Source organism: Nycticebus coucang, chromosome 22, assembly GCF_027406575.1.
Source record: "Nycticebus coucang isolate mNycCou1 chromosome 22, mNycCou1.pri, whole genome shotgun sequence".
Classification (NCBI taxonomy): domain Eukaryota; kingdom Metazoa; phylum Chordata; class Mammalia; order Primates; family Lorisidae; genus Nycticebus; species Nycticebus coucang.
This window is the reverse complement of record NC_069801.1, coordinates 6,634,766-6,915,304: the sequence shown is the minus strand read 5'-3', so window position 1 is coordinate 6,915,304 and position 280,539 is coordinate 6,634,766. Positions and strand designations below refer to the sequence as shown.

Below are 280,539 nucleotides of genomic sequence, written 5' to 3'. Positions count from 1 at the left end.
CACCTCCCTCCGGGCGTTGCCGTCTCAGTGCCTCAGCCGCCAGCTCCGGGCCAGATGCCGCCCCCTCCGCCGGTCCCTCCCTCGGCGGCCTGGCGCCTCCCTCCCTCCCCTCCGCTGTGACTCACCGAGCGGGAGGCGGAGGCTGAGGCGGCCGCTCCTGCTGCTGCTGGTGCTGCTGCTGCTGCCTCCGCCGCGGCTGCTCGGACTGAGCGCGCCCCGGAACAGGCCGCCGCGCGCTGCGCTCCGGACCCGCAGCCCCCGCCGGCCCAGCCGGGTCGGGCGGCCCAGGTAAGCGCCAAGGCCGGCCTGCGCCCGCAGCCCCCGGCCCGCGCCGCACCGGGGATCAGGGGAGCCGCCGGCCCTTTGTCTCCCGGGGAGGGGCCACGGAGGGCGCCCCCGACCCGGCTCGGACCCACCGGTCCGGCCACGACGGCTCGGCGCCCTGGTCTGGGCCTGGACTCGCCCTGCCCAGCTGCCGCCGCCTCCCGCCTCAGGCCATCCTCCTGCCTTCCTCATCTTCGTCCGGGGGTCGCCTCCACAGGTGTCCAAGCCACCCACCCTGTTGCTCACCTCACGGCAAGGGCGGTTGTCATCTGTCTACTCTCCTGGTCCCTCTGGTCCCCTCTCTTTCTTCACCTGCGCCCCACTCCTAGCATTCTGACTCTCCGTATTTCTCCAAACTAATTCTGCCAAGGTCTGGCTACTGGGCCCCCCTTCCTCTCTCTCTACTTAGATTGAACTGTCCTCTCCCTGGTGAGTGTTCCTGGAAGGTACACACTGGAGGCACATATCTCACCTGTATGGCAGGTGTGTATACCTGAACCTGCAAAATTAACCACTTGGAGCCCAAAATTGCACTTCTCATCTCCTTTTCATCACTCCACTTCAACCACATTCCTTTTTCTTGAACCTGGTAACCAACACCCTTAGGTCTGGACACTTAACCTCTGTTAGGCCTTACATCCCTCCCTCTGTCTTGTGTGCTGAACTTGTCTGAGCAGTGCCTGTTGTCTGGTTAGCCTCGGGAAGGCCAGAGGGGCAGGGTTGGCAGCAAATCAAGAGTTTTATGTATAATGAGACGTGTGGCTAGCAGCACCTCCTATCTGAGGATCTGAGTGTGCTATAGCTGTTAATTATTTTGTCTCCTGTTACTCACAAAACTTAGGGAAACATGCCTAGCCAACAGCAGGGTAAATTGAGGCCCAGGGTGTGTTAGTAAGGGACCTGGAGATAAGTCAGACTTTGTCTTGAGGTTATGTTCCCTAGGGCCTTGGCTCTTAGCTCTGCTACAACCACTGGGCTCTAGTTCCTGGCTTTAAGCCCTAAGTGATAAGTGATCTCTTGCACCATTTAAGTGTCCAGATATACCAACAACCTCCTTGGATCTTAAGCAGGACTTTGAATCATAAGTAAAGGTACCAGCTGTTAAATGCCAGTGTGTCATTCATAGTTTTCTGATGAAATTAGTGGTCCTCCCTTGTAAATGCAAGTCATCTCTATGGAGATTCATTCATTCAATAGTGAGCACATATTATGTACCAGGCACCATTCCATGTACTGGGGCTTCAGTGGTGAAAACAGACCCAGTCCCTGCCCTCCTGAAGATGACATTCTAAAGAGGAGGGGAGACAAAAAATAATTAAATAAATAAGTGGACAAAATAATTTCAGTAGTGGTAAGTGCTGTGAAGGTGGGTGGAGGCCAGGACATGTAAGAATCTGTAGGCCAGGGCAGCGCCTGTGGCTCAGTCGGTAAGGCGCCGGCCCCATATACCAAGGGTGGCGGGTTCAAACCCGGCCCCGGCCAAACTGCAACCAAGAAATAGCCGGGTGTTGTGGTGGGCGCCTGTGGGTCCCAGCTGCTCAGGAGGCTGAGGCAAGAGAATCACTTAAGCCCAGGAATTGGAGGTTGCTGTGAGCTGTGTGAGGCCACGGCACTCTACCGAGGGCCATAAAGTGAGACTCTGTCTCTACAAAAAAAAAAAAAAAGAATCTGTAGGCCAAAAAAAAAAGGATTTTAGAGCCTGATGTGATAGTCTGTGTCTATAATCCTAGCTGATCAGGAGGTTAAGATGGGCGGATCCCTTGAACCCAGAAGTTGGAGGCTGCAGTGAGCTATGGTCCCGCCACTGCCCTAGGTGATAGATTGAGAAGCTCTCTCTAAATAGACAAAAGATTTTTTAGGTTGTAATAAAGTTTGGATTTTATACCAAGAACTGTTAGAAGCCATTGGAGCATTTTGAAGTTTTTTTGCTTTTTTTGGTGTAAGCATTTATTGCTGTAAGCTTCCATCTTAGTACTGCTTTTGCTTGGATACCATAGGTTTTGAGCCATTGGAGGGTTTTAAGCAGAGAGATGATACGATCTGATTTGTTTTAAAGATTGTTCTGGCTGCTGTATAGAGACAGGATTGAAAGGTGCAAAGGTAGAGATGGGCATACTAGTTAAGAGACAGACTCTTACAGCTGCCTGACAAGAGATGATGGTGGTTGGAGGGACCAAGGTGGTAGGAGTAGAAGGTAAGAGATGAAATCAAGTCTCTTATTCCACTATAAAGCAAAACTTTGGGGAATGTTGAGTTAGATGTCTGCTGGAGAATCTCTAAACCTGGCCATGCTGAGCTTTAGTTCAGCCCACCTCATTCAGTGAGCCAGGCACTGTGCTAGTGTCCAGGAAAATGACATGAATGAGGTAAGATCCCTATTCTTGAGTTTACAGTTGGGCAGACATTATCATTTATCTCAAAACAGTCCCTGTGTTAGAACAACATGCTTACAGAACAGGTCCCCGCTTCCTTGACTGAAGAGGGTTTGTGGGTTTACAAACCAGTCAGAGGTAAAGGAGGGCCGAAGGCACTGGGCTTGGTACCTGCATTGGGTTGCATTGTTTAAAGGGAGGCATTATTGTTCTGCCTCTGTTGTAATGCGTTACACAAAGAAATTGGACTGTTCTCTTGGTAGGTGGGAGGACAACTCGGTGAACTTGAGCTATTAATCAGCGTAAAACTTAATCTCCTTGCTGCTCCCAATCTGTGCCGTCAGAACATGTCAGAATGAAAGGACCTTGGGGGGGTACATAGCCCAGGCCCCTCTTTTATGGTTGGGCACCTGTGGCTTCTCAAGATGGGTAACTCCTTTGAAGTCTCAACAGTTTATACATTTTCTCGTCCTGGCTGTCACTTTCCGCCTCATTTTAGCTGCATGCTTATGTATGCGACTCTAAAGGCTAGGACTCTACTGAACTCATCTCTGCCTCCCTCACAGGGTCTAAATCGGTGCCCTGCACAAAGTGTAAACTTATCAAATATTGGTTGGCTTGCCTGACGTCTCATAGCACCTAAAACTAGAACCCAGGACTCCTGTCCCTGTCCCTGTCATTTCATCAGGCCATTCTTTCTTGCAAAATCCTCATCCGGAATGGAATACAGTGGTAAGCCCAGCAGACTCACATTCACCCTGCTCAAAGGATAGGGCAGCCCTTACTTGATGGGTCTGCTCTCTCTCCAGCCCTGCCTACGGGGAACAGCTGCTGAGGGTGCTGACCAAGTAGTTATTTAACACTCAGCAAATATGAAGGGTAGCTCTTAATCAGAACATGGACTTTGTACCAAGACTATCTGGGTTTGGATCTCTTGGTTTTGCCACCATGAGCAACACAGTCTTCAGGAGGTAACTTAACCTCTTTGTGTCTCAGTTTCCATATCTGTATAGTAATAATTCTTCCCTCACGGAGTTGTTGGGAGCATTAAATTAAACAGTACCTATTAGATGCTCAGAATAGCACCTTGCACTTAGTGTGTACTTTGTTGAAGTATTAAATATTATTTTACCTTTATTTATTTATTCCCTTATCTCCCACAAGAATTTAAGCTTTTTGAGAGTGGATATTTTGTTGTTGTTGTTGTTTTTGTCTACTGTTTTGTCTTTGGAAGCATTCAGACAGTAGTTGTTAAATTGACCTATGAAGCATCTGCATGTTAGGCTCTGTCATAGGTGCTAGGGATGTAGCGAAGAACAGGATTCCCAAGGTGGCCGAGGTGCATGGTCTAATGAAGTTTATCTTCTAGTGGGAGAGGCAGGTGGGAAACAAATAAGAAACTGAGCAAAAGAATTAGATAGTGAAAAGATGTAGGGAGAATAAAATAGGGCCATGAGATGGAGAGTAGCCGGGTGAGGGTTAGGGTCGTAACTCGAGCTGGTTCCGAGGAGGCAACTTTTGAGTGGAGACAGGTAATGATCCAGAGGGCAGCTTCACGGGCAGAGAAGAAGGAAAGAGTGATAAACCCCCAGGGGCTGGTGAGCAAGGAGGATCTGGGGTCATGGTAAGGTGTTTGGGTTTTTTCTCTTAATTTCTTTTTTTGTTTGTTGGAGACGGAGTCTTGTTCTTTTGCCTGGGCAAGAGTGCCATGGCCTCAGCCTCGTTCACAGTAACCTCAAACTCCCAGGCCCAAGCAATCCTCCTGCCTCAGCCTCCCAAGTAGCTTAGATTATAGGCATACACCACCATGCCCAGATAATTTTTCTGTTTTTGATAAAGATGGGGTCTTGTTCATGCTCAGGCTGGTCTCAAACTCCTGACGTCAAGCAGCCTATCCACCTTGGCCTCTCAGAGTGCTAGGGTTGCAGGCCTGAGCTACCAGACCTGGCCTCTACCCCTAATTTCAAAACACTGGGAAGTTGCTGCATGGGAACTTTTCCTGAGGGTCTCAGAGAATATTTGAGTCCATGCTAGGAAGAAGAACAGGAGAACAGTTGGAATGGGAAGGCTTTTGGAGGCCAGCAAGCTGACAGTGTTGAGTGTCTCCCCATCACGCCCCTTCTTTCTCTGGTCTGGGTACCCAGAAGAGATGGAACCATCAGTCAGGGCGATGAAGGTTCTGGGGTGTGTGTCTGTGTGTCCTGCAGATTCCATTGAGTTTTCTTTCTCCCTGAGAAAGAAACATCACCAGATGTTTCCTGAATTGAGCGAATGTTGTCAGCACTTAGCGACTTGTCTTCTACAGCGGGAATGTCCATGTTCTCTGCTGTCTGTATGAGTTAAGGCTTCTTATCTTGGCAGTGACTCTTAAGGAACATTGCAGTTTTATTGCTGTTTTTCGTGTGTGTCTCGAGGGTGCACATATGAAGAATTTCTTCGTTGCGGGCATATCAAAACTGACTGACAGCTCTGCCCCCCTTCACCCTCACTTCTCTTCCAGTTTCCTGCCCAGTATCACCAGACTACACTATCACCCCTGAACACCTCCCGTGTGACCACTTGATCAGGAGCATGGTTGTACCTCAAAAGCATCTGCTGCTTTTGTTTTGGGCTGAGTAGAATTAGGAAGGTCAGCAGAGCATTCAGAGAGATGGCATTTCAAACCCAAGGGCTCAGCTTACCCGGAATCCGGGGTTGGTCTTTTTAGAGTGGGTGTGTTTGACTAGCTTTTCAGATCCCCACTCAGACATCCCCACTTGGGGGGATGCTAACCTTGAGAGTCCAACATGAATTAGTGGGAATCAAATAGGACTTTTGTGTTGTAGGTCACTTTCGGGGGCCTGGGGCATTTCATTGGAGACTCCGAAAAGCTTATTAGTCCTATATTGTTTCTAGACTCATAAAAACTGAACACATGGTAGGTGCAACTTTTTTTCTCATGCAGCTGGCTTTCTTACTATGAGAGTAGTGTGTGCTCATTTGCAAAATGAGAAATGGGCCAGTCGTCGTGGCTCAGGCCTATAATCCCCACACGAGGTGGGTGGATTGCTTGAGTTCTGGAGTTTGGGACTAGCCTGAGCAAGAGCAAGATCCTGTCCCTGCTAAAAATAGAAAAACTAGCTGAGCACTGACGTGGGTGCCTGATGGCCTAACTATTCAGGAGGCTGAGGCAGGAGGATTACTTAAGCCCAAGGGAGTTTGAGGTTGCTGTAAGATATGACTCCATAGCCCTTTACCCAGGGTGACAGAGTGAGACTGCCTCAAAAAAAAAGAAAATGAGAAATGAATGGTAGTGGCATAAATACACTATCTCATTCAATCCTCACTGTAGTTTTTTTTGAGACAGAGCCTCAAGCTGTCGCCCTGGGTAGAGTGCTGTGGCATCACAGCTCACAGCAACCTCCAACTCCTGGGCTCAAGCGATTCTCCTGCCTCCGCCTCTCAAGTAGCTGGGACTACAGGCGCCCGCCACAATGCCTGGCTATTTTTTGGTTACAGCTGTCATTGTTGTTTGGCGGGCCCAGGCTGGATTTGAACCCGACAGCTCAGGTGAATGTGGCTGGTGCCTTAGCCACTTGAGCCACAGGCGCCGAGCCCTGACTGTAATTTTAAGATACATACTTATTACCAATTCACACGTTCAGAAGCTGAGTCTTAGGCAGGATAAGGATGTGTTTGAGGCCCAGCTCCTCAGGGACACAGCTGGAATTCAAACCTGGCCAGATGGCTCCCAAGACAAGCTCTGTGCACCACATTATATGTTGTTTCTCAGCAGAAGCTAAATAGAAAGAAAGAAGCTGTACTTCAGCCCAGTATAGGTGACACCCTTAGAATAGTCAGAGTCAGCTCACTGGCTGCTCCAAAGTTCCTTTGCCTTTCTTGTCTGACCTTGGGCAAGCTAATTAACCTCTCTGCCTTACTTTCCTTGCTTATAAATGGGAATAATGATACTTGTGCCTTCACAGTTCCCAGGGGCATTATGATGTTTGAGCCAAAGTGCTTTTGAACCTCTCTTATGAGAGGGACCTGAGCACCCACTGTTGTTATACTGTTATTAGAGATCTATTATGCCTCCGTCTTCCATGAAGCCTCCTCATTAAAAAGGAGAAGGCTGTGGTCCTCGGAGGGCAGGCTGTCCTTCTATGGTAGGCTTAGCTGGATCAAAACATTGTTGGTCCTCCTCTGAAGTTTCTTAAGGATTGAGAATGTGTCGCCAGTGTTCACGGTCGTGCTGTACGGCGTCAGCTCCTATGAGCACTTGTGTGTCATCACATGATGGGGGAACACCAGTGGCAGGGCCTTTTGGGTGTTAAAGGGCATGGTTTCTAATTTTGGCTCCGATGTCCTTTCTAATATAAACCCATAACACAGAAGTACCAAGAAGGGCAGTTGTCTTTCACTTCTCTTATCTTCCTTTGAGTGATTCATTGATTGATTTAATAGATATTTGTTGAAGCTTCACCACAATCTGGGCATGATCATAGGTACCCGGAATGCTGTGGTTAGCAGGGTAAAAATAGTTCTTCCCTTTACAAAGCATGTAGTCAAAGGCTAAGAGGCTCATTATATAGTTGGGGTCATATGGATGAAGAAAGCGTGATCTGGCAAGACCACTTTAAGCTCTCAGGAGGAGAGCCAGGATCTAACTTCCAGATGTGCACATCGCCCCAGTGGTTACCTGCGTGCAGGCAGAGGGCTGTGTTGACTTCCCGGAAGAGCAGGGATGAGCTAATAGGTTAGAGCCCTCTGTGTCACGCTCAGGAAAGCTGCGCTTGGTACCAGCATCTTTAGAAACAGTGAGCACCTTGGCAGCAGTGGTTAGCAAGGACTCCAGTCCTGCTTAGAGCCTTTAACCCTTTGACTACTACTTGAGTTCAAATCAGGGAGAAATGATTACATTGAGGGTCTATTTCCAAAGTTTTTGCCTGGGGGACTGGATTTTGAAGTTATACCACCAACCCAGTGCCTTTCTTATGTAACAGACTCCAGACCTTGTTCCTCTGGAATTCTCTTCCTGCTCAACGCATCCCTCCATGCCAACTTTGGAAAGCAGACATAGGGTGGCAGGTGGGCTCTCTGGTGGGCCCACAGGGTTCCTGAAAGAACCGGTGCATGTGGACAACTATGTCCTCAGGCCCTCACTTGGGTCAATATATGCAGACTTCTTTCTTCTCCTAGTCTGCCCAGCAACAGGCCTCCAGGTCTCTTCAAAGACCAAGGTCAGGGAGGGCCAGCAGTGCATGTGAAAGCACACGGCGTTCTTCCTCTCCCCCTCCAGCTAGGGGTGGGGAGGAGAGGGCAAAGGGCTGGCAGAGGCAGCAGCCCACATTCAGAGTGAGTGGAAGCTGCTGGGACAGCATGGCGTGTCCCTGGGTGATGTTATTTTCACTAGCCCCTGATCTGTCTCCTCATATAGCTCCCAGTGCTAATCAGCTGCCCCTTCAGTCCAGGGTGGGGATGTGGCACTGCCCACCGTCTGACTAGGAGGACGGCCTGCACAGCCAGGAGCCCAGGTCACTCTGTACACCTGGGCATCTTCAAGTGAGACTGGAGCTGGCGGTGATGCTGTTTCAGCTGGGAGAATGTGACCCACTTCCATATCTCCTCCCACATGGAGAGCTGGGTAGCAGGCTTTGAAAGCAGCTCCAATTAAGGTTTTCGCAGGCTTGCGTGTCGCCCAAGTATCCAACCCACATGTTTCCTGCTGCTGGACTCCTGGTGGTCCACGTCCCTGAACTGAATAACAACCTCAGGGAGATGAAGTTACTGCCTGGTCGTTCTGAAATCCTGGATTTTGCCAGCAGAGCTTCCTGTGGAGATCAGGATCCCTTGTGGATCAAACACCTCTCACAATGTGGGCCCCACCCCATTCTTCCTGCTAACCACCAGCAAACCATGGAGCAGTTTCCAAGGAGGTAGTTTAGCCTTGACCTCCCTGCCCAGACCAAGGCCTGGGAGACCTACTTTCACTCTCAACTTCTTGGAGGAATATGAGATAAGATGGGTTTTGAACCTTCTAGGTTTCTTCTGTTTCTCTCCAGGTAGAGATCATTGTAATGATTTTCCATTATAATTTTGTATTTCTCATATAAGCGTCCGGGAGGATGAAGCTGTGAACACTGCTAGGACTTTACGCTGATGAAGTGGTGGTTCTGACCCCCTGGATGTTTCTTTTACAAAGGAGCAAGCAAAAGGTGAAATACTTTCTTAGTAAAGTATCTCAAGAATGGAAAGATAAATATCCAATGTACTCTATACTAATATGAAATCAATATATAAACAATTACATGTTCATAAGATCAATAAAACACTATGATAGTCCAGTTCGAGGGGGGAGGGGGAGGACGTACGGCAGAAGGAGGGAGGGCAGGAGGCTGAATCTCACCTCCTGTGCACATCGTGAGGGTGGATAACACGCCCCCTGGGTGAGGGGCTCTGCTACAAATGGAACTTTACCCTGGAAGTGAGAACAATGTAACCTAAATATTGTACCCTTGTATTAATTTGAATAAAGTTTAAAAAATAAAATGAATCCTATTAATTTGCTTTATAATGCTCAAATTCATTTAAAAAATGCAGTAGGTGGTAGCTGCCAAGGTCAACTCTGGCTAGGTCATGTGGACACCATACTTGACCATGTGCTCCACTCTTGGTTTCCGGACTGAGGCAGAGGTATTCCCCCAATGCCCTGCAGCCTTGAAGGCCACGTGGCCATCCTCTGGCTGGTGCTGGATTGTAGGAAGATGGGGTGCTGGTGATTTTTTAAGAGGGTGTGGTGGGGCTTACAGGAAGCAAACCGGCTGTGGGTATCTCTCCAGGTCCCCAGTTCTGCTTTCCCGCGTGGAGCAGCCTTCCAGAGCTTGTGGTGGGATGCAGTGAAGCACGCTCAGCCGCAACAGTGCAGGGCCAAGGCTCCTTTCTTTCCCCTGGGGTGGTGGTGTCACTGCCACCACCGGTTCAGATGTGCCCATCTGCCTTGAGTTTGCTGTGGTGTTGTCTGCCCATTCTCACCTCCTGATCTCCCCTAAAGAGGAATGTCCTTTAGGCCCTTGGGTGGTGATGGTAGAGACGGAAGTACTCAACATTGACATTGCTGGGCTGCTAGGACTACCGGATGAAGGATGTTCTTTTATTCTGATCTAAACCCAGTCCACTTCTTTTAAAAAACATCTTTTTTTTTTTTTTTAATTCTTAGAAACAGGGTCTCACCTGTCACCCAGGCTGGTGACAGTTTGGTGTGACAGATTGTAGTGGTGCAGTCATAGCTCATGTAGCCTTGAACTCCTGGGTTCAAATGATCTTCCCATCTCAGCCTTCTGAGTAACTTGGACTACAGGCCTCCCAGAGTGGTAGGATTACAGGTGTGAGCCACCGTGCCTGGCCTAATTTTTAAAATTTTTTGTAGCAATGGGGTCTTGGTATGTTGCCCAGTCTGGTCTCAAACTTCTGGCCTCAAGAGAGCCTTCCACCTTGGCCTCCCAAAGTACTGGGACTATAGGCATGAGCTACCACAACTGGTCCTTTTTTTTTAAGTAGGTAATAGATATAGTATAAAATTCAAGAGGCTGTATGGTGAAAACTAAGTCTTTGTCCCTCCCTGGATTCACAGCCACTCTGTTCCTCTTCCCCAAAGTGACTACCTTTAACCAAAGCCTTTTGTTTCTGAACCAGAGACACTGCACACTTACATTAGCACACTGTGCTCACACGTGACTGCACGCATATATGATATTAGTATATATGTTTTTTCAACAATATAGCGTACAGTGTTCTGCATTGTGTATTTTTTACTTAACTGAGTTCACTTAACTCATTCCATGCCATCATCATCGTCATCATTGTCACTGTTGTCATTTGGCTAATACCTCTTGAAACCTGACTGTGAGCTGGGTGTTGCTCTAAGTGCTTCCTTACTTACATTAACTCATTTAATACCCACACTTATCCTATGAATTAAGTCCTTTTATTGTCCACAGTTTGAAGATGAGTAAATTAGGGCATAGAAGTGTTAGGTGACTTTTCTAAGGTCATTTAGAACCAACTCCCTCATTTTAATGGTTCCATGGCATTTTATTGATTGGCTATTCTAATTTTTTTTTTTTTGAGACAGAGTCTTACTGTGTCGCCCTCGGTAGAATGCCGTAGTGTCACAGCTCACAGCAACCTCAAACTCCTGGGCTTAAGCGATTCTCCTGCCTCAGTCTCCCAAGTAGCTGGGACTCAGGCACCCACCACTGTGCCTGGTTTTTTTTTTTTTTTTGTTTGTTTGTTTGTTTTGTAGTTGTCATTGTTGTTCAGCAGGCCCAGGCCGGGTTTGAACCTGCCACCCCCGGTGTATGTGGCCGGGCACCCTCACCACTGAGCTACAGGCACTGAGCCTACACTTTAATTTTTTTAAGTTTTTATTAGCCAATCCCCAATTGGTGACCATGTTTCTGTCTTTTATTACTGTGATAGGGCAAAATGTAAATGTTTAAAATTTTAGTATTGCCAAATTGTCTTCCACGGAGAGAGTAACATTTTAAATGTCGCTAACATTATATAAGAATACCTGGCTGGATGCAGTGGCTCACGCATGTTATCCTAGCACTCAGGGAGGCCAAAGGGGGAGGATCCCTTAAGCTCAGGAGTTGGAGACCTGCCTGTCGTCCCAGTTACTGGAGTCTGAGGTTGCAGTGAGCTGTGATGACATCACCTGTCCTCCAGCAGGGGCAACAGAGCAAGACTCTGTCTCAAAAAACAAAAACAAAAAAATTTTTTCCTTACATCTCAGCTGTTGCCAGTGTGATAGATGAGAAGTGGAAGTTTTTTTTTTTTTTTTTGTAGAGACAGAGTCTCACTGTACCGCCCTCGGGTAGAGTGCCCTGGCGTCACACGCTCACAGCAACCTCTAACTCTTGGGCTTACGTGATTCTCCTGCCTCAGCCTCCCGAGCAGCTGGGACTACAGGCGCCCGCCACAACGCCCGGCTATTTTTTTGTTGCAGTTTGGCCGGGGCTGGGTTTGAACCCGCCACCCTCGGCATATGGGGCCGGCGCCCTACTCACTGAGCCACAGGCGCCACCCGAGAAGTGGAAGTTTTAATTTCCACTTTCCTTATGAAGAAGTATATCATTTTATTTCTTTAGAGGCATTTTTTAGCCAAATGCAGTGGCACACACCTTATAGTTCCAGCTACTCAGGAGGCTGAGGTGGAAGGATTGCTTGAGACCAAGAAGTTGAGACCAGCTAGTTGATATAGCAAAACTGCTTCTCAAAAAATACAAACAAAAGGCGCCATTTATGAACACTATTACAGTTGGCCCTTCACATCCTTGGGTTCTATATCCTTGGGGATTCAACCAATCAGGAAAATATTTTGAAAAAAGAAAACAACATAATAATAAAAAAATACAAACTTAAAGAACAAATACAGCATAGCAGCTATTTACTTTGTATTAGATGTCATAGGTAATTTAGAGATGATTTAGGCTTAGTGCCTGTAGCTCAGCGGCTAGGGTGCCAGCCACATACACCAGAGCTGGCAGATTCGAACCCAGCCCGGGCCTGCCAAACAGCAATGACAACTACAACAAAAAAATAGCCGGGCATTGTGGCGGGTGCCTGTAGTCCAGCTACTCAGGAGGCTGAGGCAAGAGGATCGCTTAAGCCCAAGAGTTTGAGGGTGCTGTGAGCTGTGACACCACAGCACTCTACCGAGAACAACATAGTGAGACTCTGTCTCAAAAAAATAAATAAAAATAAAATATGTGGGAGGATGTACTTAGGTTTATGCCAATACTACATCATTTATAAGGATCTGGGAATCCATGGATTTTAGTGTCTGAGGGGATTCTTGGAACCAGTCCCTAAAGGATACAACTGTATATCCCTTGCTCATTTCTTTTTTGGGTTGGCAGTCTTTTTCTTATTGATCTATAGGTGCTCTTTATGTATTAAGAAAGTTTGTCCTATGGCTGTGATGTTTCCCCCAATTTGCTATTTTTCTATTGATTGTATTGTTTTTTTCCATGCGGAGTTTTGATTTTTATGTAATCAGATTTTTAAATCTTTTATGACTTCTAGTTCTCACTTTATTTTATTTATTTTTTATTTTTTATTTTTTTTTTTTGGTTTTTGGCCGGGGCTAGGTTTGAACCTGCCACCTCCGGCATATGGGACCGGCGCCCTACTCCTTGAGCCACAGGCGCTGCCCAAGTTCTCACTTTATTTTATTTTTTTCCTACTGTTTTCTTGTATTTTCCTCTAAGATATTTACTCTTAATTTTATACGTTTAAAACTTTGATAGATAACTAAGATGTTAAACCCAGCATCACTAGAATTGGGACAGAATGGCACTGTAACCTCCAGCGGGACATTGATAACGTCAGCTAGGGTAGTTTCTTGCCAAAATGTTTAATCTGTATCTAATTATAAGGAACAATTGGATAAAGATTGTGGGACATCCTAAAGACAGTGCTCTTAGACTCTAAAAGATGCTAATATCATGATAAGCAAAGGGAAGCTGGTGGACTACTTTAGTCTAAAGAGGTTAAAGAGCATGGGATCTAGATGAAATTGAGATTCCCTGATCAAATCCTGGATTAAAAACCAGTAAAGCTGGCTTGGTGCCCATAGCACAGTGCTTACGGTGCTGGCCACATACACCAAGGCTGGAGGGTTCAAACCCGGCCCGGGCCAGCTAAACAGCAATGACAATTGCAACAATAAAAATAGCTGAGCGTTGTGGTGGGTGCCTGTAGGCCCAGCTACTTGGGAGGCTGAGGCAAGAGAATTGCTAAGGCCCAAGAATTGGAGGTTGCTGTGAGCTGTGATGCCGTGGCACTCTACCAAGGGTGACATGAGTGAGACTCTGTCTCAAAAATAAAACAAAACAAAAAAACAGTAAAGCCCAAATTGAAAGGGAGGAGAAATTGGAGAAGTTTGGATATGGGTTGTACATCAGAGTTTTCCCGAAAATAAGACATCCTCCGAAAATAAGACCTACTTACAGGAAAGGTAAGACGTCCTCTGAAAATAAGACCTAGCGCATCTTTGGGAGCACACCTTAAAATAAGACACTGTCTTATTTTCGAGGAAACAGGGTAGGATATTAATGTTAAACTCCCTGGTGTAATAGTGTATTCTATTTTTTTCTTTTTTTTCCCACAACACCTGGCTAGTTTTTAGAGAGGGGATGTCACTCTTGCTCAGGCTGGTCTCCAACTCCTGAGCTCAAGCAGTCCACCCACCCCGGCCTCCCAGAGTGCTGGGATTATAGGCGTGAGCCACCTCGCCCCGCCTGTGATAGTGGTATTGTGGTTATGTAGGAGAATGGCCTTAGGAGATCTGTGATGAGGCACTTAGCAGAGTGTCCTGATACTGTTCCTGCAACTTACTTTCAAATGGTTCAGGAATGGAAGTGTACATACTGTGACCCTAACCCTCACATATACCCACAGCACAGAGATGTAAGACATAATATAGTAAATGTTTGGTTTGTTCGTTTTTTATGAGACAGAATCTCAACCTGTCTCCCTGGGTAGAGTGCTGTGGCATCACAGCTCACAGCAACCTCAAACTCTTGGGCTGGGTGGCGCCTGTGGCTCAGTGGAGTAGGGTGCCGGCCCCATATGCCGGAGGTGGTGGGTTCAAACCCAGCCCCGGACAAAAACTGCAAAAAAAAAAAACAAAACTCTTGGGCTTAAGCCAGCGGTTCTCAACCTGTGGGTTGCGACCCCTTTGGGGGTTAAAAACCCTTTCACAGGGGTCGCCTAAATACATCCTGCATATCAGATATTTACATTATGATTCATAACAGTAGCAAAATTACAGTTATGAAGTAGCAACAAAAATGATTTTATGGGTCACCACAACATGAGGAACTGTATTAAAGGGTCGTGGCATTAGGAAGATTGAGAACCACTGGCTTAAATGATTCTCTTGCCTCAGCCTCCCAAGTAGCTGGGACTACAGGCACCCGCCACAACGCCCGGCTATTTTTTTGTTGCAATTGTCATTGTTGCGTTAGCAGGCCCAGGTCGAGTTTGAACCCGCCAGCCCTGGTGTATGTGGCCAGCGCTGTAACCGCTGTGCTACGGGTGCCAAGCCCGAAACGAATTCTAATCCTCAGAAATATCCAGCTAATGGGCAATTAACCTCTCTCCCAGTGAACCTTGATATAAAGTTTATCCTCTCAGCTGAGAGTTTTTGCACGAGGTCAAATGCCGTTTGCATTCTATGGATGAATATGGGCTTATGAAAAGACTCCTGGGTTTCATTTTGTGAAATATGACAGTCTTCGGTGAATTGTTGGCCTGGAAAACCAGGAGTCTTTTTGCCAGGAGATCTCTTAACAGGCCAGTTTTGCCAGAAGCTTCTACTCGCTTTCTGTGGTTTGGTGACTACTGGTTTTGCAGCTTTGGGAATGAGAGATGTCATTACAAATGGGTGATTACAAATGGCTCCTGAACTGGATTGCCAGGGTGTGCCCAGGTCTGGGTGTTGGTGCCTGCACCCATGGAGAGTGGGGGCAGTTTCTGTCTTCTTAGAACCTTTCTACTCCCCTGCAGCTTCCATGCCTATTCCCATCTGCTCTCCTGAGCTTTTGCAAGATGCAGTCAGCCTTGAGCAAACCCTCCAGGGGGCTATGGGTGGACTCCTGCTGCACCTGGTGCTGTGTCCTATGGTCTCCTTGAGCACGTGCATTTTTCCTAATTTTCCCTCCCTTCAGCTCCAGCTGAGCTGTCCCTGCCTCCAGACTGGAGAAGGTCTTGGGTCCCAGCAGTTTTCATCCTGACACCATTTCCCCCAGCAAGTTAATGGAATAAACGCATGGGAGATTCTGAAGGGGTCTTTGTTTAAAACATTTTTGATTTTGATTATCAGCTTGTTAAACATTTGGGGAGGAAGGAAACTGAGTCCTCAGCAGCTGCTCAGGGGAGGTTTCCTCCTTCCTTGGATTATGTTTTGTTCTGAGTAGCTGGAGGGGAAGGAGCTGGAAGGCCGCTGTTGTATGGTGGAGCAGAGGCAGTTTCTCAAACAGTGTAGCTTGTGGGCTGGGCAGCCACTGAGCTCTTGGTGTGGTCTGTAGCACAGTTAGGTATATTTGCAAGTAAACAGACACATCTATATTTTTATGCAAATTAGCATATACCTGCCAGCTGAGAGCCTGCTGGAAAGAAGCAATAGCTTTTTAAAACTTTTTCTTAGGAGTCTGATTGAAGGAGTTTTACCCAAGAAGCTGCTTCAGAGGATGATGGTCCCCAGAGCTGGGCAGAGAGGAGGGGACCCCTGTGGGGGGGAAGGCCAGCAGCCCCTACCCTGCAGGTGACCTGGCTGACTTAATGACTCACTCCTCCTACCAGGAAGCTGGAGGTTTTCCCGGGGCTGGGGCTCTGAGGGGATGCAGTGAACTCAGTTCAGGAAGCTTATTTATTTGAACCAATTATAGGAGACTAATGAGGGGAAGCAATGCAGGGGAGTGGGGCAAAGAAAGAGGGGTTGGGGGCAGGGCTGTCGAAGAGGCCAGCCCCTTCTGGGTGCCACTGAGTGGGAGGCTTGTCCCTGGGAATAATGTGGTTCTGAACAAAGGCACCTTGCGCCGCTTGTGGAGAAATATGAATGGCCTATTCCTGATAAACAAATAGCACTCCATTTTTTTCACCACTTCCTCTTTGAAATAATTTTACATTTCCCAATTTAATTAAAAATTTAAATTGTGATCCTGCAAGAGCTAACATAGCTGTCGACAGCAGAGTTGATGGAGCTTGCAAGGGTTGAAATTTCCATTCTGGCACTGCTCTCTGGAGCTGGCCCAGGTGCTGCAGAACCTCAGGGCCAGGCTCCTTACTCCAGATTATCTGGCTGGCAATGGCCCCATCGGCTTAAAGTTGACTTCACCTCTAGTCTCTAAGATGACTGACCCGCAAGGCAAACTGAGGTTTCCTGTCAGGGGCTCTGTCAGCTCACTGGGGCCTGTTTGGTATCCAGGAGAGAGGGAGGGTCCTTCTGCCACCAGCTCACATGGGAAACTTTGCTGAGGAAGCTTCCTGCCAGGTGCACAGGGGAGGTCGGTCAGGCCTGGGAGGCCTCACACCCAAAGGCGAGGGGGCACTTGGACCCACTCAGGGCTGAAGATTCCGGCCCTTACTTTGGCTTATAAATAGACAAGGGCTCTGGATCCTACATTGCCAACCCTCTGGGACCTGCCAGGGGCTGAAGGTCATGAGTCGGACTGAATTAGAGGAAGATCCGTAGCTAGATTTTGTAGGCGTGCTGGTTCCTGACTTCAGGTCTCAGGCTCTCACTTGGCTAGGTTTCAGGGCTCCAGCTGTTCCCTGGGAAGAAAAAAGAATCTCCTTTTAAATTAAGCCAAAAGATGCCTCTCTTTCCTTCTCTCCTTATTCCCCTACTGTGCGTGGATGAAACCTCCACCCACGTGTCCCCTTGTTCAGAACTACAGAGCCTATAGCCCTGGACCAAGTGTTCTGGTGCGGTCAAGGAAACCTCCTCGGCCTCCACATTCCCTTCCTGTCTGCACTGTTCTCCGTGAGTCACAGAGGCCCTCGGAGCAGGCCTGCAGTTGCTGTTGCCTAGCTGTAAGAAGACAGGTTTCCCACAATTCAGGGCCAGGAGAGATTGTGAGTTCTGGGTGACTTTTTCTACCACTTGGGTGAGAATAATAAGGTTAAATATTTTAAACCAGAAGCTCTAACAAATGCCTTGTGCCAATGCAGTTACGTGAACATCGTCCACACAAACAGGCTCCTCCAGTTCCTTGATGCCCCAGGATCTTCCAAGGTGAGGACGCTCACAGGTTGGGGGCTTCCTTTGTGGTTCCCAATTGAATGTAACCCCAGCTCCGCAGATCTGTTCAATTCACTCACCCAGTCCTGGAGCCCCAGACCTGGCTGGCAGTGGTGTGTCCTTTGTCTGGATTCTTCAGCCCAGAGCCTAAGATCTACAGGCTTTTTCAGGGTCCACAAAAATATTGGGGATCTGGGAAAAAAATGCATCAGCTTCTTCTACTCTTAGGAGTTAATTGAGGATTATGTGTAATGAGAGATGTGGGTTCATTTTAATGTGTTCCTGACTTCAGGAACACTTCTCTGTGAATAAGGCTGCCTCAGGCCTACAAGGGCCTCGAAGCCACCCTCTGACCTGCCCTGGGAGCTTCCAGTCTGGTGGTAGAAGCAGACACCCAGACGCTCAGGTGCAATCTTGGGCAGTGGTGTCAAAGGAGGAATCCAGGCAGCGTGTAAACACAGACCCTAGGCAGCCAAGAGAAGGTGTCTGTAGAGCAGAGGACATTCAGTAGGACTTGGTCTCAGGAATCAGGGAGGGAAGGACCTTGCAGGCAGAAGGAATAGTATATGCAAAGGCCCAGAGGTATGGAAAGAGCCTGGTGCAATTGGCCACTCTGAGGTGGCCTCCAAGCAGGGCTTCTCACACTCAGCACTGTGGATACAAGGGCTGGATAATATTTGGTGATGGGCACTGATTCCTGGCCCCTACCTCAGTAGCATCCTCCTTCCCATGACAATCAAAAATATCTCCAGACATGGCCAAGCATTGCCACATCTGGGGGTGGGGGGTGGGCAAAGTCACCCCCTTTTAGAGCCACCGCTGTGGAGGGAACATGATGTTCAGCATGGATCTAGCCACCTGCTGCTCATGGGCCCTTTCCACTCTCTCCCCCTGTCCAGTGTGTAGATCCTGGAGAAGCTGTCTCCAGGCTGGTTTGTGCCTGTCCTAGAGCCCTTTGGTCTGTGTGACACACCTGCTGGTGGCCTGGGGGCTCACTCTGAGTGGGAAGACACTTCGTGGGGATGCACAGCCCCCGGGGGTCCTCAGGAACTTCCTGGCACCTCCTTCCCAGTCTGACTGTGGCAGTTCTGTGGCGGTGCCTCTCCCACGGCGGTCAGGTCAGTTGGACACAGCAGTCACACTCTGTTGTGGGGCAGTTTTGAGTCGGGTCAGGTGGATTTGGTTTAGATGCTTCCAGAATCTTTGCTGAAGTCCCTTCATTAGACCACTCCACAGCTGGAACCGAGTGAGCAGCGTTGCTGTGAAGGGGGCAGCTCTGAGGTTGGAGGGTGGGGAGGGCAGCCTGTCGAGAGCTCTGGAGTCACTCCCACACTAGCAGACAGACCTGTGGCCAGAGAGAAGCGCCCGCCTGCGTTTGGGCTTCCCAGCTGCTCCCCTCTGGGGGAGGCCTGGCTACAGCTAACATGGGGCGATCTGTGGTGGGCTGTGGCTGGGGCTCTGTATGGGTGAGGGGCCTTTGGGAACAACTGCAGGCCTCTCCCTATAGCCTTTCCTTACCTTTCTAAGTGACTTTTCAGTGTTTTCCCAACTTTTAATTTAGATTTCAAATATACAGAAAAGTTGAAACAGTAAAGGAAATATCTACATGCCCTTTCCCTGGATTCACCAGGGTTAACATTTTGCCATATTTGCTCATGAGATCTCTGTCTCTACACACGCTCATGCACACACACTTTTTTTCTGAACCATTTGAGACTATGTTGTAAGCATTGAGACACTTCACCCTTAAAGACTTTAGTCTATATCTCTTAAGAAGCAGGATATTCCCTAAAAATGCAGTAATGTACATAGTTATGATCTAATAAAAAAAAAGAAGTAGGATATTTTCCAACATAACCACATGTAATCATCACACTCAACACACATTAACGTCAATGAAACGCTGTCATCTCACAAACACTCCCTGTTAAATTCTCCCCAGTTGCCCACTAATGGGTCTTATGGCTCCGCTTGTCCCCTTCCCCACCCTGGTTCCCATCAGGGACTGTTGTTCTGCTGCCTTCTTTTCTTTTCTTTTTTTTTTGAGACAGTCTCACTATGTCACAGCTCACAGCAACCTCAAACTCTTGGTATCAAGCTACTCTCGTGCCTCAACCTCCCAAGTAGCAGGGACGACAGGCGCCTGCCACAACGCCCGGCTATTTTTAGAGACGGGGTCTCGCTCTGGCTCAGGCTGGTCTCCAACTCATGAGCTCAGGCCATCCACCTGCCTCAGCCTCCCAGAGTGCTGGGATTACAGACGTGAGCCACTGTGTTCGGCTCACCTTCTTTTCTTTTTAACTTAATTTATAAATTAATTTTTATTGCTGTATAATAGTTATAAGCCTTATTTTATGATTGATTTCCAATTAGTAGGAGATTGGGCTCTGGCTTTTCTTTTTTTTCTGTAAGAAGGATTTTTATTTTAATTTTGGTTAAAATAGAAAATGCTTCTGGGCCAGAACAGGCTGGTGGGGTAGAGAGAAAGCCTGGCATCACATCCAGGCTCTGCCAATTATTAACTCCATGGCTGGCCTTGGGAAGGTAGGTCGCTGCCTTCCGTGTGCCTCAGTTGTGCTATCTATAAAATGGGAATTATTTCTGCCTTGCAGGCAAAATTAAATGAGACAGTGACCTGAACATGACTGACTCTATGCCTGGCCCTTGGAAAAATGCTATAGCAACAACAATAATTGTCATTGTTGTTCTGCAGTGTTGCTGGGCCTCATGGAACAGGAATGAGCTTTGGATCAGGTTAGAGCAGAGCTTCTCAACTTTCCTAATGCCGCAGCCCTTTAATACAGTTCCTGTGGGTCGTAACCCATAGAACCGCTGGGTTAGAATTTGGGTTGGCGACCTCAGGACAAATCCCTTGGCCCAAAGGCATCCTGCCAAAATGGTGCTCTGTCTTACAAATTCCCTGACTCACCAGACTTGTCATTAGGAGACCTGTTTTGCTCCCGCCTACTGGAGGGGTGCCCATTAAGAATGCTGAGTTTGGCTCAGCGGCTAGGGCGCCAGCCACATATATCAGAGCTGGCGGGTTCGAATCCAGCCTGGGCCTGCCGAACAACAATGACAACTGTGACCAAAAAATACCCGGGCATTGTGGTGGGCCCCTATAATCCCAACTACTTGGGAGGCTGAAGCAAGAGAATTAATTAAGCCGAAGAGTTAGAGGTTGCTGTGAGCTGTGACACCACAGCACTCCACCCAGGGTGATACAGTGAGACTCTGTCTCCAAAAAAAAAAAAGAATGCTGAGCTTGAGGGATGGAGGAGGCTGCGGTGTGGAATTGGTTAATTAAGGTGGCTGCTCCTGAGGCCTGAGAGACTGGGAGGTTGTTGCGTTTAATTACTGAGAGTGGTGCATGTGGAAATTTTCTCTGGCACTCCTAACTTGATGTCATGAGAGGACCTGAGGGTGCTGCCCTGTACGGGACACCAGCAGGAGCTATGAGTTGGGCCTCTGCTCGTCGTCCTCACCCTGGCTTGGAGTGACTTTTTATCCATCTACTTGTATACTATAGAGCTACAGGACAGAGTGGTTAAGAGCCCGAACAACCTGAGTCCGAATCCTGCTCCAATGTGTACTAGCTGGGTGACCAAGGGTGAGTTAAGTCCCCTCTCTGCACCATGGTGTGCTCCTTTGCAAAGCCTTATGGGGACATTTGTAGAAAGACTGACAGAGATTGGGGAACAGCACATGGTAGGTAACAAGCGAACGTGTGTGTCAGCTTGTTCTTTAAAGCAGTGTTCTCAGCCAGGCTGATTTTGTCCCTAGGGCGGGGACATGTGACAGTATCAGAAGGCAATTTTGATTGTTACAACTGGAGGGAAGTGCTCCTGGCAAGTCCTGTGGCTCAGTTGGTAGGGCGCCGGCCCCATATACCGAGGGTGGCGGGTTCAAACCCGGCCCCGGCCAAAATGCAAAACAACCAGAAAATAGCCGGGCGTTGTGGCGGGCGCCTGTAGTCCCAGCTGCTCGGGAGGCTGAGGCAAGAGAATCGCTTAAGCCCAAGAGTTGGAGGTTGCTGTGAGCTGTGTGAGGCCATGGCACTCTACCGAGGGCCATAAAGTGAGACTCTGTCTCTACAAAAAAAAAAAAAAAAAAAAAAGAAGTGGGGGATGGCACTAAACCTCTACAATGTGCAGGACGCCCCCAGCCGGGAGCTGTCTGGTCCACATGTCAGCAGCAGTGACCCGGGCAGCATTGGTGAGGTCCCCCCACAGCCATCGTTCCTCGGAGCCATTTTGAGGGAAGGGGGAGCAAAAGAGGCTCTGGGTGCTGAGAGCCTTTGAATTGTTATTGTTTGTTCGTTTTTACTCCTCTCCCTCATCCTGTAACAAAAATCATTTAGCTACATCTTACTGTGTCATTAATAATGGTAACTACTGTTTATTGAGTACGTATGCCAGGCACTGTGCCAAGTACTTTCTCATTATGTTACCAGTTTTTGTAACGTGCCCGCAAGGTAAGTACCGGTGCCACCCCCACTCTGGAGATGAGGGTTCCTGTAGCCTCATCTCCTTCCTACAGATGAGGAAGCTGAGGCTTAGAGATGGGCAGGGCTTCTAAACCGTCTAAACTGCAATTCCTGATCGTCGCGAACTGCTCTACTTTCCCTCTCACTTGGTGGGAATGTTCACATCCATCCCCAAAACCTGGGAGCTGCACCATCGCTCTCTGACACCCACGGTGTGCTGCCTGCGGTTCCGCTGGTTGGCCTGCCCCGTGAATCTGCCCGGCCACCTTGCACCCCCCATGTCTCTGCCACTGCCACCTTCACCCAGGACACTGGCACTTTTGCCTTCATTCCCCCTGCAGCCTCTGGTCTTACCCTGAGTCCTGTCCCTCCCCAATCAGCAGAGACATGGCCCTGCTAGACCCCAGGTGGGACCAGCCTCTGCTCCCAGCCTTGCACTGACTGCCCTTTTGACACTGTCCTTTTGAGCCAAAATTGGCTCCCACAGACGCCTGCCTGGCCCTGAGGATCAGCTTCCTGTTCCCTCTCTCCTTTGGCCCACCCCTGAAGTACTGTCCCCAGCCACCTTGTGTGCCCCTACAGGACCTCTGTCCAGCTCTGCTCCCAAGCCCACTTTCCCATCATCCCCACTCCCTGTGTAGGAAGCCTCACCCCAGCTACCCTGTGTGCTCCCACAGGACCTCTGTCCAGCTCTGCTCCCAAGCCCACTTTCCCATCATCCCCACCCTCTGTGCAGGAAGTCCCACCCCAGCCACCCCATGCCCCGCATCTCTTAGCAGGTTCCCGCAGCCTCATCTGCTTCCTCCATGGACGTTACCTACCTATTGCTTAGTTTGGTTTGCTGTCTCCTCTCTCCATCACTGGGTGTAGGTACGATGTGTGTAGGGATTTGGGCTGCTTTTTTTTTTTTTGTAGAGACAGAGTCTCACTTTATGGCCCTCAGTAGAGTGCCGTGGCCTCACACAGCTCACAGCAACCTCCAACTCCTGGGCTTAAGTGATTCTCTTGCCTCAGCCTCCCGAGTAGCTGGGACTACAGGCGCCCCGCCACAACACCCGGCTATTTTTTGGTTGCAGTTTGGCCGGGGCCGGGTTTGAAACTGCCACCTTTGGTATATGGGGCCAGCGCCTTACCAACTGAGCCATAGGCGCCGCCCTTTTCTTTCTTTCTTTTTTTTTTTTTTTTTTTGAGACAGAGTCGCCCTCAGTAGAGTGCTGTGGTGTCACAGCTCACAGCAACCTCAAACTCTTGGGCTTAAGTGATTCTCTTGCCTCAGCCTCCCTAGTAGCTGGGACTATAGGCACCTGCCACAATGGCCGGCTATTTTTGGTTGCAGTTGTCATTGTTGTCTAGCTGGCCCAGGCTAGTTCGAACCCACCAGCCTGGGTGTATGTGGCTGGCGCCGTAACTGCTGTGCTACGGGTACTGAGCCTTGGGCTGCTTTTTCATGGATGTATCCCTGAACATCATAGATAGATACTCAGTAAATTTGTTGGTGGAATGAATGAACACGTGTCTCCATGGCCTCCTGGCTGGCAGGCAGCAGGGCCAGGACCTTGTAGCACCCCTCCTACCACCTGTGTGCTGTGCTGGCTGCGCAGGCCTGCTCAGTCCCAGTTCCATGGACTCACCCAGGAATTATCTGGCAGTCTGCATGTTGGTGGACATGCTAGGCTGTTTTCCTTTTTGACTTGGATTCCTCTGTGCCACATTTCCATGCAGGGATGTGGTTTGAGTATAGAGGACGAAAGAGAGGCCAATCCCGGCTCACTTGCCTGAGATCTTCAGCCCAGGAGCTGTGCGCCCCCTCCCCATCCTTCCACTGTGGCACCTTCTCTTCCTTGGGGTTCCTTGGGTAGCTGACTCTGACCTGGTGACCAGAGACTCTTGGCTTGAACACCTGTTCTGTGTGCTGTGAGCATGTGGGTCCAAGTCCAAGGACCTGGGCAGCCAGCCTGTCTTCCTTTTAGCTCCTGATTTCCTGTTGGAGGTAAGGGCTGCCCTCACTCCCTCAAGGACGTTAGGGCCTGGGCCTCCTTCATCCTGCCTAGAGCTTGCAGATATGCCCCGAGGGTTGCCCTACAATCTCAAACTCCTGGTCTCACGTGATCCTCCTGCCTCAGCCCCCCAAGTAGCTGTGACTGCAGGTGACTGCCCCTAGGCCCTGCTTAGTACCTCCTTCCCAGCCCAGGGGAGCTGAGTCCATGGGACCCTTGGTAGTTTGAGAGGCACCTTGACCTCCCTTTTCTCTCTGTGGACCATCCGTATAATTTGCAGGGCCTCTTAATTAAAAAATTACTAAGGGCTCGGCGCCTGTGGCTTAAGCAGCTAAGGTGCCAGCCACATACACCTGAGCTGGCGGGTTTGAATCCAGCCTGGGCCCACCAAACAACGACAGCTGCAACTAAAAAATAGCCAGGTGTTGTGGCGGGTGCCTGTAATCCCAGCTATTTGGGAGGTGGAGGCAAGAGAATCGCTTGAGCCCAGGAGTTGGAGATTGCTGTGAACTGTGATGCCATGGCACTCTACCCGGGGCGATAGCTTGAGGCTCTGTCTCAAAAAAAAAAAAAAAAATTACTAAGAATTTCAAGACATGGGCAGCGCCTGTGGCTCAAGGAGTAGGGCACCGGCCCCGTATGCTGGAGGTGGTGGGTTCAAACCCAGCCCTGGCCAAAAACCGCAAAAAAAAAAAAAAGTTTTTTTCAGAGTAAGAATTTCAAGACAATGACAGCAGAGCAGTAAGCCAAGTGTGGGGCACTCATGTTCCTGAAGCCCTCCCCTCATCTTCACTGGGGAAGATGTGGTAGAGGGCCTGGTCTCCTCTTTGCAGGTGGTGAGATGCTGTGCTCAGCAGGTTGGTGACCCGCTTCCACCCCCACAGCGGATCAGCTGCAGAGCAGAACTGAAAACAGAATGTAGCTCCTGGGGTGGGGGGATCGTCTCACACTGGTTCTGGGGCACTGGGCACTTTGGGTCTCGATTTCCTTTTCTGTAAACTGGGAACACTGACCTGATGGTAAGATGAGACTCCCTGTCCTCGTGACCCCTTTCCTTAAAGCCACGACTACAAAGATCCTTTCCACTTTCTGGAAGGGTCCAAACCCTATAGACAGGAGTGATAATTGGCTGTCATGGTAGTTGAAGAAATTAAAGCCCTTCAGAAGTGGGAGAAGGCTCTCTTTTCATCTCTTTTTGAAGGAATGTGGGGACTTGGGTGGAAAGTTCCCCAGGGTTCCTTGGTATTTCAGTGCTTTGATATCTAGAGGAATAAAAGAGCAATTAATTGCTATAAATGGCCTCTTCCCGTAGGGTTAGTCTGATGGTGGAGGGGGTGGCAGTGCTGGGTGACAGCTCCCGCATCCCCGGGCCGTCCATTGGTTGAAGGGCCACACACAACGCGACTGAGTGATTTAGAGAAATGTCTGTCTTCAGGGGAGGCTTTTGAAATCCTGCTTCTCTGGAAAGCATGTTTTCCTCAGCCCCTGGGGTCAGTGAGCAGCTTTCTTTGCAAAACTCACTGAAGACAGTGGGTTTCTGAGCTGTCCTTGGTGCTGCCCTCAGACCTCTCCTGTCATCACAGGCTGGGAGCCGGGAGCCCACCTTTACACCAGGTGCTCTGGGGGACACAGAGGCCCACGGTCTGTGCACTCCAGTGGAGGAGGGGGCCCAGGCAGGCAAGGCTCCTGCTTGATGAGCCCGTACTTGTGACCCAAATGATGAGATCATGTGTGGGAAGCAAAGGAAGGTGGTGTTCTCTGGTTCCTGGCAGAGGCGTGTTGGGTGCAGGTAGACACGTGGCCAGTCTGAGAGGTCCGTGAATAGGGCACAGCCCTATGTCTGAAGACATATGCGTGTCTGAAGGGCAAAGGAAGCAGAGTGCCAGGCTGCCTGTGCCTTGCTTGTCGAGCTGGATTTGGTGGGTGGGACATCATCTTGTACAGGTTTGGGACTTGCCCATCAGCTGTTCCAGAGTGATTCATTCTGGTCCACAACATCTCTGAGCACAATCTCAATTAGATTTGGTGACTAACCCCCGGGTAGGAGGTGTGTGGTGTCAAGTGGACTGACCCGCTTCTGCCAGAACTGACAGGCCCGCAGAGCTGCAATCAGCACCTCCTCCCAGAGGTGTAGGCGCAGGTTCCCGAGGCTTGCCAGACACACAGGTATTTCTGGATGGTGATAGAGCCCAATGCCATGTGCTTCCTGCCAGCAGCTATGAATCCCTCACCTGGGGTGTGTCTCCAGGTCTGACTCTGCAGCCACTGGGGCCATTCTGGCTCCTCCCATGACCCGTGTTCTGTGTTTCCACAGGGTGGCACCTTCCTATTTCTCCCCAGCCACAGCCCTCCCCTCACAGTTGAGCAGCTGTTTGCCTGAAGTTAATTTCCAGAAGCAGGTAAGGACTCGAGGGAGGGGCATCTGTAATGTGGCCGTGGAATAGTGTTGGGCAGGGGTGAAGGGTGGTCTTGGACGCCATGTTCAAGGGCTGGCTGACCATGAAGTTAACTCATCTCTTTACCTTTCTCCATTCACCCTTATAATTCTCAGATATTTGGGTTCCTATGGCAGATGTCATAGTACTGCTGTTTTCTTTCAGGCTAAGATGTGCAGATTCGGGGTTGGTGTTTTATGTGAACTCTATGAATCACACAATTCATTAAACATAGTGAAAATGTAAATGTAAAGTTTTTAATCTATCGCAGTGTGTTTAAAAATAGACAAAACAGGCTTAGCACCTGTAGTTCAGGGGCTAGGGTGCCAGCCACATATATAAGAGCCGGCAGGTTCAAATCCAGCCTGGGCCTGCCAAACAACAATGATGGCTGCAATCAAAAAATAGCTGGGCATTGTAATGGACACCTGTAGTCACAGCTACTTGGGAGGTTGAGGCAGGAGAATTGCTTAAGCCTAAGAGTTTGAGGTTGCTGTGAGCTATGACGCCATGGCACTCTACCCACAGTGACAGCTTTAGTCTCAAAAAAAAAAAATGGACAAAAGACAAACGCTGCAACCCAGGGCTGGAGGTAGCTTGTCTACCTGAAGGACTCACCTGGCTGCCTGACCCGGCCTGAGCTTATTCGATATTGCCCTAGCAGGTATAAGACCACCCTGGTATAAGTGGATATTCTAACTTGAATAAATGTAGGTGTTCAAATATTAACTTCAAATTTATAAATAAAAACAAGTATAGGTGGTTGGTCGTATGTAGGGCCAGGTTTGCCTGTCAGAGGGAGGCTAGCTTTCAGAGCTCTTTGTCGGAATTGGTTGTGTTTCCCACCCAGAGGCCTGTCATGCAGATGACTGTAACCTCCCGGCCACCCAGCCTCTGACCCACATGTGTAATACTCACCAGTCTCTCTCTCTGGGATCCTGTACTGCCTCCTAATTCTTCCAAAGTGCGCTCAGCTGCTGAAACCTGGAGATTACATGGTGGTCCAGATTGGGTCTCTGCAGAGACCAGACTGGAGTGGAGCCCCTGAGGGCGCTTCTTATAGATGTCCTCAGATGTCTCCCAGAGAACACGTGTGGCCTCTGCAGCCAGGGCCAGTTCTTACTTTGTGTGGGTGCTTCACAGTGGTCGGGAGCCACTTCCTGACTGTCTTTTCTTGGCCAGTTAAGCTTCCTTCCTCAGAGAGGCAGGCTCGGAACCTCTGTGTGTGTGTGTGCGTGTGCGTGTGCGCACATGTGTGTGGCGGGAGTGCATCTGTGTCAGAGTGAATGTGTGTGCCTCGGAGTCTGTTCATTGTATTTGCCCCAATCAGATGTCGTTTTCTGGAATGGCCCCCACTTTTCGCATTATGTGCTGCACACCTGTTCCCTCGCCCTTCATTTGGATAGTTGAAAGTTGCCTGTTGTTTCTTTCCGTTTTCCTTTTTCTGGCTCCTCTCTGACTTGGGCAGCTCACACTGAAATTTTCTGAGTTTGGAGTGGGAGAGCTGCCCCCTTTTAGGCTACAGGGTGTTTATGGGAACAGCCAAGAGACCCTAATTGAGAAGCATCCTTACTTTGGATTGTTACATCCTAGCACTAGAGGAATAATTAGTGTGTCTGAATTAGTTGCAGTTGAGCTTATGTAATTTAAATATATTAATGGAGAATAGTTCTTGATGCCTACCGGGGAAAATAAGAATTCTTAAGTGAAGTTAATTGGATGCTTGTCAGTAATGTGTTGAAAATTTAATAGCACCTTTGTTTGTACAGGCAACAGACCCAAACATCCTCTAATGAAGTTGTAGCACACCAGCAACTGAAATGTGCATGTTGTCTGGGTTGATTATGATTTATCCCTTTGAATTACTAATTTTCTCCACATTGAAACCCTTAACTGTAGATGAGGACAGAGTTAGGTGGCCCAGTCATGATGTTTCTCATTCCTTTGGGTTGGAGTGTGAAGGGCGGGACGAGTGCTCCTGGGCACATTCTGCCCTGGATCCGGCCCTGACAGGCAGCAGGCCAGTATCAGCTGGGACTGGAGCTGGAAGAATGCTAGTTGACCAGAACTTTTTGAGATGACAAGAGTTTTGCTTCAGAAACAGCATCTGCCTGGGGAACATGTTGACGTGAGAGCAGCCTGGCGCCTGAGACTCATTCAGGCACCAGCGGTACCCCATGTTCTCTGACAGGGCAGCTGTGAGTGCCCAGTAAGCACAGCATGAGGTGTCCCTGGGGATAGTGAGGCTGCAACAGCCAAGATGACAGGACGGCGCCAGTCTGTATGGGGTGTGCAGGGTAGGACTGTTAGTGCAAAATCTAGGAAAACAGGCATCATGCAGACTGATTGTGTGCTGAGAATAGATGTCTCCCAGTGAGCAGCCAGACCACTGAGTCCTGGGGACAGGGCAGCTAAAACTAGACACCAGCCCTCTGAATGAATGAAGAGATCTTGCCTGGGGCCCTGGGACTGGAGCATGGTTTGTGACAATAGGATCAAAATAAGGACAGCCCAAGCCAGGGTGATCATTTCCCGTGGGGGCTGAGAACTGGCCTGCAGGCGCCCAGCAGTCAGGAGTCTTCCCTGTGCCTGTCAGGCAGGCGGATTGCAACTCTGGTGCCACGTGTGTGGTGACACCTAGTGGCCATCCCCTGCATTCCACCCTGTCTTTCTCCAGGCCAGAGCAGACTGAGAACCAGCTCTTGGGCACAGAACGGATTGGAGGCATTTTACTGCTGGAAGCCCTAACTCTCAGCTCGAGGGCTTTACAGATGGAGCATTTCAGATATTCTTTGGAGAACCCAATAGGCCAAGGCGCACTACTTTGAAAATGGCAGTCCAGGCATATGGGAGACTGGGTTAGATATTTTGATCTCTTTTAACACAATGATGTTTGGCCCTAAAGGAATATGGATATTGTAGAGAGGGGAGGCTTAGACGCCTAGGCCATCCCACTGTTCCATTCAACCAACGGGCTCCTGCCAGGTGCTAGGCTCTGGGAGCACAGGGGGGAACAAGGCAGACAGGGCCCTGCCTACAGTGACAATAAGAGCATATGCCAGCAGGGCACTGTCAGAGTGCAGGGACAGTGGGCCAGGGCCACAGCTTCAGTTACACTGTCAGGGAAGGCTTCCATGGGAAGGCATTTTTAAGCCCAGATGAAGAAACCAGGTTCAGGATGAGGGGATACCCAGTGCAAAGGCTGCCCGGGAGAAAAAGCTTCTCAGCACATTCTAAAAACAGACCTGGGACCAGAAAGGCAGAGTGAGGGGAGGAGAGGTGAAGCTGATAACGCGGGGCTTTGCAGGGTCCTGGCAGGGACTGCGGAATATATTCCCAGGTATGTTTAAGTAGGGAGTGGTATCATTCTGGCTACCATAAATAGAAAAGGACAAGGAAGGAAGCGGGGGATCACGGGAGGCCATGTGGTGGCCCCAGCCCAGGTGGAAGAGGTGGGGGAAGTAGAGATCACACCATCTGCTCAAGGCCAGGGGCAGGGCTCTCCCACAGGGTGTGTGGCGTGCAGCCTCAGACCAGCCCCGCTGTGTGGCTGCTGCAGTGGAAGGAAGTGAGTGTGGGGTGACATGCAGAGAAGTGAAACCCCAGGACGGAGCTCCCCACTCAGCCGTGCAGGGAGCTGGGGCTGCCCACACAACAAGGCTGTGTTCTCTCATCAGAGACCACTCTTAAGTGGGTTACTCCTCCCTCCCGGCTCATGGTCACTATTCTGGCCCTTTTCCGAGGCCCAGAGGAGGTGGAAGGGGAGCAGGAGGCAGAATGAAGGAGCTCTGGGGCAGGAGGAGTCCAGCTGCTGCGCGTGCCCTGACCAGCAGCTGGTTAGTTCGTGGGGTGGGTTTGGGGGCGAGGGCCCTGTCAGCTTACAGGGAGCAAGCTGCTGATAGGTGCCTACAGTATTTTGTTGCCTACAACAGCCCTAACTCCCTGCATGGCTGAGTGGCCCTGGCACGTTTCTGAGTCCACCCTGACTGGGAGAGCCCGAGGGTCTAGGGCTTGCTGGCCCTGGAGTGATGGGCAATGTGAGGATGTCCTTGGCCCACCAGCTTGGTTCCCTGGTTCTCCCCAAGCAGCTCCTTGGCACCAGAGCTGATAAGGCTCCACCCCACCAGCTGCTGCGTTATTTCTGACTCATCCAGGAGTTACAAGTGTGTAACCCCTCCACACCCGGTCTCCTCTCCTCCAGCTCCTCCTGGAGGGAGGAAGCTCTGGACTTCTCTCCTGGGGACTTTCTGCAGGTCAGGTCTCTGCTACCCCTGGACACAGCTTCTGGCCTTCCCAATGGCCTACAGGAGCCTCCCTCTGACACGTGGGGTGGGTTTGGGAGGGTGGCGGTAGCAAGCTTCATACCCTGGACCAGTCTCTTCCCATCAAGGAACTCCTTGGAGCCCAGCCCGGAAGCTGGCCTCAAACTCATCAGGGGCTTTTCTTGAGGAAGCTGCCTCGGTGTTTGGGGGCTGGGCACTGATCTCACAGTTTCTCGAGCCAAAGGTCCCAACAAGCTGCCTCCAATCCTGTCACGTTTGCTCCTGTGGAAGTTGCTTGTTTTGAGACCCTGGGACACTTGGGGCTTCATGCACCACATGGCCTGCAGCTTATTGCAGGAGGCTTGCTGTAGGATGGCTGGCACGTAGAGCAGGCTGGCAAGTCTGAGTCAGCGCAGCCTCCCTGGGCCTGGCAGTTCCACACACAGAGGTGGCAGGCAGGCCAGCCCCTTGCAGCATCTGCTCCAGAACAGAGATGCCTGGTCCTGCTGGCTGGGACCAGCGGGGTAAGGAAGGTACCCGGCAACTCGCCACCTGCTCCACGCTCTCAGGAACGAGCCCACTGTGGAAGGGTGGCGGTCACCCAGCAGGTGTCAGTGTGACAGAAGGTCTCATCCTGACCCTTCCCTGTTTGATGCTGCCTCTTGCTCTGCAGGAATCCCCAGAGCCGGGCCGGGGGGATGAACCGCGAGGGAGCTCCCGGGAAGAGTCCGGAGGAGATGTATATTCAGCAGAAGGTCCGGGTGCTGCTCATGCTCAGGAAGATGGGATCAAACGTGAGTGCCTGCAGGTCCCAGGGAGGATGGAGGGGACCACAGCCACCTCCGGAGTGCCTGTGGCTGGGCTCCATGGCCATGCGGCCCCTTCAGACCTCCCCCAAGTGCAGAGCCCAGCACATCCAGTGTAGGGGGACTGCTGGGCAGACTTCCCACCCCCCATGCCAGGTGGGAGCCAGGCGGGGGTTCTGAGGGCCTTGACCTTCCTTTCCTTGCCCTGCTCCCTGACCCTCAAGAGTTTTCTCTCCCCGAGGACACCCAAGGCACCTGGGCAGACCTGCACTGAGAGGGGTGGATAGGCATGTGGACAAGGGGTATTTCTCAGAAAGAGAGGGCGAGATGCGGAATTGCCTGTTGGCTTTCCAGGCAGGGCCTGTATCTCCCACCAGCCCTGCACTAAACTAGATTCTCACGTCAGATTCCTTCTGAGTGCCAAGGCCTATGGGCCCCATGGACCTGGTTTCAAGAGTGGCAGCTGGTGGCAGGGGGTGTGCTTGCTCTGGAACTGAAGGGGTCAAATCTCAGGAACAGAGGCCCGGGGAGCAGAGGAGGCACCGCCCAGGGATCAAGGGGGCCTCTGGGAGTGCAGAGGCCTCTCAGGGAGCAGGTGAGTGCTGCTCCTCACCACGGCTCTCTCACCCTGCAGCTGACGGCCAGCGAGGAGGAGTTTCTGCGCACCTACGCAGGGGTGGTCAACAGCCAGCTTAGCCAGCTGCCACAGCACTCCATCGACCAGGGTGAGTTGAGGGCCAGGGTAGCTAGTCAAGCCCCTCCTAGGGCACTGAGTTGCAGCTCCTTGAGAGACTGTGGCTCCAGCCCTGAGGAGCCCTGAGACTCAGGGCAGGAGAGGCCCAGCTCTCTCCCACCCATAGAGCTGAGCCCTAGAACTTCTGGGCCTCCTGTCTGGTCCCATCTCCTTCCCCAAGTAGGAACCAACAACCCTATAAGGTAAATGGTGGGGTCCCTTTCTAGGCCCAGAAGAGGCAAGAAATAGAGGTGTCTGGGGGCCCTTGTGACTTAAGAGGCTCTGTTTGTTGCATTTCCTTAATCTTCAGCCTGACCCCTGCCCACCCAGCACCCTGCCCAGGGAGAGTGAAACCGCTCTGTGTGCTAGGACAGTGCTGTCACTGTTGGCCTGGGGACAGGCCACATTGGCTGGCTGTGGCCAGAAGAGGATGCCCCAGTGGCCTGGATGTCTTTTTTTGAGAGATTACAGTCAGTCGTCACTGTAACATGTAACATTTGAGCATTTGTTATGTAGTAGGCACTGTACTAAGTGCTTGATACGAATGGTTTCATCTCATTGTAGGGAGCTACCATCTGCATACTTCCATTTAGTAAATAAGGAAACGGGCTTGGGAGCTGTAACCCACTGTGCTTGGTCATGCAGCAAGTTACTGGGAGGCCCAGGATGCAGTCCTGCAGCTTTCCGGACAGCTCTGTGTCCTTTGGCCCCTTAGCGGGGCTCTGCCTCTAATTCTGACCAGCATCTCCAGAGTCCTTTCCTTTTTTCTGCTTCGTTGGAATTACTGGCAATAAAATATCGCAACCTGTGGCATGTCCAGACGCGAGCAGCTCTCAGAACAGTGCTGATGGGTGCATTTGCTCTACTGTGAGGCTGGCGGATGGGGCCTGACCTGGATCACCAGACAAGCCCTTGTCCTTCAAGATGTCTCGGGGCTCTGCCCTGGCACAGGGGCCAGTTCCCAGGCTCTGATGCTGGGTGTGACACGACTGGTATACCCAACTCAGCAGAAACCTTCCAGGGCATGCCAGTGGGACAGCCACTTCCCGTGCACAGGCTGGGTATGTCTGCCCAGGCGTGCCTAGGCAGTGTGGGATGGCCCATTCTGCATGGTGTCTGCTGGCTCCATCCCGAGATCTCATGAGAGATCTCCCCTCCCAGGGCAGGTCTGAGTTTCTAGCATGGGACCCTCTCTTGGGCACCAGGCCTACCTGAAACCCTCCACTCTCAATCCCTGGAGACTCACCTTCTTCCCTAGTTGGTTTTTGGTCACTGAGTTAACGTAAATTGAGGTGAGATGCGGGTAAAACCTCTAGCGGAATGCTTTTAATAGAAAAAAATCTAAAGTCATAGAAATATATGTCAGTATAGACAACAGCACATACCCCACACACACTCACACAAACCTGCATGTGTGTAGGAAAAAATGCTGGTGGAATATATACCAGGCTGTCAATGGAAAATTCCATTAGAGGTAGGGCTACATAAGGGACTTCCACTTTCCAAGTCACACATTTTCTTTTTTAATTTTTTATTTATTTATTTTTTTTGTAGAGACAGAGTCTCACTGTACCACCCTCAGGTAGAGTGCCGTGGCGTCACACGGCTCACAGCAACCTCTAACTCTCGGGCTTACGCGATTCTCTTGCCTCAGCCTCCTGAGCAGCTGGGACTACAGGCACGCGCCACAACGCCCGGCTATTTTTCTGTTGCAGTTTGGCCGAGGCTGGGTTTGAACCCGCCACCTTCAGCATATGGGGCCGGCGCCCTACACATTGAGCCACAGGCGCCGCCCAAGTCACACATTTTCATAAGGCTAATTTTTTGGCAATGTATATACATTTCTTTGTAATTTAAAAATATTTATAGGAGAACTCTTTATCTTGCTTAGTTGAACCAGTAGTTGAGACCAAAACTGAGCTGTGCCAGGTTGTTGAAGAAGGTCTTGGTGACCTCAGCCAGTAGCCTGGCCCAAATGCTACTGAGCACCAAGTTGTGAGCCCAGGGCTGGTGGTGGCTGTGACCCACCATGTATGTCCTGGAGTCTGGGCCCTCCTGGGCAGTTACTGTCCATAAACATTGTGCTCTCTGGGGGCCCTGGAAGCTGAACCTGAAGCCAAGGAAGAATCTGGGGGAAGAATTGTTGGGAAGGGGGTGGCCGGAGGGATTCTCTGCTACTGAGGTGCCGTGTGGACTGCCCCCCACTTCTGCGCAGTCTCTCTGACCTGGCTGCTGAGGCCTGAGCCACGTGGGGAGGCCTTGAGATTCTGTGGACCGAGTTGAAGAGAGGAGGAGGTGGCTGTGCCTGGAAGCGCTTCACAGGTATCCTGTCACTTTCTGTGTGAGCCTCAAGACACCACAGACAGATAAAGCCACAGTCAGTCCAGTCTCTCCTGCTGAGGACAGGACCCTGTGCGTCCGCCCGAGCAGTGGGGCCAAATGAATCTCCGCTAAAATTCTAGCAGAGCCCACCTCAGCTGATGTTGTAGGGTGTCCTCGGATTGTTGCCCAGGTCCTGGTGCCCAGCCCAGAGGCCTGGCATGAGCGCCTGATGGCCACTAGGTGGCACTGTCCCTCAGCACATGGCCAGCTGCTCTGGGCAGGGTGTTCCCTGAGCAGAGAAGACTCACTCCCTTAGGGAGGGGGCTTGAGGAGGGCACTGTGCTGTCTTGTGGGAGCACAGTGGGTCACCACTGGCAGGCTGCGCACACTCCTCTCCAGAGCTGGAAAGGCCTGGTACCTGGGGCACTGCTCCTTTCCATGAGACCTGGAGAGAGACTTTGGGAGGCCATAGTGGGCTCCTCTCCACCCACTGCAGGCACACCTAGGCCTCTGCCCTCTACCTTGTGCTTGTTCCCTCAGTGCACATTTTTCCAGTGTATGGTGGGGACCAGGCAGGTGCTGGAGGCCCTGGGGTGGTTACCAGGAGGTTCTAGCAGAAGCCAGTTCTGGACAGTGTACCCTGCCAGTTTCCAGCCTGCCTGGCCGCTGCTGAGCTGAGACCACCAATGACAGCTTTCTTTCCCTCCCTATACTTGGAGATCCCCTTTTGATCCCCTTTTTCTTCCTCCTCTTCCTTTTTATTTATTTATTTTTGAGACAGAGTCTTACTATGTTGCCCTTGGTAGAGTGCAGTGGCATCATAGCTCACAGCAACCTCTAACTCTTGGGCTTGAGCCGTTCTCTTGCCTCAGCCTCCCAAGCACCTGAGACTACAGGCACCCGTTGCAGTTGTCATTGTTGTTTAGCAGGCACAGGCTGGGTTCCAACTCGCCTTCCTCCGTGTCTGTGGCCAGCGCCCTAACCCCTGAGCTGTGGGCACCAAGCCCCTCTTCCCTCTTAATCATACTGGCATCCTCCAGGGGTGTTCTCTCTCTCTTCTGCCCAGACCCCTCTCCTGACCTTAGGATGTCATGTGTGACTCTCAGACGAGCACCTTGCCAGACGCCCCGGCTCAGCAGATCCAGCTTCATCACCTCACCCCGTCTTAGAACCCCTTTCTCCACCTGGATCCTCTGTGCTGACCAGTGTACAAGCAAATACCCAGTATCCAAGGACTCACCTTGACTCCTCTTCCCCAGAGATCTGGTTAGAAACCAAGTCCTTTAGACTGTCCTGCCTTAGCTCCTCAGATCTGCCCTCTTTCTCTCCTGCTCTGAGCCTCCATCTTGGTCTGAACCCATGTTATAATAATTCTTGTCTCAATTGCTGTGAATCACTCCTACCTGGCATCTTGACTTCTCCTCTCGCCCCCTCTAGACCACCCTCTACCCCCAGAGTGACTTTTGAAGGCTCATGGTGGCATCAGCAGGTCTCCCTCCAACTTAGAATCTTCCAGTAGCTTTCTGCAGCCTTAGCACAGTGAGCGAGACCCCACCCCCACCCCCAAGACCCAGCCTTGCCCTCACTGTCAGTGAGAACAGGCCTGTGTGCTCACGCCTTCTGCCCCTGCACTTGCTTCTCAGCCACCAAAAACCTGGCTCCATCTGCCCACCCCTCTCCCTGTAGCCTCAGCCAGGCCCTCCTGTCACACGCGTGTGTCCCGCAGCTGTGCTGCCCCCACACTGTCTCCTGGTCTGTCTGTTGACCAGACTCTGAGCCCCTCGAGCTTGAGACTATGGTTTCTATCTTCGTATTTGAGGGGCTGGGGCCCCCAAACCCTCAGTGCACACTTGGGAACCTGTGGTTACCTGCCGTAAAGACAGTGGATCCTCTGAGCACACTCGCCTGGTTGCTGAAGGTAGCTGAGCAGACCTGATAGCCAGGAGGACTCGGCTTTGAACTAGAGGAAATCCATACTTCTTGGGAAGGTCGCCTTGTTGAGAAGGGCCAGCTGCCAAGCTGGGGGACAGCTGGAGCTCCCGGAGCAGGCTCTGCAGAAAGCTGAGTCTGCACCTTTCTCCTGGCCAGGGCTGCTGCCTTCAGACTGTGTATTGATTGTTTTTCCTGGTTGTTCAGTAACCCACAGTCATTGTAGAACATTGGGGAAAGGTAGGGATGGCAGAAAAGTTTAAAGGATTGAATCCTATTACATAGCATAATCACTATTCTCCTGTTAAATTTCTTGTCAGCATTTTCTTTCTTTCTTTTTTTTTTTTATCTGAGACAGAGTCATGCTAGAGTCCAATGGCGTTATCTTAACTCATAGCAACCTCAAACTCTTGGGCTCAAGAGATCCTCCTGCCTCAACCTCCCGAGTAGCTAAGATGACAAGCACCTGCCACAATGCCCAGCTAATTTTTCTATGTTTTGTGGATACAAGGTCTTGCTCTTGCTCAGGCTGCTCTTAAACTCCTGGCCTCCCAAAGGGTTAGGATTACAGGGGTGAGCACTGCACCTGGCCAGCATTTTTTTCTTTTGAGACAGGGTCTCACTGTATTGCCCAGGCTAGTCTTGAACTCCTGAGCTCAAGCAATCCACCTGCTTCGGCCTTCCAGAGTGCTAGGAGTACAGGTGTGAGCCACCATGCCTGGACTTCTGTGCGCTTAATGTTCTTGAAGAAAATGTTTTAGTGAGTGCATAATTTGCAGGTGTATGTCTGTGCCATGATTTATTGACCAATCCCTTCCTGTTCGATGTTCATTTCCCATTTTCACCATCAGTCATAATAATGGCAAACATTCCTCAAGGCAAGGTTGTTTGCCAAGCAGCACGCAGGATTATCCTCACAAATCCTCCCCAGAGCCCTGTGAGGTAGGTCAAGTTGAAAAAACAGGCTCAGAGAGGTTGAGGAACTCAAGGTCATAGAGCCAGTGTGGGCCCAGGGTGTAGCCAACACTGAATATCGTTGCATATAAGCCTTCATCGTTTATTTTAAGTAAATTCTAGCACTCAATCATACATGTGCATTTGTAAGCAGGACGGCATTTACCTGAGAAGAGGTGATTTAGGCCACTACATTTCAGAAGGGGCAGAACAAACGGGAATGAGCCTTCCGTTGACTTTATATTCCAGGCCCTCCGTTCGCAGGTGCCTTGGAATAGGCTGGTTCTTTGGGAGCTCTGATCTCTTCCTGCCCGAGTGCTGCAGCAGGGCTGGGGTGCAGCGTGTGCCCATTTCCGGCCCCCATTGGTGCTTGCGAAGGCCACCTCTAGCCAGGTCCCTCGTAACTGTCATCCTCACCCAGGAGGCCCTTATTGAGCTTCCCTGGCTGTGAGGGACCCCATCTGGACGTGGCTCATTTTGTTAAGGAAGTTCCTTGTCCTTTCACTGCCTGGGGTCCTCCTGGGCACACCCTGGTCTGCCCCTGCCTTTCTTCTCTTGGTGATTCCTCAGGCCTATTGCAGCCATCTTTTTCCAAGAGACTTTCCAGGGAAGGTTCCCCCAGCGTGGCCAGCTGGGCTTTGTGAGGGCTCTGTGGACTTTCCCCTTTGGAAGCTGAGGCTGCTGGTTCAGGGTATGTTGCCAGAGAACCCAAAATAGGTCACTTGGTCTCAGGGTTACACTGGGAACCTTGTTAAAATAGCTGTGGTCATGAGAAACCAGCAGGGAACCAGGCTCCGGGGAGGCAGCCTCCCCTTGGCAGGAAGCTTCATAGTAGACACGGCCTCTGCTGACTCCTCCTCAAGCCTCTCAGGCCCTGTGGTGGGGGTGCTGGCACAAATGTCTCCCTCTCACAGCCCAGCATGGCAGGTTCTTCCTGGAATCGCTCCCCACCCCCACCCCGACACATACACAGCTGTCTAGCCCCTGTCCTTTCACTTCCTCCACGAAGCCCTGTCTGTCCCTCCAGGGTCAGCAGGTGCCCTGGAGCTCCACACCAATCCTTCCATCTGTGGAGCTCCTTGGGGCAGGGGGCTGTGCACACCTTTCAGTCCTCAGTCCAGCTTCTGCCTCAAAGCAGGTGTTTGCTGGGTTAATGCATAGACGGAGCGGCTCCTGCTTTGTGCCGGCATCAATGCTGTTTGGATAGCCTGCTGGGGTTCCCATGTCACCTCTCTCTCCACGTGTGGCTTTGAGGCCTCTCCCAGAGGCTCCAGGTGATAACAGACTCTGTAGTGAAATTACAGCCAGGCCCAGGGGGAGTTCTGGTCTATGGGATGGGAAGCTAATCTTTTCAAACTTTAATCAACACTTGTATGAGAATTACCTGTAACCTAATAACCAAAAATCACCTGATATTGAATCAAACAGAAATCAACCAGGAGGATTTGGTACATAATTTGTGTCACTGAAAAAGGAAGAAATCCCAAGAAAGACTGAGGAATGTGCTGGACCACGGGCCAGCATTTCATCAGCAGGTTGCTTCTGGCCCTGTGAAGGTTGCTTCGACCCTTCTTCACCCAGTGCAATGGGTTCTATTGTCTAGAATTGAGAACAGATGCCAGAAGGCCTCCGAAAAGCCCTTTACCTGCCTCTACATTAACCTCCCGACACCCTGATAAGAAGCAGACCCTATGGTGAAGGGGAACTGAGGAGGGCCGTTCAGTCCAGTGGGACAGTCACTTTCATTAGCTCCTCGGTGCTGTGTGCTAGGCACCATGCCACATGGTGGCCCCGGCCTCGGGTTGCTGGTCCAGCTGGGCAGACAGACACATGTGCTACCACTTAAGGGCTCTGGGCATACAGATCAAAGTGAGACTCATTCTAAGGGAGGGGACACCACCTAGGCTAGCCACAAAGAAAAGGATTTTTTTGTACTGGGCCTGGAGGAACGCATGGCCATGTGCGTGTGGACAGATTGAGGAGGAAGAATATTAATATTGTAGGCCTTTTCTTTTCAGATGCTGGCCAAGAAAGGACAACGGCACAGGGCAGGGTGGCCTGTAGCACCAGGTCCTCAGAGTGTCCTCAGATCACACGCTGGATCACTGAGGGTATTTGTCCATAATGCAGACTCCCGGGCCCGCCCCAGCCCTGCTGAGTCAGAATGTTTGCCAGACATGCCTGGGAATCTATTTTAAGCAAGTCCCCCAAGGTGATTTGATTTTGATGCCCACTAAAGAATATGACAGGATTTAGGTGAGGAGTTGGTCATCTCTGTCCTTCTCAGGACAATCAAACTCCCTGTCTAGGAGAGCTTATGTTTTGGGGAACAAAAGAATTAGAATGAGGAAAACTTGAACAAGTGCCTCACCTGGGAAAACATACCACAGAAGCAGTACGTGGGGTGGGGGCTCGAGGGATGGGAGGGTGGGAACGGGGTGAGGTGGGTTTGGGGATGTGCACCTGAGGGAGTTGGGCAGTGCCTGTGGCTCAGTGGACAGGGCACCGGCCCCATATACCGTAGGTGGTGGGTTCAAACCTGGCCCTAGTCAAACTGCAACAAAAAAAATAGCTGGGTGTTATGGCAGGCGCCTGTAGTCCCAGCTATGCGGGAGGCTGAGGCAAGAGAATCGCCTAAGCCCAGGAGTTGGAGGTTGCTATGAGCTGTGACTCCATGGCACTCTACCAAGGGTGACAAAGTGAAACTATGTCTCTTAAAAAAAAAAAGAAGAAGAAGAAGAGAGGGGGTTCTAGTAGGGTTGTGACCCACTCAGACATTGTTTCTGAAGATTTATACTATGGATTTTATGTGTGGCCAGCTGGACGGGTGGGGTAGATGCTGTTCACCATACTTTGCAGATGAGGAGCCAAGGCTGATGTGCAGAGACTTCCCACGGGATACACAGCTAGGTGGAGTCTTGGTACTGGGGTACACCAAGGAAGCCCAAGCCTGGGCAGGGCCTTCTGCCTCCTGAGCTCTTGATGGCTAGTCCAGGAGTTCCAACACCTCTGCCAATGGCTCAGCAGCTCTGAGTCCCAGCCTTGTGCAGACAGCCCTGGCCACACGGCCCCGCCTCCCAACAGCCTCCTGTGCATGTGGTGGTGGTTGTCAGCCTGGAGCCCACAGGGCGCTGCTGAGCCTGGTGCTGCTTTGGCTGCCAAGGCCTTGGTGGATCAGTGGCTTCTGTCCCCGTAGCAACCAGAATGTTGTGCTGTCTCAGGGTAAAAGCCATCCTCTGGGAACTATGGGGCATCAGAGCTGAGATGTATAGAACACTTAGCCCTTGGCTACTAAACACAGCACTTGCCACCCAGTGGGTCTGGTTTGTCTCAAGGAAGCCCAATCCAGGGTGGCACTGAGCTTATCCCCTCTGGAAACCCTTCCCTTTGGAGGAACATCTGGGACCTGTTTTTCCAGGCAGCATTTCCCCAGAGCAGTAGCTAAACTGTGCAGTGCTAGCTAGAGGGTAGGAGTCACCCGTTGGTATTGACAGCAAGATAATGAGCCCATGGTGGGGCGGGGAGGTACCACAACCCAAATCAGGCGGTTAGAGAATGGAGTAGGGCACCCAGAGTGGGAGTCTCCCTGGGCACCTGGGTCCGCTTGGTCGTGTTTTTTCTCTGGCCTGGTCTGCTGTGTGTGTTGAGGATGGGCCCTGGGCTCGGCAGGTGGCAGTCCCTGGCTGATTTCAAAGCCCTTAGCCAAAGTTAACTCCCTATGTTGATGGTGACTTGCATTCTCCCCATCAGCAGGGGAGACTGCTGGGGTTTCAGAGTTATATTTGAAGACTGTGGGGTTTCAGAGTTATATTTCTGAGTTTTCAGGCTCCACTAGCCTCCCCTCATTAGGGAACTCCTAAGCTCTTACAGGGTGGCTAGGAGGCTCCCTGTCCCAAGGCATGTGGTGGTGGGGGCTGGGCTCACAGGCACCCCAGCTCCTAATCAGATGATGTGTACATGTCTGTCTGTGGCTGCTGCCCCTCTTGGGAGTTGCTCGTTTTCTCCCATGACAGGCCAGGTCTGTTCTCTGCCCAATCTGTGGGCCTTTGAGGACTTGTAGCCTTTAGGAATTGAGGTAGGCTTTTTGTACCCTCAGCAATTTGCAGGGTGGGTAGGATTTGCCTTGTGGTCTGTTTTCTTTCTCCCTGGCCACCTTTGCACACCCAGCTCTGAACAAGACCTATAGGATCCCAGAGCTTGAAAAGTTTGGGTGGGGGAGGGCTCAACTTATGGCTCTTGCACCCAGGTGCCTTGGTGCAATGAAGGCAGAATGGAGCTCTCCTCCCGCCTGTGAAAGCAGATCCCACGCATGTCGGGCAGTCTAGCGAGGCAGATGGAGGTAGGGGCAGGGTCCACAGATCAGTGCCACAGACCTGTGTCTGCCACATTTCACCCATCTGGCCTGTTCCAGTTGCAGGCAGAAACCTGGAGCTTCTGCAAAATTTCCTGGAATGGGACAAGGGCTTTCTCAGATTTATCTGCCAGGTCTGGGAAATGCCCCTGCCTCACAGGTCAGCCCTCAGGGCTTCAGCCTCTCCGTGTTGCTCTTTTCTGTTCTTTCCCACCCATTCTGCCCGGCCAACACAGTGTGGTCCGCAGTTCAGGAAACGCATCAGCCGCTCCTTGTATTCAGGAAAGGACCTTTGGTTCTCAGTGGACTTTGGGGTTGGGTCAGTGCCTTTCTCCACACACTGCTCCCTGGAGTGGGCTGGGTTCAGCCTGGGGGAGAGCTGGCCTGAGCCCAAGCTGGGCGTCCAGCTCTGCTGGTGTGAATTCATCCTGAGCTTCCATTGTCTGCCTCCCGCCCCCAGCCAGGGGCCAGCTTCCCTTGTCTAAGCTCCTGCATATTTGTCATTTTTCTCTCCCCAGTCGCTTGACTGGCCTCTGTTAAAGGGGCACAGCTGGCGTTGAGCGTGGGATGGGAGGCCTGTTGGGTGCCCTGCCCTGGTTCAGAGAGCTGTGCTCATGCCAGCTCCAAGGCAGGTGAGACTGGGACTAGTGAGGTGTCCTGCAGAGCAAGGTCAGGGGAGGACAGGAAGCGGGGACAGAGTGGGCACAGGGCACAGGCATCAGGGGCCAGGGTCCTCCAGGGTGGTACTCTGGGTTCCATGTGGAATTCTTTCTAAGGCATCCCTGGGCTACTTTGGTAGTGTTTTCTAATCCTGGGTTTTAGTTCCATTCTGATGGGGGAAGATGGACTGGACAGTCTGCCAAGAGGTCTGCCGAGCTAGGTGACTGGGGCAGGACAGTGATTTTCCCTCTCCTAAGAAGAAATTGCAAATTGCCTACATATGGTGAAGGCTTGGGCTTTGGAGTCTGGGTCTGGGTCCCCCTTCTACCTCTGATTCAACGAGCTGCCTTGTCTCTCTGAGCTTCACTTTCCTCATCTGTAAAATAAGGACTCATCCATATCCCAGGAGCTTTCCCAGGTGCTATAAATATGTAAGTGAACAAGACAGTCCTTGATCACATGAGACATACATTCCAGTGGGAAAACGAAGATCAGATCACGATATAGCTGTGGGTGGCACAGAGGGTGCTAAGATCTCTGAAGACCATATGAGGGGCTCCATGAAGTGCAAGAACGTTGAGATGAACTCGGACAAGAGCACTGAGGCAAAGGAAAACAGCAAGTGCAAAGGTCCTGAGGTGCATGTGACTTGTGCCTGAAGGACAGCCTGGGGTGGCTGGAACCGTGAGGGGGGGAGGTATGTAAAGGGAGGGGCAGAGGCAACTAGAGGCCAGAGCATATGTGTCATGCAGGTCACAGTGAGGTGTTTGGTGTTTACCCTGAGTACGATGGGAAATCTTACAGTAAGAAGTCTTGGAGGGGTTTCGAGCAAAGGTGTGGCAGAAGCTGGCTTACGTTTCTAAAACTTCCCTCTGGCTGCCATGTGGACAGTGGTCCATTAGGGGTCAGCATGGAGAGAACAAGAAGAAAAAGGACTCAGGAGTCCAGTGAGGAGGTCCAGGGTGGTGATGGCAGAAGGGGTGATGCATTCAGCATTGATCTTAAAATAGTCATCAGGATTTGCTGGTGTGCTGTGTGTGAAAGAGGGGAATCAGGAAGACCCCAGGGCTTCTGGCCTGAGCAGCCAGAGGATAGAGGTGCTGTCCGTGGAGATGGGGGAGGCTGTGGAGCTCGTTTGAGGGTCCCCAGTGCTCTGTGTCCTTGCTAACCTTGTGGTAGCCTGTCTTTTTGATTCTAGCCATCCTGGTGGGTGTGAATTGCTATCTTATTGTGGTGATGAGCGCCTCCATAATGACTGATGATGTTGAGCCTCTCCTCATGTGCTTATTGACCATTTACATATCTTTTTTTTTTTTCTTTGAGACAGATTCTCATGCTGCCCTCGGTAGAGTACTGTGGTGTCACAGCTCACAGCAGCCTCAAACTCTCAGGCTTAGGCTCCGCGCTTGTAACTCAAGCACCTAAATCACCAGCCACATACACTAGAGCTGGTGGGTTCGAATCTAGCCCAGGCCTGACAACAACAACTGCAACAAAAAAATAGCCGGGCGTTGTGGCCAGAGCCTGTAGTCCCAGTTATTTGGGAGGCTGAGGCAAGAGAATTGCTTAAGCCCAGGAGTTGGAGGTTGCTGTGAGCTGTGATGCCACTGCACTCCATCCAGGATGACAGCTTAAGGCTCTGTCTCAAAAAAAAAAAAAAAAGAAAAAAAAAGGCAGCTGGTATTTTGATAGGGATTGTGTTGAATTTCTTTCAATTATGTTTTATACTTTTCAGAGTATAAATCATGCACTTTGTTAAATTTACTCCTAAGTATTTTATTATTACCAATGCTATTATAAATGGAATTATTTTCTTTTTAATGGGATTTTCTTAATTTCACTTGCAGATTGTTCATTGTTAGGGTATAGAAAGATAATTTATTTTTGTGTATTGATCTTATACCCTACAACTTTAACTTGTTTATTAATTCTAATAGTTTTTTAGTGTATTCCTTAGGTTTCCTTGATTTCCTACATTCAAAATATATCATTTACAAATAGAGATAGTTTTATTCCTTCCTTTCCACTCTGGATGCCTTTTATTTTTCTTATGGAATTGCCCTGGAATGAACCATCAAGGCAATATTGAATAGAAATGGTAAAAGCAGACATCCTTTCCTTATTCTTTTTTTTTTTTTTTTTTTGAGACAGTCGCCCTTGGTAGAAGGCCAGGCATCACAGCTTATAGCAAACACAAACTCTTGGGATTAAGAGTCCCAAGTAGCTGGGACTATGGGCACCTGCCACAACGCCCGGCTATTTTTTTGTTGCAGTTGTCATTGTTGTTTAGTAGGCCCAGGTTGGGTTCAAACCCACCTGCCTCGGTGTATGTGGCCAGCGCCCTAAACACTGGTCTATAGGCGCTGAGCCCCTTTCCTTGTTCTTAATCTTAATGGGGACAGCTTTCACCATTAAATATAATAATAGCTATGGGGTTTTCATAGGTGCCCTATGTCAGGTTGAGAAAATTCTCTAGTTCCTCTGTTGTTTATTTTAATTAGAGATGTGATCTCCCTATGTTGCCCAGACTGGTCTTGAACTCCTGGCCTTGAGCAATCCTCTGTGTCGACTTCCCAAGTAACTGGGACTACAGGCAACACTGCTGTGCCTGGTAGAAGTTCCCTTCTAGTTTATTCTTAACTTGTTAGGTGTTTTTAATCATTAAGGGATGTTGAATTTTCTATTTATAAGGTGATTATATGGTTTTTGTTCTTTGTTCTATTGATACAGTATTACATTAACTGATTTTCAGATGTTAAACCAACCTTGCATTCCTAGGATAAATCTCATTTGTTCATTGAGATTGAACAAATATTCAGTTCAGTGGAAATGTTCAATTCCTATGTAATCATTTTTATATGTTGCTATATCCAGTCCGTTAGCATTTTGTTGAGCATTTTTGCACCTGTATTCATAAGAGATTCTTGTCTGTAGTTCTCTTTTCTTGTGATGTTGTCTGGTTTTGGCTATATTTATCTTTTCTTTGAGATAGCATCTCATTCTGTTGCCTGGGCTAGAGTGCAGTGGCATCATCACAGCTCAATACAACCTCAAAACTCCTGGACTCAAACTGTCCTGCTTCAGCCTCCTGAGTAGCTGGGACTACAGGCACTGCCACAATACCTGTCTAGTTTTTCTGTTTTTAGTAGAGGCAGGGTCTCACTGTTGCTAAGGTTGGTGTCAAACTCCTGAGCTCAGGCAATTCACCCTCCTCAGCCTCCCAGAGTGTTAGGATTACAGGCGTGAGCCACCACACCCAGCCTATCTTTATCTTTTAATGTGTTAGAGAGTATAAAACAGGGAGACCAATCAACCCCTCCCCTCCTGTGCTCACCAGCGACTGGTGGGAAGGGACAAAAGAACCTCTAAGCCCAAGTTCAGACGGCGTCAGCAGAGATACCAAGGGGAGGGTGGCGCCTGTGGCTCAAAGGAGTAGGGCGCTGGCCCCATATGCCGGAAGTGGTGGGTTCAAACCCAGCCCCAGCCAAAAACTACAAACAAACAAACAAAACAAAAAAAAACCCAGAGGTACCAAAGGGAATTTCAAAGCCTCATCTGTTTGATGGGACAGGAGACCTGGCTGGTGGCCCAGGGGAAGTGGGCTGACCTGCCCCCTTCTTTGTGATGCCTCCAGGACAGAGAGGACATCTAAAGGAACCACCATCTGCTGCTCTTCAAAAGAGAAGGACAGGCCTCAGGAATCATCTCCGCAGTTCCTTCTGCCTCTAAAACTCTTAACTCTAAGGAATAAAATCATAATAGCTAATTGAGCAGCTCACCTACCCTATTAGGTAACTTGTCCAAATTTTATAGAGGAGAAGGAAAACAGCATCCTCTTCTAGAGGTCTATCAGGTTCATGGCGAGACCTCACTGAACCATGAGCACCTGGCCAACCAATGATAAGCATGGGTCAGGCCAGCCGCAGTGGCTCATAGCTCTAATCCCAGCACTTTGGGAGGCTGAAGCAGGGGGAATCACTTGAGGCCAGGAGTTCCAGACCAGCCTGGGCAACATAGCCAGACCCTACCTCTAAAACAAAAAAAAAAATTAAAAAATTTGCCAGGCTTGGTGTCCTAGCCACTCAGGAGGCTGAGACAGGAGATCACTTGAGCCCAGCAGTTGGAGTTTGCAGTGATGAATGATGATGCCACAGCACTCTTGCCTAGACAACAGAGCCAGACCCTATCTCTCTCTCAAAAAAAAGTATAGGTCAGAGAATGAGCCAAAAGAGCAGAGCCTGCCTCCTCTTTGGCCCCAAAGAAAAGCAGATCCTTGTAGTGAAGCCTAGAAAAGAGTCCTTTACCTTTAGGGATGGAACAGAGCAGGGAGTGGGCAGCCGCTCAAGGGGCCCTTTCCATGCCGGCCCCAGCAGTGCGGTGGGAGGCTCTATAAATGTGAGCTGTGGAAGGGGCGGCAGCTGGCTGTGTGGGAGGGGTTGGGCTCTTCCAAATCCTTTGTTCCAGGTGTCTTGTTAAATTGCTATCAAGTCCCTATGTGACCTTGAGAAGGCTACTTTCTTCCCACTGTCAAAGCACAGGGGAGGTCCACATACTGGGCAGGCTGTGAGTTGAGTAGGGAGCCCTGGGTCTGGGCTCCTCTGAGAAACCAGTGGCCCATTTCCTCTGCAGGCTCCTTGTTCCCTCCTGGGGCAGCCAGTGCTATTTTTGTGCCTGCGGCTCATTGCAGAGGCCCAAGGTCCCTGCGAGAAAGCCCACAAGGCAGGCAAGGAGAGATGCGAGTGGGCTGCCGCCGCGCCTTGGCACCGAGGCATCTTCTACTGACAACTCCCCCCTCACAGCCGCCTTCCAGCCCCCTCCTGACTAGCGAGCTGGGAGGCAGCACCGGGAAAAGTTGGCATCTGTTAGGTAACCAGCTCAGCTGCCATGTAGGGTGTGATGTAATCTTGGATTGTGGTTGCTAGGAAAATTCTGCCTGCAGTGATACTGCGTGGTCCTAGGACCGAGGCGAGAACAGAATGTTCCTGAGAAGATGGGAAGGATTAGTAGGGCTTCCCAGGGGGAGGAAGCCCCTTCCCAAGAAGCCAGATGACTTGCACTCCTTTCTCCTTCCCAAGAAGCCAGATGACTTGCACTCCTTTCTAGAAGCTTATTTTCTTTTTCAGGAATAGAGGTTGTATTGGTAAGGGCAGAACCCCATGAAGGTGGGCTGGGTAGGAGGCAGCAACAAGGTCGGTTCCCCGAGGAGCACCTTGGTGCCTTAGTGGCATATTGAAGGCTCATCTTGTGGTGTGGCATCCTTGTGGTTGGGCCCTCCTGGTGCAGCCCTACTCACAGCTGGGAGCGCCCTCTCTGGAGGAGTAATTAGGAAGGAGATCAGATGGAGGTGCTGGCAAAGGGGAGACCTACTGAGGTGTGGTCAAAGCTGGCCAGCATATGCTGACTCCGTTTCACGTGCCAGGAGCCCCACTGTACTGGCCCCACATCCCTCACCCTTGGGTGGCCTTTCCTGTCTCTGCTGTTCTGAGCTGCCCCCTCCCGGGGAGAATTCCTGCAGTAGTACAGGCGAGATGTCAGAAAGGCCACGGCAGCCTGGCTGTTAACATTCAGGGCACAGAGAAGAACTGCTCTGGGACAGGGAATCAGGTTGGGAGCCTGCAGATCACCTCCCTGCAGGGTCGACTGCCTGTAGTCCACTCTTTCTGCCCCAGGCAGCTTTGAAAGGAAGGCAGGCCTGCATTCCAAGCTCTTTCTGTCCTCCCTGCTGCCTTTCTGGCTGCATGTCTGAGCCTGTCTTCTGGAAAACAAGACAAAGGAAGTGATTTCATGAGCGCCTGGGCCAGAATCTCAAATTCAGGATTAAGAAAAAAATAATAATAAGGACTGTGGGCATTGTCTGTCTCGGGCAGAGCCAGGCAGACAGCAGGCTGGAAATGGGCCTGGCGGTGCTCCTTTGAACAGGTGTTGGGTTTAGGAAAAGATTAAGTGGTTGCACAGAGGAATGGCTATTAAAAACCATAATGAGCAATATCCTCTGAAGGGATAAAGACATGAGTCTTGAGATGCAAGAGGGAGACTCCCAAGAGTACCCCAGCTTTGGTGACCACGGAGCAAGGGAAGGGAGCAGAACTGGGCCCTGTTCCACGCCCGGAAGACCTGAGTCTTTGTCTTGGCTCACCTCTCAACCCAGGCAGCCCCGAGCAAGGTTCAGCCCTGCGGCCATAGCCCCTAGCCAGGCTGCAGGGAAGACTGGGGGGAGGGGGGGAACTTCCTCAGAAGTACTCTGTGCTTAGAAAGCACCAGGATACTGGTGAGCCTCCTCGCTTGTCCTCCTTGCAAACGCTGGAAGCCCCATCAGCGATTTTTGTCTCCTGGCCTGCAGGTGCAGAGGATGTGGTGATGGCATTTTCCAGGTCGGAGACAGAAGACCGGAGACAGTAGCTACAAACCCCTTGGAACACTCTGGAAGCTGTTCAGGGCCAAGAGATATTCGTGGCTTCTTAGCCGGCTGAGTGGCAGCAGACCACCCTGCCCCACCCCACCCCTCCCCTCCCCACCCCGTCCCACCCCACCCCATGGCCACCCAGTGGGCCTGCATCCAGGGAGACACCAGTGGTGCAGTTCACAATTGGCTTAAAGGGACGGACTCATGATTGGCTTCAGGAAGAAACCTTTTTATTTTTAAATCTTGACCAACAGAAACCTTTTATTTTTATTTCTGACTCTTATTTTTTTAAAAATTTGCGCCTCGGTATCTGGCTTCCCAGGAAGCCATCCGAGCTCTGGTGCTTTAGTTAGGTCATTTTTAAGAAATGTGAAGAGGTCTGATTGGCTGCCTACGCTGGAAAGGGATTATGATTGGCTGGTTAATGGGAAACGGTATTTTTCTTTGATTGGCTGCCGGTGTTCTGCTGATAACCACAGCTTCTCTATTTTGAATGCAGAAAACAGGGTCTGAGACGTTAGCTGTTCTATTTGACTTGAAAAAAAAAAAAAAGAAAGAAACCCAGTGCGCTTTGCCATATTTATTACACGGAGAGCTTGCTGCCGCCGCCTTCACACTTGCGGTCTGTGTTTGAGGTTGATTGGCTTTCGATTGTGTATTTGGTTTCCCATTGGCTCACCCATGACTCCTGTTGCCATGGAGTCACCCCACTCTGCCGCTTGTTCCAGGCCAGGGATCCACCTGAGAGTGCATTGGCTTTAATGACCACACCTGCCCCCAGGGGAGTCCACAGCTGGAAAGCAGAGCCCCCAAGGAGCTTTGTGTTGTCCTGAATAAGCAGCCCAGAGTGCAGAGGTAGCCGTCAGCAGGATGTGTGTGCTTTGCTTCCATGGGTTGGCAACCGGCCAGCTTCCCTGGTGAGAATGGGATTGCTCAGACGCCATCCAGCCCTGGCCTCCATCTCCTGTCAGCAGAAGTGCTCTGTCCTCTTGTGGGACAGATATGTCTTCCACATATCCCTGCCTGAGGCCTCATCTCAGGGATCCCCTTGTTAAAGGGAAGGAGCTGCTCCCAGCTGTGAGACCCCTAAAGACCTTGGAGCTTATCTAGCAGGAGTGTGTCAGAACTCACATAATAGGCCAGGATCGGTGGCTCACGCCTGTAATCCCAGTACTCTGGGAAGCCAAGGCACTCAGGAGTCTGAGACCAACCTGAGTCAAGAGTGAGATCCCTGTCTCTACTAAAAAAAAAAAAAAAAAAAAAAGCCGGGCGCGGTGGTCTCAACAACAAAAAAAAAATACTCAGGAGGCTGAGGCAAGAGAATCGCTTAAGCCCAGGAGTTGGAGGTTGCTGTGAGCTGTGTGAGGCCACGGCACTCTACCGAGGGCCATAAAAAAGTGAGACTCTGTCTCTACAAAAAGAAAAAGAAAAAAACTAGCTGGGCATAGTGGCAGATACCTGTAGGCCTAGCTACTTGAGAGGTTGAGGCAAGAAGATTGCTCAAGCCCAAAAGTTTGAGGTTGCTCGGAGCTATGATGACGCCATAGCACACTACCCAGAGTGACAGAGCAAGACTCTGTCTCAAAAACAAACAAACAACAACAACAACAACAAAACAGGCCGGGCATGGTGGCTCATGCCTGTAATCCTAGCACTTGGGAGGCCGAGGCAGGTGGATTGAGTGAACTCAAGGGTTCAAGACCATCCTGAGCCAGAGTTAGACCTCATCTCTAAAAATAGCTGGACGTTGTGACGGATGCCGATCATCCCAGCTACTCATGAGGCTGAGGCAAGAGAATCACTTGAGCCCAGGAGTTTTGAGGTTGCTGTGAGCTATGATGCCGTGGCACTCTACCAAGGGCGACAAAGTGAGACTCTGTGTCAAAAAAAAAACAACCCATATAAGAGACCTTTGGCTCCAGATACCAGCCCCTGACCTACCTTAGCCAGGCTCCCATGGTGTCTACTACAGGAGCAGTAGGTCCTGGCCAGCACTGGACTTCTCTCATTCGAGGCCTGTGCCTCCCGCCCCATTGCCTTTGAAAGGGTCTCTGTCCATGTCTTCCAGAAGAGACGGCATCATTTTTATTTATGGAGTGCCCACGAGGACAGGTGGCCAGACCTTCGCTGAGTAGATCCCACAAGGCCAGCCCCTAGACCCAGCTCCAGAGTCACAGAGTAGAAGGCTTTGAAAGGGTGGGATCCAGGTCCAACTTTGTGCAGGAGCCCCATGTCTTCCTACCTGCCACCGCCTTCCCGGAGGTGGCCCTCCCATCTCCCTGTGGCTCTTACAGATTTGGGATCTAGGTTAGGGGTTGGAGAAAGTCACAGGCCTTGGGGAGGGGACCTCTACCCTCCCCCTTAGCTTCCTGTGGTTCCTTTCTTGCCCTGGGTACCCAGAGCCAGGAGGATACACTCAGAGCCAAATCCTTCCTCTTTCTCAGGGTTTGGAGCTGAGGGCCTCAGAGGCTTCCAAGTGTCTTGGAGTCCACAGGACTCAAATGGATGAGCCCGGGAGAGCCCCCTTGTTGATGGGTAGTTCACACTGTGCTCTGGCATCACCAGCCTGTTCCCAAAGGAGGAGTTGAGTCACACGTATGTCCTCCACCACCGACTGGCCCCTGGCCCTGGTTAACTGACAGTTATCTGTCAAGACCATTAATCAGCAGGGGATAAGCACAGCAGGGATATAGCTGCAGCCCAACCCCAGCAGGGACCTAAAAGCATCCTTGTCCTAGCAGGGGCAGCGTGTGTGAGTGCACACCCACATACACAGGTGAGCAGACACACGCGTACACACATGCCCACATACTCCCAGCTCAGCAGCCTAGAGCTCTAGCTGAGCCCCTGGGGAAAGGTGAGCGCTTTAGTTTCTCCCTCCCCTCGGTGGTAGTGTCTGGAATCAGGTGTCAAGGCGCCTGTTGCTAGCTGCCCCCTCTTTGTACCTGTAGCTCCTGTGCAGGTCCCAAGCCATGGTCCCTCCTGGGTCAAGTGTGTGTTCTCCCCAGCCTGCCTTTGTCACAATCAACAGGCCTCACTCTTGTAATAGAGATGACCCTGGCCTGTCTCATCTTCTGAAGAAGAAAAGTCAAAGTGTTGCTGTGGCTTCATATTTCAACTAAAAATATATCTGTTGGAGAAAAAAAAAATAACAATAAAGATTTTTCATAGCTTGGTATGTGAGCTGAGCTGGTTTCTTTTCCCTTGGAGTCGGGTGCTGTGACTAATTCCCCCACATCACGAGGGCTCTGCTGCTCTGGGCCCTGCCTCGCTGAGGAACACCAACAGTTCCAGAGGTGTCTGTGACCCGGATGAGAGCTCAGGATTTGGACAGATTTCCACATCTATCCGCCCTATTCACAGGTCCTTGGGAAGGTTGAATCTGAAAATCATCCCAGATTCAACAGAGATCAGTGGCCTTCCAGGGCAGCCTGGCCCATCTGTTCACATGAGCACTCCACAAGGGTGTGGGGACCCCACCATCCTCGATACCCCAACAGCACCCCTTATGTGGTGGTGCTGGTCTTAGAATGCTTATTATGGAAGTCCAAACAGAATATCTGTCTCTTCCATTATCTCCAAAGCAGAAGATTTATTGGTATTCAGCTGTATATTCAAGTTTGGAAGCTGAAATCATTTCTGTTTCAGGAATTTTTGCTTTGGAAGCATTTTCTAGAAATTTTGATTTTCATCCTTCCAAAAAACAATTTAGGTCCTTTTTTTCTCCCTTTCTCTCTCTCTCTCTCACTCTCCTTTTTTTCTGTTTACATAGACTTCACTGCTTCTCGTCCTTTTCAAAGAATCACACTGGGGCGGCACCTGTGGCTCAGTGAGTAGGGCGCTGGCCCCTTATACCAAAGGTGGTGGGTTCAAACCCGGCTCTGGCCAAACTGCATCAAAGAATCACACTGGGTCCTAGAGGCTATGGAGTTTCTAGAACATGGGCACTGTGGCATGGTCAACATCATTAAGTCTTGGTGTTGGAGGAGGTAACTAGGTCAGTTTGCAGCTGGTGCAGTGGCCAAATGCCTGAATCTTTGCTGAAAAATCTCTGAACACAGCGTGTCCAGCCTTTGCTTGAATGCTTTCTAGGGCTGGGAAACTCACAAGTTAATCCATTCCCTCTTCAAATTACTAATGTTCACCCTTATATTGTGTTGGTCTGCCTTTCTCTGTAGCCTCTTGTCCAGAAAGGAATTTGTAGTCATTTGGGGAAAGACAAAGGTAACTATGTTGGCCAAAAAATTACACAGAGGCTCGGCACCCCTAGCTCAGCGGCTAGGACGTTGGCCACATGCACTGGGACTGGCGGGTTCGAACCTGGCCCAGGCCTGCTAAAAAACAATGACAACTACAACAACAAAAATAGCCAGGCATTGTCATGGGCGCCTGTAGTCCCAGCTACTTGGGAATTGCTTAAGCCCAAGAGTTTGAGGTTGCTGTGAGCTGTGATGCTATGGCACTCTACCGAGGGCAAGGGTAACATAGACAGGCTCTGTCTCAAAAAAAAAAAAAAAAAATTACATAGAGACACATACTCAAGGGCCCGTGTAAGGCCAATGATGTGTGGAGCCTACCCCTGCCCAGTTCTGAGTGGCACTGTCAACCTGCAGTTAATTGGCCCTTCTAAGCTGGGCTACTGAGCAGAGAGAGGGACTGGCTGGCCCTGGTCCCACCTGCCAGGCACCACAGAGCGCTTGGAACTGGCGGTGGGAGGGAGTTGTTTTCCCAGAGCTGTCTAACCTGTTGGGCCTGTGCTGGGAATTAGATCACGCAAACTCAGTCAGGGACACCAACAGGCAAAGGGAAAACATCAGGGGCAGCACTGGCCCTTTAGGGTCCCTCGGCCCACACGGCATGCAGGCAGCCTTCTGGGTGCACAAAGGGTACACCTAGGTACAGTGCACGTGGCTGGGAATGACCCCAGAGAGCAGGCCTGGGACAGCTGAGGGCCTGGCAGTGGGGGGCTGGGGCTGGTGGGAGGTAGACACCGGAGCACCCTGCCTTTTGTTGTTGTTTCCAGACCTGTTTCCAGATGGGGCTGTTGAGAATGAATGAAGTGCTTCTTCTTCTTGTCCCTGCAGGTGAATAGCAGCTGTGAGAATCCAGGCTGTCTCTGGCCTTTGAACAGGGTCTTTTATACCAGGGAAAATGATCCCCTCCATGGCACCTGGTGGTGAGACAGAAGCCGATTTCCTAGTGGGGGTGCTCTGCAGTACCGGGGAGCCCCAGCACCACCTGCCTGCCTCTCCTTTGTGGGCAGGTTTTCTCTTATGAACACCACCCCTTTTCCGAAGGATGAAATGGTCTCGCATTAACCCAACACCCCTCACTGCACTGTCTGTTAAAAGAACTTGATCTTCTAAGAGACAATTGGGTGTTCAGTAGATTTGGGAGGGTTTTTTTGTTTGCTTTGTTTTGTTTTGTTTTTTTGAGACAAAGTCTTAAGCTGTTGCCCTCGGTAGAGTGCCAGGGCATTACAGCTCACAACAACCTCAAACTCTTGGGCTCCGGTGATTCTCTTGCCTCAGCCTCCAAAGTAGCTGGGACTACAGGCGCCCACCACAATGCCTGGCTATTTTTTGGTTGTAGTTGTCATTGTTGTTTGGCAGGCCCGGGCCAGATTCGAACCTGCCAGCTCTGGTGTATGTGGCTGGCGCCCTAGCCACTGAGCTACAGGTGCCAAGCCGAGATTTGGGAGTTTTGTTGGGGGCCAGCCTTAGGGCTAGTCCTAATTTAAAGAAAGTCCTCCGCAAAGGACAAGGGCAGTGAAATGCCTTTTGATTATCAGCTAATATCTTACCTTCACTTTTCTCCTTGACGTTGAAACCACCACCTTCGTGGAATGTTCCCAGAGGGGCTTGTGGTTCTCCCTGGCAGGGAAGTCAGGAGAGCTGTGGATGTGAAGCCTGGAGCTGACCACTCCCCACCTACTCTGCCCTGCCTGGGCCTCTTCCTGTGTGTGTAATAGGTGGACGCCCATTTGCACACGTGTTGGAGACCCACCCTGCCCTGCACAGCCCTAGAGGTGACCTTAGAACCAGAGCCTTGAGAGTTTCCATGAGCTGGCCCTTGGTCTTGACCATGATACTTCCAGAAGGAAGTAGATTTTCACAAAACCTCTTTATACAGGTGTCTCCCGTGTCTTGGTTGGCTGCTGGGTGCAGGTGCAAGGAGCTTTATATGTAATGCTTTAATGTGTGAGGTGAGCATGTCCCCAGGCTACCCAGTGGCTCCTGGGCCATCCACCCTGCTCCCTGGGCTCCTTGCCTTTTGCAGCACTCTGAAGCTTGCTGTGAGGACCTGGCAGGTCACCTCCAAGCTAAGCTGGTTTTTCTAGAAGTTCCTCTTCCACTTTAAATCTTCCAGACTGTTCCCATAGTACAAATCTTTATGTTCACATAGGGTAGGTGGTGGCTGCAGAGACCTTATGGTTAGAGAGAGGACTCTGGAGGCCGACGGGAGGCAGGATTGAAACCTGGATCTGCCACTTGGCAGCTGTGTGACTTGGGGGGCGAAGGATCTAACTCATTGAAGAAATGGAAAAAATAAGAGCATCTATCCCATAAGGCTTTTGTTGAGAATTAATGAAATAATGCTTATGACAAGCTCAGCAGAGTGACCTGCACACAGTGGGTGGTCAGGACATTTAGTCACCATTATGTCACCAGGGTGGGTGTCCCTCCACCCCCATCCTCTCTGCTCAAAAGTCACTCTGAGTAAAGACTTGTCTTTAGCTCTTAGTGGGTGGGGGAAGGCAGCTTATTAGACACTTTTTTGATGAGAATGAAAGGTCCAAGATGATCCTATGGTAGAAGCCAAGGCCACAGCCATATCCTGTCCCCCCCCCATACTCCCACTCCCAGCCCCAGCCTTTCTCCCAGCTGAGCAGCTTTGTGTGGGGGAGGGGTGTTCACTGGAGCCGAGTACCACAACCTCCTCAAACCTGCCTGGCTGAGAGAGGGTTCTCCCAGACGGCCAGACAGGGTGGGACAAATGCAGAGCTCCCGGGGTGGGAGTTCTATCTCCCAGGGACCCTCCTGCTTGCCTCGTGCTTAAACTCCAAATAGAATCACAGCCAGTCAGGGAAGGGGATAAAATTAAATCCTTGATCATGATCAAGTGGTTAAAAAAAACCCATCGCAGCCAGAGGCTCCTTCCCACTGCAGCCGGCTCTGCTTCAGAGCAAACAGGAGGAGGGGATGGGGGGTGAGGGGCCCTGAGCACCCAGCATGCCTCCTCCCTGCCTGCCATCCCAGCCCCCCGGGGCTCCTGCCTCTCCTTCCTGAAGATGGGGAGGCTAAAGCTTGCTGCAGCCAGGAGCTCGCTCAGGGTGGCTCCCTTACAGGACAGCCCTCACCTTGCCCAAATCCTGACTCTGCCAGTTACTGTGTGCTGCAGTTAAGTCACTCTGTGTTTCCGAGCCTCTATTTCCTAATCTGGAACATGGGAAGAATAATGGCACCTGTCTCATGGGGGGTCATCTGGATTCAATGGGTGAGCACGGCAGTGCTGTGCCCAGGGTGGGGGTGCAGGCTGCCTAGACTTCATGGAATGGGGGAGGTGTGTCTGAGAGGATTTCAGAGCAATAGAACGAGGCTCCTTCTATCCAAGCCTCTGCCAAAAAAGGAAAAAAAAGTCCCCCAAACAATAAAACAGCCCAAAAGGTCTGGTCTGCGTCTATTTTTTATCTCTGTGCCCTGGCTGAGGGAGGCTGTCTCCAACCTTTGACCTGCTGCCTCAGGGCGTTGTCTAGGTGGCTGGGGCTGGGGACAGCTGGAGCGGGCTACAGCGCCCCTGCGGTGAGGGTGATGCCAGGCCTCGCTCTGACCACTCTGTGCCCTTTCCCAGCACAGCAGGAGGAGGCCGCCTCTCCTCACCCTGTGCCCCGGCACCCTCTGAGGCAGCACCCAAGGGAGAGTGGAGGTGGGGGCTGCAGGCACCTGGCAGGGCAGAGCCTGTGGTGCCTGAGGTCTGGGTGTGTAGGAGGGAGGCCTGGGGTGTATCTTGGCTGGGGAGTTAGGAAGCTGAGGGAGGAAACAATGGGGTGGTAAAAATAGCCCTTTGTTTACTGTGGGCTGTGCATCCTTGTGTGTCCTTGTGTGAAAGAGGAGCGGGGAGCCTGGGCTCGGTGCAGGGGCCTGGCTGAGGCCGGGAGGGGTGCGGCCCAGACAGCCTCCCCACATGGCCTCCAAGGGGCCACTCTGGCCAGGCCTGTCTTGTGACTGCCCAGCCTGCCTCGCCTTTCAGCCCAGCCTGTTCTACCAACTTGTCCCCTGGGAGTCTGTCTCAGGGGCTGGCCCAGCATCCCAGGGAGAGTCCCACTGCTGTAGTCTGTGGACTTGCTGAAAGCTGTGACTGTCATCAGACTATGCCCTGGGAAGGGCAGCCTGGACTCTGTCCCCCAGGGTTTGTATGGAACCTTCCTTCCTAGCTCTCCCAGCTCCTCCTGGCTCATGTGGAGGCTTCAGAGGTGAGCCCTGGGGACATCTGGCTGGCTCCCAGGACTCCTCCAGATTCCTCGAGAGTTCACCCAGCCCCGACCACACCAGTGAGCCCCTGCCTGGCTTTAAGCCAGCAGAGAAAGGCCGGCTGAGGACCTACTGGGCTCTGGGTTGGGAAGGCAAGATATAGGGCCCAGCCCTGCCCTGTGGCTGCCAGAGGCTGATCTGCAAATAAATAGGTGACAAGGGTTTGGGAGGGGCCTGCTGGGAAGGGGAGTCCATACCCACCCCACCCCCAGCAGGCTAAGCTGAGCTGCAAGCCCCAGGTTTGCCTTCCTGGAGAAGTGATTAGAAGGGTCCTCCCCACTCCTGCACTATGGGGAGGAGGGGCTTCTGCTTGGCTTGTGGCTCAAGAGGAGTTCAGGCTATGGTGGCTACAGAGGCCTGTGTGTCCACCAGGGGCTGCTGGTCCCTGGCTCCTCCTTGGCTGCCTAACTAACAGGATGCTGCTTCAGAAGTGGAAACTGTTAGGAGGATGATTTGTTGGGACAAGCCAGGAGTTCGGGCTCATATTTGGCAGTCCCCAGAGAGCCAGCACTGCACCTTACCTGCCTGGGCCTTGGGGGAATTTCCCCCACCCCCTCCATGCTGCAGTGGCAGCTGCCAGCACCAGTTCAGGCTCGCCCTTCCCACCCAGCCCCAGGCTGTGTGGTCTATTCAGGGCCCCAGACATTTGTCTCAGGGGAGAGAAAGAGCAAGGAGTGTTGTCCCAGTTCCCTTGGTGGCAACAAAGGGATTCACCCTGTCCCTTCTCTGAGGTGCTAGAGGATGAACAGATGCTGGTATACAGAAGGGGCCAGAGGCTTAGCAGATTAAGCTATTAATGGTCATTAGGCGGAGGAGGCAGCATGGTGTGTGGAGGGGGGAACCAGAGTTGGTTCTGCAGTCCCCTCTGCCCTCATCCCGGGCAACTCCACACAGACACTGTGTGTGAGATGTGAGCGTCCCCGCTGCTGCTCCTCAGATATTCCCAGCTCACTCCCTTCCAGGCCTACAATAGGATTGTGTTTCCCTGTTCATTTTGGTTTGGGTGTGGCTCCACCTCAATCTGGTCAATGAAATGTGGGCACAAGTGATGGGTCATTGTGGGTGGCAGCTTTAAGAGCCTCTTTCGTAGCTGAGTTAGTGGTGCACTTCTGTAGTCCCAGTTCCTCCAGAGGCTGAGGCAAGAGGATTGCTCAAGGCCAAGAGTTTGAGGTTGCTGTGAGCTATGATGCTATGGCACTCTACCAAGGGCGGCAAAGTGAGACTCTGTCTCAAAAAAAAAAAAAAAAAAAAAAAGCCACTTTCTTTTTTTGAAATAGCCTCACTCTGTTATCCTGAGTAGAGCGCCATGGCATCATAGCTCATAGCAATCTCATACTCCTGAGCTCAAGCGATCCTTTTGCCTCAGCCTCTGGAGTAGCTGGGTCTACAGGCACCCACAACACCCGAATGGTTTTTCTTTTTCTTTTTTTTGGTTGCAGTTTTTGCTGAGGTTGGGTTTGAACCCACCACCTTTGGCATATGGGGCTGGCGCCCTACTCGTTGAGCCACAGGTGCCACCCAGGGATAGTTTTTCTATTTTTGGTAGAAATAGAGTCTTGCTCTTCCTCAGGATGGTCTCGAACACCTGAGCTCAGGCAGTCCATCTGCCTCGGTCTCTCAGAGTGCTAGGATTATATTCATGAGCCACTGTGCCCAGCCTAACAGCCTCTTTCTAACATTCCAGAAGTGGTTCCCCCATCAGCCTGGGTCCTAGCAGAGCCCAGGCAGGTCCATGTTTCATCCCTGAGGGTTTTGGGTTTGTTTCTGTAGAACAGCTTCTCCTGACCACTCAGGTCACAGCAGCTGTCACTCCCACCTTTGGAGTCGTGTGGCACATGACTCTTGCTGTATCAGAGAATAATCTCTTCTGCTCTTACACCAAGAGGTTCCCTGAAAGGCTGTGTCTGAGAGCCACTTGCTTTTTCTGGTATCTGAGATCAGACAAGTAAGATGCCTGGGTCCCCACCCTGAACCCTGCAAGGTGATGGCTGCTCATTGCACTTGAGACTCCCTCTCCCCTCCGTGTCCTGTGCAGCCCAAAGCCATGGTGCCCTCATCTCCTGCCACCCTGCTCTTCACACTCTGTTTCGTGACCTGAGACGCGAACGAGCAGCAGCTTTGCTGTAGGTGTAAACTCGCTCCTGTAATTATTAAGTCAAGAACCAGACTATACACCGTGGGATGGCATATAGCAAAGTTCTTTATTCCAAGTTTAAGTTTTATACTCTTCCAGTCACGTACACACCTGATCTATTATCTATTAGTTCCATCATTTTATCTTCTTTTTTACATATCTGTAATTTAACTGGAAAGGAAATATTTATCATATCCATGCAATCACTTGTGTAGTAAATCTCTTCCTCCAAACAGTGACTAGTTTTCCGAGCAGGGCACAAAGACAAAAGCAGCCATAGGGGAACAGAGTTAATAGAAGAATATCTTCAAGCATTCACTCAGTTTACTCAGTATAAAGTAATGACTGTGACCTTCCTTCAGGGCACAGCATCTATAGACCTCTGACAATATTTTGTTAACACATGTCAACTCTCTGGCCCGTATCTCTGAGGAAGGGCGGCATGCCCTTGGATCTCAGGCTTCCCGGGGTGTACTGCTTCAGAGAAAAGGCCTAAGGAATTTTACAACTCCAAAAAAGCCTAACTCTGCGAGTAACCCAGGGGGTCCAAGCCTCTTAAGCCTCTGGAAGAAAAGCATGTCATTTTAAACTCACACTGAATTTACTTTGGGTGCTTGATGTAGGATAAGTTTATTTCTAAATATTATCCTACACACCCTAGCCACCAGCCTTTTGCTTCTCAGCTTCTCCCACTTTAGGGCTTTTGCATTTATAGTTCCCTCTGCCTGGAATGTTCTTCCCACAGGGCCAAATCCTTCTCAGTTGTCAGATGTCAGCTCCAATGTCACTTCCTCAGAGGGTCTTCACTGACTGCCCTATTTTGCTTTCCATTCTTTGATACACTCTGTCCCTTTTCCTGTGTGTTTTTATTTATTTTTATTTTTTTAGAGACAGAGTCTCACTTTGTCGCCCTCGGTAGAGTTCTGTGGCATCACAGCTCACAGCAACCTTTAGCTCTTGGTCTTAGTTGATTCTCTTGCCTCAGCTTCCCGAGTAGCTGGGACTACAGGTGCCCACCACAAGGCCTGGCTGTTTTTTTTTTGTTGCAGTTTGGCCAGGGGCTGGGTTTGAATCCGCCACTCTCGGTATATGGGGTCGGCGCCCTACCCACTGAGCCACAGGCCCCTGTTTATTTATTTTTCTTTTTTTTATATATTTATTTTTATTTATTTTTCTTAATTTGTTAATTGTGTATTTGTATTTTTAACACAGGGTCTCCTTCTGTCACCCAGGCTGGAGGGCGATAGTGTGATCATAGCTCATTTTAGCCTCGAACTCCTGGGCTCAAGTGATCTTTCTGCCTTAGCCTCCCAATGTGCTGAGATCACAGGCCTGCAGCTACCATGCGGTCTATTTGTGAATTTCTTTATTTACATCTGGCTCTTCCCGCTAGGAGGCAAGCTGAGTGAAAGCAGGGACCTTATCTGGCTTCTTCACTGCTGCATCACCAGTGTCTAACAGATCCTGGGCTCTCAATAAAGGCTGGTTAAATGATCAAATAATCCTGACCTCAGAATGGCTCCCCTGCGGAGCCCTCTGTGACCCACAGGTACTGTGACCTTATTTTCTAAACCAAAATTGTGCTGACAACAAGGAAATCTGGGACCTACGCAGAGGCAGGCACCCTCTCAGCTCCACTGTTTCTTGGCCCTCAGGGGATGTTTCAGTGGGGCTGGGCCCTGGCATCCATCTCTGTTGGGCCTGTCTGGGCTGGTAAGTCAATTCTGAACTACTAACGGAGCTCAAGGACTAATTATGATTTTTTTGCATGCAGGCAACAGAAATCCAATTCCAACTGGCTCCCATCACGGGGAAGGCTCTGAGAGTAGCTCATAGGATTAAGGCAATTGCTACAGGACCCAGAGCCTCAGGGACTGCTTCCTGAATACTCTCTAACTTTAGGACCATCTCCATCTATATATATATTTTTTGACATGGAGTCTTACTATGTTGCCCTGGATAGAGTGCTGTGGTGTCATCATAGCTCACGGCAACTTCACACTCCTGGGTTCAAGCAATCCTCCTGCTTTAGGGTCCTGAATAGCTAAGACTACAAGAATGTGCCATCATACCCAGCTAGTTTATTTATTTATTTTTTGTGTTTCATTTTTTTTTTTCTTATTTTAGTAGAGATGGGGTCTTCCTCTTGCTCAAGCTGGTCTCAGACTTCTGAGCTCAAGCAATACACCCATCTAAGTCTCCCAGAGTGCTGGGATTACAGGTGTGAGCCACCAGGCCCAGGAATCTCTTTTGTTTGTTTAACTTTGCCTTTTGGACTGATAGACTGGAATCTTCTATGGTAAGACATGACTGCTGGCAACTTCAGTAAAAAGCAAGCTTCTTTCCCAGTGCCCCAAACGATCCCAGGGCAGTCTCTGATTGGCTGTGCTTGGGTCATGTGCCTTCATTTAGACCAATCACAAAGTTGGTGGGGATTCAGTCATATTTCCATTGACTAAATGGCCAGGGTGGGGCAGGCTATTGTGAGTGACATTACCACCATAGCCCCAGGGAGGGGAATGGTGGTGGTTCCCAAGGAGAGTGTTGATATGTGGTCAAAGACAAGATGTTCACCACTGGGCTCTGGTGCTGGGTGAGAAAGAGGTAAGAAAACCCACTGTAACACCAGCCCTGGGGGCTCAGTTGCCTACCACCAGGGCTGGGGAGGAATGGGGGTAGGATGAGGACCCTCCTTTTGAGACTAAGATCAGAATTGTCTTCTGTCCCATGTAGACCTGGTTTTGCCATCCTTGAGAGGCATTGTGGTGTCATACGGCTTTGCTTAGAATGGCAGATGTCCCACAAAAGTATATGAAGACTGGAGCTCTTATAGCTCAGTGGTTAGGGTGCCAGCCACATGCACAGAGGTAGGCAGGTTCAAACCCGGCCCAGGCCTGCTAAACAACAATAACACTGCAACAACAACAACAACAACCACCAAAAAAAATAGTCAGGTGTTGTGGTGGGCACCTATAGTCCCAGCTACTGGGAGGCTGAGGCAAGAGAATTGCTTAAGCCCAAGAGTTTGAGGTTAGTGTGAGCTGTGATGCCACAGCACTCTACCATTATATCACCAAGGGTGATATAATGAGACCCTGTCTCAAAAAAAAAAAAAAAAAAAGACTGGAGAATGCTACACGCTGTGAGCATTTTTTGGAAAGTCACAGTATATTAAAGGCTCTGAGAAGCCCTACAATAAAGATCTGTTTCATTCAGCTTTTCCCTAATTTATTTGATCATAGAATGCTCTTTAGTTTTTTAAATATTCAGTAGAATGTCCCATGAGAACTGCTGCTGTGGAGAAAGCACTAGATGTAAAATCCAAAGGCCTGGTTCAAGTCTGAGCTCTGCTGCTTACAGAAATGTGACTTCTTCGAGCCTCAGCTTCCCCATCTGTAAAATGGTGGTAATACCCACCTCCATAGGGTTGTGGCAAGTGCGGAATGGGGACGTCTTTGATACGAGTCTTAAAAGCTATAATGTACTGTCAGATCCCTGACCATTATCCTTGGTTTAATCTAGAAAATCACATGTACCTTTTTTAGCTTACAAGGTAGGTAACTCCCTGTCTTCAGGATTAGGATGACAAAGGGAGAGGAAGTGACAAACCCAGGCTTGCCAGAGCCGGGTGACTAATTAGAAAAGGGTGCAGGAGGGAAGAGACTGCAGCATTCACGCCACAGAGGATAAAGACCCAGGGGCCAAGAGATCAGAGGTGGCATTGATGGGCAAACCCTGGGGAAGAGGCCGCCGCGGGAGGGAGAGGCCTCGAAGGGCAGTTCCCATTGTCCCGATCCCTTCACCTGACTCCTAAGCTGGCAGCAGACCTAGTGCCCCCTAACTTCCCCATCCCACCTGGTGGACTCTGCCTGGGACAGAGTGAAATTATTAGTTTGCCAGGCCTGCTGTAAGAAGGTTCCACAGGCTGGGTAGTTTAAACAACGGAAATGTGTTTCATAGTCCTGGAAGCTGGAAGTCTGCTGTTTCCGGGAGGGAAGCGTCTGTTCAGGCCTCTTCCTCGGCTGGTAGATGGCTGTCTTCTTTCTATGTCTCTTTACATCGTTCTCTGTGTGTGTGTGTGTGTGTGTGTGTGTGTGTGTGTGTGTGTGTGTGTGTGTGTGTGTGTGTGTGGCCTAGTCTCCTCTTCTTACAAGTCACACTGGATTAGGACTCCCCATAATGAGTTCATTTTAAATTGATTACCTCTGTAAAGACCCCATCTCCAAAGAAGCTTACGTTTTGAAGTAGTGGGTGTTGGGACATCATGATACGAATTTGGGGGGATACAATTCAACCCACAGCAGTGGGCATTCTCCCCAGTGGACCCCCCTTCAACTCACTAGCCCAACTCCTTGGCCAAAAAGATGTGTCTTGTGACCTGTCAGAAGAGAAAGAGAGCCCATAATTGTGTTAATTGCCACAATACCAGATCTGTAATTAATATGCCATAGGAACAAAGAGCAAATGCACTAATAGCACATAATTGGACTTAAACTACACCCTCGGCAGAGCCATGCAACTGAGCTCCGCTGTTTATGCTCCTTTTCAAATTAGCAAAGATGAACAAATTAACATCCATTTTCCCTTTACCCTGCTCAGAGGAGAGCTGTGGGCAATGGGGTGGAGTGGGTGACAGGGTATCCTAGCTGGATCCTCTCCAGAGCCAAGCGTCCAGGCCTGGGGCTAGAGGCAAGATGAGGCATTGAAGGGCTTCTCAGCTTCCTGCTGTAGGATTGAGATTTTCAGACATTTCTGCAAGTCCTGCCCCTGTGGCAACCTGACTGAGGCCTTGGCACACACACTTGGCACAGAGAGGCAGAGATTTGGGTGCTTGGGGCATGGGTGCTCTGTTCTCTGCACTATGGTGTGACTCACACCCAGGTGGGAATTATTTGGGGTTCTGGGGCAGGTTTGGGTCAGATTTGGAGACTTGACCTTTAGTGCCACAACCTCTCCTCCATCCCTGGTGATCATGTCCAGGGCCAACAGCTGACTGCTGAAGAGGGGCGGCAGGCCCCTGCAGACACAGATAAGTGCTCCTGTCCCTCCTCCCTGTGCCCTCTCAGCAGCAGAGCCTGCCTGACTGCCCTGTGTCTCTGTGGCCCCAGGGACAGGCGATCTGGAGACTGTCCTGCCCGTGCTTGCCTCCTTTAGCTGGAAGGCGCACGAGCCCTGGAAGCTGGCACGGGCTCTGGTTCTAGCACAGCATCCTCTGCCCATTGTTAGCACCAGACAGAACCTGCCCTGTCCCCTGCCATGTCTCAGGGGTTCCTTGCTGTCCCCTCTGCCTCTTCCCTGAGCCCCCTGGCCTGGCTGCAGCAGATCAGAGATAGAACCTACAGCCTGCAGCTCAGGGGAGTCTTTGCCCACCTAGCACAGCTCCTAGCTGGGCCTGTGCTTCCAGGGACCAGGGTAGGAAGGGGGTTCACAGGCTTCTCAGTATCATCCCTGCCTCCCATGCTCAGTGCCTTCTTGAAATTTGCCTCCCTGCCTTCCCCAGCTCCTCTGGGCTTCCTCTGTGGCTCCTGATAAACCAGCCTCAGGGAGGCTCATTGAGAATCCTCAGAGCCAGCTGCAGGGAGAGAAGCCTGTCTTCCTTGGACAGGCAGCCTTCTCATTTGCATCTCCTAAATCAATGCCCTTGGATGATCAAAGCCCCAGCACAGCAACTTCAATGGGGTGGGCTAAGCCAGGAGAGGGCAGGAACTGGCTTCCCTTCCTACTGGCCCTTGAGGCCCAAGGGGAACTGGAAACTAGGGAGTCACTGGCAGTGGGGTGTGTACACAGGACCAGGAGCACAGAAGTCTCTCCCTGGGTCAGTGTTCCCTCCTGGCTGTTCCCACTGGCTGGATAGAGACTGGGGCAGTGCCAGCTAGTTACCAAGGCTTCCTGGGAGGTGCACCAGGCCGGAGTCGGGCCCTGGGGAGGGGAGGGTCTGGGAGGAAGGGACCTGGCTCAGCCTCCCTAGTCAGAGACCAAAGGATTCAGTCTTCAGGGACTCTTAGGGAAACAGTAGGATTTGGCCAGGCAGAAGGGGGGCAAGGGTAAGTCATGCCCAGCCTGCCCAGGGCCTGAGGTTGTGAGGTGACTGGTGACTGATGACAGTCCTAGCTAGAATGATAGCTACCGTTAGTGGGCCAGACACAGTGCTGAGTGCTTCCCACGCCTCATCACATTTACTCGGCACATCGTCCCTTTGAGGCACGTGTCACCACCATCCCCATTTTTATTTATTTATTTATTTTTTTGTTGAGACAGAGTCTCACTTTATGGCCCTCGGGTAGAGTGCCATGGCGTCACACGGCTCACAGCAACCTCCAACTCCTGGGCTTATGGGATTCTCCTGCCTCAGCCTCCCGAGTAACTGGGACTACAGGCGCCCACCACAACGCCCGGCTATTTTTTTTTGTTGTTGTTGCAGTTTGGCCGGGGCTGGGTTTGGACCCGCCACCCTCAGCATATGGGGCCAGCGCCCTACTCACTGAGCCACAGGCGCTGCCCCACCATCCCCATTTTACAGAAGAGGAAACAGCAGAGGGCCACAGAGCTAGCAGGCGGCAGAGTCAGGATTAAACGAGAGGAGCCCCACGAAGGTGTGTGGGCATCAGAAAGGGCTGCTTGCCAAGTGAGGAGGCCACGTCTGCACGTGTGTGAGGGCATGGTATGGCCTGGGATGACGAGGGCAGGCTGTCCTTACACAATGGGCACTTCCTGGTAGCCCTTGGTCAGGGACCCCCTGCCCTCCACTGCTGCACCCCAGCATCTTGGTTCAATCCCAATTACCCACCATAACATGAGCTCTCAGAGTTGGAGGGAGATGTTGACAAGACCAATACCAATTCTCTTTTTTTTTTTTTTGTGGTTTTTGGCTGGGGCTGGGTTTGAACCCGCCACCTACGGCATATGGGACCGGTGCCCTACTCCTTGAGCCACAGGTGCCACCCTTCTCTTTTTTTTTCTTTGAGATGGGGTCTTGCCTCACTGTCCAGGCTGGACTCACCATAGCTCACTGCAAACTCCAACTTGTGGGCTGAATTGGTCCTCCTGCTTCAGGCTCCGAGCAGCTGGGACCACAGGTATGTACCACCACATGTGGATAATTAAAACACATTTTTGTAGACATGGGGGACTCACTATGATCCTCACAGACCTTTACCAGGGTAGTTATGAAGTGTTTTACAATAACATCAACCATTTAAAGGTCTCAAAAGGCCATCTTATAAGGAAAAACAAAGATGGCAACCTCTTACATAACCATTGAACTTTTTTTACAAGCCTTATTAAAATATGTACTATAAGCTCGGCACCCACAGCTCAGTGAGCCCAGCCCAGGCCTGCTAAACAACAAATGACAACTGTAACCAAAAAATAGCTGGGCATTGTGGCAGGAGCCTGTAATCCCAGCTACTTGGAAGGCTGAGGCAAGAGAATCGCTTAAGCCCAAGAGTTTGAGGTTGCTGTGAGCTGTGATGCCACGGCACTCTCCCAAGGGCAACAGCTTGAGACTCTGTCTCAAATAAATAAATAAAAATACATAAATAAATAAACACTACAGTAAAATTTAAAAGAAAATCAAAGAAATAATCCACAGGCACACAGATCCTGATTCCAGGACAGGTGTGCTGGCTTGCACCTGTAATCCTGGCACTCTGGGAAGCTGAGCGGGTGGACCACTTGAGCTAAGGAGTTTGAGACCAGCCTGAACAAGAACGAGACCCCGTCTCTAAAAATGACTGGGCGTTGTAGCAGGCACCTGTAGTCCCCGCCACCTTGGAGTCTGAGGTAAGAGGAACACTTGAGCCCAAGGGTTGCTGTAAGCTATGACACCACAGCACACTACCCAGAGTGACAGAGTGAGAGTCCATCTCAAAAAAGGCTCGGTACCTGTGGCTCAAGTGGCTAAGGTGCCAGCCACATACACCAGACCCGGTGGGTTCAAATCCAGCCCAGACCTGCCAAACAACAATGACAACTACAACCCGAATTTGGAGGTTGTGGCTGCTGTGATGCCACAGCACTCTACCCAGGACGACAGCGGAGGGAGGGGAAGGGAAGGGGAAGGGAAGGAAGAAAAGGAAAGAAGGAGGGAAGGGAGGGAAGAAAGGAAGAAAGGGAAGAAAGGGAAGAGAAAAGAAAGAAAGAAAAATCCTGATTCCACACATGGACAGGTACTAACTGTCTACCTGTAAGGGTCCATTCCTGGCAGCAGTGCTATGCAGTATTGCAGTGCAGCAGTGCGGGCACTATTGCAGTGCGGCAGTGCACGCAATATTGCAGTGTGGCAGTGTTTGGCAGTATTGCAGTGTGGCTGTGTGCGCAGTATTGCAGTGCGGCAGTGTCGTGCAGTGCGGCAGTGTGGTGCAGTGCCGCATTGCGTCAGTCTGGTGCAGCGCCGCATTGCGGCAGTGTGGTGCAGTGCGTCTGTGTGGTGCAGCGCCGCATTGTGGCAGTGTGGTGCAGTGTTTCATTGCGTCAATGTGGTGCAGGGTCGCATTGCGGCACTGCGGTGCAGTGCGTCTGTGTGGTGCAGTGTCTCATTGCGTCAGTGTGGTGCAGTGCTGCATTGTGTCACTGTCGTGCAGTGTCGCATTGCGGCAGTGTGGTGCAGTGCGTCTGTGTGGTGCAGTGTCTCATTGCATCAGTGTGGTGCAGTGCTGCATTGCGTCACTGTCGTGCAGTGCTGCATTGCGTCACTGTCGTGCAGTGCTGCATTGCGTCACTGTCGTGCAGTGCTGCATTGCGTCACTGTCGTGCAGTGTCGCATTGCGGCAGTGTGGTGCAGTGTCGCATTGCGGCAGTGTGGTGCAGTGCGTCTGTGTGGTGCAGCGCCGCATTGCGTCAGTGTGGTGCGGTGCTGCATTGCGTCACTGTCGTGCAGTGTCGCATTGCGGCAGTGTGGTGCAGTGCTGCATTGCGTCACTGTCGTGCAGTGTCGCATTGCGGCAGTTTGGTGCAGTGCGTCAGTGTTGTGCAGTGACGCATTGCGGCAGTGTGGTGCAGTGCCGCATTGCGGCAGTGTGGTGCAGTGCCACATTGCGGCAGTGTGGTTCAGTGCTGCATTGCGTCACTGTCGTGCAGTGTCGCATTGCGGCAGTTTGGTGCAGTGCGTCAGTGCTGTGCAGTGACGCATTGCGGCCGTGTTGTGCAGTGCGTCAGGGTGGTGCAGTGTCGCATTGCGGCAGTGTGGTGCAGTGCGTCAGAGTGGTGCAGTGTCGCAGTGCGTCAGTGTGGTGCAGTGTCGCATTGCGGCAGTGTGGTGCAGTGCTGCATTGCGTCACTGTCATGCAGTGTTGCATTGCAGCATTACGGTGCAGTGCCGCATTGCAGCATTTCGGTGCAGTGTCTCATTGCGGCAGTGTGGTTCAGTGCTGCATTGCGTCACTGTCGTGCAGTGTCGCATTGCGTCAATGTGGTGCAGTGTCGCATTGTGGCAGTGTGGTGCAGTGCGTCAGTGTTGTGCAGTGTCGCATTGCGGCAGTGTGGTGCAGTGCGTCATGGTGGTGCAGTGTCGCATTGCGTCAGTGTGTTGCAGTGCCGCATTGCGGTGTTGTGGTGCAGTGCTGCATTGCGTCACTGTCGTGCAGTGTCGCATTGCGGCAGTGCGGTGCAGTGCGTCAGTGTGGTGCAGTGTCGCATTGCGGCAGTGTGGTCCAGTGCGTTCCCGTCGTGCAGTGACGCATTGCGGCAGTGTGGCGCAGTGCGGCAGTGTGGTGCAGTGCTGCATTGCGGCAGTGTGGTGCAGTGCTGCATTGCGTCACTGTCGTGCAGTGTCGCATTGTGGCAGTTTGGTGCAGTGCGGCAGTGTGGTGCAGTGCCGCATTGCGGCAGTGTGGTGCAGTGCCGCATTGCGGCAGTGTTGTGCAGGGACGCAGTGCGGCAGTGTGGTTCAGTGCTGCATTGCGTCACTGTCGTGCAGTGTCGCATTGCGGCAGTGTGGTGCAGTGCGTCAGTGTGTTGCAGTGTCGCATTGCGGCAGTGTGGTGCAGTGCGGCAGTGTGGTGCAGTGCTGCATTGCATCACTGTCGTGCAGTGTCGCATTGCGGCAGTGTGGTGCAGTGCGTCAGGGTGGTGCAGTGTCGCATTGCGGCAGTGTGGTGCAGTGCGTCAGAGTGGTGCAGTGTCGCAGTGCGTCAGTGTGGTGCAGTGTCTCATTGCGGCAGTGTGGTTCAGTGCTGCATTGCGTCACTGTCGTGCAGTGTCGCATTGCGTCAATGTGGTGCAGTGTCGCATTGTGGCAGTGTGGTGCAGTGCGTCAGTGTTGTGCAGTGTCGCATTGCGGCAGTGTGGTGCAGTGCGTCATGGTGGTGCAGTGTCGCATTGCGTCAGTGTGTTGCAGTGCCGCATTGCGGTGTTGTGGTGCAGTGCTGCATTGCGTCACTGTCGTGCAGTGTCGCATTGCCGCAGTGTGGTGCAGTGCGTCAGTGTGGTGCAGTGTCGCATTGCGGCAGTGTGGTCCAGTGCGTTCCCGTCGTGCAGTGACGCATTACGGCAGTGTGGTGCAGTGCGGCAGTGTGGTGCAGTGCTGCATTGCGGCAGTGTGGTGCAGTGCTGCATTGCGTCACTGTCGTGCAGTGTCGCATTGTGGCAGTTTGGTGCAGTGCGGCAGTGTGGTGCAGTGCCGCATTGCGGCAGTGTTGTGCAGGGACGCAGTGCGGCAGTGTGGTTCAGTGCTGCATTGCGTCACTGTCGTGCAGTGTCGCATTGCGGCAGTGTGGTGCAGTGCGTCAGTGTGGTGCAGTGTCGCATTGCGGCAGTGTGGTCCAGTGCGTTCCCGTCGTGCAGTGACGCATTGCGGCAGTGTGGCGCAGTGCGGCAGTGTGGTGCAGTGCTGCATTGCGGCAGTGTGGTGCAGTGCTGCATTGCGTCACTGTCGTGCAGTGTCGCATTGTGGCAGTTTGGTGCAGTGCGGCAGTGTGGTGCAGTGCCGCATTGCGGCAGTGTGGTGCAGTGCCGCATTGCGGCAGTGTTGTGCAGGGACGCAGTGCGGCAGTGTGGTTCAGTGCTGCATTGCGTCACTGTCGTGCAGTGTCGCATTGCGGCAGTGTGGTGCAGTGCGTCAGTGTGGTGCAGTGTCGCATTGCGGCAGTGTGGTGCAGTGCCGCAGTGTGGTGCAGTGCTGCATTGCGTCACTGTCGTGCAGTGTCGCATTGCGGCAGTGTGGTGCAGTGCGGCAGGGTGGTGCAGTGTCGCATTGCGGCAGTGTGGTGCAGTGCGTCAGAGTGGTGCAGTGTCGCAGTGCGTCAGTGTGGTGCAGTGTCTCATTGCGGCAGTGTGGTTCAGTGCTGCATTGCGTCACTGTCGTGCAGTGTCGCATTGCGTCAATGTGGTGCAGTGTCGCATTGTGGCAGTGTGGTGCAGTGCGTCAGTGTTGTGCAGTGTCGCATTGCGGCAGTGTGGTGCAGTGCGTCATGGTGGTGCAGTGTCGCATTGCGTCAGTGTGTTGCAGTGCCGCATTGCGGTGTTGTGGTGCAGTGCTGCATTGCGTCACTGTCGTGCAGTGTCGCATTGCGGCAGTGTGGTGCAGTGCGTCAGTGTGGTGCAGTGTCGCATTGCGGCAGTGTGGTCCAGTGCGTTCCCGTCGTGCAGTGACGCATTACGGCAGTGTGGTGCAGTGCGGCAGTGTGGTGCAGTGCTGCATTGCGGCAGTGTGGTGCAGTGCTGCATTGCGTCACTGTCGTGCAGTGTCGCATTGTGGCAGTTTGGTGCAGTGCGGCAGTGTGGTGCAGTGCCGCAGTGCGTCATGGTGGTGCAGTGTCGCATTGCGTCAGTGTGTTGCAGTGCCGCATTGCGGTGTTGTGGTGCAGTGCTGCATTGCGTCACTGTCGTGCAGTGACGCATTACGGCAGTGTGGTGCAGTGCGTCAGTGTGTTGCAGTGTCGCATTGCGGCAGTGTGGTGCAGTGCGGCAGTGTGGTGCAGTGCTGCATTGCGTCACTGTCGTGCAGTGTCGCATTGCGGCAGTGTGGTGCAGTGCGTCAGGGTGGTGCAGTGTCGCATTGCGGCAGTGTGGTGCAGTGCGTCAGAGTGGTGCAGTGTCGCAGTGCGTCAGTGTGGTGCAGTGTCTCATGGCGGCAGTGTGGTTCAGTGCTGCATTGCGTCACTGTCGTGCAGTGTCGCATTGCGTCAATGTGGTGCAGTGTCGCATTGTGGCAGTGTGGTGCAGTGCGTCAGTGTTGTGCAGTGTCGCATTGCGGCAGTGTGGTGCAGTGCGTCATGGTGGTGCAGTGTCGCATTGCGTCAGTGTGTTGCAGTGCCGCATTGCGGTGTTGTGGTGCAGTGCTGCATTGCGTCACTGTCGTGCAGTGTCGCATTGTGGCAGTTTGGTGCAGTGCGTCAGTGTGGTGCTGTGTCGCATTGCGGCAGTGTGGTCCAGTGCGTTCCCGTCGTGCAGTGACGCATTGCGGCAGTGTGGCGCAGTGCGGCAGTGTGGTGCAGTGCTGCATTGCGGCAGTGTGGTGCAGTGCTGCATTGCGTCACTGTCGTGCAGTGTCGCATGGCGGCAGTGTGGTGCAGTGCCTCCCTGTGGTGCAGTGTCTCATTGCGTCAGTGTGGTGCAGTGCTGCATTGCGTCACTGTCATGCAGTGTCGTATTGCGGCAGTGTTGTGCAGTGACGCATTGCGGCAATGTGGTGCAGTGTCGCATTGCGGCAGTTTGGTGCAGTGTCGCATTGCGGCAGTGTGGTTCAGTGTTGCATTGCGTCACTGTCGTGCAGTGACGCATTGCGTCACTGTCATGCAGTGTCGCATTGCGGCAGTGTGGTGCAGTGAAGCATTGCGGCAATGTGGTGCAGTGCTGCATTGCGTCACTGTCGTGCAGTGTCGCATTGTGGCAGTTTGGTGCAGTGCGTCAGTGTGGTGCTGTGTCGCATTGCGGCAGTGTGGTCCAGTGCGTTCCCGTCGTGCAGTGACGCATTGCGGCAGTGTGGTGCAGTGCGTCTGTGTGGTGCAGTGCCGCATTGCGGTAGTGTGGTGCAGTGCTGCATTGCGTCACTGTCGTGCAGTGTTGTGCAGTGACGCATTGCGGCAGTGTGGTGCAGTGCTGCATTGCGGCAGTGTGGTGCAGTGCTGCATTGCGTCACTGTCGTGCAGTGTCGCATTGCAGCAGTATGGTGCAGTGCCGCATTGCAGCAGTGTGGTGCAGTGTCGCATTGCGGCAGTGTGGTGCAGTGCGGCAGTGTGGTGCAGTGTCGCATTGCGTCAATGTGGTGCAGTGTCGCATTTTGGCATCGTGGTGCAGTGCGTCAGTGTTGTGCAGTGACGCATTGCGGCAGTGTGGTGCAGTGCGTCAGTGTTGTGCAGTGACGCATTGTAGCAGTGTTGTTCAGTGACGCATTGCGTCACTGTCATGCAGTGTCGCATTGCGGCAGTGTGGTGCAGTGACACATTGCGGCAGTGTGGTGCAGTGCTGCATTGCGTCACTGTCGTGCAGTGTCGCATTGTGGCAGTTTGGTGCAGTGCGTCAGTGTGGTGCTGTGTCGCATTGCGGCAGTGTGGTCCAGTGCGTTCCCGTCGTGCAGTGTCGCATTGCGGCAGTGTGGTGCAGTGCGTCAGTGTTGTGCAGGGACGCAGTGCGTCAGTGTTGTGCAGGGACGCATTGCAGCAGTGTTGTGCAGGGACGCATTGCGGCAGTGTGGTGCAGTGCTGCATTGCGTCACTGTCGTGCAGTGTCGCATAGCGGCAGTGTGGTTCAGTGATGCATTGCGTCACTGTCGTGCAGTGTCGCATTGCGGCAGTTTGGTGTAGTGCGTCAGTGTTGTGCAGTGACGCATTGCGGCAGTGTGGTGCAGTGCCGCATTGCGTCACTGTCGTGCAGTGTAGCAGTGCGATGCAGTGTCACATTGCGTCACTGTTGTGCAGTGTCGCACTGCGGCAGTGTGGTGCAGTGCTGCATTGCGGCAGTGTGGTGCAGTGCTGCATTGCGGCAGTGTGGTGCAGTGCTGCATTGCGTCACTGTCGTGCAGTGTCGCATTGCGGCAGTGTGGTGCAGTGCCGCATTGCAGCAGTTTGGTGCAGTGTCTCATTGCGGCAGTGTGGTTCAGTGCTGCATTGCGTCACTGTCGTGCAGTGTCGCATTGCGTCAATGTGGTGCAGTGTCGCATTGTGGCAGTGTGGTGCAGTGCGTCAGTGTTGTGCAGTGACGCATTGCGGCAGTGTGGTGCAGTGCTGCATTGCGGCAGTGTGGTGCAGTGTCGCATTGCGTCAATGTGGTGCAGTGTCGCATTGTGGCATCGTGGTGCAGTGCGTCAGTGTTGTGCAGTGACGCATTGCGGCAGTGTGGTGCAGTGACGCATTGCGTCACTGTCGTGCAGTGTCGCATTGCGGCAGTGTGGTTCAGTGCTGCATTGCGTCACTGTCGTGCAGGGTCGCATTGCGGCAGTGTGGTGCAGTGCCACATTGCGGCAGTGTGGTTCAGTGCGTCAGTGTTGTGCAGTGACGCATTGCGGCAGTGTGGTGCAGTGACGCATTGCGGCAGTTTGGTGCAGTGTCTCATTGCGGCAGTGTGGTTCAGTGCTGCATTGCGTCACTGTCGTGCAGTGTCGCATTGTGGCAGTGTGGTGCAGTGCGTCAGTGTTGTGCAGTGACGCATTGCGGCAGTGTGGTGCTGTGACGCATTGCGGCAGTGTGGTGCAGTGCGTCAGTGTTGTGCAGTGACGCATTGCGTCAGTGTTGTGCAGTGACGCATTGCGGCAGTGTGGTGCAGTGACGCATTGCGGCAGTGTGGTGCAGTGCTGCATTGCGGCAGTGTGGTGCAGTGCTGCATTGCGTCACTGTCGTGCAGTGTCGCATTGTGGCAGTTTGGTGCAGTGCGTCAGTGTGGTGCAGTGACGCATTGCGGCAGTTTGGTGCAGTGCATCAGTGTTGTGCAGTGACGCATTGCGGCAGTGTTGTGCAGTGCGTCAGTGTGGTGCAGTGCCGCATTGCGTGAGTGTGGTGCAGTGTCACTGTCGTGCAGTGTCGCATTGCGTCAGTGTGGTGCAGTGTCGCATTGCGGCAGTGTGGTGCCGTGCGTCAGTGTGGTGCAGTGCCGCAATGCAGCAGTGTTGCATTGCGTCAGTGTCGTGGTGTCACAGTGCTGCCTGGATAGTGCAGTGATGCAGTGTCGTGCAGTGCCGCATTGCTTAGTGTCACAGTACGACCTGGATAGTCCAGTGATGCAGTGTGGCGCAGTGTCGCATTGCATCATTGTGGTGCAGTGCCGCAGTGCGGCAGTGTGGTGCAGAGTCGCAGTGAGTCAGTGTCGTGCAGTGCCGCATTGCGGCAGTGTGGTGCAGTGCTGCACTGTGGCAGTGTCCTGCAGTGCCGCATTGTAGCAGTGTGGTGCAGTGCTAAAGTGCGGTTGTTTGCAGTGCCACATTGCGTCAGTGTCGTGCAGTGTTGTGCAGTGTAGCAGTGCGGTGCAGTGTCACAGTGCGTCACTCTTGTGCAGTGTCACAGTGCGTCACTCTTGTGCAGTGTCGCATTGCGTCAGTGTGGTGCAGTGACGCATTGCGGCAGTGTGGTGCAGTGCTGCATTGTGGAATTGTCGGCAGTGTCGCAGTGCGGCAGGATAGTGCAGTGTTGCAGTTGGCAGTGTCATGCAGCATCGCTTTGCGGCAGTGTCGTGCAGTGCTGCAGTGCGGAAGTGTGCAGGCAATTCTAGGCCTGGGGGCCGGAATTCCACCCACATTCCCTACTCAGGAAATCAAGGGATCTAGTCTGGGCAATAGCAAGACCCATTATTTACCGTTATTTACAATGGATGTCTTCTAGTAAAGATAACATTAGACAGTTTGTACAAATCCAGTTAAGAATATTTGGAGCCAGGCACAGTAGTTCACACCTGTAATCTCTGCACTTTTGGAGGCCAGGGCAGGATGACTTGGGCCCAGTAATTCGAGATCAAGGTATTGACAAGACCAATACCAATTCTCTTTTTTTTTGTGTGGTTTTTGGCTGGGGCTGGGTTTGAATCCGCCACCTCCGGCATATGGGACCGGCGCCCTACTCCTTGAGCCACAGGCGCCGCCCAGCTCTGCTACTTCTAAACTGGATGGTCTTGAAAAATCACTCAACCTCTCCAGACTCCTGCTTCCCATCAGTTATAAGGGGGTAAAGCAAAACTTCTACCCTGGAGATTATCGTGTGGCCCAAATGCATATACAAGCCCTTTGAAAAAGGGAGTGTGTTAAATAAATACAAACTCTAAAATGCTACATGAAAGCAGTTATGATAACCATCTCCTTGGACTTTTCCAAGTACACTCGCATATATCATCACCATCATTATCATCATAAGAGCAGTCCCCACTTTTTTGTGTGCGTGTGTGGTTTCTGGCTGGAGCTGGGTTTGAACCCACCACTTCCGGCATATGAGGTCGGTGCCCTACTCCTTTGAGCCATAGGCGCTGCCACAGTCCCCCCTTTTAAATGAGCATTTATCCTGTGTCATACACTGAGCTATACACTATCTACATCCTCTCATTTAATACTCACAAGAATCTAAAGGAGATATTTTTGTGTCCATTTCACAGATGAGGAAAGTGAAGCTCAGAGCAAGCAGGTTGTCTGTTCTTCCCTGCTGAACACTGGAACCCAGGTCTGTCTGAATCAAGACTATGTAAGACATTCCTCCCATTTTTATTAAACCACAACCTACAACCTATCCTACAACCTCCCCTCAATTCCAACAAATGTGATGGAGATACTCATGGAGCCTCAGTCTCTTGACTCTAAGTTTGGTGCTGTTTTTCACCGTGCCCAAACAGTGGCTGTATCTCCTCTGCAGAGTCAGGGAAGTAGTGGCTGTTTTCTGCCCTAGCTGTTCCCTCTTCTCTTGCTCTTCCCTGGAAACCCAGACCAGTCCTTTGCCACTGGGGTGTCACATTTGGACAGAGTACGTCATGTTTGGCTTGTGCGTCCTCAGAGAGTGGGGACCATTTCTGTCCATCTGTGTGTGCTGCACAGTACCCTGGGGTGTGTGATTCTGCCAAGTGGTTTGTGTGCCTCCCTGGCTGCCCATCTAAAGAGAAGAGGGGAATTTGCTGCACCATTTGGATGCAGAAATAAGTTATCTATCTAGTGATGTCTTCCTTCCCTGGAAATTTTCACCAGCCAGCAATAGTTGATGTTTTATCCTTGGGAATTCTCTTAGTTCCTTGGCAAATGGAGAGCCACAGTAAGCATAAGAATGCCTGAAATGAACCCCGACCCCAAACCTGACTCCCTGGAGACCATAGGAATGCCCCTTCCAAAGTCAGGGGCTCTGCCACTGCCAGAGAAACTTAAAGTTCCAAGCCATGAATAAGGAATAACAGTAACCTGCAAATGTCGTCTAACATTTGCTTCTAGCGATGGCCCTCTGCTCTCTGCTTTGTGCACAGCAGCTCATCTGTTCCTCACAGCACCCAGTGAGGGGGCTACTGACTTGTCTCCATTTTACAGATGGAGACACTGAGATTTGAGAGGTTAGGAACCTTACCCAAGGTTGTAGAGGTAGAAAGAGACACAAACAGCAAAATGTACAAAAACGCTTCACTGCAGCACTCTTTGTAAAAGAAAAAGATTAGAAACAACCCATTGGGTGGCACCTGTGGCTCAAAGTGGTGGGGTGCTGGCCCCATACGTCGGAGGTGGTGGGTTTAAACCCAGCCCTGGCCAAAAACTGCAAAAAAAAAAAAAAGAAACAACCCATTGATAGGGCAGAAATATTCCTCAATAAGGGACTGATTGAACAAACTCTGGTATTAAAAAACTATCTTATCCTAAATAAATAAATAAATAAATAGATAAATAATATTTATGCTAGAGGCATAAATAAACTCTGGCATGTCCACACACTGTATACTGTGATGGCGTGATCTTCAGGATGTTTTATTAAGTGAAAAAAGCGACACGCAAAACAGCACGTGTCATCTGCTGCCTTCTACCTAAGAAAAGGGAAATAAATACATACAAATATTTGTATTTAAGAAATAACACAGTGAGAAGTTTTTCTCTACCCTTGGTTTTGTTTTTCATAGGAAAGAATATATAAATTTGTAAAAAAAACATGAAATCTTAAAGAAATAACACAGTGGCTGGGCGTGGTGGCTCATGCCTGTAATCCTAGCACTCTGAGAAGCCAAGGCAGGTGGATTGCTTGAGCTCAGGAGTTCAAGACCAGCCTGTGCAAGAGTGAGACCCCATTTCTACCAAAAATAGAAAAACTAGCTGGCGTGGTGGTGGGTGCCTGTAGTCCCAGCTACTGGAGAGGCATAGGCAAGTTGATCCCAAGCATTTGAGGTTGCTGTCAGCTATGATGACACCATGACACTCTACCTAGGGCAACTGGGACTCTGTCTTAAAAAAAAAAAAAAAACCCAAAACAAACAAACAAAACCAAAAACCCACAATGGAAAGACAAGCCCAAATAGATAAAATGGTAAACATAAGGGAAGGAGGAGAGAGGGAGGAGGAGACAGAAATAGAACTACACTTCCCTGAACACCTTGTTTTCTAGATTTGACTCTGGAACCCTGTACATATTTAAGGTAACTATAAAATATTAAATTGATATTTTACAGAAAGGATAGAGTGGACAGAAACAGGTTCGGACCCACATCTGTCCAACCAGAGGGTGCCTTCCCAAGCACCTCATTTTGCCTCTCAATTATCCCCTTTTAGGCCACCAGAAGGCAGAGATCCGGCCAGACCTTGTACTTTCTGGGATCCTGGAGGGACTCTGGCGGTGGTTCTAGGGGCTGTGGCTTTAGTACTTTTAGCTGTTGGCCATTAGCTGCTTCATCCAGACTCTCATAACCTGCTCCTGCTGAAGCCCTGCAGTGGGTTTGTTCCCAAGCACGTCATTAGGACAGCAGCTGTAATAACCGACCCGCCAACCGACCCGCCAACCGCACGCTGTGCAAACAGTAACAACACGCCCACCTGAGAAGGGCTTCCCACCGCTGCAAAGAGCCTTCGCTCGTGTGCTCTCATTTCACCCTGAAGGCGGCTCTGGACCTGGGAGTTTATATCCCTAGTGAGGAGCCGAGGCTCCGAGATCTGCCTGCGAGGCGCTGTACAGCTGGAGCGTGGCAGGTCCACAGCTTGCAGCCCCACCCGGCAGGGGCCGAGCAGGCTGACTCCTAACCCGGGAGCACGTGCGGGGCTTATTTTGGTAACTGTGGAGGTAACTTCACATAGGGGCTAATGCTTTGCTCCATTTTGGGCTCAGACATGACATTGAATACTGGGAGTCCTACTTTCTAGCAATGTGCTCATGAGCAAATCTGATATTTTTCTCATAAAAATGGAAACAGTAAAAGGACCCTCTGTAAAGGGTTGCTGGAGGGATAAATGATATGTTATTATGACGTGTTGTTATTATTAGCAAGAGTCATCTCAGAAGGTGCACCATCTTGGACGCGTTTTCTTTTTCTTTTTTTTCCAAGTGGAACCAATTGGAAGAGTTTTCTATGTCCTCTCCACTACTGCCTCAGAGGGACCAGCTAACCAAGCCACCTCCTTACTGACTCTGTGTTCCGGCATAATGATGGGTACTGACTGGTTCCCCACTGCTCCAGGGCCCCTGGCGCCACCAAGCTGTGGGCGGCTGGCTTAGCTCAGGCAAGGCCTTTCTCCCTGCTAACCACAGCATAAGCCTGGATCAATCCCCACCTCAGGGCCATTTTAAGGATTAACTAATCTGTCAAGTCGAGAACTTTGAATGTGCCAATATGGCCGAGGCTATTGTCAGGCAGATCAGAAATCGACTGGTTTCCTCCAGGACACTCAAGCTGAGCGTTGGAGCTGGACTAACTCTCATGTGGGTGAAATCTCAGCAGGTGCAGGCCGCACTGATCTCACCAGCCTGTCTGTCTGCCCCACCTGCCGCTGGCTCTTTTTGATCTATCTCTTTGTTTCTTTAAGGGACGGTGAGGGTGAGGAGATAAAGGGATCAGGATTCCAGACACTCAAGAGCTTTTGTTTGTATTTTAATAGTCCTGAACGCATTAAATGTCCCTTCTTGGCATCATTGGTCTATTGACTCCACCTTTCTGATTTTACATTTTGTCAATCTTGAAGGTCCCTGGAAAGTCACAGTGTACATTTATGTCTATAATAACAATAAAAGCCCCTAGCACAGAGATTCATTTAGTTCATCACTGAGTATTTATTGAGTACCTACTGTGTGTTCAGCAGCATACTAGGGGCTCAAAAAGCTACCACTCCAGAGGGAAAGAGAAACTACCCTATATTTAGACATTCTGTGCTCTAGGCTCTATGAGGCACTTCTCACAACCCATGAAAGCAGGTATTGTTTTTCTTTCTTTTTTGAGACAGAGTCTCACTCTGTTGCCCCAGGCTAGAGTGCTGAGGCACCATAGCTCACAGCCACCTCAAACTCTTGGGCTCAAGTGACCCTCTTGCCTCAACCTCCGAAGTAGCTGGGACCACAGGTGCCTGCCACAATGTGCTGCTAGTTTTTCTGTTTTTTAGTAGAAATGGGGTCTTGCTCTTGCTCAGGCTGGTGTCAAACTCCTAAGCTCAAGCAATCCTCCCGCCTTGGCCTCCCACAGTGCCAGGATTATAGGTGTGAGTCACTACGCCTGCCCGGAAGTGGGTATTGTATTCCTTTCACAGGTGAGGAAACAGAAAGTTCTATAACTTGTTCAAGGTCATTTGTAGTAGCGGGAGCCAGAACTCTAGTCCCGCCTGACTATCCCATCTGGGTCCCTCCCACTAGAATACAGTGGGGAGGAGAAAAGGACACAGAGGATTAGTCAGCTAGCAGCAGATTATAGAGCCTGGACTGTACAGTTAGAACAGGTAGGGGCTAGGGAGGAAGGGTCTAATAGGAGAATCTCCTGGAGGACCCAGCCCAGAGGCTTCCTATAAGGACCTGAAGCACAGGGCAGGGTGGCAGAGGATGTGCCATGTGATGTGGCTCTGGGCAAGAAAGGGTCTGAGTGAAGACAGTGGCAGACAGCATGCCCTGAGGCCAGCTGGGTGGGGCTTAGGGCTGAGGGGTGGGAAGTCAAGCCTGGCAGAGCTGTCTGGAACTGATGGGGTGGCAGCAGTGAGGCACTCAGTGAGTTTATGACCCTGGGCAGGAGAGGATGACTCAAAGCCTTGGCTGGAAGGAGTGGTGGGTGTGACCCGAAGATGGCAGGGGCCAGGCAGGTGGCTTGCTGAAGGCTTGCAGAGGCCAGCCGTCCTCAACCCTGGGGAGGGGGTGGAAGGGGAAGATGCTATGAAGATGGTATCTTCAGGCTTTGATGGAGGATGCTTGTGAGGAACATAGCACAGGGAAGAGAGAATTTGATTATAGATTGCTTTGGGAGATTCCCTCAGATCACAGCAAACTCTGTTCAGGGCTAATCTTGGTCTTCCAGCCAAGGGTCGAGTCCAGATCCCTTGATCTGTTATTGTGAGGCACCTCACAATCTGGCCTCGATTTACCTTTTTGGGCTCCTCACCCATCATTCTTCCTAAATAAGTCCTCTGTGCCCCATAAACCATTCTTCACCCTGCCCAGTGTCACCCATCCTCCTCTACACCCACCGACAAGGGGACCCTCTTAGAAGACATGGCCTTTGATGTCTACAGATAGCTCTTCCAGCAGAGTCTTGACAAGGTCACATTTATTGCTATTGGCATCTCTCTGATTCTTCTTTTTACAATAGTTGTCCCAACTGAAGGAGTCATTCACCTTTCTTAGTTTCCTCACCTGTGGAAACAGAGCCAATAATGTCCCTACTAGGGCACACCTGTGACTGTTCAGGGCTTTCCTCCAGTGTGAGGTGGTGCCAGGGGCCCAGGGGACAACAAGGAAAATGGGAAGACCCCAGAGATCCCTGTAGACCCCATGGGGCAGGAGGCTTCATTATCCTCTCCATCCGTGGATACATTTCTAAGAGACAGCACGCCACTAAGATCATTTAGAAAGAGTGGGCGCACAGCCTCCTTTGAAAAGCCACAAATAGGGCGGTGCCTGTGGCTCAGTAGGTAAGGCGCCGGCCCCATATACCGAGGGTGGCGGGTTCAAACCCGGCCCCGGCTGAACTGCAACCAAAAAACAGCTGGGCGTTGTGGCGGGCGCCAGCTACTCGGGAGGCTGAGGCAAGAGAATCGCTTAAGCCCAGGAGTTGGAGGTTGCTGTGAGCTGTGTGAGGCCACGGCACTCTACCGAGGGCCATAAAGTGAGACTCTGTCTCTACAAAAGAAAAAAAAAAAAAAGAAAAGCCACAAATAAATCTCTTTAGTAAATTCAGGACGGACTCTCTGGGGGAAGTCCCTCCACCCCTCAGTCCTGGGCTGGACCAAGTGAGGCGCAGGCTGTGCAGCCCTTGACTGTTTACCACACGCGTTTCACTGACCCAGTCTCCTTGAACATCTCTCACGACCAGACCAGGACAGCTCCCTGTCCTCACCTGAGCTTGGTAGGACACTGAGGTTCTGGGAGGCGACGTGATTGTCCCCAAGTGACAGGCGTGCGGGCGCTCAGGGCCCTGCACTCCTTGGAGAAGGACGAGTCCTTCAGGTTAGAGAAGGGAGGCGCGGGCCCCCTGGTGTCCGGGAGCGCGCGTGGGGGTTGCGAGGAGTGGTTGCTCTCCGGCTGCGGCGGGGCGCAGGGGGTGCAATCCCTGGGCCCTTCCCGGACCCTCGCACCCAGGCCCCCCACCCCACCCCCGGCGCATCCCCGCGGGCGCGCGCTCCGCCGCGCAGCCGGCGGGCTCGGAGGCGCGCCCCCGCTCTCCAGGTCCGCCGCGCGCGCGCCCCACGCTCGCAACCCCCAGTCCGCGCGCTCCGCGCTCGCACCCGCTCCCTAATCCGCGCGCTCTCCGTGTCCGCCGCGCGCGCGCGCCGCGCGTCGCTCCCCTCCCCGCCCCTCCCGTCGCCACCCCGCCCCCGACCGGGTACCCTCGCCGGACCCGAGAGAGAGCGCCGCCGCCATCTTAGTTGCTGCCGCTGCCTCCAGCGAAGCGCTTCTCCAAGGAGGGGAGGGCGCCCGCGGCCCAGCGACACGGCGGCGGCTGCCCCTCGGACTCCGGTGCTCGCCGCATCGCGAAGCAGCCGGCCCCGGGCCGCGAGAGCCCCGCTCGGCGTCCTGCGCGCCTCCCCGCCGTTCCCGCCCCGGGCCGGCCGCGGCGCCGGGAGTCCGAGCGATGCTGCGCCGCCCTGCACCCGCGCTGGCCCCGGCCGCCTGGCTGCTGCTGGCCGGCCTGCTGTGCGGCGACGGGGTCTGGGCCGCGCGAGGTGAGCAGCGGGGCTGGGTCGGGGCGCAGCTCGGGGCTCGGCTCCGGGTGCGGGGAGCCCGGTCAGGGCGTGGGGCTCGGGGGCCGGGCGCGCGGAGCCGGGCCCGTGGGCTGGTGGCAGTGGGCGCGCGCTGCCGGCGCCCCGGGGGAGCCGGGCTGGGTCCCAGGAGGGGCAGCGGGGCCTTGGCCGCCCCGGTTGCAGCTCAGGTGGTGGTTGCGCTGATGTGGGGGGACGTGGAGACGGGCCGAGAGGTCGGTCTGCCTTCCTCAGTAGCGCACGCAGGCTGGGTGCACCTCGGGGTGGGATGCGTGTACGTGTGCGGTGTGCTCCGGGGTGTTCCAGGCGGGGGGGTGCACACTCAGTTTTTGGCGTGTGCTTACATAAGAGCCCACTCCTCCGCATCCCTTTCCCTCCGAGATCCGGATTCTCTGCGGCTGCACCGCGGACACACGACTTCGCCCCTTTCCGCCTCCTCCCGGGGTCCTTTTCAAATCCTTTTTCCAATCGAACAGACGCTGAAACTTCTTCCTCTCCTCCCACCTTTTCACCCAGAGGTGAAATCCTGATGAGTCTTGGGACCGTGGTCTCATCTTGTATGAGGAATCCCTGACTCCTCCACCCCTGACGCCTTGGTGCAGTTTCTCTGACTGTAGTTTAGATCCCGCGAGGAGGGTTAGATGGCCTCCACAGAGAGGTGACACCTCTCTGATTCTTCAAGATTGTAGGACCGAAATTATTTTGTGGTTGGGGGGGCAAGTGATGTTTCTTGGCTAATTTATTATTACCTTTTCACTTCCATCCTCTTAACCTTTTAAACCTCCCATACCTTCTGATACTGACTGGTCTTGGCCAGCGAAAAGCTTACGCATTGCAGATGCAAGTGTGTGCTTCTGAACGGATCTGGAACTCGTAAACATTTTCCTTGGCCTTGGAGCAAGGTAATCTAGATGGGCTCTACACAGTGCTTACATCTATTCATCTGATTAAAAAAAAAATCAATTTGGGGGAGGAAGGTTGATAAGGTCTAGAAGAAATGGTTATATTTCAATCTAGCAAGCTTTTAAAAAATTCTCACTTTTGCCTCCTTGGCATGACATAAGGAGATAAGTCTGGTGTTGACGAATTAAAGGGCAGAAGAGGCCAATGCGTCTTTTGTCCCGTGTTCCCTTCTTCACACGGAGGAGGATAAACTTTGAATCCTTCCTTTATTTCATTTCTAATATTCTGTTGGCTCTGTTGGATTCAGATCTTAGTCACTAAGTATCTAATGGCTCTCCATTTGATGTTTAAAAGTTACATCAAACTAAGTTTGAAATCTTCTTTTTCCCATGTGGGATGGAAAGTCTAATGTATCCAAGCAGAAATGTCAGAGTTTCGCTTCTCTTGGGGAAAACCCACACATTTTAAAAATATGTGCTTGGATTGGTATTTTCGGAACAGTTCAAGTATATTTAGTCAGTGATAGCATTTCGTGTTAAAATTCGTGTTTTCTTAAGTTTGTCCATTCACCTACATTTGCTATTTATTATTGAAGTACTATGGTTACATAAACAGCATACATTTTAACTATTGAATATGTTCATTATGATGGGCTGGCAGGAATTTTATATGAAAGATGTATTGAGTATTTGAATCATTTGTAATTTGCTTTCTCTAAGCTTTTTTTGGTGCAGTTACAGTACTTCAGTACTTAGTCTTCAGAATAAGAACATTTAGACGTCAGTTATTGTTTTTTTCGGTTTGCAGATTAGAAAATGTCTCAAATATGCATGAAATGCTAATGAAACAATTTCATTTTGAAGTAATACCAGTGAATTTCATATGTAAATACTGTATGCAAATTTGTGGAGACATCTTCTGTGGGCTCATTTTAAAAGATGATCATTTCAGCTAATATCTGAATTTTTTTTTTTGCTGCTCTACTGTATGGCATGAACTGTTCACATTCTAGCTACTTCTAATTGTTTTTTTTTTTTTTTTTTTTTGTAGAGACAGAGTCTCACTGTACCACCCTCGGTAGAGTGCCATGGCGTCACATGGCTCACAGCAACCTATAACTCTTGGGCTTATGCGATTCTCTTGCCTCAGCCTCCCGAGCAGCTGGGACTACAGGCGCCCGCCACAATGCCTGGCTTTTTTTTTTGTTGCAGTTTGGCCGGGGCTGGGTTTGAACCCGCCACCGTACTCACTGAGCCACAGGCGCCGCCCGCTACTTCTAATTGTTAATGAGAGATTTATGTACAGACTGCTGGAGAGGATAGATTTTCTGTATAAATTACATTTTTATTGTTAGTTGTTTTGTAGAGACTCTCAAATTTTACTTTCATTGTAGCAATAGTTCTCAAAAACAATCAAGTAAACCAAAATATTAGGAGAAATACTCTTGGGATGGCTTGAATGGTTACGTCTGCTGGCTGCCTGCCTTCTCTCCAGACATGGAAACCTGGAAATATGACCAGGAAATAGGAAATTGAAGTAGAGACCATAGAAAGGTTATATGAATATTAAAAAAGATGTCATATAAATGCACTTCAAAGCCACTTTTTTTTTTTTTTCCAGTTTTTGGCTGGGGCTGGGTTTGAACCCACCATCTCTGGTATATGGGGCCCGTGCCCTACTCCTTTGAGCCACAGGCGCCCCTCAAAGCCACTTTTTTTTTTTTTTTTTTTTGAGACAGACTCTCACTCGGTCGCCCTTGGTAGAGTGTGGTGGCGTCACAGCTCACAGCAACCGCAAGCTCTTGGGCTCCAGTGATTCTCTTGCCTCAGCCTCCCAAGTCGCTGGGACTGCAGGCACCGGTCACACCACCTGGCTATTTTTAGAGATGGGGGTCTCATTCTTGCTTAGGCTGGTCTTGAACTCTTGAGTTCAGGCGATGCACCCACCTCGGCCTCCCAGAGTGCTAGGAATATAGGCCCCTGTGCCTGGCTTCAAAGCCACTGGTATTTTTCCGTTTATCTGCAGACTTCTCAGAGACCACTACTTACATCCTGTTTGAAATCATCTCTCCCTGAACTCCTGAATCCTCTTTTCCCTGCTTCAGGGTTTCATTTTTCTATAACATGTATCCCATCTTACCACAGTTTAGTTATCTATTTTATTTATTGTCTGTTACTCCTCAGTAGAACATATGCTCCACAGTGAAAAGGTATTTTGTTTGCATCTGTTTCCTGTCATTCGCACGTGGTACGTTCACAATGTTTGTGTGATTGAATGAATGGATGGATAATTATTATTTCAGGGTAGACTAGTATTTTTAAATTTTCGCCTGACAGACACATGCTAGATACTAAAAAAAGCACTGCAGACATAGAGGGTAAAGTTAACTTAAATTCTGCAGTGTGGATAGGGGAATTCATTAGCAGATAAATTTTTAGGGACCCATTCTTTTGGTTGCCTAGTTGGGGATTAGATCTTAAAAGTCTGTCTCAGCCTTTGAAGGCTGTAGCTCTGTGAATACCACTGAGTTGGCTCGGCGCCTGTGGCTCAAGTGGCTAAGGCGCCAGCCACATACACCTGAGCTGGCGGGTTTGAATCCAGCCTGGGCCCACCAAACAACAGTGACGGCTGCAACCAAAAAATAGCTGGGTGTTGTAGCAGGCGCGTGTAATCCCAGCTACTTGGGAGGCAGAGGTAGGAGAATTGCTTGAGCCCAGGGGTTGGAGGTTGCTGTGAGCTGTGATGCCACGGTACTCTACCCAGGGTGACAGCTTGAGACTCTGTCTCAAACAAACAATAACAAAAAAACCCCACTGAGTCCATTAAAAAAAAAATACTGTAATTCTCAGCTTATTTCAGAAGATGGTTTCTTAATTTGTTCCCTTGTTTTTCAGAAGCAACTAAGAGGAAAAAAGGTCCTGTGAATAGACTTCAATATTACCCTTATCTAACATTTTTTTTTTTTTTTGATTTTTGGCCGGGGCTGGGTTTGAACCCACCACCTCTGGCATATGGGACCGGTGCCCTACTCCTTGAGCCACAGACACCGCCCCCTTATCTAACATTTTTAATGCTGAAATTAAGTAACATTTATTTTCATGGGTGGCGTAACTTCTGGAGGAGTAGTAAAATATTTCTGATTCTGAACACATTCCAATTTAAGGGGCTCTACCCTGATTAACTAACCAGAACCGTCAGTTGACTGGAGCGCATCCTCTGGTGGTGTACTTCTTTTAGGAGAAAATGCGTGGAGCCATGCCATTCACAGGGAAGATCTGGGAGCTCATGTCATACATCCCCTGTGCCAGCACTTGGTTTTTAAGCCAAAAAGAACAACTAATATTTCAGTTTTAGATAAGAGAAATGTGACCCCAAAAGTGAAAATTTTATGAAATGTATAATTATTTTTGCACTGAAACTAGAAAATGCTATAATTTTATAGCACTAGTTTGAGAACTTGGTGAAGCTTATTAAACCAAGTATAAATGTTTGAAACGAGGAAGCTGAGATAGTAACATTTCAGAACCTGGATAAGGAAGGATTGAATCATTTTTATCATTGCTTTCTAAGACAGGCACATGTAATTTTTTTAAAGAGTTTTCATTGGTGAGAATTGAAACAAAATAGATCTCATTATCCTGAAAACAACCAAGAGTCTATTTCTCCTGTATTCTGGTTGAGGTTTTATATCATTATGTCTTGCTTTTTCTGTGTTGCTTGAAGCAACGCATCTTTATAAATGAAATTTAAAGTGTTCATTTGCTGTAGCATACAGTTTTTTTTTTTTTTTTGCAGTTTTTGGCCAGGGCTGGGTTTGAACCTGTCACCTCCGGCATATGGGGCCGGCGCCCTACTCCTTTGAGCCACAGGCACTGTCCAACATGAGGATTTTTGAAGCGTTTCAGGAATATGGATTCAAGATTGGTGGAAATGAGTTGTGCAATGTCATGTTCTTACATTGTTTACAAAAAAAAAACAGCCCTCAGAAGTGATTTTGTCGAGGCCATTGCAAAGGCTGAAGATAGGAACCTTCAAACGGTGATAGCCTCTCCTCCCTGTGTGTCCCATGGTATTCTTTTCCCTAGGAGGCACGGCCACCTGGGAATTGGAACGGTGCATTTCGTTTTTCTGTGATTCAATAAGTCCCTTCTCCCCTATGATTTAGGCATATTTTTGCTCATTTTCTCATTTAGCTTTAGGATGATATTATTATTAGATTAAAAATATTCACAAGATCTGTTGCTAAGGTGTTTTTTTTTTTATTTTATTTTAAAGATTCTTGGCAAAGATTCAGCTACTTCAAAGGACCTGAATTTAGAACAGCTTAAAAACCTATAGAACACATCTGAAAGTTAACTTCTTTCCATTCCACAACCCCCATAATAAGAAGTATGTGGCAGCATAGTACAGTAAGAAGCATATTTTTATCTTTTACCTTTTTGGTCAGAGGTGAATCAGATCTTTCAGCCATCTGTTCTGGACCAGATTCTCTTGTGACAAGAACTTCTGTTGAGTCCGCTACTTTTCAAGTTTCCCTTGATCTGTACTGTCTTTCATTGTTTAGGATAAAAGAAGATAACCTTTTTCTATGTTCTTTTTTTTTTTTCTTTTAAGCAGCTTTATTGAGTGATAATTCAGGTACCAGAAAATTCACCCTTTTAAGGGATGCAATTCAGAGATTTTTTTTTTTTATATAGTCACAACATTGTGCAGCTGTCACTGCTGTCTAATTGTAGAACATTTTCATCACTGCCAAAAGAACCCTTATCCCTGTTAACCATCATTTCCCATCTCCCTCTTCCTGCATCACCGGGCAGCCCTTTGTGTCTATGGATTTGCCTATTCTGGACACTCTGTATCAGTGGAATCACAGTCTGTGTGTGTATAGCTTTTTTATGATGTTTCCAAGGTTCAACCATGGTGTGGCATGCATCAAAACCTCATCCCTTTTCGTGGATAAATAATATTCCATTATAGGGCTAAACCCCATTTTGCTAATCTGTTCATCAGTTGATGGACATTTGAGTTATTTCCACTTTGTAGCTATTATGAAAAATATTGCGGTGAACATTTGCATACAGGATTTTTATGTGGAGATACATTTCAGTTCTCTCTCTCTGAGTGGAATTACTGAGTCTTATGGTAACTCCTGTGTTTAACATTTTGGGGAACTGCAAGACTTTTCCAAAGTGGCTGTACCATTCTACATCCACTCATTTTTTTTGAGATAGCCTCAAACTGTCGCCCTGGGTAGAGTGCTGTGGCATCACAGCTCACAGCAACCTCCAACTCCTGAGCTCAAGCGAGTCTCCTGCCTCCGCCTCCCAAGTAGCTGGGACTACAGGCGCCTGCCACAACGCCCAGCTATTTTTTGGGTGCAGCTGTCATTGTTGTTGTACGGGTCCGGGCTGAATTTGAACCCGCCAGCTCAAGTGTATGTGGCTGGCGCCTTAGGCACTTGAGCCACAGGCACAGAGCCTCTACATCCACTCTTGACCTCCATAATCAGTCACGGGAGCATCTTTCTAACCAAATACATGTTTCACAGTTGGTGAGGAGTTTTCTTATTAGACTTTTAAGTTGCCGCTTTTTTTCTTACCCTAGGGTGCAGACTCCCTTTCATCCCAGCGCTTCCTGCCTTTGCCATGGTCTCCCATAGATTTCTACCCAGGACTTTAGCCTTTAAGTCGAAAGGAACTTTGAAAATTCTGTCCTCTATACTTAAGTAGCCTTCCCTGCAGAAGACGTTTCTTCACACGCCCCTAATTGTTGAGTATTCAGCCTCATTGTGAACTCTACTTGTGCTGGGGCTTGCCTGCTCACAGAGCGGCCCTTTTCTTAAAAACATTGTTTGAGACTTTAGTCGGCTTTCCTTAGAACTCGATCTTATCATTCCTTCACACTCAGCGCTGCCGCTCTGTGTTTTTACCACCTCTCTCACGGAGGGGCCGGGAGCCTTTGAGGCCTAGAGGTTGGTTTCTGGTGGATTTCTGAGGAATGCACCAGCATGGTGCTGAGCTGCAGTAACTGTGGGCCACCCATCTCACCACAGGCAGAGTAAATACCCAGGCTCTAGGAGCAGGGTTTAACTTAATGACAGGGGCTGGAAAAAAAACCTAAACGTCTCAAAGTATAATTAGGTAAGAAAATGGCATTTCTTCATTCGTTACATTTTTTGTTATGCTAATTAGCTGAAAACCTGCTTTGTTGAAAAGTCCGTTACTTTTTTCTAGTGTTTTGATTTTATACTTTAATTATTCCTTATTTACCCAATCTTTTTTCACAGCATAAAACACTTAGAAATAATGTCATTAGATTCTAAGTGAATTGTAAAACAGAGTAAAAATGAATGTCATCTTTGTTTATGTAAAGTGTAACAAGAATATATTTATCCTGAGTTCTTCCTAATACTTTAAAATGTTTCTGATGGGGCGGTGCCTGTGGCTCAGTCGGTAAGGTGCCGGCCCCATATACCGAGGGTGGCCGGTTCAAACCCGGCCCCGGCCGAACTGCAACAACAAAAAAAAAGTTTCTTATGTAAGGACCGCCTTAGAAACAATTGAGTGACATAAACTTATATGAAAGAATTGTAAAACTTTAGAATGATTTGTGTATGGTTGTCTGTTAAGTGGCTTTTCACAGAATATAGTTTATGCCGTCTGAAATGCAGATTCCGATCACACGTAGTTTTGTGAGTTCAGGTGTCGTTAATGATGATTATTGATAAGACCAGCTGCATAATTTAAGGGACCAATGCACAGTGGAGGTGTGGGGCCCTTGTTCAAAAATCAAGAATTTCTTTTTATTTCTATTATTATTTTATTTTTATTTTTTTTTTTGCAAGACGTAGTCTTTCCCTGCTGCCCAAGCTGGAGTGCAGTGGCATGATCATAGCTCACTGCAGCCTTCAACCCCTAGGCTCAAGCAATCCTCCTGTGTCAGCTTCTCCAAGTATCTGGCACTATATGGGTGACTGTTGCCACCATGGCTGGCTAATTTTTACAATTTTTTTTTTTCTTTCTAGAGATGGGGTCTTGCCTGGTGTTGAACCTTAACCTCAAGGAGTCCTTCTATCTTGGCCTCCCAAAGTGCCAGGATCATAGGCATGAGCCACCACACCTCGTTAACTGCGGTTCTGTAGATTGGGTGTGGTGGCTCGTGCCTGTAATCCTAGTGAATAAGTAGGCTGAAGCAGGAAGGTCACTTGAGCCCAGGAGTTTGAGGCTTCAGTGAGCTATGGTGACTCCACTGCACTCTATCTTGTGCAACAGAGTGAGACCCCATCTCTTAAAAATAAAAGGATTTCAGTATGGAAACATAGCATTAAACCAGGCCTGGGACCCTTCCAGGCAGGGGGCCTGGCACACGCAGGAAACGTCCTCAGTGTTGATAAACTTAGATGGCAGAGTCTTTACAGTCAGAATGTGGGGCCAGCTCTGAGATTTCCACCAGAGCCGGTGGTCCGAGGGCACCCTCTCGGGTGAGCCACTGATACACAGTCACCCTTGGCTGCACTTACTGGCTGATGCTCCCACCCCACATGGGAGGACTCTCTCCTGGAGTCTTTAGTGGCCTCCAGGTGGAGACTTCCCATCCTCTTTTCCTGTTCTCAGACTTAGCAAAGGGCAGACTGTACTCAGTTCACACAATGAGAGCAAATCGTAGGTGGAGGCTAATTGAAGGATAGGGTCGCTTATGATTTGGGGATTGAAGTCCTGTGTCAGGCAGATTATGTTGCCTTTTTAAATGCCTTGACTAACTCATGCTCGTTTCCTATTACTTATGGAATTAGTGACAAGGATAACAGAAATAATTAAAATTCTTGGATAATCCTTAATCTTCTTTTTTTTTTTTTTTGCCATGCATTTCAAACATTTGTTAGAGTCGTTAAGTAAGTAGCAAAATGCACTGACTAGAATGTAATTTTCTCCTTAAGCTGCTCACTCAGAGTTAAAATCATTAAAGGAACAGTGGGGGGGAACTAACAGGTGGGCCACGGTCTTTTTTGGTATTTTTGAGCACCCCAGTTACTAGTGCTGTGTTTTTTTGTTTTTGTTTTTGTAGACACAGAGTCTCAGTTTATCGCCCTTGGTAGAATGCCGTGGCGTCACATAGCTCATAGCAACCTCCAACTCCTGGGTTTAGGAAATTCTCTTATCTCAGCCTCCCTAGTTAGCTGGGACTACAGGCGCCCGCCACAACGCCCAGCTATTTTTTTGTTGCAGTTTGGCTGGGGTCAGGTTTGAACCCACCACCCTCAGTATATGGGGCTGGTGCCCTACTCACTGAGCCACAGGCGCCACCCTACTAATGCACCTAGTTAATAGTGGGGATCTTGATAATCCTCAGACTGGATTATAAAGCCTGAGTTGTCAGGGTCCATATTGCTTCTGAGTTATTGGTAAATATAACGTTGATGTCTGCTCACGATTGCTGTATAAAACGCTTTCATTTGGCAAGGGTTTAAGAAGTCTATGCCCAGGTATTTAAGGGCCTTCTCTTGCTTTGTTAAGAAGCAGTTGATACATGTACCTTGTAAATATTCAAAGCCCTGGATAGAAAATAAATATTAAATACATATTAAATTATAAATAAATATTAAATTCTATGTTACGTGAAATATGACATCTTAAAACCTCTAAACTGGAACGTGTAAGTAACACTGGGGTAATTAATTTCATAACCCTTTCCCCTACCTTCTAGTAACCTTAATAATAACTACAGTATTAATATTTATTTGAATGAAATGTTTTTAGAGAGGCACTCCTGCCAGTGATGAATATGTATTTGTTTGTTCACCTGGTAAAGCTCATTGACCCCGTATTTTCCATAATTTTCAGACTGTTCTTAAAAGGTTCGAACATTTTTATCACTACTTACAGCAATGAATATAACTGGGTCTGAACAGGGGCTGTCTTTGTTGCCTATTTCCTGCTTCCTATGAAGTATATATTGGGCGGCTGTTAGGGGCCTAGGAGTAAGAGAGGTAAGCATGGAACAGAGGAGAGAGAATCCGGATGTGGAATGAGGCATTCCAGGTGGACCTGGTCAGCAGTTTAGATTTTGGAGAGAGAAGTGAACATGTGAGGGTGGAGGAAAGGCAGTGTGGTTGGTGATGGGGAGGTGGTTAATGATTTTTGGCAGTACACAGGGCAGAGCGATTCTTGGGGGAGCCTCCCTGCAGAGGTGGAAGGAGGGAATTATCCAGGGCTGGGTACTGACCCAGGCGAAGGACAGAATGTCCGGTAATGTACGTGTATAGGGAAGTTCTGGGTGTCAGGGAGGGCTGTTCAGGGTGGCTGCAGGGTGGTGCGTGTCTGAGGTCATCAGGGGTGACATTGACAGCCTGAGGCCAGAGGTCTAAGCCCTGGCAGAGAATAAGGGCAGAGTCATTGTTTATGGGGTTTTCACTGCTGATGGATGGAGTGAAGCCCAAGGCAAAGGGAAAACACAGGTTTGGTTGTGGAGGCCTGAGGGAGAAAGGTAAAAGGGTTTCATGAAGTGTCTGTTTTATCTCTAGAAACTCAGCTCAGTGGGGTTGGAGAGCAGGTAAGAATTTAGGGCAAAAGCCTTGGCTGGGAATAAAGCTGTCTTGGCTGGACTTTCTTGTCTTTTAGAAACCTAAGTACAGAAACGTAAACTGAGGCAAGCTGGTACTGAGAGCATTCATAGCATCCGGTCATCTGAGAAACCCCCAATAGTGGCTAAAAAAGTGACTCTGTGCCTCATTCTGGTCGAGGGAGAACCTTTCCCTAAATGCCCAGGCATGTGTGTTTCTCCACTCTGGGGTCGTCTTGTCTGGGGAACTGGATTTGCCTCACCCCTGGCTGAAGGTCCTGACCACCTCCGTGCTGCGGGGTCTTCCAGTGACTGGTCAGGTGCTTCAACCTGGTGTTGTTCTGATACATACCGTTTCCTGGGACCTATGCCATTTCTAATTCTCTGATGACCCCCTGAAAGGCAACTTGTATTGGTCTATTAGAAGTTCAAGTTGGCAGAAACATTGTAACCTAATCTTCTGTACCCTTATATTAATGTGAAATTAAAAATGATAAATTAAAACAAAAAGAAGTTCAGGTTGGAACCCAAATTGTATTTTCTCCATAGGAACATTATATAAACGATTTAAGCTCCAAAAGTGTTGGTCAAAAACCTGTTTAACCCCTAATAAGTGGAAATTGGGCAAATTTGCAGTAAAACACAGCATCCACACAATTAATATATTAGTATAGTTGACTCTGAAACAACGTGAGTTTAAACCACGTAGGTCATCCATTTATCCATGTGTCTGTTTTTTGTTGTTTTTTTTAAACAGCCTTACATGGTTGCCCTTGGTAGAGTGCCCTGGGGTCATAGCTCACAGCAACCTCAAGCTCTTGGGCTCAAGTGATCCTCTTGCTTCAGCCTCCCAAGCAGCTGGGACTACAGATGCCTGCCATAATGCCTGGCGTTTTTTTTTTAGAGACAGGGTCTCGCTCTTGCTTAGGCTGGTCTCCAGCTCTTGAGCTCAGACGATCTACCTGCCTGGGCCTCCCAGAATTCTGGGATTACAAGTGTGAGTCATGAGGCCCGGTCTGTGGATTTTTTCCCAACCAAATGCAGCAGTATTTTCGAGATGTAAAACTTTTCAAATACGTGGATTCCATGGGACCAAAGGTGGGACTTGGGTATGCATGGATTTGGGTGTACATTGGGGGTCCTGGAACCAATCCCCCTGAGGGTACTGAGGGGCAGTTGTGATTATATGAGCAGGCGAGGAAGTGCTAGTTAGAATTTTGTGGTGAGTGGGTGCTGGTCTGCCCTTCCTTGGCTCACACCTGGGATGAAGGGGAGATGGAATTAAGAGAGAAAGGTTGAGAAGGAGGAAGGACTCCTAAGTGACCGAGCCAGGAAGGAGAAGAGGAGGGAAAGCGGCCTGTCTCTTGTGATCTGGAGAAGGCGGTCAGAAGCAGCAGGGAGGAGAGGGGTCCACAGGTGACCTGGAGGGACGGAGCAGGTGAGGTGGAGGAGAGGCCGGGGCAGGGCCTTCTGCAGACACGGACGTCCCTGCAGGTTGTGTGTCCACCTGTCTCTGTCTCCTGCTCGTGGTTCTCAGGGAATACTTATTAATGTGTATCATAAAGGGATGACTTGAAGTCAGATGTACTTAATGTTTTTCATCCAAGAATTTAACTTAAGAGTTGATATTTAAAATCATTGCTTGGGTGACACCTGTGGCTCAACGAGTAGGGCGCCGGCCCCATATGCTGAAGGTAGTGGGTTCAAACCCAACCCCGGCCAAAAACTGCAACCAAAAAAATAAATAAATAAATAAAAAACAAAACAAACAAAAAAACTATAAAAAAAATCATTGCTTAAATTTTCCAAGTTCTTAAATCTATATAAATTAAATTTACTCCTTACAGGTGTTTTTTTGTTTCTTTGTTTTTGAGACAGAGTTTCACTACGTCGCCCAGGGTAGAGTGCCATGGTGTCACAGCTCACAGCAACCTCAAACTCTTGGGCTTAAGTAATTCTCTTGCCTCCACCGCCCAAGTAGCTGGGACTATAGGCACCCACCACAATGCCCAGCTATTTTTTTGTTGCAGTTGTCATTGTTGTTTAGCTGGCCTGGGCCAGGTTCAAACCCGCCGGCCTCAGTGCATGTAGCCTGTGCCATAACCACTGTGCTGTGGGCGCTGAGCCACCTTAGGGTGTTTTAATAAAGTAAATGTAAAGAATGTATTTTACATAATTCCCAGATATTCTTTTTTTTTCCCCCCTAAATTTAGAGTCTTGCTCTGTCACCCAGGCAGGAGTGCAGGTGGTCATATCTTGTTCATTGCAGCCTCTAACTCTCAAGCAGTCCTCACACTTCAGCATCCTGAGAAGCTGGGACTATAGGCACAGGCCCCCACATCTGGCTGAATTGAATTTTGTACAAATGAGGTCTTGCTGTGTTGCATAGGTTTGTCTTGAACTCCTGCTTCAGGCCATCCTCCTGCCTTAGCATCTCAAGTGGTGGGAGTGCAGGCGTGTGAGACCACCCCTCAGCCAAATATTATTATCACTATTATTACTATTACTATTACTATTTTTAGAGAAAAGTTCTTTCTCTGTTGCCCTGGCTGAGGTGCTGTGGCATCACAGTTCACAGCAATCTCAAACTCCTGGGCCCAAGCGATCCTCCTCCCTCACCCTCCCATGTATATAGGTGCACACCACCATGCCCAGCTAATTTTTGTAGTGACAGGATCTCGAATTACTGGGCCCAAGTCATCCTCCTGCCCTGGCCTCCCAGAGTGCAGAGATTACAGGTGTGAACTACTGTGCCTGGCTCCAAATATTCTTAACTGGATTTGTGCAAACTGTCTTAATGTTATCTTTACTAGAAGTCATCCATTGTAAATAACGGTGATGTAGGGACTACTAACAGCAGTGGTATAGCAACTGTAGGATTCCTGCTCAAACTGTCACACAAGAGGAGAAATTGATCTCTAAGGCAATGCTTCCCTAAGTGTGTTAGTGGATAGGTGTTACTGGTGTGGGTCTGTTGGTCACCTGAGTTCGGGAAATGCTGTTCAACATGTTTCATCACTGCAGGGCTTCCCAGAACCTTCAGTACATTTACGTGTGTTTAGGAATTGCCAAGTGAGGGTATAACCACCTAACTTTACCTGGGCTCTCCTTCTGGAGACTATCGTGGCACCATTTTTCCATGGGACACCCTGTAGGAAATGGTGCTGCTGGTCTGCCCTGTTCCTTTACTGTAGGAAAGGAAAATACGGTTAGTGCAAAAGAGAATGAGTTAAAAAGAGAGGCAGAGGAGGAAGGATCGCTTGAGTCCAGTTTGAGACCAGCCTGGGCAGTATGATGATCCTGCCACACACAAAACAAAAACAGAAAAACTGCAAAAACCCCTAAAATGTAGTTAGAGTGAGTTCACCTTCCTATAATTATGTCTCTCCATCACTTACATTGTCCCTTGCTTTTTCTTTTTTTTTCTTTCTTTTTTTTAAACAAGTCTTGCTCTGTGGTCTGGGCTAGAGTACAGTGGCATCATCATAGCTCACTGCATTCTCCATCTCCTGGGTCCTCCTGACTTTTGAGTAGCGGGGATTATAGGCTTGTACCGCCATGCCTGGCTGAATTTTCTTTTTCTTGTAGAGATGGGTCTTGCTATTGCCCAGACTAGATCCCTTGATTTCCTGAGTAGGGAATGTGGGTAGAGTTCCGGCCCCCAGGCCCAGAATTGCCTGCAATACTGCACACACTGCCGCACTGTAATACTGCACACACTGCCGCACTGTAATACAGCACACACTGCCGCACTGTAATATGGCACACACTGCCGCACTGTAACACTGCACACACTGCCGCACTGTAACACTGCACACACTGCCGCACTGTAATATGGCACACACTGCCGCACTGTAACACTGCACACACTGCCGCACTGTAATATGGCACACACTGCCGCACTGTAACATGGCACACACTGCCGCACTGTAACATGGCACACACTGCCGCACTGTAACACTGCACACACTGCCACACTGTAATATGGCACACACTGCCGCACTATAATATGGCACACACTGCCACACTGTAATATGGCACACACTGCCGCACTGTAATATGGCACACACTGCCGCACTGTAACACTGCACACACTGCCACACTGTAATATGGCACACACTGCCGCACTGTAACACTGCACACACTGCTGCACTGTAATATGGCACACACTGCCGCACTGTAACACTGCACACACTGCCGCACTGTAATATGGCACACACTGCCACACTGTAATATGGCACACACTGCCGCACTGTAACACTGCACACACTGGCACACTGTAATATGGCACACACTGCCGCACTGTAACACTGCACACACTGGCACACTGTAATATGGCACACACTGCTGCACTGTAACACTGCACACACTGGCACACTGTAATATGGCACACACTGCCGCACTGTAACACTGCACACACTGGCACACTGTAATATGGCACACACTGCCGCACTGTAACACTGCACACACTGGCACACTGTAATATGGCACACACTGCCGCACTGTAACACTGCATAACACTGCTGCCAGGAAGGGACCCTTACAGGTAGACAGTTAGTACCTGTCCATGTGTGGAACCAGGATTTTTCTTTCTTTCTTTCTTTTTTTTTTTAAATGTTTTTCTTTTTTTTTTTGGCCGGGGCTGGGTTTGAACCCACCACCTCTGGCATGTGGGATTGGCGCCCTACTCCTTGAGCCACAGGCGCCATCCTCTTTTCTTTCTTTTCTTTTTTTTCTTTCTTTTCTTCCTTTCTTCCCTCCCTTCCCTCCTTCTTTCCTTTCCTTCCTTCCCTTCCCCTTCCCTTCCCCTTCCTCCGCTGTCATCCTGGGTAGAGTGCTCTGGCATCACAGCAGCCACAACCTCCAAATTCGGGTTGTAGTTGTCATTGTTGTTTGGCAGGTCTGGGCTGGATTTGAACCCACCAGCTCTGATGTATGTGGCTGGCACCTTAGCCACTTGAGCCACAGGTGCCGAGCCTTTTTTGAGACGGAGTCTCACTCTGTCACCCTGGGTAGAGTGCTGTGGTGTCATAGCTTACAGCAACCCTTGGGCTCAAGTGTTCCTCTTACCTCAGACTCCAAGGTGGCGGGGACTACAGGTGCCTGCTACACGCCCAGTCATTTTTAGAGACGGGGTCTCGTTCTTGTTCAGGCTGGTCTCAAACTCCTTAGCTCAAGTGGTCCACCCACTCAGCTTCCCAGAGTGCCAGGATTACAGGTACAAGCCAGCACACCTGGCCTGGAATCAGGATCTGTGTGCCTGTGGATTATTTCCTTGATTTTCTTTTAAATTTTACTGTAGTGTTTATTTGTGTGTTTTTATTTATTTATTTGAGACAGAGTCTCAAACTGTTGCCCTTGGGAGAGTGCCATGGCATCTCAGCTCACAGCAACCTCAAACTCTTGGGCTTAAGCGATTCTCTTGCCTCAGCCTTCCAAGTAGCTGGGATTATAGGCTCCTGCCACAATGCCCAGCTATTTTTTGGTTACAGTTGTCATTTGTTGTTTAGCAGGCCTGGGCCGGGCTCACTGAGCTGTGGGTGCCGAGCATATAGTACATATTTTAATAAGGCTTGTAAAAAAAGTTCAGTGGTTATGTAAGAGGTTGCCATCTTTGTTTTTCCTTATAAGATGGCCTTTTGAGACCTTTAAATGGTTGATGTTATTGTAAAACACTTCATAACTACCCTGGTAAAGGTCTGTGCTACCATTTGCCTTATTGTTGTGAAAGTCTTTCGGGGATTTCTTGGAACCTGGTTTTACCTGTGGAGTAGCTGTACAGGGGTGTCTGTATCTGCGCTGTTTGCCTTGTTGGGAAAGGCTGAGAACTGCTGTTCTGGGGCCGTTTGTTGTTTGTTTTGGCATTATTCTTGATTACCAAGAGTCCAGTTTTTGCCTAGGCGACATTCCACAAATCCAGTTTCCCCTTGAGAGGTTATCTAATCCTTTCTTCCCTTTTATGATGGAGTTCTCTGCATTTCACATTTGGCAATTTGCCTTACCAGTTAAATAAACTCTCCCGACTTGTATATTAATGCATTAGAATGTTAAGTATTTTTTTAAACTTAAAAAAAAAATCTTAGCCGGGCGTTGTGGCGGGTGCCTGTAGTCCCAGCTACTTGGGAGGCTGAGGCAAGAGAATCGCTTAAGCCCAGGAGTTAGAGGTTGCTGTGAGCTGTGTGATGCCATGGCACTCTACCGAGGGGTATAAAGTGAGACTCTGTCTCTACAACAAAAAAAAAAATCTGTTGGGCGGCGCCTGTGGCTCAAAGGAGTAGGGCATCGGCCCCATATGCCAGAGGTGGTGGGTTCAAACCCAGCCTTGGCCAAAACCACAAAAAAAAAATCTGTTAATCTGTCTACCAGACAGTCAGCTCCTAAACTTTGTTTTATTTTATTTTTTGAGACTGAGCTTCAAGCTATCGCCCTGGGTAGAATACTGTAGTATCACAGCTCACAGCAACCTCCAACTCCTGGGCTTAAGCAATTTTCTTGCCTCAGCCTCCCAAGTAGCTGGGACTATAGGTGTCCGCCACAGCATCCAGCTATTTTTTGGTTGTAGTCGTCATTGTTTGACAGGCCGAGGCCGGATTCAAGCCCGTCAGCTCTGGTGTGTTGGCTGGTGCCTTCACCGCTTGAACTACAGATACCACCTCAGCTCCCGAACTTTATGGCTAGAATTTTAGAAATGGAATTTCTAGAATTTAGTCTGGTCAGGAAAAGGTGAGTTTTTATTGTTTCCAGTGTGATACTTTCATAGCTCAGAATATGAAAAGTAGGAATGAGCAGGGGAGTGCAATCTGGAGTGTCTTTAACCCTGTTTTTTCTATGATAAAGAGTATTCAGAGAGCATAAGTTTGGGTGACATGTTAACATACCTGTTTCATGCGCAGTTGAGTCAGGAGAATAGATTATAAAATTAGAGTGGAATCTCAAAAACTCTGGATAGATCATATATTGTATTAACAAAATCACATTACTTCTATTATCATATATTTTTTAATTTATTTATTAAATCATAGCTGTGTACATTAATGCAATCATGGGGCATCATACACTAGTTTTATAGACTATTTGACATATTTTCATCACACTGGTTAACATAGCCTTCCTGGCATTTTCTTAGTTATTGTGTTAAGACATTTACATTCTGGGGCAGCACCTGTGGCTCAGTGAGTAGGGCGCCGGCCCCATATGCCGAGGGTGGCGGGTTCAAACCCAGCCCCCGCTAAACCGCAACAACAAAAAAAAAAAAAGTCGGGCGTTGTGGCGGGCGCCTGTAGTCCCAGCTGCTCGGGAGGCTGAGGCAAGAGAATCGCGTAAGCCCAAGAGTTAGAGGTTGCTGTGAGCCGTGTGACGCCATGGCACTCTACCCGAGGGCGGTACAGTGAGACTCTGTCTCTACAAAAAAAAAAAAAAAAAAAAGACATTTACCTTCTACATTTACTAATTTTCACATGTACCCTTGTAAGATTCATCCTAGGTGTTGTCCCCCCAGTTACCCTCCCTCCACCCATCCTCCCCCCTCCCCTCCCCTTCCCTTCCTCTCCCCCTTCCCTATATGCTTAGGTTATAACTGGGTTATAGCTTTCATATGAAAGCCATAAATTAGTTTCATAGTAGGGTGAGTACGCTGGATACTTTTTCTTCCATTCTTGAGATACTTTACTAAGAAGAATATGTTCCAGCTCCATCCATGTACACATGAAAGAGGTAAAGTCTCCATCTTTTCTTTAAGGCTGCGTAATATTCCACGGTATACATGTACCACAATTTATTAATCCATTCCTGGATCGATGGGCACTTGGGCTTCTCCCATGACTTAGCAATTGTGAATTGGGCTTCAATAAACATTCTGGTACAAATATCTTTGTTATAATATGATTTTTGGTCTTCTAGGTATCTACCTAGTTATTTTCATTTATTTTTATTTTGGATTAATAAGGATACAGATGATTAGGTTACAATGTTTGCGTCATTAGGGAAGGTCCGTGTTGTAGTTGTGTCCTGCCCCTCCCCCCATATACCCTAACATTGTGCCCACTGGGTGGGAGCACATCCATCCCCCCTTCTCCCCTCCCTACCTCCCACCTTGAATTGAGTTGAGTCTTCCTCTTGCATGGGCGTGTATCAGTTCGTTAGCTGGCTTCATACTAGTATTGAGTATATTGGATAACAAAGTCACATTACTTTTAATTTTGCACACTATGCTCCAGTCACAGTTGTGGAGTTTACAAAAGCTTTAGAAATTTTCTGTGTATGATCTGGAGTCAGTTACCATTCTCTGCTGGAACTCCTCTTGTCTGGGAGCTCCTTTGATTTGGAGGGCAGCCTTCCTCATCAGAAAGTCCTTGGTCTTCTGCCCAGATTTTGGCGCTGTAGGACTGTAAGTGGACCCATTGGGTGCATAGCCTTTGAGGTTCAGTTCCAGCTCTGCCACTCACCAGCTGTGTGATCTCAGACAGCTTACTCTCTGTGTGCCTCAGTTTCTTCATCTGTAAAAGGGGCATAGTAATAAAATACCTATCTCATAGGGTAGTTAAGAGGATTAAACAAATTTTGTGAAGTGTTAACGCTATAGTAAATGCGTGTGTTTGCAGTTTTATTAATTCCCTGTAACTTCCCCTCCTCCTCTTTTAAATTTATGTAACATAGAATGAGCAAGTTTTTAAAAAATTGGTAAGTGGGTGGCGCCTGTGGCTCAAAGGAGTGGTACACCCATCCGATATGCCAGAGGTGGCAGGTTCAAACCCAGCCCTGGCCAAAAACTGCAAAAATAAATAAATAGATAAATATTAGTAAGCTTGATTATTGTTATTATTTTTTTTGAGACAGAGTCTCATTATGTCGCCCTCGGTAGCGTGCCACAGCAACCTCACACTCTTTGGGCTTAATCGATTCTCTTGCCTCAGCCTCCCCAGTGGCTGGGACTACAGGTGCCCGCCACAACACCTGGCTATTTTTTTTTTTTTGTTGCAGTTTGGCCGGAGCTGAGTTTGGGGCCAGCACCCTACTCACTGAGCCACAGGCGCCTCCCCAAGCTTTATTTTTTAAAAGGCTTATTTTTTCTGTGCAGTTTTAGGTTCACAGCAAAATTGAGTGGGGGGCACTGAAATTTCCCATATACCTCCTTCCCCTCCTCCACAGCCCCCTTCACTGTCAACACCTGCACCAGAGGAGAGCGTTTGTTACAGCTCATGAACCAATCTCAAGACATTGTCACGCAGAGTTTATGGTTGATGTTACAGCTTGGTGCCAGGCTTGTGTAGTCTATGGGTTTTGACAGCTGTGTAATAGCTTAAGCCCACTGTCCTGATATCACCCAGAATCGTCTTGCTGCCCTGAAAATCTTCTGTGCTCTGCCAGTTCAGCCCTCCCTCTGCCGTAAGCCCTGGCAACCACTGATCCTTTTATCATCTCTGGAGTTTTGCCTTTTCCAGAAAGCCATATAGTTGGAATCCTACAGTTGGAATATAGTTGGAATCCTTTATTTTCCTAAGGGAAATAAATCAGATCGACTTATTTCCCTTAGTAACAGGCACTTAAGTTTCTTGGTGTCTTCCCAAGGTTTGATAGCTCATTTCTTTTTACTGATCCTTTGTCTGGGGTACCACCACTTCCTTGCCCATTCACCTACTGGAGAACCTCTTGGTTGCCTCCAAGTTCGACAGTTATAAACGTCTGTGCTCAGATTTGTGTGGACATAGTTCTCAGTTCATGTGGGTAAATCCGGCAAGTGCAATTGCTGGAGCGTACGGTAAGAGTGCCTTTAGTTTTGTCAGAAGCTATCAAATTGTCTTCCAAGGTGACTGGATCATTTTGCATTCCCACCAGCCATGAACAAGCATTCCTTTTGTTCCGCGTCCTTGCCAGCATTTGGCATTTTTCAGTGTTCCGCATTTTGACCGTCTTCACAGGTTTGTGATGGTGGCTCATTGTTCAGATTTGCATTTCCCTGATGACGTAGCGTGCGGAGCATCTTAGCAGGTGCCTGCTTGGCCATCTTTAGATCTTCTTTGTGGAGGTGTCTTTTGCCCATTTTTTTTTAAATAGTTGTGTGTTTTATTTTATTTATTTATATTGAGACAGTCTCACTTGGTTGCCCTTGGTATAGAGTGCTGTGGCATCACAGCTCACAGCAACCTCAAACTCTTGGGCTTAGGCCATTCTCTTGCCTCAGCTCCCAAGAAGCTGGAACTACAGGCGCCCGGCACAATACCTAGCTATTTTTTTTTTTTTTTAGCAGGCCCGGACTGGGTTTGAACCCACCACCCCTGGTGCATGTGGCCAGTGCCCTACCCACTGACCTGTGGGCACCGCTTGCCCAATTTTTTTTTTTTTATCAAGTTGTTTGTTTTCTTATTTTTTTTAAAGGTTTATTTATTTATTTATTTTGCAGTTTTTGGCCGGGACCAAGTTTGAACCCGCACCTCCAGTATACGGGGCCAGCGCCTTACTCCTTTGAGCCACAGGCGCTGCCCTGTTTGTTTTCTTAATGATCGAGCTCCGTGTTAGTTCTGGACACCGGTCTTTTATCAGATCCGTCTTTTGCGAATACTTTCTCCCAGTCTGTGTCTTTGTCTTCTCATTCTCTTGTCAGTGTCTTCTGCAGAGCAGAATTTTAAAATTTTAATTAAGTCTGGCTTAACCAATTGTTTCTCTCCTGGGTCACTCCTTTGGTGTTATACCTAAAAGTCATCACCATACCCAGGGTCTTCTAGACTTTTTTCCTGTGTTTTGTTCTAGGAGTTTTATAGTTTTACCTTTTTAATGTAGGTCTCTGACCCATTTTGAATTAGTTTTTGTGAAGGGTGTGTGTATAGATTATGTTTTCCTTTCCCTTTTTGTTGAAAGGCTGCGTTTTTTTTCCCCTTGAGACGCCTTTGCTCCTTTGCCGACTTTATGTGGATCTTCTTCCGGGCACTCTGTTCTGTTCCATTAAACTTTTTGCCTGTTTTTTCACCAATATCATATTGTCTTGAATACTGTAGCTTTGTAGTAAGTCTTGAGCTCAAGTAGTGTCAGACCTCCAACTCTGTTTTTCGTTTTTTTTTTTTAAACTTCTCCTTTCGTGCATTTATTTATTAAGCAAGTTTTTTTTTTTAATTTTTCTTTTTTTTTTTTTGTTTTGCAGTTTTTGGCTGGGGCTGAGTTTGAACCCGCCACCTCTGGCATATGGGGCCGGCACCCTAGTCCGTTGAGGCACAGGCGCCGCCCCCTCTGTTTTTCAACTTGAACAGTATGTTGGGGATTCTGGGTCTTTTGTCTCACCATATAGATGTTAGAACAAGTTTGTCCACATCTGCAGAGTAACTTGCTGGGTTTTGATAGGAATCGTGTTGAAGCTGTAGGTCAAGTTGGGAAGAACTTCTTGACAATGTTGTCTTCCTGTCCATGAGCGTGGAATTTCTCTCTATTTAGTTCTGTGGTTTCTTTCATCAGAATCTTGTTGTTCTCCTGTAGATCTTATTTCATTTGGGGGGGGTGCTGATGTAAATGGTAATGTGTTTTCAATTCCAAATTCCACGTGGGAAAGCGATTGACTTTGGTACGTTAACCTGTGTCCTACATCCTTTGCCATAATTGCTTATTAGCTCATGGAGTTTTTTTGTCTGTTTTTTTGGGTTTTCTACATAGATGATGATGACGTCTGTGAATAAAGACAACTTTCTTTCTCCCTTCTCACTCTGCATACTTCTGATTTCCTTTTTTGTCTCATTGCAGCAGCTAGGACCTCTCTTACTGCATGATGTTGAGAAGGTTTGCTGAGACAGATGTCCTTGCCTGTTCCCGATCCTTAGGGAAGCTTTTTAGTTTCTCACCATTAAGAGTAATGTCAGCAGTAGGTTTTTATGTTCTTTATCAAGTTGAAGAAGTCCCTTTATTTCTAATTGACCGAGAATTTCGATCATGAATGGGTTGTTGGATTTTTGTCAGATGCTTTTTCTGCATCTTTGATATGATCGTGTGATTTTTTTTTTCTCTAGTTTGTTGATGTGATGGATAATATTGATTGATTCTTTGAATGTTTCACCAGCCTCGTATGGCTGAGATAAATCCCACTTGGTTGTGGTATATGCTTTTTTTTTTTATTTTTATTATACATTGTTGGGAATTAATTTCTGTTTGAGGATTTTTGCATCTGCGTTTATGAAAGATACAGGTCTGTAGTTTCTTGTAATGTCTTTGTCTGGTTTTGGTATTAGAATAATGGGGCCCTTACAGAATGAGTGAGAAGAATTTCCTTTGCTTCTGTCTTCTGGAAAAGATTATAGAGAATTGGTATAATTTCTTCCCTAGATTTTTGGTACGATGTCAGTAGTGAACCCAAGTGGGTCTAGTGTGTTTTGGAAGGTTATTAATTATTGATTAAATTTCTCTAATAGATGTAGGTCTATTCATATTGTCTGTTTCTTCTTGTGTGCGTTTTGGTAAGGAATTGATCCATTTTACCAGGTTGTTAAATCTGAGTCATTGAGTTCATAATATTTTCTTATCCGTTTGTGTCCGTGGGATTTTTAGCGATGTCCCCTGTCATTTCTGATTCTGAGAAGATACTTGCATCTTCTCTTTTTTTCTTAGTTAGCCTGGCTAGAGTCTTACCAATTTTATCAATATTTTCAAAAAACATCATTTGGTTTTGTCAGTTTTCTCTGTTGATTTCAGCCAGCCTGCTTTCTTTTTCCTTGAGGGTCTCTGTGGTGTAGACATTGCCTTTCCGATAGGGCAGAGAGGTTAGCAGTTCCCTGCACAAGGGCAGCCCAGAGTGGCGTGGGCTGGCACTCCCTCCCTAAGCGTCTCAGCAGCCTCATCACGCGGGCTTCCACTTAACCCCAAGGCCCCACCGCCCTGTGTTGGCGTTTGACCCTGCTGCCCATCCTTAAACTTGGTTTGTTCCAGTGCACATCTTAACTCTTTGTCTCGTTGCCTCATCTGACCGTTCACTCCATCTTGTCCAGTAACTTCGAATCCCCACGCTACATTCCATCTGTTCCTCCGCGTTTCACGTCGTTCTCAGATTTGATAAGAGGTTGAAGAGAACCAAGCAAGTAAGAAGCCTCTGGAGGCTCCCAGCTTCCATGGCTGCACTATTCCGTGACTTTTCAGGGTGGCCATTAAACCTATTGTAAATCTGTCAACCTTTATTTTTGTCCAGCTCCCATTTCGCCCTCTCGTTCTTGGTCTCCAGAAATGAGGAGATGCCTAATCAGACGCCTTGCTGCAGTTTCCTACTTCAGGAATTTCCAATGAACTGTGGGATAGGTAAAGTCTGTAGCAAGATGCATGGCCCTAAATAAATTACGGCTGGTGTTACTTTCTAGCTTTCCCTTGGCTTTCCTGCTAACCCTCTGAGAAGGGAGAATGTTTTGAGAACTTGTCCGTGCAAACAGTGTTACCAGCTCTTTGTGATTTCCTGACCTCTAAAGGTGCGAAAACCAAGCCAGAATTTTGTGTAATGTCCATCTCCTCCCCATTTTGAAAATCCAAGTTTTTAAAAAGCCAACAATAACATGGGTTGGCAGTGCTATGTATAAGTTTCCGCGGTGTCGTGGGCTTTAAAACATCCAAGATAACTTGGGGAAAGTTCATCCTTTTCTTTTTTTCTTAAGTCTGTGGTCTTAGACTGTTGCTCTCTCACTGTATTGCTTCTGCTCTTTCTAATAAAAATACATGTGTTTCTTGAGAACCTCAGTGGCAAAATAAGAATGAGCAGTTCCATTTTCTGTGTTTATCTAAAAACGTTAACATTTATTTTACATAGAAAGTAAGAATTACTATGTAAAAGCATTCATCTTGGCTGAGTGCAGTGGCTCATGCCTGTAATCGTAGCACTTTGGGAGGCTAAGACCAGTCTGAGCAAGAGTGAGACCCCTGTCTCTACTAAAATAGAAACAGTTATGCAGGCATGGTGAAGGGCACCTGTAGTCCCAGCTACTCAGGAGGCTCAGGCAGGAGGGTCACTGGAAACTTGCAGGAGTTTGAGGTTGCAGTGAGCTAGGCTGATGCCAGGGTACTCTAGCCTGGGCAACCGAGTGAGACTCTGTCTCCAAAGAGGAAAAAAAAAAGCCTTGATCTTGCTATTATTAGTATTTTAGGAATGTAAATAACCAAGGAGTAAAAACAATAGGGGAGCGAGGATAGCATCTTGATTTTTCTGACCAGCTTTCACAGATTTATTAGATAATCCTGGTCAGTTTATAACGGCCCTTTGGTAACAGCTGTTAAGAACTTGGCATTGACAATAAATGTCAGAGGTCTTGAGAACTGTGTGGACTTTTTTGAACTATACATGATAAAGTTTTTCATTGTACGTGAAGGTCAGGAGACAAAAAACACGCGCAGAACTTGGAAATTACCACTGGCCTATTACGTTACGATTCAGACAGTGCCTATCCTATTTTAATCTGAGACAAATGTACTAAAGATGAAAGAAAAGGGCAAACTGGGCCTGTATTTTCTGATAACATTGCAAAATAGGAGACTGAAGGAAATCATGGGTTCTACTTGGTTGCATAAACTAGATTTCTGATTGGCTCGTGTTGTAAGAGTTAATAAATAAACAAATGTTTGTTAATTACAGGTCAACAGTTTGAAGTATTCTTTTATTTTTTATTTATTTATTTTTTTTTGTGGTTTTTGGCCGGGGCTGGGTTTGAACCCGCCACCTCCGGCATATGGGACCAGCGCCCTACTCCTTGAGCCACAGGCACCGCCCAGTTTGAAGTATTCTAACAGTGTTTGGCCATGGATTTGTCCCCGTGGTGCTGTGCGTTTAATTCCATATAGAACTGTGTAGATGTGTACGTGCCCTGAATAATACGCAACACTGGCTCCTTGATGTGGGTAGCTAGATTCATGTGTGGTATGAACGGAGGGCCAATTAGAGGGTCCTGTTCTAAAAACATCTCTCTCCACCAGCTTGCAGGGTGCCCTGCACTGCTTAGCTTAGTTTCTACTTTTACCTTAAATCATTGAAGTTCTTTGCAAAATGGAAGTGTGGATACCTTCAGTCGTTACCCGTTCGTTAATGCCCAACTCAGATCAGTTTCTGAGACTGACTAGCTGGCTGGTGTAGGCAGGACTGAGGGGAAAGCTGGAGCAGGTGGGTTTTTATCTGATGCTAAAGAAGTGGTTAGAAAAACGCAGACGCATTTACTGATGGGGGTGGAGGATGGGTGTCCGCTGGAAACACTGGCCTGCCGCGCGGGTAAGCTCCAGGGACCTGGTAGCAACAACATACACAGGAAAGGCCATGGGGTGACACGGAAGAGAAAGTTCACAACTTTGCCTTGCTCTGCCTGTGGGAAATTCTGTAGGTTGCATTTCAGAGGATTAATAGTCACGCATGAGATGATTTTGCTCAAGGAGGGCTCTTGTGCGGAAACAAAAGCTAGGAGCAGTGGCCGGAGCTGGTACCACTTGTGAGTAAATATCCTAGAAAAACAAAGCTAAGGTGCCCATCTCAGGGTGGGACACGCCCACCAAAACAGGTGCCCATCTCAGGTGGGACACGCCCAGGGCTGACGAACCTGCTCCTCTTTCAAAAAAAAAGCTTTCCAAATGGCCTTGATTTCTGTTCATGAGCCTTCTGAGATACAGTTGTTCTCTGTTGGGGAGTGCGTCAGAATCTCCTAGAGAATGTTCCAAACCAAATCTGCTGAGCCCTAAGTCAGACTCCCTGGCTCAGACCCAGGCTGGGGCCCAGGGGATGCAGTTTGGCACAGGTGACTGGAAGATTCTGCCTGGCCCCTGTCATGGGGCATTGCTGCGGTCAGGGACTGGAGGAACCTTCTGTGCTCTCTCTGGTTTGGCCTCCTCTTGTCTGGTGAGATGTTTATTTTGTTTTATTCATTCATTCATTCATTCATTTTTGGAGACAGAGTCTCCACTCCCTGTAGAGTGCCATAGCATTGTAGCTCACAGCAACCTCAAACTCTTGGGCTCAAATGATTCTCTTGCCTCAGCATCCCCAGTTGCTTGCGACTACAGGTGCCTGCCACAATGCGGGGACCTTTCTTTTTTTTTGGGGATCTCAGTCTTGCTCAGACTTACCTTAAACTCCAGAGCTCAGGCAATCCACCCTCCTCGGCCTCCCGGCATGCTAGGAGTACAGACGTGAGCCACCATGCTTATTTTAAAGAATGAAGTTCTCCCAGTTTCCAGCCTCTACTTACTCCAGAGATAAACATCTAAATGGGAATGACATTCTCCAACTCTGTCCCTTTCTTCCTCTGCCCCCTCTTTACTCATAAAACATAGTTCTGAAATCCTGCCGCTCAGTATGAACACCCTCTGTCCTGAGTGCACAGAGCTTGAGAAAAACTGATTGTACCCTGACCCTAACCCAACACCTATCCGCTTTGGTCAGAGACCCCGAAGTTCCCTGGAGATGTTGACCTGAAATGGTGCTTTTCTTTGAGGCACCCATCTTGGGTATTCCTCGGTTCTTGGGTATTCTCTGGGGTATTCCTCAGTTCAGGCCCAAGCGCTTGCATGCTCTTGTTTCTAGGGATACTGTAGCTAAGGGCGTGGCTCCCCACAAGGCTAGACTCTCTGTCCCTGGGGGGACAAGGATGGCTGTAAGGTATTAGTTACCAGGACCCAAGAGGAATCCTGTGACCCCAGGAGTGCTTCCATCTGGACTCTCAAATCCCGAGGGAGACCTCCTATTTCCTAAATGTTTAATGGCCTTCCCTGTGTACCTTGCTCATCAACTTCTAGAACTTCTGGAAGGGTCATGAAGAAGCCCTGTAGTTAGATAAGAGGCTCCCGTGATGGAGTGGCTGCCGAGTCACGTTTGTGACATTACAGAGAGGCTCTCCGTCAGTACGCATGAGAGTGTTTATGCAGCTCAGGGGCAGAAGTAAATGTGAAATGCGGAATTACCATTATACTTGCTGCCTTTGTTTTCGGGTGGTGCCTGGCCTCTTAATTTTATAGGGTAAATCTTAATATTGAGTAAAAAAGAATTTGACTAGAAAAGTCATTGACTTCTGCACTTTATCCTACTGAAATGTTTTTATGTACTTACTAAAAGTTTATGAATGTTGATATTAAGGCATTTTGGAAAATTAAATGTAAACTTATGAAAATGTGCTCAAGTGGTAGGAAATTGAGCTAGTGGATAGGGTGGACCTTTTCATTATAAACATTAAATTTTTTGTTGTTGTTGCAGAGTTTTTTAAAATACACGCATTTTCCTGATAATAGTAGATAAATATGCTAACGGCCCTTGACGGCTGATGATCAGTCCTTACGCTGCAGTGGATGGCGTGTGCATGGGACAGATCTCCACTGGCCCCCTGAGGAATGAATATACCTGGGCCTTGTTTAAAGAAGGAGCCTTCAGAGCTATCGCTCAGCCATCATCCATCCACCTGCCCATCTGTCCATCTGGTTTCTTCTCATCTTTCTCAAAACAGTGAAGTGAGAGTGTTTTATATAACCTCCTGAATAATGTAACAAAGATAACCTGTCTACAAAATTAATTAGAGAACCAGTGCAGGAAGCATGCTTGTTGGGAGTTATTTTTTAAGTTATTCACAATAAGAGCATAATGTTTTTGCCTTTATCACTTGCACCCCTCATCAGTATTCAGAGCGTACTCTTAACATTTCAGCCTCAAATGAACTTCTTTGTTACTTTCAATGTGCTTAGTATCATTGAAATGTACACTGAAAAATGGTTAGGATGGTAAATTTTATATTGTACATTTTGCCACAATTAAAAAACTCATTTGGAATTTGGAGGAAAAAGAGATGGCTCACTTGAAGCTGTCAGAAGTTGGAATTGTAGAAAGTATGATTTTGCTTCCTAAACTACTTTGTAGAAGTGCTCCAAATTAACATTTTAATCAAACACAGCATAAAAGCTGTATGAGAGTAGGGGCTGTTTTATTCACCCTGTTTCTTTAGTACCCAGAAGGTTGCCCAAGGCTCAAGAAAGAGGGATGGGTGGATGGAAGGGAAGAAAGAAACCATCGCCCTGGATTCTCTGCAGCCCTGTCATTCCTCCTAACTTGTACTCTCAGATGGTGACAGCTGCCCCATCCGGGTGTGCTGGAAGCCTTGGCTCTAACCTACAGTCTCTCTCCATCCTGGGAGTCTCACTCCAGATGCTAACCTGCAGTCTCATTCCAGCCTAGGCTCTAACCTGCTTACCTGCGGTCTCACTCCAGCCTAGGCTCTAACCTGCTTACCTGCGGTCTCACTCCAGCCTAGGCTCTAACCTGCTTACCTGCGGTCTCACTCCAGCCTAGGCTCTAACCTGCTTACCTGCGGTCTCACTCCAGCCTAGGCTCTAACCTGCTTACCTGCGGTCTCACTCCAGCCTAGGCTCTAACCTGCTTACCTGCGGTCTCACTCCAGCCTAGGCTCTAACCTGCTTACCTGCGGTCTCACTCCAGCCTAGGCTCTAACCTGCTTACCTGCGGTCTCACTCCAGCCTAGGCTCTAACCTGCTTACCTGTGGTCTCACTCCAGCCTAGGCTCTAACCTGCTTACCTGCAGTCTCACTCCAGCCTAGGCTCTAGACCGCTTACCTGCGGTCTCACTCCAGCCGAGGCTCTAACCTGCTTACCTGTGGTCTCACTCCAGCCGAGGCTCTAACCTGCTTACCTGTGGTCATTCTCACTGCAGCTCCTGCTCTCCCCCTTTCTCACCCAGGCAGCACCTCTCACTACCCTGAGGCAGGTGGTCTTCCCTGAAGGGTCAGGTCTCCCGCTTCCTCCCCGTGGGCCCTCCTGCTCATTCTGCAGTCTCGTCTCGTGACACCCCATACACGCGTCATGCTGTCCTCAGGCTCTGAGCTGGCTAATGGTGAGCCCACGCCCAGTGACAGACCCTGGGTGGGTGGACAGGCAGGGTCTGAGCCTGTGAGTCCCCAGAAGGCAAGATTCAGACGTCTGGTGCTTGACACCAGTCTCCCCTTTTGTAAGATGATCCGCTGGAGGCGCGGTGCTTGTCCTGTGAGAAGTGAGGACACACCGCAGGAAGGTTTCACTGTACCATAAAAAGATGAATTGCTTGTTAGCCTAACTAAAGATTATTTTACGCTGAATTTTTAATTTTAGAAATTAATTTCATGTTGATGGAATGCACACTTTGTAAAAATGTCTCTTTTAAAGTATAGAAGTGATTTTAATGTGAAAAATGTTGGTTTCATTAATGAGGTGGATCCAAGTTAGTGGTTCTTAATGGAGCAGGGAGGCGGTTGGCACCCAGGGATTTTTGGCAATGTCTGCAGATAGTTCTGGTCATCATAGCTAGGGAGGAGGGTACCACTGGCATCTAGAGGTTGGAGGACAGAGATGCTGTGAAACCTCCCAGGATGCAAGGACGGGGATGCTGGGAACATCCCAGGATGCAAGGACGGGGATGCTGGGAACATCCCAGGACAGACAGGACGGGGATGCTGGGAACATCCCAGGACAGACAGGACGGGGATGCTGGGAACATCCCAGGATATACAGGACGGGGATGCTGGGAACATCCCAGGACAGACAGGACGGGGATGCTGGGAACATCCCAGGATGCCAGGACGGGGATGCTGGGAACATCCCAGGACAGACAGGACGGGAATGCTGGGAACATCCCAGGATATACAGGACGGGGATGCTGGGAACATCCCAGGACAGACAGGACGGGGATGCTGGGAACATCCCAGGACAGACAGGACGGGGATGCTGGGAACATCCCAGGATGCCAGGACGGGGATGCTGGGAACATCCCAGGACAGACAGGACGGGGATGCTGGGAACATCCCAGGATATACAGGACGGGGATGCTGGGAACATCCCAGGACAGACAGGACGGGGATGCTGGGAACATCCCAGGATATACAGGACGGGGATGCTGGGAACATCCCAGGACAGACAAGACGGGGATGCTGGGAACATCCCAGGATGCCAGGACGGGGATGCTGGGAACATCCCAGGACAGACAGGACGGGGATGCTGGGGACATCCCAGGACAGACAGGATGGGGATGCTGGGGACATCCCAGGATATACAGGACGGGGATGCTGGGAACATCCCAGGATATTCAGGACGGGGATGCTGGGAACATCCCAGGACAGACAGGACGGGGATGCTGGGGACATCCCAGGACACGCAGGATGGAGATGCTGGGGACATCCCAGGATATACAGGACGGGGATGCTGGGAACATCCCAGGACAGACAGGACGGGGATGCTGGGAACATCCCAGGACGTGCAGGACGGGGATGCTGGGAACATCCCAGGGTATACAGGATGGGGATGCTGGGAACATCCCAGGACATGCAGGACGGGGATTCTGGGAACATCCCAGGATATACAGGACGGGGATGCTGGGAACATCCCAGGGTATACAGGACGGGGATGAGGGGAACATCCCAGGACGTGCAGGACGGGGATGCTGGGAACATCCCAGGACATGCAGGACGGGGATGCTGGGAACATCCCAGGGTATACAGGACGGGGATGCTGGGAACCTCCCAGGGTATACAGGACGGGGATGCTGGGAACATCCCAGGACGTGCAAGACGGGGATGCTGGGAACATCCCAGGGTATACAGGATGGGGATGCTGGGAACATCCCAGGACATGCAGGACGGGGATGCTGGGAACATCCCAGGATATACAGGACGGGGATACCGGGAACATCCCAGGGTATACAGGACGGGGATGCTGGGAACATCCCAGGGTATACAGGACGGGGATGCTGGGAACATCCGAGGACGTGCAGGACGGGGATGCTGGGAACATCCCAGGGTATACAGGATGGGGATGCTGGGAACATCCCAGGATATACAGGACGGGAATGCTGGGAACATCCCAGGACGTCAGGACGGGGATGCTGGGAACATCCCAGGGTATACAGGATGGGGATGCTGGGAACATCCCAGGACGTGCAGGACGGGGATGCTGGGAACATCCCAGGGTATACAGGACGGGGATGCTGGGAACATCCCAGGACATGCAGGACGGGGATGCTGGGAACATCCCAGGATATACAGGACGGGGATGCTGGGAACATCCCAGGACGTGCAGGACGGGGATGCTGGGAACATCCCAGGGTATACAGGATGGGGATGCTGGGAACATCCCAGGATATGCAGGACGGGGATGCTGGGAACATCCCAGGGTATACAGGACGGGGATGCTGGGAACATCCCAGGACATGCAGGACGGGGATGCTGGGAACATCCCAGGACATGCAGGACGGGGATGCTGGGAACATTGCAGGATGCACAGGACAGCTCCCACAACTAAAAATTATCTGGCCCAGAATGTCAGCAGTGCTGGGGTTCAGAAACTGTGCTCTACATAATGTCTCTTATATCTGTGTGTGTCTGTTTGTTTGTGCGTGTTTTCCATCACTTTAAAATAAAGTTTATTGAAGAAGCCTCTAAAGCTTGCTTATACCATTTGGGAAATTCAACTAGGCCGGGCGCGGTGGCTCACGCCTGTAATCCTGGCACTCTGGGAGGCCGAGGCAGGTGGATTGCTTGAGCTCAGGAGTTTGAGACCAGTCTGAGCAAGAGTGAGACCCTGTCTCTACTAAAAATAGAAAAACTGGTCTGGTGTGGTGGGCGCCTATCGTCCCAGCTACTGAGGGCGGCTGAGGGAAGAGGATCGCTTGAGACCAAAAGTTTGAGGTTGCTGTGAGCTGTGACGCCACTATACCCAGGGTGACAGAATGAGACTCGTAAAAAAAAAATTCCCTCTTTTTGTTAAAAAAAATGCTAGAGCTTTTTGGTTTACACTTAATAGTACCATTATAATTCTGTTTCTTTCTTTTCCTTTGCTGGATAAAATAAGGCCTCTAAAGAGTCAGAAACTGTCGGGGTTTACTTTGGTCTGGTGTTTGGGAAGAGTATAATGGGAGGCGATCGTGGGGGTGACTCCATAAGCTTCCCGCGTCTCTTAGCTGCCGTCTTTCTGTCCCTTCTGCCTTCCCACCTCGTTATTTCTAGAACATAGTCCTTGCTTGGGATTAACTTATCAGCACATATTCGTGGAGTGTCTTGTGTGGCAGGCACCTAGAGGGCCCGCCCCTTAACATTACTCAACGTCCTCACAGCAAGGTTGCGGGAGAAGGTTGGTGCCATTCCTGATTTACGACACAGAAATAGGCACGGGTGGTTAAATCATCGGCTCCCTGTAACAGAGCAAATCAGAGGCAGAATTCAAAGAGGAACCAAGTTCTGTCCGATTCCAAGGTTCCTACCTTTCCTATCACACCCCCCCATCCAGAACTTTTAATGGCTGCTTGTTGCCAACAGGAGTAAGACTCGCCGTCGGTATCAGCACGGCTTGAGGGAGAGATGCTTACAGGTCCAGCTGCACCTCCTTATCCTCTCAGGGCCAGAATTTGCTGTGTTCCTTCTTAGTCCAGAGGCAGCCATACATTTTTCTACCTTTGTACCTCATATATATATATATTTTTTTGAGACAGGGTCTCACTTTGTCTCCCCTGGGAGAGTGCTGTGGCATCATAGCTTACAGCAACCTCAGACTCCTGGGTTCAACTAATCCTCTTGCCTCAGACTCCCACCTAGCTGGGTCTACAGGCCCCTTCCACAATGCCTGGCTATTTTTAGAGCTGGGGGTCTCGCTCTTGCTCAGGCTGATCTCGAACTCCTGAGCTCAAATGATCCACCTGCCTCGGTCTCCCAGAGTGCTAGGATTACAGGTGTGAGCCACTGGGCCCCGCCTCCTTATATGTATTATTATTTATTTAAAATACTCCCTCACACCCAAGAAACCTCAGGGATCCTTTTAAGACTCTCCTCAAGAGGTCTCCACTTGTACTTCTGCTGGTCCCTGCATTTCTCAGCACTTCCCAGCTCTCTTCTGGACATGTGCAGAACGGCACTTCCCCACCCTTTTGAGTTAGGGTGGGGCCCCCTGACCTGTGTCGGCCCATAAGCCATGAGCAGAAGTGACCCGTGTCCCTTGTGGAAGAGTCAGTTCCCACAAAGACTTCTCCCTCTCTCCCCTGGCGTGGGGAGTAAGCACATTTCAAGACAGTGGCAACTTTGTCCTGTTGGTTTCTGTGTGACTACGATGGGCCACCTGCGCACAGATGGAGTCTCCTGCACTGAGTCTGCCACGCTTCATACGCACTTTGATCGTCGCTGCTTCATTTTCGAGTGCGGACGGTGTTTGTGTCTGTGTTCTTTGACGGACTGTGACTTAAGTTCCCTAAGAGCCAGCACCTTGCAGTGAGTGAGCCTTATTTACAGTAGGTATTCAGGGAAGATTTGTCAGAACACACTCAAGAGTCAAGAGAAGTTAAAAAGACCTTTGACCTTAAGCTGGTTTGAAGGACTAAGGACGGTCTGATCTTTCTGGGTTTTTTTTTGTGACAGGGTCTCACTCTGTTGCCTGTGCTAGCACAGTGGTGTCGTCATGGCTCACTGCCACCTCCAGCTCCTGGGCTGGGGTGATCCTCCTGTCTCAGCCTCCTGAGTAGCTGGGACTATAGGCACATGCCTGGCTAATTTTTTAAGTAACAGGGGTCTTGTTATGTTATTCAGGCTGGTCTCAAACTCTTGGTCTTAAGTTTTTGCCTTAGCCTCCCAAAGGCTGGCATTACAGGTCTGAGCCACCAGCCTGACCTGATTCTATAAAAATACAGAGCTTATGACTGGCGCAGTACTTTGAGAGTGTACACGGATGCCTTGTTTGTTTTTGTTTTTTGGAACAGTCTTACTGTGTTGCTTTTGGTAGAGTGCTGTGGCATCACAGCTCACAGCAATCTCAAACTCTTGGGCTTAAGCGATTGTCTTGCCTCAGCCTCTCAATAGCTGGGACTATAGGTACCTGCCAAAACGCCTGGCTATTTTTTGTTGCAGTTGTCATTGTTGCTTAGCAGTCCTGGGCTGGGTTCGAACCCACCAGCCCCAGTGTATGTGGCCAGTTGCCCTAACCACTGAGTGATGGGCACTGAGCCGCAGCTGGAGATTTTAAACATAGTACTTGAAGATACTTTTGTATACATGTCATCCTTAATAAAGGGCCTGCTAACCCTCCTTTGGCAGGCAAGTAGGATTTTTAAATCAAAGCCCTATTACCTTTCGCCACCTGGTGGCAGTATCTCTTAATTGCAGGTAGTTCTGATGGACCGTGGTTGGAAATTGAATCTGCAGATAAAACATGTAACATCATCTAGAATTTATACGTGAAAATGCCTACAGTCTCTTGAAATGTTCAGCTGTTGGTATTTAAGGGCCAACGTGACCAACCTAGGTGTTCTGAAAGAAGAGACACACATAAAACTATTTGGAGACAGTGGGTTTCTATTTACTTAAGACCTTCAGCTCAACCCATGGGGCTGCGTTCTGATAAATGCATTGTAAGGTTGAAAAGGCCAGTGTTGAGCCATCATGAGTGGGGATTGTCTGGATAAACAAACCAGAGGATTTGTTTGAAGGGAGCTGTTTATGGTCCGGGTTGCTATCAAGGCCACCATGGTGTGCAGGGTTGAGCACGTAGGCTTTGGAGCCAACCTGCCAGAGTCTTTTACTTGTTTGACTTGGGCAAGGGACAGACTCTCTTTAGCTGACAGAGTTGGGGTGAGCTAGGGAGGCATAACTTCTATATTTAATGTTAACCCTGAAGTTGACTATTTTATTCTTTTCATCTTGATTTAAAAATCGTTTCTAATGATTAAAATATACAGCCAGAAAAAGCTAGCCGTGTTCTAAAATAATAGGTGTTCTAAAATAATAGGTGTATATCCTGGATAAATACACACTCAGCAGAAGGTCTGATTGCCAGCTTTGCTGTTCCTTTAAGTAAATGCTATCCCATTAAAATTTTAGTTGGTTTTTCATTGGTCTAGAATGTGATGAAATGAATCGGATATAGACTTTCAATATAGGTGACATGGTCCTAAACTTGTAGCCGGTAGTCTCTTGTCTGCGATTTTTTTTGGGGGAGAGACGATTACAGAAACATCAGTCACTAGTTTCTATAAATGTTTTATGATGCAAATTGAATGTGATGAAATATTAAAAATATCATTCATTAAATATTTAAAAGTTCAGTCTTTGGAACTGGGCAAGTCGCAACATTCTACTGCCAGTTTAAAGGAGCAATTTAGAATTACAAAATGAGAATACTGGGAATATAGCTATAAAATTTTTTTTTTTTTCCTGAACCATTAACCCATTTTCGCTGTAAGCCTTCCCGTAGGAGGATAGAGATTGATGTTTTGTGTTACTGATCATCCAGGTTTTCTGGTGTTTGTGCTGCCTTCGTATTTTCACATCCCTGTTGGGTTAAATAAAGGCAATTCGTTGATTTAGTTTAAGTCTCAGGAATAATATGGACTCAAATATTGGAGTAATCTTCAGTTCTATTTGTTATGCTTGTAATTTTATTAATAAAACCTGGAAGTATGAAAATAGATTAGAACCAAATATTGCTATTAACGGCTTATCAAACTAATAGACTGTGTAAACAACGGGGTTTTTAAGAGTCTTTTCTTTAAAGTAGCCTGTAAACTGTCTTACCTATGTAACAACAGGCTATATTCCCACCTACATCGTAGTGTGGCTGGTTTAAAAAGTTATTTGGGGGAGACCAGGTGTGGTGGCTTATTCCTGTAATCCTGGCACTCTAGGAGTCTGAGGCAACTGGATTGCCTGAGCTCAAGAGTCTGAGACCAGCCTGAGGAAAAGTGAGACCCCCATCTCTACCAAAAAATGGAAAAATTAGCCAGGCGTTGTAGGGGGTGAGCGCCTGTAGTTCCAGCTACTTGGGAGGCTGAGGCAGGTGGATCTCTTGAGCCCAAGAGGAGTTTGAGGTTGCTGTGAGCTGTGATGCCAGGGCACTCTAGCCTGGGGACACAGAATGAGACTGTGTCTCTAAAAAGGAAAAAAAAAAAAGTTATTTTGGGAGGATGCTGCAACCTGAGTGCAAAGTGGAGGTCTCCTCTCTGATCTGCCAGAGCTCTGCCCCCGAGCCCAGATTCAGACTGGCTGGGAGGCTCAGGCTCCTAATGATGATAACAACAGCAGAAGGTGTGTGTCTTCAGAGCAGTGGAGTTTGAGATAACAGTTCTAACTCCTGTCTCCTTTCTTTGGTTGCACACACAGTTAACAAGCACAAGCCATGGCTGGAGCCCACCTACCATGGCATCGTTACGGAGAACGACGACACGGTGCTCCTCAATCCCCCGCTGATGGCCCTGGATAAAGATGCACCTCTGCATTTTGCAGGTAGGAGCATGGTTTTTATTCACTCTCGTTAAAACTGGACTAGACAGGAAGCATTTCCCATGTCCCATGTGGATTATTCTGGGCTTTTCTGAAAATGTGTCCATAGCTGAGCTTGTTTATGGCTCCTATGTACCCCTGTTTTCCCTTTTAATAGTTTGGGGTAGCTGACAAAAAAGCCTGTTCTTACAGTTGAGAAGCATATTTAATTTAATGGTATCTTTATATTATTTGTCTTGATGTAGCCAGATCACGCCTAGACCAGGGCAGGTGGAGTGCACTGTGTTAAAGTGCAGACACAGATACCGTGGGTCCAGGTGGACCTGAGGGGAGTCTGCCTCTTCCACCTGCTCCCTGGCGCTGCTGGTCCTGCTAGTCCTTGAGTGGTCAGGATGAGAGATTCCACCTTGAGCGTGGCTTGCATCACCTGGATTTCAGTGACCTGACAACACCGACTTGGAAAAGTTGAGCAGTCTTTATGGAGGAATGCCTTTATGGAGGAGATTCATTAAAGGGAGAATCTATCCTTGAGTTACTCGCTGAGATTGTCACCCGTGTCTTTGTTGAGACGATCTCTAGGGTTGCTCTGGAGACTGTCACGTCGCAGCCTCCTCCTCGCACGTTGTGGACGCTTCGTGGTGCTTCCCAAGTCAGAACTGCTCTGGTTTTACTCCAGGCCTGTGGTAACATCCTTAACTCCTAGAGGAAGGCATTATTTCACCCTTCTTTGCCCTGGAGTTGGAATTGACATTTGAAAGCGTATTTTTATTTTTTATGAGACAGTCTCATTCTGTTGCCCTGGGTAAAGTGCTGTGGCGTCATAGCTCACAGCAACCTCAAACTCTTGGGCTCTAGTGATCCTCTTGCCTCAGCCTCCCAAGCAGCTGGGATGACAGGTGCCCACCACAATGCCCAGCTACTTTTTCTATTTTTAGTAGAGAGGTCTCACTCTTGCTGAGGCTGGTCTCAAACTCCTGAACTCAGGCGATACACCTTCTTCAGCCTCTCAGAGTGCTAGAGTTACAAGTGTGCGCAACCTGCCTGGCCGTAAAGTGGATTTTTAAAGAGGCAATTTTGCATGATATGTTTCGGTATCAAAACTTCTCATATTAAGGAGTGTTCTGTTTGCCTAGGAACAAATGAGAGAAATCAGATGAACATATATAAAACATATTGCATGTTAAATTTACTGTGGTAAGTTGAGGGAAGTGAGTTCGATTTTGTTTCTGAAGAGCTATTTAAAAAATAAATTTGTACTTAATTCTGTTCAAGTGCCACATCACATTTTCAGAAAAGGAACCTGAGAACCAGCTTGTGCCACATGAGTGCCTGTGTTGTGGAGACAGAGCCTCCCAATTGATTTTACGAGTTCGTTGATTTTTAGAGAGAAATCCGATTAGACCAACAGAGGGAACGCACTGCTCTGTGACCTCACACACATCTTTGTCTAGCAGTTGAGGTCATTTATTTTTATTTCCTCCCCAGATTGCAAATTGATCTTCTCTGCAACTAACTAGATTTTTTTTTTTTTTGAGACAGAGTCTCAAGCTGTCATCCTGGATAGAGTGCTGTGGCGTCAGAGCTCACAGCACCCTCCCAACTCCTGGGCTTAAGCGATTCTCTTGCCTCAGCCTACCAAGTAGCTGGGACTACAGGCGCCCACCACGATGCCAGCTATTTTTTGTTGCAGTTATCATTGTTGTTTAGCAGGCCTGAGCCGGGATCGAGCCCGCCAGCCTCAGTGTATATGGCCGGCACCGTAACCACTGTGCCACGGGCACTAAACCATCTAACCAGATTTTTGAGTGTTTGTGCATATACACGTGCAGTCATGGGTCTCAGAAGAGGAGGATTCCTTCTGGGAAATGTGTCATTAGGGGATTCCATCCTCTTGCGGACGTCACGGAGTATACTTAAACAAGCCTGGACGTACAGCTGGCTGCACACCTGGGTCGCAGTCCTGTACAGCCCTTGAGCGCAGTGAATACCGTAGGCAATGGTAACACAACGGTAAGTGAACATATGTAAACAGAAGAGGTACAGTGAAAATGTGGTCTGATAGTCTCAGGGGACCAGCCCTCTGTGTTGACTGAAATGTCAGTACGTGGCGCGTGACTGTGTGCAAGCCCACCTGTGCACGCCATATTTGGGTACGTGTGGTCTCTCCTTATGACTGTGGCAGTCAGTGCCATACAAGTTATTTTTGAGTGGATTTGTGTACATTTCTGGCATTTCCTGCATTTTCAGAAGTGATTGCAGTTGAGAGCTCTGTGTTTCCTCCCTCAGGCCTTTCTTCACTCTGCCTGTGGGCAGCCCCGGTCCCGTCCCACTGCTGTGAGTGATGTCTGTGCTCACAGAGCGTCTGTAACAGCGGTTCTCAACCTGAGGGTCGAACCACCCTTTCACAGGGGTCGCCTAAATACATCCTGCATATCAGATAGTTACACTACGATTCGTAACAGTAGCAAAATTACAGTTACGAAATAGCAATGAAAATCATTTTATGGTTGGGGGTCACCATAAGAGGAGGAACTGTATTAAAGGGTCGGGGCATTAGGAAGGTTGAGAACCACTGGTCTGTAACAACGTTCCAGGCACTGCTCTGAGTGCTTCACAAATACAAATGTCTATGTAACGCACAGAAACCCAAAGGGGCGAATGTGCTTTCAGCCCCTCCCATGTTACAGAGAGGAAGCAAGGTACAGAGCAGTTAGATTATTTGCTCTGGGTCACACAGGCAGGATTCCAACTCAGGCAGGATGGCTTTTAGCCACGAAGCCATAACTGCGTTTGTTACTGCAGAAAATTACAGGCAGTGGAAAATGAAATGTACCACAGGTGTTAACTCTGAAAGCAGAAGTCTACCCACGCAAGATCACTTAATGTTTTTATTTTGCTAACTATAAAAAGAAGCATTTATTTGTTTGTTTTTTGAGCGAGAGTCTCACTTTGTCACCCTTGGTAGAGTGTTGTGGTGTCACAGCTCACAGCCACCTCAAACTCTTGGGCTCTTGAGATTCTCTTGCCTCAGGCCTCCCAAGTAGCTGGGACTATAGGCACCTGCTGTGTTTAGAGACGGGGTCTTGCTCTTGCTCAGGCTGGTCTCCAACTCTTGAGCTCAAGCCATCCACCTGCCTGGGCCTCCCAGAGTGCTGGGATTACAGGGGTGAGCCACCCCGCCCAGCCCAGAAAGAAGCAGTTTAGATTCAACCCATGGTGGTGACTTGATTGGGATTGCCACAACAGACAGATACGTCGCTGTTGTTCCTGGAGGTTTTCACGGGGTGGGGTAGGGTCCGGCACAATTACTCTTATAATCCTTATTTCCTTCCTTTTTCTTGAAGATATAATTCACGTACCATAAAAATCATCCTCGTAGAGTGTACAGTTCACCGGTTTTTAGTATATTCACAAAACTACGTAGCTGTCGACTTCTGTCTGATTCCACAGTTTGCATCGCCCCACAAAGAAGCCCTTGCCCCAGGCGGCGACACTCCTCTGCGTCCTGCAACCCCAGCCCTTGGCACCCTCTCCGGATTTGCCTCTTCTGGATGTTCCACATAAATGCAACTTGTGGCTTTCTGTGACTGGCGTCCTTCGCTTAGAGCATGGCAACTTCAGAGTTTGCCCATGTTGTGGCATCTACCAGCCCTTCATTCCTTTTTAGCCCTGGATAATATTCCATCATATGCAGGAATAAGTACCTTCTGTTTGTCCACTCATCTACGGATGGGCGTTTGCCCTGTTTCTGCTTTTAGCTGTTATGAATAATGCTGCCGTGAACATGCGCGTGCAGGTCTTTGTGTGGACACACGTCTTAGTTCTCTTGGGCGTACACCTAGGAGTGGAGTTGATACCTTGACTGAAGCGTGGGGTCCGGGTCCCTTTGCAGGGGCGAGCGGCTGCATGGCAGGAAAGGGAGCACCTTCCCAGCCACCATGTCACTCCCTTCCTCTTCTGCTGATTCAGCATCATCCCTTCTGGAACACTGCCCCCATGATACCACCTGCCGAGGGACACGCTCCCCTACGTCAGTGGCACTGATGTGGGAGACTGCTGGTACCACTCAATGTGGAATGCTGGCCCCATGGCACCATCTGACGTGGGATGCTGCCCCTGTGGTACTACCCAACCTTGAATACTGCCCCCATGAGGTAGGTCAGGAACACAGACCCTAGAGCCAGCCTCCCAGTGCTTGGATCCTGGCTCTGCCACTTACTGGCTATGTTACACTGGGCAAATTATTTGCCCTCCTGTGCCCAGTTTCATCAGTGGTACAAGGATAATGTCAGAGTGTTTATTTTTACATTTGAAGAGCTTAAAACAGTGCCTGGTCCATGGTAGGTACTACCCACAGAGCCCAAGCATTTGAGGTTGCTGTGAGCTGTGATTTGCCACTGCTGTCGTTATTAATTAACAGCATCTTTTAAGAATATATTTTACCTTAACATTCCGTGAGAAATGTTTTCCCATCTTTCCACTAAAGTCTTCGTGGTGTCTCATTCCCTCATAGAGTTTCTTATGTATTTTGGGCGTGAGACGGAGACCAGATCTGGACCTTTATCTTGACCTTAGCTTGGTTTTTTAGTGACATTGAATTTAATTCAGCAGCACGAGGAGGAGGATGACTGTGGTGGTGGCAGCAGTGGGGTCCTCACAGAGTGGCAGGGGGTGTTCTGAGAGCCTCCTGTGGGTTACTTTGTTTGATTCTTCTCAGCAGTAGACCCTGTCACTGTTCTGGTTTTCCGGTGAGGAAGCAGGCTCAGAGTGTGTCTGCAGGAGAGACCACCTTGTTCTTTTTATCCCTAGTACCGGTCAGCGCCCAGGACACGTTGAGGTCTCATAAATAAGTGTAGGAGAAGCGAGTGAGTTTGCCCAAGACCGTACAGCTCGTAAGTGATAGAGCTCTGGCCTGGATTCTCAAGTTCAATGCGTGAACATTCTGGTTCCATCTTACTACAAGATGTGTGTGTGGGGAACCCCTGGAGTTTGCTTGTCTGAAATAAATACATGTGTTATGTTGGAAGCTCAGTCACTGAAGTGCTGTGTAAGTTGTCACCAGTCAGACATTCCTGTTAAACAGAGAGAGTAGCTCAGATCAGTGTCTTCTTGGGGTAAACCAAGGGGACAAAGTCTTGATATTTGTCAAGTATTTTAGGAAATTTGAATGACGCAATTTCTGACTCCACTTCTTTTCCTATTAGTCTGCTAAAAGCCCGAGTAGACGTGAGTAATAAAACATACTTTATGTATTTAATGAAGAGTTAAAAGTTTGAACCTTTTGTCTGGGTTCCATTGCTGCTGCTCTGAAAATGACACTTTCTATTTTGCCTGTATTAGAAGGCTGGGTGTTTCCCCGCCCGCCCCCTCTCCCTCTTAAGCCCTTCCCTTCAGTAGCTGGTTCTATTGTGGCGTTCTTTTTCCTGCCTTACCAAATTAAGTGTGGATGTTTTGTAAGATTGGTTGAATAATAATGATACGAATAGAATCTAAAAGAAATTTCAGGTCAGGCATAGTGGCTCACGCCTGTAATCCTAGCACTCGGAGGATGAGGCAGGTGGATTGCTTGAGCTCAGGAGTTTGAGATCACCTTGAGCAAGAGAGAGACCCTGTCTCTACTAAAAGTAGAAAAACTAGCCTGGTGTTATGGCACATGCCTGTAGTCCCAGCTACTTGGGAAGCTGAGGCAAGAGGATTGCTTGAGCCCAGGAGTTTGAGGTTGCTGTGAGTTATGATGCCACGGCACTGTACCGAGGGTGACCAAGTGAGTGGTGACCAAAAAAAAGTACCCTGAAACACTGTGTTGATTAGAGCCACATATAAGCTTGTCCTAGAAAATGGCCTGGACTAGCAAGCAAGGAAGCCAAAGTTCACAAAAAATGTGAGACAATCTAATATCAAGCTCAATCCCAGCTGATAAGTTTGGGCATCAAGGCAGAGCAGTGGGAAGTGGGTTAGATGGTTGGATTTGCAGGGACATTGAAGGGGCATGCATGTTGTTTAGCAATTGTTTATTTTTCCTTAATAGCCCCCTGATCTCTTTCCCATTGGGTATAGATGGTGAGTCCATAACCCATTACCCCACCACCCCCAGCCAAGTGTGTGCACAGCCCAAGCTCAGCTGAACGGATGCTTTCTCTTTGGAATTTGAATATTGAGCAGAATGACAAAGATGCTAGGAATAGTCGCAGGTTGTTTTGCCACAGGACTGTTGTGATTCCTGTTTCCATCTACCTGTTTTCATGTCCCTTTCTTGGGCCTGCAGTTAATTCCATGAGTTCCAGTAGCTTTCCAGTAAGGGCTATTTTCCCAAGTTAACTAGAATGGATTTCTGTTGCTTGCGACCAGAGAGAACTGTCAGAGGCCACACTAGTGACTGCCATAAGGAGAGAAGGATCCACTTGTGATAGAAGGACAGGATCCCCTGAGAGCCAGGGAGACTTGCAGGACAGGCCACCCTCAGAGTAGGAAGATGACTTTGAAAGGACAGCAGAGCCAGCCTGAGGCAGAGGTTACTCGAAGGCACAGAGGCGGGAAGTGAGACCAAGTGCTGTCAGCTGGGAACCCCGGGCATGACTTAGGATATCTCAGACATGGACTTTGTTGGATTCATCTGTTTTTCTAATTCCACATCCCATTGTTTCTACCTCTTTTATTTATTTATTTATTTATTTTGCAGGGGTTTTTTTTGTTTTTTTTTGGCTGGGATTGGGTTTGAACCCACCACCTCCAGCATATGGGGCCAGTGCCCTACTCCTTGAGCCACAGGTGCCACTGGATTCATCTGTTTTTTTTTGTTTTGTTTTGTTTTTTGTGGTTTTTGGCCGGGATCAGGTTTGAACCCACCACCTCCAGCATATGGGGCCGGTGCCCTACTCCTTGAGCCACAGGTGCCACTGGATTCATCTGTTTTTTTTTGTGGTTTTTGGCCGGGATCAGGTTTGAACCCACCACCTCCGGCATATGGGACCGGCGCGCTACTCCTTGAGCCACAGGCACCGCCCTGATTCATTTGTTTTTTATATTTTTATATTTTGCCTTAAAAAATTTCTTCGGGGCCGGGCCCAGTGGCTGCAACCTATATAATCCTAGCACCCTGGGAGGCCAATGCCATGGCACTTTACCCAGGGTGAGACTCTGTCTCAAAAATATATTTCTTCAGTAAAGTTCTTTCTATTTTAGATGATCTTAGGGGAATGAGGTGGGGGAAGGATTTGTCCTGTTCCCAGCTGGACTAGCTAGAGGTCTTCCAAGAAGCCTGGCAGGGCATTTTCAGCACAATGAAAACGGGTTTGATATAGATTCCGCAGCACAGCCTTGCACAGAGTTTGCCAAGAACAGTGTGAGGAGTGATTCTGAGCCATCCTTCCCTGGGGTGTCTGGGGTATGTGAGGTATGTTGTGAGGCGAGGCTGAGTTTAGGGCAGCTGGGGTGGGGTGTCCCCGCCGTGCCGTGCCTGTCATTGCTGTGAACTGTACACACAGTGAAGGAAGGAAGGAGACAGGGAAGGGGAAGTCAGTGACAACTTTAAAGTTTAAAAAATTGGTTCCCGGGAGATTGGAGTGTCATTGATAGAAATTGGTCTCTGGTTTGGGGGAGGAAGATTTAAGTTGAGTGTGTAAGTTTCAGAGGCAGCAGGATGCTCATTATGGGAAGTATCTAAGGAATTATTGCTGATTTTGCTAGCCGTCATAACGTTACTGTAGTTCTGTTAAACAAAGTCAGCCCTCTGTATCTGTGAGTTCCTAATCCATGGATTCAACCAAGCTGGGATCGAAAATAATTTGAAAATAAAAAGATGGGGCTGGATGTGGTGGCTTACATTTATGATCCCAGCACTTTGGAAGAATGAGGAGAGAGGATCACTCAAGCCCAGGTGTGTGAGGCTGTAGTGAGCTGCGATCACGCCACCCTACTCCAGCCTGGGTGACAGAGTAAGACTCTGTCTTTAAAAAAAGAAAAAAGGGCTTGGCACTTGTAGCTCAAGTGACTAAGGCGCCAGCCACATATACCAGAGCTGGCAGGTTCAAATCCAGCCCGGGCCTGCCAAACAACAATGTCAACTACAACCAAAATATAGCCGGGCATTGTGGCAGGTGCCTGTAGTCCCAGCTACTTGAGAGGTTGAGGCAAGAGAATCGCTTAAGCCCAGGAGTTGGAGGTTGCTGTGAGCTGTGATGCTGTACCCAGGGCGACAGCTTGAGACTCTGTCTCAAAAAAAATATAAAAAAAGGTGTGTCTGTCCCGAATGTATACAGAAATTTTACTTCCTTGTCATTATTTCCTAAATAATACAGTACAGATTGAGCATCTGTATTCAATGTAAAATCTGAAATCTAGCTGGGCACAGCGACTTATGCTTATAATCCTAGCACTCTGGGAGGCCAAGGTGGGAGGATTTCTTGAGCTCAGGAGTTGGAGACCAGCCTGAGCAAGAGCAAGACCCCGTCTTTCCTGTAAAAAGATAGAAAAACTAGCCAGGGCGGCGCCTGTGGCTCAGTGAGTAGGGCGCCGGCCCCATATGCCGAGGGTGGCGGGTTCAAACCCAGCCCCGGCCAAACTGCAACAAAAAAATAGCCGGGCGTTGTGGCGGGCGCCTGTAGTCCCAGCTACTCGGGAGGCTGAGGCAGGAGAATCACCTAAGCCCAGGAGTTGGAGGTTGCTGTGAGCTGTGTGACGCCACGGCACTCTACCAAGGGCAATAAAGTGAAACTCTGTCTCTACAAAAAAAAAAAAAGAAAAACTAGCAGGTGTTGTGGCGGGTGCCTGTAGTCCCAGCTATTCAGGAGGCTGAGGCAGGAGGATCATTTGAACCTAGGAGTTTGAGGTTGCTGTGAACTAGGCTGACTCACAACACTTGAGTCTGGGCAACTGAGTGAGACTCTGTCTTTAAAAAAAAAAAAAGAAAAAGAAAAAATCTGAAATCTATAATGTTCCAAAATCTGAAACTTTTCGGGCACTGGCATAACTAGTGGGAAATTGCACACCTGACCTCATATGATGAGGTGTAGTCAAAATGCAGTCATGACTTTTTATTTCATGCAAATATAAGAAATAATAGTATATAAAGCATAATGAATTTCATGTTAGACTCAGGTACCCTAGATATCGCTCATGTATATGCAGATATCCCCAAACCAGAAAAAAATTTGAAATCTGAAGTATTTCTGTTCCCAGGCATTTCAAATGAGGGATACTCAGCCCGTGTAACAACCATTTATATAGCATTCACATTGTATTATAATTAGAGATGATTTAATGGTGACTTGCCAGAGCTGCACCTAGGTTATATGCAAATACACTGTTTTATATCCGAGACTTGAACATCTTTAGCTTTTACTATTCTGGAGAGGTCCTGGAAGCAATCCCATCCCCCACAGATACGGAGGGACAACTGTATTTATGTATGGAACAATGTCATGCCTTGGGTTCACATTACAAAGCTCCACCCATCAAGCAAGTCTCCAGGGAGAGTGAGGCAGACACCGAGCACATAGCCTTTCTCCCACTCACTGTCCTCTTTCTCCGTAACTGAGTTCGGAGAAGGACTCCATCGGCCAGAGACCAGGGAGCCAGTCCAGATTGTCACTTTCACTATCCATTTGGTTACAAAGTCCTGTCCACTTCCCTAAAACCCCCCTCAGCGTTTCCTGCTGACCCTGCTTCTCTAGCTCAGCCCTTGTGCTGTAATATCTGAACTCTGTAACTTGTTCACTGTCCCAGCCTCTCCCTGGTCAGATCCGTCTTCCTCATTAAAATGAGGGTCGTAGGTCAAATGAGCAGGTGGCCCCATGGAGTGGGTGCCCCATGGAGCCCAGCTGGTTCTGCAGGTGGCTAAGTGGGCTCAGCCCTACCGTGCACAGCCCCAAAACTGGTGCAGGAGACTGCCTGGGTGTAGAGCCTGTGCCATGTCAACTCTGCCCCAACAGCCTATGACCTGGCCAAATGGTTTTTAAGTCACTGCAGTAAAGGGCAGTGTGATGAGCAACTTAGTTTGAAGCACCAAATCCTGTTCGTGGAACCCGTTACAGTAGCCAATTTAAATACTCAAAACAGTAAGGCCACATGGAGGGGCTAAAGTCACACATTTTTGTTTTTTTCTTATAAATCAGACCTAGACTTTTGGAGAATAGCCTGAGAATACCTAAGTTTTTAAATGTATATTCTCGTATTTGGTAGTCGTACCTTGTAGATACCATTCAAGGTAGTGGAATATTTCCCCCAGCAAACTGTAATAGACACATGTTCAAAGCTGAGGCGCTCATTCCCTGCCCTCCCTGCCAGGCTGCTGTCTGCAGCGGTCTCTCCATTGTCAGTACCAGATAACTTCACCTTGCAGGTCTTTGCTCATAGCCTGATGGCGACAGTGTCACCCTGGGTTTTGGAGCTCACCCTGAGTCTGACCACTTCAACACCTGCTTCTGGCCTTCACCGTTTCTCACCGGGATTACTCCAATAACCATTTTTGCCCTTTGCCAGGCTTACTTTCAGCGCACCAGGCAATGGGTCCTTTCAGAATATAATATACACTTACCTCTTTACTGCTTAAAACACTCCGCTCTGGCCACTTCCTTCTCACCTGGAGGAAGAGCTGCCTGCCCAGTGCTCAGAGGCAGCGGGGCCTCCTGGCTCCTTTGTGGGACCTTTACCCCCCATCCCCACCCCCAACCTGTATCTGAACTTGCAGATAGTCACATGGTTTGTTTCTGAGTTTTCTCCAGTCTGTACTCAGACACCTGAAATCTCACACGGAAACAGGTATGGAGGTGCAGTCAGTTATCATTTTTTTTTTTTTTTTTTTAAGAGACAGAGTCTCACTTTGTCACCCTCGGTAGAGTGCTGTGGCATCACAGCTCACAGCAACCTCAAACTCTCAGGCTGAGGCGATTCTCTTGCTTCAGCCTCCCAAGTAGCTGGGACTATAGGCGCCCGCCACAATGTCTGGCTATCAGTTATCTTGACTGTTCATGGTCAGTTACTGATCTAATTCCTTTAAAAAATTTTTTTTTATTTTTTATTTGATCTAATTTCTTATTCTATAACCACCACCCCCCACACACGGCATTTGACTAGTTTTTAAAATTCCTGAGATGCTCTGGTGCCCTTCTGCACTCCTCACTCTCCCTTGCCTTGTGCTCTAAAATCTCAAGGAGAGACTGGAGAGCTTACGGCTACTGGCAAGCAGTTCGCTCCTGGTAATCTCACAGTAGGTCAGACATCGTTTCCGGGGGGTTCTCCAAATGTATCTGTGGCTCCTTATTTAGCAAGGCACTGGGTTGGTAGCATTTCCTGGGCCACATGTGTCGTCCTGGGGGTCTTAAGTCTGCACTTACCCGTGTGGCGATCTGTTAGGAAAGCATGCTGTGGTTGGTGCCTGCAGTCCCAAGGTGCTGTGGGCCTGCCTTGCCATGTGTCTTCAGACCAGCAAACTCCACGTCAAAAACAAGACGTTTTCTCTGAATTAAAACTGGGCAACCTAAATTATTTTTAAATGTGTTTGCAATATTTATGTATGCCCAGAAAATACAATGTAATGAATTCGCACATTCTGGAAAGCAATTTGACATGTCTGGTACCCGGCACTTCTACTCACAGGTATGGCAGAGATCAGCAGACCTTCTCTGTTAAGGGCCAGGCAGTGAGTGCTTTTGGCTTTACACCCACAGGTTCTCTTTGGCAATGATGTGACTGTAGTGAACTCTGTCAGTGCAGTGTTGAAAGCAGCCGCACGTCTAGTTAAATTAACAAGCATGTCAGTTCCAATCAGATGCTATTCATGGACGCTGATATTTGCATCTAATATAATTTTCTCATGGTATGAAATACTATTTAAGAAAGGTAAAAACCATTTTTAGCACGTGGGCTGTTCCAAAACAGGGACAGGTCAGCTGTGCCTGGAAACCACAGCGGGGAGACCTGGTTCCCGGGCAGCACCGTCCAGCAGAACTCGCGACGGTGGTGGGAGCGCTCTGTGTCCACAGAATCCTCACAGCAGTCACCAGCCTTGTGTGGCAACTGAGCACTTGAAATGTGGCCAGTGGATGTTTAAGACCGTTTAATCTTAACGTGCCGTTTAGCTTTCATTCAAATAACCCATGTGGCTGCCGCAGGAGGCACGGTTGTTGTAGCCTGGTTCAGAGACAGCAGAGCAAAGGAATTATGGCATTTTCACACAGTGGAAAATGAGTGATCGATAGCAGACATTTGCAGAGTGCTCTCTTTGTGCTAAACAGCGTCCTAACAGGATTCTAACAAGTAGGTAGGAGTGCACAGTGAATAAACTACAGCTATGTCCTTCAGCAAGGATGAGGCATCTTAGACGGACAGGGCTGCCTGGGGAAAGCAAGTCACAAAAACTGTATCCCATGTGATCCTGTCTTTAAAATCTTTAAAAACAAGAGGAAGGAAATGACACTGTTCAGGGGAAATGTACAACCCTTCATAAAAGCAGGGGAGCTCATCTCAGGCTGCTTCACCTTTGGGGGTGTGCTGGTGCCAGCCGGGAGTGGGTGCTGAGTGTGGAGGGGCAGCGGGACTGACCCTTCTCTGTGATTGAAGGCGTGGTAGGCAGGCCCTGTGCTGACTGGGTGTAGTGATGTAGACTGTGGGAACAAAATTTTCACATAATAAAAACAGTGGTCATGGCAGCATCACTGTCAGTTTTTTGTTTGTTTGTTTTGCAGTTTTTGGCCAGGGCTGGGTTTGAACCCGTCACCTCCGGCATTTGGGGCCCGCGCCCTACTTCTTTGAGCCACAGGTGCCGCCCCACTATCAGTTTTTTAAATCCATTTTCAGTTCACTTTCAAGCACACATTCTGTTGGCAGAAGGGTTTGTATTTGCTGCCCTGGTAGGGTACTTTAAGTTAGAAAAACATTGTTATGTATTCAGTGCAAGAACTAAGGGTTAAAACCTTTTGCTCCAAATTTCCCCCCACCCCCCACCCCCGCCTTAAATCTAATGATGAGGTGTACTTTACCAGAATCTAGCTGAGAATTTAGTTTGAAAAGGAAAATCTGAAAACTGTAAAATAACAATATAGATTTGCTTACTAATTGTTGTCAATCAAGGCATTCATTAAATGAAAAATCCTAACGAGAAACTTCATAGCAGAATTTTATCCTTAAGTTAGTATAATTTCAGAATTACACAGTTGTTCAATGGTAAGTGGGATTCAAAGTGACATTTTGTTACTGAGGGTCCAGTTTCATTGTAGCAATCCTAGTAGCTGGCTACGGAGCTTATTAAATTATATATCAAATTTTTCTGTGTAATATGTGCATCTTTGACTTTTTTCCTTATTATTCCATCTTCATTCTTTCCTGTATTACTGACATGGGTTTATCTTTTCTCCCTTTAGAGAGTTTTGAGGTGACAGTCACCAAAGAAGGTGATAAAGGGTTCTTTCTATCCCTCTTACGACTATTAACCCACTAACTTTGTTTATAAAATTGGGAATCAGCCCTTAAACAGAAGAAAGCTGTCATGCTCTTTTAATCCCTGTTTACTCTCCTACTTTGTTTCTGTTTTAAAATATAGTGATGGAAATTGTATGTAACCAGACCCTTGGTTAGAAATATCTGGAAATCAGACATCCATTTGAACTGTGTGGATAATCACATATATTTTTATTTAATCGAACATTGGAGATTTGAGAGATTTGCTTCATAACAGTTTTCTGTTGGAATTGTGGAAGAGTTCTGTCTGATTTTTTTTTTTTTTTTTTTGTGGGTTTTGGCCGGGGCTGGGTTTGAACCTGCCACTTTCGGCATATGGGACTGGCGCCCTACCACTTTGAGCCACAGGCGCCGCCCAGTTCAGTCTGATTTTTATGTTAACTACATATTGCAAAGTTTTATGTAAACATCAAAACATTTGTAAATGGTCTCCCACAGGCAAGAGTAGAAATGTAGATTTTTAACTCCTGGTGAAGATCAGGAGCCAGTTTCCATGTCCTTAGGTTCCCGGGCTGGCGTCTTTTTGAGGTTTGATAGATTAAAGGCAGAAACAAAGCCAAGTTCAGCAAATCCCTCCCCGTGATAGAAACACTAGATAGAAATAGGATAGCTGTTGAAATGGATGCCTGAAGTTGGTATTTCTACTGGTCTCATTCAGTAGTTTGTTTTGATTCCCTAATTTTAGCCAGGCTCATTGCACAGGAAGACTTGTTTGATTTTTTTTTTTTTTTAATGACAGAATTTCTGTAATTATGGTGCTGATCCTATATATCTCACGCTGCTTCCTCTCTCAACACTTAACTGCATATTTTAGCTTCTCTCTGGTCCAAATCAAAGTCGCGGCTTGGCCCTCCCAGTGGCTGGGGCAGCGCTGGTGTGCTGGTGTTCTCGGGCCCTGGCTGTTTTACCCTCGAGCTGTCCTAAGTGCTCCTGTGGAATGCCTGTTATCTTCTTCTCTCTTTTGTATCCCTGCATGAATGGATGCAAAGTAAACAAGTTGCTTGGAAAACCGGAATATGCTTCTTTTTTACTAAAGTCCCAGAACATCCCTGTGTTAAAGCACAGTGCCCCTGCTTTGTCCACAGACCCTCCAAACCCCTGGCTGCAAAATTGTTGTCATTTCTTTTCTCTGGGGGTGGAGAGATGGGGAGGAGGGTGAGGTGCAGGAGGTTGGTGTGGCAGGAATTCTAACCTGCTGTGCTTTGACTCCCCAGGTGAGATTTGTGGATTTAAGATTCACGGGCAGAATGTCCCCTTTGATGCAGTGGTGGTGGATAAGTCCACTGGTGAGGGTGTGATTCGCTCCAAAGAGAAACTGGACTGTGAGCTGCAGAAAGACTACTCGTTCACCATCCAGGCCTACGACTGTGGGAAGGGACCCGATGGCACCAACGTGAAAAAGTCTCATAAGTAAGCAAGCTGGACCAAGAGTGAAAATAGCTAAGTGACCGTGTGTGCGTGTGAGCAAAGTGCTGGGGCTCTTGCCTTGTCCCAAGACTTTTCTTGAAATAGAAGGCAGAAGTTAATTCTCAAGGGTCCACATTAGATTGTATACTCTTTGAGGGCAGGAGTCATGTCTGATTGTCTGTCTGGGTACAGCTCCTCGCCTGAGCCTGTCACATAGTAGGTTTTGAATAAATACACGAGTGAATAATTTCATCCCACCAAATACTCCATTAAAGAAAGTAAGGCCCTAAAAACATTCTTAGAAGAAAATACGACAAAATTTCAACTAACACTGGTTATCACTGGGAGGTGAGTTTATGGATCATTTTTATTTTCTTTCCCATATTTTATTTGCCAAACTGTTTAAATAACAAATTTTTATAGCCAGAAAAATGTTTTAAAGAAGTGGCAATTACTTAATGTAGCTAAAACATTTTAGTGCAAAAAGAAAAAAAGAAAAGAAACTAAGGCCCTACATTAGTGAGTAGGGCGCCGGTCCCATATGCCGAGGGTGGCGTGTTTGGACCCAGCCCCGGCCAAACTGCAACAGAAAAATAGCTGGGCGTTGTGGCAGGCGCCTGTAGTCCCAGCTGCTCGGGAGGCTGAGGCAAGAGAATCGCGTAAGCCCAAGAGTTAGAGGTTGCTGTGAGCCGTGTGACGCCACGGCACTCCACCCGAGGGCAGTACAGTGAGACTCTGTCTCTACAAAAAAAAAAAAAAAAAAAATTCTGAAAGGCCACTTTTGGCCGGGCATGGTGGCTCATGCCTGTAATCCCAGCACTCTGGGAGGCCGAGGCGGGTAGATTGCCTTGAGCTCAGAGGTTCGAGACTAACCTGAGCCAAAGTGGGATCCCGTCTCTACCAAAAAAAAAAAAAAAAAGCCAGGTGTTATGGCAGCACCTGTAGTCCCAGGTGCTTGGAAGGCTGGTGAGGCAAAAGAATTGCTTAAGCCCAAGAGTTGGAGGTTGCTGTGAGCTATGATGCTACAGTACTCTACTGAGGGCCACAAAGTGAGACTCTGTCTCAATAAAAATAAAGAAAGAAAGAAAAGAAAAATTAAAAAAATAATAAAACCTTCAAACTAAGACAATTGAAAGCAAAAAATTAAAATTAAAAAAAAAAAGGCCACTTTTTCCAGAGGAAGATCATTTTGTCATGTTCATCTTTTCCTTCGAATCCTAAGGGCATGAGATGGATCATTGCTGGGGGAGTGAGCTACTGACCCCACAGCTCTGGGTGCCTGGCTACGCTGCCGGTCGAGATCTCTTGGTATAAGGACAAGACTTCGGATAAGGCGTAGACTTCGAATTCTAGTCTTTCTCTGCCACTCACTAGGCCTCCCACATTAGGCAAATTTAATTTTGTTGAGTCTCAGTTTCTACTATGTAGATCTACTAAGGAAAGAGGGGCACATGTAGGCCAGATGGTACCACATGGCCATTGTGAGGGTCAGACCGAGGCGCTGGGATGAGGATGCTCTTGGTGAACACTGGGGTGCCAGATGCCAGGGAATCACCCATCTTATAGTTTTCCTTGAAAAAGGTTGTATTTTGTCCAAAGACCTTGTCTGAGAAATGGGCCCTGATTAATAGCCCTTGAAACCTGTAATTTTCTTTGTTTGTAGCTTGGTCTGCTGACGCCTTAATTTTCTTTCTTTCTTTTTTTTTTCCTTTTTATTTATTTATTATTTACTTATTCGTTTTAACATCACTTTACTATTTTGATGGCTCTTCCATTTTAGTTGTAATTCCTAATTTTTTTTTATTGTTAAATCATAGCTGTGTACATTAATGCCATCAAGGGGTACAATGTGCTGGTTTCATATACAATCTGAAATATTCTCATCAAACTGTTCAACGTAGCCTTCATGGCATATTCTTAGCTTAATTTTCTTGATAACTGCACTGGTGTGGTGGGAGGTGGTTGGGGAGGTGTTGCTCCTTCTGAGGTTTTTTCATTTTTTTTTTTTTTTTGTAGAGACCGAGTCTCACTGTACCGCCCTTGGTAGAGTGCTGTGGTGGCGTCACACGGCTCACAGCAACCTCTAACTCTTGGGCTTACGCGATTCTCTTGCCTCAGCCTCCCAAGCAGCTGGGACTATAGGCGCCCACCACAACGCCCAGCTATTTTTTTTGTTGTTGTTGTAATTTGGCTGGGGCTGGGTTTGAACCCGCCACCCTTGGCATATGGGGCCGGCGCCCTACTCACTGAGCCACAGGCGCCGCCCCGGTTTTTTCATTTTTTGAGTTAGTGCTGGGTGGTCTCATCTCTGTCCTATGCCTTCAACCTTTTTTATCTTATGGTGTACTTGAACCTATAGTTAAACTTCCACAACACATTTAAATTATGTTGATCAAAAAAAGAGTTAAAAAAAATATATACTTACTGTGCTTTGAACTTCTTTTTTTTTTTTTTTTTTTAATTATTTTATTTATTTATTTATTTTTTTTGTAGAGACAGAGTCTCACTGTACCGCCCTCGGGTAGAGTGCCATGGTGTCACACAGCTCACAGCAACCTCTAACTCTTGGGCTTACGCAATTCTCCTGCCTCAGCCTCCCGAGCAGCTGGGACCACAGGCGCCCGCCACAACGCCCGGCTATTTTTTTTTGTTGTTGCAGTTTGGCTGGGGCTGGGTTTGAACCGGCCACCCTCAGCATATGGGGCTGGCGCCCCACTCACTGAGCCACAGGCGCCGCCCAATGCTTTGAACTTCTTTTGAAAATAATTTAATGACCTTTAAAAGTTTTTGAGGCACAGCTCAGATCCTCTCACAACATACTGGTTGGAAATCACTGCCTTCGAAGTGGGGGACAGAATTTGTTTTAACTCTCATAATCAAACCTCTCTGTGCTGTCTCTTGTTTCTTATGTAACCCTTCTTCCTTTGGCCCTAAAGATACTTAACACTTGACCTGTCTCACCTGAGCCTGAACACACACTAAATCCACCCTGAAGTGTTTAAATAGAAGGGATGAGCCTACACAATTCAGCCTCCAATTATGCTGGATTTTGCAACAAAATATACAGTACTTAATAATAGAGAGCAAATGAGTGTCGGATGTAGTTCCCCCCACTCCGAGTGTCCTGTCTGACACTGTCCAAGACTTAAGTCTGTTGTACTTTATATTATTGCTTTTTTGCCTTGTTTTTAGGATATGAAAGAAACAATCCAAATCCTTATTTTGACTTTCTCTTGTGTCTCTACTGAACTAAAAACAATGAATCGTTTGGTTTAATTTTTTTTTTTATTTTTAGACACCCTCAGTAGAGTGACATGGCGGGTCACAGCTCACAGCAAACCACCAACTCTTAGGCTTAAGCGATCTCCCCACCCCCCTTTTTTTTTTTTTTTTGAGACAGAGCCTCAAGCTATCACCCTGGGTAGAGTGCTGTGGCATCACAGCTCACAGCAACCTCCAACTCCTGGGCTCAAGCAATTCTCCTGCCTCTGCCTCTCAAGTAGCTAGGACTACAGGCACCCGCCACAACACCCGGCTATTTTTTGGTTGCAGCCGTCATTGTTGTCTGGTGGGCCCGGGCTGGATTCGAACCCGCCAGCTCAGGTGTATGTGGCTGGCGCCTTAGTCGCTTGAGCCGCCTTAAGCAATCCTCTTGCCTCAGCCTCCCAAGTAGCTGAGACTACAGGCACCCGCCACAATACCCGGCTATTTTTTGGTTGCAGTTGTCATTGTTGTTCGGGAGGCCCAGGCTTGGCTGGAACCCACCAGCCTCGGTGTCTGTGGCCGGTGCCCTACTTACTGAGCTGTGGGCGTCGAGCCTAATTTTTGTCTTTATCATATGAATTTCATGAAGCAGTGTATCAGAAAAAGGAAACTTAAAAACAGGTAGAATTGGTATCCTTCTGGTAAAAGAACAAACCACAACAAAAACAAAACAATCTCTTTTTCCCCCTTTATCCAGAGCAACTGTTCATATTCAGGTGAACGATGTGAACGAGTATGCACCCGTGTTCAAGGAGAAGTCCTACAAAGCCACGGTCGCCGAGGGGAAGCAGTCGGAGAGCATCCTGCGGGTGGAGGCCGTGGACGCAGACTGCTCCCCACAGTTCAGCCAGATCTGCAGCTACGAGATTGTCACCCCAGACGTGCCATTCGCTATCGACAAGGATGGTGAGGGCAGAGGGGCAGGTTTCTATGGGCAAGACAAGCAGCCTCGGGGTCGACCCTCCCTCCTCACCCCGCCTGATGTAAACCTGAGTTCTGTGCCGTGTCAGAACTTCGTACTGTGGACACACGTTTCGTGTTTTCACTCGGTCCCCCGACAGCAGCTTCTCTGGAACCAGAAACAGTGTGTCTCTTCTTGGGTCTCTACTATTTTCCTTTCCCACTAAAATCAAATAAATCCCCCTCCCCCAGCATGTTTTTATATATTTTTAAAATCTTCTCACCTTTCAAGCCACATGCATCTGAATGAGACCTTTAGTTAGGCTTGTTTTCTGTTCCTCATTAAGTGTGAATCTGAGTTCACACCTTATCACCCCTGCCAGGGAACAGAAGTAACTCACTCTAGCCTAAAACTTCTTTCTAAGCTTAGAGCTTCATAATAGGCGATGCCTCTGTTGTTACTTAATGCCTAGTCCAGAATCTTGGCTGATGGAATCAGGACATTATAGGCTTCTGTGGGTAGGCTCAAACTTCTCTCTCTTCCCTACCCCCTCTCTTTTTTATTTTTATTTATTTATTTTTTGGCAGTTTTTGGCTGGGGCTGGGTTTGAACCCGCCACCTCCAGCATATGGGGCCAGCGCTCTACCCCTTTGAGCCACAGGCGCTGTCCCCCCACCCCCTCTCTTTTTAACAAAGTAGATCTTTTAGCAAGAAGTATTTAACACAGCTTGACCTTATGTTTAATATTTGAAATATTTGAATTATTTTGTCATTTTGATCTCAGCTATGTATGTAAATCATTAAATCTTAAAGTTAACGTAAAGCCAAATATTCAACGGAAAGCATAATTGGAGGCTGAATTGTGTAGGCTCATCCCTTCTATTGAAACACTTCAAGGTGGATTTAGTGTGTGTTTAGGCTCAGGTGAGACAGGTCAAGTGTTAAGTATCTCAAGTGGGGATTTATTTCTGGGTCAGTACAGATGGGGTGGGAAGCACGTGTGTTCTGTGTGTCTGAGACAGAAGTAAGAGCAGAGCGGTTTTCAGTTCTCACTGCTGTGCTTTTCCTCCGTAAGGTTATATAAAAAACACAGAGAAGTTAAACTATGGGAAGGAACACCAGTATAAGCTGACCGTCACCGCCTATGACTGTGGGAAGAAAAGAGCCGCGGAAGACGTTTTGGTGAAGATCAGCATTAAGCCCAGCTGCACCCCCGGGTGGCAAGGTGAGCGTTGGTCGCTCTTCTGCGCTCACGGCTGTTCTTAAAACTGATATGCCACAGGAGCCTAACGTGTGAGTCTCCTTCTTTCCTTCCGTGCTGAACGGTGGCCCAATGCAGGATGGAATAACAAGATCGAGTACGAGCCTGGGACGGGTGCCTTAGCTGTCTTCCCAAACATCCACCTGGAGACCTGCAACGAGCCAGTTGCCTCCGTGCGGGCCACGGTGGAGCTGGAGACCAGCCACATAGGCAAAGGCTGTGATCGGGACACCTACTCGGAGAAGTCCCTTCACCGGCTCTGTGGTAAGGAGGCCCGGCTTTCCCAAGCCTGGCTGTCTTCCGTGAGGGTGAGAGAGACCCTTACAGCTAGAAATCCCCGTGTGTGTCGGTGTTCCTACCTATAGACTGTCATAGAGACGGAATTTCTGAGATGGCTTTTGTCGCCTTACTGGCCAGTTTCATACCAGATGGGCTTTGAGGGGTCCACAAACCCCTCAGAGTCTCTATTCAAAGCATTGCATGTGTGTGCATTTGAAGAACCCCTGATTTGAAGAGAGTATTTCTCTAGCGTACATCAAGAATTATTTGAATAGAGATTATATAAGGATAAGTGGAGTCGGCTCGGCTCCTGTAGCTCAGTGGCTCAGGCGCCAGCCACACACACCGAAGCTAGCAGGTTCAAATCCAGTCCAGGCCTGCCAAACAACCAGGAAGGCTACAACCAAAAAATAGCCAGGCGTTGTGGCAGGTGCCTGTGGTCTCAGCTACTTGGGAGGCTGAGGCAAGAGAATCACTTAAGCCCAAGAGTTTGAGGTTGCTGTGAGCTGTAGTACCACGGTACTCTACTGAGGGCAACATAGTGAGACTCAAAAAAAAAAAGGAAAAAAAGAATAAGTGGAGTCAGTTTTATATGAAAGGAAATCTTTATATAAGGACTAAAGGAAAAAAATCGGTAATGAAGTTGCTTCTGGCAAACATGAAATAGAAAATCAAAACCGAAGATACCCGCTAGCTCTAACTTACCCTCTCAGCAGACTTTGTACTTCACAAACATCGTGTGGAGAAGTTGAGAGCCAGAATTAATGGGAAGCTGACCAGAAGGCCAGCTCTCTGTCTTTATCCTTAGTTGTGGCTATTTTTCTGGCTTATTTAGATGAGGAGGAGGTGGGATATGGGTGTTTCTTTTTTTTTTTGTGATTTTTGGCCGGGGCTGGGTTTGAACCCGCCACCTCCGGCATATGGGACCAGCACCCTACTCCTTGAGCCACAGGCGCCACCCAGGATATGGGTATTTCTTACGGAAAATGCCGAGGGAAGTGGTAAAATGCCAGTAACTTAAGTGGCCTCTTCATAATCAGTAGGGTCTTTGCATTTTAAGAGCTATTTGAGAACAACTTTATAGGGAGCATTATCCTAAACTGACCTATCTTTTCTTTCTTTTTTTTTTCCTGACCTATCTTTTCACTAGCCTGATAATAACTGGGAGATTGAGGCAGCTAGTTTTCTTTTATAATTGAAAATTTTCATGTGGTAAATAAGCAAAAAGGAGAAAAGTACATGGTGCGCTAGGTCATCCCTGTGGCAAGCGCTGTGCTAGCTCGACCTGGTGGCACCCGTGGCGCTAGCTCGTCCCGGGGGCGCACACTGTGCTAGCTCATCCTGGTGGTGAATATACCAGGATGTGCTGCAATCCTGAGTCTAGACGTTCACCATCAGGTACCCAAACATATGAAAGCTAAGAGCCCTAGAATGTTTTCTCTTTGAAACTATGCATGTAAATATAATGTATAAAACTTATTTTCTCTCTTAAAATGTCACTTTTTTATGGTATTTAATGAACATTTTCTCAGCGGATTAAAGTTAGGAAGAACAGAAGGAATTTAATATTTGAGTGCATGTTTATGCTGGGTATATTTCCTTCTACATGTGTTTTAACTAAATCTTCCCAACAGGCCCACAAAGTAGGTAGCGTTGATCTCGTTGTTACAGAAGAATTAGTTGAGACTAGAGGAGGGTAAGTAGCTTCCCTAAGGTCGCATTTTTAGGGAGGAGTAGAGCTGAGATCTGACTGAGGTCTGATGTTACTTGAAACACCAAGCTGGCCCAGCCAAGTCATGCAATTGAGAGAGCCAAATATACTTATTGGGACAAATTTTAAAAATTTGACGTTGACAGTACGTAACAACAGCTGTAAAAAATAGTTTTAGGTTCTTCGACTTAGTTATTTCATTTCTAGGAATTTATCCTAAGGGAATAATCATGGACACACGGAGGTGTCCATGGAGGCAAGGTTTATAATAGGAAGAAGTTAGGGACGGTCTCAGTGTCCACCGGGGAGATGGGTTAAATAAATCGTGGTGCAACGAAATTATATGCAGACATTTAAAATTATGCTATAGAATAATAAGAATATATGTCCTTGCTATATGTACACAGCAGGACTTTGCTTTTATTTATTTTTCTTTATATTTTTAAATTTCTGTGCCCTTGGTCGCCTGGTCCATGGAGGGTGCACTGAGTATCTGGATTCCATTTTTATTAAAAATATGTTATATATGTGTATATTTATAAAGAGACAATTGAAAGGGTTTATACAAAGCAAGTGGTATATATTTGGCTGAAGTTACAAGAAATGCTTCATTTTTCCCTTCCTTAAAAAAAAAAGTGTTGGGCGGCGCCTGTGGCTCAGTCGGTAAGGTGCCGGCCCCATATACCGAGGGTGGTGGGTTCAAACCCGGCCCCGGCCAAACTGCAACCAAAAAATAGCCGGGCATTTGGCGGGCGCCTGTAGTCCCAGCTACTCGGGAGGCTGAGGCAAGAGAATCGCTTAAGCCCAGGAGTTGGAGGTTGCTGTGAGCTGTGTGAGGCCACGGCACTCTACCGAGGGCCATAAAGTGAGACTCTGTCTCTACAAAAAAAAAAAAAAGTGTTATTATTATTTTGTAATAAAAACTCTTCCTCCCGAGGAAAAGTCATCCAGTACTAGTAAATTGTGTAACTACACGGTAGGGGCCACAGTGAGTTGTTGCAACGCTTGCGCGCCTCCTGAGTTCTCCCCGTCGTTCACACCAGGTCTGTGGTTTCAGGTGCTGCCTCTGGTACTGCCGAGCTGCTTCCTTCCCCGAGCAGCGCCTTGAACTGGACCATCGGCCTCCCCACTGACAACGGCCATGACAGCGACCAGGTCTTTGAGTTCAATGGCACTCAAGCAGTGAGGATCCCTGATGGTGTTGTTTCTGTCAATCCAAAAGAGCCTTTTACGATTTCCGTGTGGATGAGGCACGGGCCTTTTGGCAGGAAGAAAGAGACGATTCTGTGCAGTTCAGACATAACAGGTGGGTTCACTGTCACACTTCAGCGTCTAGTGGAGTAGTCGCTGGTGATAGGCACTTTTTCTTTCCCTCGAAGCCTCCCGACAGGCTGGCTGGTATGGACAGTGTTCTGTATTCTGTGCTGGGGCACTTCGTCCTCAAAAGAGCCCACTTCCGGGCGGCACCTGTGGCTCAGTCCGTAAGGCTCCGGCCCCATATACCGAGGGTGGCGGGTTCAAACCCGGCCCCGGCCGAACTGCAAACCAAAAAATAGCTGGGCATTGTGGCCGGCGCCTGTAGTCCCAGCTGCTCGGGAGGCTGAGGCAAGAGAATCGCTTCAGCCCAGGAGTTGGAGGTTGCTGTGAGCTGTGTGACGCCACGGCACTCTACCTAGGGTGATAAAGTGAGACTCTGTCTCTACAAAAAAAAAAAAAAATAATAAAAGAGCCCACTTCCAAACCCGGCCTTGGCCCAGCTGGGGAGTTTGTTTCTGCAGATAAAATTGTGTGTTGAAAATCCACTCAAGAAACAGCTTTTATTTCTCCCTTGGGTCGTAAGCTGGCAATTTACCAGGAGAAACTGTCTCTGCAGATAGGAATCGGCACCGTTACTCACTCTACGTCCATGGGTGCTGGCTAGTGTTCCTTCTCCGTCAGGATCCTTCCGAGGAGAAAAAATACAGACCCGCGGAATTCCACTGGAAGCTGAATCAGGTGAGCGAATTGAAACTCACTGATGATGATCTTTTAAGATCCTGCAACCTTGCTCATCACTGGCTGTTACAGTCAGCGTAAAGTGTGATTTTATGAATCCTGAGTCTTTGGGTAGTTAAGAGTAACAAATTAAACCTGTTTAATATTTTCGTACTAAAAACCTAGGTTTTTGTTATACCCGTATGTTATATAAAGGAATTGTTTTTTAAAAAATGTTTTTAAATTAAAAATACCATTCACTCTGGGAGGCTAAGGTGGGTCGATTGCTTGAGTTCAGGCGTTCGAGACCATCCTAAACAAGAGCGAGACCCCCTCTCCTGTAAAAAAAATAGCTGTGTGTTGTGGCAGGTACCTGTACTCCCACCTACTTGGGAGGCTGAGGCAAGAGGATCCCTTGAGTATAAGAGTTTGAGGTTGCTGTGAGCTATGATCCCAAGGTACTCTACTGAGGATGAGAAAGTGAGACTGTCTCAAAAAAACAAAATTCAAATTATTGTTATAATTTATTGAAATAAGCAGCATCCAGCATTTGCTTAACAATTAGGATTGAGATCCTTGGTTTTACTCAGGGAGCCCTAGTGGCTTAGCAATCAGGGGCAGCCCAGGATATTTAAAAATTTCAAGGAACCACCCATCTTACATTTCTCAGGTAGCACATAAATACGAGGTGACCCAGAAGTTGCCAAACATGGGGAAAAAATGGGAAGTTGTAGTTCAATGTATCTTTACAAAATACTAAAAATTTTACAAAACATTTACAAAATATTCTCTACATGTGGTTCATCTCTTCGTAAAATTTTATAATGAGTGTTCTGTAAATAAAGGTAGGTGCGGCTACAATTTCCCCATTTTCCCTGGGTCCAGCAACTTTTGGGACACCCTGTACTGCTTGACCCAGTTTACAGTTATGACAGATCATGTCACGTTCCCGTTGATGATCTGACATCTTTGCAAAGCTAATCTTACAGCGATTGATGTGATAAGACGTAAACATCACGTGAAAAGACCCAGTGTTACAGGAGGGAGCCTCGTTAAAAGCAGAACAGATATTTCCTGATCCAGGATTGGGCCGAGAAAGGAACTTCTGGTGTTAGCTTAATTTTGTTTGGTTTATGGAGTTACTTGACAAAAGTTGACCGTGTGCCTGTGGTTGCTAAAATGTGACACTGTCTAAAATAGTTACAAGACAGATAAAAATGGAAGAGTCTAGTGAGAACTGGTGGTGGCAGGTGAGACTGGGCAGCCTTCATCTCTCATTGATGTGGTTTGTATTTATGTAAATCTCAGAAACTTTTACTATAATTTTTTTTTTCAAGGGACTAAAGAAAAGTGTAGTCTAGAAAAAATATTTCATAGCACAGGTCGACATTTTAGGTACAGTTCTGTTACTGTAACCATCGTCCATATGTACAAATTTGGTTTCTTCTGATTACAAGCATGATTACATGCTTTTTTTCTGATTACAAAACTTTAATATGGAAAATTTCAGACATAAGTAAAACCCGACATGTGAGTATAAAGAAAAGCCCTGGGTACCCTTCCCCGAGCTTCAGTAGTTGAGAACTTGTGGTCAGCCTTCTATCATTCATTTTTACCCCACTCCCTATGATAATTTTTATTGCCCACTCAAAAATTACTTAATAATTTTCAAGAAAACCCAGGTAGAGCATTTCTTTCTCCGCAGACTTACAAATTTCATTATGTATCTCTCACAGACAACCATAATCTTAAAAAAATACCAGCAACAAAATTCCTAGCATCATCAAATATCCAATGTTCACCCTTCAAATTGTATCATAAATGTTTCTGTTTTTACAGTTTGTTTGAATCACAGTCCAAACAAAGGATCATACATAGCAGTTGGTTGAAACACATTCATGGTGCTCAGTGTAGTTTGGCACATCGTCTGAGCTGTACGTTCATATTTATTTAGGTTATGAACTTTATTTTTTTTTTGAGACAGAGTCTCACTATGTCACCCTCGGTAGAGTGCCGTGGTGTCACAGTTCACAGCAACCTCCAACTCCTGGGCTTAAGCAATTCTCTTGCGTCAGCCTCCCACGTAGCTGGGACTCCAGGCGCCTGCTACAATGCCCGGCTGTTTTTGGTTGTAATTGTCGTTGTTGTTTGGCAGGCCCAGGCTAGATTTGAACCTACCAGCTCTGGGATATCTGGTTGGCGCCTTAGCCGCTTGAGCCACAGGCGCCGAGCCTAGATTATGAACTTTGAAAAAGGAAAGACATGTACTATGGTGTCTCTTATTCTGAGATTAGAGGTGCTTTTTACTTTGGTCCAGAAAAGGCACAGCCAGTTGGCAGACTAACTCAGCCCTGCAGAGGGCGGGTATCCAGACGGCCAGTGTCAGAATATCCTGGTATCATGCTGTTTGGCAGAGCAGAATCTGGCAGCTCCCTTTGTGGGATTCTGTCCTAGGTTGAGTGAGCAGTGACTGCCACCTTGTGTGGGCTTGGGCCTCTTAGCTGTTTTTGCCAATACTTTGTGTTTTATTTATATTTATATTTTTATGTTTCCTTGAGACAGGGTCTTGCTCTGTCACCTGGGCCAGAGTACAGTGGTATCACCACAGCAACCTCAAACTCTTGGGCTCAAACAATTCTGTCTCAGCCTCCCAAGTAGGGAGTACAGGCGCCCACTACCTTGCCTGGCTAATTTTTCTGTGTTTTGTAGAGAGGCAGGTCTTGCTCTTATTCAGGTGGGTCTTGAACTTCCTGTTCTCAAGTAGCTCCTTCCTCCACCTCCCAAAATGCCAGGATTATAGGCGTGAGCCACCACACCGGGCGTTGTTATATGTTATTTTATCCTTTCCTTTTTAGAAAGACAAATACTCATTGTATGTGACTTGTTTCCCGGATCTAGTTGTATTACATTTATTGTGTGTCTTTTGATGCTAGGGAGGGTGGCGTTTCAAGCCCCTAACTCTTCCCTTTGCCTCTGGTAGGTCTGTGACGAGCAGTGGCACCACTATGTCCTCAACGTGGAGTTCCCAAGTGTGACTCTCTATGTGGATGGTGTTTCTCATGAGCCCTTCTCTGTGACGGAGGATTATCCTCTCCATCCCTCCAAGATAGAAACTCAGCTCGTGGTTGGGGCGTGCTGGCAAGGTAAGGTTCCTCAGCGTCCCCACCCAAGTCTCAGGAATTAAATAATACATCTTTACTGTATTGGTAATAGGCTCTTACCAGTATTTTATACCCTTTCCCCTCATTTCCTTTGATGCCCCTCACAGGTGTAGCTCTATCCGAGGGTATGCAGGAAAGGTGTGTTCCAGGACTAAAACACACCATCACCTTTCCTGGGAATCAGAGAGGGGGAGTTTAGTTAGGGAACAAATTTATAAATTAACCTGTTTATTGAAAAGTTCGCAAAGACAAAGCAGCAGCAGTCAGCAGTCAAAAATAAAGGACATGAGTAGAAACGTGCTTTGGACCTGGAGGCCTCATCCAGAGCACTCATTGCTGGATAATCTTGCAGGAACACCGTAAGGAGCTCTTCACCTTCCAGCAGGGCCACGTCTGGAGGGGATTCTGTGGAATCTTTGTTGAAACTCTGGGTGTGGGATATGCTGACCACCAGAGCATCCACACTGTTGTTTTGTGCTTGCTAGGTATGGGCTGTGTGCCAGTTAGTTTCAAAGCAGAAGAAACCATGGTCCAGAGAAGTAAACGAGCCCAGGATTACCCAGCCGATTAATCATGGCACTAGGATTTGAACCCCAGAAGCCTGTGCACTCTGGGCCCACACCCAGACCCCTTGGACCAGGGATTTGAGTCTTTCTGCAGCATGGAGCCCTTTGGTTGCTCTGGGGAAGCCTGTGGTCCTCTTCTCAGAATAATTTCTTAATAATCTATAAAACATATAATATTTCAAAGGCAACCAGTTAAATTGAAATATAGTTATTGACATACTAAAAGATTGAATTTGTGCAGTAGTAATACCTGTGGTGCTTTTACCAACATCAAAGGCAGGCTCTAGCAGCAGGTCCAGTAATGGCCATAACTTCAAAGTACTAAGGGGCTTTGCGACAGTATTTTGTGATCCTGCAGCAGTCATGGCCTGATGTGAAAATACTAATGATTTCTATTAATGACAAAGTCGCTGTCGGCGCTGCTGTGGTCTGTAGCCTACATTTATAACCAAAGGCTATGCTACATTTCTGAAGAGAGTGGAAATAAGCATGTAATCCTTCCCCTCAAGTTCACAGACCCCTCCCTCAGTCTAACCAGGCGTTCACGAGCCCCACTCTGACCCTTGCACTCATTCTCTGCTGGGCCATCGCAAGGGGCTGTCATCACTCACAGACATTTTTGTTATTTTTTTCTCCCTGTGGAAATGGTGTGCCTTGAATTAGGTTAGAAATTTATGAAAAAGCCTAATTCCCAAGACAGATTTACTTAATTTTAGGAGAATTTGAATTTCATAGTTTTCCTGTAGATTCCCAGAGTTAACTTTGGCGACAGTTCCTCCATGAGAAAATGTACGTGAGGCCAAGAAACAAGAAATAAATTATTAGGGATACAGGAATTTTTCAGTTAAGAGTCCTTAATTTTTAATTCACATTTTTATTCCCTCCCAGTTTAAACAGTAATTTACGAATAATTATTTTAAAAATAAGAATAAAAATACAAATGTAAAACTAAATGTTAACTTTACATTCTGGAGGCTTTAGTACTTTGTTTAAATAACCCCCCGTATCGCCCCCCACCTTTGGTTCCTGTTGGTGTCGCCCTATTTCTGCCATCAAATACCAATTTTCATCTTCTGTCGTCTCTTTCTACCTCGGCCCTTTCAACAACCTCAGCCAGAAAACAAAACAAACCAAAACACTTCCATTTTCAAATCAAACAAATACAAATTGTTTAAAATGTAGGTAATAGGGAGGAGGGCCTCCTTTTTCCTTTCAGTGGACTCAGGATCACTTTACTTGCCAATTCACCATGGAGAGCCCGGGCTGTAGGCAGCAGCTTCATCTCCATCGACAGGAATGTCCTTCATCCCACCGTGCGGCAGAGGAGCCGCAGAGCCGGTGGAGGTAACAAGTGCACCGTGTCTCACCTCTGGCCTTGCCCCACAACGCGGCCCCACATGGCCAGTGCCATGATCCCAGAAAATGTGAATTCTATTCTCAGCCACTGGATGCGTGCCATCTGCTGGGGCCCATGCCCTGAGCACTAGAGCAGGAGCCAGAGCTGCCGTCACAGGGTGTTTGGGCTCCCAGGCCCACCATGGGTTATGTTTCCCTGGGCGAGTTCTTCAACCAGTAGTCTCAGTCTCCCTGTGCATTCAGAAAAACTGGGTTAAAATGTCTTTTCTCTGTTGCTTAGTGGTTAAAGTCTAGACAGAGGCTAACTTGTTTTGAGCTTCTAAAAAATACGGACTTTCACTTTTCAAGGGCCGTATACCAGGCTTTGGGTACTTCTGTGCTCCCCCATCTCTGGTCCACACAAAATGCCTTCCCTGTTAGGGAGGAAGGCGCAGGGTTTGGCACCGTTGATACCTGCGGGCAGCAGTGTGCCTCCTTGGAACGTCCTCCTTAGCAGCACAGACAAGGGAGATTAGTGAATTCAGGGTAGATCCTCTCAGTCTTCTTGTTCTGGATTGAATCTGTGTTTTGGCAAGGAGGGTGCGGGGAGATGGGAAGCGTGGGGTAGGGGTGGTAAGTATCGCTCTGGGGAAATGAGACAGGTACCAGCTGCCATCCAGGCGGAGCATGTCCCAGAGAGGGACGAGGGAATGTCCTCTCTATGATTTGTGCTTATTTTGTCTGAAACCGATTTCCCAGGTCCCGTTTGAATGAAGAGCCTAACTTCTCGGTCCTTCTCTGCTGTCTTTGTCTTGCTTTTCTACAGAATATTCAGGACTTGAAAGTGACAATGAAACTGAGCCTGTGACTATGGCCTCTGCAGGTTGCTGGATTTCTTTTCCCTACAGTTCACTGTCGTGTTTCATTAAAAGATGAGACATTGATTCATTCCACGTGTCGCATGCAATGCCCAGGTTGCACTTTGGCCCCAGACGCCGCCTGTGCGGCTTCTCTGCATCACGCTTCCCCATCGCTTCCCCACACCCGCCCGTCCTGGCCCCACATGGCAGGTGGCCCACGCAGGCAGCACCCGTGGGGTTTATTGCCCCCGCCCCACATCCCATTGTACCCTGACCCCATTGCATGAGGCCGGCTCCCTGCCAAAACCTCAAGGTCAGGTTGGAGGGGCTTGTGTAGCTGAACCATGAGATACAAAAAGACTTGTTTCTAGAGATGAATTTAAATAGATGTTTCTTAGAAATCTTAGTCCCTCATGATAATTTACAATGTCTGATGCCCTTATCCAAATGAGACCCATTGGTGAAAATGTGTCTGCTCTTCATCAGTTTAAGGGTTAATTTCTCCTGCTTGGGGGTCTTCGTTATAGTCCTTTAAGGGCCACTTTCTGGGTGTCTGTTTTCGTCACAGCATCAACACGTCCCAGTTATTCTCGGTGTAGGAGACAGGAAGGATGGGGACTCAGCAAAGTGGCAGCTGTCTGGGAGGCACGTATACACTTTTCCCATGCAGGGTAACTTAGCATCCCTTTGTCTTTCTGGCCACGAGGGTGCAGGCTCACCCCTACCTGTGTGTGTGTCCAGAGTTGCCAGTTAGAGGAAGCCCCCAGGCGAGCCAAAGGGTTGAGAGGCTAGCGGGTTGAAGAGGCTGGTGCTGGAAGGGTCACTGTGCACCTGGTGATGGGTACAGGATCAGCACCCTTACCTAGAATGGTCAGATGTGTGGGGACACTCAGGGGACCTCTTGGCTTCGGGTGAGGGACCCCCCCCAGCTCCCTTTTCCAAGCCATGTGCATGATCATAAACGATTTAATTTCTTCATTGTGCTTCCATGTAGACTGCAAGGCTAACCGGATTTGGTATGAACTAACCCGCATGCCCATCCATCAGGCCTCCACCACCGGTAACACTGCATTGAGAAGTGAACTGGGAGATGCCAGGCTGACTTCTTTGTTTTCTCCCCACTGTCCAAAGGTGGCGACCTGCACATGACTCAGTTTTTCCGAGGTAACCTGGCTGGCTTAACACTGCGTTCCGGGAAACTTGCGGATAAGAAGGTGATTGACTGTCTGTATACCTGCAAAGAGGGGCTGGACCTGCAAGTCCCGGAAGATGGTGGCAGAGGCGTGCAGGTAACACCAGGCATCTGCCGCCCAGCATGCTCAGGCTCTTTAGACCTCAAGTGCAGCGGTGGGATAGGGAGCACCTAGTGGATAAGTTTGCACCTTAGACATTACCACCCCCCCCCAAAAGAGGGTCTTGTTCACTGGAATTACATGAACTTTTCTTTAAGTCACCAATTCAAATCAATCCCAGTCTAATCCTTTTTACTCAAGTACCCATGGTTTCAGCTCTTTGCACTTGGAGCTTTGTTCTCTCTGTTTGGTGATGATTTCAGATCCAAGCAAACCCCAGTCAGTCGGTGTTGACCTTAGAGGGAGAAGATGTTGGGGAGTTGGACAAGGCCATACAGCATGTTTCCTACCTGAACTCTCGGCAGTTTCCCACACCTGGAATCCGAAGACTCAAAATCACCAGCACAATCAAGTATGTCCTTGTTTTTAACAATAAACCTGTTTTCTCTCAGCGATACTTGTGTATTTAGGTTTTTAAGACCGTCTGGTCTCCCTTCTATAAAGAAAGGCGAGCCACACCATGTTAGCAGAGAGCGTGGGTGAGAGATTCCTGTCATGTTTAGGTGTCATGATTGGAAGCAGATTCCTGGAGTGGCCGCTATTGTCCTGCAGGTGCTCACGGAGTCCTTTGTCTTCTGACGCCACGTGCCTCCTCGCACAGGTGGGCTCTGAGACCAGCTCCCAGAGCCCTGACCCCTCCCTGTCTCTTGCTGGCAGGTGTTTTAACGAGGCCACCTGTATCTCCGTGCCCCCAGTAGAGGGCTACGTGATGGTTTTACAGCCCGAAGAGCCCAAGATCAGCTTGAGTGGCGTCCACCACTTTGCTCGAGCAGCTTCTGAATTTGAAAGCTCAGAAGGGGTTTTCCTTTTCCCCGAGCTTCGAATCATCAGCACCATCACCCGAGAAGTGGAGCCCGAAGGCGACGGGGCTGAGGACCCCACAGGTAACAACACCCGGCATGGCAGGAAACCCTTTTGCTGCCACTTAACGTACAGGGCTCTTTTTCTATGTGGAGTTTTGGGAGATTTTAATGTTCTGTTGCTGTTCACTGCTTCTTGAATCTGACCCATGGACTGGCGCTCACTGTGGTCTTTTGGAAACGCACGTGGGGGGCTTGCATCTTCTCTGTTGGACGTCCAGGTCTGAGATGTAGCTTGCGGGCGAGGGGAAGACACTGGCTGGAGACACTGCTTGCTCCTGCCAGGCTAGTTGGCCCACGGGGGGCAGCGTCCCCACCATTCTCACTCAGGACAAGTGAAGTACCCCTGTTTCTTGGGAGCAGCTCCCCCCTGCCCCGGCACTATTCCTGAAAAGGGGCCTATGAGTGTCTGGATGAGCCTCCCTGGGCTCCACAGCTTCTGCTATTTCTGGTTAGCAAAAATAGCTTTTGCCATTTTTGCAGTTCAAGAGTCACTGGTGTCCGAGGAGACAGTGCATGACCTGGACGCCTGTGAGGTCACGGTGGAGGGGGAGGAGCTGAACCGAGAGCAGGAGAGCCTGGAGGTGGACACAGCCCGCCTGCAGCAGAAGGGCATCGAAGTGAGCAGCTCCGAGCTGGGTGTGACCTTCTCAGGTGAGAGGCCAGGCTGCCCGAATGGACGTTGGAAGGTCTTGGCCACCAGCCTCCTGCCATCTGAGGACATGAGGAGGAGATTGGGGTGTGTGTGTGCACTCACCCCCTCCTCCTGAGCAGGAAGTGCAGGTGCTGCCTCCTAGAAGGGCAGGTGGGGGGAGGCATGTGATGGCGCATCCCCTGCAGAGGGAAAAATGGTCCTGTGCACTTTGTACCCATTCCCACTAGCGGAAAGCCAAAATAAATGTGTGACCTGTGTGCCCAGCCGACCTGACAGGGCCTGACAGCCTGCCTGTGCCCAGGCCTCGGGCCTTGTTCCTGTTCCTAACTTCAGCCACCCAGCAATCTTCTTGCACCCAACCCCTGCAGGTGTGGACAGCATGGCCAGCTACGAGGAGGTTTTGCACCTCCTGCGCTATCGGAACTGGCACTCCAGGTCTTTGCTAGACCGGAAATTCAAGCTCATCTGCTCGGAGCTGAATGGTCGCTACATCAGCAACGAGTTCAAGGTGGAGGTAAGTGCGGCGCTCCCACCACCAGCAGCAGCAGTTCATGGCCCTCAGACCTGCAGATACCAATTTTTAGAGCATTCTTGATGGCAGAGGTGGGAGCCTTTTCCAGCTGGGATCTAGCCTGGGCCAGCCCGGGCTAGTTTGGAATAACGGGTTAAGCTTAGGGTGGGCCTGGGCAGAGTGGGTCCCCAAGAGTCAGCCTCAGGAACCTTGCAGAGAAGTAACAAGGCACCAGTGGAAGTTAATGCTTTAGGAATAGGGACAAGACTGTTTCTTGAAATTTCACATGAGAGAAAGAGATCTGTCTTTTTTAATTTATTTTTTGAGACAGAGTTTTATCTGCCCTCAGTAGAGTGCTGAGGTGTCACAGCTCACAGCAACCTCAAACTGTTGGTCTTAAGCGATTCTCTTGCCTGAGCCTCCCAAGTAGCTGGGACTACAGGCGCCCACCACAACACCCTGCTATTTTTTGGTTGTAGTTGTTGTTTAGTAGGTCTGGGCTGGTTTCAAACCCACCAGCACCAGCGTATGTGGTCAGCCCTCTAACCACTGAACTATGAGTGCCGAGCTAAGGATGCTGTTTAGAAAGAGTAGCACCCAAGGAACCAGAGGCTCTCTGCAGTTTATCCAGGTCCAATGGCCCTATTGCAAGTAAACGTGGGGCCTTGGCCAGGGCGAGGAATGCTGACACAGGGACCCCTCTGGGCAGGGCTGATGTTGCCAAGGCCCATAGTGGTGACTCAGGGCACAGTGGAGAGGGCAGCATGCTGTGCTCCGAAATCTTCAGTAGACATACTACGCATCGTCAGCTTCATTGCTCAGGACCTCCGAGGTCTGAAGAGAGGGACCCAGAGGTCCTTTCAGCAAATGAACACCTGCACTGTGAACTCCAGAGCCACGGGATGCCACATGTGCTGTGCTACAGAGCCAGTGCCTGTTTTGTTTGAGCCAAAGCTAACAGATTTGAAAGGAAGTGAATGGTTATGATTAGTGTTTTCGTGTGGCCCCAGTTTGGGGGGAAAGGAGGAAAAATGCCTGTGCCAGCATTGTCCAAACAACCCATGGGGAAGGACCCTTGGTTTGTTTTTTCCACTCTTGTGGGTGGTTTCTTTTTAAAATACAGTAAAAAATAATTGTAACCGGTTTAGTAGCATTGTACCTGTAATGCCAGGGGCAGCCGAGACAAGAGGCTCGCTGGCACCTAGGGGTTGAAGGCTGTAGTGAACTGTGATGGTGCCTGTGAATAGCCACTGTGCTCAAGCCTGGGCAACAGGGGAAACCCCCATCTCTAAACATAAACAAAAAGACTATGAGAAAAATGATACATTCCTTGGGTGTGATAGTATGAAATTGTTACAACAGTTTCTAAGTGCTTGCTTTTGATTTTTCCCTGTCCTTGTCTCAGACCGTTGCACCTTCCCTCCCCCCAGCAGCAGTGCAGGGACAACCCCCATCCCCCGCCCTAAACCCCTCAAGTGGCATTAGTCACACCAGCTGCTGAGCTCCGTCTCTCACCTCCTGGATGTGTTGAAGAAGCACCTCTCGTGATCCCCTCTGTCTCTGCTGCAGGTGAACGTCATCCACACGGCCAACCCCCTGGAGCACGTAAACCACATGGCTGCCCAGCCGCAATTCGTGCACCCTGAGCATCGTTCCTTCGTCGACCTGTCTGGTCACAACCTGGCCAGTCCCCACCCGTTCGCAGGTAGGGTGGCGAGAGGAAGCGCTCGAGCAGAGGCACCCAGGCCATCCGAGCAGGGTCGGGGTGGGCAGAGCAGGACGCTCCCCGAGTCTGGACAACCCGAGTCCTCTGAGGCCCTGGAGCTGTGGGTCCCTGGGCCAGATGTGAGTCCTATGCTGAGCTTTTTCTAGTGCTTCTGTCATTGGGGTTCAGGTGAATCACGCTGATGAGCCCATTTGTCCCACCCAGCACAGCCGAGCAGATCAGAGGCATGATGGCCCCCGAGGTTAGGTGACCTCCCTAAAACTGCCCTCTGGTCTCAACTTCACTGCAGTTGTCCCCAGCACGGCGACCGTTGTGATTGTGGTGTGTGTCAGCTTCCTGGTTTTCATGATCATCCTGGGAGTGTTCCGGATCCGTGCCGCACACCAGCGTACCATGCGGGACCAGGACACTGGGAAGGAGAGTGAAATGGACTGGGACGACTCTGCCTTGACAATCACCGTCAACCCCATGGAGGTAGGAGCGCAGCCCCGGGCCTCCCGAAAGACTGGCACAGCCACAGCACCCTCCTGTTCTTATGAGTTGTGTCACAGAGCCTGAACAGCTCTGCGAGGTCAGGGGTCTTCGCTTCTCAGATGAGTAAGCTGAGGCTCAGGAGGCCCTTGTTCAAGGCCAGGCTGCCTCGTAAGCACAGAGGTGAGCTCCTGCCGGGGTTCGATGCTCACTCCATTGTCCCTGCCTTACCACCCCCGAGTTATTTCTGGGGCGGGGTGACCGGAGGAGCTCTGCCTTCCTTTCACCTTGGACTAGGCAGCTTCTGGTACAGTCCCGGCCCCTGTGTGACTGGGGAGGGAGACACCGGGGGCAGGGTCCCTTCCTTTGTGGCTGCCAGGCTGTGAACATCAGGTGACAGTTGCAGGCGGGGGCCAGGTGGCTTGACTCGTGGGCCTCCTCTCCTCTGGCAGACGTACGAGGACCAGCACAGCAGTGAGGAGGAGGAGGAGGAAGAGGAGGAGGAGGAGAGTGAGGAAGGTGAGGAGGAGGATGACATCACCAGTGCAGAGTCGGAGAGCAGCGAGGAGGAGGAGGAGCAGGGTGACCAGCAGAGTGGGAGCCGGCAGCAGCAGCTCGAGTGGGACGACTCCACCCTCACCTACTGACCGTCCACCAGCCTCGCGTGCGCTTCAGAAGACTCTGCCGCCACCTGTCCTCCCAGTCCCAAGGGTCCACGATGTACAAAGTCATTTTGGCCAGTAGGTCTGCTGACCCCCCTCGCTGCCCGTTCGCTGTGCTCCATGTGTAGGATGTAGGCTCCCGCCTGCCCCCTCCGCTCCATCACGCTGTCAGTCACTCGAGGTGCTGTCACCTCCCCTGGCCATGTCCGGCTCCCACCGGGGCCCCACACATGCATCGGGAGTCTCCTTCTGGTGGCGAGAGGACGCTGGCCCCTCACACTCCAGAAAAGCCACGATGACTAGACTTGGTGACAAAGGGTATAAAAATTGCTCACTCCCATCTGGTAATCATTTTTTTCTTTTTTTAAAAAAAAGTTTTTATTTTTTCCAAACTAGTGCATGTATAAATAATGGCAGAATGGGGGTTAACATGTAGATGATTAATTGACTTTTTAATATTTTGTAAATAAATCGGGATTCTTCGTGTCCCTTGTGCTAGTGTACTCCAGGACTGGAATGTAAAGTTCAGGGCGCTGAGCGCTGGAGAGGCCCTGGGGCTCTTCCCGACTCCTACCCCAGACTCAAGGCCCCTCCCACCCCACTCAGATCTGGGTGTGGTGGGCAGGTGGGCCACAGGCTCTGCTGCTCAGGGGGCGGGTCGGGCACCCCTCCTGGGAAGCTGGAAGTAGCCAGGGCTTGTCTGCAGTCCTACCTGCCCCTATTTTGGCATTGGGGGTGGGGCTGCGGGGGTCCCTGGCTCTTTACGCACTCCTCCCGTGACAGCAGCTCCCTGTGCAGTGGCCTGGACTCCTCGTGTGCAGCCTTGTGGTTTCTACCTTATAAACGTGTCTCCCCTCTGGTGGATGTGTATATAGGTTATACTAATGGACAGGTGTCATGCAATTTTCTGAACACTTTGGAGAAAGCAACAGGCTTCGAGTGGTCTGTACCCAAAGGAGACCCTCTGGCCTGAAGGCAAAGTGATGGAATTTCCCAAAACAGCCTGTGCTCTCCTCTCTCCTCTCTCCTCCCCAGACCCCCTGTGGGACTCCCCCTGCTGTCTGGGGGAAACCCTACCCCCTGTTGGTGGGGGTTGGTGGAAGGAGAGAGGGTGGTCAGGATCCACAACCCACGGGCGCACTTTGCTTTTCATTTACATGTGAAATTTTAGATTTCTACAACTGGGGGAACTCATTTTAAATACTCTGTGACTCTGCTGGTTTCAAGGACACTGACGGTTGTGCTGTTGTGTGGGGCCGTCCTCCTCGTCCTGTCCCTCCAGCTGCTCTGTTTAGACCATGGGTGGAGCTAACACAAAGGGGGACGTTGTCACCCTGTCCCCGCCGCGGTATCCCTTTTCAGATGTGTATATTGATGATAGGTCTGAAAGTGTATACACTACAATAAAGTTCTGGTTCTAACTCCAGTTGGAGGAGGTTGGTTTTCTGTTGTGTCTTAGTTTTTGTCCTGCGTTCTTTCTTTTTTTGAGCCGAGAACATAAGAGCATAAAAAAGCTTTTTATTTCTTCTCATGTGTCTCACTGCAAGGTTCCACAGAGTGCTGGTCTCAGCCCACATCAGTGACACTGAACTCACCTTGCCCATACAAAAACATGAAATGATTTAAAATAACAGAAAGTGCCTTCTCACCAGGCACACGGCCTGTGCATTTCAGACCAGGAATCGCTGCGGCCATGCACAGCGTGCGCCCTCACTGGAGAGCACACAGGCTCATTTAAATAAATAACCTGAACATGGGCACACCGCCCTTCCTATGTCAGAGTGGCGAGGGGCGGTGGGTCTTAGCACTTTAGTAGGGACTAGGAATGTGGTCACTGGTGCCTGTGGCCAAGGCAGGGGCTCTGTGGGTGGCACTGACTGGTGCTGGCACTTGGGCCACTAACAGGGCAGCAACTTCTGGCTCTGCTGAGCCTTACAAGGCTTTTGAGAGCAGAAGTGTCAACCAGAGGGTTCTGAGCCAGCTAGCTGCTAACACTTAGGACGGCCGCAGCTATCTGAAAGCCCAGCATCCTAGCCCTATCTCCTGAGCCGGCTAGCTGCTAACATTTAGGACATCCACGGCCATCTGAAAGCCCAGCATCCTGGCCCCATCTCCTGAGCTGGCTTCCAAAGGGAGATGCCCCGGCATCTGCATTTTTAAAGCACCTCAGACCCAGGCCTTTGGGAGGCCTGAGGTAATTAAGCCAGCACCATTTCAAACTATTCACAGCCACAGAGGGTGATTCTACCAACCCCTTCCCCATCATGCTCCTGGTACCTGATTACCTTCACAGCAGGTTCCCAACTGCAAGAGGTCTTGTCCTGTACCTTCAGTAAAACCTGCTTCCCAAGGATAAACAGCTGCACAAAGTGGGGCTCCACCCCGACCCAATCGCACCTGGCCTCGGGAATCTTTTTAACATAAGCCGTGGAGGTTCAGTGAGGCATTTGGCTGTTATAATTTTCTTACCTGAAAACAAAACCACTTTACAGCAGAAGTGAGGGACTTCCCATCCCCAAGAGTCACTTTGAAAGTGAAGAGCCAACGTCCCTGAATCTAGAGGGCGCTCAGGCTTCCCTGGGAGCTGCCGGAACCCAGTCACGGAAGACACACATGGAGGGTCGGCACCGAGGTGGCAGGGGGTGAACTGAGATGGAGGTGTCCTGTCTGGACAGTAGGCACCAGGTGACTGCCAGGGCCATGGCCAGGCAGACTGTCAGGGAGTCTGGGAAGAAGGTCCCCCCAGAAGAACGGTCTCTGCTGGGCCCAGATCCACAGCTGGAAGACTCAGGGTGACACACCCGGTGTCCTCCTGTCAGAGCCCAGTGCTCTGGAGGACATTGGACAACGCCCCTCTCCTGCACAAACGATGCATTTCCATTTATGGCTATTTAGTTCCTTAAACATGTCAAGTCATAAATAAATAACCAGTGTAAACAAAAGGCAGTTGTGTAGGTTCTTTCCCACGAGGTACAGTTCAGGCTTCGGCCCCTTTCAGGACGGACCCACGGTGCCTGGTTCTCCAGGACGGAGGCTGGCCGCACCCCGGCCCAGGGCTGCGAGGGTCGCTACTGCCTGTTGTCTTTGGACACGTTATGCGCCAGCCAGTTCACTTTGGTTTTCCAGCTCTCCCGGAGGGCTTCGTTGAACTTCACTCGGAAGTGCTTTAGCGCCTCCTCCTCCGTTTTCCCCAGCGCCAGAGAGTCCTGAGACCAGATCACCACAGCAGGGTTAACACCCTGGGCCCGGCCGGTGCCCTGTCACGCAGCCCTGTCTGGGAACTTTAAATTCTCTCCTAACAGAGCCGCACGAAGGGCGTTAGGAGAATGCCACCCTGCATCTCCCTTGAGAAAACCTCTTTATTCTGATTACAAACTCGGACTCCTGACCCTCCCTCAAATTAAGATGTCAAAGACGTTTTGGCCCCAAAGCCCTCTCAGGGTGCCAGGGGGCCTCACCTACCCACTGGAGACAGTGACTCAGGAGAAAGGAACAGCTTGATTCTGCAGGGAAGTGTGTGTCACCTCACCACCCTCACTCCCTTGCCCCTCACAAACTTAAAAACACCAGAAGGAAAAACATATTTTAAAAGGTAGAGAGGGAGGCCAGGCATGGTGGCGCATGCCTGTAGTCGCAGCCACTGGGGGGGTGGGGGTGGGGCAAACTAGGAGAATTGCCGGAGCCCAGGAGTTAGTGGCTGCAGTGAGCTCTGATGGCACCTGTGAACAGCCACTGCTCTATAGCTGGGGTGACAGAGCTATCTCTAAGAATATATAATTTAATTAAATAAAAACAGAAGCAGAGGCAACCCTGCTTCATCCAGCCCTCTCAGTGAACATAGGGAAACAGCTATGGCCTGTCAGGACAAGTGGGTCGACCCAGGGAGATCCTAACATCTGTAACCAAGCAGGCTACACCCAGCCAGCTGGACAGCTCCAGCCACTCCCCCAGCGCCAGACCCCACTGCTGGCACAAGGAAGGAACATAGAGCTTGGAGGGTCCTGTGGGGTCCTCAGGGCCTTCCTAGGTTGCACTGGTCAGGGGCAGGACCTGGGTGTCTATAGTGACACCAGGTCTCCTGCCTGGCATGTACCTTGAGATACTGGATGTCTTTAGAGCAGCTGAGCTCGGGCAGGCCTGCTGCCCGCATCAGGGCGAAGAGGTGGAGAAAGAGGAGTCCGTGGCGCCGCAGGATGGTGTAGGCTTTCTCGCAGTAGCCCCGGAACCTGCAGGGTGCAGGCCGAGGAGGTGAGGCTCTGAGACCCGCAGCCACGCACAGCCCGAGGCCAGGTGGCCAGTCTGCACCTTCCTCCAGGGCCTGCCCTTATCCTGGAACCAAATGCACAAAGCCCCTGGTTCTTCTAAATGCCCTGTGTCTGCAGCCTTCTTCCCATATTGCCCCAGGAGGGCACAGGGTTGGGGCCTCATGTTCAAACTCCATCAGCAAGCCAGAGGTGAGGGGCCAGGAGTGGGGCTGAGGGCTGAGTCCCTATCCTTTACCCTGCCTAGGAACACTGCCCCTTGCCCTGGGGCCCAGGTACCCTCACCTTTCAAATTTCTCACTGTTATTAGTCTTGCCCTGCTGAATCACATGGACAAAGTCATAGGTGAGGATGAATGGGACTCGCTCACGGTTGATTCCAAACTTGGTCTTGAAATTCCCCAGAAAGTGGCCAAAATCAATGTGGAACAGCTGAGAGGGAAGGATGAAGGGGAAGAGTGTCAGGGCAGAAGCAGCAGGGCTGAGGGCACTGTGCCCCAGGCTGTGTGCCAGACAGAAGGGCCAGAGGACAGGCCTGCGTGACATCACCCACACTGCCCCTACCTGCCCACTCTCGCGGATCATGATGTTGTCACTGTGCCGGTCACCAATGCCCAGCACGTACGTGGCCACACAGTACCCAGCACATGACAGGGTGAACTCCTCGATGGCTCGATCCAGGGCTTCCCTGGGTAGGGAATATTGAAAACCATGGCCCGGGGTCAGGCATGGTGGCTCACACTTGTCATCCTAACACTCTGGGAGGCCGAGGCAGGTGGATTGCTTGAGCTCAGGAGTTCAAAACCAGCCTGAGCAAGAGCAGGACCCCACACATTTCTACTAAAAATAGAAAAAGTAGCCAGGCATTGTGGCAGGCACCTGTAGTCCCCATTATTCAGGAGGCTGAGGCAAGGGGATCACTTGAGCCCAGGAGTTTGTGCTGTGAGCTATGATGTCACCACACACTCTACCCAGGGGTGACAGAGAGAGACTGTGTGCCAAAAAAAAAGAAAAAGAAAGAAAAGAAAAGGAAAAAAAAAAAAAGAAAAAAGAAAAGGAAAGGAAGGTGGTGCCTGTGGCTCAAAGGAGTAGGGCGCCGGCCCCATATGCTGGAGGTGATGGGTTCTGAAGGAAAGGAGAAGAGAAAAGAACACAAAACCATTTTGCAGCTCCTTCTACCACACACTGGAATATTACTCCCTCTCTCCTCAAATCTGGCCTTGTGACTTGCCAACAGAACCTGGAGAAAGCAATGCCAGGCATCATTATAGAAGCTATTCCAGAGCCAAGGCCTTACCCTTAAACCCACCCACACCCCAGACACTGCTGTGGAGGGAAGCTGAGGTTGGCGCACTAAAGGAGGAGGCCACACTGAGAGAGGCCGGGCTGCCGGCCAGTGCCAAGGCCCCAGGTGTAGGCTTATTCCCTCCAGACCCAGTGACGGTACCAGATGTACCTGCAGTTGCAGGAGTGGTTCCAGGGAAGACCAGCAGAAGAACCACTCTGCTGAGCCAAGCTCATTGCTGGTTTGTGACTTGACCATAAATAGCTGTTCTATGGCCTTACACTTTGGGTCACATCACCCAGCAACAGACAATGGATACTCAGGAACAGAACCTCAAGCCACCCCAACCCAGACACAGGCTGGTCCTCAGCTGAGCCAAGTATCCACAGAGCCTGTTCCCTCACCTTTGACACCTATGAGGCAGGCCCTCCCACACCACATCTCTCTGGGAAAGGAAGGGCATCTATCCCTGCCCCTAGACCTACCCTGGGTTCTTGGACTTGAGCCAGTTGAGCAGAGCATCCTTGTTGAAGGCAGCTGTGGCTGCCATGTTGCTCTTGTTCAGCTGGATGTTGGCGATGGTGTCTGAGCGAAGCACAACCTCAATGAGGCCTGTGCGGTCCCCAGTGGGGAGGCAGCCGTAGGGGGTCATTCTAGGCAAGCAGCAGGAGGGACGGGCAAATGCCATGGTCAAGGGCTGTCCCTGGGGTTCCCTGACTCTCAGAAGCTACAGGCAACCCCCTAATCCACAGGAGATGCTGCAGCTCAAGTGGCTGAAAAGTGGGGCAGAGGTGCTGGGCTCTGAGGGATGCAGCCTTGGAGACACCTGTGCCCACGATGCAGACAGCACGGTGGCTGAGCTCATATTTGCTCAGAGGAGAATAAACCAGGGGGCTCAGAGGAAGATGCCACTGCATCCCAGAATGGGGTGGGAAGCCAGAGACGCCTGGGCAAAAGAAGCTCTGCTTGCAGAGAGATAGCTGCTAGGCACCAGAGGCAGCCTTCTCCACCCCAGGCTGCTGTCCTATTGCTGGCCTCACCCCTGGTTTTAAACTGCTCCCTGCTCTTCCTACAACAGCCCTTTTCCTGGCCAAGATGCTAATGTTGGCTTTGGCAGCGGCCCTGCGGAGGCTTGGTGCAGACACCAGAGGTGACAGGAGAGCCCCCTCACCTCAGGTCCAGCCCCTCCTGCTTCCATAGAACGTCCATGAGCTGGATCATCTGCAGAGTCAGCATGTCCTGGCGGAGGTCTGTGCGGGCAGCAGCAACAGAAGAGCATGAGTTTTTGATGGGTTCTCTGTTTCCAGTCCTGCCCAGGACCCTAAGTTGTGGGACTCTCAACTCCCCAACTGCCTTCTGGGAGCACCCCCTAAACCCCAAGGGCAGTGAGGATGGCTGTGGAGAGGCCAAAGCCTTGGCCGCTGCCACGGGCCCAGCTGGCTCACCATCCCCGTTCTTGAAGATGATGCCCACGCAGCCGTCACCGCCCGCCTGCTCGTTGCTGTACATGATCCACAGGGGCTTCATCTTGGAGTCCATGAAGGTGCACTGATCCACACTGCCGGGCAGAGAGTGGGTCAGCGGGCTCCTCTGCAGGCCTCCAGAGGGCAGAGCCCCTCACTGGGTTCAGGTCCAGGCTCACCAGACTTTGGCCAGCAGGGTGCTGGGGTCGAGCGGGGACTGCAGGTGAGAGAGCGCCTCCAGGTAGGGCTCCTGGCGCATGCACATATGCATAAGCTCCTTGGCCTGGGGCTTGGGGGTCTTCTGGGAGCTCACCTTGACGAAGTCGTTCAGGGCCTTCAGTTTGCTCAATGCTTCCCCCTGGCAGGAAGACGGGAGGGCGGCAGTGGGCAGGCCCTGCACCCCTGCTACCCCAGGAGGTGTGAAGGGAGCCCAGGGCCTGACCCTGCTCATCGGGCAGAGCCTTACCTGCTTCATCAGCACCTTCATGTGGTGGGTGCTGCCCCTGCAGTAGGCCTCCAGGATGAGGCCAAAGCGCAGAGCCACCGATGGCACGTGCATCTCAGAGCTGGAGGGGACAGGAGGGGCTGAGCCTTGCCAGGCAGGGCCACATGACCCTCCCGCTTGGAAGGATCTGGGGGGGACCTGGACACTGGGGCCTGCTAGTAACATGAGGTCAGCAGGCCAGAGGCCCCTCCTCCCCATAGCCTCCCAGGGAGCCGCAGGGGCTGGGGTTTCCAGGGGACTGGCCAGGGCGAGTCCAGCTACCGGAGGTGCCAGAAGAGGAAGTGGCCGATTCTGCGGTTGGCCAGGGCCCGGTCCAGCAAGAACCTGGTCAGCTCGCAGTCCAGGTAGGACTCGTACTTGAGCACCTGCACCAGTTGCAGCAGGTACTGGAACAGCTCGTCGTCCCTGCAGGGCAGGAGGGCTGCTGGGGCCTGGAGCTTCCCAACTTGGACAGGGATGGCAGCTGGTGTGGGTAGCAGTGTCGGGAAAGGCAGGGCCAGGGTTGGGGGAGGCTAAGCTTTGCCCTGAGCAGGCCGGCGATGGAGGTTCAGTCCCCACCCGGGACCCGCCTGCAAGCGGTCAGGGCAGAGCCCGACTCACGTGAGTTTCCGCAGGGACTTGATGGCAAAGGAGCCCACATGGCAGTCCGGGAAACTGAAGTCCAGCAGCTCCAGGGCACTCAGGACAGGCAGCTCGGGCCAGGAGCACAACAGGTAGAGCATCTGGGGAGGCCCAGTGGTGAGGGGACTGAGCGGCGGGGCTGCTGATCTGCCCCCCAGCTCTGCCCCAGGCGTCCTCCTCCACCTGGGCCACATCCTCATGCTTGTTCCACTTGGTGACCAGCAGCAACCGGGCCAGCGCCTCCGGGAAGCGCTCCTGGACTTCGTGCCGCAGCTTCCACACCAGGTCCTTCTCGTGTTCGTACAGCTCCGCAGAGCCCCTTCGCTCCAGGACCTCTCGCAGCTGCAGCTGCTGAAGGGCGCAGGCAGGTGAGGGGCACTGATGGGTGAGGGCCCCGGTGCCGGGCTGGTCCCCCCACCCCCACCCCCAAGGCCCCAGCTCACCTCTTCCTCCGTGATGCGCCCGCACTCACTGTGCCGTCCCAGCTCCAGGATCTACAACAAGTAGTAATGCTTAGAGCCCCCGGGGCCAGAGCCAGCCCTGCTGGGGATCTGGGTACCCTGCCCCTACCTCGGCACCACTGCCAGGTCATTCTTGGTGATGGGGACTGTCCTGTGCACTCTAGGGCATTTAGCAGCATAGCATCCCCCACCTCTACCCTCAGGGTGCCAAGAGCACCCCTCCCCCTAGCTGTGATGACCAAAATGTCATGTCATATTGCGCAATGTCCCCTAGTGGGCAAGACAGCCCTCAGGAAGGCCCCAGATGTGCATGTCCACGCAGCCACTGGCTGTGGGCAGGTCCTGGTGTGGGTGGAAGTCTACCCTCTGCTGAGCTCCAGAAACAGAGCCAGAGGGCTCCTTCTTGGCCCCTCAGCCTCCAGCAGGGTAGGCCCAGACCTCAGGGGAGTCTCACTGACCTTCTCCAGGGCAGGGTAGTACACAGGGTGGGGGGCCACCTCGGGCAGGAAGATGACCAAGGCGGCAGCACTCTCCGTGTTGGGGTTGCCACGCACAGTCCCCACAGGGTTCAGCAGTTCCCCTTTCTCATCTGAACACAGAGACAGATGGCATTGTATAGGAAAGGCCACCATCTTGGGACCTCCATGTCCCCAAAGCCACTTCCCCCAGGGCCAACCTGGGGCGGAGGGCCACATGTAGAGGCAGTGTTCCCCAGTCTTGAGCTGGTCCTTGTAGTCAAACAGCATGAGGTTGGCCCAGGCTATGGGGCAGTCCTGGGAGAGGATCATGGGCAGGTCAGGGCCAGCCACTCCACTTGTGCTCATCTGCAGAGTGGGGCCAGCCCCCGAGACAAGCCCCCTCCTCCTCCTCCTCTGACTCCCAGGAGGCGGCGAGGGAGAAGAGCAGAGCTCACCTGAGGTCTCCCACTCAGATCCCCCAAAGGCCGTACGGGGTGAAGGGGAAGATCACTGTTTCCTTTTTCCTCTTGGGGTCCCAGCAACAAAGCCAGCAAGGTCAGCCACCTCACGGCTCCCTTCTGCCCCCACCCTCATCCTCAGCCCCCACCTTCATCCCCAGCCCCCATTCTCATCCCTAGCCTGGCTTCTAGAGAAACTCCAAACAAGCTTCACCAGCCCCAGAGTGCCGGCCCAGCTCAGCAATGGGTGAGTCAGCTTGGCAGGGGGCGGTCATATCCTGGTCCTGTGACTCAGTGCCAGCCCCCCTCCTGCCCGGGCCAGCCACTGACTCAGCCCCCTCTGCTTTCCTGAGGACAGCTGTGCTCATCCTCCACCCCAGGGAGCTGCCCCCAGGCTCCTGTGAGGCTGTAGACCTGGCCCTTATTCTAAGTCAGCCTGCTCAGGAGCCCAAACCAGTCATGTGGGCAGGGCTGGTGGCCAGCCTGGGACAGGACAGGAGGCAGAGGATCCCCCAGGTGCCCCATCCCCAGGTTGCGTGATTGCCAGGGGTGGGATCGGGGGACCACCTAGCAAGGGGCCCCCTGGCTCTCTGAGGCTGCACGCCTCACGGCCGGCCCCACACCTACCGCCTTCTTGGACTTCTTCTTGGTGGAGCGAGCCTTCTTGGCCTTCTCAATCACAGCGTAGAGAGCAAAGCAGAGCCGGGCCATGCGTGGCAGGTCACAGATGCTGATGTCAAACTCCAGCCGTTGCTTCCACACAGGCTCAGAGCACACGTTCACCTCCGAGCTGGACACCGTCTTGCATAGCATCTCATGGCCGTGGAAGAGGCCGGCCTGTACTACTAGCTGCAGGAGTTGTCATGCAGGGTGAGTGTGGCAGAGCCTCCCTGCACGCCCCCACCCCACATACTCCAGAGGTCCAAATCTCCTCCTTACAGGGCCTCCTTTCCCCACGGATTTGAATCCCACTTCCCACGTGGGAAGAGGGTGGCCCAGCAGGAGGAGGCCTGAGTAGGACAAGCAGCCGTGGGTCCAGAGGAGCCATGGGCTATCTCAGCACCCCGACTCCGGGGGACCTGAGGACACATCCACGCCCCTTTCCCCCTCAGTTTCCCCATCAGCAGGAGTTCCAGGGGCCCTTTTTGCTTTGATGTTCTACGGCTCCCTGTACCTCTGGGAGTCCCATGAGCCCCATGCGCGTGGGGAAGGATTTTCACTGCCACCTGAACACCCTGCCCCCTCCAGTTTCCACCTGACAGGCTCCTCCCTGAAGCCCCTCTGACTCAATCCTCCAGATGTCCTGCCAGGGGTACCCAGACCTGCCCTGCTTATAAAAGTATCCTGGCAGGAGACCCAACCTCTAGACTCAGCTATTGGGCCCTACAGTGGGACAAATAAAACCCACACCTGTGGGCTGTTGAGATGGAGCCTGAGAGTGTCATAAAGAGACAACAGCCTGGCTGTCCCCTTGCTGTCCTTACAGCGCAGAGGAGGCCATGGTCCCCGTGGCTGAGACGGGTGTAGCCCCCACAGGCTGCAGGCCCCGAGCCAGCTTCTGTCTGTGCATGGCCCCTCCTCTGTCTCTGCCTGGGTTGAGCCTGGCCACACAAGCTCACCAAAGCCAAATACCCAGAAGGCCCCTGAGTTTCTAGGAATCAGCCTCACTGGGCGGCTTGCTCCCCTCCCCCTTCCTGTTTTGAAGCCGTCACAAGCACCCCAGGCGGGGTGCTGGGTAATGTGGTCAGGAGGCTTTCCTGTGATCCCCTTTCCTCTGCCACCCCTCTAGGCCACAGCCACTTTGCACCAAAATGCTGCTTCCCACCAGCCCCTACCTTCATACGCTCGTCGGCGTTCACTTTGCTGCCCTGGATCAGCTCAATGCAGAGTGGCTGCTCCAGGGACCACAGGGACACTGAGAAGGGCTAGGATGGAGGGAGAAGGAAGGGCTGTTACAGCAACTGAGGACAAGGCCCCTGGCCACGTTGTGCACCTGTCCACACACCATCCTTTACCAGAAACCTGCTGTGCAGGTGCCCAGGGGCCCTGTACTCCTGAGTCTACAGAGCAGAAGGGTGGCGGAGAGCCTGGCCCAGGGGTTGCCCCCCACTGGCAGTTCAGACAAGCCCCAGCCTGGGACATCAGTCCTGTTGGCCTCCTGAGCTCAAGCCTCAATTCCCCATCCCTTGTGACCCATGGCCCCTGGACCCACCTGGTGGGCACTGCCCAGTGGGCTCTGGGTGGGACAACAGATGGAGGGGCAGGGGACAGGAGGAGACCTCTTACCTTCTTCATGGGTATGGGGGGTGGTTTGGTGCGTGGCTTCTGGCTCTGGGGCGCAGGGTTGCTCTGCTCATCCCGCATGGCGAGAATGGAAGATGAGTGGACCATGGTCAGGTGGGGGGTCAGTCCGCTGTGCAGGCAGCTGCAGATGTACTGGGGGGTGCCGGGTGAGCTGTCGATGGGAGGCTCCCACATGACCACTGCCCACCCCAGGCCCAGGGGATGGGGAGGGTGCAGGTCTTCCCTGCCCTTACCCACCTCCCGAAGATGGAGCCCCTCCTTGGCCAGACCCACAAGGCTGGGACCCGTGACACAGGGGTCCTGTGCAGGCCTCACCTGGAACTGGCAGAGCGGGTAGCTGCCATACAGGTACTCGCGCCTGCCATTGACCCGCAGTGCGTAGTCCTCGGGCTGCTCCACCAGGGGCTGCCGGAACACTGTGGCCTTCTTCCGGAGGGCACAGGCCATCAGCGCCAAGGGCACGTCCTTGGTGGACACCTGGAAGGTGAAGCTCTCCTGGGGGAGGAGGGAGGGTCAGCCTTCTGCCCTTGAGGCCCCCCAGGGGTTCTAAGGCCTAGAGGCAGGGTTACCTATCTGTCTGTATTAGGTAGCCCTATCCCCCTAGAACTAAGGCACCCTGAAGGGCTGGGTCCAGGGTGGTCATTGATGAGGGCACAGAGCCGACACTTAGGAAAGATCTGTTCAAGAAATGAACAGACCAATAACCAACAATCAATGCCACATGGTCATTCTGCCACGTCACACTCACCTGGTGGGATGTTTGCCAAGACACCCCCCATCCCATGCAAGGACACCTGCAAATACTGTCTGATGCCACTGGGAAGTGGGTGGGTTTAGGGGGCTCACAGATGACTAGGGAGCTCCATGAGGGGCATCTCCCATGGACACGGCAGTCAGGACACCTCAGGCCGTGGCTCACCTCACTGCCCTCGAACTTGACGTTGACCAGCAAGGCCCGGTTAGGGAGCCGCAGGGCACCAGCCCCCCAGCCCCGTGCTGAGGGCTCCAGCTGGAGGGGGCAGCTGTACTGCAGCCAGGCCTCCCAGCCCAGCTGCTGCCGCCGGGTGGCCGCCTCCTCGCAGAACTGGCGCATCTTGGCGCGAAAATCGTTCACCTCTGGGTCATGCAGAGAGTCAAACTCATGCAGGCCTGTGGGCAGGGAGGGGCTGGTCAGCATGGAGGATGGGGGTTGGGGGGCCATGGAGGCAATGGAGTGTTGGCCCCAGACTGTTGTCCACTGGCAGGGGTACCTTTGCCAATCAGGAGGCTGATTTGTGAGTTGATGAGCTTCTTCACACGGTCACCCTCGCGGGCCACCAGGCGCAGGACAGGCAGGAAGGGCTGAACATCACACAGCCGCCGCTGCTCGTCCTCCAGCTCCTGCTGCTCTGCAGTCTGGTTGACACAGGTGAACACGTAGGCCTCGGGGCCGCTGAGCATGTGGAAGAGTGGCTCATACTGGGCACGGTGCCATAGCAGCTGAGGGGACAATCACCGGTCAGCCTCTCTGGGCTGAAGCTGCAGGTGGGTGGAGGGCTGGCCTCTAGCTAGGGGTCTCACCCATAGGACCCTCCCAGAGGACAAAGGCAGACCCAAGACATGTGTCCTCTGCAGACCAAGTGGGTGGACAGGCTTCTCTGTCACTGCCCTTCTGGAGAGTGCAACAGGACAAGTGTCACGTCATGCAGACTGACCTCCAGAGCTCAGAGACCAACCTAGTTTATCCTAAGGGATTGCTGGATACAATCTTTGAGCATCCCCTAGCTAATCGTCCTGATGTTCCTCATCCTGATTTTTTTTTTTTTTTTGAGACAGAGGCTCACTATGTCACCCTCAGTAGAGTGCTCACAGCAACCTCAAACTCTTGGGCTTAAGCGATTCTCTTGCCTCAGCCTCCCAGCAGCTAGGACTACAGGTGCCCGCCACAATGCCTGGCTACTTTTTTGCTATTGTTGTCATTGTTGTTTAGCAGACCCTGGCCAGGTTCAAACCCAATAGCCCCATGCATGTGGCTAGCACCCTAACCCCTGAGATACAGGAGCTCAGCCTTTTTTTTTGTTTTTTTTCTTGTGAAACAGAGTTTCACTCTGTGCCCTGGGTAGAGTGCTGTGGCATCATCATAGCTCACAACAACCTCAAACTCTTGGGCTCGAGCAATTGTCTTGCCTCAGCCTCCCCAGTAACTGGGACTACAGGCACCTGTCACAATGCCAGGCTAGTTTTTCTGTTTTTAGTAGAGACTGGGTCTCGCTGTTTTCTCAGGCTAGCCTCAAACTCCTGAGCAAAAGCGATCCACCTACCTTGGCCTTCCAGAGTGCCAAGGATTACAGATGTGAGCCGCTGCACCTAGCCTCCTCATCCTGATTTTTAAATGTTGGAAACTAATTCAGAAACATTTAACCCACTGAGTGAGCCAAAAAAACCTCTTTGTGGAGCATGGTCATCTAAGGCCATCAGGGTGTGCTCAGGTGAGGGGTCTCCGGAAAGGTGTTCATCACCGTGTCACAGAGAGAACAGGAAAGGAGGAAAGACCCCCATGCTGCTACCATAGGCAGTGGCTAATTATGGTCTGTCAAGCAATGGGATGACACAGAGCTACGACATAGTCTAAGGAAGTGCCCAAAGGTGACCAAAAATGTATCATTAAGTGGGGGAATCCTCAAGTTGTATGACAGCAGATGAAAGTCAAGCCCATTTCCATAGAAAAACACCATAAGAAACATTTCAATTAATATAGACCAGGATTTGGCAAGCCATGGGCCAAATCTGGACGCTTCCGACTGATGCAAAGCCATGCCCGTCTTTTACATATCAGGGGTTATTTACATATCATCTGCATTTGCCTTAAGGTGGCTGCCCTGTCCAGCAGAGTTGGATCATTGCTACAGATAGCATGCAGCCAGCTTGGGAAGGCAAATAGACTATCTGGTTTCTGCTATAAATAAAAATATGAAGAAATTGAAAGCAAATTCAAGTGTGAGGTGAAACTTTACGGACAGATATGTTTCATGCGTCTCTGCAGTGTTTGAATTTTAATAATGTGCAAGCACAGCTCTGTGTGTTGAAAAATAAGACTGATTCCAGGGCGGCGCCTGTGGCTTAAAGGGGTAGCGCGCTGGTCCCATATGCCGGAGGTGGCGGGTTCAAACTCAGCCCCGGCCAAAAACTGCAAAAAAATAAAATAAAATGAAAAATAAGACTGACTTAAAATGATACCTATATAAAGTTAATGACATGACCAAGATGTTATAACATTAACTCAGAAAAAGATATGAGTGTTCATAATAAGAATTATCACAAAAAACACTACGTATAGAAATAGCCAAAACAGGAAACAGTGTTAGCTAAAGTGTTAAATATGTCTTAGGATATTAAATACGGCCGGATCGCAGGTAATTTTTTCCCCTTCTACTTTTTCTTCTTTCCCCCAACTTTCATGTGTCCATATTACTTTTGTGGTGGAAAGGAAAATGTCATTTTTTTTGAGACAGAGTCTAACTGAGTCGCCCTAGGGTAGAGTGCCGGGGCATCACAGCTCACAGCAACCTCAAACTCTTGGGCTCAAGCAATCCCCTTGCCTCAGCCTCCCAAGTAGCTGGGACTACAGGCGCCTGCCACAACACCCAGCGAAAACTTAATTTTTAAAGAAATCTCCTAGGAAGAAAAGAAAAATTAAATTAAAAAATTAGGGATGGTTCATTCCTTCTCTCTCTCTCTTTTTGTCTGCTACCAATCATAGTTTCTACAATTCCGAGATAAGTTCTCACCCTCTGGCAGCCCAAGGTATAATCCATTAAATCTCATTTTTTTTGAGACATTCTCACTATGTCACCCTGGGTAGAGTGCCGTGGTATCACAGCTCATAGCAACCTCAAACTCTTGGGCTTAGGGATCCTCTTGCCTTAGCCTCCCGAGTAGCTGGGACTACAGGTGCCCGCCACAACGCCCGGCTATTATTTTGTTACAGTTGTCATTGTTGTTTAGTTGGCCTGGGCCAGGCTCGAACCTGCCAGCCTTGGTGCATGTGGCCAGTGCTGTAACCACTGTGCTACGGGTGCTGAGCTTAAGTCTCACATTTTGTAGTGGCACAAGCACTCTAAAAAGTCATAAGACAATATCTACCAAATCCCATCCAGATATTTAATCCTTTGACTCAGTAATCCCTCCCAGGAACTATTCAACAAAACTGAAAACTTTCCAAAGATGATGCTCCCTATGGCGACAACTCTAAAGACAAAGACCTGTAAAATTCTTTTTTTTTTTTTAACTTCTTCTTTTTTTTTTAATTAATTAATTATTTAATTTATTTATTTGCAGTTTCTGGCTAGGGCTGGATTTGAACCCGCCACCTCCGGCATATGGGGCCAGCGCCCTACTCCTTGAGCCACAGGCACCGCCCAGACCTATAAAATTCTTAAGTGCCCATAGATGAAATATGGTTTCAAAAATGATGGTACAATCACGGGTAGAACCACAGTCCACCCCTGGAAGCACCCCCTGGAAGCTTTCACTGTGATCTAGGCCAGCAGTTAATAACCAAGTAACTTAGTAAAGGAAAACATATACTGTTGCAGGGAGAAGCTGAAATTGGAATGATACACAGACTTTAACAACAGGGTTTATACAATTCCATGTAAGGATTCCAAATCTGAGAAACAATGTGTCTGTCTGTCTCTGAACTCCAAGGTCTGAGGACCAGGTGGAGGTCATACCTGCTTGATGGTGCTGAGATTGGCATTGCAGGACACCGGGAAGTTCAAGTAGATCCCTGTGGGCAGCAGGAAGTCAACCACCACGCTCTGGTTCTCCTCCTTGGTCCAGAACTCCATGGGGCAGTCGACCCCAGGGGGCATCTTGCTTTGTTACTTCTCACCGGTCAGCAGTTGTCCTGAAAAGGAAGCAAAAGTGAAATAAAGCCACCTCAGCTCTGCTGGGTGAGTCCTGGGGAGAACAGTCTGCTGGGATTTTATTTATTTAGTTAGTTTTGAGACAGAGTCTCGCTCTGTTGCTCTGAGAAGAGTGCTGTGATGTCACAGCTCACAGCAACCTCAAACTCCTAGGCTCAAGTGATCCCCTTGCCTCAGCCTCCTAAGTACTTGGGACTACAGGCACCTGCCATGATGCCCTGCTAGTTTTTCTATTTTTAGTAGCCATGGGGTCTCACTGTTGCTCAGGCTGGTCTTGAAATCCTGAGCTCAGGCGATCCACTTGCCTTGACCTCCCAGAGTGCTAGGATTACAGGCATGAGCCACCAGCGCCCACCCTGACTGCTGAGATTTTAAACAGCAGGAAAGTCAGGACTGAGACCGGCTGATGGACACACAGAGCTCACCTCCCTCATGGCCTCGTACTGCCCAAGGCAGTCTGTGGCTCCTACCAGTCTGGGCCACCACCTCTCATTCCAGGTGGATCCCTCATAGACACCAACAGAGCCCATGCTACGTCACATTTCCTCTGGAACATACACATCCGCGAGACTCAGTCATGGCCACCACTGGGCACGGATAGGAGATTGGCAGGGTCACTAGTCAGACACCCCAGGACTAGAAATAAGACTGCAGTTCTTGAAACATTCTAACTAGAAATCAAAAGACTAAGAGTGGCTCTAGCCACCTAACAATTCATGGAAATATTTCAATCATACCAAACCCCATGCACCAGTCATAATCCTCACCCCCAACCTCATCTCCCCCAACTAGTGACACAATGCTACAGACACACTTAAAGGTTCTTGTGTACCCTAGCCCTTCCAAGCCCCCCACCCAGCTCTTCCCACTTCAGGCTACTACCACCTGGAATCTGGTTGTTTATGATTTCTGTGCATGTTTGTATGCTTATATGATACTGACGTGTATCCATAAACAATTCCTAATATTTTTGCACAGTTTTAAACTCCATGGGGAAAAGCAAGTTCTCTGCACCTTGCTTTGGCCACTCACTATGATGTTCTTCAGGCAGACACATGTGGCTCCAGCAGTCCATTCAGCTGCATTCAAAGAAGCCACAATTTATTTACCCTCTCTCTTGTTGATGAAATGAAGGTTTGTTTCTACTTTTCTGGGTGTTGCAGCCAATGCTACAATGTATACACCTGTACACATCAACTTGTTTCCCTGTGAGAGTGTGGATGAATGTTGTCCTGAGAGAATAAGTGAAATATACATATAATGTTAAAGTTACCAGTATCACATTAAAAAGAGTGAAAAGACACAGATAAAATGAAGTTGCATCGTGTTTTATTTAACTCAGTATATCCCAAAGATGGTCATTTCAACATGTAATCTTGGCCCATTTTCCTGTGGGGTTATCTTTTTCTTATTGGTTTGTACAATTCCTTTCTTCTCCTTTTTCTTTTCCTTATTTTCTCCCTTCCTCCTTTCTTTCCTTCTTTCTTTCTTTTCAAGAGATAGGGTCTTTCTATGTCACCCAGGCTAGAGTATAGTGGTGCAATCAAAGCTCACTGCAGCCTCTAACTCCCGGACTCAAGCAATCCTCGTGGCTAAGCCTCCCAAGTAGCTGCGACTACAGGTACGCACCACCACACCCAGCTGATTTTTTTTAGAGATGGGGTCTCACTCTTGCCCAGGCTGTTCTTGAACTCCTGGCCTCAAGTGATCCTCCTGCCTCAGTCTCCCAAAGTGCTGGGATTACAGGCATGAGCAACTAAGTCCAGCCTAGGATTTCTTTATATATTGTAGATTCCATTCCTTTGTTGATTAAATGACTTGGAAATGTCTTCTAACCTGAGCCATCCTTTTGCTTTGTTTATGGCATCTTTGGTAAATATAAGTTTTTAATGTTGATGCAGTCAAATTTATCAATCTTGCTTTTGTATGTTTTATAATATTTTATTCTTAAAAAAAAAAAAAACCTTCCTACCTACTCAAAGGTCACATTTTCCTAGATTTAAATGACTTTTTTTTTTTTTTTTTTGAGACAGAGCCTCAAGCTTTTGTCCTGGGTAGAGTGCTGTGGCATCACAGCTCACAGAAACCTCCAACTCCTGGGCTCAAGCGATTCTCCTGCCTCTGCCTCCCAAGTAGCTGGGACTACAGGCACCTGCCACAATGCCTAGCCATTTTTTGGTTGCAGCCGTCATTGTTGTTTGGCGGGTCTAGGCTGGATTTGAATCCATCAGCTCAGGTGTATGTGGCTGGCGCCTTAGCCACTTGAGCCACAGGCACGGAGCTGATTTAAATGACTTTTTACAATACTTGGGCCAGGTGCAGTGGCTCACACCTATAATCCTAGCACTCTGAGAGGCCGAGGTGGGAGGACATCTTGAGCTCAGTTGTTTAAGACCAGCCTGAGCAAGAGTGAAATCCCATCTCTACAAAAAAATAGAGAAAGACTATCCAGGCGTTTGGCAGACACCTATATTCCCAACTATTTGGGAGGCTGAGTCAGGAGGATCATTTGAGCCCAGGAGTTTGAGGTTGCTGTGAGCTAGACTGAGGCCATGGCTCTCTAGCCTGGAAGACAGAGTGAGACTCTATCTCAAAAAAAAAAAAAAAAAATTGAAATATTTGGTTTAAGAGAGATGCTCGTTGGATGACTATGCCAGCTGGGCCAGGCCTGGCCCTCCGCTGGCTGCAGAGGCTGCTCTGAGCAGTAGGAGCTGAGCACTGCCCTGCACCACCCCACTGCCACTGTTGGAATCCACTTCCTCTGATTGTAAAACCACATCCTACTTCAGGTTCCTTTTGCTGAAAATGACCAGCCCAATGATTACATTTTTTATTTAAAATTTGGGGGACAGTCAGGAATCCTAGAGAACCCACTGATGATGGGAAATCTGCTTTGGCCAAGCTTGGGACATCAGGGGCAGCTGTGACTGCTTAGTCTGCTAAGGCCTAAATGAGCACGTGAGGCCGACACTCCCAGGGACTCTCCCTGAAGGCCTGAGTTCTGAGAAAGATACGCCCCTCTCTCTCCTGGCCCCAGAACTCTGGACATGAAGTCTTCAGCCACATTTACCTATCTGGGATGCAGGGAAATCCTTTCCCATGAAAGCTCATTCTTCACAGAGGAAGATCATGGATGGTGTGCACAGGGGATCATCAAATGCCAGGGACGGTCACCAGAGACAGCTCAGGAGCAAGTAGCCGCTCCCTTCCTCTCTCTAGGACCTAGAGCACAGCAGCCAAGTCCCACCCTCTCCCCCAGCGGGAGCCCAGACACGTATCGCTCTCCTGTACATAGGGGACAGAGACACCAGCTAATCCAGGACTTTGCAACTGCCCCAAGAATGCAAATCGGTACAAACACTTTGGAAAACTGTTTGACAGCATCTCCTAGGGCAGAACTCACCTACATCATAAGATCCAGAAACCCCACTTCTAGGTATGCACCTCACAGGAATGCGAGCACATGAGCACTGAAGGCACGTCCTCAAACGTACATAGCATCACTGTTCAGGACAGCCGTACTGGAAACTGCCACTGCTGGGAAACGCAGTAGAATGGAAACCAATTGTGGCATCTTATCCCAATGGAATGTTACACAGCAGTGAGAAGGAATGATCGACAAACACATATGACATAACTGAATCTCACACGTGTACAGCTGAGCAAAGGAAGCTGACCACAAAAAAATAGGAACCCATGATCCCAACCATATAGAGAAATGCACACGGGCAGAACTGATCATCTATGTAAGGAGAAGACATGGGGTTATGGGGGCGGGGGGCAGCCACTGGAGGGGAATAGGGGGCTTCTGCTTTTTCATCTGGGAGCTGGGGACTCTTCACAAACTCAACACACCCTCGGTCCATGTGGTTCGGATGGGCTGACTTCATGTCACTCCTGAATACTGGGAGAGCATGAGACGCAGGTGCTCAGCCAATCAGAAGCCTGGATTTCCCCCAGCGTCATAGGGATTGGGTGAGAGGTGGGAACAGGACTCAGGCCCAGCCAATCATCTCCCTGGCCACAGTGATTTCTGAATAGCTCTGTGGTATCAAGTCAGTCCAGTAGATTCTGACATTTAGACTTCTTTGGAGATTTCTTCCTTGGGTAGCAGAGAAGACAGACTATCTTCTCCAGCTGCTGGTAACCACTCACTGTCACAAGAAGCAGAAGGGGAGAAAAGACCAACATAGAGGCAAGCAGAGCTCAGAGCAGAGGGTATAGCCTAGGTCCTGAGGATGGCCTCTGACTCCCTGGATCAAGCCATGCCTTAAGCCAGCCCTATCCCTGTGCTTTTTAGCTCTATTAGCCAGTAAGTCTCTGCTGCCTTTTCCCCCCGACACTTACAGCAGTTTGAGTTGAGTTTTCCGTCACTTATAGCTGGAAGTATGTATTTCCATTTATGCAGCTGCAAGGTCCATTTTTAGAAGCTTCTAGTGTTTAGAAAGTTCTTTCCTTGGAAACTGGCCTGCCTCTAGGAGCCAGCCTCTGTCCTTTGTGTTACTATTAAGAGTCACACAGAGGGCCGGGTGCAGTGGCTCATGCCTATAATCCTAGCACTCCGGGAGGTCAAGGAGGTGGATAGCTTGAGCTCATGAGTTTGAGACCAACCTGAGCAAAAAAGTGAGACCCCCGTCTCTACTAAAAATAGAAAAACTGAGGCAAAAGGATCGCTTGAGCCCAAGAGTTGGAGGTTGCTGTGAGCTATGATGCCATGGCACTCTATGCAGGGTGACAGCTTGAGACTCTGTCTCAAAAAAAAAAGAGTCACACAGAGGAATCTACCTGACTATTCGTGTGTTGTATGGTGGCACCTGACAAGTCCTAAAGGTGTCTACTCTTCAGGTCAAGCATTCCCAGTTCCTGTCACCATTCTCTCTACAGCACAGTTCTTCAATGCTTTTGGTCAAAGTTTGGCACCACAAGCTAACAGGATGCTCCAGACAGGGCCTAACAAGTTAACTTACAGAAAAATTTCCTGGGCACCAATCTCCTGTTTGCTTAGCCTAAAAGTGTATCATGCTTCCCTGCTCCTGTCCCAAGAAGAGTTTTGGTGGTGACATCAAGGAGCTTGGCAGCTGCCATCTCCCCAGGCATTTTTCACTGCAGGACCATTTCTCCCTGCCTATACAGGAATATTCATTTCCTGAGTTGAAATGCAAGAATTCACAATTATCCTCGGTAATTTCATCTTCTGAACATAATTGGATTCACATTTGATGTTTTGTATTTTATCACTCCACCCGTGATACATTAATTTATTCCACTAGTATTTAGTGGTGGGAACTGAATGAGACTGGGAATATAGTGGCGAATGGACCAAGGGTCCTTGTCCTGAAGGACCTTTAGCCGAAGAAGGGGAGACCCTGATACGCACATACCCAGGTGAGCGAGTAGGGTGATCACATCTAGTATCTCACAGCGACAGTGTGCCACGTGGTGTCTCTAAGGAGAACAGCTGGGAGGGGTGCCCCATGTAGGGAGGCTGGGAAGGGCCCCTCTGAGAAGAGGGCACGGGAGCTGAGATCTAGAGTGAGTCAGTCTAGCTGGTGTCCGGAGCATCCCAGAGAGAGGAAATTAGGAGCACTCCATGGAAAGGTGGGAGGCGCCAGCTGAACAGACCAGCAGGGCGCAGGGAGGTGAGGAGGCTGGGGCAGCCACAATGGCCAGACCCAGGAGATGGTGCTGCAGGTGAACAGCATCAGGACATACTTAGGAGATCAGATGGGAGACAGGGAGGGAGGAGAAAAGAGGATGGCAGCTGGGCTCGGGTTCGGGAGATGGAAGTGGTGGTTGGAATAAAAAGAAGAAAGAGATAGGGAGGCACCTGTGGCTCAAGGAGTAGGGTGCCAGTCCCATATGCCGGAGGTGGCGGGTTCAAACTCAGCCCCGGCCAAAAAAAAAAAAAACAAAACACAAAAAAAGAAGAAAGAGATCACTAGGGGCTGAGCCAGCCGGCGCCTGCTCACATGTACTGCGTCCAAGCTTACTAGGCCTCTGTAAGAGGATAGCCGAGGGACAAGCTCTCTGGTTTGAAGCACAGGGGAAAGATCTGTGTGGCCAGAGAGAGAGAGAATTGGGGGTTATCAGGCTGCAGACAGATGTGCAGCCATGGAGACAGTGAGATGGCCCAAACACAGAAGGTAACAGCTCCCCAGGAGCCAGGGTTGTCTCCTCCAGTGATGGACCATAAGCAATCCCTCCCCACTGAGTCATCCATAACTGAGGCACAATGTCTCCTTCCACATCTAAGTCATTAATAAAATATTCAAGAAAGCAGGACCAGAGTGAACTCAGTTCCTTTCACCTTCCCCGCTCCCGGCCAGTATGATTCACAGAAACAGCTGCATGACAGCACCACAATCCGACTTGGGGTTCTGTGTCCTAGGACACTGTGTCACTCTTACAAGTGTCCCTGGTTAGATGCTTTTTCTCAAGTCCAAGTTTCAAGAATAATTTCTCCAGCTGTGAACAGCTGAGGGGGTCTGACCTCTGAGTCCTGACCAGCCAGCAGAGGAATTTCTCCAAAGATTTTAATGGAAGTATTTATGCCATCACCAACCCCTCTGCCAGCATCACCAAATACTTCAGAGGGGCCCTGACTGATTTCAGAGAGAGGACAAGCAGGGCTGAGCCTAAGAGCCATAGCCCCTCCTGTAGTTGGGAGTGAGGTGGCAGCCCATGGAACAGCCCCCAGGGCTGGAAGACCTGCTGGCTGGCAGCCTGCCCTAAGTTCAGGACCGTGTCTTATGGTATTCAGTTTGTGGCCCTCTGAGGAGACCACAGGCCTTGGAGCCAGGCAGAATCCCATGATACAACTCATCAAAATCAAGAGACAGATCTGTGACCTCAGACCTGGTAACATGGAGAATTGGGGAATTATCCTAAGGATCCAAAAGTCAAAAAACGTATGGACTCAAAAATTCATTGTAGTATTGTTTGTAAAAGAGATAAGGAAATAGCTAAGTAAATTATCATGTATTACTCAACGGAATCGAATACAGTTATTAAAATCACACATATGTACAGTACACAGAATGGCAAATATTCCCCCACTTTAAATGGAACTAAAAATGCACAAATATTTACCACTGTGACATATGCTTGTTGGTAAACATTTCAGAAAGCATAAAAAAATGAAGTGTTACATTATGGATGAATATGGATGTCACAATAACTTTTTCATTTTAATTTCTAGGAAATTTATACAAGTACACGATTTTTAAAATTAATTATAACTAAAATTCTTACAGCAAAAAATAGCAGTCCCCTGACCTTCACTTCTACGTATATACCATCCCAACAAATTTCAGTTGTTTCTCTGAGTAGTTATCTTTATATTTCTAAATAATAAGGTTTTACTAATATTTCTTGATTTTCAGCTTTTAACTTCTTGCTTTAAAAAATAAACCTGTGCCCTCCTAAAAACATGCACATGTATATATTCTCTCCTGTCTTCTGAATATAGCTATGTGGTATATTTTTGTTAAATCAGTCTTTAGTGTTTACATTATTATGAATATGTAAATATTGTTCAAAGCTAAACTACATATGATACTATTTTATTTTTTATTGTTTAACTTTTTGTTTTTTCTGTAGTTGATAGTTGCCTTTTTTCTTTTTTTTTGTATGTTTTCTTTGTACAAATCACTAACTCTACCCCCAAACTCTCCCAAAAGAACTATAAAACTCCTTACAATATAGAAAATATGTCAGATAATCCATTAACTTCATATTTTTCTTAGAGTTATTCCTTTTGGGGCTCTTAGCCGTCTTGTTCTAAATGGGGATGGTTGCTTTGTAGACCAGCTGCATAACTGCCACTGAGTCTTTTCTTCACCATCATTTTGAGGATCCCTTTAACCAGTCTCTCAATCAGTCAGAGTTCTTGTCTGCAAGTAAAATACTGACTCTCACTGATTAACCATGGAAGGAACTCATGGATTATCTGACATATTTGTTGAGAATTTCCTAGTTCTATTGGAGAGTTTGAGGAAGAATTAATCATGAGTACATTAAAAGCAAAGCAAATAAAAAGATGAGTTAACTGTCAACTCCAGGAAAAACAAAAAGTTGAACAAGAAAATATAATTATAGTGTACTATGTAGACACCACAATGCAGGTATAATCATGTCTACGGCAAAACTGTTGCTATTGCCACTAGGCACTTAGTACCACTTTGTATTGCAGACTCTTCTTTTATATATATATAAAAAATTTTTTTAGTGATATATATATAATTTTTTTTTTTTTTTTGCAGTTTTTGGCTGGGGCTGGGTTTGAACCCGCCACCTGCAGAATATGGGGCTGGTGCCCTACTCCTTTGAGCCACAGGCACCACCCTATTGCAGGCTCTTCTGTAACAGGAGCTCAACCTTGCAGCTCATTACTAACACTACCACCTTAGCCATGGAGTATTCCCTCTCACCCACCTGCTTCTCATCTTTCAAATTTTTTGTTCACACTCTCCTCTATCATTTACTTTTCTGTTTTAAGAATTGGTATCTTTTTTATTTATTTCTTTCTTTTTTAGAAACAGTCTCACTCTGCTGCCCCTAGTACAGTAGTGTTATCATAGCTCACAGCGACCTCAAACTCCTGGTTTCAAGTGATCCTCCTGCCTCAATTTCCTGAGTAGCTAAGGACTACAGGAATGTATCATGACACTTGGCTAATTCTTCCATTTTTTAGTAGAGATGTGGTCCTGCTCTTGCTCTTGCTCAAGGTGGTATCGAATGCCTAATCTCAAGGGATCCTCCTGCCTCAGTCTCCCAGAGTGCTAGGATTATACACATAAGCCACTGTGCCTGGCCTAAGGATTTACATCTTTCTTATTCCTTTACTTTCATTTTAGTGGAATTTTGGAACAAAGAAGAGGAAAAAAAAAACATGCATTCAATCAGTTATGTTTATGTGGATGTCTCTAATAATATTTACCAATAAATAAAAATCAAGTTTTAATAGATACACATACAGGAGACTCTCTGGGAAGTGTAGGGAAGATATTTCAACAAAAAAACAATGATTTTCATCTGGGAGAAGAGCAGGATTATAGAAGAGTATGCTTATAATTTGTTTTGCATTTTCTAAATTTGACGGTAAAGACATGTTTTTTTAATAAACAAAAAAGCATGAGGATTAAAAATATTATTAAAAGGCATTTTCTCCTGGATGTGGCAACTCACACCTGTAATCCTAGTACTATGGAAGGCTGAGGCAGGAGGATCACTTGAGCTCAGACCAGCCTGAGCAACACAGTGAGACCCCCATCTCTACACAAAATAAAAAAAATTAGCTGGGCATGGTGGTGCACACCTGCAGTCTTTGGTACTCAGGAGGCTCAACCAGGAAGATGGCTTGAGCTAGGAGTTGGAGACTGCAGTGAGCTATGATGAGCTATGATGCTGCCCCTGTACTCCAGTCCAGGTAAGCCTGACTCTTAAAAGAAGTGTGTGGAGGGACATTTTCTGAAACAAAGATTAAGATAGTATGTGTATAAACAGGTGTTTACTAAAAACGCTAATCCCCTAACCTTGCCCCCTCACAGATCTACATGACCTACAGCTTTTACCTATGCTCGGGGAAATCTTGGGGGTCCAAAGAAGCACCCCAAGGCTTTCAGAGGCTCATGGGAATGGGATAGGGTGCTGGCTGGAAGGAATTCTTCTCTAGACTCTATTCTACCACAGTGGCTCGCTAGGTCTATGTATATAGGTTAACATTCTACTTAATATTTTGAGGGTTTTAATAATATTAATGTGTGGGTACAAACAGATTCCACAGTTTGCATTTGTAAGGTGGTCTGATTTGTAGGTGTGTCTACACCCAGATAGTGTGCTACATACCCATGCAATGTATACATTGGGTGACAATTTACCCAACCCTTTCCCCTTTCCACGCTCTTTCTCCCACACACTTGAATTTCATTAAGTTTTTTTTCTCATGTGAGCATGCAGGTGTTAATCGACTAGTTCCAATTTAGTACTGGGTACATGTGATGTTTGTTTTTCCATTTGCATGATACTTCACTTATGAGAATGGTTTTCAATTCCATCCAGGTTAACATTTTGCGTTTTTAAAGAGACCTTCAACCACCCAAGAAATTTGGGAAGTACCGATAAGATCCACAGAAAGTGAGGTCGAGGTTGGGGGAAAGCGTCTAAGGCTGAACGATACTCTAACCTGCCCCTCCCACCCCGAGATGATGGTGGCTGGCCCAGTGGAATATTCGGTGTCATCACATCAGTGATTTTCAACCAGTGTGCCATGGTGTGTGCCCTGAGAGGATCTAAGGTGTGCCACGAAAATTCCTTTTCTTTTTTTCTGAGATAGAATCTTACTCTGTTGACCTGGGTAGAATCACCATAGCTCACAGCAACCTCAATTTCTTGGCTCAGGCGATCCTCTTGCCTCAGCCTCTTGCGTAGCTGGGACTACAGGAGCCTGCCACAATACCTGGCTAGTTTTTCTATTTTTAATAGGGATGGGGTCTTGTTCTTATTCAAGGTGGTCTTGAACACCTGAGCTCAAGAAATTCCCACCCCATCCCCCTTGCAACCACCTTGACCTCCCAGAGTGCTAGGATTATAGGTATGAGCTTCTCTGCCTGGCCAAAATTCTTAAAGATCATTAATTTAGTTATTTACAAAAGAAGTTCAAAGCACAACAGTATATTCTTTTTACTCTTTTTTGATCAACATGGAAGTGTGCCATGGAAGTTTAACTATAGGTTCATGTGTGCTGTGAGATAAAAAAGTTTGAAAAACACTGTATTACATGTCCACAGAGCTTGCAGGGGGCCTGCTAGGGCTTGCAATCATGGAGCTCTATGCCCATACCCAGCTACCCCAGGACCATTGATGGGAGTGTTTCACCAATGTCGAACCAGTGTCAGTCTCTGGCCTAAGTTTCTCCATTTGCACAATGAAAGGACTGCACTCATCTTCCACGCTAATGTCCTAGAGCCTCCAAAGAGCATCCTATCAACTCTCTGGAAACACAAAACATCCCCACCTATGGGCTCTTATGAGAAGCAACACTGAGTTATAAAAACTCAGCTGTGCATAGTGGCACACACTTGTAGTTTCAGCTACTCAGGAGGCGGAGGCAGGAGTTTGAGACCAACCTGGGCAACACAGTGAGACCCTGACTCTGGAAAGTTTTTATTATTTTTTTTATTTTTAAAATTTTTATTTATTTATTTATTTATTTATTTATTTATTTATTTTTGTAGAGACAGAGTCTCACTTTATCGCCCTCCATAGAGTGCCATGGAGTCACAAAGCCCACAGCAACCTCGAACTCCTGGGCTCAGGTGATTCTCCTGCCACAGCCTCCAGAGTAGCCGGGACCACAGGTGCCCAATACAATGCCTGGCTATCTCCTTGTTGCAGTTTGGCCAGGGTCGGGTTTGAACCCGCCACCCTTGGTATATGGAGCCAGAGCCCTACCCACTGAGCCACAGGCGCCACCCGACAATTTTTTTAAATAAATAAAATTTTGAAAATTAAATCTATTTCCTTAAAACAGAAAACTGTTTTAAGACTTCTTTTTCCAGGCTCTGCGCCTGTAGCTCAAGTGGCTAAGGCGCCAGCCACATACACCGGGAGCTAGAGGGTTCGAATTCAGCCTGGGCCTGCCAAACAACAATGACAACTATAACCAAAAAAATAGCCGGGCATTATGGCGGGGCGCCTATAGTCCCAGCTACTCGGGAGGCTGAGACAAGAGGATCGCTTAAGCCCAAGAGTTTGAGGTTGCTGTGAGCTGTGATGCCACAGCACTCTACCCAGGGCAACAGCTTGAGGCTCTATCTCAAAAGAAAAAAAAAAAAAAAGACTTCTCTTTCCAAATAGGTCAGCTCAAGTCTACCATGGAATTTGGTCAAATTTGGTATTTGAGAGTCAACAAATACCAAATGCTCCAGCTTAATAATGGGCTCCTTGAAGTAAACCTGTTTCTTCTTTTCCCAGGTGGCAGCATCCTCTCTTGGGAAACTGGCTGAGGTCTAGTTCACGTCCCCCTCATTCGCTTCTAACCCAAATTTGGGTCATTCTCTTCCTTTGGGCAAGCCAGTCCTATGGAGAAGTCCTCCTTTGGCTAGAGAGGAACAGCAGGTGGATTTTGTTCAAATTGTCCACCTACCTATAAAGTAGTATCTCTTCATCCTTCCCCCACATACTTGGCCGCTCCCCCCAACCTACCTCTCTGGAATGGTCCAAGAAAGACCAGCAAAAGCTCCTCTTCCTGGCAGATTAAAGATGCTTTGGAATCAGTGAATGTCATCCCGCCGTGGACTGACTTTGAGCTCCTTATCTGTCTGGGGGGGAAAAAAGGAAAGAAAAATATTTTTAAAAGAGAGAGCCTCAGAAGCCTGTGCATTCTCTTACAGCTTCACCTCACTCTCCCTTTTTTGTAAACCAGCTACATTCTGCTTGCTCGGCCTTTCCTGCCATCTGCATGGATGCCACCCCCGGTTCCCTTTGGTGGTACTGAAACCAACCCCAGGAGCACGTCTGTGCTGAAGCAGGAATACACAATGACTCAGATCATTTTTAAAGCTGTTTTCTGGTTTTGTTTGGTTTTTGAAAGCAAAGTAATTGATCTGAGCCAAGCTCGGGTTCGAGTTCCATTCAATGGCTGAAAAGTAGGTTTGTGAACTTGAGGTCTTGAGTCCCCATGTGGCTCTGTTTTCAAGGCCCAAGGCTAATTTATCCCCTTAGGCTGGAGATAAAAAGGAAGAATGCCAGGGCAGGGGCTGCCCACTCACTGCCACTACTGGTACCTTAGCAGATCCTGTAAATAACTGGACCCCAAAAAGGGAAAAAGGAACACCAGAGCCCCAGCCCAACACTGGGACCTGATCCCTTCTCCCAATCCCAGGCACAGCTTCCTTGCAGCAAAGAGACTTCAGCCTGGAGCCCACTAGGAGGGCCAAGGAGGGCTCCTGAGGAGCAGGAAACCTAAACCACTGGCTTCCCCAGGAGAGAAAAAGTAGAACCTTCAGAACCCACAGTGGAAAGGTGTGCACTGAGGGATCACACTGCCCCAGGACCAAGCTGGAGTTCTCTGGGCCGCCGTCTCTGTGGAGGCTCTGTGGACCTTGTGCAAGAGCCCCGGAACGTGGGTTTGGACGGTCCCTTCCCTCAGCACCCACGGAGAATGGTAAGAATTTCCCAAGGCCCTTCCACCAGAGAAAGGAGCGGTCAGCCCCAAGAGCGAAGGGATAAATAACTTCCACTGCTGACCAGTAACGAGACTGGCCAATACTGGAATCGCCAATACAAATAATAGCCGCCCTGGCACAGGGAAAAGAGACAGGATCACAGCGACAGCACTTTGAAAACAGGAAAGACAAAGCAAAAGGATGATGGAGCCGAAAGAAGAAGAGTCAGAGAAGGTAAGGAAAGAATTACTCCTCAGGAATCCGGGTCAGTAAATACGGAGCCAGGACAGAATTCACAAGAGGGCGGCAGGGGAGAAGGCGCCCGTCCCCCCACCCCTGTTAAGCTGGCGGGGCAGGAGGACCTGGGTCTGCCGCCCTCTAGCCCCTCTGGGTTCAAGGGCAAAGCCTGGGATGGTCAGAGCGCAGGACGCTTGGTCCCGAATCCGGGGCAGGGGGAGGGGAGGACGCGCACAGTAACTGTTCCATCCCTGACGAGTAAACAGCTTGCCCCGAACAGGCGCGTCCAAGTGCGGAGCCAGCTGCAGGCCCTGCTCATCCCTCCCGCGGATGCAGCCCAGACACCTGAGATTCTCGATCCCCGGGGGCACAAAAGGACGCGACCGGATGGAGAGACAGGAGCATCTCTCAGCCCACACCAGAGAACCACAGCGCGAGCGCGACCCTCCGCCTCCACCTCCCCCAGCCCCCACGCTCCGGGACCCCTCGGCTGCTCCACCGACCCCGCCCTCCCGGCCCCACGCGGACAAAAGCCTGGCGCGGGGCGGGGCGGTGCTCGGCAGCTGGGGGCACTGGGTCCCCGCAGACGCCCGCACAGGTGGGCTCCGTACCGGGGGTCGGTGCCGGGGGCGGGGCCCGGCCTCCCTGGAGACGATTGCCCAGGGGACGCAGCGGGTGGGTCCCGGAGGCACAGCAGGACCCGAGCCTCCAGGCGGCGGCGCGGAGCCGCAGGGGTCCAGGGCAGGCCAGCCGCGCGAGGTGCGGGCGAGCGGGGCAGCGGCCGAGGGGCGCGGCCCTGGGCGGGGCCCGGACAACGAGCTCGCGTGGGCGGATCCGGAGGGCGGGGCGCCGGTGAGGGGCGGGGCGTTCTGGGGCCGGGGCGGGGCCAGGGCCAGAGATCGCGCGGGCACCGTCGGCAAATTCTCACACCCCCGGCCAGAAGAAGAGCCGGAAAGCGGACGGCTGCGGACGCTGCAAATCCTCCCTGACCCGCGCTGCTCCAGCCCCAAAGCCCGGACTCTGCAGGGCGGGATTTGGGGGGTTAGTTCCCGGAGCCTCTGAACTGCCCGGGACCCTGAGGCGCGTGCATGCTGGCCCTAGCCTAGGGGTCTCGCCATACAACTAACAGATAGAAAGTGCCATTTGCAAAGTGAGCGAGGCCAGTGTTCCGCCAAAGAGCTTTCGGCTCCGCACTTCCCTGAGCATCACCAGAAAGGGCGGGATACCAGACCATGTCACACCCTGGGAGCCGGGGCCACCCGGGCTCTGGGCCCCGGGACAGCCTGCTGCCTGGGCCCCAGCCATTGGGCCTTTCCATCCGCGGCTTTCCGTCATGTGAGATTTAGAAAATAAATTCATCGCTAGCAGCTGTGCGCGCGGCCAGGTCGTCCGCGCCTGCATACTTGTCCAGGCGCTCCAGGGTTCATCCCGGCGTCCACACCGTAGGTCGGCGTAGTTCTTCCTCGGGTTGTAAGTGAGGAAACCGAGGCTCACGGACTCTTAACACGCTCACAGACACCCCTTCCGCACGGCCTCCTGGCGGGCTAGCGGCTTTGGAACCGGTTTGGTGCTGAACCTACACGCTTCTTGCTCTGCAAGGGCTCATGTCCTCTTACAATGTTCTTTCGGGTCTACACCCTCAGACTCTACCACAATGCAGCACAGAGGGGGCAGCTGGGGTGTGAGGACCAGAATCTCCCCAGGCGGGTACCGGGGGGTGGGGGGTAAGCGGTTTGAGTAACACCCGTTGGGGGTCCTAACTGCTCCTGGGGAGGCGCCCAGGGCAGAGCCAGCCCAATACAGGCCAGTGAGCGCCAGGAGCCTCCCTACTGCACACGAAGAGGACAAGGAGGAAACCGACAGACTCTTCTGAGAATCTCGAAGAAGCCCCGCGTGCAGGACCTGGCCGCCAGGTCACTTTCCCTAGGTCACCTTTCAGTAAGCAGCCTCTGCTTCCCCTACCACCTGGTAGCCCTTCTGGGGATGCTGGTGCCCTGTGTACCCCAAGGAGGAAAGACAAGAAGGGGACCCAGGGCGGGAGGGGCTTCCCTCCCAGGCCGTCCCTAGATGTCACAGGCTCGCATTCAGGTCCATACACACAATTATGTAAACGGACACACGTGCTCACCGCGCACTTCACACCCTGAACCCGGCGGCACTCACCCACCCACACAGCCGGGCTGTGCACTTGGCAGTCTCGGGAGAAGGCGGAGCCCGGGACACAGGGAGGAGACCGACCCCGCCGCCCTCGCTGTCCCCCCCCCCCACGCCTGGGGAGCGTATCTTGGAGCGGAGCGGTGCAGCAGCAGACGTCCCACGGCAGCTGGGACCCCCTGAGTCAGCCGGGGTGGTGAGTCAGGACCCCAGCAGACTGCCCGGACCCGAAGGCTGGGAGGTTCCCAAGATGAGAAATAAGCTGCCACCGGAAGTCACGCCAGCCCTTGGAGGGGCGAACAAGCTGAGAGGAGAAGTTCTGGGTGTGAAGGGGTGACCTTAACGGGACCCAACCAGAAAAGTAGAATGACCCCGCGGCCAGACTACCGAAGAAATTTTTCCAAGGGGCAGAGGAACTTCAGCGGTTCCTCATTCACCCCCCTCCAACCCCGAGCCCCCCGTGTGTCGGACCCAGCCCTGCCGTGGTCTCACTGCGCAGAAACTTGCTTCTTCTCCAGCATGGGCTGAGTGAAAGTCAAACTCGAAGACAAAGCTCTCCACTAGCTATGGAACATAACCTGGCCCGGGGCTCAAACTGGGGGTGTCAGGCACTGGTTTCTTGAAAGAAAAATCAAGAGTTTTTGGAATGGCAAAAGCCACAATAAGTCTCCTTTCTGTATTCTAAAGAGGTACTGGAACTGCCCTGACAAATCTGGAAAAACATAGACCATAACACATTGTTTGGAGAATTAAATGAAATAGTATGGGCACATGGGCAGTCCCTGGGACAGAGCCGGGCAGGTATGGCAGGACAGGAAAACAGACACAAAGAGATCAAGGGACTTGTCCAAGGTCACGGACTATTGTAGTTAGAGGTGGAGATGGGAGAAAAACCAGTCTCCTGATTTTTTGTTCACAGCCCAGGTACTTTTTTTTCTCTTTTTTTAGAGACAGAGTTTCACTTTGCCACCCTTGGTAGAGTGCCCAGTATCACAGCTCACAGCAACCTTCAGCTCTTAGGCTTAGGCGATTCTCTTGCCTCAGCCTCCCGAGTAGCTGGGACTACAGGCGCCCGCCACAACGACCTGCTACTTTTTTGTTGCAGTTTGGCCAGGGCTGGGTTTGAACCCGCCACCCTTGGTATACGGGGCCCGCGCCCTACTCACTGAGCCACAGGCACCACCAACCCATAGCCCAGGTACTTTAAAGTGCTTTCTGAAACCAAGTGAGGATATAAAGAAATTAGCAGATGAACAAATGAGTTTCACCACAGTTAAAAATCAGAGTAAACAAAGAAATTAGATTCAGGTCCCTGTACTGGCTGCTGCCAAAGGGCAGAGCCTTTTGCTAAGTCTCCAAACACAGGCAGGAAGCCAAAAGAGCCTCTGCACCCACTCATTTGAGCCTTTGTCCCACTCAAAGAGCCCTGTAAGAGGGAAGTTTATTTGCTCCATCAGAGACTCCTTCCTCTCCTTACAATTCCAGGTTACCCCACTGTAATGAAATCTCAGCTTCTCACAGCTGAGCACCAACATCCCAACCACACACTTTGCTGGAATCCTGTGTTTCTCTCTCTACTCTAATTGGCTTTCTCTTTTCTAGGTAGGGTCAGACAAGACTGAGAAGGCTAAAGTCAGAAAAACTATGATGCAACGAACAACAACAAACTATAAAGTGTTTGTCTTTAATTCTATTAGGAAAAAACAAGAGGATTCTGGGAAATAATCCTCCCCACAGGGGAGGGAGAGTTTCCACAGTAATTAACATATCTCTCCAGCCCTTAGGTTCCCCTGATATTTTTATTCTCAAAGAGGAAGGGTAAAGAACCTGATTCCAGGAGGCCTCTGCTCTCCTGCCATCCTTACTGACATATTTTCATTCACCTCTGAGAGTCTCACACCCAGTTAGCTCTAAAAGTGGCTCATCTGTAGTTAAAAGACAAAGTTAATTAGAATCGGGAGCTTCCTTCTTTCCTTCATCAATTCCCCAAGCTTAGACCAAAAGTCTGTGTTAATTGAGGCTTCCGGAGTTTGTGACCCGGGGCAGACGCTGGGGGAGGGGGACAGGCAGAGGAAGGAAAGATGCTTGTGTTTGCATTACTCATTGTTTCATGTGTCAACCAAAAAGCATTTTGTGGTTCATGGTTGAAGGGCATCTCCCAGTGAAAGGTGGGAGCAAAGCTGCACTCAGATTTGGATGAGTTTCCTAGTCTGTAGACAGGGGTCCCGGCACACCACACACACAGCCTGGACAGCAGAAGTAAGGATCACTAGGACTGCACATAGAGGGGGCTCCTGGCTGGTACCTGTACACGGAGGCCATCCAGTTACCATCCAGTTATGCAGCATTGGTCACTGTTTCCTATGAGTGAGTCTTAAGTTGCCAATTTGAGTATATGATTCTTATGGAAATGATGTCTTAAGACATTCTCTATGGAAAAGATCAATTTTGAATACTTATTGGGAGAAAACCAGAATAAGAGAATAATCAATAGTGTATTGTGTGAGTCACACATCAAAGCCACTCTGGAGTATCTGAAATCCATTTTCTAAGATATCTTGGTGAAACCTCTAGGTGCGTTTGAGAAGCTGCTAAGGGCCAGAAAATCAGAGGGAGGGCTAGGAAAAATCTTAAAAGTTGGATCCAAGTTTGAAGAAGGTTAAAAGAATGAATCTGGCAATGTTAGATGAGACGAAACATGATCACAGAGCTGCCCTGAAGGGTCAGGGCAGGGGACAGGTGACCTTTCAGGTTAGTCCCTACATGTTTTATATTTATCGTGGCAGTCTCAAAACATGGCAGCATGTTTTTTAACACTCCTCCCATTGACAGGAGGCACCTGTGTCCCCTCCTCTTAAGTCTAGCTGTGTTTATGACTGTCTTGACCAAGAGAATATGGCAGAGATGATGCTAAGTGACTTGAGAGGGGAGGTAATAAAAAGGTGTGCAGCTTCCCCCTTGGTTTCGGGAGCACTGGCTCCTGGAGCTCAGAGCACTGAGGCAGAGGTCTCACTGCCCCAAAGCTGCCATGCCATGATGAAACCCAGGCAAGCCAGAAAGAGAAGCCACGTGCAGGCACCCACGTTGCCAAGAGTGAAGAAACTTCCAGGTAATTCCAGCTACCATTGTTCAAGTTATTACCAGCCCTTTGAGAATCTTCCAGCTGACCCCAGGTATGGGAAAGCACGTCACAGCTGTCCAGCTGAGCTCTGCCTGAATTCCTGGCCAACTGGTTGCTTTATACCTCTAAGCTTAGGGGGAGCTGTTATGTAGCCATAGATACCTGGAACTTTGATTAAATCTCATTAGATCCTCAAAACAACTCCATAAGATAGTTATGATGATCATCTTCATGAGGAAACAGGCCAAAGATTCACCCAAAGCTACATAGGAATCAGCAGAAAAAAATTGCTGTTAAGCTAAAACGCTTGGATTTCTACTGTGTAATGACACATGTCCATCATAGTGAGACCCCCATCCTGCCCTTCATGACAGTCTCATGGTCACCCACAAAAGCTGTCTCCAGTGACTTCTGTTAGATGGTGAGACCCATCACAAGGTCCTACACCGTGGTGGGAAGGGTGAGAAATGTCAAATGCTCTCCACACTGGGATGGGTCCTGGCCCTGTTCTAGTCAACATCCTTGATAACATAAATGAAAGGAAATCCAAAAAACGGGCTGACCAATTCAATAGGAATGCAACTCACATTCATAAGTACTTGCAGAAGTCATCTGTAAAAATTACTCTAGCAGAAGTAGGTAACTCTTGTAAAGCCAGGTGGAAGCTTGTAGATATCTAAATACTAAACTTCCTAATCACAAATACAGAGAAGTGACTGGTCAAAGAGGCCTAATCAGAGAATGAAAGATAGTTCAGAGTTGGCCCAAAACTGATCTCAGCACTGTAGTCCTTTCAAGAACAAGCTGGCTGGGTCATTCTCCATATGAAATCATATCCACTCCCACTTGAGCTTCTTGAATCACATCTTTGTGTAACCACATTATAGCGGGGTTGGTTTGTGTGACCAAAAGAATAGAGCACAGTGATGCTATGTCATCTCTGAAATGAGGTTATGAAGGACTATGGAGCTTCAGACCTGTGCTGTCACTTTTTCTGTCTCTCTAACTCTCATCTCTGGCTCTCAGCGGCCATGTTGTAAGGAAACTCAAGCAGCCGTAGGAATAAGCCCATAGGAAGAGGAACTGAGATATTTGGCCAGCAAGTCACTGAGGTCTGCCAACAACACCTTGGCAGGTATCCCCAGACTTCTGCAACCCCAGCTGACAGCTTGACTACAACCTTGTGAGAGACCCTGAAGGAGAATCACCCAGCTGAGCTCCTCCTGAATTTCGGATCTACAGAAATTATGAGATAATAAATGCTTATTGTTAAAGCTGCCAAGTTTGGGGAAAATTTCTGAGGCAGAGATAGATAATACACCACCCATGGCTGCTGTGTCTTTGCCATGTGGCCCAGCACTGCTCCAGGCTTAGTACAGACAACCCTCCACTGTAATGGTGGAATGAGTCACCCAGAGTTTTAAAGAAAAACCAATGTGCTAAGGAGGGAATCCAATCACAAAAGACCACATAGCGAATGATTCCATTTAGATGAAATGTCCAGTGTGGGGAAATCCACAGAGACAGAAAACAGATAGGTCGTTGCCAGGGGCTGATGGACTGAGGAGAAAGGGGAGTGACTGCTAATGGGATGAGGTTTCTTTTTGGAGTGATGAAAATGTTTTAAAATTGGGTAGGGTAATGGTTGCATAACTGCAAATATGCTAAAAACCATTGCCTTGTGTACATTCAATGGGCTGTGTGGCATCTGACTATTATCTCGATAAAGCTTGTTATATCAAAAAATGAAGAGAAAGAAGAGAGGAGATGAAGTTACTGGTGCCTGGAAGGCTGGCCACCTGCGTGGCTGGGCAAGTAAAGGGGCCTTCCTCACCCCCGGGAGAGAGGCCACCGGAGGATGTGGAGAAATGAACAGGAGGTGCAGGTTCAATGCTCAGCACCTTCTTGGCCAAAGGGGTTTGCTGACTAATATGCCAGGGAGACCCTGACCAGTCTCAAGCCGTCAGGGGCCCAATATGAGGAGTCTGAATATGGCCCAGACTCCATATCCTCTAGAGAAGATTCCACCCACCTCCTCAAAAGAAGATGTGCACCCAGCTCTCGTGGCCATACTTTGCCACATGCCCAGTACAAGGCCTTTCCTGCAGAAGGGGGGCCATAGAACCACAGGCCGTAACTGTCCCATCATTGGGCTGATTCTACAGCGGAGAGTCACCAAATGATGTCGGAAAGACGGTCCTTGCCAGAAGCCCCCTGAAAGGGGTGGTCAGACAAAAGGTTTTAAGTGGCAGGGGATAAACTTGTACAACATCTCACCTAGGAGGTGGTCAAGATGGAAAATAGATACAGCTTCAAAACAGTCTTTGAGTAAGTTGTTGGGCAAATGTCTCTCACCGAGGCCTTAGGAGCATCGGAATGTTTTGCCCTCTCTGGCCTTTGAAGCTGGCTTCAGAGTCAATCTCAAAATGCAGAAAAGCCAGAGGTCAGATAAAAGCCAGTGATCAGCTTATGCCTGGGTTGTTGTTCTTTCTATTCTCATGGGATGCCAAACCTACAGGCAACATTGTAAGCATTAAGCAGAAGAGAGAGAGATCCTGGGAGCACTACAGAGGGAGGGCTCTGGACACCTCATTCCATCAGTCATCGTCCAAGTCACTATCTCCTTGGCAGGGGCCCTCATGCCACCTGCTTCCTGCAAGAGGCCTATATGAGGGCTGCCTGGAAAGTATCCATCCAGCCATTGTTTTTCATATGTTTCATATTACATGAAATATATGATTTCGGGCGGCGCCTGTGGCTCAGTGAGCAGGGCGTCGGCCCCATATACCAAGGGTGGCGGGTTCAAACCCAGCCCCGGCCAAACTGCAACAAAAAAATAGCTGGGCGTTGTGGCGGGTGCCTGTAGTCCCAGCTACTCGGGAGGCTGAGGCAGGAGAATCGCCTAAGCCCAGGAGTTGGATGTTGCTGTGAGCTGTGTGACGCCATGGCACTCTACCGAGGGCAATAAAGTGAAACTCTGTCTCTACCAAAAAAAAAAAAAAAAGAAGAAATATATGATTTCATGGATACTTCCTGGACAGCCTTTGTATGTTACAAGGGTGCCTTATACAAGAACGATAAACTGGGGCCGCGCCTATGGCTCAAAGGAGTAGGGCGCCGGCCCCATATGCCGGAGGCAGCAGGTTCAAACCCAGCCCTGGCCAGAAACTGCAAAAAAAAAAAAAAAAAAAAAAGAATGATACACTGGGCTTGGTGCCTGTAGCTCAGCAGCTAGGGCGCTAGCCACATATACTGGAACTGGTGGGTTCGAACCCAGCATGGGCCTACCGAACAACAATGATAATTACAACAACAACCAAAAATAGCCAGGCGTTGTGGCGAGTGCCTGTAGTCCCAGCTACTTGGGAGGCTGAGGCAAGAGAATTGCTTAAGTCCAAGAGTTTGAGGTTGCTGTGAGCTGTGACGCCATGGCACTGTACCAAGGGTGACATAATGAGACTCTGTCTCAAAAAAAAAGAAAAAAAAAGGACGATGAACTAGCCAGTCACAGTGGCTCACGCCTGGTAATACTAGCACTAGAAAGGCCAAGACAGGAGGGTCCCTTTTTTTTTTTTTTTGTGGTTTTTGGCCGGGGCTGGGTTTGAACCCACCACCTACGGTATATGGGACCAGCACCCTACTCATTGAGCCACAGGCACCGCCCAACAGGAGGGTCCCTTGAGCTCAGGAGTTTGAGACCATCTTGGGCAAGACCAAGATCCCATCTCTATGAAAAAACAGAAAAATTAGTCAGGTGTGGTGGTGCACGCCTATAGTCCCAGGTCCTCGGGAGGCTGAGGCTGGAGGATCAGTGGAGCATGGGAGTTTGAGGATGCTGCAAACTACCATGACGCCGCTACACTGTAGCCTAAGAAACAGAGCAAGTCCCTGTCTCAAAAAAAAAAAAAAAAAAAAAAAAAAATGATTAAACTACAACTCACTCAAACAAAAGCCCTTGGCCATCCTGCCACAAATCAGTGAACCAGTGTACAAGGGTCTGTAGCAAGTGAAGAGTGAAAATAAGATGTTTAGATTTGAGGGAAAGCATTTTAATAATTCTCTACCTAAGCCAAAGTTTTAGTTACTCAACCACCAAATCACATATGATAAAATGCATCAAACCACGCATTTCTCATCATAGTGTGTCTACGGGCCCATCGTATTCTTTGGCCTTAACCTACATTTTTCAAACGTTGATTGGAGTCTCTGTGCTGGGAGTAGCGGAAGCCACAGAAAAAACATAAACATCTTCCCAGAGTGTCTATTTGGCTTAAAAATTAGGGGCAAATATTCTTTATAGAAAAATAAACACGGATATCTCATGGAATAGAATGTAAAATTAACATTAGCATTAAAAATAGAAATTGAAGCTTCAAAGCAAGGTCACAGTTGGGGTGGGCTGTTGCAGGCCAGGGTTGCATATTCCAGATCTTCTGGCCATAAAAATGGTGGGAAAGTTGGAAAAGCATGGTCCACCAGGGTCAAGGGTACTACCAGCCACCCAGGCATCACTCGCCCTAGGACCCACCACCATAAGGGCTCCCAGGCTGGCTAACTCTGAAACAACTGGCCTACTCAGGAGCTATTGTAGCTCACAGGTGAAAAGACCAACCAGAGGCCACTGCTATGGCCAAGGTCACATGATGGCAGACCTCACTGGTGGGCCCCTTCCAGCCCCAGCCCCATGAGCTGGGCCAAGGGATGTTCTTGCCACCTCCCTAGGGAAGGAAGGAAACAGCCTGGACAAGATGTCACCTCCAACAACCATAACCCCTAATGCCCAAGCTCCTGTGGTGTCACAGCTCACAGCAACTTCAAACTACTAGGCTCAAGTGATCCTCCTGCCTCAGCCTCCCGAGTAGCTGGGACTACGGGCACTCACCCCAACACTGGACTAATTTTTCTACTTTTTGTAGAGATGGGGTCTCGCCCTTGCTCAGGCTGTCTTGAGCGCCTGAGCTCAAGGGATCCTCCTGCCTCAGCCTCCTACAGTGCTGGGATTACAGGCTTGAGCCACCACGCCCAGCCTTAAAACTCTGGTTTTTGACACAAACATTAAGTTCCCTTTCTGTTCATTCTTAAAATACAGTTCTGCTAGAAACAGGAAGCCATGTACATCCTAGCAAACTATCACATATTAGATATGCTACACTTAATTTATAATATGAATAGACCACGTTTCAGCACAGATTTCCAAATGACAGCAGATGGCCTATGTTATTCAACTATTCATCACATCTAAGTAAAAGGAAAAAGGATTCACGACCTGGGAGTCTGGCTCCTGGACCTATGGACCCATCAGGAGCAGGAGATGTGGTCTGGAACCTCGGCCCTTCCTTGGCTCTGAAACAATTTTAATGCAATTTTTTGAGAAGGATGAGTAAGAAGGAAAAGTTGAGAGTCTTGGGTATTTCCCCCCCGCCCCAGAAGAAACTTCTCATGAAGCAGTTTATTTGAGACCAAGATCCTGGTTTTATGAACTTCCTGCTCAACAGCACGTCAGCAGGAGCAGGTCAGCAGAGACAGGGAGAATGCATGCCTTGTGCACACTCTGCTAGACTCTTCACGCCCTCCCTGCAGGCTGTCCGAGGACCATGTGAGATGAAAGCAGAAGCCACTTTCCTCTAAAGGGCCTTAAGGGGAGGCATCATGGGCAGCAACCCAAGCTGGTGCCAAACCCCCATATCCTGCCAGAGAGCTGCCTCAGTTTCCCTAACAGCACTAAGGAGCATCTGGATGTGAATAGCGAAATAGTCGCCAAGAATTCTGGACTTGGCTGAGCGTGGTGCTCACATCTGTAATCCTAGCACTCTGGGAGGTCAAGTCAGAATCGCTTGAGCTCAGGAGTTTGAGACCGGCCTGAGCAAGAGCAAGACCCCGTCTCTACCAAAAAATAGAAAAATTAGCCAGGTGTTGTGGTGGCCTGTAGTCCTAGCACTCAGGAGGCTGAGGCAAGAGGATTGCTCAAGCCCAAGAGTTTGAGGTTGCTGTGAGCTATGATGATGCCACAGCACTCTACCCAGGGCAAAAGAGTGAGACTCTGCCTACCCCCCCCAAAAAAAAAAACAAAAACAAAAACAGAAAAATAATTCTAGACTTGGAAAAAAAAAACATGAGTAAGTCTGTATCCCCCGTTTTCATGCTGCAGAGGCTACAGAACCACAGGGACCCAGGTTCCTGCAGAAACAGCCCCATCAGCCCTGCCCCATCTGTTCCGTGAGCTTCAATTGCTTGTCCTAGGGAGGCTCACTCCCAAATCCAGAAAGACAGCCAAGGACTCAGTCCATTTGGACTGAAAGCAGCTGTCAGCTCCCTTCTAGGACCATCTTCCTCTATGGCAGAAAAATCAATCAGAGATAGATCAAAACAAGATGAATCTTGAGAGTGAATGGAGACCTATTAACTTACATTAAAATAATGGTAACAACTGTGATAGGAAAGACCAAAATAGATGCCCTATAGCAACTAAGATGGACTCTGCTGTCAAGAAAACAAAAGTTACCTACAGGTCGAGGGTTCAGGGCCCAGCTGGCACTGCAAATTTCTAAATTCCTATGGCTACAAGAAAAACCACACTCTTACTAAACTTAAACTATCAGGCAAATTATCAGACCCCTCCTAACTCTGATTTACAACCCAGAGCACTACAACTCTGATAGGGCAGAGGACTGGCCTTACATTCTTTTGTGATAAGCAATGCTCCAACAGCTTATAGAGACTGCATGTAACTGTCTTTGTATCCTATAGCTCAGCTTTTTTTTCTTAGAGATAGGGTCTCACTCCTGCTCAGGCTGAACTCCTGACCTCCTCAGTTTTTTTTTTTTTCTTTTTAGAAATAGGGTCTCATTCGTGCTCATGCTGAACTCCTGACCTCAAGCGATCCTCTTGTCTCAGCCTTAGTGCTAGGATTACAGGCATGAACTATGGCACCGGGCCTATAGTTTTGATTTAAAGACCCAATTTCCACTTTATTTTAATGCTAAGCCAGCCCCCTCAAAGTGCATGTGGGATGTATGTCACACATATACCTGTATGTTTACTTAATTGTCCATGCATTCAATTCCTCATAAATGTGTATAGCTTTCCCCCCAAAACCCTGCTGAATATGTATGACTTTATTAGGTAATACTGATAGACCCTGTGAGGCATAAAACCTAATCTACCCTTTCCCTCTTTGAAGAGAGAGCACCTTTGGTCCACAATGGACTGGAGAATATGTCTTCCCATTTTGCAAACTCAAATCACAATAAAGCTCTCCCTTCTACTACTTTGCCATCCTCATCGTCTTTTTTTTTTTTTTTTTGAGACAGAGTCTCACTATGTCACCCTGGGTAGAGTGCCGTGGTGTCACAGCTCACAGCAACCTCCAACTCTTGGGCTTAAGCGATTCTCTTGCCTCAGCCTCCCAAGTAGCTGGGACTACAGGCGCCCGCTACAATGCCCGGCTGTTTTTTGGCTGCAGTTGTCATTGTTGTTTGGCAGGCCTGTGCTGGATTTGAACCCACCAGCTCTGATGTATGTGGCTGGTGCCTTAGCCGCTGAGCTACAGGTGCCAAGTCCCTCATGGTCTTTTGATGAAACAAGAAGAATAGCTATTTATAGAGTATCAACCATGTGCTAAGTCATGTTCATATCGAATTTATCTCATTTCATCCTTTAGACAAACCTAGGAATGGTCCCATTAAGCTTTATTTTACAGAAAAGGTAATGGAGGATCAGAAAAGTTAAGTAATCTACTCAAGGTCACATATCTGGGAAGCAGGAGAGCTATGGCTTGAATCTGAATCTCTCCAACTCCAGAGTTCAAGGTTTTAATGGGTATATTATTAATTTTAGTTAGAGATATATCCAATTCCTGGAGAGTTGGTTCACCAGATACCTAAGGAAATGCAAGGCTCACCCAATACAGCTAGCAAACAGAATGAATGCTATCTAAATTTGTTAGTAATGAAATATATATATATATTTTATTTTTTGCAGTTTTTGGCAGGGGCTGGATTTGAACCTGCCACCTCTGGCATATGGGGCTGGCGCCTCACTCCTTTGAGCCACAGGCGCCGCCCTGAAATATGTTTTAAGTAATTACCTTTTGGACTATTAGCAAACTATTTTTAGTCATTCAATTCTGATAAGGATGTTGTGAACCAGGCTAGACATAGTGGTTCATGCCTATAATCCTAGCATTTTGGGAGGCCAACACAGGAGGATTGCTGGAAACCAGGAGTTTGAGACCAGCCTGAACAACAGTAAGACACCCCACACCCCGGTCTCAACAAAAAAATGAGAAATGAAAGTGAACACCAAATACATATTTCACACACACAAAAAGAATAAATACGTATTTCATAATATCACAGTGTCCTAAAGGAGGAACAGTATCATTTTCTCAAACATACTCCACTGAGGGGCATTGTGTTGCTTACACACAAGCACACACACACACCACTACCACTCTCAAAATACTGTGAATTGATATATTTAGGCAAATGGCTTTTCCTATATTCAAGAATTATTGTACCAAAGGCATTGAACATGTTTATGGTTCTTGGAGATAAATGGTTTTCCACAAAGACTAGATCAAAAATTATTTTTCTAAGTGAAATAGAATAGTTTCACAACATTCTTTTTTCTTTTTAGAGACAGGATTTCTCTCTGTTGCTCAGGATGGAGTTCAGCAGCATCATACCTCATGGCAACCTCAGACTCCTGGGCTCAAGTGATCGTCCTGCCTTGGCCTCCCAAATAGCTGGGACTACAGGTATGCACCACCATGCCTGGCTAATCTTTTTATTTTTTATTTTTATTATTTTTTTTAGAGACAGAGTCTCACTTTATCGGCCTCGTTAAGAGTGCTGTGGCACGGCTCATAGTAACCTCCAATTCCTGGGCTCAGGCGATTCTCTTGCCTCCGCCTCCCGAGTAGCTGGGACTACAGGCACCTGCCACAAAGCCCAGCTATTTTTTGTTGCAGTTTGGCTGGGGCGGGTTCAAACCCACCACCCTTGGTATATGGTGGTATATGGCCCTCTTTTTTATTATTTTAGAGATGGATTCTTGCTATACTACTCAGGCTGCTATCCCACCTTGGCTTCCCAAAGTGCTAGGATTATAGGCGTGAACCAGCAGACCCAGCCTGGAGAAATCTTTAAGGGCAAAAAGATTCAAGGAGCAATCTCATCTGAAACTGCAAAGACAGACGTATGCACAAGGCTCCCTTTGCTCAACCCCTGCCAGGGACCTAAAAAGCCTTATTTACACAAGTGGGTAAAATGGTCAGGGGCGGTCAGGGAACTCCTGAACACAGCAGTCCAGGCACTGGGGCACCACGATGCACTGGGGAAGCCCTGACCCCAGCTGCAGTTCCACTGAGAGAACACAAGAATGGCAAGGGCTGATCCTTATGAGAGTTGGAATGTTTAAGCAGGCTTCATGCAAAGAAATTGTGTTTCCTTTCCTTAAGCGTTTTGTGAGAATGGCTATTATGTCTGGCTGGGGAAACTTCCCTACCTAGTACTAGAAAACACAAAACATGTAGATTTGGGTGATGCTAAAGAAATGGGGATGGTAACACCCAGAAGAGTTCCATAATAAAACGGAAATCATTCATATGGCACCTTGCTACCTGGGGAAGGCAAAGGAGCCTCTCCCTCCTGACTCTGCCACTGTGCGGAGCTGTTGGGTCTCTTAAGGCTCTCTAACCAGCTCTAGACGGACCAACCAAGAGCTGGTGGGTTTATAGGTGGCAATTCAAGGTGAATGGACAGCACCCTATTTGAAAGGATGCCACTCTGATCAAAGAAGGTAAGAACGCGTCAGCTTGGGGGGCTGAACTGCAGGCTGTTTTCCCAACAGTGATTGAACAGTAGTGAAAGCTCCTGTTTGGGTTTTTACTGACTCATGGGCAGTGGCCACTGGCCAGGCCATGCATTCAGGCAGAGGGCAGTGCACACCTGGGTTATTAAAGGGACGCCCCTGTGGAAAATTGAGGGGTGGTGGTGCATTAATGCCCACCCATTAATAACACATCCCATCTGATGGATGTGCTGATGCCCATCAGAGGGACTGCCTTCTCGGTGTAGAAGGTGGGTGGAATAACGAGCAGATATCCCTGGGTGCTCCCTTGAGGTGACCACCTGGGTCAAGAAATGTGTAGATGTGGGACACTGCAGCCGTGCAGAGACGGGCTGGAAGTAGACATGTCCCTCTCGCACCCTGTCGGCACACAGTGCCACTAAGAACCGTTCTGTCCGCCAGCAACAGAGGCAGAGCCTGCCACCAGCTAGAGGGCGGGTTCCCTGGGGGACGCCCTGAGAGAGCTGGCAAGTCAGACTGATGCTGGCAGCCCTGGGACTACAAATGGGTCCTGACAGGAATTGACACTGGCCCTGGACTGGGCTTTGCTTACTCTGCGGAAGATGCCAATGCTCCACATGCCATAAAAAATACAAGAAGGGGGCTGGGTGTGGTAGCTCATGCCTGTAACCCCAGCACTCTGGGAGGCCGAGTTGGGTGGATTGCCTGAGCTCACAGATTGGAGGCCAGCCTGAGCCAGGGCAAGACCCCGTCTCTAAAAATAGCCAGACGTTTGGTGGGTGCCTGTAGTCTCAGCTACTTGGGAGACTGAGACAAGAGAATCACTTGACCCCAAGAGTCTGAGGTTGCTGTGAGCTATGACACCAGGGCATTCTACCAGGGGGTGACAAAGTGAGACTCTGTCTCCAAACAAAAAACAAGAAGGGAAGAATCGCATAGATTTGGATGATCGCCCGCCTACCATTTCTTCAGACATAGCAAAGAATGCCCTATATAGATCCGAGTGTCAACAGAGGCAGAGAGAGAGGGCCTCCTCCAAGCAATAGTTTGACAGGGAAGGGGAATCAGCAACTAAAGAAGTGGGTGACTAAGATGGGATGGGGCATGAAGGATGGCTCCACACCTCCATACTCAGGACGGGAGGCACTGAAGAAGGGTCCCCGCCAGACTTCTGGTTCCCTAGTGGGTCTGAGCAAGCAGAGTGGGAAAAGATGGGTACAAGGACCCTGGCATAACCACTGTGATGTTAATGTTTCCTTTCCTTTCTTTCTTTTTTTAAAATTTAAGATAGCGTCTTGGCCAGGTGTGGTGACTCACACTTGTAATCCCAGCACTCTGAGAAGACAAGGCAGGTGGATTGCCTGAGCTCATGAGTTCGAGATCAGCCTGAGCAAGAGCAAGACCCCATCTCTAAAAATAGCCAGGCTTTGTGGTAGGCGCCTATAGTCCCAGCTTCTTGGGAGGCTGAAGCAACAGAATTGCTTGAGCCCAAGAGTTTGAGGTTGTTGTGAGCTATGATGCCATGGCACTCTACCGAGGGTGACACAGTGAGACGGTGTCTCAAAAATAACCCCAAAAGACAGGATCTTGCTCTGTCACCCTAGCTAGAGTGCAGTGGCCTCATCGTAGCTCACTGCAACCTCAGACTCCAGAGCTCAAGCAATCCTCCTGTCTCAGCCTCCCAAGTAGCTGGGACTACAGTCACGCACCACCATACTCAGCAACTGTAACTGTTTTTTCTTCCCTACCTCACCTTATTGATGCTTCAATGGCTACCAAAAAAGGATGCCTAGGTAATGAAGCAACATGGAAAATTGCTAATGAGTCAATGTTAAGTGGGGAAAAAAGCAAACTACAGAAGCACACGTCTAACTCCTCAAAAAAGTTAAATATGGAATTACCACAGGATCCAGCAATTGGTGTATATACCCAAAAGAACTGAAAGCAGACACTTCAACAAATATTTGCACACCCATATTCATAGCAGCATTGTTCACAAGAGCCCGGAGGTGGCAGCCACCCGGGTGTCCACGCACAGATGGATGAATAAATGGAACATGGTGTATACACAATGGAATAGTCAGCCTTAAAAACAAAGGAGATTCTACCACCTGAATGGGCCTCCCAGACATTGTGTAAGTTAGAGAAGCCGCTCATAAAAAGACAAACACTACAGGATTCCACTTTTGTGAGGTACCTCAAGTTGTCAAATTTATGGAGACAGAAGTAGAATGGCTGCCAGGGGCTGGAGGGATGGCGGGAAGGGGAGTTACCGCTTAATGTGTAAAGAATTTCAATTTTGCAACATAAAAAAAGTATTTCTGGGTGATGGTTGCACAATAGCACGCGTGTGCTAAATCCCACAGAAATGTACTCTTAAAAGTGCTCAAAATGGTAGAGTTTAGATGATGAATATTTTATAATTAAAACATAAAAATTAAGATTAAAAAGTGCATGCAGGTTCGGCACCCCATAGCTCAGTGGGTAGGGCGCCGGCCACATACTCTGAGGCTGGTGGGTTCGAGCCTGGCCTGCTAAACAACAATGACAACTGCAACAAAAAAATAACCGGGCACCTGTAGTCCCAGCTACTCGGGAGGCTGAAGCAAGAGAATCACTTAAGCCCAAGAGTTTGAGGTTTCTGTGAGCTGTGATGCCCCAGTACTCTACCGAGGGCAACATGGTAAGACTCTGTCTCAAAAAAAAAAAAAAAAAAAAAATCAGCTATAAGGAAAATGGTTAGCTAAAAAAAAAAAGCACATGCAGTTAAATTAAATTTACAATTAAATTAAAATGTTAATTGCAATTATGTTAAATTAAATTACTAATTAAATCAAAACGTATTGGGAAAAAAAAATGAAGGGAAAAGACACCCAAGCGGGTAGCTGCTGGGTTGGGATAGCAGAATGGTAATAAAAGGCTTGTGGATTACAACCTGACAGTGTGGGTTGTTGTATGCCTGGCACTCTACCCAGGGCAGTGTGTGAGACCCTAAAGGCTAACAGGTAGGCATTGCTACTCTGATACTACAGCCAACAGAGGGCTCTCAGGCTCCGAGGGGTTAAGCAATTTGCCCCAGGTCACCCAGCAGAAAAAAGTGGCTGAGATTAAAAATCAGCTCCCCCCCCCACCTTGGCAGTCCCTCCAGGACCACCCCCTCACCCTGCCCCACCCTCACCCAGACACAAGTGACTTTCCAGAGTGTCCATAACAAAGCTACGATTTTTGCTTCCTTGTTGATGAGAAAGTACTCCTCCCAGATTTCACAACCAGTGATGCAAAAGGCAGCAATGCCCCCCACTGTGGCTGAGGCCTCTGCCAGAGAGCCCTGGAGCCCCCTCAGCCCAACTGGACTCCCTATGTCCTCACCTACCCTTGCTACAAACCTCAGATGGCGGGGGTGAGGTCCCCAAGCCCCTCTCAGCACCACCAGCTGAGCCCTGCTCCCACCTCTTCTATCAGCAGAAGAAAGTTCAGACTGTGAGGGAGGTGGCCTAAGTTGGGAGAGGGGGAGCAGGGGCTGTGTTGTTTAAGATGAATTGGGGGAGGGAGAGAAAAGGAGAAGAAGCAGGGGGGAGCTCCAGAAGTTTTCCTTTCTGCTACTGGGACCCCAGGAGTTGGGGGAGGGTGAGGGGAGGGGACTACCAGGCAGGGGTAGTGAACCTGTGGCCTCAAGGACATATGTGGTCCTCCAGACCTCAAGTGGGGCTCCTTGATCAAATCCAAACTTCACATAATGAATCCCTTTATTAAAAAGATTTGGTCTGCAAATATTTGATTCTACTTCTATTACTTAAAATATATTACTTTCTCTGGAAAAAAAAAGATTTGTTCTGTAAAATTTGGGATTTAGTCAAAGGGCCGCCCTCACTCAAGGATCCAGAAGACCACATGTGGTCCCAAGGCTGCAGATTCCCTCCCCATCCCTGCAGGAGCATGGGGACATGGTGTAGCAGAGATCACTGACATCCCTGCCTAAGGTCACTCAGGGGAAAGTGGCAGAACAGGGTGGGTTCCCTGCACAGCTAGCGGCAGCACTCAATACCATGCTCGGAAAGTACGAACAAAAACACATTCCTGTCTACCTGTGCAGAATGGTGACCCCCACAAAGAGAGGTCTGTGTCTTAACCCCCAGGACCTGTGCTTTATTTGAAAAAAAAATAACTATATGGAAAAAGGTTCTTTACAGACCTAAGGAAGGATCTTGAGGGATGATTTCATCCTGGACTGTCTGAGTAAATACAATGACAGTGTCCTTACAAGAGACAGAAGAGAAGGCAGCCACACTAGGGAGAGGGCCACCTGAAAACAGAGGCGGAGACTGGAGCGGTGCAGCCGAAACAGCCACCAGAAACTGAAGAGCAGAGGGAGGATTCTCCCCTGCCGTCCCCAGAGGGAACGAGGCCTTGAGAACACTTTGGTTTTGAATTTCTGGCCTCTAGAACTAAGAGAATAAATTTCTGTTGTTTTTAGTGACCGCTGAGCAGCTGGAGAGTTTTGACCCACTCCATTTCTGACCCAGGCGGGTTTCTCCCCTTCTTAGGCAGCTGGGTGGTCTTCTGCCACCATATTGATACTGAAGTTAGCGGAGACACGTGACCGTAGCTCACTGCAGCCTAGAACTCCACTGTGCCTGGCACTACTGTTGTTTTAAGCCGCAAAGCTGTGGTCATTTGTCACAGCAGCCACAGGAAGCCAATATATGTTGAGCATCCCAAATCTGAAATCATTTTGAAGTAAAATCATTTTGAAATATTGCAGAACCCGAAACTTTCTGAGCATCAACATGAGGCTCAAAGGGAATGCTCCCTGAAGCATTTCCGATTTCAGATTTTTGTACTTGGGATGCTCAACCAGTGAGTATATAATGCAAATATTCCAAAATCCAAAAACATTTCTGGTCCCAAGGAACAGGTTGAGCACCCTCCAGGATGAAAACCCTAAGCAGGTCCAACCCGTTCTGCAGCTTCTCTGGCCCCACTCTGGGCACTTTCTCTAAGTGGAAGCAATTTCCCCCAAGTGAGTGAAGGAAGCTAACTGAAACACCACTTGCAAAGTGCCACACCCATCCCCACTCCAATCACTCTCTCTCCCTGCATTCAGAAAGTAGGGGCCCTTGGAAGGCACGCATTTCTAGAAGCCCTGACCCTTATCAGAGGTGGAGAGGCTGTCACTACTGGAGAGACAAGGTAGGGGGCAATGGCGGAGCCCTTATGCACACCCAGCTGGCAGCCACAGCTGTAGGGGAAATTTCACAGGCCCCAGAGACTGTGCTGGCCCTCAGGGAGCAGACAGTGGCCTGTATTGTGGTATGACCCATAGTGAGCAGTGGTGTTTTGCCTGCAAACAAAAGAGGAGTGTGGAGGGAGGTTCCCAGGTTTTTTCTTTTTTTCCATCTTGCAACTGGCATTTGTGATATGATTGTGGGGGATTTCCACCAACCAAATTAAAGACAATTCAGTTTTAGTATTAACTGCAAGGAGAGAGGTGGAGTTTTGCTAACTTTGCTATTTATGAAACACTACCTACTGCTGGTACCAATATGGTCACATTTCCCTCCCTCCAAACAGCCCAAGGTCTGCCATGTGCCAGCGGACAGGGCCCTAGTCTCTTCGCCTCTCCTGGAGCACTGGCTTCTGGACCATCCCTGCCAACAGCTTTGCTGGGAAGCACATTTGTCCCCTGTGGAGTGGCTGAAGCCTCACTCGAGGCAGAAAGAGCTTTTCAAAGGTCCCATGTTAAGGGAACATGTGCTGGGGCCCCAAACCTCACATCAGACCCACAGAAGCAGCTGGTCTCAGGGAGGGAGGTAACTGCTCTCTAAACAAAAATGGTTTTGAAAAATAAGGCAGCCAAAGGGGAATTGCTTCATAAGTCGCACATTCACTTCTCCCTTTAACTGTGCAATTCAAGAAAAACAAGGTGAAGCAGGAACTGCCTCTCTGCCCACCCCCATCCCACCCCCTCTGGACTCCCTCCCTCAACACAACAGGGCTTGGTACAAAAGCTAATTGACTCCTGAGGCTAGTCTCTAATCGCTCTCTTAGCGGAGCCCCTGGTTCCCAAGGGATCTCAGGAGCTACTACACTTAGTAAAGCAGAGGAGATGGAGACCGTGGCGCAGCTCGGGGACACAGTGGCAGGGACAGAGACTGTAGAATCACAGCTTGTCCTCATAGAAGAGTAGATCAGCATAGCATGAGCCCTCCAGGGCACTCACCCTAATTCCAGAAACATCTGTGTTGGCAGTGTAGCCAATACAGTTTCTGCACATGGGGTAGGGGCTCAGAAGGAGGGGAGCTTCTCTAGAGGGAGCAACTGGGTTTTAAGTGCTTCTCCCCAGTGCCCCCCAGGGTGTGTTCCATCACTCAGAGGAGTTGGTAAAAGCACCAAGGCAGAATCACCCCAGGATGCCACGGGCAATCCCCCGACCGGCCATGAGGGCTGGAATCCTGACATCAAGAAATCAAAACTCCACGGGAATGCCAAGGGTTTGACAGTTTTTACTCTGCAGAGAGCTGGAGAGAAAGCTCTCTATCTCCCTGTGTTTGGCAGCAGCACCATCCAGCAGAAGCTGCTTCCTCCCCACTTATCACATCAATGGAACCCTAGGGGGTTAATGGCAATAGCGGATTTTTCAGAGGAACGTCAAGGGTACCCCAGAGCCTGCTTCCCTGAAAGGACACCCCCAAGCCTCCCTGTCCTCTCACCAAGAGAACTGTCAGGATGTTCTCTGCAGTGGGCAAGTGCTTCCAGCACTTTAAGAGCAGGGCTTGTAAATGGTGGAGGTGGGTGAGTTATTTAACTTTTCTGAGCCTTAGTTACCTTAACTGTAAAATGAAGACAACATCCCTTAGCTCAAACAGTTGCTCAACGGAAAACGCAGAAGTTAAAAAAACGATCGATTCTATGGGGGGAAAAGTCCCTAGGCTACCGTTCAATTAAAAGATCACCAGGCGCTGTCAAGCGCCCTGGCAGGGTCCAAGTCTCCCGGAAGACAGCAACCGGGTTAGTCCTCGGTTTCAAAGTCCCTTTGGATCAGTTCCCTTTGGAAAACTTAGAGAGAGGAAAAATACTCTCCACCGGCAAGGGACACCTGCTAGACACACACATACACACACACACACTCACTCACGCACAACTGCACCCAATGTCTCAGAGGTGCGACTCAGGACCTCCAGGTCCCTCCTTCCAGGGGGCACCTGAACCAAGAGAAAGCTGCTCAATCTGCCCAACGCCCCACCCTAGAACTGAGCAGATCTCAAGGGTCCCGCGCAGGGACCCAGTACGTGGGCCGCCCCAGGGCGCCCCCAGTCCCGGACCCGAGAAATCCATCCCTGCTCTCTGCACCACCACCACTCCCAGCGCACTTTTCGGGGTCTCCCATCGGTCCTTGTCTGACCCTTTGAACACCCCACGTACTCGCCAGGGCAGAGCGCGGTCGGCTGAGCAGCGGCCCCATTCTGGTGGCCGGGAAAGGTCTTCTCAGCTCCGCTCTCCTCGATCTCAAGGAAGCCTAAATAAAAACAGGAAACTCAATTAAAAAAAAAAAAAAAGCCTCATTCAGGCTAAATTTCGGGTAAGAGTATTTTAAAAAAAAAAGGTCCGGAAATGCAAAGCTGGAGGCGGTTTTGCCGCTGTAACCCGGGCTCAGCCGCAGATCCGGGGGCGATCTCGCCTGCGCCGCTGTAGTCCACGCGGCAAGCGGCGCCGGCAGCCAGGGCGCGGGCGGAGGCGGCGCGTCCCAGCGCGGGGAGGGAAAACTTCGCGCCCCGCTCGCTGGGCTGGGGAGGGCGCGCGGGGCCGGGCGCCGCGGAGCTGTGCGCGGCCCTCTCCCCGCGCTTGGCGGGCGGGAGTGAAGCCGGGACCCCGGACCCGTGCGGCTCGCCCGCGCTGGGAGCGCTCCCGGTTGCCTCGCGCAGGCCGGCTTGGCAGAGCGCACGATGCCAGCGCGGGGAGCCCCACGTCCCTCTCGGCGGGCCGGCGGGGGTCGACCCCTGCCCCGGCCCCGAGCGCAGTCTGGGCGGCGTAGCCCCGGGGATGCCCATTGCCGGCTCTCTAGACCCGCTGCCGGGGCGCGCCGGAGAGACGCCGGCTTCCAGCGCGGCGCGGGCCCCGAAGGGTCTGGCACCGGTCCTCTCCCCTCTTACCGGTCCCAGAGCGGCTGGCGGCGGCTGGGCTCGGCCCGCGGCCAGTCGGAGCGAGGGCGCTGGGCACCAGTGAGCCCCGACGGACGGAGGCGGGGCGCGGCGGGGCGCTCCGCCTGCTGACAGCCCGCACGCTCCACTTCCCATTCGACTTGCAACAGGAAAAACAACAGGTCCCCCCAGCGCCTCGCCTGCCCCCCACGCCCCCGCCTTGCCCGCGGCGGAGGGGCAGCGTCCCTCTGGAAGATGCACCTTGCCCTTCTTCAAAACAACTTTTCTTCTTATGCAAAGGAAAACAACCAAAAAAAGGCCCGACAACCCCTGAAACCTCCACCTCACCCAGCGAAGAATTTCAACAGAGGCCTGAGATCGCCGCAGGGCGGCAGAGGGAGCCAGCAACTGGGGCGCTGGGCACCTCCCGAGGGGCTACCGAGGCTCAGGACAGGCCGCCTTAAATGGGGCTGTGGTGGACCAGAATGTGCCACAAAGAATACTTCTTTGGCCCTTTTGAGCTGCTTATTCTGAGAAACTGCAGACACAGGAGTAGCTCTGAAAAACTGTTCTTTTGTAAAACGATTTATATGTATGTCCTAACGTACAGAGAGTTATAAGTATCTGCATCAGACAGAGGGCTGCTCAGAAATTTACTTTTATCACCCAAGGGAGGCTTTATCTGCACAACAAGACAACCTTTTAAAAATTTTCTTTTTAAAAAAAGAGAGGGGATCTTCCAGTGTTGCCCTGGCTGGTCTTAAACTCCTGGGCTCAAAATATCTTCCTTAAAAACGCGCCTGTGGCTCAAGGAGTAGGGCGCTGGCCCCATATACCAGGGGTGGCGGATTCAAACCGGCCCAAGCAAAACAAAACAAACAAACAAAAAACCCTTCCTTGAGTAGTTGCAATTACAGGTGGGTACTGTCACCAGTGACAAGACCACCTTTATTAACCACACATTTCCTCCCCCAACGTGCCCCATAACTTGCTGCAGCTACCTCCCCAGGGTCTCATGCCCCTTTTCCTTTCTGTAGAAATATTTCCTATTCTACATAAGCTTTAAACATCTGACCCTTCTTGAGCCTATTTTCTGGGATTTCTTCTCTGTGTGTATGTACATAGTTAAACATGATTTTTTTTTTCTTGTTAATCTGTCTTATGTCAATTTAGTTTGTAGCCCAGCCAAAGAATGCACCGGTGTAGATGGAGGCCATGTTTCCCTCCCCTACACTGGGCATGAGGGAGGTGAAGAGAAGCCAGGGGAGGCAGGGAGAATCACAGGTCCCTTTGGGGGGGAATGTTGGGCTTGTTCCCCAGAGGGTACCCTGACACCCTCCCAGTGGAGCATGTGAGGCTCACAGCCTCACTCCCACCTCAGGCTCAGATCACTGGGCCTTGGCAGAGGTCTCTGGACGGCTCTAAGAAGATCCTGCCAAAAGCCAGAAGGCGTATGGACTGATGGCCAGGTAAGCAGACTGTCCTCACGTTTCCTAACACCTGTCTCTAGCCCTGCTTTTGCTAGCCCGCAATTTTAAACACAGTTTCCTGGTTTTCAGAGTTTGTGGTAAGAAGCAGAAAAAGTCGGATGAGGAACACTCTTACTTCTTACAAAAGAACTCTTCATTGGGCTCAGCATCTGTGGCTTAAGTGGCTAAGGTGCCAGCCACATACACCTGAGCTGGCGGGTTCGAATCCACCCGGGCCTGCCAAACGACAATGATGGCTGCAACCAAAACATAGCTGGGCGCTGTGGCGGGCGCCTGTAGACCCAGCTACTTGGGAGGCAGAGGCAGGAGAATCACTTGGGCCCAGGAGCTAGAGGTTGCTGTGAGCTGTGATGCCACGGCACTCTCCCCAGGGTGACAGCTTGAGGCTCTGTCTCAAAAAAAAAAAAAAAAAAGAACTCTTCATTGAATATGTATTTAATGACAGCTACTCAATCATGCTTCTTCCTGCACAAGATGCTGGGGAGTAGCAAAGCATGCCAACAGCTGAGATGTGCTTCACATATAGTTCTCTTTGATTCCCATGAAAGAAACTAGAATATGTCCCCCAAAATATGCCTCTTTGAAATAAATATTTTTGAACTAAAGGCAACTAAGAAGGAGCAGAGGAAGAGGTCATTCTATCCTCTTTCCTTTCCTGCCTGTTAAATAAAATTTGTAAAAGGCCCCTGATTTGGACCAGGCTCCTGTGTTGTGCTCAACAGACCACACGAATATGGAGTCACACACGCTAAATGAAACCAGTTAACTTAAGCATATACTCATGTAGCAAAGGGATGAGTTTGGGTCAGGTTACAGCAGCTGAGTTTTAGTCACCCTTAGGCCCACAACTGATTCAATAAGGCAGACGCTGTAACCAGTTAAACTCTAACTCTGTATTTCACTTCCATCCTCTGTCCGTAAGTAACCTTCTGACCATGTCACTAGCTGAAGTTCTTTGAATCTGTCCTGGTTCGAGGGCTGCCCTGTTCTAAAATCATGAATAAAATCCAACTAAGATCTTTAAATTTGTTGTAATTTTGACTTTTGACACCCCTAAGTGTGAGATATAAATACTGACAACTCTTGTCAGCTCAGAAATAGCAACCTAGGAATCTTCAAACAATTCTTACTCCATTAGTTTAATCTCATATATTTACTTTCCCTACAGTTTCTCACCTGCAGAAATTGTTCTTCTTTTCTGGAAAATTCATCGTTCATTGTTGAAGATGCTACATAAATCAGATTTCGATGCCACCACTTTGGCTTACATTTCATTGAGGTTTCTTCAGTGTGATGTGTACTGTACATGTTAATAAACTTGCTTGCTTATCTTGTGAATCTGCCTTTTCTTACAGGGATCCATCCCAACTGTAAACTTACTGGGGGTTGAGAAGAAGTTGTATTTTCTCCCTGACACCCACAACAACCCAGCAAGGTCAACTTATCATCCCCAATTTACTGATGAGAAAATTGAGGCTTGGGAAGGCTGAATCATTTTTCAGGGCCCAGAGTTAATAATTGTCTAACTTCTTCCAGATCTTGGCTCCTTTGGCCAAGCTATGCTGCGTCTCCCCAGGCCTCAGTCTCCTAAGAAGTTTCACTTTCCTGACAACCTGATACACTTCCTTTTTGAGACCATACCCGTAGGGACTTATCATGTCCCTCTCTCTTGCTTAGGGTACCAGGAAACTCAAGCTAAATTTAACATTTGAGTACGGTCAAGTTCCTGATACCGTCTGCCTTCCTCTATGGGGTTTCTGATCTCTCTCACCTTATTTTTAACTGTTGTCATGTGTGTTTGAGAGGAAGCTACCTCAAGTTCCCTTTGAATTGTAAATAAAACCAACAAGTTACAGTAGAGAATTTACAGCGATCCTGGAAGAAAAGCACCCCCTTAGCCAACATTTGTTACTCCCACGAGCTCAGGACCCTCAAATCCTTTCCCTGAAAGTTAGTCCTGATTGGGAAATACTTTGGACCCATTTCATGAAGAGAAAGGAGGTCTTAGCCATTAAAGGGGGGGCAGGTCAGTGGAGCACTGGCTTGGACAGAGAGAGGCAGAGCGCTGGCCGGCCTTGCAGCAGAATTTGCACAGGCCCCCAGGCCTATTTCCTTCTTTCCTGTAACTCTCTCCTGCAGAACTTCCCCTCCAAAAGCAAACCAACCTCCATAGCTTCTCACACATGCAGCAAACATCTTTGCTGTGTTCGACTTTGAGTGGCTTTACCACTGACACCCATACACCCACACGTGCCCACAAGAAGGGTTATCTCAGGGCAGTCACACTGAGCACTGAGGCATGGGGGTGCAAACATGAGAAACTCACTTCCTCAGCCCCTCCACAAGATGTCTGCATCCCCCTGTACACTGTCCAGGCAGGAAGGCCATTGATTTGGACCAGGCAAAGCAGAAACCACCCAGCTCAAGTCCTTTCCCCTTTTGTTTTGGCCAAGAAAATTGTGGTGAAGTTTGCCAGTTAAGAGCACTTTCCCTGGAGCTGTGTGACCTCAGGCAATTGCGTTAACCTCTCTATGCCTCCACTTTCTCATCTGTAGTATGGAGATGCTAATAATGGTGGCCAACATTTAAAATTGCTGTTGGGATTAAATGAATTAGTATACGTCAAATGTTTATAAGAGTGCCTGACACAGAGTAAACCCTCAGAAAGTGGGAGTTTTTGAGTTGTCATTCTAGTTACTATTCTACAACAGTGTCTTTGGGCTTTGTGGAACTGAAGGTTTCTACTCTAGAACAGTATTTTTCTTTCTTTTTTTTTTTTTTAGAGACAGAGTCTCATTTTATTGTCCTCAGTAGAGTGCTGTGGTGTCACAGCTCACAGCAACCTCCAACTCCTGGGCTTAGGCGATTCTCTTGCCTCAGCCTCCCAAGTAGCTGAGATTACAGGTGCCTGCCAGAATGCCCGGCTATTTTTTGTTGCAGTTTGGCCAGGGCCAGGTTTGAACCTGCCACCCTCAGTATATAGGGCCAGCGCCTTACCCACTGAGCCACAGGCACCGCCCATAGAACAGTATTTTTCAATAGCAGCAACAGTAGGTTATGACATATCAGTTCACTGGAGATCCACTCAAATTAGAAAAAGAAGAACAGGGAATACAATAACAGATTATATTCTATGCAGTAAGGGTGGGCGTATTTCTGGAGACTCTAGTTCCATTCATGGGTGTGTGTGTGCGTGTATTGTCAAGATGTCAGATGTGTTGCTTTTTCTTTTTTTGTTTTTTTGAGACCGAGTCTCACTATGTCACCCTGGGTAGAGTGCTGGGGCATCACAGCTCACAGCAACCTCAAACTCTTGGGCTTAAGTGATTCTCTTGCCTCCCAAGTAGCTGGAACTATAGGCGCCCACCACAGTGCCCAGATATCATTTTCTTTTTTGTTGCAGTTATCATGGTTGTTTAGCAGGCCCAGGTTGGGTTTGAACCCGCCGGCCTCGGTGCATGTGACCGTAACCACTGTGCCACGGGCGCCAAGCCAAGATGCGTTTCTTATTGTCTGTCCCAGTCAACACAAACCAGAGAGCTGCTGCCTGGATCACATGATGGTGATGGCAAAGAAAGAGCAGAGCAGATGGTTGGCGAACAAGGCCAAGGTCAGATTCCATTTCCGAAAGTCTGACTTGTGAGCATTCAGGCTCAGAGTGTAGGAGAGCCTGAGGAAAAGGAGCCCCCGTCCCCAGGCTGAGGACTGGAGAGTGACTAGTGGGGTGGGAGGTGGAGGGAAAGTGCCCTACACTTGATTCCAGGCCAGAGCTACACTGACGGTTTGGAAAAGACCCAGGCAACTCAGAGATGGCCCAGGAGACCCAGGCCCCTGGCACAGGATGAACTGATAGAGATTGTGCTCCCTGGGCCCAGCTGGATGGGGGCTCCATAGAAATTGAGTTGTTTTTTTGTTTTTTGTTTTTTTTTTTGTAAAACATATACACTCAAAACCCAAGCTACCCCACCACCTGCCAGCTTTAAAACCTTGGGAAGTCATTTCTGCCTCAGCCTCCTTATCTGGCATAGGTGGACAATAACACACCCCTGACCTGGGGCTGAGGGAAGATTCAGTGAATCCATAGTTCTATCCCTGATACAAAGTTCAAGAAACAGTAGTTGACTTCTTTTCTTTTTGCAGGGAGGTGGACAGAGTCTCGCTGTGGCACCCTGAGAAGAGTGCCATGGTGTCATAGCTCACAGCAACCTTAAGCTCTTGGCTCAAGCTATCATCTTGCCTCAGTTTTTCCATTTTTAGTAGAGATGGGGTTGATGTTGAACTCCTGAGATCAAGCAATCCACCTGCCTCAGCCTCCCAGCATGCTGGGATTATAGGCATGAGCCACCGTGCCCAGCTGCATAGCCAACTTTTAAAAAATCCTATAATGGAGTTGTTGGCTTTCTGGTTTCCGGGTTTGTTCTCGGCTGCGGAGGCTGCCTCGTACTTCTGCAGAGACTCACAGGTCCTGGAAGAGCTAACAGCTTAGCGGAGGCTGCAATGGATCCATTACAAACACTTGACCCAACCTTGACCCCAGAGTCTTCATAAATGATCACTGAGGAAGATTCACAAGATGTTTCAGAGTCCTCACATGGCTTCTCAGAAACGTTAAGAAAGAACCTTAGTAAACTGTCTCTCAACCTGGGCACTGATCTCCCTCCCTCTCTACCAGAAGGTTTTACCCAGCAACAGGATAGCGAAAGCATCTTCCAGGATATTCGAGGCGGCCGGCCTCTTGGAAAGAGGAGAGGAGTGCTGACGCTGTTATCTGTGCAGAGAGAAAGGCTGGCCAGACGGAGATATATTTTAATCAACAAGTTTTCTCCACTTGGAACACGACTGAAAGACACTGGACGTAAGGGAATTCAGAATGACGACAGTCAACCATTCGAATGTCACCGCAGTTACTGCGTGTCCCACAATTGGGATCCTTGTGAAAATGCTAGAATAGGAAGTGATGACACTGACCCAATTTCACCAAAAACATTCTTGTAGTTTTGGGCTTTGCTGGTACGTTTATTCAGCAAGTCGAGAGCTTGCTACATATCAGATGTATACCAGTAATTCTGATAACCTATCATGAGTTCTGTAAGGGTTTTTCTTGTATCTTTTCCTTATTACTTCAATACCGGTAACTGAAGAAGGATCAGTGTAGTTTGCATGTATGTGAATAACCAGTATACTTTAGCTCTACTACTTGATTTGACCTGAAGAATCACCAATAAGTCTCAAGTATTCCCATGAGTTTCAGAAGCCTGAAGTCTGCAGGATAAAGAATTTGCAGCAAAGTAACTTGTGGGAAAAGAATGTGAAGGAAACATTTGGCAGTTGGCTAGAGCTTAATTGATTAGATTTTTCTGGTTTTCAAAAATTGCAATGAAAGGAAGCTTTGATGTGTTGTATGTTCTTTGTAGTAGTAAATAAGTGTGTGTGTAGAGAAACAAAAAAATTGACATTTGAGTACCTTTAAAAAAAAAATCCTATAAAGTGGAGGGGTGCAGTGGCACACACCTGTAATCCTAGGACTCTGGGAAGCCAAGGCAGGTGGATTGCTTGAGCTCAGGAGTTCAAGACCAACCTGAGCAAGAGCGAGACCCTGTCTCTACTAAAAGTAGAAAAATTAGGGCGGCGCCTGTGGCTCAGTGAGTAGGGCGCCGGCCCCATATGCCGAGGGTGGCGGGTTCAAACCCAGCCCCGGCCAAACTGCAACAAAAAAATAGCCGGGCGTTGTGGCGGGCGCCTGTAGTCTCAGCTGCTCGGGAGGCTGAGGCAAGAGAATCACGTAAGCCCAAGAGTTAGAGGTTGCTGTGAGCCGTGTGACGCCACGGCACTCTACCAGAGGGCGGTACAGTGAGACTCTGTCTCTACAAAAAAAAAAATAAAATAAAAGTAGAAAAATTAACCAGGCATTGTGGCCGGTGCCTGTAGTCCCAGCTACTTGGGAGGTGGAGACTTGAGGATCACTTGAGCCAGGAGTTTGAGGTTGCCGTGAGCTAGGCTGTTGCCAGGGCACTCTAGCCTGGGTGACAGAGCAAGATTATCTCAGAGAAAAAAGAAAAATTCCTGTCATGCTCTTCCTAGTCTAGGGTGTGGGTGAGTTTGTGGAAGGGATTGGGGGAAGTGGAAGGAGCAGCAGCGTTCGGGGTCAGGAGGCTGGATTCAACCCCACGCCTGCTGTATACCAGGGGCGACCCAGGCTTGGCAATACTGACTCATTCGGCAGGCACACGGCGGGCACGGCACATGCTACTGTGCACCGCTGTACCGGATATAGTAGTAGGCTCTGGGCACACGCACTGTAGCCAAGGCCTGCCTCCCCCGCCCCCCACCTTACTCCATTGGAAAGAGAAACTATAAAGAAATCAATAAGATACAGTGTCATGAAGTAGGAAGGGCTGCAAGGAAATCTGAGACAGGTTAGGAGGGGAGGAACTTGGAAGGGGGAACTACAGAGTGGGGAGGGCCTCTCAGAGGTCATGACCTCTGAGCAGAGCGATAAGAGGAGGGGAAGGAGGGGTGATGTGGGGGTCTAAAGGCAGAGCAGCCCAGGTGGAGGGAGGAGCCCAGAGCAGCAAGGGGGACAGCCAGGCGGCAGGGGTGGGGTGCAAACAGCAAGCAGGATGGTGGAGCAGGCAGCTGAGGGTTTGGGATGTGGCCAAGAGTGCTGAGCAGCAGAGCAAAGGTTCTGGATCTCCATAGGGAGTGGTGGACTGATTTACATGTGAAAAACTCTACAGTAGACACACACCTCCTTGCTTGGTCAAAAAAAAAGGCCTAGAAGCAAGAAGAACAGGCCTGGCCTCTGGATCTTGCTTTCCGATACCAACCTCCTTAATAAAAGGAACTCTGGCTCCTTGGAGAAGTGGCTGATCCCTAGATTAGGGCAAGTAGTAGAGAAGACGAGCCGGGAGCATCTTACAGTGCCAGAAAGCAGAGGTGTGCTCCGAGACCAACAGTCAGGACGGGATGTGTCCGCGGTCACAGAGATGAACTGGAAAAACTTCCAGTGGCCAAAGCTGGAACGATCTGGGCAACAAAACAAATGAAGTAACATTGGATGATAACTCGAGGTATAAAATTAATACCCACGCATCTGCACGGATATAACTAAGTGATTGCCTAAACAAATAGATGAGGGAGGACACACAGGTCTCCTCTGCAGAAGGATTCCAAATAATTTATACTTTGCCTTCGAGGAGGTGGAGCCTGCACCTAGTGACTTCCTTCCAAAAAGTACAGCGTAGAAGGGGGCAGGAAAGCAGAACGTAACTTTATGTCGGTGGAGACACCTGGAAAACACTACGTTAGCCAGGTGACTGAAACTAATGACAACAGCAATGTTATGTTGAGAGTGTTGAGAGCATGCACATTTGATAGGATGCGATGAGAATGGTACTTTACCTTTGTGGGTTTCCTCCCAAGAACCTAGTCTGATCATGACAAAAAAAAAAAATAATAATTGAGGGACATTCTATAAAATACTTGACCGACACTCCTCAAAACTGTCAAGATTATCAAAAACAAGCGAAGTCTGAGAAATAGCCTCAACCAAGGACATGTGACAACTAAATGTCACAGGGTGTCCTGGATCAGATCCTAGATCAGGAAAAGGATGTTAGGTAGAAACCAAAGTACTCTGAAGGACAGATATGTGGACTTTTTTTTTGAGACAAGGTCTCTATCGCCCAAGCTAGAGTGCCATGGCACCATCACAGCTCACTGCAATCTCGAGCTCCTGGGCTTAATTCGTCCTCCTGCCTCAGCCTGCCCAGTAGCTGGGACTACAGGTGTGCGCCACCACTCCTGGCTAGTTTTTCTGTTTTTTGCAGAGACTAGGTTTTGCTGTGTTGCTCAGGCTGGGCTCATACTCCTGGCCTCAAGCGATCCCCCTGCCTCAGCCTCCCAAAGTGCTAGGATTACAGGTGTGAGCCACAGGAAGGCCAAGTATGGACTTTTAGTTCTGAATCCTATGAAACATGATGGGATCATCTTGGCTCAGTAGTTGAGACAAAAGTGCCATAGCAATGTACAATGTTAGCAATGGGGACACTGGGTGTGGGGTATGTGAAAACTCTGTACTATCTGTGCCACTTCTTGGCAAATCTAAAACTATTCTAAAATGTGAAGGTTATTAGGTGAAAAGAAATATTTGAATATAATGGTTTGGGGAGAGTGAGGCCTGCACATCTGCAGGCAGGGGCAGACAGGGCATCATGTTAAAAATCTAGTAACATGGCTCGGCGCCTGTGGCTCAAGCGGTTAAGGCGCCAGCCACGTACACCTGAGCTGGTGGGTTCGAATCCAGCCTGGGCCCGTCAAACAACAATGATGGCTGCAACAAAAAAATAGCCAGGCGTTGCGGCAGGCACCTGTAGTCCCAGCTACTTGGAAGGCGGAGGCAGGAGAATCGCTTGAGCCCAGGAGTTGGAGGTTGCTGTGAATTGTGATGCCACAGCAGTTTACCCAGGGTGACAGCTTGAGGTTCTGTCTCCAAAAAAAAAAAATCTGGTAATACAATGTGGTGCAGAATGGCTGGGAGTACAGAAAGCAGACACTACCTTACCTCTGGAATACAGTAGTGGGGGGGTGGGTAGGTGGAATCACGGAAGAGGGAGGTGCGCAAATCAGAGAGCAAAGCCTCATCTGTCTCCTCTACCTACCCTGGATGTTCTGTCTTTGGGGTGAGGAGAGGTTTGAGCCCCATCTTCTGGGGACCCTGAGACCCAGCCCTTCCCCCACAACCCCTGGGTCTGTTTCCTTCTCTGTAAAATGAGGTTTGTTACTTCAACTTCAGAATCGTTCTGAGGCTAAAAATAGATGTTTTAGTGAAAGTGGTTTGGAGACAAGTAAAAGCTTTGTAAATAGGTCCTCCCCCTCAGAGGGCCCTGCTCCTCCCCCCTTCCCTCCACACACTTTGCCCCCTGCTCTGAATAACATCCCACATCAGTGATTTTCAACTGGCATGCCGAGAGGATCTTAGGTAGGCCACAAAAATTTTTAAAGATCATTAATTAAATTATTTTTTTAAGAAGTTCAAAGCATTTTTTTTACTCTTTTTTTTTTAATCAACATAATTTAAGTGTGCTGTGGAAGTCTAACTATAGGTTCAATTGTGCCATGAGATAAAAAGGTTGGAAAACACTGGTCTAGAGAAATAGCCCCCCTGGGTGTCCCCCTATCACAAATAGCACCTATTCTGAGGATCATCCCCACGTCCTCTATGAGGAGGGATACAGCTGGCTACATTTCCCCCAGATAGGAAAATAAGAATGAAAAAGTGCAAGGGCAGGAGAGGAGGGAAGTTTAGGGAGAGGAGAGCCATCTTCCACCGCGAGTGGGCTGAATGATGGCCACCAAAGATATTGTCCACGTTCTAATCCCTAAAAACTATGAGCCTTACTTGGAATCTCATTTGGAAAAAAGGGTCTTTGCACATATAATTAAGTGAAAGATCTTGAGATTAGATCATCCTTAATTATCTGGGTGAGTCCTTTATCCAATGACAAGTGTCCTTATAAGAGAAAGGCTGGCTGAGCACAGTGGCTCATGCCTGTAATCCCATTACTTTGGGAGGCTGAGGCAGGAGGATGATTTGAGGCCAGAAGCTAAAGATCAGCCTGAACAACAAAGCGAAACTCCATCTCCACAAAGAAATGAAAAATTAGTGGGGCATTGTGATGGACACTTGTAGTCTCAGCTGTGTGGGAGGCTGAGGCAAGAGGATCGGTTGAATCCAGGAGTTTGAGGTTGCTGTGAGCTAGGCTGGTGCTACTCTCTAGCCCAGGCGAAAGAATGAGGCCCTGGCCTCCCCCCTCCCCCCACACACAAAAAAGAAAAAGAAAAAGAAAAGGAGAGAAAGGCAGAGGTAGATTTAAGATAGAAGATACAGACATGGCAGAGAAGGCCGTGTAAAGAAGGAGGCAGAGATGGGAGTGTCCGGGAGAAAGAAGACTCTCTCTGTGTCCTCTGAAATTTCCATGTTTGAGTCAGTGAAATAAGCTGACAGTAGACAGATTAACAGGAGAAGAGGCATACAAACATATCACACACATACACACAGAGTCTTATAAAATAGGACACCAAGAAAGACCAGATGATTGGGGTTTTTATAGCATCAGAATAAGGGTTGAGGCTTCTGCCAGGAGGTGGTGGGGACAAGCTATGGAAGGGTACACTGCAAATAAAAAGCTGTGTGGGAGCTGGGCTCGTGCCTATACTGTAGACCTAGCTACTCAGGAGGAGGCTGAGGCAGGAGGATTGCTTGAACTATCTTTAAAATACAAACTTAAAAAGGCTGGGCACAGTGGTACAGGCCTGTAATCTGAAAACTTTGGGAGGCCGAGGTGGGAGGATCCTTTGAGGCTAGGAGTTTGAGACCAGCCTGAGCAACATAGTGAGACCCCAACTCTACAATAAAAGAGTTAGGGCTCAGCACCTGTGGTTTAAGTGGCTAAGGCGCCAGCCACATACACCTGAGCTGGCGGGTTTGAATCCAGCCCAGGCCCACCAAACAACAACGATGGCTGCAACCAAAAAATAGCCAGGCGTTGTGGTGGGAGCCTGTAGTCTAAGCTTCTTGGGAGGCTGAGGCAAGAGGATCACTGGGGTCCAGGAGTTGGAGATTGCTGTGAGCTATTACTGTGCCACTGCACTCCAGCCTGAGCAACAGAGCAAGACCCCATTGCAAAATAAAATAAAATAATACTAGAAACAGTCTGGGTCTGGTGGCTCATGCCTGTAATCCTAGTACTCTGGGAGCCAGAGGCGGGCAGACTGCTTGACCTCAGGATTTTGAGACCAGCCTGAGCAAGAGCAAGAACCCGTCTCTAAAAAAATAGCTACACGTCATGGGTGGCGCCTCTGGCTCAGTCGGTAAGGCGCCGGCCCCATATACCGAGGGTGGCGGGTTCAAACCCGGCCCAGGCCAAACTGCAACCAAAAAATAGCCGGGCGTTGTGGCAGGCGCCTGTGGTCCCAGCTACTTGGGAGGCTGAGGCAAGAGAATCGCTTAAGCCCAGGAGTTGGAGGTTGCTGTGAGCTGTGTGAGGCCACAGCACTCTACCCGAGGGCCATAAAGTGAGACTCTGTCTCTACAAAAAAAAAAAAAAAAATAGCTACACGTCATGGTGGGCACCTGTTATCCCAGTTACTTGAGAGGCTGAGGCAAGAGCATCGCTTGAGCCTAAGAGTTTGAGGTTGCTGTGAGCTAGGACGCTATGGCACCCTACCCAGGGCAACAGAGTGAGATCCCGTCTCAAGAAAAAAAAAATATATACTAGAAAGTTTGTCTTGTTATGCAGATAAACTTTCTCAGGTAATCCTCAGAAGGATGAGTGGCAGCCCGTGGCAATCTGTCTAGGCCAGTTGTAATTCCAGTCTCTTCCCTGTGAAACTCTCCTTCCTAGGCAGATAAGAGGACTTCAGAAAAAGCCTCTGTTTGCACCTGCTGTTTACTAACATAGCCTTCTTCTGTAAATGTAAATTTTTTACAAAAGGACAGCTTTTCAGAGCTATTCCTGTGTCTGCATTTTCTCTAAGTAGTCATCTCAAAAGATGCAAAGAAATATATTGGGGGTGGTGGTGCCACATTTTATTCTCCCACAGAATGATGTTGCCACGAGCCAAGAAGCACCTGGAGTCACCAGGAGCTGGGAGAGAAAGGAAGAACCTCCCCTGGAGCCTTCTGAGGGGGCTTCTGAAGACAGCGTGCTGCCCACCCTCCTGGGGCTTGTTTCAATTGTGGCGATTTGTTGTAGTAGCTACAGGGAGCTCATATACCCTCATTTCTTCTATAGATTATTATGCAACCAGCAACATGATTATTATAAAGATGTGGTCTCATGGGAAAGGTTTTGGTTACACAATGAAATGAAAAACAAGGCAGAAAGATCATGGAGCAATCAGCATGTGGCCTTTTCATACATTATCCAGTTTCAGTCTCAAGTAACTGTGTGTGGGGTGCTGTTATCATCCCCATTTACGAATTAAGGAACCGAGGCAATGCCATGGATAACTCACCAAAGTCACCACCTTACAGCTGGGGTTTGGGAGCTCCACCCACCTGAGCCCTGAGCTGCGAGGGTCGGCCCCCCCGGGAGCCTTTACAACCTGAAGTCAGCATGGAGGGGAAAGTGTACACCTTACTGTATAAATAATAGCATGACATTGGCCCATGAACCACAAATGGGAGGAAGAAGACGTGTCACATCACCACGCGCAGGCCCAGCCTTCCACTTTCCGCCCTCAACGAGAACTGTCCAGGGAAAGGCACTGTCCAGCCACTTAACCCAACGGTCAGTAGCCAACGGTGGTGGCAATTCCGAAGCCCCAGAGCATCCTGGGAAATGATTGTGTCAACAGGTGGAAAACGTGCAATGCAGAATCACCTCTGCCCAGTCACAGCTGCGCATTGCCGAAGCACACGGGCCTAAGCACACAGGCTTCGTAGGAGGGCGTGTGGGGCAGTAAAACTTGGGGGCAGAGGGCTAGATGTCTTTCTTTCCATTTTTTTCCTCACCATTCACATTTTGTTAAAGGTGTAGTAAAAATGCAAAAATGTGAAACTTTGTTTCCTCTGCCCACGTCAGAGCCAATCTCTCTTGCCGCTGTTCACACCAGGACCTTGGATGAGCAATTATTTCATCTGTACAACCACAGCGCATTGTAGCCAGACATTCCCGTGTCTGCCTGCTCAGTAACAGGGGTGGCTCTGGACAGGGACGGGAACTCCAGAGAAGGACTCCTCTGGGATACACTTGGCACAGCAAAACACACCCTCAGCCAACGGGAGTCTAACCAGGCATGTGCGAGATGGTGGCAGCATAGCACTCTGTGAACGTGCCCCCACCCCCCTGCTCTCAAAAAAAAAAAATCCTGTCTTCCCCCCACGGTATGACCGCACAGCTGCACCTGCAGTCTCCAGCCAGAAATGCTGGCCCAACACGCTCTTGACCCTACCCAAGTTGACTGGACCAACCTCAGGTGAGCCAATCAGTGATTTTCCCCAGGAATAGGGAATTAGACCCAAAGGAGCAGAGTTAGTGGTGTTTCAGGTGCCTAGAACTTGGGTGCTCCGCATGGAAGCTCTTGTGCCTCTGCAAAGCACTAAGGAAATCAGAAGCTGACGTGCAGAGAAAGAGAGGTCGAGAGAGAACCACGGAGCAGGTGCACAGAGGACAAGAGAGGGACGGAGAGGAGAGTAAACGTTCCAGGCGACCTTCCAGCTCCTGATCCCTATCCTTTGGTGACCCTACTGCAGCCTTAAGCCCGACTCCCATATTCTCCACTCTGAATGTGTTTCCCAGGGAAGCTGTAACAAATTACCACGAACGGATGTCTTAAAACAGAAGAAATTTGTTCCCTCCCAGCTCTCGAGTCTGGCTGTGTGAAATCAAGGGGTCAGCAGGTTGGTTCCTTCTGGGGGCTCTGAGGGGAAGACCCATGCATGCCCTTCTCCCAGCTGCTGGCACTGCTGGAAATCCTTGACTTTTGTAGGCTTGTGCATGCATCATTCCAGTCTCTGCCTCTGTCTTCCAGTGGCATTTTTCCTGTGTGTCTGTGTCTTTGTCCAAATTCTCCTCTTATTTTTATTTTAAGAGCGTCTGCTCTGTTGTCCAGGCTGGCCTCAAACCAAGCCTGGGCTCAAGGGATCCTCCCACCTCAGCCTCCCAAGCAGCTGGGATTACAGGAGTGCACTGTCATGCTGAGCTCCCTCTTCTTATCAGGACACCCTAGTTCAGCATGACCCCATCTCGACTAATCACATCCATGAAGGCCTTATTTCATAGACGATCGTGAATTTCATGGGGAACAATAGTCAACCCAATATAGACTCTCAAGTTTGTTATTGTTATTTGAACCCTCCCGCCCCCCCCACAAAATGGCTCAGCACCTGTAGCTTAGTGGTTAGGGCGCCAGCCACATACACCAGGGTTCAAACACAGCCCAGGCCTGCTAAACAACAATGACAACCACAGCAACAACAACAATAACAAAAAATAGCCGGGTGTTGTGGTGGGCACCTGTAATCCCAGCTACTTGGGAGGCTGAGGCAAGAGAATCTCTCAAGTCCAAGAGTTGAGGTTGCAGTGAGCTGTGACGCCACAGCACTCTACCAAGGGCAACATAGTGAGACTCTCAATTAATACAGATATTAGATTGGCTTGAAGTGCGATATGAAGAAACAGTTTTTTTTTTTTTTTTTTGTAGAGACAGAGTCTCACTGTACCGCCCTCAGTAGAGTGCCGTGGCATCACACAGCTCACAGCAACCTCCAGCTCCTGGGCCTACGTGATTCTCTTGCCTCAGCCTCCCAAGCAGCTGGGACTACAGGCGCCCGCCACAATGCCCGGCTATTTTTTTGTTGCAGTTTGGCCGGGGCTGAGTCTGAACCCACCACCCTTGGCATATGGGGCCGGCGCCCTACTCACTGAGCCACAGGCGCCGCCCTGAAGAAACAGTTTTTCAAAGAAAGTAAGTAGCTGGCTGAATTGTGGCAGAATGAGGGACGATGAGAATTCCCTGATCTTGGACGGCAGCTGGAATGGGAATATTTGAGGGGAAGACACAGGAATGACCAATGGGTGCTGGTCCGTCTCAAGCACCTCCTCTTGCCAGACGAACATGATGCTGCTTCCCACTGTCACGTGGCATGAGGTCAAGCAGGGGTAGCTTTCCAAGAGAATTAAGGAAAACCCTTCTTTTTTATTTTATTTTGTAGAGACAGAGTCTCACTTTACTGCCTTCGGTAGAGTGCCATGATGTCACAGGACTCACAGCAACCTCCAACTCTTGGGCTTAGGTGATTCTCCTGCCTCAGCCTCCCGAGCAGCTGGGACTACAGGTGCCCGCCACAACGCCCGGCTATTTTTTAGTTGCAGTTCAGCCGGGGCTGGGTTTGAACCCGCCACGCTCAGTATATGGGGCCCGTGCCCTGCTCACTGAGCCACAGGCGCCACCTGGGAAAACCCTTCTATTCTAAGCCACACTGATTTTCCCTTCTTACCCATATGCTAAAAGAAGAAACTAACCACTACTCTTGTTCCTAAGAAATCCAAGCTCTGGGGCCTGGCCCAGTCTAAGGCTGAATATTCACCTGGACAAGATTTCATGGCACTGATTACTGGTAAATGGCAGGATCCCAAATAAAATTTATAGGTGAGCTGGGCCTGGTGGCTCACACTTATAATCCTAGCACTTTGGGAGGCAAAGGTGGGTGGATTGCTGGAGGCCTGGAGGCCAAGAGGCCGGGAGTAAACCAGTAGCCCAGAAGGCCAGGCATAGTGGCTCACACCTATAATCCTAACACTCTGGGAGGTGGAGATGGGTGAATTTCCTGAGCTCAGGAATTTAAGACCAGTCTGAGCAAGAGCAAGACCCCGTCTCTACTAAAAATAGAAAAAACTAGCCAGGTGTCCTAGCTACTAGCCCAGCTACTAGGGAGGCTGAGGCAAGAGGATCCCTTGAGCCCAAGAGTTTGAGGTTGCTATGAACTATGACACCATGGCACTCTACCGAGCGTGACAAAGTAAGACTCTGTCTCAAAAAAAAAAAAAAAAGACCAGTCTGGGCAACATAGCAAGATCCTGTCTCTACACAAAAATAGAAAAATTAGCTAGATGTCGTGGTGGGTGCCTGTAGTCCCAGCTACTCAGGAGGCTGAGGCAAGAGGATTCCTTGAGCCCAGGAGTCTGAGGTTGCAGGGAGCTCTGCATTGTAGCCCAGGCAACAGAGTGAGACCTTATCTCAAAAAACTAAAATAGGCTTGGCGCCTGTATGGCACCAGCCACATACACTGAGGCTGGCAGGTTCGAACCTGGCCCAGGCCAGCTAAAGAATAATGACAACTGCAACAAAGCCAGGTGTTGTGGTGAGCATCTGTAGTCCCCGCTACTTGGGAGGCTGAGGCAAGAGAATTGCTTAAGCCCAAGAATTAGAGGTTGTTGTGAGCTGTGACGATACGGCACTCTACCCAGGGTGACAGCTTGAGACTCTGTCTCAAAAAAAATAAAAAATAAATACATAAATAAATAAAATAAAAATTTACAGGCAACCAACTAGGGTGTTTTTATTTTTATTTTTGAGACAGTCCCCTTATGTCACCTGGGTAGAGTGCCACAGCGTCATAGCTCATAGCTCAAACTCTTGGGCTTAAGCAATTCTCTTGCCTCAGCCTTCCAAGTAGCTGGGACTACAGGCATCTGCCACAATGCCCAGCTAATTTTTTTTTATTTTTGTAGTTGTCATTGTTGTTTAGCAGGCCGGAGCCAGGTTTGAACCCACCAGTTCCGGTGTATATGGCCACTGCCCTAACTGCTGAGCTATGGGCACTGAGTCACCAACTAAGATTTTATAAGAGTTGAAAATCCAGGAAGCCAAGTCTGGCAAATTGAAGATTATGCTATCTCACCCTTTTGGAAGAGTCCTAGGCTGAAATCATCAAGAAGCAAGTTGCTATGGAGCTGTGTTCCCTCCTAGAGAAGCTTCCCAAGAAACTCTGGAGAGTGGGCCTGGGAGCCTCCAGGCAGGAGATCCCTTCTCGGTGGGGAGCACCTGGGGTGGCCACATCGCGTGGCACCAGACCTTGTTCTAATGTTCAGTTCACCCATCTAGAATACCACGGTGTGTGCTCCGACTCAGACTGTGCATCTTTGCCCCAGAGGTCCGGTAAGTCGACTACAAAGTCCACGATTGAGGGGAAGGCTGGGGAGTCCCCAAAGAGAGAGACCGAAGAAATACAGAGGGATAAATAGCAAGTAGAGATGGCGGCTCTGAGAACAGAGACCTGATGCAACAGTGCGACATGACTTGGGTCACCTCTCGTCTGACAAGGGAGAGCTGTCTGTGATTGACGGTGGTACGGCAGGACCAGGTTGGGCAAGGGCAACAGTAATGGAGACATTACAGTTGGGAAAAGTCAAAGGACTTGAACAGGGTGTGTGTGGTGGGCAGGACCAGAATGAAATGGACCAAGGTGGACACTACGGGCTTTCAGGCCATCAGGCTGTCTATCCAGTCCCCTTTTTGGTAACCCTTCCACATAAGGTCATGAGGACAGGTGCTCAGTGCACACACCTGCCATAGCTGATGGGACCAGAAGGGAGGCCTTGATCCAACACAGACTGACCAGTTCTTCCCAGGTAGGTGGGTTGGGACCAGAAATTGTTCTCTTTGGGTGAAGGGATCCAGGAAGCATCAGCTTGGGGTGATGCAGGTGGGTAAACAGGAACAGGTGAGGGTGCTGTGAAAATGTCCACAAGGTCTCTGCAACCCTGGGTCCCATGAGAGCTACAATGTTCCCTTGCCAGGCTGGGTGCAGTAGCTCACACCTGTGTGAAAGGCCAAGGTGGGATTGCTCAAGATCAGGAGTTGAGACCAGCCTTGGCAACATAGTGAGATCTTGTCTCTATAAAACATAAAAATAATTAGCCAGGTATGGTGATGCATGTCTGTAGTCCTAGTTACTAGGAAGTGTGAGGCAGGAGGATCCCTTGAGCCCAGGAGTTCAAGGTTATAGTGAGCTACAGTCATGCCACTGCACTCCAGCCTGGGCGGCAGAGCAAGACCCTGTCTCTCAATAAACAAACAAAGTTCCCTTTTCTTCTTGAACTAATAGGAGTTGGGTTTTGATCTTAGGCCAGATTAGGAACTCTGTACTGGGGTGTGAGGTAAGGCTACAACTTGAGTGCAAGATGGACAACCCATAATCTGAACGGATCCAACCCAGCCAGCCTTCCAGGGTCACCTCCCCTGAGTGGGGACTTGCAGCTCTAAAACATCCCAGCCTTGCTGTCTAACTCTGGGCCTTTGCATGTGCTATTCCCTTTGCCTGGAGTGCCCTTCCTTTTGCCCTCCCCTGCACATATGCACACGCACACACGCACACACACACACACCCTTTCTTTGCCTAATTCCTTGGTAGAATTAGGGCCCCACACAGATGTTACCTGCCTGGCCAGCTGGCCCAGGGGGGGCCCCTTGTCCTGGGGCTGTTCCATCTGCTATTCCAGTCCCTGGTCTACTCAATCTGGATTGCCTGTTCGCCCACTGCTCCCTGCAAGCAGGGACTCTGCATGAATCTGGACCAGCACCTGTGTCTGGCCCATGCTGGGTGTTAAAGTGAGTCTATAAGAATGCTGAATGAAGAAATGAATGAATGATGTAGTCTTGAATGGAGACAGTCATAGGTTGCCTTGAGAAAGGGTCAGGGAGCCATAACCAAGGAAGAGAAAGAACAAAGGTCCCCAACCCAGCCAGTGTGGGAACAGCTCCTTCACATCCTTCTAGTGGGAGCCTGACACCCAGTGACTCTGGCCCCCATGCTTAGGCCTGACAGCCTCAGGGAAGCAGGGGGTGCTGGACTCACCTTTAGAGCAGCTGGTCTCACCAGAGACGGGTAGGTTCAGCCTCCATCAGTCTAGACCTAGGTCCCTTCTCCAGTCTAGGAAAAAACGCCAGTAATTTCCAGAGTGAGGATGGGAAACCAAGGACCCCTCTGCTCCTCCCATGGGGCAGGCTCCTTTCCCCAGCCTTTGACCCCCAGGCTCCCTTCCCAGCGGGCCTCTGATTCGCCTCCCACTCCCCAGCTCACCCCATGAAAGAGTAATGGTGCAAAATTTGTTGAGGAGAAAAACAGGAAGTGGAGCCCGAGAGCAGGGCTGCGGCCACGCTCCCCAGGAGAACGTGGCAGCCCCCTCCACCGCAGCCTTACAGGAAAGTGGTCGGGGCAGTCCCCGCCTGACTGTAGGGGGTGCGGTGGGGCGAGGGGAGAGTCCGGCAAGGAGCCCGCTTTATTTTTAGAGCCAACATCGCACCTGCACCCTGTGTCTTGCCTCTTATCTCACCTTCTCGCAGAGCTCTTCGAAGTTGAGACTACCCCATTTTACAGATGGGCAGACAGATTCAGAGAAGTGAAGTGGCCCGGGCCACACAGCCTTTCCCACGCCAGGGTCATGGCTCCCTGATTCTTTCTCAGACTTTGATTTCTATTTGTGGTGTGTTTTTTGTTCTAGGCTTGTGAGTGCACGGTGGGTGGGGGCAGGGAGTGTTCTTTCTGGCTCCTCCTCCGCACATCAGACGCTGATGGTAAGAAAGGAAAGCAGGGCACTCTGTGGAAGGCCTGTCTCTTGCGGCCCTGCTTCCTGGAATGTGTGAGCTGGGAGGACCAGGTGTATTGGCCTCTCTGTTAGAAAAGAGAAGAAAGGGGCGGCACCTGTGGCCCAGAGGGTAGGACGCTGGCCCCATATACTGAGGGTGGCGGGTTCGAACCCAGTCCGGCCAAACTGCAGCAAGAAAATAGCCAGGTGTTGTGGCAAGTGCCTGTAGTCCCAGCTACTCAGGAGGCTGAGGCAAGAGAATTGCCTAAGCCTAGGAGTTGGAGGTGGCTGTGAGCTGTGACACCATAGCACTCTACTGAGGGCGATAAAGTGAGACTGTCTCTAAAAAAAAAAAGAGAGAAGGAGTGTGGGAGGAGAAGTCACCTAGCTGACAGCACAGAGGGAGGTCATTGCCCCGCCCCAAAGGCAAACTCCGCTAATTACAGCCTCAATGGCCCAGAGGCTGAGGGACTCCAAACATCAAATGAGTACCGTCTTTCCCTCCCAGGTCTAGGATGTGGGTAGTCCCAGCCTAGTTTCCTGCCTCAGAGGCCTGATGAGCAGGAGACCCCAGGGTAGAGGTGGGACTCAGGTGGCCCTCTAAAAGCTGCCCCTCCAGACCACTCCTCACTTGGACCCCAGCTTCTCCCCACCTGAGTAATGAAGCCCTCCTTACCTGCTTGTCCCATGCCAGACAGACTGCAGCTGGTGAACCTTGGGGGACACTCCCCACTTGGTTCCCACTACCAAGCTTGTCCCTGCCCAGGGTCCCTAGGCCATCTGCGGCCTTGGGGGCAGGGCTGAGGATCACCCTCCCTGCCCAGCTGACTTCTAGCCATGATTGTGGGGTCTGCCCTCTGCTTCTCCTCCCATTTTCTTTCTTTCTTTTTTTTTTTGAGACAGAGTCTCACTATGTCAGCCTCAGGAGAGTGCTGTGGTGTCACAGCTCACAGCAACCTCAAACTCTTGGGCTTAAGTGATTCTCTTGCCTCAGCCTCCCAAGTAGCTGAGACTACAGGTTCCCGCCACAACACCTGGCAAATTTCTTGTTGTAATTGTCATTGCTGTTTAGCAGGCCTGGGCCGGGTTGGAACCCACCAGGCCCTGTGTATGTGGCCGGCGCCCTAACCACTGAGCTGCAGTGCCAAGCCTCTCCCATGGCAACATTGTGAGCACCACCTCCGTTCCTCCAGTTGCCTCTGGGCATCCCCCCAGCATTCCACGAAGCCCTCAAACTCAGTACATCTCTGACCCAGCTCCCTGGCTCACCAATTCCAGGGAAGGTGTTGCTGCCCACTGAGGTTGAAACCACAGTGTCATGCTGTGGCCATCACTCACCCACCACTGGCCACATCCTCCCTCCATGACAGGAGTGCCTTTCCCAGAAGCTCCTAGGGGCTGCTTAGACCACAGAAGAAGCCAGATGGGGGCGGGAGAGGAGGTGCTGGCTCCCTGAGTGGTTCCTGCCCTGTTCTCTGAGTGACAGGTGGGCTATTCTTCCACCATCTGTCTCTGCTCCCCTCACCCTGGTCCGCGGGCTGCAGAACTGGAAAGGAAAGAGCCTTGCAGCCCTGAGCCTCAGAGGCGACCCCCTCCTCTCTCTGCCTGCTTTGGGCAGCACCCAGGGGCCAGCAGGGATGTGGACATCATAAGGGAAGTCTGGCCTCCTTCCCCTTGTGGAGTGTCAGCCTCTGGTGCCAGCCACTCCAGCATAACAGCGGACTATCATAATGAGTTTCTAGACTTACAGTGCTTGCAACAACACTGGCCCTTAATGAGAACTCAGTACGTGCTTGTCACCATCACCATCACTCAATTTAATCATTACAACAACCCTGTGAGATCAGGCTTAAGCTCCATTTCACAGGTTAGACGACAGAGACAGACAGGCAAAGTCCCATGCCGACTGTCAGCAGCATTAGGAGCAGGACAGGGATTTGAACCTGGCGCTGGGTAGCTCATGCTCTCAGCCACCCTGCATGATCTCCAGTCTCCTGGGGCTTGGGGGCCAGCTGTGGATGGATACTCTGTGCTGCTCCCACCCTGACAGGACAGGATGGGGCAGGAGGCTGCCCCGGGGACAGAGGCTCTGAGGAGGAGCCCGGGTGTCCCCAGCCCTCCCGCGGCCCGCCAGGCATCTGCGCCCTCGACTTCCCCGCCCGCCTGGGGCTCCGGGGAGCACGGGCGCCACCTGGCGGCGGCACGGGGCCGAGGCCGCCACTCCGGGCTGGGCTCGGGCGCGATGGCGTCCCCCGCGGTTCCGCGGCCGTGGGTGGGACGAGGGATTCACTCTCCCGCCAGCTCCCTGCGGAGACCGGGAAACGAGAGGACCCACTGTGCTGCTGCTTGGGCTGCTGCTGGGGGGGCGAGTATTGACTCAGCAAACCGAATTTTGCTGAAACTGTATTTTGTGTTCCCCTAAACTTCCTATTCTTCCCCCACTCTTTTTTTTCTTTCTTTTTCTTTTTTTGAGACAAGGTCTCGCTCTTCCGCCCAGGCTGCAGACTCCCGGGCTCCAGCGATATTCCTGCCTCCGCCTCCCTGGTGGCTGGGTCTACAGGCGTACACCACCCGCCCAGGCCCTGTGCCTTTCTCACTTGCAAGCGGTGGATTGTTCCAGAGCTTCCCCACTTGGCTTGGTGCTCCGGGCAGCCCAGTCACCCTCTTGCCTTCTCCTCTCCTCTTCCGAGGCTGTGGAGCTGGGTCTGGAAGCCCCGTGGGTGTCGCCTGGCCCCAAACTTCATTCCCTGCCCACTGAGACCTGTCCTTGGCTTGCGATTCTTTCCTGATTTGGTGAAAGTTGTCCCTCTTCCCCCAGTGGCCAAGGCAGAGCCCCCTCCCCACGCAGGGCTCACTTCTGTCTCTTGGCCATCACATACAGGTGTCACCCAGTCTCGCTGTGTTGTGAGACCATCAAGAGACAGGGACAACAGGTTTCACTTACTCATTGAGCACCTTATCAAATGCCAAGAATGTCCTGGGCATGCAGTGGTGACCAGTGTCCTTGCCCTCCAGGACTAAGTGTGGGGAGGAGGCAGAGATAATACAGACATAAACAAGAAACAAGCTCAGCACCCTGGCCAGGCGTTGAGGGCCACAGAGGAGAATACAGTGGGGTTAGGGCCTTAGTCACCTCCGCCAGACCCCCAGACAGGTGGCTTCCTCACCCCACTTGCGCGTCCCACATCCTACAAATTGTGTTCCTCACTCCATGCCCACCCTCCTGCAAAGGACTCCCGCCCCACCACCCCTGCCCAGTCCTTACCCCTCTCACCCACTAGGTGACCCTCCTGAGTGGATTCCTGCCTCACTTAATTTGGGGTCTAACAGACACCCACAAATGGCCTCCCAGGGCAGCTCCTGCATGGCGTGTCCCTCCCCCCAGTGCCTTTGGACTCAATGGGGGAGGTTATTTTTTGGGTTTTGTGTTTTGTTGTTGTTGTTTTAAGAGACAAGGTCTCCCTCTGTTGCCCAGGCTGGAGTGCAGTGGCATCATCATAGTTCACTGCACCCTCCAACTCCTGGGCTCAAGAGATTCTCCTGCCTCAGCCTCCCTAGCAGCTGGGACTGCAGGCACCTGCCACCACATCTGGCTATTGGACTGAATTGTTAAGGAAGGGAAGACCAGGAAGGCAAAAAGAGAAAGCTCCCCCTCAACATAGTATTTTGAAAAATCTCAAAACTGGCTCAGCGCTTGTAGCTCAAGCAGCTAAGGCGCCAGCCATATACACCAGAACTGGTGGGTTCAAATCCAGCCCGGGCCCGCCAAACAACAATGACAGCTACAACCAAAAAATGGCCAGGCATTGTGGTGGGTGCCTGTAGTCCCAGCTACTTGGGAGGCTGAGGCAAGAGAATCACTTGAACACAGGAGTTGGAGGTTGCTGTGAGCTGTGATGCCATGCACTCTACCCAGTGCAACAGCTTGAGGCTCTGTCTCAAAAAAAAAGAAAAGAAAGAAAGAAAAAGAAAACAAAAAGAAAAATTGCAAACCCTCTGAAGAGCTGAAAGAATAGTACTGAACACGTCTCTCTTGAGGAAGGTATCTTAAGTTAGGAGGGAAAAGGGCCTGTTTCCCATGGTGGGAATGATCTAGGAGAGGGGAAAACGGTAGGAAGCAGCAGGAGAGGGGGGCCTGCTGGATCCAGGTCCTTGAGTAGGAGGGCAGGTGGGAGCCAAGGCACACAGGCAGGGCTGACCTGGGTTGGGAGCATGGACAGTTCCACCACAGTGATAGATGTGAAAGCAGAGGTCAGGGGACCAGCCTTCAAGGCTGATAGAGTCAGTTTCTCTCTCTTTGCTACCCTAAACCTTCAGTTGAACCTTCTAACTCCAGATAGTATTTCTTTTACTTTTCTTTTCTTTCTTTCTTTCCATTTTTTTTTTTTAAACACAAGGTCTCTTGTTCTGTTACCACAGCTAGAGTACAGTGGTGTTATCATAACTCACAGCAACCTCAGACTGCTGAGCTCAAGGGATCCTCTAGCCTCAGCCTCCTGAGTAGCTGGGACTATAGGTATATGCACCATCATACCTGGCTAATTTTTTTAATTTTTCTTTCTTTCTTTATTTATTTGTAGACAGGAGGTCTTGCTATTGCCCAGCCTGTTCCTGAACTTCTGGTCTCAAGCAATTCTCACACTTCAACCTCCTAAGTGCTAGGATTACAGGCATGAGCCTCCATGGCCAGCCAGGTATACAAGTGTATTAACATGCTTGGGGAGGGGGCAGACTCACAGACGGATTACCCCAACCCCCCCAATGGGGTAGAGAACTTTCTGTGGGGAAGGAGGAGATGGAGAATGTAGATGATTCTTTTGAGGGGTAGAAAATTATTTTGAGGGAGAATGAATGGACCAGGGGGACAGAAATTAATTTGTAAATGATTCTCTTTGGAATCTCAATAAGACCTGAGGCAGACTTTATCTTCTGGAAAAATCCATGCAGGTGTGGGTGCATTCTTGAGTTGTCTTTTCTGCAGTAGTTAATGAGGTGGGGGGGTACACAGAAGGCAACTGTGTTTCTTTTGGTAAGAAGCTTTCTTGGTCAGACAAGGAAAGGAGAGAGAGACCCTCTCTGTGCTTGGGGTGCTGGGCAGGGGTGGGAAGGAGGGAGTCCTTGCCTTGGCATGGAGTGAGGAAGGCAATTCGTGAGGTGTGGGGGCCCAAGTGGGGTGAGATGCCACTTGTCCAGGGTTGGGGTTTGGGGGAGAAAGACAAATTTAGAAGGACCTTGATTTGAGAATGGCCCACATCAGAAAGTCTCAAATCTGTATATGTTGGTGGGGGTGTGGAGAGAAGGGAACACTTTTACACTGCTGGTGGGACTGCAAACTAATACAACCTTTTTGGAAGGAAGTATGGAGAATCCTCAAAGAATTCACACCTGTGGCTCAGTGAGTAGGGTTCTGGCCCCATATGCCGAGGGTGGCGGGTTCAAACCCAGCCCCCGCCAAACTGCAACAAAAAAATGGCGCCCGGGCGTTGTGGCGGGCGCCTGTAGTCCCAGCTACTTGGGAGGCTGAGGCAAGAGAATCGTGTAAGACCAAGAGTTAGAGGTTGCTGTGAGCTGTGTGATGCCACGGCACTCTACCGGAGGGCGGTACAGTGAGACTCTGTCTCTACAAAAAAAAAGTAAAAAAAAAAAAATAAATAAATAAAAAGAGGAATCTAACAAATGCAATCAGTGTAACCTAATTCTTTACCTTCGATGAATCCCAAACAATATAAAAAAAGCAAATTATCAAAAGAATACTAAAAATTGAAAAAAAAAAAAAGGAAGACCTCAATTTCTAGGCTTATTTTTGGGCCCTTTCAATTTTCAAAAGCCCTCAGCGCAAAAGCCCTTCTAGGTCCTAGGAGGTCTGGACCAGAAAGCACTGGCGGAAGCTGATGACCAAGGAGGGGTCAGACAGAGTGATGGTCAGTTCCACTCCCTATGCAAACTGTCTTCCCTTGAACTATTGTCAACTTAAAATAACCAAAAGGGTCAGAATCTAGTTTAAAAAGAGTTTATTCAAGCACAAAGACTTTGATTTTTTTTTTATCTTGTCAACAGAAAAGAAGTCATACTGTGTAAAATAATTTTAAAGAGGTTTGTTCTGAGCCAAATTTGAGGACCAGGACCCAGAGCCACACCCAGGAGGTCTTGAGCAAGTGGACTCGCTGTGGTGGGGTTACAGTTTGGTTTTATACGTTTCAGGAAGACAAGGTTACAGGTAAAGTCGTAAGTCAGTATGTGGAAGGTATACCTTGGCTTGAAGCGAAAAGGTAGGCCATCTCAAAGAAGGGGCCTGCAGGTTACAAGAGGGTTTAAGGATTCTTTAGCTGACAATTGGCTGAAAGAGAGGCTCTGTCTAGTAGACCTGGAGTCAACAAAAGAATGCTTGAGTTAAGATAAGAGTCTATTAAAAACTACAGGACATATGCCCAGACTCAGGTGGTTTGTTATGTATATTGAGGACCTGCAGGTATGTTTTGCATAGTGTTAGACCTGTTATTGAGTCACAAGGGACATCTCTTGTGGGGTGGGGGCATGATGAGGCTTGTCTGATCTCCTTTCTCATGGCCTTGGCTAAGAGGGGGTCTATTCAGTCAGCCACTGGGCAGAGGAGCCTTAAGATTTTATTTTCGTTCACTGTTTTGTTTTTTGAGACAAGGACTCACTCTGTTGGCTTGGCTGGAGTGCAGTGGTGTCATCATAGCTTACAGTAACCTCAAACCCCTGGTCTTCAGCAATCCTCCTGGCTCAGCCTCCTGAGCATCTGGGACTACAGGCACTAATCACCATGCCTGGCTAATTTTTCTATTTTTTTTTGTAGAGACAGAGGTCTTGTTCTTGCTCGGGCTGGTCTCAAACACCTGAATTCAAGCAATCCTCCTGCCTTCAACTCCCAGTGTGCCAGGATTACAGGTATAAGCCACCTCGCCCAGCCCAAGCACAAAGTTTAAGGACAGCCACTTGAGAAACACAGATTCCGAACACTGGAATCTATGTTCTGAAGGGTAGAAGTTTGACATCATTTATACAAATGAGCTTTAGGGAAGCTTAACAGAATTCCAACATCTTTTTTTTTTTTTTTTTTTAGAGACAGAGTCTTACTCTATCCTCCTGGGTAGAGTGCTGTGGCATCACAGCTCACAGCAACCTCCAACTCCTGGACTTGGATTCTCTCCCAAGTAGCTGGGACTACAGGCGCCTGCCACAACACCTGGCTATTTTTCTTGTTGCTGTTTGGCCAGGGTCAGGTTCGAACCCGCCACCCTCAGTATATGGGCCGGCGCCCTACTCACCGAGCCACAGGCGCCACCCTCCAACTTCTTTCTATATTAGGCTTCAGGCATCCTTTAAGCAATCTGATTAGGTGTGGGGGTCTTTTTTTTTTTCCGGGAAAAGGATATTTAACATTCCACACTGAAGATGTAAAGGTCATAGGGTATTTTGTGTCACCTGGTCTGAGGTCTTTGTTAATCTATAGCAAAGATCAGTGATGAAGGGCAGGAGGCCTGGCCTCTGGCCTTTCCTAGTCTTTTGCAGGACAAGAACAATGAGGAAGAGAGTTAACCTATCATCTAAGAAGCAGGAATTGCAAACCTGACTCTCATCTCCAGGGCTTTGCTTTCCCCTCAGCATAATACATTTGGAGGGTCCTGAAATTTTAGTTTCTATTACAAGATGCTAGCAACTCAGAGGGATTTTATTTTATTTTGTTGAGAGATGGGGTCTTGCTATGCTGCCCAGGCTGGAGAGTAGTGGCTATTCACAGGCATGATTGTAACCCACTACAGCCTTGAACTCCTGGGCTTGTGTGATCCTCCTGCCTCTACCTCTGAGTAGCTGGGATTATGGGCGTGAGCCACTGCATCAGAGGGATTCCTGTATCAGGACTGACTGCTGCCTTCAATCCCTCCACTCCGCCATCCACGCACCTAGGCTTTTGGTGCAGGGAGATGGACCCACCCCTCAGGCACAGGTCTGGAGACCTTTAAAATGTGCAATAAAAGTGTTTCGAGCTTCCCTCACACTCACAGGCCTTCCTATAACTCATCTTGCATGCAGCTGAGCCTGTCGCTAAGCATGCCTTGCCAACTTTAATTAAGCCTAAATACCCAACAGCAGGTGGTTGCAGATGGAATCCAGGAAATAACATCCCAAAATACGCCACAGTGGAATGATGATTACTTCAAACTGAAGGCATTTGTTAAACACAAGTGTGCAGAGGGCCTTTTCCTGAATTTCCCTTATTTGATTAATGGCAGATTCTCCAGAAGGAAACCTATTGTCATAAAAACCCTCCCTTGGAATTTGTATCTATCAGAGAACATTAACGCATTAACAGGTGTCCAACCTAGAAGGGACTAGAAGTTGATGCCTTGTCCAGACAGGCTATTAGCTATCATTTTGATTTTGCCAAAGGGGTTGAAGGCACAACCCACCCCTATCATTGTTTTAAAAAAAATTATGATAGGGCGGCGCCTGTGGCTCAGTGAGTAGGGCGCCGGCCCCATATGCTGAGGGTGGCGGGTTCAAACCCGGCCCCGGCCAAACTGCAACAAAAAAATAGCCGAGCGTTGTGGTGGCGCCTGTGGTCCCAGCTACTCAGGAGGCTGAGGCAAGAGAATCGCGTAAGCCCAAGAGCTGGAGGTTGCTGTGAGCCGTGTGACGCCACGGCACTCTACCAAGGGCAATAAAGTGAAACTCTGTCTCTACAAAAAAAAAAAAAAAATATGATACAGAAGATGAAAAAATGTGGCATCATCAGAAATCACGTAGCAGAATATTCAACGGTAAGGGAAAATATTCGGCATGTGAGACATTAAAAAAAAAAGCTACCTTAAAAAACACCAAACCCAGCATGCTCCCAATTTTGTTAAATGAATGTGTGTGTCTTCATTCACTGAGTTCCCAGTCACTCCTGCCCAGCAGGAATGAGGCGTTAGTTGTCTGAAGTCTGGCCCTGCCCTTGTGATGTTCAGAGTGAACCAAGAGGTGAAGAAACGTCTGTCCTGGATCACTGGAGGGAAATGCCTGTGCTATGGGAACGATTGAGGGCTTCCTGGAGGAGGTGGCGCCTGAATTAAAAACTGAAATTGAGTTAGCAATGTGGAGGGGGCGGGGGGCACCCATAGGCTGTAGAGAGCTTAGCCAGTTTGGGAAATGGCAGCGAGTGCCCAGGCAGTGATCTGGGCTGAATCGGGGTCCTTCAGGAGCATTCAAGGCCCCGAGCCGCCCCAGGGCCTGCCCTGTAGGGCTCATGCCCCTGACACAGTCTTGCAAAGAGAATGAAGATGGGTGAGATGAGGGTGTGCCCAGGGAAGGCCCCTCCAGAAGGTGGCATATGGTGTGAGACCCGAAGGAATCATGTGCAGGAGGGTTGTCTGGATGGGGTGGCACTGAGCGCCCAGCTTGGCAAGGCCCAGGAACTAAGGGGAAACCACTTCGAGGCAGTGGACTGCCCCTAGGGTGTGGGCTCCTGGTCACATAAACATTTTGAGGTGTCCAGAACCAGCTTGTCACCACTGCTCTTGGGGCCCGTTCTTACTGAATCCCACCCACGGGGCAGGCTCCTGAGGTGACCCCATGGGAGTGAGGCCCCACCTCCTTGAGCATCTGGCTGACCCAGTGCTCAGAGCAGGTCGAGGAACAGGGACCCAGGCCCAGGGCTGTGGCTCAGCCCAAGGTGCTCCTCTAAATGGCACTTCAGTGTCCCGTGGGGCCTAGGTACCAAGGAAGATGTGCTCTGAGGAGGGGGGTCCAAAGTTTGAAGCCTGCCGAGGTGTGGGAGCCACAGCGCTGAGCTGGGGGGTGCTGGGGGTGAGCTGGGGAGCAGGGGAGCGGAGAGCACAGGAGGCAGGGGCAGTAGTGGGGGTCTCGGCTTAATGCTAAGAACCAAGGGAAGGCAGAGCTGAGTGTGAAACATGGGCTTCTTGAGGGGCCCAGGCACAACGGAGCTGTGAACAAGACGTTCAGCATCCACCACCCCACGCCTCTCACAAAAGACTCCCCTGCCCATGGCGCAGGCTGTGTCTCAGACTCTGCCTCAGCCCCACCCGTGGGTCTCCCAGGAAGCTCGGGAGCAGGCTGACACCAGGCTCCAGCTTGGAGCACGTGGGGCCTTCCCAGGCCCTCCCCCTCCTCCATTTGCTCCTGTGGCTGAGTTGAGGACCCTCTCCCCGCTGGTGGCCCCACTTCCATCCTTAGCTCCAGTACAGCAGCGTCTTTCAACCTTCCCTTGACTTTGACAGGCTCTGGGCATCACTCTGCTCGCCACCCTCTCTGCAATTAATCTGACTCATCTGAGATACTGAAAGTTTTTTAAAGACTCTCTTTTCTTTTTTTGACACAGGGTTTCACTCTGTTGCCCAGGCTGGAGTGCAGTTATGATCATAGCTCACTACAACCTCAAACTCCAGCTCGAAGGGTCCTCCTGCCTCAGCCTCTGGAGTAGCCGGGACTACAGGTGCCCACCACTATGCCTGATTTTTTTAAAGTATTACATCCCCAGAAACAGAATCCCAGGATTTTCCCTCCTGTGTGTTTTCTTCTTGTTTCTTCGTGGTCCATGACGCCAGCTGAAGTTGTCAGTACAGTGAAACCAAACAGATAGGATGGGAGCAGATTATTCTCCCATTTTTCTGGATCTTTGAGTTGCACATCAAATCTGAGGCTGATTGCTCCACACTTGTTTAACCTGCCTGTGAGGTTCACAGCAATTTTCCCAGCTCTGTGAGCATTGATGATTTCAAATTCGCCAATGTAATCCTGCTTCATCATCACAGTTAGAAACCAGACAATGACTTTGGAGCATTGCCTTATAAGGACCTGGCGTTTGCTCTTAAAAGCATCAACCAGGACATTCATGTGCACCATTATGGTGGCACGGAAAGAGTCTAATTAATTTTTTTTTTTTTTTTTTGAGATAGAGTCTCAAGCTGTTGCCCTGGGTAGGGTGCCATGGAGTCATAGCTCATGGCAACCTCCAACTTGGGCTCAAGTGATTCTATTGCCTCAGTTTTTCTATTTTTAGTAGAGATGGGGTTTTGCTTTTGCACAGGCTTATCTCAAACTCGTGAGCCGATTAATTTTTTTAAAAACTTTTTTTTATATATTGGCCAGGCATGGTGGCTCACACCTATAATCCCAGCACTTGGGAGGCTGAGGCAGGTGGATTGCCTGAGCTCAGAGGTTTGAGACCAGCCTGAGCCAGAGAGAGACTCTAAAAAAAATAGCCCAGCATTGTGGCTATTTTTTGAGGTTGCTGTGAGGTAAGACCCCAAGGCATTCTACCAAGGGTGACCACGTGAGACTTTGTCCCCCCCCCAAAATAAATAAATAATATAAAAACGTTTTTATATAAAACGCTGTATTACCCAGACTGGTCTTTCTTTCTTTTTCTTTTTTTTTTGAGACAGAGTCTCACTTTGTTATCCTCAGTAGAGTGCTGTGGCATCACAGCTCACAGCAACCTCCAGCTCTTGGACTTAGACAACTCTCTTGCCTCAGCCTCCTGAGTAGCTGTGACTATAGGAGCCTGCCACAATGCCTGGCTATTTTTTTGTTGCAGTTTGGCAGGGGCCGGGTTTGAACCCACCACCCTTGGTATACGGAGGCCGTGCCTGTGGCTCAGTGAGTAGACCCAGACTGGTCTTGAACACCTGGCCTCAAGTGATCCTCCTGCCTCAGCCTCCTAAAGTGCTGGGATTACAGGTGTGAGCCACCGCACCTGGCCTTGTTTTGTTTTTTTAGTCACTATAGATTCCTCTGGATTAATGGAATCACACTGCAATACTCCTTTGTGGCTCTTCTCTCTTAGCAATGACTTTGAGATGCATCGATGTTGTTTCTTTTTGCTAAGTAGTATTCCATTTTTTAAATGTGTCATATCTTGTTCATCCATTCACGTATGGATGTTTGAGTGGTTTTTGACTATGGGGAATCCAGCTGCTAGGAATTTTGCATACAAGTCCATGTGTGAACGTGTGTCTTCACTTCTCTGGAGTATACACAGGCACACCCCGTTTCACTGTGCTTTGCTTTGTTGCGTTTTGTAGATACTGCATTTTTAACAAATTGAAGATTTGTGCCAACTCTGCCTCTAACAAGTTTATTGGGACCATCTTTCCAACAGCATGGGCTCATTTTGTGTCTCTGTGTCACGTTTTGGTAATTCTCACAATATTTCAAAATTTTTCATTCTTACTGCATCTGCTGATGGTGATCTGTGCCCAGTAATCTTTGATGCTACCTTTGTAATTGTTTGGGGGCACCATGAACCTTGTCCATATAAGAGAACTTGATAAATGTTATGTGGGTTCCGATTGCTCTGCTGACCGGCTGTTCCCCTTCCCTTCCCCCTTCTCAAGCCTCCCTGTTCCTTGAGACACAACAAAATTGAAATTAGGCCAGTTAATAACTCTTCAATGGCCTCTAAGTAGTCAAGCGTTCCTTATTCAATCAAAAGCGGGAAATGATTAAGCTTAGTGAGGAAGGCATGTCAAAAGCTCAAAGCTGAAAGCCAGGCCTCTTGCACCAAACAGGCAAGTTGTGAGTTCAAAGAAAAAGTTCTTCCAGGAAATTAAAAGTGCTGCTCTAGTGACCACACAGATGATCAGAAAGCAGAGCTGCCTTATTGCTGATAAGGAGAAAGCTGGAGTGGCCTGGATAGAAGATCAAACCAGCCACAGCACTCTCTTAAAGGCAAACCTAACCCAGAGCAAGGCCCAGACTCTCTTCAATTCTATGAAGGCTGAGAGAGGTGAGGAAGCTGCAGAGGAAAAGCTGGAAGCCAGCAGAGGCTGGGTTCATGAGGTTTAAGGGAAGAAGCTGTCTCTATAACATTCAAGTGCAAGGTGGAGCAGCAGGTGCTGGTGGAGAAGATGCTGCAAGATACTCAGATCACTGATGAAGTTGGCCACACTGAACAACAGATTTTTCTTATTTATTTATTTTAGAGACAAGTTCTTGCTATGTTGCCCAGGCAAGCCTTGAACTTCTAGGTTCAAGTAATCCTGCTTCAGCCTCCTGAGTAGCTAGGATTATAGGTAGCTGTCACCATGCGTGGCTAATTTTCCATACGTTTTATAGAGATAGGGGTCTCGCTCTGTTACCCACTCTGGCCTTGAACTTCTGGCCTCAAATGATCCTCCCACCTCAGCCTCCCAAAGTGCTCTGAGCATGAGCCACGGTGTGCGATGTAGTCTATTTTAGAGTCATGTGTTAGTGAGGGCGGACAGTTCCAATGGGCCCATGGGCATTGCTTAGGTGTCCCTGTTAACCCTGCATCTGGCCAGGGTTACAAATACCAGCCTGGGATCAGGAGGAGGAGTGAAAGCCATGGTAGGAGGGCCGGAACTGCCTCCTGAAAATGCCCTCAGGGTCTTTTTTTCTTTTTCTTTTTTGCGGTTTTTGGCCGCCTCTGGCATATGGGGCCAGTGCCCTGCCCTCAGGGTCTCTTCTACTAATAAGTTGAGGGCACCACTTTTTTTTTTTTTTCAGTTTTTGGCCAGGGCCGGGTTTGAGCCACAGGCACCGCCGGTTTTTTCTTTTCTTTTTTTTTTTTTTTTGGAGACAGAGCCTCAAGCTTTCACCCTGGGTAGAGTGCTGTGATGTCACACCTCACAGTAACCTCAAACTCCTTGGCTTAAGCGATTCTCCTGCCTCAGCCTCTCAAGCAGCAGCTGGGACTACAGACGCCCGCCACAATGCTCGGCTATTTTTTGGTTGCAGCCGTCATTGTTGTTTGGTGGGCCTGGGCTGGATTCAAACCAGCCAGCTCAGGTGTATGTGGCTGGCGCCTTAGCCGCTTGAGCCACAGATGCCGAGATGCGGTTTTTCCTTTTTAAGACAGTGTCACACTCTGTTGCTCCAGGCTAGAGTGCCATGGGGTCAGCCTAGCTCACAGCAACCTCAAACTCCTGAGTTCAAGCGATCTTCCTGCCTCAACCTCCCAAGTAGCCAGGACTACAGGCACCTGCAGCAACACCCAGCCAATTTTTTCTACTTTTAGTAGAGACAGGGTCTTGCTCTTGCTCAGACTGGTCTCAAACTCCTAAGCTCAATGGATCCTCCCACTTTAGCCTTCCAGAGTGCTAGGATTACCCATGTGAGCCACTGTACCTGGCCAAGGCTCAGACTTTATTTAATAAACTTCAGGGTGGGTCCAGTGTACCGAAAATTTATAAACTACTGACTTAAAAAGTAGACAATTTCAGAATATGGAATCTGGAGAGGGCAGGAATGAGGTCCTTGCTGATGTTCTCTGTTGCCATGGGAAGAGGGAGCATCTCAGCCTCTTCATTTGTAAAATGGATCTGATGGTCTCTGAAGATTGGAGTCTCTCCAGTCCAACTTGAACTGAATCTGCACAGGTTAAGAACTTTAAGTTGCCAACAAGTACTGTGCCAATGCTCTAAAAAGATACTAATTTCAAACAGGCTATATCTGGATCAGGGGTATGTTTATAATGATCAGCCAGAGACCAAGTGAACAAGTGCGGATATTTATTAGTGTAAATGTGTAAGAAAAAAAAAAATTAAAGCAAGTGTTTCATTAAGCAATGTTATTTTTTTTATTTTTTATGAGACAGAGTCTTACTATGTCACCCTTGGTAGAGTGCTGTGGTGTTACAGCTCACAGCAACCTCAAACTCTTGGGCTTAAGCGATTCTCTTGCCTCAACCTCCCAAGTAGCTGGGACTACAGGCCTATGCCACATTGCCTGGATATTTTTTGGTTGTAGTAGTTGTTTGGCGGGCTCCAGCTTTGTTCAAACCTGCCAGCTTTTGTGTATGTGGCTGGCACCCTAGCCACTGAGCTACAGGCACCAAGCCTAAGCAATGTTATTGTAATGGCCAAGGACTCCCCGGGTTCTGCCAAAATGTTTTTCTTGAGACAGAGTCTTATTATGTTGCCCTCAGTAAAGTGCTATGGTGTCACAGCTCACAGCAATCTCAAACTCTTGGGCTTAAGCGATCCTCTTGGCTCAGCCTTCCAAGTAGCTGGGACTACAGGTGCCCACTACAACACTCGGATACTTTTATTGTTGTTGTTACAGTTGTTATTGTTGTTAAGCAGGCCAGGGCTAAGTTTGAACCCATCAGCCCCAGCGTATGTGGCCAGCATGCTAACCACTGAGCAATAGGCATGGAGCCTGCAAATTTTTTTTTTTTTTTTTTTTTGTAGAGGCAGGGTCTTACTTTATGGCCCTGGGAAGAGTGCCGTGGCCTCACACAGCTCACAGCAACCTGCAACTCCTGGGCTTAAGCCATTCTCTTGCCTCAGCCTCCTGAGTAGCTGGGACTACAGGCGCCCGCCACAACGCCCGGCTATTTTTTGGTTGCAGTTTGTCCGGGGCCGGGTTTGAACCTGCCACCCTCGGTATATGGGGCCGGCGCCCGGAGCCTGCAAAATTTTTAAAAAACAAATTTTATTTTTGAATATTTTTAGATTTGCAGAAAAGACAGTAAAGGGAGTTTTTGTATTCCTACATCCAATTTCCCCTATAGCCACCATCTTACCTTGCTATGGTGTGTTTGTTACAACTGACAAACTGATATTATTATTAACAAAACAACACAAGCTTTTTATACAGGATATTTGGAAAATCCATACTAATTGCACATATCCCTAGTAATTTTGTAGGGAGAGGTATAAATATAACAAAATAGATTTAAAAGCTACTGGGGGCTGCTGTTTACTCCACATGGAAGCAGAAAAAGGAAACTGCTAATTTGGTCTCTTGTGCCAGAGGTCACTTGGGGACATTTATTTGAGCCCTTTTGGAAAGTCAGCAGCCAATGTAGTTAATATTTGGCAAGTTTGGGTGAAGAGGCCAATAAAAAGGAAATATGGAATCTACCCCTCTCCTTTGCTATTTATGATAAGCTCAAAACATAGAACTCTTATCCCTCAAGCTGAACCGCAGTGAATTTGGAAGCTGTAAACTCATGACAAGACGTCACGGTGTCTGAAATAAGAAAACCAAATCTCTAGGCAAAACCCCAGCTCAGCAAACCTCTCTGTGGTACTCACGGTCATAAAAAGTCCTGAGTAGGGATGGTTGCTTTGTGCTAGACTGCTAGAAAATTGACTTAAGAAAACCACGTGCTTTGAGTTTATCCCATTATTGTCACTGTATGGTGTCTGCAGCCAGTTGAGAAGGGGGAATCATGCATCTTCTAGCTGAGAAGGTAACCCCCTTGGAGTTCCCGGGGAATGTGGTTCTGGCAGTTTGGAGGGCAAGCCAGGGCTATGCAACCTGGGTTTGTGCTAATGCATATAATATAGATGTACTAACTTGGAAATATCCACTAGTATTAACAGGAAGACTTGATTTATTAATGTATTGAGACAGAGTCTCACTTTGTTAACTCGGGTAGAGTGCTGTGGCATCATAGCTCATAGTAACTTCAAACTCTTGGGCTCAAGTGATTCTCTTGCCTCCACCTCCCAAGTAGGTGGGACTACAGGTACCTACCACGATGCTGGCTAATTTTAGAGATGAGGTCTTGCACTTGCTCAGGCTGGTCTCGAACTCCTGAGCTCGGGCAATCCACCCACCTCGGCCTCCCAGAGCTCTGGGAGACTTAAATTTCTTTAAAGAAACTATTCCTGGGCAGCGCCTGTGGCTGAAAGGAGTAGGGCGCCAGCTCCATATACCGGAGGTGGCGGGTTCAAACCTAGCCCTGGCCAAAAACTGCAAAAAAACAAAAACAAACTATTCCTTTACAAGGCAGCAAATGACTCCAGCAGTGTGATCTGTCTGATTTCTACAATAGTATGGGGCAGTAAGAAGCACCTACGTATTTATTGATTCATTGATTTCCACACGTGATTTGACTGAACAGCAAATATTTAATCCAGTTAAGGAGAGGAAAAACCAAACACAAAAAGTCTTGCCACCCACATAGATCTAGGGCTGAGGCTGTTATTGCTTCTCCAAAAATTGAAAAACTTTTGTTTAAAAAAAAAAAAAAAATTGGGCTCAGCGCCTATAGCTCAGTGAGTAAGGCACCAGCCACATACACCAAGGCTGGTGGGTTCCAACCCAGCCTGCGCCTGCCAAACAACAATGACAACTACAAACAAAAAATAGCCAGGCGTTGTGATGGGCGCCTGTGGTCCCAGCTACTTGGGAGGCTGAGGCCAGAGAATCGCTTAAGCCCAAGAGTTTGAGGTCGCTGTGAGCTGTGACACCATGGCACTCTATCGAGGGTGACATAATAAGACTGTCTCAAAAAACTAAAAATTGCCACTAAAATTCTTTCCACTTTTAGAATGAAGAATCCTGATTAATTTTCAACTGTACCCTCAACTCTGAACAGTTGGGCCACTTGGGCCAGGTGCAGCGGCTGGAGCCTGTAATCCTAGCAGTCTGGGAGGCTGAGGCAGGTGGATTGCCTGAGCAAGAGTGAGATCCCGTCTCTAAAAAATAGCTGGGAGGCAGGTTCCTGTAGTCCCAGCTACTTGGGAGGCTTAGGCAAGAGGATCATTTGAGCCCAAGAGTTTGAGGTTACTGTGAGCTGTGATGCCATGGCACTTTATCAAGGGCAACAAAGTGAGACTCTGTCTTAAAAAACAACAAACAAACAACAATAACAACAACAAAAAACCCACAATTGGGCCACTTGGTGAACTGAGTGGGGTTAAAAACTTCCTAAGAGGCTGGGCACTGTAGCTCAGTGGCTAGGGCGCCGGCCACATATACTGTGGTTGGTGGGTTTGAATCCAGCCTGGGCCTGCTAAACAACGACAACAACAACCATAAAATAGCCAGGTATAGTGGTGGGCGCCTGTAGTCTGAGCTACTTAGGAGGCTGAGGCAAGAGAATCACTTAAGCCCAAGAGTTTGAGGGTGTGAGCTGTGACACCACCGCACTCTACTGAGGGTGACATAGTGAGACTGCCTCAAAAAAACAAAACTTCCTAAGAGTCAGCTGAGTGGTTCATGCCTGTAATCCTAGCATTCTGGGAGGTTGAGGCAAGTGAATTGCCTGAGCTCAGGAGTTTGAGATCAGCCTGAGCAAGAGCCAGACCCCTGTCTCTAAAAATAGCCAGGTGTTGTGGTGGGCAACTGTAGCCCCAGCTACTCAGGAGGCTGAGGCAAGAGAATCACTTCAGCCCAAGAGTTTGAGGTTGCTGTGAGCTGTGAGCTCTACCCTGGTGACATAGTGATACTCTGCCTCAAGAAAAAAAAAAAAAATTAAATGCAATGGCAAGAATTACAGGCATGAGCCCGGCCTCCATTTGATTTTTCTAGGCAGCAAAGGCAGTGTCAATCAGTGTGCAGAGCTTTCCCCCAAACCCCAGAGCTTTTCACTGAGTGGTGGGGCTCCAGGCAGGGTCCTGAGCAGCTTCTAAGCACGAGTAATGATCCTTACTTGGTTTTAGGGGAGCAGGAAAAATGCTAAGAGTTACTGACAGCTTCATTCCTGGTCTGCCTGGGGCACAGCCAGCAGCAATACCATGTCTGCCTGTGCCCCCTGAGGTCGGAGGTTTGGTCTTGGCCCCAGGAGGTCCCTAGATATGCCTTGGACACCCCCTGGCTCTGTGTCTCTCCATCACACTGGGTAATGGTCCTGTTGTCCCGGTGAGGCTTCTCCAGGGCTGGACCCTTGGCCTGCCAACCCCACTCAGCCCTCCTTGAAGCCCAAGGCCCAGCCTGAACCCCTTGCCTTTAGGGTCATGGCATTCAGGGGTGGCCAGACCAGCCATTGGCAAATGTCCACTCCCCCACTAATCCCTGCCAGACCAAGGAGGTGGGGAAGACCCACATGCCTACGCCAATCTCAAACACAAAGGCCAGCAGAGTGTGGGTGGCACAGGCACCTGCCCAATATCGACCCAAGGGTACAGTCAATCAGACCCAGTGTCTCCCAGCATGAGACTGGAGATGGTTCTACCCTGGGGATACCCCAGTGACCCTCACAACTCTCTAGGTTCCCAGCTCAGTCTGCTGGAGGAGAGTCAAAGGTACTGTTGCCCAGGAGTTTGCAAGTCAAAATGCTGCCGAAAGTGCTACTAATCCTTCTGGACCCTTTCTTAGCACCAGCCTGTGGCCACTGCTGTGCCCACCTCCCCACACCCATACACCCCTGCCTGCCACAGCATGGATTTTCACAGTGGGAAGGACCTCCAGATGACTCTCTGCTGTGCTCTCTTGATTTTTCTTTTTCTTTTTTTTAATTTCGTAGACAACTGAGTGCGGTTGCTCACGCCTGTAATCCCAGCACTCTGGGAGGCTGAGGTGGGTGGATTGCTTGAGCTCACAGGTTCAAGACCAGCCTGAGCAAGAGCGAGACCCCGTCTCTTAAAAAAATAGCTGTATGGGGCGGCGCCTGTGGCTCAGAGAGTAGGGCACTGGCCCCATATACCGAGGGTAGCGGGTTCAAACCCAGTCCAGCCAAACTGCAACAAAAAAAATAGCCGGGTGTTGTGGCCGGCGCCTGTAGTCCCAGCTGCTCGGGGAGCTGAGACAAGAGAATCGCCTAAGCCCATAGAGCTGGAGGTTGCTGTGAGTCCCGTGATGTCATGGCACTCTACCAAGGGCGGTAAACTTTAGATGGCTCTAAAGTACAAAAATAATAATAATGATGACAAATTAAAAAAAATAGCTGGATGTGGTAGGCGCCTGTAGTCCCAACTGCTCGGGAGGCTGAAGCAAAAGAATAGCTTAAACCCAAGAGTTTGAGGTTGCTGTGAGCTGTGATGCCACAGCACTCTACCGAGGGTGAGAAAATGAGACTATCTCAAAATAAATAAATAAATAAAATAAAGTTTCCTGGAGACGGGGGTCTTACTATGTTTCCCAGGCTGGTCTTGAACTGGCCTCAAGAAATCCTCTTGCTTCAACCTCCCAAGTAGCCACCAGCTGTCTCCTGTGACAGTTGTAATTCATTGTTCACCGTTGTCTCTCAACCCTGCCCTGCTTCCCCACTGTTAGCTCTGCCCGGGACATCCCAGAGAAACTGGCACTGACTGAGTGAATTGTCAAATTCCCTGGAGATGAACGTGTAGGAGTCCCCTTTACCAAGCCACCCCAAGATCTTGTCTCAGCTCCGTGCCAGCTGAGCCGCAGGCTCGCTCCCACCCCTTCTTCCCTCTACTTGGTGAGTGCCCCCAAAGCCAGGGGGCTGCCAGCTGCTGGGAGCTTCAGAACACGTCCCTCCTGCACCTCTCCTTAGAGCTGAGACCTAGAGGTGGCAGTGCAGTGGTTAAGGGACATTTCTCTCATTCATTTAACAGCATTTCATGAGCCAAGGTCACTGCTCTCCACAGAGGGAGGCACAGTGGTTTATGACGCAAATCCTGCTGTGGCTAATGGAAGCCACCAGCAGACACTGAAGAACATGGGATGGGTTCAGAGGAGGTGTTGGGTGGCTGTGTAGGTACTGGAAGGGTAAGAGGTGCCTCTGTACAGCTGGCGGGGCTCCAGGCAGGGGCAGCAGGCACAGGACTCCAGTGGATGGCTCTAAAGGGTTCAATGCCCCGCCCTCCCTCTGGTTTCCTTAGGGCAAAGGTGGACCCCTCCATACAGCCCACTTTGTGTGCCCCAAATCCAGACGCTAACCTGGACACCTTTCTCCTGCTACCTCCAATCAGGGTCTGGTGGGTTTTGCCTGGAACTCACCGGAGTCACTGCCTCTGCCCTGCATGGCCTTCTCTCCTGAACATGAGGAAGCTGTTCTTTTGCCTCATCCTCCTGAGCAGTTGAGACTATAGTCACCTTTCGCTGACTCCTGTTCTGTGTTCAGCTGAGTTTTTTGAGACAGTCTCACTATGTCACCTTTTTTTTTTTTTTTTTTGTGGTTTTTGGCCGGGGCTGGGTTTGAACCCACCACCTCCAGCATGTGGGACCAGCGCCCTACTCCTTGAGCCACAGGCACTGCCCTATGTCACCTTTTGGTAGAGTGCTGTGATGTCATAGCTCACAGCAACCTCAAACTCTTGGGCTTAGGTGATTCTCTGGCCTCAGCCTCCTAGTAGCTGGGACGACAGGCGCTCACCACAACGCCCGGCTATTTTTTTGTTGCAGTTGTCATTGTTTAGCAGGCCCTGGCTGGGTTTGAACCCTCCAGCCCCAGTGCACGTGGTCGGCACCCTAACCACTGAGTTACGGGCTTTGAGCCAGCTGAGTCTCTTTTAAAAGCCAAGTTTGCTCCTGCTGTTCCCTTTCCCGTGTCTTTGGCTTCCTCTTTGTTGTTGGGATGAGATTAAATCCCTGATGTGGCAGAGGGCCTTCATGGATGGCCCCTGCCCTCCTTATCTTCCATCTCCTTCTTCCTCCTCCTCATGTGGTTCTTGCCATTATTAGCCTTTCAGTTCCTGGAAAGCTGGCCCCAGGGCCTTTGCACTAACGCTTCCTCTCAATCATAGGGATCTCCCCCATCTTGCCTTCACATTTCAGCAGCAACCCCTTGCCCATTCCCATGGGTCTGCTTGCTTCTGAGCACATAACAACATTGTTATTTGTATGCTTGCCAAAGCCTGCCTCCCCAACTCTGGGTAAGCTCCTTGAAGAGGGATTAGTTTTGTTCACCGGTGTATTCCCATGTTGAGCACAGCCTGGCATTTGCTAGGGAAACCAGAACAGCTGCACAGATCTGGCTAACAATGAACAAACACGGAAACCTGCCCTGGAAATCCCAGATCCCTCCCTGTTACACTATGTTCCTGCTTGGTCTCCCTTGGTGAATGGGGGCTGACAGTTACACTCACAGCCAGCAAAAGGATGTACAGAAAACCCATTGCGGGCCCCAAAGCTGAGCTGGCTACACTCTAGCCTCTAAGGACTGAAAATAGCTTTCCCTATTCCCACACTCAGGTAGCAAAATATCTGAGTTGCTATCTCCAAAAGCATTCTTCAGTGGTGAAGCCACTCCAGACTCCCCAGATATCCCCTATTGGGAGTTCCTACCCCTGATCATCCCTCAGAAGGCCAAGAGGTCATCTAGGCCCTTTCTCTCTTGCTGCATGGAAGGGCCCAGCTCTCACAAGGCCTGTTGGTAAGGTGGGTGGTATGCCAGCAGTGGTTTTTGAACCTTAATTTGTCACTATTATTTTTTGTAGAGACAAGATCTTGCTATGTTGCCCAGGCTGGTCTCAAACACCTGGCCTCAAGTAATCCTCCTGCCAAGGCCTCCCCAAATGCTCGGATTAGACACGGCTTGAATGTTTATTTTATTGAGGTAGAGTCTTATTTGTCACCCCGGTACAGGGCTGTGGTGCCATAGCTCACAGCAACATCAAACTCCTGGGCTCAAGCCATTCTCTTGCCCCAGCCTCCCAAGTAGCTAGGTTTACAGGCACCTGCCGAAACACTCGGCTATTTTTAGAGGCAGGGTCTCCCTCTAGTTCAGTTCAGGCAGGTCTTGAACTCATGAGCTCAGGAGATCCACTTGCCTCAGCCTCCCAGAGTGCTGGGATTATAGGTGTGAGCCACTGTATCCAGCACATTATTTTAATCAAAACTTTTCCAACATAAAAACTCAGGTGGAGCCCAGCATACGACAACTGGGCTTTCTGCTCAGGGGAGTGGTAGTGCTGGGCACCCTTCCTGCCTTTCTTCACCTCTCCCCTAAGCTACTGCTGGGAGCCAGATTACAAACTATTTCTTTGTAAATATTACCAGGGGAAGGAACGCTGATCTTCTGATCATCTTTCCCCTCCACAGTGCAAGGTGATAACCAGAGGCAGGTTTTCAAAGCATAAGTCAACTCAGGATTTTAGAAGAAAAAAGAAACTGCTGGGCATGGTGGCACACACCTGTATTCCCAATACTTTGGGAAGTGAGGTGGGAGGATTCTTTGAGCTCAAGAGTTCAGGAACCCAGGTGGCGCCTGTGGCTCAAAGGAGTAGGGCGCCGGCCCCATATGCCAGAGGTGGCGGGTTCAAACCCAGCCCCGGCCATAAACTGCAAAAAAAAAAAAAAAAAAGGAGTTCAAGACCAGCCTAAGCAAGACACCTTGTCTCTACTAAAAATAGAAAAATTAGCAGGGCGTGGTGGTGGGTGCCTGAGTTACTGGTGAGCCCCCAGCTACTCAGGAGGCTCACTTGAGCCTAGGAGTTTGAGGTAGCTGTGAGCTAGGCTGATGCCATGGCACTGTAGCCCAGTGACAAAGAAGACTGTCTCAAAACTAAAAAAAAAAAAAAAAGACAACGCAGACACCAACAGCTTTATGGTCGCTTCTGGGTACTGTGAGCAGGACCTACCCCGACCTGCCCTGGGGTCTGGCTCAGATCATCTATGGCCTCTGGGAGCCCACCCCACCTTGCCAGCTGTCCATCCTCCCTGGAGGGCACTGCCCCAGAATACCTGCTGGGACTTTTTGCCTCCTGCCTGATTCAATCACCCCAGTCCTTGATGGCCACCCTGTTACTTAGGAATGAAACTGAAGCCAGTATACAAGCAGACCCAGTCACTGGACAGCCTGACCAAGCACTTGTGCCACTCAGGAGGCTGGTCCCTCACCACCACCCTGCCCTCTGCTCGCTGTAAGGGCAGGTGCATCCCCGCTCTTTCACCTGCTGCAGCCTCCTGGCCCAGGCAGGGCTGGGCCCATCAGACAGACGGTGTCTGGCTCTGCAGCTGACTGTGCTGGAGGATCACAGAGCGATTCTGAGGGTGTTTGGGGAAGAAAAGATCTCTGTCACATGCTGACCTGTGCCCCTGCAGCAGGGACAGGCTTTCCTGAGGAGCCCTGGTTCAGGCCACTCTGCCTGGGACACCCTTCATTCCGCCCTGGCCCAGGCCCAGTCCAGGCAGGGAGTCTTCTGTCCAGATCGCTCAGTATCTGCAGGGACACCAACCTGGAGCCCTGGGGCTCCATATTGAAGTGAAGGAAGCTGCCCTCTCCACCCTGCTGGCCAGAGCATAAGAGAAAGAACCAGACAGCCAGGCAGAGTTCAAAGGTTGTATCTTTTTTGTTTTTGTAAAGAAAAATAAGGTTGTGTTTTCTGTGTGAAACAAAAGTAACACCCCCTTCCACCTGGCCTGTCCCCCGGGGATGCTGGGACCACAGTCGGGGCAGGACGGGCCAGGCCAGCCTGGCTGAGAGAGAAGCCAGCGAGGAAAGGTGTTTGGGAATGGAGTTTGGTTTGGTTAAGCAAAAAATAAAATTAAAAAACTTGACACACATGCCCACTATACAAATGGGGACTAAGAGGCACCATCTCCGAGTTGGAACCATCTGTGGCAGTTGGACTTGAGTCCTGGGGCACCACCCCCTCCACTCCCCACGTTCTGGGGCTGGATGGGGCAGGGCACGGTGGGGGGAGCTCTCAGGGGACAGGAGAGGGAAGGTGAAGTCAGCACAATCTCCTTCCCCATGTTAAAAAAAATTATTAAAAAAGCACCCAAAGCTTAAAAAATGAAACCTCCCTAGCAGGGAGAACTGGGGACATCTTGCTTATCAGCAAAATGCCTTACCTGGCAAATATGTAGAAAAATAAAATTAAACTTTATCCCTGAATGACAGAGTGAAGACCCTTCCTCCTGCCCCGGTGCCCCTACCGTAGTCTCAGAACTCACAGCGGCAGCCGTTCCCTCCCTTAGGAGCACAGACTCTGAGGGACAGATGTACTCACACTGCCCAGTCCAGACCAAGGCCCCTCCTCCCTCCTCCCTGGGGCAAAGCCAGGCAGAGGGCAGTGGCGGGACCAAGGACACTGGAACAGGGAAAAACACTAGTGGGGTGGCCTGGGAGACAGAGGTCACGTGGAGCCCAGAGGGGACACAATGCAAGGGAAAGACAGTTGGGTCTCAGTGGCTGAGAGGAGCCAGGTGCCCAGCAGGGTGGGGAGGGATCAGCTGAACCTGAGACCTGGAGGCCCCCACCCCACCTGCCCTACAACTCAAGGCAGAGCCTAGGGGCCAGACAGCCTGGCCTGGAGAAATGGGGCGAGGTAGGCCCTGGGCTCTGTGCTCTTGGGGTAAAGGGGCTGCTTCCTGGGAAAGTCACCATAGGTCACAAAACACGGGTACACGCAGCAGGAGAGGGGGACCACAGGAAGGGCAAGTGCTTATACTAGTCCTCAGGTCCAGCTGGGCTCCCTGGCTGCTGAGACCCAGGGGCTGTGAGGAGCCAGTGCCCCTCTGCACACCCCGAAAGGAAGGGCAAGGCAGGTCAGATGACACCCTTCCTTGGGGCCACCCCTCCCTCTTCCCCCAAGGGGAATACAGTACGAAGATGTGAACACAGCCCGAGGCACGGGTGCAGGGCAGCCCGGTGCTACTGAGGTGGTTACAGTAGTCACGTGTCCTGACAGGGCAGAACGGCAGCAGGGGGGTGTGGCCCCAGGGTCACGCAGCCCTTGGGGATCCCTGGCTTTGGGGTCAGAATGTCAGCACCAAACACACAACTAAAGTCAGCCAAGGAGATGGGCAGGCAGAGTGTGTGACCCCAGACCCACACTCAGCCCTGCTGTCTGTCAGGGGACCAGACGCAGTTGTCCTGAGGGCAGGGGCTCCTAGTCCAGCAAGGTCAAGGGCCCTGGAGACGAGGGACCATCCAGGGAGGGCTCTGAGGCTGGCAGTGGTGGGAATAGCATGCACCGGGCGCTACCCTCTGACAGTCAATGACAGTGGGTCAGCGCAGGCTCTGGTATAGGTACGCCGAGGTGAAGAGGGCGTTGGCAGCCAAGCTCACGGCCAGGAGACCCCGGATCAAGGAGGGGCTGAAACAACCTGCAAGAGTGCGGAGAGACCTGGTTAGGACATGCATGTGGGGTGCAGCTGGGCAGCAGCCCCTGCCGCCACCACCATGACTCCCCAAGATGCAGCCTGTGAAGGCCTCAAGGCTCTGCCCTGGGTGCTTCCCAGGCTGGGAGCCCCTGCCTCAGTTCTTCTGGAGGCCCTAAGACCTCCCTAGCAGGAAAGACCTCTGCACCTGCCCCCTCCAAAGCCCCTTCTTGTCTGAGCCACCAGGAAGGCCTTGGGCTGGGCTGTCACATGCCTGCACCTGAGTGATGAGGGGTGACACTATTACACACAAGAGCATAGGGACTTCAGGGGAGAAGCACCCTGCCCAGCCCCGGAGCTAACTGGCAGCTGGCCCGGGTCTGCCCACAGCCCGGCAGTGCTGCCAGGCACCCGCCGCAGATGGAGCCTGAGCTGGAGCGGCAGAGGTGCCCAGAGCCAGATCAAAATGATCTTCCCAGAAAAAGCTCTCCTCGGCGGCCCCCTCCCTGGGAGGAATAATGGATACTGAGCACGGATTTGGTCTCATGCCCCTGTGCCGCTGGTAAGAACGGCAGCTGGGATCTGAACTAGGAAGCTATGTCCTCTTGCACAGGCCTGCCCTCCCCCGCACCAGGCTGCCCAGTGTGTGCCCAGCCTGTTGGCCCCCACACTAGGCCACTCTAATGTGCCCAAGTTCTTTGAGAACTTTTGGTGTGACAGAACTTCTCAGTGTCAGTGCTACACAGCAGCAATGATGTGTCTACCAAGAAGAGATGGTGGCTTTAGATCCAAACCCTCCCCCACCACCCTGGGGGGCAGACCTTTCCAGGCTGTGGCCTCCTCTGCACAGCCCCTGGTGGTGGTGTCCACCACACAGGTGGACGACTGGGACGAGTCATCCTCTTTTTTGATGGAGCGGCTGCTGCAGGCACTGCCTCCTTCGGGCTGCGATCTCACATCTGCAGAGAGAAGGGCGTGCACCTCAGTGGTGCTCACAGCTGCCCCCAGGGAAGACCCTGGGCAGCTCCACTGCCAATCCCAGGACAGTCCTCAGAAGTGGCAAGCCAGCCTGTCACAACCCACTCACCCCTCCCTGAGCAGGGTCTCCTTTGGATTCCAGCTGCACAGTTGCTATGGGAGTGGCGGGTTTTGGATCAGGAGCTGCAAACTCAAATGCCAACAGACCCTGGCTGATGATGGGGCAGGGGTGGCAGAGCCTGGCATATGGACCTTGACTGCCCTGCCACCTCTGTCTCCCAGCACAAAGGGCCAGTGTGGCCAGATTTGCTGACACTGTAGGAGGCACAGGAAAGTCACAAATTCACGTGGAAGGTGCGTATTTTAAAGGTCAGAGCCTAATTAGAAATGGTGAGTGCTTTGGTGTGTGAGCACCATTAGAGCAAAACAAAAATATGTGTGACCACATGCAGCCCAGCAGTACACGATGTGTTTTCAACTGGTCCCAAGGAACAGAGGACCCTGAAGGTCGACTGCAAAAGAAGAAAACAAAATCAGCCAGTAGAGGGCAGTGTGCTAGAGGATTCAAGTCACAAGAGCCAGGCTGGGAGTGTCAGGTTCACTGGAGCAAGGAAGGGCCCCACTGCTGCCCTTGATGGCCTCTTGGCTGCAGAGGCGACCCATGGCCCCGCGGGGGTGGGCAGAAGACCATACCCACGGTGAGCTTCGTGTCTTGCAGGGGCTGCCGCCGGGGGACCTGGGGCGGCTCCACCACGAAGAGGCTGCCATTGTGATGTGAGTGAGCATCTGAGCTGCTGGGGGTGACAGGGGCCTCCCTGGGCGGGGTCTGGAACAGCAGAAGCTTCTGGCCCTTCAGGTTGAGCCGGGCAGGGCTGATGAGGGGCCTGCGGTGACGGTGACGCAGGGACCCAGAGCTGGAGGCCACTGAGCCAGCCACAGAGGGCGCTGGGGAAGGGAGCGGGGAAGGGCAGCTCCCCGATAGCAGAGAGAAGTAATCTGGAGAGAAGGACAATTAAAAACAGCAAGGATGTGAATGTGGGTGATCAACATGCCTTCTGTGTGCTATTCTGTTCTGTGCTTTTCCTGTGAACCCAGGAAGAAAGGACAGGTCGTATAAAGGCCCGGAGCAGGCTGGGGCAGCCCTGCCAGCAGCCTCAGCAAGGAGGGGTCTGCACCCCACCAGGCACCTGAGGGAGGGGAAGAGATCACGGAGCCTCAGCCATGTCCCCTGCCCCCTCAATTTTTAGCCAAAGCACCTGGCACCTTCCTCAGCTGAGAGCAATGACTTAACAGGAGCAAACTCTGGAGACTAAAGTTCAGCTAACCAGAGCGCTGCTGGTGGGTGGACCCCTGGCGTATGTGCCACCCCCACCCACAATCGCTGGGAAGGATGGCAGCGGGGTTATTATCTGATCATAGTGACATCATCTGATCCCAGTAACTATCATACAAGAAGAAACCAAGGCACAGGTGTGTTAGTCACTTGTCCAGGGCTGAACAGATTCTAACACACATTCAGGGGCTGTCTGGCCCCAAACCTCATGCAAACCCTAGACAGACCCCTTGCTGCACCACCTGAGGCAGCTCCCGCCCCTCCTCTCAGCCCCAGCTCCCCTCACCTGAAACAGGAAGCTCCCCAGACCGGGACACCTGAGATGGTGGGCGGCTCCCACTGAACAGATAGCCTGAGTCTGGGGACAAAGGAGAAAGGCACACATCACATGGGCCACACAGAGCCCACCCCCTCCAGCCCTGCCCTCCTGGCTTCCACAGATGTTGTCATTTACAGATGCTTTCATGAAACACAGGTGCTCAACTGGCCCCTGGGCTATGTCTGAGGTATGCCGGGTGCACTCGCACTTTGCAGACAAAGAAATGAAAGCTCACACAGGAGGTAAGGGGAGCTGGCCCCTGGGTACACTCCAACTCCTTGCCCTTCTTTCCACAGGGCCCTGCCTTCCTGGCCATCCTGAGTAGCACTTTCTTCACTAACTGCAGTTCCTGATTGCCTGTGCCAGACCCAGGAGGGCCAAATATACCGCTTCTTCCTAAATCAAATGCACCCTGAGGGTAGGGCCACCTCACACTGCTTATGACCTCCAGTACGCAGCTAAGAGCTGGAGGTGCTGTGTTGTGGGTGGCTGCTGCTCTATCCCCCCAGACTCTGAAGGGTCTGTCTTCTATTTTGGGTCACAGTGCTTGGCCTGACCCTCTCCCCACCAGGCCAGGGATACAGACCCGGGCCAGCACTCATGACTGGGTAATGGTGGTCATGTGACCCAGGTGGTCCAATCAGAGTCCTTCCACAGCCCACCCTGTGGATGCTGGCAGAGAGCTTCCTGCAGGACCTGGGCAGCAGAGGAGCAGAGCTGAGGGGACAGAAGGAGACAGGAAGCCCAACCTTGGTCACAGCACCTGGCCCTGCCCCAGAAGCTAAAGATCTGCAAGGAGCTGTCCTGCCAACCCAGCCTGGCAATGGAGACTTTGAGATCCACCCATCACCAGACAGCCCCATAGAACCTTGCTGCCACTTTGGACAGGCCACCCTGTCCCTTGACTTGAGCCTCAACAGGGAGATCGCCCTACCCCAGAGCCCTAAACCAGCCCTGGGACCGCCACCTTCCCCTCCTAAGGGGTTAGAGTGCAGAGTCCTCTCAGAAGCCCTGGGCAGGGGTGTTCCTGGCACCCTCAGCACAGCTCCCTGAAAGCACAGAGGGACATTCTCTGCTTAGGGGAAAAGCAAAATCATCCTAAGATCAACCTTGGGGCACAAGCAGCAAGCCTGACCTTTAACCACACAGAGGAGCTTGGCCTTTGCTGCCGTCCCTGTCCCCACCCTGGGGCAACAGAGGGTGCCACATGTGCTGAGAGCTGGTCTCACTTCACCCCACTATAGCCATGAAGACAAAGCTGTCCCACTTTATAGGAAAAGAGGAGGGTCGGGCGGCGCCTGTGGCTCAAGGAGTAGGGTGCCGGTCCCATATGCCAGAGGTGGTGGGTTCAAACCTACCCCTGGCCAAAATCCAAAAAAAAGAAATAAAAGGAAAAGAGGAGGGTGCAGGGAGCCACACGACCTAAGGTCAGATCACAGCAGGGACCAAGGGACTCTCCTGGGCTGCTCCCAGTGGATGTGGTCATTATGGCACTTTAGTGTCCTGCATGTCATCCTCACAGCACCCTGGAGCCATATTGTGGCCCCAAGTCTGTGTCCCTTGTTTCATCTCTGTCAGACCAGCAGATGGGGCCAAAGGACCCTTGGAAGCGGGAAGGGTTTTCTCCAGAGAAAGGGTGGGTGGTAAGGAGGAACCTGGGTTCTCATTTCCTACCCCGAATTTAATTTCCAGGGAAATACGAGGAGCAGGCATTGCTCTCTCCTGAGGTCAAGTCACTGCCTTTAACTCAGAGGATGATGAATTAGGATGAGGTCTGCACCTGAGCTCCACCCAGGCCTGACCCCCATCTCGAGGCCTCAAACCCTGCCGTAGTACCAGATGGGGGGGCTCCACATAAAACTTTTGAGGAAGAGCCCCTGCTGCAGTGTTTCCCTAGTTCCCATGTCCAGGGCTCCCTCACCCCAGGTGCTGTTCACAAATCCACACAGGCCTATAGGCACCCAGGCCAGGCCTGGGCTGTGACTTGCCTGCTATTGTCCCTTGAGCTGTGTGCTTGGCCTGGCTCTGCGCAGGGGCTTAGGGACCTGTGCTGAGCACAGATTCCTGGCAGAAGTAAAGGCAGTGGCCACTGTCTCCAACAACCTGGCTCACACATGCATTCAATCCAGTCTTACAGAATAGCCCCTGGGTCTCTGTACTAGGGAAATCCATACCTTTAAGCCACCCAAGCGTCTCAAATCCTATCTCAAGCTCAGCTCAGGTGCCATCTCCTCCAGGGAGCTGTCCCTGGTGGCAGAGTGCCTCACCTCCATCTTGGAGGATGCTCACCGCATACTTCAGACTGCCCAGGCCCAAGCCCTAGTTCTCAGCAGGAGCAGGACCTTCGGCAAGTCTCAGAAGGAAAGTGAAGCTCAAAGAGGTGTCTGACTCAGAGCTAAAGGCCCTTCCTGGTAGAATCACTGAGAGGCTTAACTGAGACCCTGACTATAAGGCTGGTGACTATAATTTAATAATGAGGAACTGGGTTAACTGTGATGCAGGTACAGTCACTAACTGAGGGCAGCTCCTGCATGGCTGCACCAGGACCTGAGCCCTTTTGTAGCTGTCAGTGTGGCAGGAGTGCTAACTACTCCCCGCATTAACCCCATCATGCACCTACTACAACCCTGCCCCAGGCTGCTCCCAACCTGCCCTTCCTTGAACACCTGTGCACTTCTTACCTGCCCGCATCAGAGAGGGTATGGTTCCCAGCGACAGGGCCCGGCTGAGGCGGCCTGGCAGTGAGGAGGGTGAGGCCCTTCGGGGAGACCGGAACAGCTGCTGGTTGGCAAGGGGCAGGAAGCCGGGTGGGGTGGGGATGAACAGGGATGGTGAAGAGCCTCCGACACTCGGGCAAGGGATGGCCAGGCTGGGGCTGGTGGGGAAGAGGCCGGCAGAATCTCCTGGGTAGTACCTGCAAGGGCCCATTGGGCACGGGAGAGGAAAAAGGTCAGCCTGGAAGGTTCTGGAGCAGCCTTACACCCAGGTCCTGAGCCCTCTCCCACAGTGGAAAGTGGGGCCTCAGTCCAGTGGAGGCGTGCGTTAGTTGAAGCAGAAAAAGCAGTCTGACCACAATCGTGCCATTAGGAGCGGGTGGCTGGGAGGTGCCAGCGTAACCCAGCCCTCCCGGCATGCCCCTCTGACCCCCTCAGCTCACAGCAAACTATTTCCACTACGAGCTCGGTATTAAAGTGACACTGTCGCCCTTACCAAATCCACACCAATCCCTTTGCCTAGAAACAAATGCCCAGCCCCACACCAGCCACTCAGTGAAGGTTAATGGACTTGGAACTCTTTTCGCCACTTCCTGTTCCATGCCCAGAGCCTCCTGACAGAGCAGCCTAACTGGAAGACACATTGGCTGGTCTCCCAGATGGGCTTGGACCCCAGGAAGTGAGGCCCCAGCACAGTTCTGGGAGCCCTCTGCTCCCGAGGGCAGGATTCCTGGAAGTGCCACTGCAGCTCTGCCCTCGGGAGGCTGTCTCCTGCTTTCTGGCCTTGGACACGGGAAACTCCTCTAAAGTCCCTGGCAGAGCAGAGGGGAAGGCAGTCAGGCTTTGGAATCCCCTGGAAGAGGCTCTCCTAGAACATACACCAAACTAGAACTTAGAAAAGACCCATAAACAACCACAGGCTGCCCGAAAGACAGGTGACAGTGTCTCTTTAACTCGAGATGGTACAAATCACACAACAGGAGCCGATGGCCCCACGCCAGAATGTCAACCATGCTTCTGATTAAGGCACCTGATTACAGAGGAAGAGAGGGATGAAGGCAGTTAATACATTAGTCCACCATCTGGACAGAGCTGTGGGGGGAGGGGTCCAGCCTTACCTCGGTGCCAAGGGACAAATGAGCCCAGCGGACAATGGCCGGATGAATGGGCAGGCTGGCTCAGGCCCTGCAGTGAGCCGGAGCTGGCTAAAGTACCCATGCCTATCACCACCCAATGCTTGGGGACCACCAGCCAAGCCACATGCCACCAATCTCCCAGCCATTTTCCCCTTAGAAAAAGTTTTGTTAAGTACAGCATGGGGTCAGCTGTTGACTTCCTGAATAACGTGACCTTTTTAATGCCTTCCAAGGTACTAGGAGGCCACCTGACTTTGGAACCAAAGGTGAGGCTCAAGGTTTGGGGAACATGGGAATTAAGGCAGGACTCATCACGCCAATCTGCAGAAGGGCCTGGTTACCTGGTCCCAGGCAGGACACATGCCTGCTGACCTGTCCTTCCCACCAGTCTGGAGCCCATCTCCTCGTCCCCAAGACTCTGGGGGAAGGTTCCCCCCTCTAAACTGAAAATAAGATTTTGTGTTGTCATTCTAGAATTGTGATACCATTTGCCAGGACAGCCGCTACCTTAGGAAATGATCCAGAGGACACTTTCAGGTACCCCAGGGGCAGTGGAAGAAAAGCTGCAGCCTTGGACAACTTGCTCTGGCAACACATGACCCTCCGCGGGAGAAGGGCTGGTGTCATAGATAGCAGCTGGCCCCACACTGGCCAAGAGTAAGCCAAGGGCGGAGCTGGCAAGCTGACTGGGGACAGGAGAGGACAAGGTGCTGGCTGGGTTATGGGCTTCAGAGGTGCCCAGCTGGGCCCAGCAACCCCTGGCCCCAAGGGTCAGCTCCAGGAGCCACTGGGCCTTGCCAAGGCTTTGTCACCCATCAGCTCCTGCTCACCTGGGGCTGTCCCCATGCTCTAAGCCCAGGTTTCCCAGCTACCTGAGCAAGGTGCTGTTTCCAAATTTTAGTGCCACTAAAAATGTTGGTGCTCTGGGAGTTCTGCAGCAGCCTGACCCCCTCATGCTGGGTAACGCAGTAACATCACTCAAAGAACAGGTCCTCATACAGTGCCAGTGAGTTCTTGGGGTGGGGGTAGACAGCTCTGCCCTGCCCCAGTGTCTCCCCTCCAATTAAGGAGACCCAATCTCTGACAGTTTCAGAGAACTTCAAAGGTACTGACATTTCCTTTGGTGAGAGGACTCCCAGGCTGCCCTGCAACCCCAAACTTTATCTCACGGAGGGATTAAAAGCTGAGAATCCAAGCCTGTGCTTCTACCTCAGGGAAGTGATTCTGAGGGGAGACGTCTGGTCTTCTCCATCTCAATCCCAGTCCAAGTCAAGAGTGGAAGGAGAGGACTACGTTTTAGTCAGCAGTTTATTGAGACAGGAAAAGTGTGACTCGGCAAGGCCAGCAGGCAGTGCTGGGCCCAAGCTGCCTGGCGTCATCATCTCCAGCTCCCAATCCCGCCTCCTCATGCAGACTCCTGTGGACACGCCCGAAGGCCCCCCGCCCCAGGCCTGGCCCAGAAGCCCTCCTGAAGTGAGGAAGAAAAAAGAAAAAAGACGCGGTACCTGACGCCGCCGGGTAAAAGCAGGACCCCGGAGGCATTTATTGAAAACACAGCATCCAAAACACGACGTCTACACCAGGAGTGGTGGTTACAGTGTTTTGAGGGTCACTAGACAATTATCCATAATTCTACTACACAACAAGACAGATGAGGCTCAGTGACAGTCACGGACAGAGAGGACAAAGGCTCCTTCCTGGGCTGGGGGGGCAGGTGTGTCATAGCAGTCTGCCCCCAGGTAAGTGTCCCTGGGGAAGCCTGCTTGGCCCAGGTGTGGTCCTCAGACCCAGAGAGTGAAGACGGCTGCATCTACCTCACTTGTGTTTCAGGGACAGTCACCTAGCACTCAGGATGATCCCTGAGGGCCAACCCTGGCTGGGGAGAGAGAAGTCCCTGGCGGGAGTGACACATTCCCAGCCACAAGCCACAATGCAATACTGCCCATACTCCCTCAGCTGCTGCCAGTAACGTCACAAGGTGCTGGCATTTTCTCCAAGTAATGAAACTTCGAGGGACAGACAGGTATTTTTAAAGTCACACAAAACTCTCAGGTGGCCAGGAATCCTTGCTCTGATGACAGCCATCTCATGAGATGACCCTCCATACATCACCACAGGGCAGGAGAGATGTCTGCGGAGAGGAGGATTCTGGCCAGCAAGAGCTGGTTCTAGTTATTATAAATAATTTAATTTAAATACACACATATACATACACACAATGTCCTTCTACCCAATGCCAAGAAAAGCAGAAATTAGCATCACGTGGTCAAAATGTCCTTGAGAACAGGAGAGTCGAGATACACACAAAGGCAAGCACAGCAGACAGACTACTCTTCCCTGGCCTGGTACCTGTCACCTCCTTGTCTTTCTTACGCCCTTCTGGGGGGTGGGAGGCAGGGGTGGAAGGAGAGGCAGGCGACCCCAGACCCTGAGGCTGCTTAGGCCTGTCCCCAACCCTCATCACTGCTGAACCCGTGGGACTCCCAGCCCTGCCCCCATCTTCTCATCTCACCCTCTACGCTGAGCCACAAGCTCAGGGCCTTGTCCGAAGCCACAAGGCTCACTGGGCACCCAGGGCCCTAAGAGCTCACCTGGGCTTACCACATGGATGCCGAGCAAGTAGCAAGCTGTCATCTAATCACTGGGGCTCAGGGTGGGAGGGTGGCCTCTTAGGACCCTCAAAGGTGGTGGATTCACAATGGCAGGGCCTGGGCACCACTCTCCACCTCGCTGCAGGGCTCCACACAGGAGCTGACCAGGGCAACTACCAACCTGTTCCCTCAGACCCATGGAGTTGGTGTGACCCTCACATGTGTCTCATCCATCTTTGCCTCCTTTGGGCTACACCTGGGGCTGGGAAGCTTCTGCTCCAAGTTATAAGTGGCTGGACACCCGGGCCCCAGAGGGGTCACTAAGGGGCGACATGCCAGGTCGGGGAAAGCCTGGGTCCACACTTTGGCTGTGACCCCTGGCTGTACTCCTGAGGATGGGAACTTCCCTTGCATGTGGATGGCACCTCAATTTTCAAAGTGCGTCCTTATATGCCATGTCACAGAGTCCTTATGCCCACGGACCCTGGAAAAGATCTACCTCTCGCTCCCCAGATGGTAAGCTGAGGCTGGGAATAGCAAGGTCTGCCCCGGAGTGCACAGCTACTGACCAGCAGGTTCGTGGCCTCCTCTGGGGAGTGATTTTGGGAGGCAGCCATCTCTGGGCACCCCTCCCCCATTTGGGGGTCACCCTGTCTGACTTGGGGGAGGGGCACAAGGGCCCTGTGGTGGCCCCACATGGACATGCAGAGCAGGGGTCTGGGCATTCTCCAAAAGCTGCTGCCAGGGGCTGGGGGAAGCTTGTGACAGGTCAGAGAGGGACAAGATGATAGTGGTCTGGTGTCAAAGACAGCCTACGTGTCCCTCAGGCCCCTTACCTGTGCTGAACCTGAACTTATTCTACAGGGTAAGTGGAGGAAAGGGGACATCTTGGGCCTGTGGGGGAACAGGGCCGACGAACATTCAAGCCCCACGTGGGCAGCCAGAGGGGGAGCCACGGCCGGGAGCCTCAGTCTCACTGGACTGAGTCGGGGGCCCAGCTGACAGGGAAGGGGTTCTGCCTTTCTGGGGCAGAACACTCACGCCCCAGTTCTTTCTCCCTGGTCCACAGACCCCGTAGGTGGGGCAAACTCCCATCACAGCCTGTAAAGAGGAAGCTTGATGACCACAAGGAGAAGCAGGATATTCTGTCTACCTGGGGAGGGGTCTTGACCAACAACTCATGGTCAAACCAGACTACCCATTCCTGGGGATGGAGCCTGAGGGATGACAGGATCTCAGGGGCCTACGTAGTGGATCCAGAGGGGCAGCCCTGACTCTGTGGTTCCACCGCTTCCTAAAAGGCTGGCCCAACAATGGGCAGGACCACAGGGTACCATGGAGCAGACAGAGAGGGTCTATGTAAGTACAGAGGACAGGGGAGCAGACCAGGGGCTCTATGTAAGTAGGGTGACAGTCCAGAGAGTCTATGCAGGAACAGGGGATATGGGGGCAGACCAGACCAGAGGGTCTATGCAGGGATGGGGACTGGGGGAATAGTCCAGACCAGAGGGTCTATGTAGGAACAGGGGATATGGGGGCAGACCAAACCAGAGGGTCTATGCAGGGATAGGGATGGGGGTAGACCAAACCACAGGGTCTATGGAGGGACGAGAACAGATCAGACCAGAAGATCTACATAGGGATAGGGACAGGGGCCAGACCAGACCAGAGGGCCTAGGTAGGGACAGGGGACAGGGATGCAAACCAGAGGGTCTATGCAGGGACAGGGGATGGGGGACAGACTACAGACTCTACACAGGGACAGAGGATAGGGGAACAGACCACACCAGAGGGTCTATGCAGGGATGGGGGTAGAGGGTTTCTGCTCCCCTGTCACTCTGCTAAGTAGTACCTGCTGTGACAAGCAGCCTGAGTGGTCGTGGCATGCACCAAAGGCTCAGCCTACAGCCCTGCACCCCACCCCATGGTGTCAGAGCCAGGACAGACTGTGAACAGAGTCTGAGTGAGTGGAGCTACTGGCAGGAAGCCACATGTCAGAGGCAGGCTGTGTGGTGCTGCCACTTCTGGTCACTGGGGCAGTGAAAGGTCTTTGGCCAGAGAGGTGGTGGCAGTGGTAAGTAGCTATAGGACACTGGGGGTGGTTTGGGGGTACCAGAAAGGAAAAGGGGGCAGGTTAATCCCTCAAGGCAGCATAGGGGCTGGGCCAGGACCTAGGGCTCTAGGCTGTGCTGGGTAGGAGCAAGGCAGTAAGAAGAGGCAGGGCAGAGAGATGCCCTGTTCTGGGCTGGGGCAAAGCCTGGGCCTGTCCGTCCGTCTGTCCTCCCCCCTCAAGTCACGGCTGCTTCTCTGACCTTCGGGGCCGGAACCTCCGTGGGCCTGTTGCTTTCCTTGTAGCCACAGCTGCTGTGAAGCCCACCAGACAGCACAGGGACGTGGTGCTGAACTTGAGCGTGTCCAGCCAGCTGGGTGAGGCAGCCTGCAGATGCTGCTCCACCAGGTGCAGCCCCAGCAGCAGGGCCCACAGGCAGGTGCAGAAGGCATCGATCCTACGGAGCCTGCAGAGAGAGTGGCGGGTGAGCCCAAGGGGCAGGACAGGACCTCCCGACCCCACTCCGAGGGCAGAAAGAGCCAGCAGGAGGGCGTGGACCTTGGAATCCCTCAATACTCACTCACTGCCTGACTCCAGGCGGGTCTGTGTTCCCCCTGCCCCGAGCCTCTGTGCTCTAGCACAAGGCTAAGAGACACCTCCTCAGAGTCACTGTGAGGACTAGGTAATGGGGACACAGCGTTCACACAGGGCTTGCTCCTGCTCAGGGAGGCCTGAGAGCACCCACGGCCCACAAGGCAGGTCATTACCTGAGGCAGAGAAACAAGGCAGCTAGGCCCCAGCTCCACTGTCCCCACTCAGGGCATGTGCTATCCCACCTCGCTCACCTGACCCCCAGCCCCTGGGGAACAGGACCGAATCTGGCTCCAGCCTCACAGCACGGTTCAGCCCGGGATATGTGCCCTGTAGGGCCCCTGGCTCTGCCCCCGACAGTGATCCAGCCTCCAGGCCCCGCACCACCCATGCCCATGGCCCCACACGCACCTGATGCGGCCGGCCAGCAGCATGGCCAGAAGGCAGGTGAGCAGGCCCAACACCACAACGCCCATCTGATGGTTCTGCCCAAAGGTCCAGGCCTCGCGTAGCTTCTCTGCCGCGTGTTCGGGCAGCAGTTCCAGCAGCTGCTGCCAGCCCTCAGCCCCAGGTGCAGTACCGTTGTTAGGTGTGGCAGAGCCATTGCCACCAGGTGGCAGGGCCAAGGGCAGGGTAGCTCCGGGGGCGAAGGGGTCACTGCTGCCATACAGCGCAGCCGTCAGCAGGAAAGCGCAGGCCAGGAAGGCAAGGGCACGGAGCAGGATGACCTGGGCCGGGGCCTTCACTGTGGAGGAGCAGAAGCTCTGAGAGGAAGGGAGAGGCAGGTCAGTGAGATGGCCACAGAGCTATCTACAGCCATTCCTGCTGCCCCTCTTCGCAGGGGTTCTGGCTAGGCCCCATAGCCCTGACGGCCCTGTTCCTGATGACCAGGGCTGTCCTTTTCCCCACACCCCAGCTCTGCGCAAAGGCTGGCCATTCGGTTCCACCACCCATCTCAGTTCCAGACCCACACCCCCCAGTGACAGTTCTGCATGGAGAGGAGGGCCACTCTACCACCCTCTTCCTCACAGAAGTCTCTTCCATATTATGGTCACTTTATTCCCCCAAATAAACTTTTCCATCATTTTGTCAAGTTCTCACCAAAAGTTGCTATTGTGATTTTAATTGAAATTGACATAATGTATGGATGACTCAGGCAAAAAATTAAGTTAAAAATACAGCAGTGAGTTATTCAGGCCACGAACATGCTAGTCAGAATGAGAATGAAGGGTCTGAGGACAAGGCAGGTGTGGCACAGCCGTCCAGTGACAGGTCCAGCTACTGTAGGCCAGAAACCACACCCCCAGCTGGACTCCGGGACACTTTTTACTTCTGAATTTACTTGCTACCATTATCTGACTTTTTTTTTTTTTTTTTTTTGTAGAGACAGAGTCTCACTTTATGGCCCTCGGTAGAGTGTCGTGGCCTCACACAGCTCACAGCAACCTCCAACTCCTGGGCTTAAGCGATTCTCTTGCCTCAGCCTCCCGAGTAGCTGGGACTACAGGCGCCCGCCACAACGCCCAGCTATTTTTTGGTTGCAGTTTGGCCGGGGCCGGGTTTGAACCCACCACCCTCGGTATATGGGGCCGGCGCCTTACCGACTGAGCCACAGGCGCCGCCCATTATCTGACTTTTAAAAACCAGAATATTCCATCAATTAAGTACTGTGATAAAAGTCAGTAATTTTAACCAGGTTCAAATGCTGGTGCCACCACACACCAAGCACACAGCCTTATGTGAGAACTCCTCAGCCTCCCTGAGTTTGTCTGTAAATGGGGGTCCCAGCACACAAAGGCCGCTCTGAGGAATGAAGGCAGCACTGCCAGGGAAGTGCTCAGATTCAGCAGGGCGACCCCAACCCCTACTCAAGACAGGTAACAAATGCACTGTGCTACTGGTCACTTTCCTTGGGGACATCTTCTGGCTAACAACACAAAGAGACCTGGGGACAGAGCGGGAAGCTGGCCCTACAGGCAGATTGTTTCCCCACAGGGAGGGGTCAGCTCTGAGGACCTGCCCTCTGTTCACTGGGGCCCAGCCCTCTGACAGGGTTTCCTGTGGGTGTCTGCCTCGCACCTGCATGTGGGTCTGGTCGGCCTCCCGGCGCTTGAACTGGTGGCTGAGCAACAGGGCGCGCAGCTGACGGTTCTGGTGCTTGATGTAGTACTCAACAGCCGCCTGGCACGGCCGGCACAGCTTATACATCTGCTCCAGGTGGTGCCGGTACACCTCCACCTCCTCGTCGTACCTGCCCTGCGGGGTGGGGGACAGAGGCTTGGTGTCAGGGGCTGGCTGAGCTGCCCATCTTAGAGGTTTGACCTGGGTTTGGGTCCTGGCCTTGCTGCCTACAAGGGAGTGATCACAAGCACGTCATCCCCATGCTGAACCTACGTTACCTTCTGCCTGCGGCATACAGCGAGGTGTGCGGACAGACAGCTCAGAGCGGGCTTCCTCTTGAGCCTGAGGGTCTAAAACGCACTAGAAAGCCCCTGGCTGGGGCTGGGCCTTAGTGGCAGAAGGGTTCCTTGGGTATCCAGAATAGCCCAGAAGACAAATCCCTCCTCTCCCTTCCCCTCAGAGCTACAGTCATGCATCTTTCCCTCCTGTTTCCAAGAAAGCCAAACATTTCAGTCTGCAGCGGCCAGGAGGGTCATCATGTCATCTCTTGCTGGGGCCGAGCATGTCAGGAAAGCTGCCTGGCTGCTGAGCCACACCTTCTGTCCCTTTCTGCAGGTCCCCATTGCTCCCTGCCTTGATCTGAGCTCAGCTGTTTTCCTTCTCTCCCTGGCTTGACCCCAGGAAAGCCAGTGTCTCTGGGCCTCAGGTGCGATGTGCCTCCTGAGGTCATAGGACTCCCTCAGCCCCGGCTGTCTAAGGTGAGGGTTGAGGGTGGACATGAGTAGCCAGGTAACAAGACTCCTGGACTTCACGGTGAGCACAGGGGAAGCCAAGCTCCCAGCTCAGCCCAAGTAACATCTAGCATTCTCCTTCTTCCAGGAGCCAGCAGCATTTCCTGCTAACTCTCAGAATAAACTGCCCAGGACGCCAACCAGCTAGACTGGCTTAGAGGGATGAGGACAGGATCTGATAGGTCCCCCAGTTGGCCCAAGGTCCCTACTCCCTCTGCCCGGGGACAGACCCCTTTGGACTGGCAGGCAGCGGGATTTCCCTGGTGTTTCCAGGCTTGGAACCAGTAACCACAAGACACTGTGGGAAACAGCTTGGCTACAACTGTGATGGAACTAACACACCCTGAAATGTGTGGCCAGCGGGGGTCAGGGTGAGCAGAGCCCCTTGGGCACTCAGGACAGAAAGGCTGCTGTCTGGCAGAGATGGCGCCTGGCCAGCACCCTGCACTGTGCCTGTCCCCTCGGCTTCTCTAAGTACCCTGAGCCCTGGCAAAACTCCTCCTGTCCTGGCCTCACCTCTTCACGTGGAGAGAAGGCAGCCAACTGCTTGATCTTGGTGGTCTGGTGGTGGCTGCACCTCTTACACAGCAGAACTTGGCTGCTCACCCACTGCTGTGGCTGTGCGGGGTCGCGGAGGCTGGGCGTGCTGCTCACCACGTGGTTCAGGTGCTCCATGTACTGGGCAGGGATTGGCTTATTGTAGTCGCCATTCTGAGAGGGCAAGCGGGAGTCAAGGTAGGCGGGTGAGGCTTCCTGGCTGGCTCCAGCTTGATGCCAGAGGCCCCAAGCAGGGACACTTCGGGTAAGTGATAGTGAGTCTCAAGCATACCATTCTTTCTTTTTTACATGCTACAGCAGCAGCTTTTCCTCCAAAGACATTTTGTAGGGAACCCCAAGGCCCAGAAGCTGAGCGAAGCCATCCAGCCCGAGTGCACAGCAGGGCACTGGGCCTGCTTCCCGCTCATACCCAACTACCTGGCCTGGTCACCCTTGCCACTCTCAGAACTTAGCCTGCAAACCTGGGTCTAGTGAGGGGTCAGCAAGCCATTGGTATGGACTGGCTGCCTGTTTTTGTAGCAAAGTCTTCCTGGAACACAGCCAGGCCCATTCACTCGTGTGTTATCTGTAACAGAGACCATATGGCCTGTAAAGCTTAAAATAATACCTGGACCACTGCAAAAAAGGCTTGGGAACCCTGGTCTAACACAAAGCATGGGCTGCAAAGCCAAAAAACCCTGGATTTCAACTCCAAATCGCCACTTTTGGTGGTATAACCTTTGATAAGACACCACAGCTCCCTGAGCCTGGTTTCTCCTCCTCAAATAAGGGGCATAACCCCAGGGTTGTAGTGACCATTGGTCACAGTGATGTAGGTGAAGCACTCTGCTCAGGGGCTGGCAGAGGAGAGGGGTGGGCAGAGGGGCTGCGGAGTGCCCACTCATACCTCCTGGAAGCCGTTGTACTGCTCACAGTGAGGGCAGTCCCAGCAGTTACGGTTCCCATAGGGCACGAGTGTGTCTTGGTTGCAGAACCAGCAGTTAACCATCGTGTGCGTTGGCTTCATCCTGTGAATGAGGAAAGACTGGTGTTAGCCAGGTAGGCCTGGACACCCACTCAGTGGGAGGCTACCTGTGCCTTGCCCCTGGGCCACCAGGGAAAGGGTGCCGGAAGCAGGACCTGGGGACTCCTAGCTGGAGACGCAGGCCACCTGAAGAGGAAACCACGGCTTTGAGGATGAGGAACTCAGGTTGGATGCTGCTGTGTCCACCCACAAGATCCAAACAGGGCAGCCACAGCCCTCTCAGATCCTTGGCCCTCCAGGCAGGGCACCTCCCACGAAGCTCCCAGGCTCCAGCATGACCCAGGGCCAGCTGGGCCACGGGGATGACGGACACCAGGCCCCAAGGCAGCCCCTCCCACACCAGGTCCCTGCTTCCAGCCTGTGGAAGTGGTACTCCCCAGGGAGTGTCCAGATCCAAAGGAGCCTCCGATGCTTCCCAGAGTCCCTAGGAGTGAGCACAGAGGCGGCTGAGGGGCGGGAATTAGTGACAGCTGCTCACCCGAGGGCCAAATCTCCCTGGTAGGGTACAAGGCAGGTGGACCCTCGGCAGCGCTTGCTGGTCACATGTGTGGTTGACAGGTGGGGCCTGCGGGATAATCCCAGCCCAGACACTGGGGGATCTATGCTCTGGGTCTTCTCCACTCGCCTTGCTGGCTGTGGGCATAGTGGGTGGACGGGGGGTGGGGAGGGACACAGCAACTGCCTAGCAAACCCCTCTAGTCCCAGGAATCTAGACACAATGCAGGTGATGCGCACAGCTGCTGAAGCCCTGGGCCTGGCCCTGCTCTCCCTGGTCCTCCGCCAGAGGCCACCTCCGGCTCTGGGGACTGCCTGGGGCTCCTGCCAGAGTGAGCAGTCACCTCCCCTGACAGATGGCCTGCTGTCCACAGAATCCGATGGTAGGGCCTTGCAGCCTTTGCATCCTAAAGAGCCACTTGTGCTTGGAGAAAGGATGGAGCCATACATCTAGGAGCCAGCTGTGTGCCCGGGAAGTTCCCACCCTCCCAGCCTCAGTGACCACATCTGTAAAGTGGGAGCACCTATGGCTTCCACATGTTACTAGGATGCAACGACAAAAGACACATAAAAACCCCGAGCTTGTCAGTGGCCTGGAGGGAGGCTACTCCTGGGAAGTTGGGCTCCATCTCCTGACCTGCTACTCCCCCCACCGTGGAAGGTTAAGGGCGCTCCTATCACCTGTCAGTGTGGACAAAAGCACCTCCCTCACAAGGGACTGCTCGTGGAGAGACCGCACAGCACGCGGCCCAGAGTAAGTGCCTCTGAAGTCGTAGTTATGGTGGGGGTGGGGTGAGGTGGGGCTGGACAGAGACCAGAGATGGAACCAAACCCGTCAGGCCAGAGCCCCCACATCGGACAAGAGGCCGCAGCATCCCGTCAACAGCACAGAGCCAGCAGGAGATACGGAACGGGGGTGCTGGGCTTCGGCAGTCTCCATTTCATTCCTGCAACCTGTCAGATGGGGAGGCTGGGGGTCCTTCTCCTAGAGATGCTGCTGTTAGGTTCCAATAAGAAAATGCAGGGAAGCACTTGATGATCAGTGCCTGGCATTCAGACAGCTTTGCGGGGGACTGAGGCTGGGGTAGAAGGCTGGGAAATCGGCTCTGCTGTGATGCCCGCATCTGGCATTCCTGGGTGATTAAGCACTGGCTTTCTGTGTGCTAATTTGTACCTGCTTTATAGGCTTCTTTGTCATAGTGCACAGTGTGCATCCTGATGAGTGATGACCTGGCTGTGACCCCTCATATGTCCATCCCCCCAGACCTCCCCCAACCCCAGAGCCCCCAGGACAAGGCTCTGCACCTAGTCACCTCAGGGTGAAGGGCAGGAACCCCATTCCCAGGACAGGCTCTTCCAGCCTCAGGACGGGCTCTTGACCCTCTTATCCTGTTTGAAGGCCAGCCTCTGCACCTGCCCAGGGGACCAATAGTGAGCAGGGACCATGGCTTTGGTCTAGGTAGCCCACCATGAAAGCCCACCTGCCTGCCCCAGGAAGTCGTGCTTCCACTGTGAGACTCCAGCCCTGTTGCTAGGGAAATGGCTCTAAGCAGGTGGCGCCTGTGGCTCAGTGAGTAGGGCGCCGGCCCCATATAATGAGGGTGGCAGGTTCACACACGGCCCCAGCCAAACTGCAACAAAAAATAGCTGACATTGTGGCGGGTACTGTAGTCCCAGCTAATTGGGAGGCTGAGGTGAGAGAATCGCTTAAGCCCAAGAGCTGGAGGTTGCTGTGAGCTGTGACGCCACAGCACTCTACTAGGGCAACAAAGTGAGACTCTGTCTCTAAAAAAAAAAAGAAAGAAATAGCTCCACGCATCCAGAACGAGCCGGCCTGGAAGCGGGTGGCAAGAAGGGGAGGTGAGGGATTAGCCCTCGTCCCCAGGGCTAGCAGCTCCAGCTCCTGTCACCCTCAGCCCTTAGTAATCCCGCGGGGGCAGTGGAGGTGAGGTGTCCTCTCCCTGGCTCCTGTGAGAGGCAGACGGATGGGTAGTGGGGTGTGAATTTCAGCCCCCCTCCCGCCCCGCCAGCACTGCAGCCTCCCAGAGCCTCACATCGGTCCCACAAGCAAATGTGAAACACCATCTGACCCCATAGCCTACTTCACAGCTTGGACAAAGTCCTAGGGGCAGGCCAGTGCGGTGCCGTGTGCACCCCCACCTGGCCTGTCAAGGCAGCATCCGAGGAAACACTCCCCAAGCTTTCCTAGTAAACTCAACTCACCTCAAGCCCAACTTGGCTCTGAGACAAACCACCTGAAGGACAAGGTGTGAGGTGACACGCAATATCCCTGTAACACAGGCAAGAGAGGTCCAGGCTTAGGGAGGACAGCAGTTTGGTCCACAGGACAAGGAGCAGGTGCATGGGAGACCTGGAAGCTGCTCTCTCAGCTCCTGCGACCTCAATGCTGAGCTCCTGGGGGCCCAGGGCCGGTGTGCCCCCAGGAAGGAGCTGGGGCAGTTGCCTGTTCTGTACCTGGCCCCTCCCCCCCAGCCCCGAACACGGACATTTAGTTAAGCAAAGCTCCTGCCCCAACATCTCGCCACTGCCTACCGGTGAAGGGGTGTCTGTTCTAACAGCAAGGCTTCCCCTTGAGGTCCTTGGCCAGGGAACCTGGCAGGAGTTGGATACCTGGTGTGTGCCCAGCACTGCTGTGTGGAGGAGACACTGCACGGGGCTTTGTCTCTGCCCTGCGGGGCCTGGAGGCCATGGCAGGACAGTATGTCCACTAGGCCCCGAGAGAGCAGTCTCTGAGAGGGCCTGGAACACTGCTCATGAGGTTGGGCACTGGTCCCAGTGTGGGGCCTGAAAGATTGTAACATTCGGTCAGTCTGAGCAACACACTGAGATTCTATCTTCACAGAAAGTTTAAAAACTAGCCGGGTGTGGTGGTGTGTGCCTGTAGTCCAGCTACTGGCTGAGGTGGGAGGATTACTTGAGCCCAGGAACTCGAGGCTACGGTGAGCTGAATAGGCCACTGCACTCCAGCCTGGATGACAAAATGAGACTTAGTCTCTTAAAACAAAAGAAAAAAGAAAAAGGAAAAAGAGCCAGGCTTGATTCTTTAAGGGATCCAAGGAGCCAGAGGTCAGCCTCACAGGTGGCTCCTTACCCGCTCTTCTATGTGTTGGGTGGACAACACGTTGTCTCGTCTAACTGCAGAATTGGAGAATGGGTTTTAGTGACAGTGGCACTGAAACTCAACTCAGCACTGATGGGACCCACTGGGCCTCTAGGCCTCTGAGCAAAACACATGAAGTCCATGGCAATGCCTCCAATGTGAAGACAGAAAGCCCCCAAACCCCACCCCTCTGAGGACAGACTCCAGTCTGGCGAGGGCAAATCAGTTCATCAGTTTCCTGAGCACCATGCTAGGATTGCAGAGATGCAAAGAGCAAGACGCTCCACTCTGACCCAGACACGAGGACAAGAGTGATGAACTCACAGGGCAGCTGGCGACAGATGCCACAGAAGGGAAGCCAACAAGTGGGATGTTTGCTGTCACCCTAAAGAGTGGCTGTGCTCACCAGCAGGGCAAAGGCAGAGGGAGGAGACCACACCACTTAGCGAAGCCGCAGCATCAGGAGAGCGAGTGTGGCTGTAAGAGGGGACCCTGAACACCAGCCCCGGGCTCTGCTGCTTCCCCTGGGAGGCTGCATCCTCTTCACCCCAAACAGTAGAGAGATGTTGCAATAAACACCAATGGAGTTGCAAAGGGAGACGAGTACTGAGTTTGCAGAAGAGTCCTGGATACAAAGTGAAGAGGAACAAGGGCATATTCAGGTAGGAAAGTCAAGGGGAGGAGGAGCCTAGGAAGCTACAAGCTTTCAGGATAGCCCGGGTACAGGGGAGAGCAAGCCCCGTGACAGCTGTGGCCTCAAATGGGTGCACTGAGGGCATGAAGCTTGGCTAGCAGCTGAAGTGCTGGCGCAAGGCAAAGCTCTGCCATTTATCTGCTGGATGATGTGTGGCAGCAGGTCACCCAACCTCCCCAAGCCTTGGTTCCCCCATCTGTAAAATGGGGAGAACAGGAAGACCTGCCCCGAATGGCTGCAGTTTCACAAAGTGGCAGTGTGCCCGTGCTTATGAGACAACACCAGCGCTGACATGCCAGCTGCTCCCATCACTAACTATGACAGACAAGAGGATGCAAGGGTGGGGACGCCAGGGTCAGCCCTGACTGAGGCTCTTAGAGGACCTGAGCTCTTCACTGATAGGACCTCCTCCCCCAGCACCTCAGCCAGTCCTAAAGCAAAGGACTAACCTGAACACCAACAGGACACTCCCTCCACATCCTCCTCAGGGTCACTTTCCTGCTGTTATCTCTGTCCTGAGCCCGCAACACCCACCCAGCCAAGACACCTTCCAAAAACAACTCTCCTTACATGCCCTCCCGAGGATCATTCAAAACCAACGCTGTGGTCAGAGCCGATGCTTCCTTGCTGTCGATGGAGGTAGAAGGGCCTCTTGCCAGGCTGGTCATGCTTCCAAATCATGATAGTGGCCAATTTACGACCTCCACGCAGACCCCAGTGCTGTAAGAGGACATTTTAGAGCATCCTGGCAGGGGCCGGTCCTTCTCTACCCAATCAACAGCAAGGGTCCCAACACTGCCTCATAGCCCTTTCATGTCCTAGGGGCATTAAAGGACTTCCAGGTACTGTTCCAGCTCCCACTGCAACCAGCTTGCACACATCTCTCCAAGGCCCCTGTCTCCTGTCTCCTGGAGACAAAAAACTGTGGCTAGCAGGACAGGAAGGGGAGACAGGACCACTGAGAACAGCCACAGTCCAAAACATGGGAGACCGTGGGACAGGGAGCCACCTAGTCCAAATCCAGCCATACTAAACAACACTGAGACGCTGCTGGTGTGTGGTCTGAAGACTATGCCCTCATCCAGGCTCTGGTCCTGGGGGCAGCATCCCCCCCTCCCTGGGTCAGCTGAGTGGCAGCATCATCTAGGCAGACAACTCTGGCCCAGCTCTGCTGTTCACATGCTCAGGAATCTGAGCAAATCACCCCATGTCTCTGTTCCCTTGTGTGTAAAATGACCCATTTGGACCAGCTGGTCCTGCAGGCCATACCAGCTTCCAGAAATTGGGCAGAAACTGGGACATGGAGAGATGTGGGTTGTTAAAGACCCTTGAGCTGGGGGCTTGCTCAATATCCAGCTGCCCCCTCTGGGTAGTGGAGCCTTCTTCAGTCCTCTAGTCATAGCTTCTATTCCTCCCACCTAACCTCCAGGAAGCCTCTGTGACTCAACCACCCTCACTTCTCTCTGCTTTCTCCCTTGGGAAAGCAGGCAGTACATGGTAGCGGTAAAGAAAACACACACGTGCCAACCAGACTGTCGTGGTTCAAATCCCAGATCCACCACTCGCTGCTGGGTGTCGGCCAGTTCCTTTGCTCCTCCTAAGACCTGAGCTTTGCACACTCCCTGCTGAAGCTGCCAACCCACCCACTCCATCCCTAGGATGTTCTCACAACCCCACTTTTCCCCCTGTCCCCTGGGAAGGTGGATCAGGTGAGGCTATGTAGCCAAGCTAAAGTAAGAGGTCATCACACTTTATCCCTGGCCATGGAGGTCGACGAGACGCCAGCTCTGAATACAGAGTCTGCAAGACCTGTGAGCCCAGGGCAGGGCTGAGGGCTGCCCCCAGCCTCTGGGAGGTCTAACCCAGGCTTAGCACTGCAGGTTCCTTCATTTCGAACCGCTTGACGCTTCTAATTGATAACAATATGTGGCCTCATTGTCCCTCGGCTTCTCTGGGGTGAGCTGTGACTCTGGAATGGGCTGGTTCCAGGTGTGCAGAAAAATGCTCAAGACGTCGCGTGTAGAGAGTAAGGGGCCAACCATTATCACCATCCACGTGCCGCCGGGGATCAGGGAGAGGGGCTAAGGCCTGAAAGCTACGGCCTCCGATCCCCTGCTCGACTCTCCCGCAGGCTGTGGGGGCACAGGGCTTCGGAGAGGCAGAAGTTTGCAACCCCCGAGCCGCTGCTCTCGCTCGCGTTCCCCTTCTCCAGAGTTCCCGCCCCCAGGAAGACTCCCCCGCAGCTTCTCGGCTAAAGAACCTAAGTCGGTCCGGGAATCGCGCACAGCGGGCCTCCGCGGTGCAGACTGGGACGGGCGGCGGGCAGCGGGCCCCGGCGGCGCGAGGGCGGGCCCGGCGCGCGGGCGCGCGGGCGGCGAGGCGGCGCCGAGGGCCGCGTGGGACCGGGCCGCGCACTCACCTCCGTGCGATCCGGTAGAGCAGCACGCCGGCCGCGGCGCATGCCGTGACTCCCAGGCCGCCAGCCAGGCCAGCCGACGGACAGCGGGCCAGCAGTGCGCTCACTCCCTCCATGGTTTCCCGCGCGGAAGGACTGCGGGCTGCAGCTGGGCCCGGGGCGCGGGCCGCTGGATGGACGTGGGTCGCAGGCGCGCGCCTCCTCCCGCCGTGACCTTCGCTGCTTTGTAGCTAGCGCGGGCCCGCCCCCTGACTCGGCGCGCTCCCGCCGCGCAGCCAATCGGGGTGCGGGGCGAGCCCGGGTAGGCGGGGCGCCGACGGAAGCGGCAGCGCCAGCTCGGGCGCGCCCCCGCGCGGCCGGAGGTGAAAAGTGGCGTGCGGAAACCGGAGCTGAAGCCCCGCCCGGCGTAAGGCGCAAGAGATCAGGCTGCGTAAAGTCCTTCCAACCTGCGACTAAGGGGAGCACCTGGGTTGTAAGCGACCGCCTTTCTCCTGCTAATTACTGTCTTCCTATAGTGGACAGACTGTACCCAAACCTGGGCCTATGTGCTAAGTGCTGCTTTGCCGCAAATTGCAGGTCCTTAAGCAACTGCAATGGTTAAAAAATTAGCGTATTATAAACAAGGACGACCATGGATGGGGACAGCCATACTTAAGAACATAATGAAACCATTAGAACGTCAGAGCTAGAGTTATTGGCATGGAGGGATAGCTCGCACCTGTAATCCTAGCACTCTTGGGAAGCCAAGCCAGGTGGATTACCTAAGGTCACAGGTTAGAGACCACCCTGAGCCAGAGTGAGACCTCGTCTCTAAAAACAGCCGGGCGGTTGTGGCGGGCGCCTGTAGTCCCAGCTACTTGGGAGGCTGAGACAAGAGAATCACTTTAGCCCAAGAGTTTGAGGTTGCTGTGAGCTGTGACGCTACAGCACTCTACTACCAGTGATAAAATGAGATTCTGTCTCAAAACAAACAAAAAAACCCCAAACTGATTGATGTTAATAATATTCAAAGTTTGAAAAAAGCCTTGTGTTTGGGGGAAGTAGAGAATGGTTAACACTTAAAACTGCAGAGTGATCACACGATGAGCGGGATTAGAGGGGAACATTAACTATGTTTCCTTAGTGAGCTAAATCACTAATTTTAAAAATAGAAAATATTGGGCGGCGCCTGTGGCTCAAAGGGGAAGGGCACGGGTCCCATATGCTGGAGGTGGCGAGTTCAAACCCAGCCCGGGCCAAAAACCACACACACAAATAAATAAATAAATAAAATCTAAAAAAAAAAAAGTTTAAAAAAAATAGAAAATATTTGTATCTTAATTCCACAGTGTTGCAGTGTTCTGGCTTTCCCAGTGTTTTCTGAAGTCAACCTTGTAAATTCTTGGTGGGTTGAGATGGGTCCAGGGCAAATGTTATCTTTGTTCGTACCATCTGTCCCCATTGTAATTAGGCACATTCACTAGCTGGGGAAGGAGGTACTGGGAGAGTGAAAGGGCCCATAAGGACCCAACCAAACAATGTAGATGACTCGCCTATGGACAGGACTTCCTCTTTCTTGGAAGTGAGGGTTCAAGCAGAAGTCTTTCCAGTTGCAGTCTTGATGCTTGGACCTGCCAAGAGCAGATGGACGAATAACCTGGCTTAGCTCCCCTTAGACCCGGCAGCACCTTGTGTAACCATTACCTTTCCAAAGAAGTTCAGTGCTTGCATGTCCCACTCCAAGGACTCTCTTCTAACTTATGTGCCAATTCCTTCACATGCACTATTAGTTTAAGCATACCTTGATTAGTGCCACCTGTGTGCTTGTAATTCTTTTTTTTTTTTTTTTTTTTTTTAATTTGGCCGGGGCTGGGTTTGAACCCGCCACCTCCGGCATATGGGACCGGCACCCTACTCGCTGAGCCACAGGCGCCGCCTGTGTGCTTGTAATTCTTAAACTGAATGGAATGGTTTGCCACTACACAGTGCTGGGCATACACTGGGTATGGGGTGAGAGTTTTAGAAGGGGTAATGTGAGGCCAGGCGTGGTGGCTGATGTTTGTAATCCCAGCATTTGGGAGGCCGAGGCAGGTGGATTACCTGAGCTCACAGGTTCAAGACCAGCCTGAGTCAGATTGAGACCCCATCTTTAAAAAATAGCTGGGCTTTGTGGTGGGTGCCTGTAGTCCCAGCTACTTGA

At 50.1% G+C, this 280,539-nt stretch overlaps 4 protein-coding genes across 17 annotated transcripts; 2 read left to right on the top strand and 2 right to left on the bottom strand.

Annotated features, from left to right (window-relative positions):
- The first annotated feature begins 26,275 nt into the window (after positions 1-26,275).
- Positions 26,276-49,429, top strand: CTNNBIP1 (catenin beta interacting protein 1). The gene is made up of 4 exons (XM_053577295.1): positions 26,276-26,366; positions 31,338-31,458; positions 32,105-32,195; positions 48,760-49,429. The coding sequence occupies exons 2-4, from the start codon at positions 31,363-31,365 to the stop codon at positions 48,816-48,818; spliced, it is 246 nt and encodes an 81-aa protein (XP_053433270.1). The 5' UTR covers positions 26,276-26,366; positions 31,338-31,362; the 3' UTR covers positions 48,819-49,429.
- Positions 49,430-82,355: 32,926 nt separating this feature from the next.
- CLSTN1 (calsyntenin 1) lies at positions 82,356-157,264 on the top strand. Of its 4 annotated transcripts, XM_053577273.1 has the most exons (19): positions 82,356-82,702; positions 119,288-119,410; positions 132,766-132,795; positions 134,077-134,272; positions 138,231-138,439; positions 139,510-139,659; positions 139,774-139,959; positions 142,743-142,991; positions 143,559-143,680; positions 146,640-146,802; positions 149,548-149,604; positions 150,713-150,870; positions 151,137-151,285; positions 151,591-151,817; positions 152,277-152,447; positions 152,817-152,962; positions 154,529-154,664; positions 154,975-155,159; positions 155,609-157,264. In XM_053577273.1, the coding sequence occupies exons 1-19, from the start codon at positions 82,612-82,614 to the stop codon at positions 155,801-155,803; spliced, it is 2,943 nt and encodes a 980-aa protein (XP_053433248.1). In that variant the 5' UTR covers positions 82,356-82,611; the 3' UTR covers positions 155,804-157,264. The 4 variants fall into 4 exon arrangements, with proteins under 4 accessions (XP_053433248.1, XP_053433250.1, XP_053433251.1 ...); XM_053577275.1 differs by lacking the exon at positions 132,766-132,795; XM_053577276.1 differs by lacking the exon at positions 149,548-149,604.
- PIK3CD (phosphatidylinositol-4,5-bisphosphate 3-kinase catalytic subunit delta) lies at positions 156,187-229,332 on the bottom strand. 8 transcript variants are annotated; one of them, XM_053577272.1, is made up of 25 exons: positions 209,183-209,347; positions 208,455-208,548; positions 184,746-184,861; positions 172,347-172,522; positions 168,885-169,113; positions 168,554-168,783; positions 167,950-168,129; positions 167,617-167,766; positions 167,166-167,255; positions 165,958-166,179; positions 165,091-165,187; positions 164,873-165,003; positions 164,397-164,447; positions 164,137-164,301; positions 163,933-164,054; positions 163,594-163,737; positions 163,294-163,393; positions 163,007-163,185; positions 162,810-162,922; positions 162,536-162,614; positions 161,850-162,017; positions 160,644-160,767; positions 160,366-160,511; positions 159,912-160,044; positions 156,187-159,024 (listed from the first exon to the last, which is right to left on the bottom strand). In XM_053577272.1, exons 4-25 carry the CDS (start codon positions 172,485-172,487, stop codon positions 158,887-158,889), a joined length of 3,132 nt encoding a protein of 1,043 aa, XP_053433247.1. In that variant the 5' UTR covers positions 172,488-172,522; positions 184,746-184,861; positions 208,455-208,548; positions 209,183-209,347; the 3' UTR covers positions 156,187-158,886. The 8 variants fall into 8 exon arrangements, with proteins under 8 accessions (XP_053433247.1, XP_053433246.1, XP_053433241.1 ...); XM_053577271.1 differs by having other exon boundaries at positions 164,137-164,304; positions 209,183-209,318; XM_053577266.1 differs by lacking the exon at positions 209,183-209,347 and adding exons at positions 229,025-229,099; positions 229,250-229,332 and having other exon boundaries at positions 163,294-163,737; positions 163,933-164,304.
- A 24,316-nt stretch (positions 229,333-253,648) lies between these two features.
- Positions 253,649-278,577, bottom strand: TMEM201 (transmembrane protein 201). Of its 4 annotated transcripts, none has more exons than XM_053576049.1 (11): positions 278,364-278,577; positions 271,497-271,617; positions 270,569-270,763; positions 269,220-269,396; positions 267,552-267,904; positions 266,812-267,015; positions 260,740-260,972; positions 258,026-258,097; positions 257,100-257,402; positions 256,250-256,387; positions 253,649-255,434 (listed from the first exon to the last, which is right to left on the bottom strand). In XM_053576049.1, exons 1-11 carry the CDS (start codon positions 278,474-278,476, stop codon positions 255,337-255,339), a joined length of 2,007 nt encoding a protein of 668 aa, XP_053432024.1. In that variant the 5' UTR covers positions 278,477-278,577; the 3' UTR covers positions 253,649-255,336. The 4 variants fall into 4 exon arrangements, 1 of the variants encoding a protein (XP_053432024.1); XR_008376883.1 differs by lacking the exon at positions 253,649-255,434 and adding an exon at positions 256,516-256,918 and having other exon boundaries at positions 256,263-256,387; XR_008376882.1 differs by lacking the exon at positions 253,649-255,434 and having other exon boundaries at positions 256,263-256,387; positions 256,516-257,402.
- Between the last annotated feature and the right edge of the window lie 1,962 nt (positions 278,578-280,539).

What these genes read in the sequence shown, in the direction of transcription:
- CTNNBIP1 (XM_053577295.1), top strand. Translation starts at nt 31,363, where the DNA reads ATGAACCGCGAGGGAGCTCCCGGGAAGAGTCCGGAGGAGATGTATATT. An exon ending in TCAGGAAGATGGGATCAAAC is followed by an intron (nt 31,459 to 32,104) that starts GTGAGTGCCTGC and finishes CTCACCCTGCAG; the next exon opens with CTGACGGCCAGCGAGGAGGA. An exon ending in ACAGCACTCCATCGACCAGG is followed by an intron (nt 32,196 to 48,759) that starts GTGAGTTGAGGG and finishes CCTGGCCTGCAG; the next exon opens with GTGCAGAGGATGTGGTGATG.
- CLSTN1 (XM_053577273.1), top strand. Translation starts at nt 82,612, where the DNA reads ATGCTGCGCCGCCCTGCACCCGCGCTGGCCCCGGCCGCCTGGCTGCTG. An exon ending in TGCACCTCTGCATTTTGCAG is followed by an intron (nt 119,411 to 132,765) that starts GTAGGAGCATGG and finishes TTCTCCCTTTAG; the next exon opens with AGAGTTTTGAGGTGACAGTC. An exon ending in GCTGGGTGTGACCTTCTCAG is followed by an intron (nt 152,448 to 152,816) that starts GTGAGAGGCCAG and finishes CAACCCCTGCAG; the next exon opens with GTGTGGACAGCATGGCCAGC.
- TMEM201 (XM_053576049.1), bottom strand. Translation starts at nt 278,476, where the DNA reads ATGGAGGGAGTGAGCGCACTGCTGGCCCGCTGTCCGTCGGCTGGCCTG. An exon ending in CTGCTGGCCGGCCGCATCAG is followed by an intron (nt 267,016 to 267,551) that starts GTGCGTGTGGGG and finishes CTCTCTCTGCAG; the next exon opens with GCTCCGTAGGATCGATGCCT. An exon ending in CGGAGGTTCCGGCCCCGAAG is followed by an intron (nt 260,973 to 266,811) that starts GTCAGAGAAGCA and finishes GGGCCCTTGCAG; the next exon opens with GTACTACCCAGGAGATTCTG.
- PIK3CD (XM_053577266.1), bottom strand. Translation starts at nt 172,487, where the DNA reads ATGCCCCCTGGGGTCGACTGCCCCATGGAGTTCTGGACCAAGGAGGAG. An exon ending in AGAAGAAGTCCAAGAAGGCG is followed by an intron (nt 165,188 to 165,957) that starts GTAGGTGTGGGG and finishes ATCCTCTCCCAG; the next exon opens with GACTGCCCCATAGCCTGGGC. An exon ending in ACTACCCTGCCCTGGAGAAG is followed by an intron (nt 164,448 to 164,872) that starts GTCAGTGAGACT and finishes TACTTGTTGTAG; the next exon opens with ATCCTGGAGCTGGGACGGCA.